The 288,358-nt window shown below is 46.2% G+C and overlaps 9 protein-coding genes, 1 long non-coding RNA gene and 2 other non-coding genes across 18 annotated transcripts; 5 read left to right on the plus strand and 7 right to left on the minus strand.

Annotated features, from left to right (window-relative positions):
• Positions 1 to 6,516: 6,516 nt before the first annotated feature.
• LOC142560619 (uncharacterized) lies at positions 6,517 to 36,346 on the minus strand. The gene is made up of 3 exons (XR_012823402.1): positions 36,229 to 36,346; positions 9,565 to 9,654; positions 6,517 to 9,386 (listed from the first exon to the last, which is right to left on the minus strand). It is a non-coding gene; the product is annotated as an uncharacterized LOC142560619 (long non-coding RNA).
• LOC142560612 (uncharacterized) lies at positions 13,248 to 22,920 on the plus strand. The gene is made up of 2 exons (XM_075672829.1): positions 13,248 to 13,662; positions 21,009 to 22,920. The coding sequence occupies exons 1-2, from the start codon at positions 13,360 to 13,362 to the stop codon at positions 21,885 to 21,887; spliced, it is 1,182 nt and encodes a 393-aa protein (XP_075528944.1). The 5' UTR covers positions 13,248 to 13,359; the 3' UTR covers positions 21,888 to 22,920.
• A 77-nt stretch (positions 36,347 to 36,423) lies between the features above and the next one.
• Positions 36,424 to 87,228, plus strand: LOC142560613 (uncharacterized). Of its 5 annotated transcripts, none has more exons than XM_075672831.1 (21): positions 36,424 to 36,700; positions 37,785 to 38,099; positions 41,180 to 41,257; positions 41,537 to 41,585; positions 42,940 to 42,994; positions 46,101 to 46,616; positions 47,763 to 48,077; positions 50,655 to 51,002; positions 52,927 to 53,196; positions 54,261 to 54,497; positions 54,977 to 55,843; positions 68,498 to 68,725; positions 69,845 to 70,066; positions 70,954 to 72,051; positions 75,864 to 76,115; positions 77,409 to 77,525; positions 77,841 to 77,920; positions 78,808 to 78,956; positions 79,041 to 79,135; positions 80,669 to 80,771; positions 82,194 to 87,228. In XM_075672831.1, exons 3-21 carry the CDS (start codon positions 41,245 to 41,247, stop codon positions 83,009 to 83,011), a joined length of 5,832 nt encoding a protein of 1,943 aa, XP_075528946.1. In that variant the 5' UTR covers positions 36,424 to 36,700; positions 37,785 to 38,099; positions 41,180 to 41,244; the 3' UTR covers positions 83,012 to 87,228. The 5 variants fall into 5 exon arrangements, with proteins under 5 accessions (XP_075528946.1, XP_075528948.1, XP_075528950.1 ...); XM_075672833.1 differs by having other exon boundaries at positions 69,848 to 70,066; XM_075672835.1 differs by lacking the exon at positions 70,954 to 72,051.
• An 8,727-nt stretch (positions 87,229 to 95,955) lies between these two features.
• On the minus strand, positions 95,956 to 128,571 carry LOC142560617 (RING finger protein 11-like). The gene is made up of 4 exons (XM_075672840.1): positions 127,896 to 128,571; positions 107,451 to 107,605; positions 105,157 to 105,371; positions 95,956 to 99,193 (listed from the first exon to the last, which is right to left on the minus strand). The coding sequence occupies exons 1-3, from the start codon at positions 128,004 to 128,006 to the stop codon at positions 105,200 to 105,202; spliced, it is 438 nt and encodes a 145-aa protein (XP_075528955.1). The 5' UTR covers positions 128,007 to 128,571; the 3' UTR covers positions 95,956 to 99,193; positions 105,157 to 105,199.
• Positions 128,572 to 131,884: 3,313 nt separating this feature from the next.
• Positions 131,885 to 136,252, plus strand: LOC142560618 (uncharacterized). Its single transcript, XM_075672841.1, has one exon. It carries the CDS (start codon positions 133,521 to 133,523, stop codon positions 133,899 to 133,901), a length of 381 nt encoding a protein of 126 aa, XP_075528956.1. The 5' UTR covers positions 131,885 to 133,520; the 3' UTR covers positions 133,902 to 136,252.
• A 10,841-nt stretch (positions 136,253 to 147,093) lies between these two features.
• Positions 147,094 to 208,266, minus strand: brm (ATP-dependent helicase brm). 3 transcript variants are annotated; one of them, XM_075672845.1, is made up of 27 exons: positions 208,131 to 208,266; positions 207,491 to 207,661; positions 204,772 to 205,060; positions 203,017 to 203,217; positions 201,490 to 201,789; positions 199,852 to 200,246; positions 194,802 to 195,641; positions 192,307 to 192,437; positions 191,509 to 191,575; positions 188,801 to 188,907; positions 186,613 to 186,835; positions 185,155 to 185,228; positions 184,296 to 184,602; positions 182,181 to 182,294; positions 180,917 to 181,030; positions 179,783 to 179,890; positions 178,568 to 178,701; positions 174,588 to 174,730; positions 171,992 to 172,179; positions 166,897 to 167,127; positions 164,437 to 164,514; positions 163,628 to 163,735; positions 162,213 to 162,323; positions 159,517 to 159,776; positions 155,613 to 155,718; positions 154,488 to 154,733; positions 147,094 to 147,466 (listed from the first exon to the last, which is right to left on the minus strand). In XM_075672845.1, the coding sequence occupies exons 2-27, from the start codon at positions 207,632 to 207,634 to the stop codon at positions 147,389 to 147,391; spliced, it is 5,097 nt and encodes a 1,698-aa protein (XP_075528960.1). In that variant the 5' UTR covers positions 207,635 to 207,661; positions 208,131 to 208,266; the 3' UTR covers positions 147,094 to 147,388. The 3 variants fall into 3 exon arrangements, with proteins under 3 accessions (XP_075528960.1, XP_075528958.1, XP_075528959.1); XM_075672843.1 differs by having other exon boundaries at positions 194,802 to 195,647; XM_075672844.1 differs by having other exon boundaries at positions 194,802 to 195,647; positions 201,490 to 201,786; positions 208,131 to 208,265.
• A 63-nt stretch (positions 208,267 to 208,329) lies between these two features.
• Positions 208,330 to 209,489, plus strand: Ppcdc (phosphopantothenoylcysteine decarboxylase). The gene has a single exon (XM_075672848.1). The coding sequence runs from the start codon at positions 208,613 to 208,615 to the stop codon at positions 209,213 to 209,215; it is 603 nt and encodes a 200-aa protein (XP_075528963.1). The 5' UTR covers positions 208,330 to 208,612; the 3' UTR covers positions 209,216 to 209,489.
• A 58-nt stretch (positions 209,490 to 209,547) lies between these two features.
• On the minus strand, positions 209,548 to 225,463 carry sud1 (Prolyl 3-hydroxylase sud1). Its single transcript, XM_075672847.1, has 11 exons — positions 225,145 to 225,463; positions 224,923 to 225,071; positions 224,796 to 224,842; positions 224,601 to 224,701; positions 224,350 to 224,509; positions 223,356 to 223,533; positions 221,033 to 221,146; positions 218,181 to 218,260; positions 216,450 to 216,766; positions 211,544 to 211,602; positions 209,548 to 209,726 (listed from the first exon to the last, which is right to left on the minus strand). Exons 1-11 carry the CDS (start codon positions 225,314 to 225,316, stop codon positions 209,574 to 209,576), a joined length of 1,530 nt encoding a protein of 509 aa, XP_075528962.1. The 5' UTR covers positions 225,317 to 225,463; the 3' UTR covers positions 209,548 to 209,573.
• Positions 225,464 to 225,916: 453 nt separating this feature from the next.
• Positions 225,917 to 240,297, plus strand: PIG-B (phosphatidylinositol glycan anchor biosynthesis class B). Its single transcript, XM_075672846.1, has 8 exons — positions 225,917 to 226,147; positions 226,243 to 226,384; positions 226,667 to 226,784; positions 228,868 to 229,100; positions 232,024 to 232,170; positions 234,568 to 234,825; positions 238,547 to 238,822; positions 239,918 to 240,297. The coding sequence occupies exons 1-8, from the start codon at positions 226,072 to 226,074 to the stop codon at positions 240,207 to 240,209; spliced, it is 1,542 nt and encodes a 513-aa protein (XP_075528961.1). The 5' UTR covers positions 225,917 to 226,071; the 3' UTR covers positions 240,210 to 240,297.
• Positions 240,298 to 246,094: 5,797 nt separating this feature from the next.
• On the minus strand, positions 246,095 to 246,218 carry LOC142562631 (U4atac minor spliceosomal RNA). The gene has a single exon (XR_012823950.1). It is a non-coding gene; the product is annotated as a U4atac minor spliceosomal RNA (small nuclear RNA).
• Positions 246,219 to 259,304: 13,086 nt separating this feature from the next.
• Positions 259,305 to 272,471, minus strand: LOC142559565 (uncharacterized). Its single transcript, XM_075671144.1, has 6 exons — positions 272,060 to 272,471; positions 268,323 to 268,426; positions 267,493 to 267,586; positions 264,588 to 264,770; positions 263,169 to 263,291; positions 259,305 to 259,539 (listed from the first exon to the last, which is right to left on the minus strand). The coding sequence occupies exons 1-6, from the start codon at positions 272,165 to 272,167 to the stop codon at positions 259,420 to 259,422; spliced, it is 732 nt and encodes a 243-aa protein (XP_075527259.1). The 5' UTR covers positions 272,168 to 272,471; the 3' UTR covers positions 259,305 to 259,419.
• LOC142562581 (U2 spliceosomal RNA) lies at positions 261,366 to 261,549 on the minus strand. The gene has a single exon (XR_012823930.1). It is a non-coding gene; the product is annotated as a U2 spliceosomal RNA (small nuclear RNA).
• Positions 272,472 to 288,358: the final 15,887 nt, after the last annotated feature.

The raw sequence follows: 288,358 nt of genomic DNA on the forward strand, positions 1-288,358 counted from the left end.
ATATTATGCCATAAGTAATGTGCAAGTGAACAAAAGAGTGGTCAAGCGAGTGTAATCCAGCACGTGTAAAGTAAGGGCATGTTTTAATTAAGGTGTGTATACCATAAACTATTTTCATAAGAGCAATACAATACTAATATTTCAAGTTACAGACAAGTGAAATGCCAAGGAACAATGAACATGAACTTGGAGGAAGACAGTGGGCACCAAAGATGATAGGCAGAATGGATGCTAAGTTTCGCTGATGGGAAAAGAATACAACGAATTTAGTCTTGGTTGCATTGATAGATAGCATGTTGACATTACACCACCTTAGTACATTTTCTAAATTAGAATTTTGTTTATTACCAAGAGATGTCTTTATGAAAGGTAAATATAGTAGTATGATCAATGCACAGGATGGGTTTTGCAGAAGAAAGACTGGTAAATCATTACTATGAACCAGAAACAGAAGTGGCTTCAGGATGGAGCCTTAAGGCACACCAGTGTAGGTTGTTTGCTGTCGAGAGTAAATATTAGAAATAGAAACAACTTGAACTCTATTATCTAAGTAGAATTTTAGTAGCAAAAGGGCAGGACCGCAAATGCCAATTGTTTCAAGCTTAGTGGATAGGATTTATGCTATCATATGCCTGCATTAGATGAATAAAAACTGAGCCCGCAAATATCCTTTGCGGACAAATTTTTTTAATAAGTCAGTAAGATGGATGAGTGCCAGCTCTGTGGAACATCCATGACTAAAACCATGCTGGCATGAAGAGAGGGTATTAAATTTAGAAAGGTATTTTGTTAGCAGTACTTCATTTAGTTGGGCAACCAATTTTCTGAGAAACGGTAAAATGAATATAGGTCGGTAGTTCTGTAACGAGGCATCGCCTTTCTTCAGAACTTGCATCACTTTGCCACGCTTACGTTCACAAGGAAACAAACCAGTCTTGAATAATAAATTAACGGTAAATGAAGGTATATCTGAAATTAAGTGCACAGTTAATTTAATGTTAGCAGGGTGGACCTTGTCAATTCCAATGCTTGTCACTTTCAGGTTATTTAAAGCTGTTTCTTTCAGTGTTGTGGCAAATAAGAATGAATGAGGCAGATGGTTTATCTTACTGGTCTGTTTAGGAGAGTGCAAGTCGTTATAAAAGAAAGAACTACCGAAAGCCTCAGCTTTATCAGGAGGAGAATTGTACTCTTCTCCATCATTCCAAACTCTGGATAAATGGTGTTGTCGTATGCTCCTGTTTAGAAAGGAGTTGACAATCTCCCTTGTTTTTTTTTTTTGGTGTTATTACTTGCCGGTAAAATTCTTTGCTCAAAATACATTGGTTTCGCTGATTTTAGTTGACAGGAGTGTTACAGAAGCTTTCATATTGGGCACGCAACATCATGTTAAATGACTGCGTTTTAGTTTTCCTATACAAGTTACCCGTTTGTACAGTGCTGCTAATAACTGCTACGAGAATCGGCTTGCCTTATCAACACAACTCTGCTTACTTGATGCAGTAGCTTTAAGGCGATAGTGAAGAGAAATGCTAAATCATTTAAGAGTGATAAAGTGTTCTTTGAAAACTACAATTAATTTTGCAACACTGTAGAGCCTCGTTCATACGATCCTGTTTCGTAAGATTTCCCAGCAACATCGTTCAAGATCGATAACACATACACACACACACAAAATGACCTAATAGGCACCAGGCATCGAGTTCAGAGCAGTAGGCCTTCGTGTGGCAGCGCCACTAGCGTAATGGCACGCGACGGCTGGGCCCGGCACAGCAGGCGCAGGCGCCAGCTACTTTAGTTGATCATGTTCCGTCGTTTCTTTTGTTTTGCACTGCCGAAGTGCCTCCTGGAACCAATATGTTGTGTTTTTGGGTGCGCAAACAGTTATTCAAACACGACTGAAGCTAGTGAAGCCATTCAGATTCACTGGTTTTCATCGTTGTCTCGTAAGGTGGAACAGCGGAGAGTCTGGACACGCACAGTTCGTAGACAATCGTATGTACATTCCCGATGCTACTCTGCTTTTGCCTAGTTGTTGTGAAATATAGGAGGCACTCATTCACAGCAGCTTCGTGTTCCAAGTAAATTGTGCGTCTTAGTGCCTCTGCCTGAGCAAGTGTGACGGCTCCAGAGCATGGGCACACCGAAGGCACACACGCGGATCTTTAGTCATTTTACCGTCCTTTCAGTGGCTATCTTATACTTTTGAGGTATATTCTCTTTCCTCATGCTGTTCAGCTCTAGCTGGAGCTGGTACACGACTCTGGGCTCTGCATCGGCGACAAACACCAACGCAGCAACGTTTCAATACACTCGCCTTCAACCTTGGCCTTACACATGCAGCGGTGGCCACCGACGGTTCTCGTTGCGCCAAGATGTGTTAAATAGATCAATATTGGAGATTGGGCTAGGTGAGACATTAAAATTGGCAACGCATTGAGAAAAAAAGATAAGAGAAAGGAAAAAAAAAGAATGGGAATGCAAGATATTAAAATTAGCAAAGCATCAAAAAGAAAGAAAAAGGAGAAAGGAAACAGACAAAGAATGGGAATGCATACTAACACACATGCGATCGGCAAAGCAGTGGAAAAAAGTCAAGCGTGGGCTTTGAGTTAACATGCATTCCTGAATTAGGGGTAAGACTCCCTTTGTCCATGATTTTTGGGCTGTTTTGCCAATCTACATGTATAAATACACGACAATGTTAACAGCACAGCTAAATATCTAACCGCTGGAGTTGCATGTCCTAGCTTGCAGCGGTGAGCTTTACTTGTGGGGTGCATTTTCATTGCAATGTACACTCGTTATTTGCATTATATACTGCCTGCATGAACAAGCAGGCAGAAGCACGAAAATGCGTGTTCCAGTTCGTAGGGCTTTGGAAACAAACCACTGCAAAATCACTGGAAGCGCCGTGTCCGTGCATATCCGCCATGTCGTTTGCATAGCATGCCACGCTCTCGCTGCTGCCGTTGGCGACGCTGTTCGCAAGCGCGCTGCTGGCGCCTTACGACGGCTGCACCGTGCCTATACATCAAGGCTTCATTTTTTGCCGGTTAATACGTTCCCGGAAAATACGATATTTCGGCACCAACGTTCAGCACGTCGGCAAACTGCGATCGTGTGATACGCTTTCCGTCCGCTAGATTTCATGTGAACATGAAAATTCGCGAGGCAAGCACCATCAAAACAAATAGAAGCGCCCGCCACGGCAGCTTCCTCACAGTACTAGCCGCCCGTACTCGGTTTCCTTTTCCCGTACCAGCAAATCTACTAACGCCAACCCTATAAGCATCTTCGCCTATCTGTTTCACAGAGCGTGTGGCGTGCTGCCGTTGGAAGTGTATGCTGCACACTTTTTTAACATAGGCGGTAAGCGAAACGCGCCGCCGTTCCCTGGTGCAGGGGGTGTGGAATGAGCGTCACGTTTTGCTCTAATGGAATCGCGTTCTGGTGTCGCCCACCAGCCCGATTTCTTTGCGGCTTCCCCGTCGCCGTATTAAAACACCGCGCAATAGGAACACGACACAGCGCGTTTCGCGAGCTGCTAGGGTCCTATTAGTTCGGCGCGCGTTCGCGTCTCGTGCCGCAACCATCGACTCTCGCGGGGTGGGCGAATCAGAACCTCTCGCCACGATTCTCGCCACCCGGAGAAGCTGCTGACCCAGGCCGAATTCGAGCAGCGCGAACGTACGCTCGCCGAAGCCGGATAGAAACGACAAACGCGCCTCTCGGACCGGTCGGACCCCACGAGCTCGGCGCACGTCGGCATCTCGTGCTGCAACGACTCCCGCAACGCCTCGCATTTCGTAGGTGTCAACTACAGTTGCGTCTGCCGAATTTTAACGCGAGAGCGTTAAGGAGCCCGTGTCACAGAAGATCCGGCATCCCGCGTCGGCGTCCGGCGCCAGACGTAAAAAGATTTTCGAAGGCCGTTCGATCATGTGACGCAAGGAATTCACTGAATTGAATTTCTCAAGCTGAAATACGCGGAAAAATCGTAAACTATGGCTTATGCACTACCTGCAGGCATGAACATAATTCTGTTAGGCGAAAACTCAATCCCCCTTTTCAGCGTTTCTACAATGCACAGACCGGAGTCAGCGTCCGCCATTTGCGCAAGCCGGCGCGCAAACATCTCGGAGTCCACGGAGCAGCGCGCCTGCTTCCTTAATAGACTTCCAGATGGCACTCGCCTCTGCCGCATCGCGGCCCCTGCAAGAGGCCGCGTTTCGACCAGAAATTGTGCCTTCGTGCATAGCGTTCACCGCGAGCGTTTCCCGGTAAACATTACGGTTACATACGCTGCAGTTGCCGGGAAGCGTGAGCAGCAGTCAGGGACCTTTGAATGCTATCGCGTTCCACTCTAAAAGGCGAAGCTTAAGCGTCCTCCAAAATTTTCTAGCTACTCCGGATGGTGCGTTTTCCCGCTTAGAAGGTTTTCATCGCGTTTCACCCCCACGACATTTATTTGAACGAGGTTCTGATGCGATAGGTTGATTACCAGAATGAAGAAATTAAGGTCAAAGTTTTACCATTTGACTTTCGCGCCAACACCTTAGCGCTGATACGTTAGTGTGACGTCACAGATTTCAAAGATCTCTTTTTCTCACGTATTTGGGGTCGGCGTTGGCTCAGTAAATGTTCCCGAAACTTGCCAGGTTGAAACCTTTGGCTTCTTTAGAACACAATTTGTAGTCCGTTTTTAGCTGCTAAGGAATTAACTAGGCGCTAGCACGCGACGTGTTATAAACTATGACGTCACGGCGAGGAACTACAAGGCAGCGTTGCCACTAGTCTTTTTTTTTTCTTTTTTGCCTTCTCTGGCTTACCACGCCTCTACTCGCGGTTAAGAGTGGCGTTTTTGGTATTGTAGAGGGATAATATACGAATACAAGTGGAAGCACTATTTCTCTTAGTGAGCAAGGGTTGTCAGAAACTTGTAGCTTCGTTATCTTGCGAAAATTATTTTAGCATAACTTAAAGTTTTCACTCAGTCTAGCACAAAGTTCAAATTTGCATGAAATCCACTAAGAGGAACCCACACGCATTTTTTTAATGTTTATTTATCTACAAGTACTGCAACACCAACGGGGATTTTGGCAGGGTGGTTACAATTTTTTTCTTTCTCAGTACCAAAAAATATATATATAACCGTCAGGGACGCATCTTTAGTCCAGAACAAGTATGAAAATCCGCCAGGTGTGCTGGGAGAATGTCGCTCAAGTGGAATGAGTGCATGTGGGCGGGGCGAGGTGCTAAGCACAGTGCGGCTACGCTACCATGTGGTGGCTGTCTTGCCGCGAATAACTTGCCTAGATGAAGAGTTTACATGAATTCTCTCAGGTATGCAAAGTTAGATGGAAGTGTATTGGTCTTCATGTATGGATCGGGCAGCATGCAGGCACGTGTAGAAAGACCAAGAAGAGAGGAGTGAAACGAAGGGGGGATAGTATACGGGGACGCGCGTTTTGCTAAAAATGGCAAAAGAACAATTTTGCGCTTAGCGCGCTGCTCTGTTCTTACTGAAAATTTACGGAAAGACGGCATTTTATGGTTCGGATCGTTCAATGCAGCACCTGACGTAAGACGATCCGGACCATAAAGTGCCGTCTTTCCGCAAATTTTCAGTACGTAAGAACAAAGCAGCGGTAAGTGCAAACAAAGCGCGGGGGGGGGGGGGGGGGGGGTGCGAAGTTGCCTTAGGTTAGGTCACATATGAAAGCCGTTATCCTTCGGGGGCCACTTCTTCTGGCCCTCTTCACCACATGCTTTGTAACGTGGTGCGGCCGTCGCTATATACTACTACCAAGCAAGCCTTCAACTTGTATCGAAACATGCGGCGGAATCGAAAGCCTCGTCGTATGATCTCACTGTTAGAGAGGACAATGATAGGAGTTCTGGAGAGTCTGTCTGGTCTTCATGGGACACAGAGATAGCCCACGTCGCCCCCATAAGTTTTCTCGACTGTGTCAAGGGCAGGCGACACACAGTTTGGTTCGTTCCGGCCGCCCGTTTCTTGAAGAGGATAAGCTGGAAGTGGTTAAGATGTTGCGGACAGTTCATCGTCAATGTCAAACGAAAGCGCGAGGTCAACAAATAGAAAAGTTATCGCAAGCGCCCGGGCGAGATGGGGGTGGGCACCACTTCTATGCAGCTCTTGGGCACAGAGGCCGATCGTTCACAAAAGTGCGAAATTTCCTGGCGGCGGCCGTCAAATTGAAAGCTCAACACTTCGAGCGTGGCGCCAGAAGAGTCGCGGGGCCACGCTCATGTAGCATGAAAACAAGTTGCCGCACGTGCGCAGCATCAAACAGAGATTTGGTTCAGTAAAGTCCTACGTCGCGTAGGTGCATGCGCTGTTGCGTACTCCAGGGTAGCGTACCGTACTGCTGCCGAGAAGTAGCGACGCCTGCCTATCGAAGCTCGACCGACATTACTTATTGGGTAGCGTGGCGTTGTCGGCGGGCTGCAGGCATCCGGTAGATCATGGCGACCAAGCAGGGGCGAGACGATTTGCTAGTGCGAAACTTGCACTGTTTATTCGAAGGTAGTTGAAATAAAATAAGAAGAGCATGAAGTATGAAGTCTCAAATATGAAGTCTATCAAAAGTACATTTCGGAGCCCCTTAAATAGGCTCTCTACAAGTGCGGGCGGGATCTTGCTTCCGTCGATGACACGTGACAGGCACGGAGAGAGGGCCCCTCCTCCTGCAATACCGAGCACGGGTAGGAGAAGTCGATCCTCTTTTCGACGAATCCGGGGAGAAGGTCGGGTGAATGACCTCTCCGGCGCCGTGGGGTCCGGCCAAGAAAAAGTGAAGGGGATGAGGTAGCACCCACGATGCCACGACCAAGAGAAGGTGAACGGGATGAGGTCGCCCGTGGGCTCCGGCTCAGATGGTAGGGTGAATGATCTGTCGCCACGTGATGTCAGACGCCAACCCTAACAGCGCGTAACGCTTGAGTGACCTTCTACAAGCGCTTGTCGTCTAGTCGCTATTAGATCTTGCCGTTGAGTGGGTGAATTGGCCGACGTTGAGGAGAATTTTGAGGTGAAACTGAAGGTTCATTTACATTATTTACAGTAATAACACAAAGCAATGAACAGCCATAAAGCCATCGACGGCCGACAGCAAATCGGATGCTGCGGCCCGTGGCAAGAACGAAATAAAATGAATGAATGATTGAATGAATGAATGAATGAATGAATGAATGAATGAATGAATGAATGAATGAATGAATGAATGAATGTCTCTTCTCCCTGTCTCTCGCTTTTAACCCCTTCGGTCACTCGGGGTCACGTCATTTTCGGCCAATCGTCGAGCCCGCTCAGGTGTCATTTTCCTCCAATGGTAGACGCCCATGCAAGTGTCGTCAGATTCGGCCCATGGGGTCGCTCCAAGGGTCCACTGTCCGAGGGGCGACTTCCACCGGCGTTGCCTCCTGGCCTGCAAGCGCTCAGCGGGAGGAGACGGGTTGTTCTCGAAAGACTTTTCAGAGCTGTAAAAACAGCTTTGCTCGGGACCAAGATCAACTACCTGGAATCGTGCCAGGCTCCCGTTGCACTTTCGGGAAGAGTCAAGCAGGGGTGGAGACAATAGCTCGACGTGCGGCGCACGAGGTGGGGGTCGCCAGCTTGTCTGACAGGTCCGGGAACGTGATAGACGCGCCCTTGCGCGCCATAATTGGAATGCGATGGCGATTGGATGTTGTAGGGAAACTCGAGTGACGCTAGGAAAAGGGTCCGTATCCAGCATCGCATAACCCTAAAGTGTGTGTGTGTGGGGGGGGGGGGGGAGGTCAGAAAGCCACCTGTACTTCAGAGTGCGAACAATGCTAGCGGCGATAGGGAGTTTTCATAATTGATATTCCTCCGCTTTTCTTTTTGGACGCTTTCGTCGCTTTGCACCGTCTCGCGTGGGCGTACCTCGTCAGCGCCTCAAATGCAACCAACTTGTGATGGCGGTGTTTCCAATACTATTGCAGGCTCGTGCCCTGCGCCTTGGCACTGCGCCTTGGCGCCTTTAGCTCGGGTGCTCCTATCTAAATACATGTAAAAGGAGAATTAGTTTTTCTCCTCTACCACTGCACCAAATTTGACGAGGTTTGTTGCATTTAAAAGAAAAACGTAAAATCTAGTGACTGCTCGTTTCGAATTTTTGAGTAAGGTCGTCAATTTTTTATTAAAAATCGGCAAAAATAGAAAATTTTCGAAAGAACGAGACTATCATGTTTACAACTCTAGCTCAACAACGAAAAATGATATCACAATTCTGTGAATTGCATCTAATAGTACATCTAAAGCGGACAAAATTGATATGTTACACATGAATATAAAAAAAATGTAGCAATATGTAAATACAGCTTTTGCAGAACCCTTGTAACCAACGTAACTAATTCACGTAATATGTAAAATGACATACCGAATTTGTCCGCTTTTAATGATCGAATGGATGCCGTTTACAGAACCCTGATATCTGTTCTTGGTGCAGAGCTATGAATTTGTAAACATCGTGCTTCTATTTTTTTTTCAATTGGTCGAATATTTGAAAATATTTTGAACAAAATTGAAGCCCTACATCGAAATTTCGCTTCCTACAGTCACTAGAATTTAACTTTCTCACTCAAATGCAACAACTTTCATTAAGATTGGTCAAGGGGTTATTTCGGAAAAACGTTTTTGCGTTTTACATGTATTTGAATAGGCCGCGTCGGAGTTGAGCCCGAGCCTCTTAATTGATCTTGACAGTCACGATCCCAGTAGGCTCCTCCCACCTTAAAGTATCCCAATACTCGGGGCTCGCAATATAAATTTTGGATCATATAGGAGTCCCATGCCGTGGCCTTTGAAGACAAAGTAGACGAACGGTATGACGTCGAAAGGCAGAGGTCGTTCGACCAGCGGCAGTCGTGCGCGACATCGACGTGGAGGAGGCGCGTGCTTTTGAGACGAAAGACCATTGCGACACTGCGTTCTGAGCTCGAACCGCCTAATAACTGCGTTGCAAATGTCCTCAGCCTATCTGCTGTCCCGGGCGATAAATACCTTGTGCGCGACTTTTTTTAGGAACTGCGAGTAGCTGCAGTGCCCGACAGTGGAGAGGATTGTACACCTTGCAGTACTCCTGCTCGTTGGGTTTCTGGTTCGGCAAAACCTGCACTTGAACCTGGATCCGGGGCTCGATCATTTGCCGCAAACTTCTCCACGTCCGCGTCAGATTGACTGGGGCAGTTTTCGTAGCTCGAACGAACGTAGTCTGTAGCTTGTCCCTGGATATGAATTCATAATGACGAAAAAATTATCCCAAAATGTAAAACAGAAGGACCTCGTTCTCGATGCTACTGCCGTCTTCGCGCTTTCTCTTGTAGTTTTGAGCCATTTTCTGCAAAAGAGAGAAAGAGAAAGCAAAAATTGAAGTCCGACTGCTTATGTAAAGTTGGCTGTACTGCAGTGCACCTCTGCAGAGCAGAGAAGACAAAGTTACAAAAGAAAAATAAGCCAGCGTTGCTTAATGTGGGGTTCTTTGCAAGACAGTGTAAAAGAGCAAGGGAACGACTTACCTAATTGGACGAATCGACCTGGTCCGGCCGAGCTGACCGCTCGAAACAGACAGCGACTTCGGACAGATCTACCCCCGCTTATACAGCCGCCTGGCGAAGGAAAAAAAAAAAAAGCACCGTATTGAGCTCACTGATATTCAAGAACGGCGGGTTACGTCACATAACTAGTTTTTAGTGGCTAGATAATGTGGGTGGTATATTACCCAAGTACTACGTAGTATTGGTGGAGAGAAGGCCAGGAAAGTGGCCCCAAAATATAAACGTTCCTATTTAACCAAAACCTACCGTTCTCGAAAAATTCAGAGCATTTATGCTAAGGAATTGATAGAAAGACGAGTGGAAAACCATGAATTAGGTTTTGATTTGTCTTACATTCGTATGGGCAAAATGGGTATGGGTCCCTGGTCTTATCGATCTATACGGACGACATAGTGCTATCTAGCAGACAATGCAAGAGATTTACAGAAATTACGAATACATGTGGCAATGAACCGACATATCTAGGCCTTACTTCTACAACATAGAAATACGGAATTATCTTTATAATGGGACCAGTAACGACATTGTATCAAATCAACAGCAGCAAGTCATACCGATACATTTAAGCTATATACAGTCAAACCCATCTGTATCAAGGCGCTCGGGACCTCCCAATTCATTCGTTATACAGGTCGCTTCGTTATAAAGATCACATACCGCCGTACCGCTCCCGATAGAGTAGGTTAAGCAGAATAAAACTTCTATTTAGCAAGATTTCAAAGGACACTTAAGAGCAAACTTTAGCTCGGGTGCTCCTATCTAAATACATGTAAAAGGAGAATTCGTTCTTCTCGGCAACCGCTGCACCAAATTTGACGAAGTTTGTTGCTTTTAAAAGAAAAACTTAAAATCTAGTGACTGTTGGTTTCGAATTTTTTACTTAGGTCCTTAATTTTTATTAAAAATTGGCAAAAATCGAAAATTTTCACAAAGGAAACTATTAAGTTTACAACTCAGAAACGAAAAACGATAATACAATTCTGTGAACTGCACCTAATAGTGCATCTAAAGCGGACAAAATTGATATGCTATACATGAATCTCAAAAAATTTAGTAATATGGAAATACAGCTTTTGCAGAACCTTTGTAAACAACGTAAAAAATTCACGTAAGATATAAAATGACACATCAAATTTGTCCGCTTTCAATAGTCTAATGGATGCCGTTTACAGAACTGCGATATCTGTTTTCGACGGAGAGTTAAGAATTCGCAAACTCGTGCTATTTTTTTCGAACTTCCGAATTTTTGAAAATTCTTTTAACAAAACCCGGGACCTAAATCGAAATTCCGCTTCCAACAGTCACTAGAATTTAACTTTCTCTCTCAAATGCAACAAATTTCATTAAAATCGGTCCAGGGGTTATCTCAGAAAAACGTTTTTTTTTGCGTTTTACATGTATTTAAACAGGCCGCGTCGGAGTTGGGCCCGAGCTAAAGCTTCCTCTTAATGACAGAACTTCAAGGAACTCGTTCACGTCTTTTGCTGCGCAGTTACTCCGATAGAATGAGCGCGAGTACGTGCGACAGATGGCATCGAGGTTACCGCACGCTCCAGGCTCCACTGCGATACCCGGGTGTGACGCGGGCTGCAGCTGCACATGTCACCGAATGCCGTAATTGCTTACATCGTAGTCAAGCAAACAGACAAAATTTCGAGCTCTCTATCGTGTCACCTTCGTCGGCCTTCCCCATCCAATCGTTGGCTTTGGCGTCGTCGCCGACCGCCACTTACCGGGCAACTCGCGTCGCCGGCAACCTCGACGTGTTCGTCAACCGTCGCAGCCGCGTTGCAATTAACAAGCAACGTGCGGGTTCAGTTGACCGATTCCCGGAGCTGTGCATGGCGCGGGACTAAAACACTCGCTGTCGATGGGTGTGCACGCTGGTCAAACGCGTCGCAAGAGCTACAGAGCTGACCGCAGCTCGTGCAGTGGCGGGACGACTGGGTACATTAGTACACATGAACTCCTTCGCTGTAGAGGTAAATTCGTTGTATAGTTGTCTTCGCTGTATAGAGGTGCTCAAAAAAAATTGCGAAAGGTGGGAATTTGGCCGGGGCACGCGGAATCCTACGTTGTACGTGTGATTTCGCTCTAGTGGTGTCCGTTGTAGACGCGTTCGACTGCAAATATACGGAAGGAAAGACTTATTCAAGCATCCACCAACATAATCTGAGAAGGAAGCGGAAGCGAGATACAGCGATAATGAAAACACACGGAGCCACTTTGGGGCCACAATAAATACGAGGTGGTGCGAGGCATTCGGAAAGGAGTAATCGTGACAGCGATAACGTTCGCAAATGCCACCCTACACTTAAAATTAAATATCTTGTCGGGGTTCGAAGTTAACCAGCGGTCGGTGCGCCGACTGGCATATTGGGGGCCTACGGTGAGACACAAATGAGGCAGCGCTGGGTGACATAGGTTGGGTTTCTCTTGAAGTCAGAGAAGAGCAAAACAATTTTTTCAACACTTGACTCGGGAATGTGGATGAAAAGAAATGTGAGGGGGGGGAGGGAGGGGCTAAAGTGCACAAATTTATGTACCTCAAAAGCGTGGACACGAAATGGAGGAAGGGGCCAAGAAAGTCGGCGACCAAGTAAACAGCCAATCCTTCAGTGCGGGTATGTGCCACTAACATCTAGGATCTACTTCCATAGACAACCAACCACCAGCAGTCACCAAAAAGAAAGTGAGGGAAACTGCATGGTAAACTGGATGCAAAGAATGGAAACCATAGAGACTTACAGGAAAGGCTTACAAGACCACTGAGACAAGAAAGCAGGTGGGAAAATTCCGTACACTAACACGAAGCGCAGCGCCTTGCTATTTGACACACCGAGCTCGGGACAAAACCACACCGGAACAATTATTCGCAACACGATGAGGCATGCGTTTCTGCTGCAGCAAAAGTCGGTAAACGACTCAGAACATCGTGATGGATTGCCAAGATATTCTCTAAGCGAGACCCGTGGGAAATGTTCGCCTTCCAGATGCGCTGGGATTCAAAGCAGACGGTCCTTTTGGCTGCACCATAGAGATGGCTAACGTTTTGTTCATTGGCGGTGCCATAGTGCTCCACTTACCACTTTGTGATGCTCGCTGTTGCCCCTTTCCGATTTTTTATTTCTTTCGTGCGAGTGCGTGTGTGCTGCTTTTCTTCATTTTTTTATGTACTCTCGTCGTTTGATCCCTCGTTATATACCTTTGTGATATACCGCAGAAGAGGGCCGAGTTGCCACGGAACTAGCGGACGACATGCAGCAGCGCGGCGTCATTCAGCCTTCTCAGAGCCCTTGTCATCGTCATCTGTCGTTCTATAGTGCGCAAAAATGATGGCTCCATTCGATTTGGTATCGATTATCGATGCCTAAAAAGGATTACGAGAAAAGACGTTCGCCCACTGCCTGTGATCGACGACGCGCTCTTCATTGTCTGCAACACTTATCGGCTTTAGATCTCCGCTCTGGCTACTGGCCGTTCCCACGGCTTCCCAAAGCCTCTTTCTCCTCGGCCCTGTCCCACGTAGTGGGCACAACCGCCGCGCTTCGAAGAGCAAGCAAGCTCGAGCCGCTCGTGCCTCGATCTTCGGCCGCGGTCGTGCGAGGTCGTGGTGGGAAAGCGCAGCTCCGCGGTCGCCCACGCCACGCGGTGAGACCTGCAGGGAGGCGCGCCGTGCGGGGCGGCGGCAGGAACATGGCGCGGTCGACGCCGCCGTCGGCCGACCCAGCTCTCCGACCCTGACCGCGGCGGGGCATGGTCGCCTGGCCCCCGCCGTCGCTCGTGTGCACGGTAGCCGTCCTGCTGCGCGTCGGTATCGCCGCCGCCGGAGTCATGTCTCGCCGTCGGGTGCACCAGCAGCAGTCCGGGTCGTCGCCGTCGGGCGCAGCTCGTCACCATGACGACGTGGTCGAGGACGGCGCCGCCGCGGCCGATCCCGTCATGCTTCTGCCGGAGCTGGTGGGCCGCCTGCTGAACGAGGCGGCCGCCCGCGTGGACGACGAAGCCGTCCGGCTCGACGACGGCGTCGTCTGGAAGCCGCTCCGCGAGCCAGACCAGGTACGCGGACAGACGATCGCTGTCCGGTGACCCCAGGTCGGTTAACCCCAGACGATTCGAATATTTTTTAAATTCTTTAATTGAGAGGGTCTGTAAGTAAGTTGAGCTGTGCTACAAAGCTACCCTTCGACAACACCGTGCAAGCAAAAAAAAAAAAACCATATCGAAAACGGAAGACGGGTGGCGCCGCCGTAGTTAGACTCCCGCACTAGGTTGCAGTGACGTCACGGATTTTGACCGGCGTCCGCTCGCGGGCCTAGATAGTTCGTTATCGGTAAAGAAGGGAATTGCATGGTATTTTAAAGAAGCCACACGACTGAGTTTAGCATTTTTCGAGAATACCTATTGCGTCATAAAAGCTCGCAAACGACAGAACAATTAGAAATCTGTGACGCCATACCAAGGTAACGGAGCTGGAGGTTTCGGCGCGAATTTCAAAACATCATACTCTGACTTTCGTCTCGAAACCAGAGAAGAAAAAAAAGAAAGAATACTCCAGGCACGCCTCAAAATTGGGTTTTCAAGTTTAATAAGTTTTCTAACTGGCTTCGGTTAATTTCGTTTCTCAGAGGGTATACGCGTCATAAAGCTGAATGTGGTCTTTTGGGGGCAGAATATCGTGACGTCTGGGCACTCGCTCCGGCTCGCTCGGATCGTCGGCTATACGTTTTTTTTGTTTTTTTTAGCTGCAACAAAATTTTAGAAATTGCTTGAGGCAGATAGCAGATAGCAGATAGATTATTCGATGAGGCGGCCATTACTTCTCCGAGAAATCGAAATGCTTAATAATTAACATGATTACGCTAATTAACTTCTAAATTACTTTGCAGGACATATTTATATCTACGAATTGTACATATCTAGTAGTCAAGGTTTATTGACTTGGAAAGAATCTTCAGGACTGCGCCAGTTTGAAGACATTAATGTTCAATATGTACGACGATATATTGGTGTTCCAGCTATTTTTGCGATTCGATCCATAAAGCAGCGTTTTCTTTTAAAAATAAGTGGAACAACAGAGCATTTCTACGGCAAGTTTCACGGCGCATATAACTCGAAACCGGTGCCATCCTCAGAATTCATTCTAAGTCAGTACGCCTTGCTACTCATCGGCGTCAATTCGTACGTGGGTTAAGATGTGTGCCGTAAAGTAATTATTAAAAAAAGGTAATTACGGCAATTTATATGCAATTAAGGATTTTGCTTTCTCGTAGAAGTAACGGCCTCTTCATCGAGCAATTTCGATCAAGGATTAGAATTGTGCTATCGGCTAGACAATTTTTAAAGATATGGTTCAGCAAAAAAAAAGAAGAAAACGGAAAAACAGGGCAAGGAGGAAAGAAAAAGCACCCTGCATGCTGCTACTCGTTGCGCAGTCCGATGTGTACATAGCAGCGCGCAACAGACGACCCAAGCGAGCCGCGGGGTGTTTTGATCGCACCGCTGGTACGATCTGTTGGGAACTCGGCGCTGACGCCCGTGGTTGTACCTGGGTCGCAAGCCCCAAGGGTAGCGTTGGCCTGGCGGCCTGGGGTACAACTGGAAGCATCCGAAGGTCCCGGCAAAGCATGAGTCGACTGGTAACAACAAAACAACTTGTTTATTTTAACATTGCAAAGAGTTGGCGGTCAGGTTGACCGAAGTAGAGAGACGGGAGAGCACTTTACTCAACAGAAGAAATCGGAGCCCTCTCTTTTGGCGTCCGGGGGCAGCTGTCTTTATACTCTCGCAGTTGAGGGCAAGAAGGAACCCCTCAATAGACGAGCACGTGAACGTACAATGTCGTAGCGCTGTCGTAGCGTAATGTCGTAGCACAATGTCGTAGCACAATGTCGTAGCACACTGTCGTAGCGCTGCCGGTCGGGCACAATGACTGTAATGAGAGGGTGATCCCTGCTTTCGCATCGCCTGGTTCGGGCACAATGACTGGAAGGAGAGGGTGATCCTTTGCGGTCGCATCGCCGCAGTCGCGCCTGGAAACACCTGGCGGGGAGCGTTGCGGCGACGACGATCGGGCCAAAATGTCTGCCGCCCCGCCGCAGTCGCGCCGGCAAAACCACGTGTCGCAGGCGAAACGCAACAGACCGCCCCGCCGGGGAAAGGAGATCCCGATGGACAGGGGACTGCATCCGCTGTCCGGAGGGATGTCGCTCGATGATGCTCATAACCGAAGTCGGGCGTCCCTCGACGTTTCTTGAGCGCAGCGCACAGAGAAGGCCTCGTTCTCTCGTTCAGGTTCGCACGGGACACTGCAAAGTGACTTCGGGAGAGTTCACATTTTTGTTCTCGTTCCCGGCAAGCGTTAGAACTACGCTGAAACTCAACCGCTCAGTCAGCAAGCACGGCACAACCCTCACTAAGCCCTGCCAGGCTCTTTCCCCTTTTTATACCACTGCCTAGTTCCTTACAGTAGTCTAGCATCACTCAGAACGCGTCCACAAATTGGAAAATTGCACTAGAAAGCATATCATCACTTTGAAACACTAAACAAAAGCAATATGTTAAAAAAAATCCTGCCTCAGGAAGAAAAACATCAGTAACCAACAATTTTGAGGCTGATTCCCACGTTAGGGGCTTCGACTTAAGCCATCGGCGTTACCGTTGAGACTCCCCTTTTTGTAACGCACCTCAAAGGAATATTGTTGTAAAGCGAGGCTCCAGCGCAGGAGGCGGCCATTTTTGGGAGAGATGGTCTGCAGCCATTGGAGAGGGCAGTGATCCGTCTCAATGATAAACCTCGAGCCGGCTAGATAGCATGACAATTTCTGAACGGCCCACACGAGACACGCACACTCTTTCTCGGTGGCGCTATACGCCTGCTCACGACTGGTCAGCTTACGACTAGCATACAGGACGGGGTGTTCTACTTCTCCATTTTCCCGTTGGCACAGTACAACGCCCATGCCTCGCTCACTAGCATCGCACTGAACAATGAACCCTGTTGTATAGTCTGGCGATCGTAGCACAGGCTGGCTTGTTAGGGCACTCTTTAGGGCGCTAAAAGCTCTTTCCTTTGTCTCGTCCCAGACGACTGTTTGAGGCTCTGTTTTTCTTAGAGCATCCGTCAGGGGAGCCGCGATATCAGAGTACCTGGGAATGTACCTCTGATAGTAGCCGGCGACACCTAAGAACGACCGAATATCGGTCTTCGTGCGCGGTTGCGGAAAGTCTCGCACAGCGGCCACTTTTATTTCAGAGGGGCGGCGACGACCCTGACCAATCACGTGACCGAGGTAGACAACCTCGGCCTGTGCTAACTGGCACTTAGGAGCCTTTACTGTCAAGCCCGCTTCGCGCAGGCGGGTTAGCACTGCCCGCAAGTGTGCCATATGCTCAGACCAGGATGCGGAGAATATCGCTACGTCGTCTAGATACGGTAAAGCGAATTCTTGCTGTCCCCGCAACACTTTATCCATGAGGCTTGAAAAACAGTATGGCGCGTTCTTCAAACCAAAACTCAACACTTTAGGACGGAATGTTCCCATTGGTGAAATGAACGCCGCATACCTACTAGCCTCTTCTGTGAGTGGAACCTGCCAATAACCCCTGACAAGATCTAGGGTGGAAATAAACTGAGCGCTACTAACTTTCTCAAGGCGCTCCTCGATGTTAGGGATCGGATAAATTTGATCCTTAGTGATGGAATTAAGCCTGCGGTAGTCGACGCAAGGACGAGGTTCCTTGCCCGGTACCTCAACTAAAATCAAAGGGGAGGTATAATCACTCTCACCTGCCTCAATAACACCGAGCTGTAGCATTTTCTTTACCTCAGCCTCCATAATATCGCTCTGGCGGAGTGACACCCGATACGCCTTGGATCGTACTGGCTCTGGGGAGGTAAGTTCTATATCATGAGTAAGTACAGAAGTCCTACCAGGCCTCTCAGAGAACAGACCTTGAAACTCTTGTAATAGCTGGTGTAGTTCGGTTTTCTGCTCGGGCGACAGCGGTGCTTTACTGATAAGGTCACTAATGACTTGACCGGTGTCTTCCCTGTTCGTCACTGAGCCTAGTCCCGGAAGCTCGACCGGAAGCTCTTCAGGAACGTTTACCATCATGCACACCACTGCTTCCCTTTGTCTATAAGGTTTGAGCAGATTACAGTGGTAAACTTGCTGTGCTTTCCGCTTTCCTGGCAGACTTACCACGTAGTTAACGTCCGACAGTTTCTGAACAATTCGCGCTGGGCCCTCCCACTGCACGTCTAGCTTGTTGTTTAGCGATGTGCGCAATATCATGACCTCATCGCCCACCTCAAAACGACGGGCCCTGGCTGTCCGATCATAATAAACCTTGGCCCTCTGCTGGGCCTTTGTCATTGCTTCACCTGACAACTCCTGTGCCCTTCTTAAGCGTTCGAGGAGCTTAAGTACGTACTCCACCACGACTGGGTCGTCGCCCCTGCCTTCCCATGATTCTCGAAGCATGCGAAGCGGAGACCGAAGCGAGCGACCGTACACCAGTTCAGCTGGCGAAAACCCCGTAGCTGCATGCGGCGCGGTCCTTAAAGCAAACATCACCCCAGGCAGACACAGCTCCCAGTCAGTTCGATGTTCAAAACACAACGCTCTCAACACGCGCTTCATGACGGAGTGGAGCTTCTCAACGGAATTCGACTGTGGGTGGTACACTGAGCTGTGTAACAGCTTTACCCCACACCTTTCGAGAAAAGTTGTCGTCAAAGCGCTAGTAAACACTGTGCCCTGATCTGATTGGATTTCCGCAGGGAAACCAACTCGCGCAAATATGGACAGTAGTGCATTGACTATCTCAACTGAGCTGAGTTCTTTAAGCGGCACTGCTTCAGGGAACTTTGTCGCTGGGCAGATCACAGTCAAAATGTGTCTGTACCCCGTGGCTGTTACCGGCAGAGGTCCCACTGTATCAATAACGAGCCGTCTAAAAGGCTCCGTTATGATAGGTACCAATTTCAACGGCGCCCTTGATTTGTCCCCTGGTTTGCCCACCCGCTGACAAGTGTCACATGTCCTCACGAAATGGTCTGCGTCCCGAAAACACCCTGGCCAATAGTACTCTTGCAAGAGACGGTCCTTAGTTTTCTTAACTCCTAGGTGTCCGGACCACGAACCCCCGTGTGACAAGCGCAACAGATCCTGACGATAGCATTGAGGCACGATCAGCTGATCGAACTCCACTCTTCGGCGGTCTAGATACTTCCGGTACAGGACTCCACCTCTTTCCACAAAACGCGCAGTTTTCCTGGCGATACCTTCTTTGACATTGCAGCGCACGTTTTCCAGGCTGCCATCCTTTTTTTGCTCGGCTATCAAAGCCGACCGGCTGACTTTTAGCAACCTATCAAGTCCGTCTGACGTAGGCGCGATGAGCAAATCAGTAGATAGCTCTTCTAACTTTCCCGTGTCGGGCGTTTCCTCTCCAGTATCTGGCGCCTTTAACGTTACAGACTCAAGTTTATTCAGTTCGGGCGTGCTCTGAATATCAGCTTGCTGCGCCTCTGACCCTTTTTCGTTTTGCTCTTTAAGTTCGCGCTCCTGTCTTTTTGCAGTCTCCCTCTCTTCAATGGTCTCAAGGCATTCCGACAGCTCGTCATCCTCAGCCTCTAATTCAAGAATAGCCTTTATCAGTTCTGGTTTTCTGAGTTTGTCCGAGACATCCAGACCCAACTCTCTTGCAAGCTCCAACAATTTCGGTTTGCGCAACGACTTCAAATCCATGGCTGCTCTGAATGCTGCTTTCTCTACTGCTTACTATTGTCTTGCCGCAAACTAACCCGGCAGCAACGACAACCACAATTACCAGCTCTGTTTCTGACACTAACAAAAGCCTGGCAAAGCTCAGAAGAAGAAAGTCCCGCACTCACCAAACCTCGCAGGCAGGAATTCCGCGCAGTCGTTCCGCTGCAGGCAACCAGTCGTCACACAGGGCTCGTTGCACTGCTCCCGGATCGTCGTTGAGCTGCTCAGCATACAGTCAACTGCATCTCTTCGCTGCTGGCCTCCGTTGTCGCGATCTCACCGCTGGCAGACAGTTGTTTGAAGTCGGAGGCGATCCCACCGCTGCCAACCAGATGTTTTGATCGCACCGCTGGTACGATCTGTTGGGAACTCGGCGCTGACGCCCGTGGTTGTACCTGGGTCGCAAGCCCCAAGGGTAGCGTTGGCCTGGCGGCCTGGGGTACAACTGGAAGCATCCGAAGGTTCCGGCAAAGCATGATGTCGACTGGTAACAACAAAACAACTTGTTTATTTTAACATTGCAAAGAGTTGGCGGTCAGGTTGACCGAAGTAGAGAGACGGGAGAGCACTTTACTCAACAGAAGAAATCGGAGCCCTCTCTTTTGGCGTCCGGGGGCAGCTGTCTTTATACTCTCGCAGTTGAGGGCAAGAAGGAACCCCTCAATAGACGAGCACGTGAACGTACAATGTCGTAGCGCTGTCGTAGCGTAATGTCGTAGCACAATGTCGTAGCACAATGTCGTAGCACACTGTCGTAGCGCTGCCGGTCGGGCACAATGACTGTAATGAGAGGGTGATCCCTGCTTTCGCATCGCCTGGTTCGGGCACAATGACTGGAAGGAGAGGGTGATCCTTTGCGGTCGCATCGCCGCAGTCGCGCCTGGAAACACCTGGCGGGGAGCGTTGCGGCGACGACGATCGGGCCAAAATGTCTGCCGCCCCGCCGCAGTCGCGCCGGCAAAACCACGTGTCGCAGGCGAAACGCAACAGGGGCTAGTGTCCAGACGTCAATGTTCCGGTGCGGTGCCTTATCGATTCTTAGTTCAATTACTCGCATCTCTGGCATTTGGTAACGCCAATTAGAATTACAGTGGTGTCGATTTGCAAGGGCAAGTTGCGATTGCGAATCCGTGGAGTGCAGGCTTTCAACGCAGAATTGCGCAGAAAAATCACAGGAAAGGAAACGCGGCTTTCCGTACACTATCAGAAGTAGCTTGTCGTCGTTATCTTTTTTTTTTTTACACTTATTACACCTACCACATAACAGTGTTCCTTAATTTGTAACGTGTGTGTATTCGCTTCATTAAATGACATAGAGAGCAGGCCGTAAGACAAGTATTGCGGACTTTGCGGCTTTTCAATATTTTTAAATTTCATTGCACATGATCGCAGCTATCGCAACCATTAGCAGCGCCCCGCTCTCTTTCCCCATTTTAACGTATGGCCCTTTTAGCCAATGTATGAGCTTATAAAATGTGACCATGTCGTTATACGCTTTACCATATATCGCCCATGAGCCCGTATATGTGCTGCGTACGTACAGGGAAGCCGAAATAAGCGCCTCTCATTTCCTCTGTGTAACCTCTCTCCCTCTCTATACCCGCGTGCGCTCCATTCCCCACGTCTCAGGTTAAGGCGGCCGGAGAGCACGTGAGCGGCCTACCGGAAGTGAAAAACGAGCTGCGATCCATCGACGAGGCCGCGGCTGTGGTCGAGAGCGACGTCTTTCCCTCGCGCTTCCAGTCGTCCGCGGTCGCCTCCCGGCTCCGGCAGCAGGCCGCCGAAAAAGCCGCGCCAATCAAGACCGCGATCCTCGAAGACCGCGAACCGGGGACTGACGCCGACATGGCGCAGAACCACCCGAGCGGCAGCAACAACAGCGGCAAGGACGCGGCGAACCGCTCGGGCACTCCGAGGAACCAGAGGATCCCACAAGAGCCGAACCACGACGACAAAGCCGACGCTTCCGACGACGCCAGCGTGACCACGAACCGCGCCAGGGAGGAGCAACGGGACGTCGTCGCGGTCGACGATAACCGAAAGGGCGACGACTCGCTGCCCGGTGGCCCCGAAGTCGGCTCCAAGGCGACCCTGACCGAGACCATCGACGTCGCGGACGCGAGCGTGCAGGTCGATGCGGCCCCCGCGGAGGAGGCGAGGCTGCCGCCGGACGCGCAGCCCGTGACGACGACGACCGCGGAGCCGCGAAAGCGCGTGGCCACGGTGGACCGGGAGATGCAGACGGCGACGCCGTCCAAGAAGTCGTCCACCAGGGACAGGCAGTCGCAGACGCTGCCCACGACGCCGACCCTGTACTCGATGGCGACGCAGACTGACATACAGGACGCGCCCTGGTACGCGTTCCGCACGTCCGTGCAGAAGAAGAAGCTGGCGGCCATCATATCGGCCGTGTTCGTGCTCGTCTACTTCATCCTCTGCTACGGACTCGTCAACGCCGCGCGCGAGATGTACGCTGAGCACATCTTCGAGGAGCTCGACTTTCTCTGACTTTTTTTTTTTCGGGCTCGTGCTGCATCGCAACTTTCCGAGCAGACGTCGCCGTGGAGTGGCTCGCGTGCGAGTCCGTGGCAACGTTTCGGCAAATCGTCGGGAGGAGGCAGAGAACGACGGACACCCATAATTTGCACGTACCGGTCGCGGGCCCGGCAGCGCTGTCAGACAGGTGGCCGGCACTGTCACGACGATGGGTCGGTATTGAAATTGTGTTCGCACCCACGCACGGGGGGTTGGAGGACGCGAGGTACGATTTGGAAGGCTTCGCAAACGCACGGCTCACGACGAAGTGGGCAGGATAACGAATCGCGTCGAGCCTCGAGGAAATCGACGAAAATTTCAGTGTACAATAAATCGACTTTCGGTTCGCCTTCGACCGTTTCACATACGTGTAGAAAAATGAAAGTAAATTTAGGGTATGGCACTCTAGGTAAACTCCCAGGGACAGCGTTCGTCTGTTGCTGGCTTACATGTATTTTAAGACTGCGCTCGCTGTGCTTTGTTTTTGCCTTTTCTTCCCTCAGGAATGGTATGTCACGCTGACATATGCGCCTGCCGCGCGCTCAGATAAAGTGACGCAACACAGATGTAAATTATTATTTGGGGACAAAAGGCGGAAACATTTTTGCGGAATCTTTCTTTTTGTTACGGGAGGATTGTTTTTTTCCCTCTGCAACGTGTACAAGTCTAGCCGATGATATAACGCATATTCAGAAATTCGCCCAGAAACTCCTCTGGGAGTTTATAAACGTTATTGAACTTGATCCGACCACTATAAACCCTTATCAACCCTCATCGGTCGTTATCAACCTTTTTGAAATGATCCGACCCTCATCAAATCTTATCGGTCGTTATCAACCTGAATGTTCAGCGAAGCTGTTGCAAAACCGCCACTACATTTGATGAGCGCTTTACTTAATGCTTTACTGATAGTGATCGGGTGCTTGCATTGAGCTTGTTCTTTATTGAGGCGTATGCTGTTCTGTGCGTTGTATGGGTGATTAAAATGAATGCACTGTTCGCTTCACTTTGCTGAGCGCTTGTAGCCTCTGCCTTACGTGTGTATGAGCCATTGCATGTTTTGCTTGCTCACGGAGGTATGAGCCATTGCACTCGTCTTACGTGACGTACGGAGAGGTTTCTCGTTGGGTAGGCATAGAAACGCTTACGCATTAAAAAAAAAAAGAATGCGTATAAGCTATAGTAAGGTAGAATAAAGGATGTCTCAGGCATTCATAATGCAAAGAAGGGGCAAGGCGTGCTGTAGACACGGACGCGAGAAGTGGACAATACGAACGCCGACTATCAACTGAAGGAAGCACCGAGGCGAAAAAAAGAAAGACACAAAACTCATCTGCGCATGCTCGGGAAAGGTAGCACCACGTGTCAGTCGGGTACACGTGCCGGTCTACGTGAGAGGTAACTGTTGAGACATTTGAACTCTTCCTTATGCAAGGTAATCGAAGGCTTACTCACGCACTCACTGCCACCATTATTGATATGCCGTGCCTTGCAATAATGGTGGAAGTGCGTGCGTGAATCAGCCTCCGATTACTTTACGTAAGGAAGATATCGTATGCCTTAACAGTGGTGCTACCATTTCAGAGCATGTGCAGTTGAGTTCTGTGTCTTTTTTTGCCTCGGTGCTTCCTTCAGTTGATAGTCCGCGTTCGTGTTGCCCACTTGTGTCCGTGTCTGCACGCCTTGCCCCTTCTTTGCATTATGAATCCTTGCCAACTATCTCAGCTTTCTGTTGTTCTATGTCTCAGGCTTCGTGTGATATTGTCTCGTTAGGGCATACTTGTATGAAGACTGCACGAAGTTAGCGACATTACTTGTACCCTTCTCGCTATTTTCTTCACTAATTCTTGCAAACTAGCAAGGCTTTTATAAAGTGCCCATTCAGACTGCGGAGCGCAGACGCCCATCTGAAGGCCAAACATCGAGAAACACAGTAACCATTATAATAATAATAATATTTGGGGTTTTACGTGCCAAAACCACTTTCTGATTATGAGGCACGCCGTAGTGGAGGACTCCGGAAATTTTGACCACCTGGGGTTCTTTAACGTGCACCTAAATCTAAGCACACGGGTGTTTTCGCATTTCGCCCCCATCGAAATGCGGCCGCCGTGGCCGGGATTCGATCCCGCGACCTCGTGCTCAGCAGCCCAACACCATAGCCACTGAGCTAACCATTATCGAGGAAGGAACAAGAGCAAGGTTCGCGCTCAGGAACGTTAACTTGCGAGAATGCATCGCTTGTCTAAGTAAGCTAACCCGTTGTACAAGAAGCCTGGCTAGATAGTTTGCATTGACGTCATCGCAGCCGCCATCTTTGGGGTTACTAGCAAGTCGAGAAGCTGCGTAAACAACAACAACAACAACAAAAAAAACGTGACAGCACGAAAGCCTCGTCTTGCGCCCAGTGACAAATCGATAACAGTGATGACCCGGTGAAACACGGTCCGTCTTATATACTACAAACGAATGCGTATCCCAATCCCGTCGATCTTACATAAAATCTATCCGAATACTTGCACCAATGCTACTTGCCGGGACTGTTTAGAGGTAGCCACGTTAGAACACACACTCTGGCGGTGTGCCCGGTCACGCTCTATCATCGATAACAGCTCGTCCAGATGGGAGGCGGTTCTCCGCAGCCCTCGTCTGGCTGACCAACTCTGGACTGTCCAGCAGGTCCACGATGCGGCCGAGAGGCTCGGCCTTCCGGTTCCCACGTGGGAGCGGCCCGCTTCGTGAAGACTCACTATCTGCAGGACTTCATTAAAGTTTTGCCATACCATACCATAGTAAAAACGATGTACACGTGACGATACGGTGCTATGACGTCATCGTGGCCGCCATGTTCGGGTGCTAGCAGGCGAGACGCTGCGTACATGACGCCACCCGCAAACTATTTATACATACCAGCCCTACTTGCAAGTTATATATGGGTACACTAAAATAGGAACCACCAGCTGCATTTGAAACTCGTGCCTCGATCTTACGAACTCTAAGATGTATTGGCCTCGAGCTCCACCACTGGAAAAGCTGGCGCCACCGTCGGCGTGACGTGCTAGGAGGGATCACGTGGACATAGCGGCCGCGTCGGCTGCTTCGGGAGCGCCGAAGCGAGCTGAAAACGAGTTTGAATTCCCTCGTACGCTGCGGTCCTCATTTAGTGGCGAAATTTTCCCGCTTCGAGTGTCTCCTTTACAACGCTTGAAAGCACTACAATAGGTAGTGGCTGCCTTTGAAGGCGCGCAACATGGTAGGCTACTGCTCGGTGCCGCAGGGCCGGACGCATGTAACGGAGGCTATTCACATGTAGCCGCAGGACGAGAAGCTGCGTGAAGCTTGGCTCGCGAAACATAAAACCGGCAAACAGTCATCGGCTACAACTCGGGTATGCAGCAAGCACAGACGCGAGGAAGATTTCTGCTACGGCGCCCGGTCTGCGATGTTCTGAAAACGCGCACTGAGACGCTCGCCCGAGTCTGCTGCACGACTAATGTTATGACGGTTTGGTTTATCAACTTGTCGATGCTATAGATACTGGCAAGTTCAGTGGAGTGGAAAGGCAGCGGTAAGAAGCACATTTAAAAAAAGCATGGCATATGGTCATATTTGTGTTATGAATTAATGCACTGGATCACAAAAAAGGAGCAGCGGGAAATTGCACGCTGAGAACACCGATAAACATACAGTGCGACGCAACTCGAAAAATAATATTGAAAAGTCAAAGAATTTAGAAGAAAAAAAAATATTGAATCGTCGTGACGGCACATCATAGTCCCTGTAGGCGTCGAAGTCTCTACAATGAAGTTATTTTTGAACAGATCTGATAGCTGCCACGCAACAATGGTTGCTTGTATACTGTCAAATGCTCATATTCTGTGGCCTAAAGCTCATGGCACGGTGCGAGAACGCGCCCGCGGAGAAAGCGAAACAGTACGCAGACAAGCATGCAGACGCGCAGTCGGTCGCTGCGAATCTGCGCGATCGCTGCATTGAGGCTTCTTTCTATTACGCTCCATTTAGTTATATAAACACTATAAGAACATATTTCACATAGTTTGCTCTCAGCGTTTACCTACCTTTCACGCAAGAAGCCGGTTCGGGAGACTCCATTGCGGCGACCGCGCGCAGTGGCGTTCACTGTCCGTATTCGGTAAAGAGATAGCGTCTGTAAACGATTGTGTGCTTTCAGTTTGCCCAAGATTATTATTTAGACAGTAAACAACTTCTCTCGTTTCGAAAGTACTTACGGAAATGTCCGGGATAGCTCGCGCGTGGTGTTTTCAGTGAGCGCTGACAGCAAAACCTATGAGGAGCGCGCCGCGTGATCCCTCATACTACGCCAGCGAGGCGCTTCCGATAGATGGCGACTCCGTAACTCCTCGCCGCCAATACAGTGCACATTAAGATAATCACTGCTGATTGGACCTAAGCTGAAAAAGGCATTGTGCCAGAGAAAAAAATAAAACGTGCAAGTATTAAAGGGTGAACGAACACAGATGCGTTCGCCTTTTGTTTGCAGCGCCCAGCCTGTTTGTTCCTCAGTGCAATGGCGCGGCCCCATTGAATGTGAGAGCTAGGCAAGGGCTAGTGGCGGCCCGAAATGAGGGGGTGGAGGCGTCGTGGGAGCGATCCCCTCTCCCATTCCCAGAACACTGTGACCCCACTCAGGGCGCACTTCTACCTTATTCCGGGTAGTGTTTAACCATAACTGCTGAGGGGGGTCAGCGCTAAAATTTCACACGCAGGTAAAGATGGGACCAAGGCGTGCATAAAACTCGCGGGGCATTGTTGCTCCCCACCAGACCTTCGTGTCGTCGAAGAGTTTGTCATTTCTAGTACTTGACCGAATCGTCGACCTTGCTGCGTGGAAGAAAAGCATTCCGAAAATAATGCGACTTGCTTGTCTAGGATACGCATAACGCACCCCCCCCCCCCCTTTTTTCTTTTCCGTGTCTGACTTCTACTATGTTCATAAACTTGAGAAGAGCTTGCTGTTTGGCTAGTTTGTACATGCTGTTATGAATAAAAAAAGAATATGTGGATCCCACGCACTGTGGGAATCGATGCAAGCTATGCTTTCTGTGCTGTTTGTCTTGATTGACGATAATTAGCGGTGATGTTGACAGTGACGTGTATTCTTCTTCTTCTGCGGGGGGGGGGGGGAGGGGGGGCGGAGTTCTAACAGCCATTAAGTCGTCTTTTTGTTTTTTGGTTATATTTGCTTTCATGTCATTTGATGACATAGGACATGTCGGGTTTACAAAGTCTTTACCCTTCCGAATAAACTTTCAGCTGCAAGTAGCGCCGTGTCCTGTCTTTTTCTTGTGCCTTGGCACGTGTCCCAGTAGTTCGCGCCCCCTCCTCTCTACCATTCTTAGCTTCCCTTTAGGTTTGCACTGCAGTAAAAAGGTTTAAGCGTTGTGATTTGAGCAATGCTTTTGCGGAGGGGGTCACGGACGATTGCAGCTGTCAAGAGGCTAATTTGGCGACGCCCAGAGAGCTCCAGAGGGTGCACATTCGACGCGGCGCACGAGTCTAGACGAGTTTCTCCCGTCGCCTTTCTCCTGTGCCGCGCTCCTGTCATACACCCTCTGAACCAGTCCCCGACGCGGCGTGCAACACAGCCTCACCACAGCCTCACCCGCAGCAGTGGGAAATTCGTAGGAAGAGGCAAAGACAGCTTCGCTTTAAAACAGGCCAAGAAACAGGATAAGAAAGTCCTACAGAAAGCTGATTTGCGCACGGCAAAATATACCAAGATGGGGGGGGGGGGCGCTGGGCTAGGGAGGTTAAAAAAACGCCCCAACAACCAGGTGGGAGGGCAGGTAGGTGAATGGCCTCGAAGTGCAAGCAGAAGCAGAAATGTAGGAATGTTAGCGCTCCGGGCCGTTCAACGGAAATTCGAAGAGCGTGGATGTTGAGTGTGACCGTGACCCAAGGAAAATAATTTTAAGAAGGGGAGGGGGTGATGGATACGAGGAGGGGGAAAGAACGCCCGTAAAAGGCGTCAAGAACGCATTTGGCGACAATTATGGGAATAGTGAGCGCGTCTCGTCACTTCCCGATCGCTCAGCACAAGAGGGCCCTGGTCAGTCGTCTATAGCTGAGGCTCACTCTGATATCGGCCAATAAACGTGGTTGTGGAAGGATGATGATGATGAAAAACTTTATCCCTCTTTAAAGGGAAGGGGGCAATGGAATAGAGGGTGGGGGGAGGAACTACTTGAAGTAGGCCTCCTTTATCCTCTCAGCCCACTCCAGGATGGCCTCCTGAAGATCGGGCCTGGAGCTGCGCAAGGCAGCCTCCCACTGCTCCTCACTAGATATTAATTGCTTGAGGAAAGGGGGAAGGGGGTGCTTAGGGCACCCCCACATGATATGGTTTAAGTCTGCTCTGGGAGATACACAGAATTTACAAGAGGGAGAAAGGTAAATGGCGGGATGAATGCGGTGGAGGAGGTAAGGGGACGGAAAGGTGCGAGTCTGCAGCTGTCGCCACAGAACTTCACACCTACGCGGGGATTTGCCCATGAGTGGCGGAAAGGTTAAGCGGTCTAATCGGTAGTGTGTGCAGATTTCGTGGTAAGTAATAAGTCGATCCCGCGCTGTAAACGGCGCCTCCTCCGTGGCGAGGTCCGACTCATCTGATGCCTGAGCCCGGACTGTAAATCCTCGGGCACTGGCATGAGCCGCCTCGTTTCCGGCAAGGCCCGCATGCGCGGGAGTCCAGATTAATGCCACACTTTGATTGAAAGGATGAGCCAAGAGGAGAGAGGTCAACGGTAAGTTAGCAGGCTTATCTTCTTTCATTGACAGTTCACGACTCGGACAGTTACGACTTATACCAGGCGAATGTCCTAAGTGGGTGGCCGTTTTCCAAGCACGTGAAATGGTTGGTGTTACCATAGCTGAAGTGTGTTTTCGAGTCCGCACTTGTGGAGGGCCGACAAAACTGGATGAAACATTCCGAGTTTTTAATCTGTTCTGCTGCCGCATATTGTTTAATGATGTTGAAGATGCGTTCGAACTAAATTTTCAACAAACTTATTAATCGCCCGAGGGCCGCATGAAATTGAAAAAGATATATTCTTGGGTGTTACGTGCCAAAACGGCAATTTAATTGTGAAGCACGCCGTAACAGGGGGACTCTGGATTAAGTTTGACCACCTGGTATTCTTTAACGTGCACCCAATGCAAGGCCGATTTTTACGGCGAAGCTGTTTTTGGCTATACTCCGTTTCATACATCAGGCTATAGATACTTTTTGCAGTGGCCGCGTTCGCGCTGAGAAATAGTTCGGTGTCTTTTGACCACTTTTTGTGAAAATTTTCTTTATATAAAGTCAGTTCTGAATGAAAATAAGAACTTACCCTTAGAAGCAGACAAACCATGCCTCATTTGGCTGCTTCAGCGTTGTTTTACATCAACTTGCTTTCGTTGTTTTTTTTTATCTGCATCTCGTCGCGGCAGCCTCAGGTGCATGCTCGAGCGAGCAAACGCCGCTGGCGCCTAGCGAAGGGTTGACGGAACGCGCGGAGTGATAAAATTTGGAGACCGCACTTATACTTGCATAGCTGCCACAGTGTTGCACCTGATGTATGAAACGGATTCCGTGAAGTTTTCATGTGTGCGGGCAAAAACTATCGTCACCATGCATTGGCTCCTGCAGCCACTGCTTGCGCGTTCGATGTCGTCTTCTTCCAACAGCTGGCTCCGATGCCGCTCTAGCGTTCCCATACCGTCCCTCCCTCTGTGAAGGCGCCGACGGCACTGCCAGTCGGTGCGGTGCTTTCGGTCTCAAATTCTTGGCCTCAGCATATCGCTAAATAAAAACACGAATGTGTATAACGAATTTATAACACGTACGAACGCTAATGCATAAAAATAAATGTATGTGCGTACCTTTTGGTGCTGATAGGTACTTTGACGAGCCTCCTATTTTCCTGGCAAGTGCTATGATAGACGGAAAGAGAGAGAGAGAGAGAGAGACAGAGGGAAAGATTTCTTTATTGGAAAGCAGAGCGGTTAGCCGGCGGATGTTCGCCTACATGCTATATCCTGCAGGGTATGGGACGAAGAGCCTGTTAGAGGAATGATTCAAAGTAGGAGGAACAGTTCGACCTCGTCCTGAATGAAACAGTCCACAGGGACGGCCGGCTGTTATATGCAGTGAACAGCGCGCTTTCAACAAAATTTGCTGCAGGAGCTCGCCGTCGTGCGCATAGTCAAGGCGGCCGCAAAAGTTTGCAGAACACGCGTACCACGGCAATACGCGAATTTCTGCTCAATAATGTCAGGGCCATGACGCTTCTGATTAAATTATGGGATTTTACGTGCCAAAACCACTTTCTGATTATGAGACACGCCGTAGCGGAGGACTCCGGAAATTTCGACCACCTGGGGTTCTTTAACGAGCACCTAAATCTAAGTACACGGGTGTTTTTGCATTTCGCTTCTGACTAAACGGATCACGGCGTATAGGTCCCAAAGGCGTACTACATGCACAATGTAACTCTGATTCAAGCAGGAATACATGTTTATGTGTTGGTTGGCGCTTCCCAACGGACATGATGCAGCGACCAATAAGAAAAATGTTAGTCTACGCTACTTCCTTTGTGGCTGTATTGTTGCGCTACAGGTTAAGTCCTGGATTCGAGGCTATAGTAAGTACCGACGCATCGCGGCACAATGCGGCTTTCTCGAAATTCCCGAGTCCGCTGAACTTTTGTGACCGAATTTACATATCGGTCATGGGCGCTTAGTTCGGCACAATGTATCTGTTTCCTCGTATAAATCAAGATTCCATGTAGCTGTTTCCGCGATACCAGCAACCCATGGAGTCAAATGCCGAACAAGTTCTCTTCTGTCCAATTGACTCCAGTTTTTTAATTGCGTTACAGCAAACTTCCAGAGTGCCTGTGTCATCGCTCCACCTTATGCCTGATCACCCTCGACTCACAAGCCGATTCTGATAGCTCAGAAACTGACGCAAGCATGTCGTAGCGGTTTTGATACACCGGAGCGATGTCTCAGTTCGCTGATAGTTACACACACACACACAATTACTCATTACTATACTAAGGTTTAACTAAAGCAAACTTATTTTTTGAACGAATGTATACTTTTTGTGACCAGGCATAAGGTTGACTTGATTTTCCTTTATATGTATTTGCATTTGGCCTTTGTCAGGTTAACACTTTAGGGACGAGTGTTGCCTGCATGCAGGCAACCAACCGCTGGGTTTTGCTTTTGAGTAGAGAGATTTTGGCTAAACGTATCTCTAGCAATCTGCATAATATAAGCGCCTCGCCGGAAGTACCACAGGGGTTGCCCTTTTTTATTATTAAACGCCTTGCTTTCACTCTCTCCGAATAATAGACAGCTGGCGTCACTTGTTGAATTAGAGCAGGAACACTGGACAAGGAAGAAGTATGGTACGCCCACCGGAGGCTTTGGAAGTGTTCTTTAAGTGGTGAGGGAGCGGGGGGGGGGGGAGGGAGGGGGGTGTTGTTCAAAAGACTCGTGGTGGTTGAAATGGGTAGGCTTGAACCTCCCCGTTCCCGAGGACTGCACGCTTTATACCTGTGTCACACGGGCACATTTGGAAGGCCTTCCAGTCAACGGCCTTTGAAACGCCACAACTCTAGACTCAAAGGTGTTGTCATACATACATACATACATACATTGCCATACATATATGTTTAGTTGAGTAGCGAAACTGCGGCAACATTTGCGCCGCTCGATGCGGCTGCCGTTTTGGTGTGTGTTCGCACATCTCAAGAGGCAAAAACACTTTATTGAATAATGGATAACACTCACACATAGTATTTTTAGAGCGTTCGGTTTGATTTTTTCTTTCTAACCGTGAGTACGAGCACACTGAACGAGAGGGCATGTTCGCGCTGTTTCCGCTTCCGTTGCTCAAAGGCCATCGAGATTTCGATAGAGTTGCAAGGTGCTCCGTTGACTCGATAGACCATTGATTCGGCGGCCTTCGAAATCGCCCGTGTAGCAGCTCGAACTTGAACTTTGAGTCAACTGACTATCGGTTGGAAGGCCTTCGAAACGCCCGTGTGACACGGAGGAACCAATGAAGCCGCTTCTGCGTGACGCTGTGGTGGTTCCATGCGTTTCACGGCTGACGCGCGGAATAGGGAAGGAGGCAATGCATGGGGTTACTGCGCAGATTCTCCTCCCCCACCCTTTTCCAATAGTCCGCTTCCAAAGCACCTGAGCGCGACATACTGCTGAAACATTTACCGCAAGATATTTTCTTCTTCTTTTGACTGAATGTCACTATCCTTGTTGTATTTTACACATTTCAACGAAAAATAAACATTTACTCGCGGTATGTTCTTATGTATGGACGAGACATCGTACCACCGGTTACCTGCCCTGCTAACTGCACGACTTGCCTAAGTGTTGTGCTCAACTTATAAATGTTATGCTGTTTTGATGCATCTAGATTATTATTGAAGCACAGGAAACTTAACGCATAGCCGCGTTTTTCACACCGTGGAGTTTTTCTTTGTGCATGTATAGTTCAGCAAACCAATTTCACTCTTTCAATAAATATCATATTCTGAATGCAAATGTCCTCCTCGTGGCCAGAGGTAAAGGTGAACAAGTCAACTTTCCTTTACGTGGAACTGCGTTTGGGCATTACAGGGACAATATACTTCAGATCTGTTATAAGGAAGCTCTGCAGAACTCAGCCGACTGCAATGTTCCGATTTTTCTGCTTGCGCGACAAAACTTTTCACTCTCTTGCAAACAGAGGAACCGTTCAGTAAAAGACAGCCCCTACTAGATTACGCGTTCCCACCGGGAACGTTGCGAACTGATAACCATTTGATGCAGGTACTGTATAGCTGTGGCTATTTGGGCTAGATCAAGAGAGGGAAATCTTCAGACACATCTCCGACGACCCAGAGAGAGAGAGAGAGAGAGAGACTCCAAATGAGAGATATGAAAAAATGAGCCCCAGCTGTTTTGTGTCGAAAAGATTTGCTCGTCTCTTCAGTGCCCTGCCGGTCCGCCATAGCACGCACACGAAGCTCGGGACAGTAAAGAGAGAGAGAGAAAAAAATATCTGCAGCCGTTTATGCGTCCGCGTTTGCGCTCACTGTGTCCGCAACCCGTAACCAGCGGCCCCTTCCAAAGTACCACGGCTGCGGCGGAGACAAAAAGGCGCCCCGATGCCCTCGGGACCAGCCAGTGCGTTGGGCAGCAGCCGCTTCCGCTACAGGGAAGCCCTGCTGGGTGTAGGAAGGCACCGAGGAAAGCGCGGCTTGTCGAAAGCGAATCGGCTAAGTGCGGTGTCGACTGTCGCTAAAAAATGCCTGAACAGTGAAAACACCATCTGCGAAAGAACGAGCAACGCCTACGAGAGAGAAAGAGAGAGAGTGAAAGCATTGTTCCGGACTCCCCACCTTCAGAGGAGCATGCAAGGGGAGAGAGATTGTCGAGAGGGCAGATACGCTGCTTTCTTGAACCCTTTTAGGGAGCACGGCTCGGCGCCTTGGGGAAGAGGGGGGGGGGGACATAGAGAGGAAAGAAGAGAGAGAAAAGGTCATGGCGGTCATGGGACCCATGGCTGTCAGCGGCAAGCTGAGGCTTGAGGAATGTCGTTGGCAGCGCATTTCCTAGTTACAGGCACTCGTGCAGACGAGCCCGGATCTGGGAGGACGGCAACGCGACCACCGCGTACCACGCGATAAACGCAGCCGCGCGGTCTTCAAATGTGGCGACTCCACGGCGACACCGGAGAACACCTATACGTCTTCTCACCGCCTCAGATAAGGAGTTGTTTTGTTTGTTTGCGTGAACTTCATCCGTGAGGAGAACTCGTCGCGAACCACCTAACTCGGCGCTTGGGGGGGGGGGGGGGGGGGGGCAATGCGTCCTGAGAGACGCCATGTTAGGTGATGGCATGACGGTTTAATTATTCGGTCCTTCATCGACTGTATCGAATTTCATTTCACTTCGGTTGAGTCATATGCCTTGCTAGGATGTCCTTTTCCGAAAATGACATCTAACAAGTCTTTCGCTGGCAGACTGCCGTCGCATCGTCAACTTGCATTCTCCATTTTGTGCCTGTTCTACAAGAGGCAGAATTCCGGGTGACTGTCGCCGCTTTCCATCTGACGTTTCGTAACTGAGACGAGCAAAATTTTTCTGTCAAATAGGTGTGGCGTCCTTTTTTTATAGCACGAACTGCTCTCTTCAACCCAAGTTTGTATGTTGTCCACACTTTAGTGTTATTTAACTGCGTTTAGCACAACAGTTCGTTGTCGTGTAAACAACCTTAGTTTCAATCACTCTGTACTCTGTCCTCGCGAACTTAGGTCCAAGCGTGGTGTTAGAAACGTGCTATATGACGAAAAAAAAAATGATATTAATGCAGCGCATTGGATACATTCTTGCCTTTTAAGCCGGTAAACATGCGGTACACCTGTTCGGCTTCGATAGGATATGTCAATACCATCCGTACACACACACACACAAAAGTCGCTGACTGACCCACAAAACCATCCCTATTTGTAGTGGAGATAGAACAGGCTGACCATCATCCCTAATAATCTCACGGAAATTCAGACCAGCCGTTCCACACTGTAGAGAGAAGGGACTCATGTATATATATATATATATATATATATATATATATATATATATATATATATATATATATATATATATAGAGAGAGAGAGAGAGAGAGAGAGAGAGAGAGGTCCAGGCTAGTTTCGAGACCCGGTCGCGTAAATCTTAATCCACGAGTGCTTGTTCTCGATCAGCCTCCGTCGAAATGTGGGAAGGAAACCGCGACCTCGCGCGTATTCTTTCACCCGAGTACACCGATTCATGACCACTTCATTTTGATCTGCCGGACGTACGTGGGACAGAGTGTGCGTGGGTTACGTACCGAAATGACTGCCGTCGAGTTTAAGCGGACGACGACGAGCGAGTGCCAGTTGACCCATCAACGAACGTCAGCGACGTCGAGCTTGAATGGTCGCGTACATGTGGTTGCGAACTTGGGGAAGCGTTTGGCGAGTATGTGGTCGCGTCGAGTAGGCACGAGTGAGTATTATAGCCCAGAAAAAAATATTGCTGAATGAATATCCACTTACTCTGCTGACACCTATGGCAAACATTTTTCGGTATCTCAATGCTTTCGAGGGAACAAGAAAGCCAGAGGGTGGCAGTTTTAGCGTAGTCCCCTCTTTACGTATATGTCTCGACTCGGAACGAGACAGTTATCCTCCGGAATGGCCTTTCGGAGCACGAATTCAGCTAGGCGAGTAGAAGCCCGGGAGTGTCCTTTGCCGATGTGATCAAACGGACGTACACAGGGGAAGCTTGCACAACACCGGTGCACAGCAGAGGAAGCAGCAGTGCAACCACGTGCTACTACGGCTTGGGTGAAAGTCCTTCTAGAGAAAGGAGAGAGAGCGGCAGAAGAGTGATGACGAACACGGAAAGGGAAGGGCCATCAAGTGCCACATGACGAGGGGAGAGTGGGAGGGGGGAGGAAGTGTGAACAATGCTCGCTCGCGGATCTAGCAACGTTTATACAGCGTCTTCCTGCTGGTGTTTGCGCGTTGGTGTGGTAGGTAGTGCGATGGGAGAGGAAGAGCAGTGGTGGTGGTGGGCGAGGGCGGACGGTGGGCTGGGCAGCAGAAAAAGCAAACGGTGGAGAAGGATGTGCCCTTCCCACACGAAGGGGCTGGCGCACTGTCTAGCGCGAGGCGGAGCCAAGGTTTTTTTGGGACCGGGCTTCGGGGCTTGCTTGTTTGCTTCAACGTGGGGAAAGGGGGCCTTAACGCGAGCGAGGGGAAGGGAAGCGAAGATTCCGAGAGGAGGAATGAAAAGCTCCGGCGGAAGCGAAAACAACAAAACAAAAGAACAGCGCAAACCCGAGGGCTTAGCGGAGCTGACGCTCGCCGAACGACGCCGTTGTTTGATACTGCGTGCGTGTGGGGGCGCGGGCACGGTTACGGCGGCATTCGCTGAGAGCAACGCGCCTTGCGACAACAAACAGCAACCCCGCCCACACCGGTCGACAGAATCAACGCTATGTCTCGGCTGACAAGAACTCAAGCACGATTCCGGGACGATCATGGGTCGGGAGAGCCCTGCTCAGCGACTAGCATCACCGAGTGGAGGGACATTCGACGACGAAGAGGTTGCGGCAAAGGACAGGAGGCAACGAAACAAACATACAAATGGTCGCCGGCCATCTACGCATGGGCAGGACGGTGGCGCGGGGACAAATGCTTCTGCCAAAAACTGGCCGGTTGGATAGCTTGCCTTCTGAGAAGCAGCAGCAGCAGCAGTGGCGACATTCCAAAGACGCTTGGCACCAGCGCATTCGGGAGAAACCTTCCACACACGGCCCGCTCTCGTCGCCATCTGATTCCTTCGCAGGAAAGAGAAGCGCGGAAACACGTGACGTCACGCATTTTTGGTCAAAAGAGAGCCGAAAAACCCGGAACGGCATCGCGAACGAAAATAATTTCTCCGCGTATCATTTTAAAGCCAAATTGTGACGAGTTCAATTTGAAGAAGCGTTAATTGGCTCCAACAGAGCTGGAAAAGTGCTCTTACGCTTTCGCCCAGCCCCGTCGCGAGGGTGCCCCAGGAGCCCACGTTACGCAAATGCTGTGCCGACGTCACGCGCTCTGCCAACCAACCGCGCGCCGGCAAAGCTTCACCACAGGGTGAAGCTTTCTCTGCGCCAGCCAATGAGAGCACGGTCGGATATTGGCATGTTACATGACGGGTGAGTGTGTTTCTGAATATTATTTTGCTGATAAAATTTTCGGGGGGGAAAACATCGCGTACCCGAACTAGCCGAGCTTTGGTTTAGAAGAGTTGTCTCGCGATCCTAGCGTGCCGAGACGACAGCGCGCTGGCGATGTGTTCGCGCCAGTCCCCCTGGCCCCCGACGACCATCCCGTGGCGTTTTCCTCGAATCGCGCCCCAGAGCGGAGAGAAGGAGGGGGGTGAAAAAAAAGAAAGCCCGCACTGTGGCTCGGGGGTCACGGGCCGAATCAAACTCAACAGCCCTCGGAGCCTGCCCTTGTCCCTTAGCGCACCTCCCACGGCCGATTGCCGCGGCTCAAATAGCGGCCAGGCCAATGGGACCCGCGCCACTGTCAGCTCCCTCGGGCTCCCGTGCACGGAAGCCACCCGGCAATGGCGATCGGCCCCGTCAGGCCTCGTCGTCAAGGGCACGCGACGGCGCAGAAACGCCCGAGCGCCGCTCTCGGGCGGAGACGCGGGGTTCCATTCGCCCATCCTCCGTACTCCGCTCGAGTTTTATTACCGCCGTGACGATTCATTCATGTCCCATACTGTTTGTTCTGGCGCGTTCGTAAGACGCTCAACGCAATGCCCGTGCTTTTTTTTTTTTCCCGAGAGAAAAAGAAATGTGCTGCCTCGCAAAGGCCGTTGAACCGCGAAACCCTCGCAGGGAAGAACGGTAGCCTGGCCTAATCCATCAATGAACCAGCTTGCGCACGGTTTTCTCGCCAACATATGATACCACCGTGTTCCTTTTCCCTCTCACCCACCTCGAATATGCGTGTCGGCAATCTCGCACACACATCGCTCGGCGTCGTTTCGCACGGGCTCGTCCGTCGGCCACACGGCCGGCGTCGACTCATTAAAAGCTTCCAAATGCGAGCCTCGGGTTTGGTTTTCACTTGCACTAATTTGCAATCAATTCCATGTTTTTCCTCATCTCCTTCCCCGCCTCCCCGCAAATATTTTTTTATTCTTTTTTTTTTATTTCCCGTCTTCCTCCCCTCTTTCTACCACCGCCAACCCGGACCGCCGCCGCGACGACCTCGTTTGGTTCGCAGACGGACGCAATGGCCAACGGTGGCAGCAGCAGATGCGTAGCATAACAAACATGGCGGCCACCTTGTCGGAGGACTGCTCAGGCAGGGCAAGGGGCGCTCGCCGTCGGCGCTGCTGCTACGGCTCCATCTCGTCGTGGTCCGCGAAAGTGGTGTCTCCGGAGTGACGTGCCCGCCAGCGACGCACGAGAGAGCAACAGAAAGCAAGAGAGGTGCTCAGTGTGGGACGCCCGGGGACGCCGTGGCAAGCAGGCGCGTCTCGGATGGCCCGAGACGCTGTTGGCTCTGTGTAGCGCGCCCCAGTCTCAACCAACGGAGGTAAATTGCGTCCCCTCCCTCGCTCGCCGCCTTGAGTGTACTCCCCCGTGTTGAGTGTGTGTGTGTGTGTGTCCCGAGAGAACCCCTTGCATCACGCTCGACTCGCGTGCCCGCCGGCAGCCCCCGAAAATAAATCACGGTGTTTTCTTCCCCCCTCCCGCCACCAGTCTCGACCTTCGTGCCTCGCAGAGACACACGGCTGACGAAAAAAAAAAAAAGAGCGGGCTCCTGTCCCCACCGTGGGGAGAAGGAAGTACCGACATCGAAGGCCTTTGTTTTTGCCCCCCCTGCACTAAAACGGCTGATCACTCGATTCCGGGCCCTTGCGCATCACCGACGAAAAAAAAATCCACGGCGTCGGTGGCCCCTGACGCGGAGGGCTAGCATGGCTTCGCGATCAGCTGCTTGGCGGAACGGCGTGCATGTGTGTGTCCGGGGGCACGCGAGTTCAAGCGGGGCTGCCGTAGCTGACGCGCGCGTTTTGTGTGTGCACTGCCGGTTTTGTTTGCTACCAACGTGATCGCACGTATACGTCACACTGAGCTCGCGCCAAACAGACTGCACGCGTTTGAGCGCGTGCTCGCGATGCTGCCGCGATATGCCTGGCGGGCAGGCACGGAAGCGTTCGTGCGCCGAGCTCTCGCAGTCTGTGAGGTGATATCGGCGCACTGAGTTGAAGAACTCAAGCCGCGAAGCGACCGTGGATCACTGCTAGCGTTGAGCCGCCTGTCGCACTCGCGAACGTTGCAGCATGTATTGGAGGTAACCCGTTGTACAAGCTGTGGACGTGAAAGTGGCAATTCAGCGCCTCACAGAGCACACACACAACCCGCGTATTTGAAGAAATAGGCATTTTATAGATGCAGGCTCGTTGTGTGTGCATTAACAAAGCATTGTATGATGTGTGTACATGCAATACAGCTGATCAGCTGAGTATTAACATCTGGCATTTATTGTGCTGCCTTCCCGGCCAAGTGGTGCCATCTCATCAATCTTTTATGACACAACAAAATGCTTTTGTTCTGTCGACGGTATAACAACACAAAATTAGGTTTGTCCTTCCTGGTTCTTACAAACGCACATTAGCTTACAAAGCTTATGTGAGACATCAGGGATTGAGGTGTGCCCAAATGAGAAGAAGAAACATAAGAAGCGTTCACTCATGGAGTGAGCTAAACAACTGCATCCTGCACAGCATGTGGAATCATGTAGCATGTAGTATTTGTAAGTAGAAAACGCCTCTGCTTGAAAGGGGACAACAAAAAAGTAATTAGCATCGCCATTGTTGGCATCTTACAATCGTGCCCAATTTGGAGCACTGTTCTCAGCCATAGTATACAACTTCTTTGTAGTGAAAGTTCATAAACTTAGTGATATTAAGCAAACCGTCATTATGCATCTCTTCTCAGTGGCTGGCAGGATATGTCAAACAACAGCATTAATCAAACTACAAGAAAGCGCTGAGGTTAAAGTATGCAGGCACTGTGCTTTGTTGCTGATGCATAGATGGGGCCATTGTTCAATTTCATTTCAAATGTATCGTGCAGTGCTTGGCGTTATGATATTATGTTGATGGAGCACGGCACAATAGTAACGTGTTCGAATCTCGAGAGGGCTGAAGAGAGTGTGATAGAACCAGCTCACGCATCTGAGAAGTATGTAGCAGCTGTTGAACTCAGTATCGATCTTGTTTCTTCTTTTGGCTATTGTTTGAAACATTGCAGAGCTGTTGCTTTTTATGAGAATACTTGCAAAGTTGTTTATGGCATTCTGGGATGTACAGGTGCGCCATATTATAGCCAGTGTGCTAGTCAAACAGTGGTGCTGGCAGTTAGACACTCACCTAATATGCTCTTAATAAAATAGATTCATTATTGCAGCTGTACATAAACTTCTCAAGGGGTTCTCTGAAGCCTTTATTTTAGATTGTGCTTTGTGTTTTGGCCATTCAGTCCTTTGTGTTTTGTGCTACATTGCGCCAATGGCATTGAGGCACAAAATTTACCAACTTCACCTGGCTTCTCTTGACAGCATGAAGCCAGTGGTCTCCGCTGTCTTGCAGGTACACTGGCTTCCCTGAAGACACTCTGTTTCATACTCAGTAGGCAATGCTACAAAGGCTTGTAAGATCTCTCATATTCATGAACAGAAGCTATGTGTCACATATGATCACAAAGATGAAGGTACACATCATGGAATTCGATGTAACATTAAAGGTCTCTTCAGATTGTTATCACGGACTGCTTCATGCACTGATGAGCTTCGGCAGTCTGGAATGACAAGTCCAAGAGATCTGCTGTCTTGCACATTTATTTCGCAAAATATAACTTAATTATTAGGTAAAAGGCATTGCACATCTCAACCTATTTATTTCCAAATGAGCAAAGTGACAAGTTTCTGTAACCAGTGGCAATAGCATACAGCTTATGCTCACGACCAAAGCATAGTACGCCACATATGAAATCACAAACATGTGATTAGACATATTACGTCCGAACAAGTTGTAGTTGTTATACTTGAAGTAGGTATCCCGTAGAAAGTGTCGCCGATATATGAAATGGAATATAAGCTGTTGCATTATTGTTTCACATTGTGGAAGTGATATCATTGGCCAAACTGCCGCCTTTTGCAGCAGCGTGATTTTTTTGTCTGGGGGGCCTCTTTCTGTAAAAAAATTGTGGCTGTGTGTTTATTTGGGAATGACCATTTTATGCACAGCCAATGGAACTTTCTTGAACACAAAGTTAACCAATGGGGCTCTGCTCTTACAAGCAAATTTGTTGCTTGGCATTTGAAGGCTTTCGGACCACTGCGCACACCAAAAGCTACAACTACCGGCAGTTTCTGCCTCAGAATTTGCAAGCCAATACTTGTGGTGAAGTTGGTCTGTTTTGTGCTACTCTACCAAGCGTTATCACCAGTTCCTTGTGGGCCAAGAAGCGGAGCTATGTGGAGGCATATTGTCGCTGTGTTTGTATGTGTTTGTGTGACAGACAAGATGTGTTCTTGTTTTGTTTTTCCCCCCTTGTGGTCCACATGTTTTTTTTTTCTTTGTTTTGTTTTCTCCCTTCCCACACCAGGCCCACAACCAATCTGCCCTCAGTAGCAAATCAGAGTTCTGCATGGCCTATTCCATGTTTTCGGAATGTTCAACCCAGGTGATACGCTCTCATTGTTGCATTATCTTCTCCATTTTTTTTTCTTTCACCTGTCGCCACATTCTGTGGCAAGCAGTTGTGCGTGTGCTCTCGTCGCGTCCCTCGCCTTCGTTTCCCGCTCTTCACAGACGCGACCATCTACCTCACTAACCATTGCCAATGCTGTACCTTTTGCCTGTGTCATGCCAAACTAACACTGGATTTTTTATTGGCCAAGTCTCGTACTACTCTTGTCTCGGATCCTCTAACGGTGTTGCTTGGGTCATTTCTTTCTTTCAGGCACCTTTGCAATGGATGATGGGGGCCGATGTCTGCTTGACGTTATAAAGTGAGTGCTATCCCTCTGAACCCAATATTAAATTCTACGGAGCTCAATTTTTCAATCTAAAGTTAAATATGCTGTGCCATGACAGAGTCGCGTAGTACGGGTGTCACACGTCATACTTTTAATTGCGATAAAGCCCGAGCCGGATTGAATTGCTCGGTCATGATTGGCTCCTTTGCGCAAGCTGAGGGAACCAATAGCAGTCAGGAATTTCGATCCGTATCGGGTTTGATTGCGACCAATAGTGTCCGTGTGACACCAGCTTTAAAACACTTCAGTGCGTTGTAATATTTCACTGCACAGCTGGCGTGCCGCATTGACCATTTCTTGTGTGGCGTTGCGAGTTTATGTGTGGGGCTGAGTGAACTGAAATTCTGTGGCGTCGGCAGCTGTTCTAGACTCTCCAGTTTTAGACTCTCCATTCTGCTTTCAAGCTAGCCGCTATTCTCGCGAGTTAAAACACTAGAAAATATCTCTGTTTCCTTAGGATTTCATCTGAGGTCCATTAGAATATGAGTATAACACTCTATCTCAGGAGGATGGTTTGTTAAGTGAGCTGGTATTTCATTCTTCAGAACAAGAATGCATACCTCAGAGACGAGACAGCTTCCTTGTCACTACCCGAACAGCCCTAGAACTTAGAGCTAGGCTTAGAACGGAAGCTTCTTTGGGTGTTTCTTGTGCACACCGACGGAGACCACAACGTGAAAAAAATAACAATAAATTAGGATGAACATACGGTACTATAAATAGAGCAAGCGTTTCCTGTTTGAGTGGTGTGCATCAAAACACATTTCTGCAGTCTTAAGTGTAGTGGTTAAGTTACGCCTACTATACTTTCACACATAGCAGGCAGCATTACAAATGCGAGACGTTCTGTTCTCACTGCGTGCATAGTGACCAAAAACATAGTGTGTTACATATGAAAAAACACACACACACACACAGACAAAAAGATGGATGCTTTTATGTCACAAAGTATGACATAATTGTATTACATGGAAGCCATCCAAGATCTGAATCTATTTACCACAGAAAGAGCAGAGCGACACATCTCTGCAACCAACAGCCACGGCGCACTACTTGCTCTCCCGACCAGAATAAGTATGTCGCATGCAGGAAGTGCGAAAGTGCACAGATATCTGATTTCATGTTGCCTTTCATCCACAAAATTGTAGTTGTAATACACGAAGCAGAAATTTTGTAGGAAACTTTGCTGATCGGAAACAATTGCACTGCGGGAATGTTCACAGTGAGAAGTATAGGTATACATTATTCCAGTCAATTATTTAACTTTTTTTGGAGGGACTTTGATCAGTTGAACTGCTGACAAATTTTTCACTCTCTCTGTCTCCAGCGACCCCCTGCTCCTGCAGTCGTTCCTTGAAGACAAGAACGAGGAGGTTTCGAAGGTGAGTAAAATTTACCTGTAGCTCTAGTTTCTTTTTAAACCGAAGCTTCTTTTTTTGCCTCTTCCTTTGACTTTTGTGCTGCTTCCTTGTACGTCTCGTCAGGGGTGGTTCGAGTATACATATAGAACATGGCAGGAACGGCGCAGAGAGGAAAGCCGATGTGATAAGCTCGTTTGGACCTTTCCATCTTGTGGCATGTTGCACCATGCCCTCTGGAGCTCTCTGGGTGTTGCCACATCAGCCTCTTCACAGCTGGAGTCGTCTGTGACCCCTCTCGAAAGCGTTGCAGGAACTGCAGCACTTACCTTTTGGGTAATATGCAAGTTCAGATGAAACGTAGATAAAAGTGGGGACGAGGTAGGCGACGTCAAGAATGTTTTGGTAGAGTGTAACCACAATGCCCCCTGAATGCCGTAATTAGGCGTGACCCCCCCCCACTTGTAGAAGCATTGCAGGAGCAGCCGTGCTTACCTCTGTGCTCACGCGCAACAGCAAACAGTCCAGGGAGGAGGCAGGGAATGGGTAGAACCGGATCCCGTACCGACGCAGTCGTGTAACGGGTACTACCCATTACACGACTGCGCATTGCAGTTCACATAACATGACATGGGAGAAAGAAAATGCATCGTCAGAAAGCATTGCTCATTTGGGCTCTCTTCGGTAAAGGAATGAGCGAATGAATGACATCTCTCGGTGTCCTGCGTACTATGTGGACAAATACAAGTAGTGCAGGCAAGGCAACATATAACATCACATCCGGCATACGACCTCAGGACTGTCACATGCCGTCAACATTATCGCCAAGTATCATCGCTGAATACAAACAGCACAGATAGCTTTGCTTTCATCGATTCCCACAGTGCGTGGGATCTGTATATTTTTTTCTTCTCCAATGTGAAACTCGTTGCATGACAAATTGGGCACCTTGTTGACATGTGAAACATTCTACGGTGCAGTTAAAAGAAATGTTGGCAAAACATTTTCGCCTTGTAATTGTTTTGTGTTACGATCTAAACACTATAAACCTTGAGCAATGTACTGGCATGCGCCAGAGCGCCCTAAATAATTTACTATAGTACTTGCCTCTACCAACCACTTTTGGTTTCAGTACTCGGGAGGCAATTGCGCCATGATGTCGTGATCCTCTGGCTCGCTCTGCTGATGTGATACTACAATGGTACTTAAAAGTACCGGCACTGTTTCACGTCAACCGCTTTCGCCTTGGATTCACTCTCAGTCGCAAACATGTTTTTAGAAAAAATAGAGGTGGTGAACTCTTCTCGGGAAATGCCTATTAATTACTTTTAATGGTATTGTTTGCACATTTAACTAATAAGTAGCTTATCTTTTTGAAAATCACAACTTCAACCTACTACAGTCGAAACCTGCAATAACAAAATCCCAGGACTAAGAAATTCTCGCGACAATAAAATATTTTTGTATCCCTGGCAAATGCCCATAGGATTCAATGCATTTTGTACCCCTCGACAATGAAATTTGCTGGAACGTAACCCCACATATCACGTACTCGCACAAGGCTAGCAGATTCCAAAGAGTGCTCAAAAGCTTTTGCTCTGCGCTTGCGTAAAATGTCAGCACATTATACTTGCATGGACACCCACCGGCATTTTTGTTTACAAAAACAACCAAGCACAGGAAGTGATTGTGTATGCTGGGAACACTTCATCACCGTCATCTTGTTTGTTCATCGCCTGCTTGAAGTGGCATGGCCACATGTCACTACCGACATGTGGCAATGGCTTTCGCATACCAAGCACAGCGCATAGTGTGTGGCTTCGTCAGAAAAGCGCAGCAAAAATGAAGAAATCCATATCCCACTGACGTGCACTGTTTATGGTGCTTGAGATGGCAGCCGCAGCATGGGCTGCTACGCATCTGGCTGTGATTCAGTGATTGTCTGAGAATATGCGTCCCTTGCTTCGAGAACGCTGGTTTCAGTGCTACCCAACAGGCATCGCATGCGGTTTCAGTGCAAATCTATGTCCTGTGTCGCCGAAAATAGATTTGTGCAAAAGAGTCCGTAATCTCGGATTGATCGCTTTCGAGTCACGGTCACTTTCACGCTCGACACTGGACGCATCGGCGTCTCGGGTGACAACGTGCGCCGGAGGAATGCTGCTGCATGCATGGAGCACTGTTGTTCTGCGTCTGGTGCCGAGGTACGCAATATCTCGCAAAACTAATCGTATCTCCTAAAGCGATAAAACTGAGAATACCGCTCCACAGCAGTGGCGGCACCGCTGATCAACACATAGTGTACACATTGCTCTGTCGGTGGCACGGTTCTATCACCTCGAGCAAAGCTTGCCTAAATAGGCTATTGGAATTTTGACAGTAAAGTTTCGCTTTGTGACGCATTCCTCATCTGTGCTAATTTCCCAGCAATGAAATTCTTGCGAGAACTAATCGTTTTGCGTTCCCCGCCAATTTCGTGATTGTGGGGTTCAACTGAATGTGCATCTCACCACATGACTAATGACATCTAGTGTGCACTTTAAGCAACTTAAACTTTCGCCACTTCATAATTAGCGAGAGCTATAGCGCCAAGCAAACAGACAACAATATTGTGTACTTGCCCTTTGCGTGGTGTTATAGGTCTCGCTAATTATGACATACCAACTGGCCCGAATTGCTACGCTTTCACCACATCATACTGTTAAGGTTGCATGCAGGACACAGCTATTACTTTTAACCAGTCGCTTCAGCTGACATCCCACTCATTATGTGCAAATTTGCTAATCTAGCGGAAAAGTGGTGCGAGAAGATGAACTTCTAGGTGCGCTTTCTATTAGCTTTGTATTCTCGCATTGCAGCACTGTAGACTTCATTGACAGCAATGTGCCGCAAAGGTGTTGTGGCAATCAAAACTCCTTGCTGCAAATGAGGTACTATGCCAGCAGGCACGTCGCATGAAAGTAATACCCCTGTCAGACCGGCAAATTTAGTGTCACTTAAGGTGAGTGCACTTTGCCATCAGTGTGATTCGCAGGACGTCTAATGACACTCTCTAACGAATGTGCCCGCTCGCACAATCATTCGCAAACAAGTGCTTTACAAGGCGTTGTGCGCTTCGTGGCTGGCCCAGGAGCTGAGCTCGCTCGAAAGTGTCCTGCTCGGCCGAGACGAAGTGAGCAGCACCACCAGCTGCCTGCCGGCCCGCTGTGAGCTGCCGGACTCCATGGGCTACGGCTGCTCGGGCACTGACAAACCCGTGGCCGCTGCCCTCGCCGTCTCCGCGACTAGCACTGCCGCCACCTCGGACGTCTCGGCCGCCTCACCCCAGCTGCTGGTCAGCTCGACGGTGCCCCCCGCTCCACCGCTGCCTGCTGCCACTGCTGCTGCCAGCAATGGCCTGCCTGGTGCCTCGCCACATTCCACTCGCTCCTCCCCAGCCAGCAGCCGACCACACTCGGCATCCCCGCTCCCCGCCGCCCCCATTCCCGTCTCGTGGTCTTCGCCGAGCCCCATTGCCGTGTCGCGGAGTCAGTCCCTGTCCTCGTCATCAGCGTCAACGCCGGCAACCACCAAGGCGACTGCGACCGTTGCCCCTTTGCCCGTGGCACCGCAGCAGGCACCTCCGTCTAGACCCAACGTCGGGCAGGTGCCGTGATCCTTTCTATCCTCTGGACTGGGCTGTGCTTCTTACAGTCTAGCCTCATTATAAGGACATTTGTCACATCTGACGTCCATTTTAAGTAGGCGTCTGTCCAATAGAAATGTATGGGTGCCGGCCGAAAACTACAATCAGGTTCAACTTAACCAAAGTTGAAATAATGGAAATCTACTACAGTCGCTTTGCGTAATGTAAATACAAATAGTTTTGGAATGGCTTTCAAATGTTTTCATATTGCCTATTGTGTGTTATCGAGCATAAATTGGAGCACATGTGCAAAAATTTAATCCTGACAGCCATAGACATAAAGCAGTAGTTCTGCAGTGGAGCACACTAGGTCGCTCAAGGAGCCGAGATTTCTCCGGTTAAAGGGAGGCTTTAGTTCGGGTGCTCCTATTTAAATACATATAAAAGGAGAATTCGGTTTCCCTGCAACCCTCTGCACCAAATTCGATGAGGTTTGCTGCATTTAAAGGAAAAACACATGAATCTGAAAAAGTTTAGTAACATGGAAATACAACTTTTGCAGAACCCTTGTACACAATGTAACAAACTCGCGTAATATATAAATTGACATATCGAATTTGTCTGCTTTAAATGATGTAATGGTCGCTGTTTACAGAACAGTGATATCTGTTCTCGATACAGAGCTATTAATTAGTGAACTTTGTGCTTCTACATTTTTCGAACTTGCGAATTTTTGAAAATTATTTTAACAAAACGCAGGCCCTAAATAGAAATTCCTATTCCAACAGCCACTAAAATCTAACTTTCTCTCTAAAATGCAACAAGTTTCATTAAAGTCTGTCCAGTGGTTATCTCAAAAAAACGTTTCTGCATTTTACATGTATTTAAATGGGCCACGTCAGAGTTGGGCCCAAGCTAAAGCTTCCTCTTAACCCACAATCATGAGCATCCACCATTGAGTCCCAAGTGTGCAACTAAACTGCTTATTTGCTCCTAATGCTTCATTTGAACTTCTAACAAGCAACAATTTAATAATGTGCAACCAAATGGCAGCACCTTGCTAACATTCTATATTAATGGTGAAAATGACTGCTCAATATTAAAGTATTCAACATTCTAATCACGTTCGGTTGAGTATGAGCTTATGCTGCTGACCCGTGTCCCCAGGTGGTATCGGGTAGTCCCAGTCCCCGCACAGCTGGTGCCCCTCGTCTCATCCAGCCGAAGCAGCCACAGATCCTTCCCAAGCTGTCCAGCGGCAGTGCCAACATGACAACGCCCGCAGCGACCGCGACCACCCGGTCCCAGTCTCCCCGGGCGGCACAGCACAAGGCCACACCGCAGCCCGCGCCTGTACCGGCACCGCAGCCTGCGACAACGGTGCAGCGTGGAGCCGCGATGGGGCTCAACACGGGGAGTCCGCTGCTCATTGGGAACCCTGGCGCAGCGCAGGCGGGCATGTTTCAAGCTGGAGCTGCGCAGGTTGGTGGCTGTGCGCTACTCGGGACAGAGGAAGGAAAAACAGACTGGGGAGGGAGTGTCGCGTGACAGTTTTTCCCTTTCAATCGTGGTGTGCACATCCATGTACGTGACTTGTCTCTGCCACTTGGTGCAGTGGCAGCAAGGAAAAGTTAACTACAGGCGGTGAGCTCTGTGCATATTGGACCACTTGCGCATTCACTGTTGCCTAATTTCACTTCGACATGTTGAGTCAACGCCTCCTATAATATACTATGCCTGGAACGTGAGCTGCAAACGCGCTGCCCTTTCCTTGCCTGTACTCTCCTCCTTTTGGTACGGTGGCAAGCGCCTCTTGCGGCCAGCCCTTGTAAACACGCCGGTGGCGCGGTTACCGGGAGCGACGTCGGCAGCCAAGCGGCTGGCGCGTCGTGAGCTTTCGGCGGCGGCGGCTGTGGTTGTCATGGGGACCGGTACGGTGGCGCGCGCCGTCCTGCGGCGCATGGTCGCAACACTCGGCAGAGAGCTCCCTATGGAAAAGAGAGCGACGTTCCAGGCATATAATTATAGGAGGCGTTGGTTGAGTTTTGCTAATTACGACCACTTTGCTGAAGTGACCACTTGCATGTTTGACGAGCTGCGTTTTGCCAGTAATAGCGAAAGAATATATATATATATATATATATATATATATATATATATATATATATATATATATATATATATATATATATATATATATATATATATATATATATATACTTTTTTTTTTGTAGTGCTTGCATCCAATAATTAAATTGTGAATGAGCTAGTGATGCACTTGATATTGCTGTGTAATTGTAAGGACTCACTCGAGAATGCAGAAAGCAGCATCCTGCCATCTTGACCGTCTTTCCCTACAGTCTCCAGTGCGTTGGAATTCAATCGTGTAACTTTGACACTTTTATTGACAGTCCACCATAATTCGTTACAAAAGGGGGATATAAAAGAAATGTTCACAGGAAGTAGGCCCTTACTACGCGATAGGCAAGTGGTAAGTTCTAGCCACCAAACACGCAGAAAGTATGGGGGAGAGTGGATGATGAGAACCGGATGTAATGAGGGCGTCTAGCTCTTAGTTCATTGTTTGTCTTAGTTCTAAGCTTTACTGTGATCATAAACAGGCTCAAAGCGCTGTGATGGCACCTGATTCTTGCTTTAACCGTAGCTCTTAGGTCATTGTTCGGATCGTGGTAGCTCTTAGCGTCGCTAAGAGCTACCACGATCCGAACAATGCCTTGAAAGATTTAGGAGCCATGTACAATGCTTTCGCGGCACGCGTTCCTGAAGAAAAGGAGGGTCTTCAAAGAATAGGCTGCTTGCCGAGGCTAGCCTGCCCCGGCTTAATGCTCCCTCCTTCCTCCATGACTACTTGACGACACTGAGCTATAGATCTTCAATTATACATTGTCTGGGCGAAACGAGGCACGCTCGTGTGTGGGCAAAAATTTCTGAACTGAGTTGGCACAAAACCGTGCCTGTCGTGCAGTCAGTCTCATGTGAAATGTGCAGCTCATGGTGTTGTGACAACGGGTAGTCGTGTATTTTGAGCATTCACACAGACCACTTTAGAAGCAGGTGTTACTTGTTGCCATGTATCTGGGGGCAGCTGATATCACCTGCTTCATGCTTTTATCTTTTAACTATGCTTTAACAGGATTCAAGCAATTGAGTGTACATCGTGTCCCAACTATCATGCACCAAGATTTGAAAACATGCAAATGACACTTTGCTGGACAGAAACAAGGTAATGTTTGCCGTCGCTCGGAGAAACTCAGATTATTTTTTCCATTCCACCTAATCGCATAACTCCTCAAATATTATAAATGCCTTGAGCGGCCAGTCATGCGGCAATATTGTGTGTATTCGCGAGCTTCCTTCACGCTCTGGAAAGCACTTTATGTAGCATGTGTTGAGCAACAGAAAACTGTATCGGGAGTTTTTCATGTTGGTCTACAATTTTCTCATTTACACTTGTAATGTAATTATATTTGAGAAGTAGATTGACTAATTAAGACTAATTACGCAATTGGGCAGAATGCAATAAATAGTAATATGTCCAAGTGACAGCAAACATTACCTTGATTCTGTCCAACTACATGCCATTAGCATAATTTTAAATCTGGGTGCGTGATAGCTGGGACACCCCGTATAGTGACAGCGACGAGCGACGATTTTAACCTCTCGTGTAGCTCCTTTTTTTTCTATTTTTCTTAAATTTTGCTATTACATCTGTTATTTCTCCTGCACTTTTCATATTGAGCTCCGACCGACTTCAAATGGACTGTGCTTAGATTTAAATGACTTACGTTGATGTGCACATACCGTACACGTATTCAGTCACATCCAGTGCACATTATAGAGTAGAGCTGCCCTATTCCTGACAGAAGCATCACTGGAAGAGATTAAACCAATTATAGCAGAGGATATAACCTAATGGTTGAAGATGTCTGGTCTATTGAAGGGCATGGAGGTTGCTTGCTTTTCCTGTGCTTCCAGAAGAGGTTTGCCGACCTATTTTTCAAGGCTAACCGAACAAGCTGTTGTGCACCACCCACGCAGGGCACTTTCCTGCTGAACCAGTACATTCCGGGCCTGGGCCAAAGCCCCATCCTGATCCAGGGCTCGCTGGGTCAGATCCAGGGCTCACTGGGGCAGATACAGGGGGTCCAGCTGGCCCTGCGGCCACCCCATGCCACGGGCCTGTCCCTGGGTCCCCAGGCAGGGCACAAGCCCCACGGGGGCCACCCGGGACAGCCTGGCACCCCAACACTGGTCATCCCGCAGAACCTGGGGCCACGGCCCAACTTTATCCTGGCGCCGCGCATGGTCTCGTCGCCCCTGTCGTTTGCCATTGCGCCAGGGCAGCCCTTGACATTACAGCAGTTGCAGGCCATGCTGCCCGCACAGGTGAGGGGGATCGACACCCACGGAGGGTGCTGTGAGCTCGTTGGCTACGGTGCCACTTGCCGAACGGTATTAATACAGCACAGTGTCAAGCTATATCATTTGGCCAGCTTTTGTAGGCTGGTATTGCAGAGCCTCTTAGCTCTGAGGCTCTGCAATACCTGCCTGAAAGGACCAGGCAGGATTCCGTAAAGGCTACTCAACAATAGATCATATTCAATCAGGTGATAGAGAAATGTGCGGAATATAACCAACCCTTATATATAGCTTTCATTGATTACGAGAAAGTGTTTGATTCTGTCGAAACCTCAGCAGTCACGGAGGCATTACGGAAGCAAGGTGTAGACGAGCCGTATGTAAGAATACTGAAAGATATCTATAGCGGCTCCACAGCCACCGTAGTCCTCCATAAAGAAAGCAACAAAATCCCAATAATGAAAGGCGTCAGGCAGGGAGGTACGATCTCTCCAATGCTATTCACAGCGTGTTTACAGGAGGTATTCAGAGACCTGGATTGGGAAGAATTGGAGATAAAAGTTAATGGAGAATACCTTAGTAACTTGCGATTCGCTGATGATATTGCCTTGCTTAGTAACTCAGGGGACCGATTGTAATGCATGCTCACTGACCTGGAGAGGCAAAGCAGAAGAGTGGGTCTAAAAAATAATCTGCAGAAAACTAAAGTAATGTTTAGCAGTCTCGGAAGAGAACAGCAATTTACAATAGGTAGCGAGGCACAGGAAGTGGTAAGGGAATACATCTACTTAGGGCAGGTAGTGACGGCGGATCTGGATCATGAGACGGAAATAATCAGAAGAATAAGAATGGGCTGGGATGCGTTTGGCAGGCATTCTCGGATCATGAACAGCAGGTTGCCATTATCCCTCAAGAGAAAAGTGTATAATAGCTGTGTCTTACCAGTACTCACCTACGGGGCAGAAACCTGGAGGCTTACGAAAAGGGTTCTACTCAAATTGAGGACGACGCAACGAGCTATGGAAAGAAGCATGATAGGTGTAACGTTAAGGGATAAGAAAAGAGCAGATTGGGTGAGGGAACAAACGCGCGTTAATGACATCTTAGTTGAAATCAAGAAAAAGAAATGGGGGGGGGGGCATGGGCAGGACATGTAATGAGGAGGGAAGGTAACCGATGGTCATTAAGGGTTATAGACTGGATTCCAAGGGAAGGGAAGCGTAGCAGGGGGCGGCAGAAAGTTATGTGGGCGGATGAGATTAAGAAGTTTGCTGGGACGACATGGCCACGTATAGTACATGACTGGGATTGTTGGAGAAGTATGGGAGAGGCCTTTGCCCTGCAGTGGGCGTAACTAGGCTGATGATGATGATGATGATGATGCTGATGATGATGATTGCAGAGCCTCATTAGTGCGTATCTGCATTTGTATTAGTGGCACTTTATGGGTACTATTCAAATAAAATGCCCTGACTTGGCTGATGCTAAACTTTTGGCACATTAGACTTTGCTTTAGAGTGCAGTGCTTCGCAGATTGTGTAGGACAGTAACTACGTAGATTAGGGCCAAGTTAATGAAACCCAGGTGGCCAAAATTAATCTGAAGTCCCCCACTGTGGTCTACCTCATAATCGTATTGTGGTTTTGGCACACGCAAGGTCTTGGAAGTCTGCTGCGGCAATTAAGCTTTACTGTGATCATAAACAGGCTCAAAGCGCTGTGATGGCACCTGATTCATGCTTTAACCTGTTTATTCTCTGAATACAACTTCAAAGCTCTTTTTCATGGACTTATTAACAAGCACTGCTAATGCTTATAAACCTGAAGCTCTATATGCCAAACAGCCAAAATACTTCGTAACAGTTGGTGCTAAAAATAACAGAAGGCAAAGAAACAAAACAAAGCACCAGCACAGTTAACACCCATCTGACAAGGTCGTCCATTGCTCGCAGACCATGCTGGCCCAGCCCACGCTGGGTGCGTTCCAGACAGACCAGCACCAGTCCTTGGTGCAGATACCAACGTTCACCCAGCCACAGATACTGGCGCACGACCACCACCATCACCACCACCACCACCATCATGGCGCCCTGTCGGCACCCCTCATCTCGACAGGTGGCACGATGGTTTCCTCCGCGCCCGCTGCCAACCTTGTCACCCATCATCCAGTCATGACCACCACGACGGTGCTGCATCCAGCACCACCGCAACCTGCCCCTGTGGTGAGAACTCGCATTGGGGCTATCGCTTGTACGAAATACTACTAGAGTTTGACATGTCTAGTCAGGTAGCGTTCATGTTGGTGAATATTGTGGTGAACAAGCAGCATTCTGAAATGATACTTAACTTTTCATCTGGTTAATGCCTTTTGTGCTTTTGCTTCTATAAAGTATTAGGACGTACGCACCAGTGTGGCTCATTGAATGGTATTCTGCTGCTGAGCTTGAAGCTGCAGGATTGGTTCCCAGCATTGACAGCCAAATTTGGATGGGCCCTGCGTGGTTTATAACTTAGAAATAACCTGGAGCCATCTGGTAGCTCTGGGACATTGAACCGATCAGTCAATAAAAGGATGAGAGCAGAATGCAAAAGCACCTGCGTACTTGGGTTTCAGTGCGCATTGCGATACTCTGTAGGACAGTGAATGTAAAATGTTAGATGTTTTGTGTAACGTTTGTCTTTCAGTGTTGATGCATATCAAAGTTTAATAACTCTGTGCAGCAGTGACTCTCTATGTAACAGAATTGTTCACCCAATTTTGCATTCCCATGTGTTGGTCTACCGAATTGTTTAATAATTTCTGTAATTATGGTTGTCAGTATACGCACTCCCTTTGTTGTGCACGAGTTCTTGTGACTCTCCACACTGTAATGCCTGATCATTTCGTGTGGCTATAATAGATTAAAGAAAATAACACCAAGGTATGAAATTCATCTGAAGCTCTCTGCAATGCTGGCCCTCACGATATAGGATTAGCTTCGGGACATTAGAGAGACCCTAAAGAGATGTTCTACCAACCTACCTAACTTAACTTTGAAGTGTCCCCATTTAAATTTGCACTTACCTGCCACTGGCTGGAAGAGAGTCTAAAACTGTTGCTTTTGTGGGCAGAATGGCCTGCTTGGAAGAGCATAATTCCCCAACCCAAGGCTCGTAAAATAACATCGCACTGCTTTACTATGGTTTGGTGCTCCTACTGATGCCTGCACTGCTGTTGCACTACTCTGCTGCATCACTTGGGCTTCAAATGAAGTCATTGTGACATAATTTTTCTTGCTTGTCACAGCCTGTCTCGGCACCCATGACATCAGCAACAATCCAGCAGCAGCCGCAGGCACGTACGACAGCGTCACCAGCCACGGAGAAGCCAGTGAAAGCGCCCACAGTCAATCTGGCCGAGTTGCTCAAGGAGCACGGAATCATGCCAGAGTCGACACCTCCACCCTCCCCTACGTCCAATCAGGATAGCACCATATCAGTCGATGTTCCCGTGACACCAGCACCAGTCACGGAGAATGTGCAGGTCAGTGGCATTGATACTTTTCTGCAACGCGTCACTTGCAGCTTGAAAGATGGAGAACACATGTTGTTTGTATTGTGTCCATTAGGTAACATCAAGCGTGTCCCCTTCACAAGCAGTCATTTGAGCCGGGTCACCACTAAGCTCTTAATATCTTTAGGCCTTAAACAAGCTGTCAGAGCACACATCCAACGGAAATAGTGATAGTGCAAGCTCTTTCAAATGCATCCTTTTTTCTGTGCTAAATGCCTCTCTAATGTCCAATGTGTATGGCCCATTGGTTATCGTATCAGGGTCAGGGCTTGCATAACACCACAGTTCAGTCCATCCTCTTCTCAGTCCATCCATTTCATCCTCTTCTACCCCCACCTGAATATGCCGATAGCAGAGATAACAGCACAACTCAAACTTGTCACAAGGAGCGAAAGGAATCTTAGATGTTGTCGGTGGTTGAGAAATGATCTCGGTGCATTTCCCCGCAGGTTGTGGTGAGCAAGTCTCCGCAGACCGTGGCAGTGTCTCCCCAGCAGCGGGTGCAGCTTTCGTTGGCACACGATGGTAGCGTCGTACTACACCCTCATGGCAGTAACCTGTCCACCATGCCTGCACCAGTGCAATCCCCGGGGCTGGTGGCAACTACAGTCACTCCCACGTCGACGAGCGCACCCGGCGTGACTGCTCTCTCGCGGACCCATTCGGCCCTCCTGGAGCGTCTCTCCGCAGCGCCGCCCGTCAGCGTGCCAGACCTGGCCTCCCTAACTGCACCACGCGTCTCTGTCAGTGCGCCGACCATGGTGGCAGCACCATCACTTGTTGCACCCTCGGTGATGACGCCGTCTATGATGGCTGCAACTACACACCCTCACCAGCTCACCTTGCATACCGTCAACAACGGACTGGTGCCGACGCAGCAGCTGGGGCAGCCACAGTCATTTGTGACGCTGCATGGCACTGCGGTGGCCAATATGCTGTGCCATGGTAATAATACGCGCATTAACCACATCGTGGTCAGCCCATCACCGTCCCTGGGACACCAGCAGCAGCATCACCACCATCAGCATGCTCTGCACCATACTTGTCACGCTGTGGCGAACACGGCTGTGGTGAGCTCGGTGGCCAGTGCCGTGGTGCCGACGACGACGACAACGGCGGTGATGGCGTCATCGCCAACGATGGTGGGTAGGACAGCGGTGCCAACATCCATGCCGCACACAGTGGTGACTGTGGCTGCATGCCCCTCTGTGACGACTGTGACTGTGACGCCCACGGTGGTCGTGACATCGAACAGTGGTGCAACGGCACACACAAGTGGAAAGTGTACAGCGCCCATGAACTCTCAAAACCAACAGGTGGGAGAACCAGATCTTGCCTTGCTGTTTGGGCGGGCCGTTATGAAACAAATGCAGTATTTGCTACCAGACGCATGTTGATCGCTTGCTGCGCTGGCTGCTTGACCTTTTAATGTGGAGAGCAGCTCAGAGCTTTGCCACCTTTGGCCGATTGTGTTCCTCGATTGGTGCGTTTATCACACTTTGGCTAGGGCGCAGCACTGGTGTGATGTAGCAATATATATATATATATATATATATATGTATATAATATTGAACCCGAAATTGAAGCCATTTTGCATTTTGTGGCCAACCATTTCAACCACAATGTTGCAGCCTCTTTGCGCACAGTTGTGCGAGCGTCAATGGGCAGTGACAAATGCTGGCTGTTTGCTATTTGGTTTATCTCTTGCACGATGTTGCAGAGCTCGTCCAGGCAGTGTTAAGACTCATCTTCGACATTCATGGGCACGGACTGCAGCCTGCCCTTCCGTGCCTCTACAGGGGTTTGCATTGGGCTGCACGTAATGTCTGTGTAGGTCAAAAGTTTGCAAAGCAAATGCAAAAAAAAAAGAGAGAGAGAAAGAATTAAGTGGGGTGCCACAAGTAATGGCAAACTTGGCAAAAGCAAGCTTGTGGACCACTCACGAGCCGGGCACATCTTGCATGACCTGCTATGGTTAATTCATGCTTGTCTACTCTTGCATGCAAACAAAGGCGTGCATGCAAACAAGTGCTGATAACTTCTTTTATTGGACAAAGTTGGCACATTGTGTCACAAAACACTCCGTTTTTTACAGAACTGTGCACCAAGAGAGAATGATAATGATTGTTCAGGTTTTCTTTCTTTTTGTGCTTTAATTATTTCCAGGTGTGTTCATAATTTTTTAAACAATACCTTTAAATTAGCTCCTGCGATGACAAATCAACAGTGGGAATGTGAAAAGGGAAAGCCACCCCCTATTTTCTTTAAATTGCATCAGATTTCAAGTTTATGCTATGCCTACAGAACCAGTTTTGAAGCACCCTGATGGCTCACTAATAAGCTCTATGGCTATACCTTTATATGTAGTGACAAGTGGAGGCACATATCTGCCCGTTGGGATACAATGGGGGCGAAGCACTCAGCTTGGCTGAAGCCCTTGATAAACTTCACCAGAGCAATTTACTACCCTTTTATGCTTCTACAAAAGTAATCCCAACTCCAAAATAAGTCTGTCATTAACACGGCTGAAAACATGCTAAATTCAGTGAATTTCAGCAAGTTACCAACACTGATGCGAATGGTAGGCTGGGAATCCTCTTGGCTTGTTCAAGAGTTTCCAGGAATTCTCCTGCGGGGTACAGGAGCTCCCTTACCCATGTATTTGAGAATACATGGGTAATGACATGGGTAATAATGGGTAATACATGGGTACATGACTTCCGTCAACCGAATGCGTTACTGCGCTTTATCAACGCCTCATGGCAGTTCTAAAGAAGTGTAGTTCGTGCCTTTCTCAGTCAAGCGGCAGTGCTATGCTTAGCTCTGTGGAGTGAAGCAAGAGTTCTTGAGTCGAGGGTAGTTTGGGAATGCAGGGGTTAATCTGTTTTCCTGGAAGCATCGAGTGATGAGAAAGGTGCTTTTCAATATAATCTGAGATTCCCTGAAACACATTCAGAAGTCATTGTCGCCGTCAGCCAAATTTACATTCACTGCAGCCAGCAATCTGCAGTGATACAGTCTTTTACCCTTCAAGGGTTGCATTTTGCTCTGGAAATGACATTCCACAAGGTCGCATTTCTTATGACTTATATTGAGAAAAGAAATTGTTTATAGGCAATACGATACTTCCTAATGCAAAATTTGAGCGCAGCTGTTTAGGTGTTTTGAATTCGCGATTTATTAATGCAGAGAATTTGAGTCTCAACGGCAGGTTCCTCTCGGCTGCGGTGCTGACCCTCAGCTCACTTAGTAGCTGTGGCATATGAAGCCTTTCCACCGGATGCATTGCTCATTGTTCAGAAAGAACTGGCTGATACTATTTTGTATTACGATTATATTGTCACATGGTAATGACAGTGAAGTACGGCAGTGTCGAAACTGTGAGTTACAAATTTAACTCAGATTACAAGAAGGTTTGGTGACAACAGCCAACAGATAGAACTATTGATAACATTCGAGAAACTTCTGATACATGCAGGCACATTGGGCATCAAGGAATAATATTTAACATTTTTTAGCCGGTGAATACCAGTGACCGACGTGCACTGCTCTGTGCCATTTCGTATTGATGCCACAAAGCCCGTCTTGTGTGGCACTACGCTTTTCTTCTCTGCATTCTTCCTCGCACTCTCTTCGCTATCGCTTCTTTCATCACCCGTTGTGCTCCGCATTCACTTTCATCCTTTGCTGTGTTCATTTGCTCGGTTACGAGGGACAGTGCCGACACTCGTCGGAGTGTCGGAGTGACGGGTGAGGGATCTTGAACCACCCCTCGAGCTTTCTGAAGAAAGATAGTATGCAGATAGCATATGCTGCTGTGAACATTTCAGCCAAGTTTAGCTGTCATAAGCGGCGCGTCGAGCTTGCAAGCCAGAACACGAAGTCACCTTTCTCTCAAAACGCTCTTTTAACTGAAGCTTACTCCTCCTTCTCTTCTGGTTACATTATTTCGTAATAAAGCGGATTCCCATACGTGGCTGCTTTTGGCCAATAGCTGACAAGAATCAAGAAGGGTGTTTGGATCAGTGAGCTTCTCCCTACTGTTACTGTGTATATTTATTGACGAAGTTCAATAAACAGGCTGAAGGAAGCAAAGATGTGCTTTCAAATTTTTACGATAATACATACTTCCAGAAGAAAGCTATTATCGTCTGCTCACGTAAGCTTGGCCGTGGCCGCCTGCATAGGAATTAAACTTTAGCCAGCTTTAGCTTATTGGTGTCGTTTCAAAAATGTGCAAGTTGGATGTGGCCACTATCCGTCAGTCAAGCTGGTGACGGACAAAGCCGGTCTGCACCACGTAGCACGGTCAGACTGCAATGTATGAGTGCGAGCACGCACTGAAGCCCTGTCGTGCACAAAGCAGACGCTGCGCGTACACTCTACAGTTGCATGTAGCTGCGGTCTTCTACGTAGTGTAGATACCGCGGCCGCCGCGGTGTGCCACCACAAGTCCACTGGCTACGTGCCCTGCGGCTTGCTGAGGATAACCGCATTTGGCTTACATTTGGTGCGCCGTAGACACCAAAATCTGAAGTAGTGGCGTCTACCTTACCATCCAAACAGAATTTGAACTGCATGCCACGGTGACATTTAGAAGAAGGAGCGTTGTGGGCACTCCCCCGCTCTGCCGTAGACTTCGTGGTGCAAGGCATTGAAGAAGGAATGGGAGCACAATGAAGAGGGTGTTTGATTGCCAATAACTCCGTTTCTGCTGAAAACATTGAAGTATGTTTCGCGGCAAAGTAGTTCTGAAATAGCCCATGTTAACTTCGAATGCATTCTTTGATAAAAAGTGGTTCAGGGCCCCCTTAAGAGCTGCACTCGAAAAATAAGCAACAGTGAAGCGACAAAAAATTTGTTTAACCCCACAAGGGACCAACGTATCATTTTTGATTCGCTGAATTTGATGCGTAAGAGCTTATTTAGGTGCTATTTAGGCGCTTTATTTAGAGCCAATGCCAGCATTTTTGATAAGCTGTAGGGAATTTTCAATTACCAATTAATATTTACTCAATTGTCATTTTGCTTTTTTCTTTACACAGATATACTCACCATGACGAGAAATAAATGTAAACAAGTTGTTTTAATTTTCTTCGATGTTTAATGGTGTTTGGGCTTTGTGGGTCTAATGTGTGCAGTTTTATGCGTTTTTTTGTGTGAATACCTTAACTAGTGTAAATAATCTTATAAAATTATAATGGAACTTATTCGACTTATTTTTATGTTTTAAATAGGTTTGACATATCTAGGGCCCATATTTTGAAACATTCCACTTCGTTTTCCCTCTTTTGTCGCATGTCGTGCCGAGGGTGTCATCTCGGCAAGGACAGCCGTGCAGCGGCATTTGAACCACTGGCCAAGAGCCAGAAGAATAGAGAATGAATTGCCTTGATGGAGAATATGAACTCGGGGACATGTGGCCGTAGCGAAAGCTTGCCATGCTAGCACCCACAAGCAAACTCAGTAGAGTGCGCACACCTGTCAGAAAAATGAAACAATAGAGGAACTTGTAGTAATCAATCATTAAATCATTAAATGAGATTCCATCAAATTATCGAGAGTCCTGCAAAAAGAGACGTAATTGCATGCCTTCTGGAGAGTCATGCAAGTAAGCATCTCGCGGTAATGCATTGATTAGAAACGAGATCAAAAAATTTTCACGACAGCCCTAATTTGGAATGACATGCGCACGAATGTTGATTATAAAGTGCGCAAGTGGAGGCATGAGCATGTGGCAGTAAACAAGGCGAAGCAGAAATACTGCCAAACTACTATAGTGGTAGTCATCGCAGAACGAAGTGAAAAACATGGCATTGCTGGTAGCCAAGGTGCGGCAGGCACAATGAAGTAGCAGAAGTTCGCAACACCTCCTGAACGATGCTTAATTCCATAAAAGGCCGATTTTTTTCTCGTATGTGAGGTCGCCACCACACGTGACCCTCAAAGGTGGTTAATCAGCTGACACCATGCTGTGTGTACAAATTTTCTAATTTCATCACACCCCCTAGGTCTCTGCCATCATCAACTATGCTTTGAAATTTCGGAATACACACCGACGCACTGACAAAACGGGGTTTCGGCGCAAATTTTAGAAAAATGCAATTTGTCTTTAATTTTCTCATTTCGTAATAAAGCTCTTACCGCAAAATCAACGACAATGTATAGTTATGAAAGAGCTCTTAGTCTGTCTGAGCTGATTCCGTGTTTCTCATTGGTGTCCTTTAAACAGAGCTCAAACATTTGTCATGGAACACATGTCCCATATGCTTTTGTGGCCAACTGTACTGCTTACACTCACAGTTCGATCAATCACTTGAGGCAGGGAACATAAATTATGGACACATATCACGATGACTTCATGATATTAGATGTATTCTTTTGTAAATTTTAGAATTTTGGAATTGAATTCTTTTGTACAGTTTGCCAGCACTAAATTATTTTTAATATATCAGAATCTCTACTGATCGCACACCCCTGAATTAAATTTGTGGGAGTGAGAAGTCCAGCTAAATGAGCACACACAACATCATTGTTATTGAATTTCTTATTTAGCCCAGTGAATATAATCCACAGAGAGGCATTTCATAGAATGACATACCTGCGAACTTTTGCAATCGTAAAATGCCCGAATTTAAGCACTCGTTTATGATTGGCATATTAATGAAAACGTTTTACCATTTTAGATTTGCAAATAGATTCGAGCAAAGACAACTTTAAAAAATGACCAATACAGTGACTGAGTGACTTTTCTTGTCCCAGTTTTATTGATCCATTGATTACATGGGCATACTTGTGTGGCAGAGACATCAACTGATAGAACCAATGTATTACAGCAACCGAGTCTTTGACAGCCATTACATCAATATTGCATTAATAAACTTCATAATAGCATAATCTCTAGTATCTTTTTTTTCTCTTCCACTGCAGTGTTTCCCGAATCCTAAGGTTGGCAGGTCTGCAAATAGCGCAACATATCTTAATCATGGGTATGCATTAAACATAGCTTACAACTTGGAAAGAAATAGTTGACCTTGTTTTTTTGCTTTCACATTGCTATTTCACGCTGCAACTGAGTGGTTCTTTGCCTTTAAAGGGACCCTGAAACGATTTTGACGATTTTGTACAAACGTACTGAGTCGTTAGACTAGGTCTTCTGATCATTAATTGACGCATCTAAGTGCTCCGCATAAAGCATGTAATTTAGTATAAGGTTTTAAAAATGTGCATCGCTGCCGATCGCAGCACACTGCTCAGCGGGATTTTCAGCTGCCCCTACCCATATGACGTAAATCACCCAATTGACGTCAGTAGGGTGAGCTATCCAATTGGCTGCCCAGGGCGTGTCATCGATAATTTTTCCACCTTTATGGTTGATGTTCGTAATAGTTGGAATGTTAGTTCATTTGTTTCTATAAAAAGAAAGTAACAGAAAGAGAATGCACAAGAACCATTTCACACTACACTTAAGCACTTCCGGCATACAGCAAGCATCGTCTGCTTATGTTACAATGTGCTCCATTTTTATGAGAGCTCCGCGGTCAGAGTCAGTCTCAGTCTTTTCGCTAGCACTATGATTCGACTTTGTTGCATTGTGGAATGCAAACGTAGCGACTGGCAATATGTGAAGCTGTGACATCGTGTCCCTCTGCAAGCCAGTAGACGAGCGGACTGGCTGCAGCACATCAGACTGCCGCTATGCGATCGGCGCGAGGATTTGCGCATTTGCAGCCGTCGCTTTACACCGAAAGATTACTAACGCAATAGTTTTTCGCGAGTCCGGTATTAGGGTAAACACAAGTGCAAGGAGACGGGGCCTAGCCGTTTGACTGTGTCGTTTCACGGGATGAGCAAAAGCGCAAATGTGAATGGTCTGCACGGTGCAGCCACCTGGTGGCGCAGAGCTCAAGCACACACAGTAGCAGTAACGAAATGTATTCTTCTTTGCTGCTGGTGTCAATTTTTCACAGAACTATAATGGTTAACACATTGTTTTTGTAAATGTTTAAAATGTTTTACACTTGGCTAGAGCAATATTAGCGCTTTGTTTGGCTGGTTAAGCTCTGCGCCAACAGGTGGTTGGACCGTGCAGACTGATCAGGCCGCTCACATATGTCTATGCTAAAGTTCCATCATAAGCTTGAGTTTGTCTCCAACCATCCGTTGAAACGCCGAGCTTGCCTGTGGTTACCAAAATACCACACACGTTCGGTGCTGCGACAGAATGCTCGCAACGCATGCTACTTCGATAGCTCTCGCTTGGGGTCGACTGCCGAGCAGCTGGCACTCCAGCTGGCAGCTGGAGTTTGGAGAGGCTTCGCGCACGCGCTCCTAGAGAACCGGAAGTCGATGACACGACGTGCCATCATGACGCACAGCCAGTGGAGGCAGAGCTTAGCCTTGATCGCTCGGTGAACGAGTTGAGGAGAAAATGCATGACTATGGAGTAGGGTAACTTGTAATCGTCCATAGCTCTCCTAATATGAGACGTTTCACACAAATTGCGGTACAAATTATTAACTTTAGCTGTACCTTACACGTCTACAAAATTTGCCCGAACCGTTTCAGGGACGCTTTAATGTTCTATGAGGAAATTTGAAAAAATTGTGAAGATAATGCTTGGTAACTGATTAGGAAGCGTGAATTAGCTTTTATTGGAATTTCCTGCATGCAGAACAACTAAAGCAGGGTGCACTTGGATAACATGAGTGCTAATTGGGTATCAAGGTTACCTGTCTGACTGAATTGTATCAAAATGTTCTGAATGAACATTTCTACCTGTATAAAAGAATGAATAATGCATGCAAAGGAAGTGGGGGATCAATTTGAGTTTTAAGACTGGATAATGCTGGGTAATTTGAGTTTAAATTTGCTTTTATTGGTATTCACTGGACGCTAATAGCACGAGAGATAGGGACAAAGAAAGAAAGACACAAACATACAGCGCTGCCTGTGTGTTTCTTTCTTAACTTGTCCATTTCTCTCGTGCTGTTTAAACAATAGTCCAAGAAAAGTTGCATTACTCTTATCTTTTTAGTTTGCTCATGTGTTAGGTAACTTACATATGACAGAAAAGCTTTGTTACTATTTTGGTCTTGCTTGTCTTTGTCACCTAGCCACCTAAGAACAAGGCTTTAGTTAAAACACTCTTCATTCATCCGAAGTCAGTCATGCTCGTAGAGCAACCCCAGAGCCACTTGAACAGGAGATGAACGAGTATGTCACATGCTAAAACTGCTAGTAACAAGTTCATTACTGTTAGTGCAATTACTTTCTGCAGCAGCTGATTAGCTCTTAAAGAGGTGAGGTCAGTGATGCAGCTAGATCATAACTTACCCTGGTGGTTAGGGCACGTAAATCAGTAATATTAACTCCAAGCAAGCTGCAGCTGCACTAGTTGGTCTTTATAGATTTGCACACAGTCACACACCTATCATGACAAGATGAGCATGGGTTAAAAAAAATAATCACCAGCTGTGCTGACTGGTGTTTTCAACTTTATTTCAGACATGTTGCTAAATTTTGCTGCAAGTCATTAAAATTCTCACTTGAACGCTCTAGTGAATAAAAGTAGACGGTTTGGAACACTTCGATATTGGCAAATGTGGCATTAAGCATTTACCAAAATGTTTTACAAACAGAGATTTTACCTGCAAGACTAAAGGGCTTTCCTAATATATTTGCAAAACAACGGATGATGACAGCTGAAATTCTCCATTTGTCTTCAGATTGTAAGGTGAAAAATCCAGCATGGAGCAAAAGAGTATAAGTAACGTGATTATGAGCATGAAAGGACACTTAGTATAGGTTGCATGTGCATATTTTACAGCACTTAGTGACATTAACTCACTCATGAAAATTGCGCCCTACGCAGTACAGCCAATTAAAGCCAGGTACTTGTAGGTTTTGAATAATGAAGTGCATTCTAGAAAGCTGTTTTCGAAGCAACTTACTGAACTTTGAAGTCCCTAAAATGTCACCACATTGTTCTGTCATGTCGCTAAATAGAGAAACTTGTTGGCTAGACAGGCAAAAGTGTCGCTAAATGAAGTGAAAAAAGATCTCTAAAATGGCAGCACCGGTACTGATAGCATCGATATATAAATTTATCACTTGAATAATGCTTTTCAATTACTGGAAAAGAAAAAAAAATTGTAACCTGAGGAATTGCAACATGTAATGTTTTCATGCCTTCCCTTAAGGGGAGATGTAGGTCTTCAACCGAAAAATTTTAATATCTTTATTCTTCGAGGTATGGTGCTTGAAACATGAACATATATGTAATGTTATGTGCTTGTTTCAAATGTAAGGTAAATTTTTATTTATCCCCTTTGCTTCTAATTTTATGCAAATGTTGTTTAATTATTTTCTGCAAAAATTTACAAAATATCTGATGCTTAGATTTTGCTAAATAGGGTATTAATGGGTTCTGCATGATTCAAGGAATGTCATAAGACTAACCTTATTGCTCTGCCTTACCTACAACACGAAGTGCAAGGTTTTGAGGTAGAAACTTGAGTTTTTCTGATACTTTGAAGTCCTGCAACTTGTGTTCTAGGTAAGGCCGAACAGTAAGGTTAATCTTAAGGCATTCCTTGAATTTTGCAGAAGCCATTCACATACAGAAGCCTATTTAGTGAAATCTTAGCATAGGCTATTTTGGAAATCTTTGCAGAAAATAATTAAAGGAAGCTCACATAAAATTAGAACCAGAGTAGAAAAACAATAATTGACTGCATATTCAGAATAAGCACATATCATTACATATATGTACAATATTCAGCATCATGTCTTAAAGAATATCTTTCTTTTCTAGAACCCACTTCTCACTTTCACACTACTATTTAATGTGAGACTTGTGTACATGCATGCTTCTGTGGGTCTGGAAAAAATATCTGAAAATATCTGTACTTGCTCTACATAACAAAATAATGTTGCAGTCTGGCAGCAGTGGAGAAGACAGCATAAGATGTGCTGCTACATTAATTAATAGTTATAGGTGAGTCTGGTTTTGTTTAGTGTTTAATGCTTGGCTTATTCGTCATCGTTCAGTTGCACCAGTGGTAATTTAGTAAAGTGCAATGTCGAAAGTTTTTAAGTGAAACATTTTTAAGTGAAAATCTAGCAGGCTTGTTTACAAGCTAACAACTTTAGTTTACCATTCTGTGGAAGGTCCCTTTACATCAGAAGTGGGCAACACTGGTCGAAATGTCCTTGATGCATTTTTATCACTTTTGACCCATTCTGGTCCAGTCATTCTTCTAGGAATCGAAATGCTTTAGTGAATATCTGAAATTGAGAAGAAAAAAACAGCAAAACTAATCTGGAAATCTGAATGTCAGCAACTCCAAATTATACTTATCTTGTCAGTATTGTGCTGCAGGTAAACATGGTTCTCCCTGATATTTCGCAAAAGTCCACGAGTCGAGTCAAGGTGAGGCTAGGCCTCAATTGTGTGTTCATTTGCCTTCGGTTGCTCAAAAATGGTCTTCAAATATTTCATGGCCCTACTTCACAGCATTAAAAAAAAAACATGCACTGCCTATAACGCCTTGACCTGATATTTATGAGAAAAGCCTTTGGCATGTTGCTGAAAACTGCAATGAAAATGTTATCTTTAATTTTTCTCAGCTTTTCTCATTCAAATACATGGCATATAAATTTCTCACTCCAGTGATAAAATTCGGACCAAAAAGGGTGAAGTCAGCTCTCATTTACGTTCTCAACTTTTCTCTCTCACTCTCATGCTTTACTGGTCTTCAAGGCAACAAGAGAAGCTCACCATGAATAACAGTGTACATAGTACCAACAACAACCAGCGGAGTTGCAGTTTCATTAGTTTCAATTCTTCCAAAGCAAGTGTAGGAGTCTGCAAAATTTCTCTCAAACGACAGACACTTGGAAAGAGCCCCTGAAAGCATAGGCGGAGAGACATTGAAGTTGACTCTCAAAACAACCTCTGAGACTTCGAAAAAAGGCTTACAGAAAAATGCTCTTCCGAGTGTCAACTTCAAAGTCAAGCAACCTTGACCTAAAATAAGACAGGGCAATATGGTTGGTCTTATTGGATTCCTTGAATTACGCAGAAGCTACTCATAGCTCACTTATCAAAACTTGAGAAACTGATTTTTTGAAACCTTTCTTTAAGAATTGAGTATAAAAAAACTTTGCATAATATTAGAACCAATTCACATCAACAAACATAAAGCTCATATTTCAAAATAAGCACAACAAATTACATATATTGTAAGATCACCATAGCGCAAATAGAGATTAAAAAAACAAACTTAGTTGCATAGTTAAAGGGGTCCTGAACCACCCCGTGGACTTGGTAAAAAAAGAACACAGTCTGTGAATAGCGTATGTTGCTGTGAATATCGCAGCCAAATTTTGCAATCGTGCGCAGAACATGGAGCTCGCAAGCAGAGCCAAACGTGCTCTTTTCAACAGAAGCCTTCTCCTCACTCTTTTCGGGCTGCCATATTTTGTCATATAGCAGATTCCTATATGCAGATGTTATTATTGGCAAATATATGACATCACTGAAGTGCTTTTGTATCAGCGTGCTTCTTGTTACTGTGTATATTTATTGATGCAGTAAGTGAAAATATGCATTTCAAATTTCACTGAGAATAACCTAGTTCCAGAAATACGACTATCATACTCTTGCTGATTATCGTCTGCCAACACTTGGCCGTGCCCGTCCACGTAGGAATGAAACTTTGGCCACACTACTTACCACTGTCATAGCTGCCAAGTCTCACTAATTTCCATTAGTTTTCAATGCTCAGCTAACCTTGAACCATGTGAAACCCAAGATCAGACCACACGTACGCTTTCCAGCGAGTGCTCACTCCTGGCTGCTCCTGGCTAGACACCTTGGGGAACTCCACTTCGTATTGAGCTATGGTGCAAAATACACATCTTAGATGTGGCTGCTATCCATCGGTCAAACTTCTGCAGGACAAAGCCAGTGTGCACCGCATAGCACAGCCAGACTTGAGCACAGGAACACGAGCACGCCCTCCAGCCCCATTGTGCACATAGTCAGTCACTGCAGTTGCATGCAGGTGCATCTGCAGCATAGCGTAGATACGGCGGCTGCCATGAGCTGCCGCGACGAGCACACTCGCTGCAGCTTGCCCAGAACAGCTGTATGCTTTGCTTGATGTTTGTGGGTGGCATGTCTCAAGGCTCGAGCGCCAACATCTGACGAACAGGTAGTCTGCTTCCCAAGTTGCACACCATCGAGATGTGTCGCCATCATGGTCGAGGCTCGTTACGTTAAGAGTTCTTTCAATGCAAGTCCTGAGTGCGGCATCCGATGTGTGCTGTACTTAGCAATGTATGGAAATTGTGTGATTCCTGTAGATATAAGTGCGAAAGGAAATGTGCCACTCAGTGCAAGACCACACTCAAGTAGCTAGCTATCTAGCGCACTGTAGAAGAGGAAAGGGATGAGACACCGTGAACTCAACCGTGAGCCGGGGAATAGCCTCCGAGGTCGGTGCGTCGTAGGTGCCAAAATTGGTAGTGGCATCTATGTGAACATCCAAAATCATAATTGAACTGTGAACCATGGCAATGAGTGTTGTGGGCACCACCCTGCTTCCCCATAGCTTTTGCAGTCAAAGGCATTGAAGGGGCGGGAGCACTGTGAAGGGTATCATAGACGATTTTTTATTGCCAATAACTTCGCTTCTGCTATACGGATTGAAGTACTTTTTGCTGCAAAGTATTTCTGAAGTAGTCTATCTTACCGTCAGGTGCGCTTCTCGACTTTGACAAAAAGTTTTTCTGGACCACTTTAACTTCTCCCCTACCTCAAAATGTAAGATATAAGCTATATAGGTTGGTTGAAATCGTACCGCATTTTATCTGTGTGATCTTTCACTGAACTGCTACTCTTTTGAAAAAAACGTATTTGTGCTGCGCCAGTTCTCCATGTCCCTTCGTCTTCACTTTTTCAGCTCTATGAGCAGCTACAGTCGCAGATAACCTACCTGAACTCTCTGAAGAAGCCCACGATGCAGCAGAAGCTCCTGCTGCAGCAAATGCTCTCCATCGAGGAGAAGCTGCGTGATTCCAACAAGCCGCAAGTGAGCTCCTCGTCCAATGACACCACCACAGCAGCCGCGGTGCCCACATCACACGCACACTGCATGCAGCGGCATGAAGTCAAGCCAACCGTCGTCTCGGTGAGTCAGTTTACTTTTTTACTTCTTGCGGCTCTATGTGGAGGCAGTGCATCTGGAAGCATGCTGTACAATTATTGTCATTCTCTCTCTCTCTCTCTCTGTGCGTGTGTGAAGCGAGGGAGTGAGAGAAGAGCAGGAAATTATGATGACGTCATTTTCATAAGCAACAGTACAAATCAGTTAACTGGCAGCCTGTACAGTTAACTGTACTGCTGCGGCCAACAGTGCAGGTCGGTTAACTGGCAACAAATATTCGAAGACTGCTCCTGCTTTTAGACAAGATGCAGTGGAAATGCTATTGTTAAATCTACCTAATACCATGATGGTAACATGGAATTATGTTAAAAGAAATTTTGAAGCAGAACTATTTTGCCTGAGAGCTCTGTCAATTTCACCAGTAACATTGATTACTGAGAGCAATAACAATGCCACACTGCAAAAAAATGTGTGGCACTATAGGGAAGGAAAAGAAAAAAGACAGGACGACAAAGAGCACAGAGAACAGAAAAACTAGCAATCAGTATGACTTCGGCGGCAGTAAAGTAAATGTTTGGCTGCATGCTTGAATGTTTGCAAGGTGGTTGTGGGCTTCAGTGTTCTTATGACACATGAAAAATCGTTAAAAATGAAGGCTGCCATGACAATCATATTTGGGCACAACGCAGTGTTGTAGGTTACATCAGAAGTGATACGCAGTTGAACTGTGCTTGGGGTTCATTTCCTCAGTTCCTTACAGATGCAGTAAAGAAGTTGGCTTTTGTTTGTGATGCACTAGGTGGTAGGTTTTCATGATCTTCCGTTGATAAAATCATTGCAGTCTCTTCTTTTCTTTTTTTCCCTGTGAGAGCTTCACTGGAAGCAAACAATGGCTGACTAAAGTCTGTTGTCAGAGTAGTTCTGCTTTAAAAAATGCTCACATGACATCTTTGACTTGCTGGCCCTCTAAATACTTGAAAAGTACTGGCATGCATCAGATCACTTTAAGCAACTTACTGTAATACTTGTTTCTATGAACCAGTTTTGGTTTCGGTAAATGGGAAGTGGAGGTGTCATGATGTCACGAAGATTGGCTCATTCCATTTCTGCAATTGCTGGCGCTTCTTGGTTGTTCTTGTCAAGCAGCACCCGATTCCTGCTGCGGCCACCATAATAACAGCGAAGCCATCTGTGGTGACGACGGTCCAAGTGCCCACAATCACTGTTGCGACGACAACGAGGACTAACAGCCGTGCCGCACACCACAAGGTCAACCATGCCGATGTCAAGCCTAAGGCTTCCATTCTGCATGCTGGGAATACAGCATCTATAATCACCACGCAAAAGGCCATCGCCTCCCATTCCGTAAGCATTCTTGTCTTAGTCATTACTGAGTGAGGTGCCTGGCACTGGACACGTCATTCGTGCGAGAAACTTGTTTTGGACTCCAGGAAAGCATATACATTGGATAGCAGTGGCTTTTTTTTCCCCCTTGCTTTTACAGAAGCTTGTAGTTTGTCTTGCTATAGTTTCACCTTGCGCCTCCTCAACAAATGCGCTGCACACACTCATCTTTATGCAGTCGACTAAAAGGAACAGGCTAGATGAGAACTATGCCGCCGCGCCACAGGGTTCCAGTGTGTCAGGTTTTATGATACAAGGTTTGGATGCGTCAATTTTTATTATACATAGTGTAGCACAACTACATTCTGCTCATCATAGAGACTTGTGCCAATCTAGCCAGCATTAGGCTGGTCTTGCAAGGACCTGCTAGTAGGTTGAACTTGTCACGTTTCTCCTATTTACTGCTATATGACACATTGCCTGAGTGTGCTGCATGGTGCGGCAGCATAAAAACACAATGGTGGTGGTATTAGTACAGTGTTGATACCACTGAGGTTGCACTGTCAGTTCAACGATGGTGCAACCTGATTGCTGCTAGGAGAACACAGGAACTCAAACACGCTTCAAGTGCTGTGTAATCACATCCACTCATGGCTCAGAAAGTAGAGCTTGGAGCTTTTGCTGATTTCTATTACTAAGCATAACCGCTGCTGCTGCTACTGCTGCTGTTCAAGAGTGGTGACCCCTGCCTGCTGAGCATCCTTTGCTGCTGCTTGGCAGGGGAAGCCATTGGCTGCTTCTAACCTTTGGCTCTTGCGTCTTTTGGTCTCTGTCCCCGACCCCACCTTACCTCCTCTACCTCCTTGCCTCTCTGCCCCACCCTTTTGCTGGCTTGCTGGTTGCCGCAGGGACCGGTGCGAATAATAGCCACTGCGCCGACCACCACGAGCGCTGCTTGTGCCTCTTCTACCTGTTCCTCCGCTCCTTGCTCTTCTGCGTCGGTCCTGAGTGTGCCGCTGGCATCGGCTTCCCCACTGCTGTCTTCACCAAGTGTGGCGCCCGTGTCGTCTGCGTCACTGGTGTCAAGTGTACCACTGGTCTGTGCTGCGCCACTGGCATCTAGCGGGCCCATGTTATCAACTGCATCATTGGCATCGTCGAGCATAACACCCGTCTCAAGTGCCCCTTTGGTGCCCAGCTTGCCTGTGGCATCAAATGCACCACTGGTGTCAAGCATACCACCTGTGTCAACTGCCTCAGCGCTGGTTCCAAACATACCAGTGGTGTCTTGCTCACCATCAGCACCTGCTGCACCTCTGGTGTCGAACATGCCAGTGGTGTCATGCAATCTGCCGGCATCTACTGCACCTCTGGCAAGCATGCCGGTGGTGTCTTGCGTTTCATCAGCACCTTCTCTGTCATCGAACACCTTAGTGGTGTCGTGCGCTCCATCATCGCATACTGCACCTCTGGTGCCGAACTTGCCGGTGGTGTCATCATGCATTCCATCGGCACACACTGCACCTATGGTGTCTAAAATGCCAGTGGTGTCATGCGCTCCATCAGTACCTACTGCACCTCTGGTGTCAAGCAAGCCATTGGTATCATGCTTACCTCCAGTATCCACATCAGCATTGGTTTCAAGCATACCACAGGTGTCAACGGCAATGTCAGTGTCTAGTGCACCACATATTTCTGGTACGCTGTTGGTGTCGACGGCAGCACTAATGTCAAGTCCATCGCTATTGGCATCAAGTACACCATTGATGTCATCTGCACCACTGGTATCAACAGCACACCTGGTGTCATCTGCACCACTGATGTCTACTGCATCACTGATGTCCACAACACCTATGGCATCAACTGCACCTATGGTGTCTTACGCATCTCTAGTGTCCAGTGCACCAGTGGTGTCAACAGCTCCAATTATGGCGCCAAGCACGACTGACATGACAGTGCCATCAATGGCCTCTCACCCTGTGGTCACAGTGGCCTCACATCTACGTGTAAGTCTTCATTCTGGCTTGCGGAGCACGGAAACTGCGAAGAAGGTTGCTTTTTCTCGCAGCATAGCCCCTCCTTTCTTCTTTAACAAAGCATGTTCACCGATTGCTACTTGTCCATTGCATTGTTTCTGCAAGCTGTATACAAACTCAAGTTGTTAAGAACAAGTCATACAGCTTGAAGAAAGCTTTACAATTGGGTTATATGCCTTGTGCATGCGCCTTACTGCAAGCATGTAATTCACAATGCGCATCAAGGGAGTGGCTTGCAACATTGTCAGAAATTGCATCTCCAGGGGCCAAGGTTACAACAGAGAAAGTGCCAGGACAAGGACATACTAGCCCAGTGATTAAAAACAGTTAATTATGGACACAGAGTTCCACAGGCCACTTGTGCAGGCCATGCTGCATGTCAAAACATACAGTCAATAAAAAACATGTTTCTTACATAGTAGTGGCAGCCTTCCTTCAGCTGCATGCGGCACTTAGCGGTGACTCTTGAATTCTGCACGAAGGCAATGTATGTTGTGTATTTTTTCATCTCATGAAATCTCCGTGATTAGACATCTAGAACAGAATGCTAGTCTTTAGTTGTTGGCACAATTGTAGTCTTCCGACACTGAACTAGCCGCTACTATTGTGGGCATCACGCGGTTCTGCATGCTAAGGGTGACTGTGGTTTGCCAGAGCCTCAGAAAGCCAAGACGAGGTGACATGCACACTTGCACTGCATGCGTGTGGCAACTGTGGCGTTGGGTGCGCACACTGTAGCACGTGTGGTGTGAATATCAACGAAAGAAAATGCACAAGGTCGGGGTAGGGGGGGGCCATTCAGTAAGTATGCTGCATGATGTGTAACAAGCTGTTTCGTTTTTGTTTTTCCTTCAGAATGTCAAGCAGAAAGTTAGGGTTGAGAGTTTTGCACAAGTGAATGTGCAAGGGCTTCATAGCTTATTCTCTCGCTAAACAAAGTCGTGTATGCATATTTTTTTCCCTGAAGTTTCTTTGCAATTTAACCTGGTTGTTGGCACAAAGTGAAGGTACTTTTTTTTTCTTTTTTTTTTTGTCTTTTTTTGTCTTTTTTTTTTTTTTTTTTTTTTTTTTTTTTTTTTGTCTTGACCGTTTAAATTGGGTAGTACACTGAGACGGGTAATGCTGGCAGGTGCAGAACGCACGATTACCGACGTGGCTATGGCTTGACCACGGCTTAGGTTTGATTTATGTCAAGTGGTCAGAATAATCTGGAGCCCTTTACTATGGCATCTCTTGTAAGCCGCGGTGTTGGAATGATAAAAACCCGCCAATCCTCACAGGGAGGTGGCTCTTTTCACCTCCTAAAGTTAGTGTGTAGCTTGCACATGGTCAATATTTTTTTTTTCATCTTTTCCTACTGTGAATGTCTATCAAAGTTTCGTTACACTGTCTTGCAGTTTTCTCTCTATGCTTGCGTAACCAGTGCTAGCATGGAAAAATTCTCTTTTGTTTTTTTTAAGGTCTTTGCCAGCATGGCCTTGCTGAAAGCATTGTCAAGATTGCTTGTGGGGGCTGCTGGCATGACCAGTTATGCAATCTTTGATTTTGGCATTAGCAAAAGTAAACTACAAGGCAATAAGGTCATCACAAAATGACTTCGCAGAAAGTGCTGCACTTCTCACAATTCTTGACCAAAATCAGGTTGATCTGATACGTGTGTGTGTGTGTTGGAATCGATGCAGAGAGAACCTCTGCAAGACTAAATGTTATGCATACAATTGAGTTTATTTTTATCTTGCACATTGTGTAATGTCACGCAATGTTTATTTGTTTATTTACTGTACCCTCAAGGCATACAAGAATTATAGAGCATTCAAGCATAACAAGCATTATAACTGTATACACTTATTTGCATATACACAATTGAAAATTTCAAAAATGGGAACGAGTGTAATTTCTAATAACAATGAAAATTCAAATACTGTCATGCAAGGCTTGTACAATAATTATGGCAAGGAAATACTATTGCAGCCAATTAAGACACTAAAAGATGAAGTTTCCAACCTACATAGAGAATGTTTACAGAAAAAAAAATGATGGAATGCGTTAAATTGCACTGGCAAGAGTTTCACAAAAAATTGTCACAGTTGGTAATGTTAACTAATTAGGTGGAAAGATGGTTCCAGTCAACGCTGGTTTTGGGCAGGAAAGGGTGCGAGTATGTTAGTGTTTTGGTGAGGGACATGGACTTTGTGATTGTGATGAAGTCGAGATGAAACAGAATTAGGCGGTTTAATCAGTCGGGTCCTAAGAACATGGTTATGATGATAGATCTTATGAAACAAGACAAGTCGAGATAGTTTGTCTATTTGCAAGTGGGGGTAGCTTAAGTATCGATTCCATGTTAGTTACGCTGAAAGTTCGATGGTAGTTACTTAGGATAAAATGTGCTGAACGATTCTGCATTGCCTCTAAGTTATTGGTAAGAGTTGCAAGGCCAGGGTCCCAGATTGATGAGGCATATTCAAGATTAAATCGGACATAAGTGATATATAACTGTCGCTTGAGTGATGAAGGTGCGAGAGAAAAAATTATTTTCAGGTAACCAAGCATGCAATTGGCCTTTGATGTTACATGGTCGATGTAGTACTTCCACGAAAGGTCATTAGTAATATGTACACTGAGGTATTTATATGTAGTTATGGATTCAAGCGCCGTGCTGTGAAAAAGGTAGTTGGGGCAAGGCATGTTATTTCACGATACTCTCACTGATTTACATTTAAGAATGTGAAGTTTCATTTTCCACATTTCGCAACCAAGTAGAAACATTATTTAGGTCTGTTTGAACGATGATTGTGTCAGTATAATTAGAAATGGTGCGATAGATAATGCAATCATCAGCAAAAAGACAGAAAATGCGATGCTAGTAGGTAAATCATTAATGTAAATCAAAAATAGTAATGGGCCTAAAACTGAGCCCTGCGGCACTCCGGAGGAAACAGGTGCCTCTAGAGAATCTGTTCCATTCACCGTGACGAATTGAATGCGGTTAGAAAGGAAGTCGCATATCCAGTGTTGTACTAAAGGGTCAAGGTTTAGGCTGCTTAGTTTTAGCTTAAGGAGACTCGTGGTTTACACTCTCAAAAGCTTTCGCAAAATCCCAGTATATGCAATCACTGATGAGGTCGGTGTCAAGGAATGCGTGAAGGTCATTAGTAAATGTAAGTAGCTGTGTTTCACACGAAAAACGTTTACGAAAACCATGCTGGGATGGATGAAAGAAGTTATTCGACTCCAAGAAGTTAACTACGTGAGTAAAGATGACGTGTTCTAATATTTTGCACAGAACAGATGTTAGCGATTTCTCACGATAATTACTTGGGTTGTGTGCATCATCAGACTTGTAGAAAGGTACCACCTTGGCTACTTTCCAATCCTTGGGTAAGCATCCATTGCTGAGCAATTTGGTGAAAATGTAATTCAGAATGATAGAGCTGTACTCATTAGTGTTTTTCAAGAATTTAGCGTTGATGCCATCCCGGCCACATGAAGATGATCATTTTAGTCTGTTAATAATAGCACGAATGCCGGCTTGGTCAAGCATGATGGGACCCATTGGTGTAAGAGGTGCTCTCGGATGCACTGCATTGTTAGCAAGCTGTGCCAAAATTCAAACACCAGATCAGACGGATGCATAGCATGAGATGTCTACGCAGTGAGGCCACGAGGACAGCAGCGACGAGCTGTCGTAGACTCTTGCTGGCGTGAGAAAAAAAAACTAAAAAGGAAAACAAAAGGAACTTTGCTCAGCATTGGCACCCGCTTTGTGGCCCAACCCGCAGGTTCCTAACCAGGCCTCGGCCAAGTTTGTGCCGCAGCTTCACCATGCTGTGCACCACCATCATCACCACCACCATCACCTCCAGCCGTCACCAGTGGCAAGCAGCGTGTCGCCAGTCAACCAGCGATCGCCGCCCCAGCCCCGGCCTCAACCTGTGGTGGTGCGGCTGCAGCACCCAACCAACCACATCATCGCGCCGCCCAGCACGACCAAGCAGATTCTGGTGCAGGTGCCTTCTGTTGTGAACAAGCTGGTATGTGCATGCATTGGTCCTTCCTTCACTGTCTGCCTGCATGCTGCAGCGTGTCGCTGCTACGCTATGTCTCATAATGTCTTTAACGCTCCAGCGAAGGTCCTGCGTGGCATTTGGGACTGTGCACTAAAACTCAGTTCCAACTGTAATGTCTGACCGTAATGTCCGACCGTAATGTCCAACCGTAATGTCCGACCAGTTCCAACCGTACTGAAACCAACGCTAAAGACAATTGTTCCCACAAACACTAGTGCAATGGGCATTCCGCAAAGGTTCCTGCTCACTTGTTGAATGCTACAAGACGAGATGAGAAAAGTGCAAAGTTCACTGAAATCTTGTTAGGGTAAACTGAAATATTGCCAGCTGATGCACCATAATTGATGGTGAGGGTTACTTAAATTGCCAAATTGTATATCCACTTTAACTGATCACATGTGCGAAATCAGGGTGTATATGGCCAGGACAACCCTGTACGCAAAATTCTTGTTTTGTAAAAGCTATCGCTCAATGGAATTGACTGAATTGAGCAAGTGTGTGACTTGAGTGAAGAAGAATCTTTTTTTTAAGCTTGTAGCACTGCTGCTATTTTGCCTTTGGGTAAAGCGAGGAAATGTGTGGATAAAGAATATGTTTACATAGTTAGCACCGACATAACTGAAAGGCATTGTCCAGGGGCGTACACATCTTTTTGCCTTCTGTGCACTGAATCGGTCAAGGCGAAGGAAAAGTTTTCAAGTCACCAGAGCAGTTACACGCAGCGCCACGTGTTTTCGAGATGAGGCAACGCTTCACAGCAGAGGAAAACAGCGTTGCTTACCCAATCACGTTTCACAATTGCATAACGCCAGCTGTAGCTTCCATTTTACTGACAACATTTTGTGAGACAAGGTATGGTTTGAAGCTGCTAGTAGTTGGTCCTTGACATTTTGTGTTTGTGATGAGGAGACAAGCTGCAGCTTCCTGCTTGCAGTTGGGAGTGATTAGATGCTGTAATGCAGATGGGACTGAACAGAAGAGTTTAATGGTATCCAGTGGTAACAGTGCAAATGACAGCCATATAGTGCCGAAAGTTTCAGTATTTCAACAGAAAGGAAATGATGCAAGTGGTTATGAATGAACATACAGAGCGAGATGGGTTTTGGAGATTTTTTTTTCTTGTGCCAACAGTCATGTCAGGTTGTTTTTGTAAAGATTTCAGCATTGTGTGCTGTTATTCTTGCAGCTTATACGTGAGGACCTTCTTTTGTTAGCTGTAATTGGCACATGTGCTTAGCCAAATGTATCTATTTTCAGCCTTCAAGCAAAAGCTCTGGCAGCAGTAATAGCAGTTCCACAAAGTCTACTGTTCCTGTGTTACCGAGCAAAGTGGAACCCATTGTTCCCAAGCCCTCTCTGCCGCCACCCGAACAAGTGAGCATTTCTTGCATGAAAATGCAACTTTTCTTTTGATGTGTGCTTTTTAAGCTCAATATGCTTAATATGTATGATAGTGTTAACCTGGCTTCAGCCAAGATCACAGTGTCTCACTTACTTTGCTGTTGCACAGTGTTGATGCTTCTTACCTGTACTTACACCAGCACCACTGTACAGCAATGTGAGACACTACTACTATTACTAGTAAGCACTACCATTGTATGGAGGCGACAAGTCGTAGTTATTGCTCAACTTTAGCTGTTTCAACTTGGTCTGCTACATAATGACGTATTCCGCTGTTTGTCGTTGCAGCCCCCAGCTCCCCCTCCTCCCCCATCGAAGCCAGTAGTTGTCAAGCCTAAAGTTCCTGACCGTGTCCAGAAGATGCACATGTAAGTGTGCGACTTCACTGACTGTCCTATGGTTGTTGTAGTGTAAGCTGTCTATCTTAAGGGCACAAGAAGAAATAGAAAAATAAGTTTGGGAATGTTTCTAGATTACAGTTCTACGAGAGCAAAAATAATCAAGGGCATTTAGGTATCCCTACGTGGATAAATTCAAAAGCTATTGCCAAGTCTCTCCGATGATGCCTTGGCCTCGTTCGCATACCTGTGCGACATCTAAAGGAGCCGGGCGCAGCTATTGACTGAGAAGTGAAACGCTTGCGGCGAATGCTGTGTGTGGAGGCGAGCTTTCTGGTTCTTTTCGTTTTTTTTTTCATTCCCCCGCACGGCTGGCGCAGTGTATGTGCGGAGGTGAGCGCCATGTGATGCTGCTTCAACAAACCCAGCACCCACACGACACGCCTCCTTGTTGATCGGTTGTGACTAGTTCCACCGGATTTTCCGCTTCATGGGCCACATAATGAATTTGCCTAGAAAAGAAAAAAAGAAGCTATTGCTATTGCTATTTTTCATGCGTACAGGTAACAGACCTGGAGCAGGTAACATCAAGACTTACACACTTGCTCCTCTTTTTCTGCTTCTTTCTTTTCCTTTCTTTTTTTTCTTTCTCCCCCCGGCGCAAGTTGCACTGCTGCTAGAAAAAAAACTAAGCACTCTTTTTATCCGTACACGGTGCCAGTCGTGTGTCGCATACTTTAATTGACACAGCAATCAATTGATATTCAGGAAGCCGAATAGTAGATATTGAATTCGTAAGTTGAACTTTACAATTGGGATTCTATTCATATTTGTATTTTTAAATATTTGCACGCACGAGGTCTCGTGCACCAGCAACAGAAAGGGCGTTTTGCTCATCGCCCTTTTTTGTGTGGCAGGTTTCATCAAAGACTACTGGAAGACCAGAACGGTGCTATGGCTGCGGATACCAAGAACCCCTTCACTTCGCGGCGCGATGCTTGCCAACGGTTGTTGCGGTACCACGTCTACAACTCGGGGCTACCCAGGGAAGAGGACCTGCACAAAAGTACGGTTTCAGTGACCATTTTAAGTTGACCAGCCTTTGCGTCAGCGCATGTGTGGCTAACCGGCTGCTTGATCTCTCTCGCAGCGGATGAACTGTTTGCCGAGGTCTCCGAACGCCTGCTGGGGGAGAGTCGAGAGCTGTATCAAAAGTTCCACTACCTCATGCTGAAGGAAGGGATGGTGGGTTGTGCTGAAGCATTTGCTGAACATTCTAACCCCCGTATTCAGAAATGCAACTTAAGTCGAAGCCCGTGCTTGACTTGATCTAAGTGACGCCTATCCTGAACGCGCTCAAGGAAATGCAGCAAGCGTTGTTGGGCACCTTAATGCCAGGCGTCACTTAAATCAAGCCAAGTATGGGCTTCGATTTAAGTTGCATTTCTGAATACGGGGGTAAATCTGCCGCGGATCAGAATGAACAAAAATGATTTTGCACCTACAGTCAAACGTTGATGCGATGAATTGTGCTACACTGCCAAAAATTGTTCTTTATCTTTGTCAGTCACGTGCTATGACCAACTGTTTTCAAGTCCTCCGAATTCATAGGCTTTTCAGGAAATATGGTGCAAACTTCATAGAAAATATTTGGGGACTGGATCTGTAATCACAAAAATTACCTGACTACGAACAATGACCTCTTTATTATTGAGTAGGCAAGTTTTTATTTCATTATTTACATACAAAATAACTGTTAGTGCTCATAGCAACAAGATCTGACTGTATCTAGCTTTCTTTCAGTTTTTTGTAGTATCCTTACATTGCTTGTATAGACCTTATCTGCACTGTAGCAGCAGTGTAATTGTGACCCCACAAAACTTTTGATTGCACTTTTTTGGCACCCAAGTTTGCTAGAAAAAGTTAATTCAGTAATCAATCACAGGTGGATGTTTTTAAATGTTCATGTAAGAAGCATGCCACATGCATAAAACTAATGTACCACATGAGCATCAGTAAGCGTACCAGAGACTCCGCGATAAAGCCAATTTCCTCTTTTTAGTGGTGAATGTATATTCAAATTGAGGTCTACATCCCAATCTTGGCATTGCAAACCTTCCAGTGCATGTGTCAATTTCAGTTTGTGCACATGAATTACAAAAAAAAAAAATGCAGTTATTTCGCTGAGCCTGTGGTTTGTATATTTCATTGTATGTGATTGTACGTAGCTTCCCTGTGCGTTTCAAAGTAAGATTTACTTATTAAACAGTGTTCTAAATGCAATGCAAAATGTCTGGGAGCTAGAGGGCCCAATGTATTTACAGGCCATAGCAGGTTCTATACGTCTGGTTACCCACTAAACTTAGCGAGTTGTTGCAGTGTGTGCATCCAAAAGTCTTTTGGGACCTGCATGTGTAAACGCAAAGGGGTCTATAAAGTCTATGTCTTGTTACTTATCCCGTATGCTTGAGGTTTATTCCCTTTTTTTCTTCCTGTATGTACAAAGAGTGGTGGAGGCTTTGCGTAGATGCTGTATTGCCCTGCAGTTCCTGCCTGCAGCCAGTAAAACGGTGCATTCATTATGTAGTCTGCATGTGTTGCAGGCCACAGATCTAAATTCCAAGCTGCAGAACTCTGAAACGTCGTGCCCCATGAACTTTTTTAGCAAACTGTATCCTCCCTATGCAATGCCCACGTGGGTCTTTCGCAGTTAAATACTAAATTGCGGTAAAAACCTTGTGGCTTCAACCAAAGGTGCTTTGTCTCTTTGTCTTACAGAGAGAATGCTCAAGTGCTGAAAAGATCATGATCGAAAAGCTCTTCCTTGAGCACGAAACCGATGCCTTGATTGCTGAAAAGCGTGCAGCAGAGGAGGGGCAATGTAAGTTTTCTTTTACCTTTTTCTGTTTGTTCAACTCTTTCACTCGTGCTGTGGTAAAGTTGCATGTGCTTTGAAGGGACACTAAGCAGGAATATTAGTGGTACATTTGGCTGTTCCCTACTGCGCCTTGACTTGGACTACATTGACGGAGCCCACTGTTCATCGGAGCCAGAGAATGTGCGACCAAGCCGAGCGTGCATCCGCTCATCAGAGAAATCAGAGGCAGGGAGAGGAAACACGTCAGCACATCTTCTGTTGTAAACAGAGCGCACAAGTGTCGAGGCATGCCAGCATGGCTGACGTCACACAAACAATGGAAGCTGCAGGAACCATGTGACCGGAACTCTGCCAAATTTCGGTCGTCCTACCGGATCGAAGGTGAAAGTACCTCCGAGCGCAAGCACGGAGCTCTGAAAGAATCAGCCAAATGTGTTCAGGGCGCTTGAAAATGACCAGCCGAATGTACCATGAGTTGAAGGCTATGTTCCAATATTGGATGTACTAGATGAAATAGACAGCAAAGTGGACAGTGGCCATCTTAAGTACCATTCCATTTCTGAGGAATCCAGTGAAGAAGGCAGTTTCATGAGCACAGGATCGAAATCAATAACGATGCAGATTACTTTGCTGTTCAAACAGGATGGTGGCTGAGCAGGTCTAAGCGTTTTGCTCAGACACCATCTCGTTTGAACAATAACGTGTCGGAAAAAAAAGAAAGCATAGCCACGCTTTCTCGTGCTTAATGTAAGCTACTTTGTGCTTTTTTTTCTTTTAGGTTTGGGTATGCAAAGTGTGATCATATGAACCTACATACCTTCCTTACCTTTCTTTTTTGTTGATACGAGATGGCGCCGAATCTCAGAGACATTTTCTAAATGTGTTCCGTTACTTTATGCTCAAAGCTTTCTTGACATTTAAAGGAGACAATCCTCCATGCTGGCCAGAATTCGTACACATCCTAGGTTGTATTGGTAAGTTATACTTCTGCAATAGTCAAATGGCCACTTTAACTGAGAGAGAAGGATTGTTAAGCCAGAATAGACACAAAAAAAGAAAAAAGAGAGTTGGTGGCAGTGCCGCCCCAAAATTTTCACACCAGCTTGCTGTGATGTCATGAGTTTTGACAGCATCCACATTAAATTGATTATCGATAAGAAGGAGACTACATAGCAATCAAAAGCAGCCATTGGCTCTAAAGAACATCCTTTAATCTACCATTTTCATCCACTACACATCATCCAATGCAACACAAGAATAATGCGAACAAGAAGCACTTTTATCATTTTGATTCAAGTGGCCTCAACATGCAGTAAGCATTACATATCTGCAAGTGATAGACCGAATGAGACAAGCGGTAGCAGGGCAGTTGTCCTATCTGTGGCAATCTATTCACCTCATTGTGCAATTCTCATTCATTCACAGACACAACACCAGTTGAGCCGCCGTCACTTCCGCCTATGCCAGGAAGTGCATGGACATTCGAGTCAGGCCCGTCGTTACCTTTACCTCGACCAGTAAAGAAGGAACCGCCTGATTCTTGGCTTGACGACGACGACCGATCCGACCTGGAGCCGGCGCCAAAGCGGCGCTCGATCAAGGAAGAAGAGCATGAGACCGTGATGGCCCCCATGGAAGAGGAAACCCCATCACTTCCACCAGTGTCAGTGACACCGGAGCACGTTGACCTTGTGCTGAGCATCCGCAAGGAGTTCAGCATGTCTCCCTCAGAAACCGGTGAGGACGACGAGTTTGCCCACGAGCTGGCCGACTTCGAGCCACCCGTGGCTCGCTTCCCGTCGTCAGCTGACCTCAAGCAGTCACAGCAGCCACAGTTTAGCAGTGGCGGCAATGTCGTGCCTCCAGTGGTGGTGCCCGACTGGAGTTGTGGTGGTAAGAGTGCGGACTCCGAGACTCGTGCGCCCGAACTGGACCTGTCGGGCATCGAGGGCTTGGACGATGACAGCAGTGGAGTGGACCCATTGGGTCGGACTCACTACTTTGGCGAGGATGAGGAGGAGGACAAGGACTCTGTAGAGCTCCACGACCAGGTCCAGAGTGCCATCAACAGCATCCTGGACTTCCGGCGAGCTGGTGCGGAAGACATGCTCTGTATGGACTCTAAAGGAGCAATGGTACGGAGTGTCAGTGGTCCCGAGCCCATGGACTACGTCGACGCGACGGGAGGCACGCAGCCTGCGGACTCTGTTTTGGACGAAGCCGTCAGGAGCATCTTGTTGTGACCTCAGCAGTGTTGTTGCCGCTCCTCCTCCTCCTCCTCCCTGTTTCGTGAAGCGTCGCACAACTGGCAACGGTCTCGTCTCTCGAGCCGCACGCCCGTGTGCATGTGGATGCGTGCACGTGGTTTGCGCAGAGGTGAAAGCACGGTGATATTTGTCCCCCTCCCCTCCTCCATTCTCTCATGCCCATCTTATTCCTGTGCCCTCACTCTGTCCTCATTTACTTCCGTTTGTTGTACGTGGCTTCATTTTGGTGACAACCTTATGGCCTTTCTTTTGTCGGGCCTGTGAGTTACAGGAAGTGGCCAGCCCCCTGAACAGGCAACTGCTCCACATTGCCTTCTGTTCTCACAGTCCTGTTCCATGTTCTTTCAGACTCTTGCTGCTCTGTCAACATTTGTCAAAAACAACAACAAAAAAAGTAAGACGCTCAAGGACAGGCCACGCTGCCCTGCAGACTGGGACAATTGCTCGAACAGGCACTGTACCGACAGCCTTGCAAAACTTGTAGTGAATCAGGCCTTGTGTATGTAGGCAGGCATCCAGGGCCCTGAAGCTTTGTTCATTGTGCGCTCATGGTTTTGCGCAGAGTAATTTTATTTTTCTCTTGCCAGCCTCTCTTTTTCTTTTAACTTCTTTTTTTACTTTTCGTCCTGCTCTATTGAACTGCTTTTCAGAACTCAGGGGGCCTTGTGTATATGTCTTTAGTTGATGCATTCGTCATTGCCCCTCTCTTTGCCATTGTCCTTGTACTGTTGTGCAGCACTTCTTTTTTTTTTTCATACTAGGCACAAATATGCAAACTTTGGCGCATCTAGCCAAACATGCAACTTGGAGGTCTCCCCCTTTTACCTTTTGTTTTTGCAGCCTCCGATCTCCTACTTAACCGAAAAGGGAGCCTCGCATAGTGATGAAAAAAGCAGACTCTGTGGGGAAGACGAGCGCAAGTTTTTTTCAGTGCCTCATGTAAGAGTGAGAGATGTGCGTCGTCCCCGTTTTGTTTGCTGCCAGTGTTGTAAAAAAAAAAATGACGATGAGAGGGGAAGCAGGCCAGCGAAACAACACATTTTTTTCTCATGTATAGGTGTAAATACGACAGTCGCACATATTTATACACAAGCACATCCACGACAAATGGAAATGGAACCTAGATTTCACTGCTGCTCAAACGACGTGATGATGAAATACATTTGATGTAAATGTCGATGAGAGTGTTCTGTGACCTGACTATGGGTGCCTGTGGAAGACGATGACGACACTGCTCCAGGCGACTAACAAGCTGGATGCCAAGTGGTGGTGCAGAACTGTTAGGCCTCGGTGTCAGCAGTAGGGCTCTCGGGAGTGGGCTAGTTGACAATCGATTCCGCCAGACTTCGCATCAAGAACTGGCCAACGGACGAGGAAATGGGACGGAGACAAGGCCAGCCAGCGCTCGACTGACAGATTTTGTTGGGCTTTGCAGCCGGTCGGGCATTGCAAGAACATACAGTAAAAGCTGACGAGGACAGAGGCAAGAACAAGACGCGGCGCTTTGTCCAAGTCTCTTTCTTGCCTCGGTTCTTGTCTGTCCGTGCTGTATAGACCTGCAGTTTGCACTTGTCTCGGTCCTTTCCTTCTCTTTTTTGCGTCTTTCAGTGCTGTGAATTTTGGCTCAATGTAGGGAAGTTCACCGTTTTGTAGCGCAGGTCTTGATATAAATATGTTTCCTTGATGTTGTAAGCACTGGAAGTTTTGGCACGTGTCTGTGTCGCACATCCCGGCACTCTTACTCCCCTTATGTGAGTGGTGCACAGGCTGAAGTGTACAGGGTGTTTCAGTGAACACTTTCAAAATTTTTTAAAGGTTGCCGGTGGCAGACAGCTCAATTCTAGTGTGTGAGCCGGTCTACTCGAAGTGGCAGACACTGCTTGCACAAAAAATTGAAATGCAAAATCGACTAATTAACAAGAATTCACTAATTACTTTTTAGCTAATTATGACCCATATTGCAATTTACAAATTCTAGCTGTGGACTTTTCTAGGCAGATCCACTTGGAAAGAATTCTCAGGACGACATTAGTTTCGAGATATAAATTCCCGAACTTTGCGAAGAAATGCATTGGCGTTCCAATTGTGTGCTTCAGTGCATGAAACGAAGTTAACAAATTCACTGGAATGCCAATGCCTTTCTCCCCAAAGTTCGGGAATTTATATCTCGAAACTGGTGTCATATTGAAAATTCGTTATTTATTAGCTAAAAAGTTAATTAGAGAATGTTTATTAATTAGTCGATTTTGCATCTCAATTTTTTGTACAAATATTGTCCACCGCTTCGAGTAGACCAGCTCAGGAACTAGGATTGTGATATCTGCCACAGGTAACTTTTAAAGATTTTTTGAAAGTCTTCGCCGAAACACCCTGTATATCTCGGCTACAGAAGGAGAACATTGTCATCCACCCAAGGGTAGCCCGAAGCTGCTCACTGTGGCCACTCTTTGCAAGAACGAAGCCTTCAGTCTTGGTATACGTGGAACGCAAGAATGCTCCCATTAATTCTCTGCCAAACTAAGTGCGAGATGTAAATTTGAAGCTTCAATCCTTTATTTTAATGCTTGCAATTTTAGTCAGTTATATCTTTTTTTAGTTGTCAAACAAAAGTTATGCAATGATAAACCACCAGAATTCAATCTTAAAGTGCAACAGGTTAACTGAAACGAGATGGTTAATCTCACAGCTAACGCGTTAGGAGGCGTTCTGAGGCAGGAGCTGTACTGGACCCCATTGTCTCAGCTTTAAAAAATAAAAATAAAAAAATTCACAGGTGATTTCAGAAATGTTTTGCAATGGAAGACATTTTTATGTCAATAAATGAAACAATCCTTGAAATTTTGCAGCTCATTGGCATCATAGTTCTGCAGTTGTCTAATATGAGCATTCATGTGCTTCACGCACATCCAAGTATTTGCGTACGGTTATGATAGTTGGCAACAAGCTAGTTTTATGTGAAGTGCAACAGCAGCAAAATAATATGCATGGAGGCATATTATTTCAAGGGTGGCAGAGAACGAGGTGGCGTGATGAAATGAGGAAATTTGCAGCCACCAGGTGGAGTCAGCCGGTGCAAGACAAGGGTAATTGGAGATCGCTGAGAGAGGCCTTTGCACTGCAATGGATACAGTAGGACGATGGTGCATCAGAGCGGTCCATAGAATGTTGGTTTTCAGAATTTCAAGAATAGCTAATGCCTTTCAGCCTCTCGCAGTTTGTGGGCGGCGAACTTCACAAGGAAAGCGCCATGTAAAAGAACTGTGCCAGTAATCTTAGTGCAATGACATTTCATCCATCTCCATGTTGTGACAAGTGCGAAAACTTCACGGTAGTGTTTATTTTGCGGCAATGCCAGTGTGCCATGCACTCGGAGTAGTGCCCGTAATCAATCATCACGACCATTCAGTCAAGTTGAAGCTCACTCGCCTAACCTGGGTTTTAGAAAGCCGTCAAGGCGCCTTTTCAGTTAAAGGAGTATTGACATGACATTTTTGACTAGTCATTTTTTTTTTTTTTTTTTTACTGGAAAGTCCGAGCATCTGAATTTCACACTTATTCATACAGATATAAAATATCAGCTTGTGACCATCAACATTGTTAACCTAAGCAACAGGGGACACTCCTGGTCGTCAACCTTTCTACACGTGAATGTTTGTTTCTCTCCTCGAAACCTGGCAAATTCTTGATTGCAAGGTAAACCTTGCCTCTGCATGAAAAAAGGACGTACACCACTATTACAGATTAATAAAGCTTAGCACCATCAAGTCGAAAAATGAACCACTGAGCCCAGAGGAGGCCAACAGTTCTGCACCAAGCACGACTACCTCCACTGTGCAAACCGCATGTCGCAACCGTTGGCAACAATATTGTTTTGTGATAGGCAAATCCCAAACTCCACCTCCTTGTTTGTTTGTTCTTTAGAGCCTTTCTGCCTTTTTTTTTCTTTTCCAAGCATACGTATGCAACTGGAATGCAAGTTGAGAAAAAAAAAATATACGTGCAGAACATCAGAGAAGCTCAGGGTCCGGCAGTCACGTGCACGCGCTCGCAGGCATACAAGCAAGGAACAGCAGACACTGTATTGTACAGAGTTGAAATTTTTTCTATAAAAGAAAAAAAAATGCTACGGCAGATTTCAAAAAAAAAAAAGATGAAAGTGTAAATATTTTATTAAAAGATCTTTCAAAAATTGATGCTGTGTGGCTTCTGCTTCATGTATGTAACCGGAGTCCTTTGTCACTCTTGAAGGGCTCTGCTACATATACGGAACTTGCGCTCCAGCAAAGGCTTTGGCCTGTGTCAGCCAATTGTGAATGATGGCTGCATGTTCCAAAGAAGAAAAAAGGGCTTTCCCTTTGTGCAGTGTTCATCCTGTAAAGCTTCAGCTGGCGCTGTGTCCGCAGTCAACAATAGAGGAGCGCGTCTGGTTGTCTTTGCTGGTCAGCCAACATGACCCGTAGCTTTCTAAAGCGAGACCAAGTACAAGTCTGTTATCTTCCCAGTCGTTTCTGTCAAAGTGACAAGCTAAGCTTGTCACCAAGTACAAGTCTGTTATCTTCCCAGTCGTTTCCGTCAAAGTGACAAGCTAAGCTTGTCACTGTTGAAGTTCTACAATATATAACTGGTGAGTCGGCTGTGCTTTTCCAGCAACAACCCTGTTTGTTGTCCTCAGTATAAAAGTGGTCGCGAAATACTTTCGGAAGTTTTCTTAAGCCAAATATGCTGTGATGTCAGCACTGATGCCATATTAGGGTACACACACCTTGAAATACTTGAAAAACCTTGAATCTGGCGAAACAAGAAAGGTTCAAGGGCCCTTCAAATTCCTTAAAGTAAATTTTCTCCTTGAAAACTGGTGTTGGGGGCAACTTTGGAACATTTAAGGCAACAAATTCCACATAGGCAAATGGCATGTAGACACTGTCAATCAGGCAACAATCTTCGATGGTTTCTTTTGAGACAGCTGCTAAACAATTGCAATGTGGCTTGTTTACACCCACCAATGGCAGGCTTGTATAAATCACCGTTGCCATCGTGGAGCTAAAGCCAGATCAAGCGACCAGGCCGTGCCACAATATTGTTTTTTTTTTTTCCATACCACAGCCATCATAGCTCTATATTTGAGCCTTAAGCTCTAGAAATGCCGGGTGGAAAGCAAGTTTCAGCCATTTAGCTTAAAATGAGTATCCTTGGTTGAAGTCGGACATAAGGCGATTGATGTTACTGCAACGGGAAAGTCAACTTAGAATAGCGACCTGAAGAGCTTGAAGCATGTGTTCAACTCAATGTATTTTTCTTTTTTGCAAGAAGTTGCAGCAAAGGAGTTTTAATTATATTTCTCAATCTGTGTACGAATAAGGTTTTGTTTCCTCCTAATCGAATTTTGAGTCGGGTCATCTGTATGAACCTTGCATTATCTCAAGGTGGAAATTCAGTAGTTATTACACTCCCCTGCTGCTACCCAGTGATAAGTGTGAAATGGTGAAGAAAACTCAAACTGGTTTATGTAGTTGTGACCACACTGCCAAGTCAGGATTGATTGCAACCAGTTTTCATTGCACAGCTTCGTGTCTGGTATAAACCAGCATCTGCTGATGAGTCACTGTAATGTCACGAATTTCAGTAAAAGAATGCAGATTACTGATGGAAGTAATTGGGGCCAAATCTCCCTTCTGGAAATCACACGGCATGCTCAGTGGAACATCAATAATTTCGGCGACAATACAGATCAGTGGCGGAGCTAGGTAACCAAGCTCAAGTTTCACCTCAAAATTTTGCGTCGTAGCCGCTGCGTCAAGGAAGCGTCGCTGTACAGCCACGAATTTCGGCAAAAATGGAGATTGCAAAAGGAGGTGATCGAGCCCAAATTTCCCATCTCAACATCAAGCATCATGTCAAGCATCACTGTAACCTCACGAATTTTGGCGAAGCTAGGTAACCAAGGCCAAATTTTCCTGCCTTGAAATTTCATGCTGAAACCACTGCGCCATGCCCAGCGTCACTGTAACGTCACAAATTTTGGCGAAAAATGCAAAATACTGGTGGACATGCATCAAATTTCTGTTCCAGAGATCATGCGTCACGTACGACAAGCGTCACTGTAACGTCGCAAATTTCAGCAAAAACACAGATCCACTGACAGGGCTAGGTAACCCAGGCCAAATACTCCCTTCTCCAAATTTCACGCCGAAATCACTGCCACAAGCGTCACTGAAACGTCACGAATTTCAATGAAAAATGCAGATTAGTGACAAAGGTACTTAAGGCCAAATTTCCCTTCTCGAAATTACCCACCACGTATGCCAAGTAACGTCATGAATTTTGGCGAAAATAAAGATCATGGCAGAGCTGGGTAACCAAGGCCAAATTTTCCTTCTCTAAATTTTACACTGAAACCGCCGTGCTATGCCCTAAGCATCATGTAACGTCACGATTTTCGGCAAAAAAAAGAGTACTGCCACAGGTAACAAATGACGAATTTTCCTTCTCGAAAACTCTCACCACATGTTGCGCGACGCCAATGCGTAATTGTAATGTCACAATCGAATTTGGGCAAGAAACGCAGATTGCTGGCAGAGATAACCAAGGTTCCCTCCTCAAAGCTACCCTCCTTTATCGCTGCGCCACATCAAGCATCATTTGTAACGTTACGAGAAAAAAAGATGCAGATTACTGGTGGAGGTGATCAAGACCAAAGTTCCCTTTAAATTTAGCGCCGAAACTGCTGCATGTGAACATAACGTCACGAATTTAAGCAGGAAAATGCAGACTCAAATCTTCACAGCCTTTGCATCCAGTCATTCGCTTTCCAAGGACGGTTCATTGCCATGAAACAGTACCCTGGAATAACTTTTAGCCGTTCTAAGTCAAGCCTTTGCCGTTCGTTGCCACGCAAGGGGGCAGAGCGCTTGCCAGGGGAGGGGGGGAGCAGGGGGTATAGGAGCAGGTGTTTCGCCGGCATGCGCCCTTTCACCCCATGGATTCTGCTCGGCATGAGCGGCAGTGCTGACATCGCGCAAATCCCGAGCTTCGAGAACGAGAATTGCAAGCGAAGTGCCAGCAGAGGGAACCCGCTACCGCCAAGGATTGAGAATGGGAAGCACAAGCCAAGCGCCGGTGGAGGCAAAGCAACCCCCACTTTCAAGAGAAGGCAACCCAAACCAAGCGCCAGCAGAGGCAAGCTAGCCCCTGACTTCGAGAGTAGGAGGTTGAGAAGAGACATTGACGCAGAGAGATTCCTCCCACGGAGGGTGCCAATGGACAATTCAAGAGAGAATTTCTCAACCGTGAGTGCAGCCACAGCTGCAAGGTATGTGATAGACTGTGGTTTGATCACAACAACTGAAGAGTGTGCGTAATGCGGAACCCAAGCTTGAATCTAGAAAAACGACGACAAAGAGACAAAAGGCTTTCATGAAAATCACATAAACATGTGATTCAAAAATCAGTCTTTTGAGACTTCCGACAGTGTAGCGTACCCACACATAACGAGTAGGCTGGTGGCAAGAGGGCATACTTGGTGCACGACGTCAAATTACTCTACTCCACCTTGCCCCTTTTCAAACGACCCCTTTGTTATGTGAGCTGTCTTTGTCTCAACACTTGGGGATGGTTGCTACTTTTCGTTCTGGATGGCACTTGCAAGCCAACTATTGAAGCATGGAGAGATAAACAGTAGGTGCTTCACTCTTTCGGGAGGAGCTTCCCCAGCATTCCTGGCTTGTCAAATAAGCCCGAACTCGCCTTCTTTAAATTGCACACAAATAACGCTGCGCCAGATGTACATCACTTGAACGCCACAAATGTGCAGTATTAACGCGATAGCGTTAAGGTTACACGCTCCTCGAAAAAACATTTCATACTTGTACTAAAGGTTTGAAAATCCGCCCACTTATATATCATTTCAAGCAGATTTCAAATATGTCATTAATTTCTGCCTAGCTGCTACAGTTCTTGAGTTAAGTCCTACATATGTACTTGAAATTGCAATATCTCCAAGCAGTAAGTTGCAAAAGTACATGGTTACATCTTTAGAGAATTGAGAAAGAAAGTTAGTTGAAATGTTCTAATTTTTTGCATAGTTTCAGTAATTGTACACACTGTTCTGCTAGATATCGACACTTTGCGATCTACAGAGAGCTAAACAAGCTAAAGCACGATGCTTTTTGTGAACATTTATTACATAAAGAAGTGCCGATAAAGATGACTATATTTTGGCATTGCGCATCGCATTACTCTAAGCCTATAACAGCTACACAAAAAGTAGTGCCATATTTGAGATCTGCATATAAAACTATACTTGACTGAATTTTCAAACCTCTATACAAGTAATAAAAAAAACTGCTTCTAGGAGCGTCTCTCCTTAGGGGCTCCATGTCGCAGAGAATCTGGTGTCGGCGTCAACAGCATTGTCTGTGAGAAAAAAAGCCATCCCGAACCACGCAGGCCCTCCGCGTGGCGCATAGGCATTACTGAACTGAATTTCTTAGTCTCAGTAAATTTGTAAGGTATGACTTGCACAGAACCTACACACACGATAGTGTTGGACTGTAATTTGAATATACGAGAAAACACAGCCGTGTTACGCAGAAACTGAAACACAAATCCCTTTTCCAGCTGCCGTTTGAGGTAAGGTGCAGCTGTGTACAGTTTCCGGGATCAGGCCACGCAAGAGGCCGCATTTCTACCAGAGAGCTAGCCTTCGCCGCCAGCGCTTCCCGGTAAACATTACGGCAACATCAGCTGCACTTGCCAGGAAGCATGATAAGCAGTCGGAGATCTTTGAATGCTATCGCATTCCACCCTTAAAGGGGCCTTGAACCACCCCTCGGGTTTGGTGAAATAACACAGTCTGCGGGTAGCATACGCTGCTGTGACCATCCCAGCCAAGTTTTGCTGTCATACGTGGTGCGTGGAGCTCGCAAGCGAATTGCGAAGTCACCTTTCTCTCAAACGCTCTCTTTTCAACAGAAGGTCCTGTCCTTACTCTCTTCGGGGCGCCGGTCCTGTCGTTTGTGTTCTTCTCGAGTCCTGGTCTTCTGCGCCTTGCCTTTACTAATTCAAGCATGAACCAACTAGCCCAAGCAAGAGTTTTACTTATTTTGTCATCAGACGCTTTATTTCGTCATTCCCTTATCCGGCTCCTATTCGCAGATGGCCGACATCAAGTTGCGGTCGACTACATAGCGTAGATACCGCGGCCGCCGCGGGGTGCCGCCACGAGTCCACTGGCTAAGCGCACTGCGGCTTGCCGAGGTCAACCGCGTTTTGGCTTACGTTTAGCGCGTCGCAGGCACCACAGGTGGAAGTCGTGGCGTCTACGTTAACATCCGAAACGATATTTGAACTGCGCGCCACGGTGACATTTACAAGGCGGAGCGTTGTGGGCACGCCCCCCTGCGCCGTGGCCTTCGCAGTGTGGCACAGAAGCAGGAAAGGGAGCACAGCTGAGGCCGCGTTTGACAGGTACTCCCCGTCGGTCCATGCGTGCGAGCATGTGCGAGTCGCCCACTGCGCGCCGACGCACAGAACACCTATGCCGACGCGTGTCCTCCAGGACCTATAATAATATTTATCCAATCCAATCCGCTTCTGCTGAACGCATTGGAATACTTTTTGCCTCAAAATATGTCTGAAATAGCCTATTTTCACTTCAAATGCATTTCTCCACTTCGATAAAAAGTGGTTCAGGGCGCTTTAAAGTCTAATCTTAAGCGTCCTCCAATTTTGTATTCGGGCCATTTCAACAGCAAAAGCCGGACCTTTTGGAGTGCATCGCGAAGAATTCAACGGGCCGGTCGTAGACGCTGTCAAGATTCACGTCACAGAGAGATATTGCGAAAACTGCGATGCAGCATCGCCACGAAGTGTTTTAATGTCTTTTATTTTTATGCCATAACCAAGCCTCGTACCACGGTAACAGCTTTCCTACAGTCACTTTCGGTTTCGTTTTGAATGTAGCGTGAAATCGTGACGTGGAACGTCACGGGGAAGCAGGGCATTGCGACCGGTCGATCGGTTGTGCGCTGTGCTATGCTGCTACATCGACACTCGCAACGAATACGAGGCGACTAAACATTGAGGCGAGCGAGCAAGCCGGAGCTAGCGCTAAAACGACATGACGTCTTTCTGCGACGTGACCAAGAACTGTCACGACGTGCCGTCACAGCATCCTCCTGGGAAACGAAAAGTCATGAAAGTGCAAAAATTGACATCTACCCGTATGTAGCACGAAGCTACAAAGGAAACTAACGGGTTTCTCACAAATAAAGCTCCGTAGTTGAAGAAGAACTTGCCTACTCTAGGATCATGAACTTTCTCCCACCTCGCGGAAAAGCGAAACAACAAATAAGTTTAGACTAATAAAGCATTGTTTCAGAACACTGCAGGCAGTCACTGCAAAATAAATTTGATTATTTGACGAGAAAATTAAGGTCGAAGTATCAGTATTTGAATTTCGCGTCTAAACCCCGACGCCGGTACGTCAGTGTGACAGGGATTCCAAAGTATGTTTTCGCATTTGGGCCGCGTTAGCAGAGTAAAGGTTCCCGAAACTTGCCATGTTTAATATTTGGTCCTTTTAGAACACAGCTGGTGTAGTCAATCTGTACCACTATATAATTAAGTAGGCCCTAGAAGATGCCATCAAAATCCATGACGTCACAGCGGCCAGGTGCGGAAACTTCAAGGGGCGTCTTTCGTTCTTGCGCCTTTTCTGGCTTACCAAGAGTGGTGTTTTGGGTGTAGTACAGAGGCAACTTACTGATCCAGAAGAAATTATTTTTCTCTTTAGTGTCCCGGTAAAGTCCTTCAATAGAGGGACATTACCTAAGCTGGCTGTACAGCGCTCTGCGGTTTGTTACTATTTTTTTTCTGTGACCTTCATCTAACGAAAAAAAAAAAAAACCTTCACAAACATGTAATAAAATGCTGCCTCATTTAGCGGGTATTAAAACACTTTAATGGATAGAAATGAAGACAGGCGTTTTTGTGTTGGGGCCTCGGTGCTTGGAACAGACGTGCTGAAATTAGTAATCTGCTATGGTCTTGCGCGTGATGACATTTAAGTATTTTCTGCTACGTATATTTGTAGTTGAAGCCTATGCCTGGATGCATTTTCCTTTAGTCTCGGCATCTGTACAAATATGTATATGCCCACCTTAATGGTATTGTGTTCAACGCTGCAGTATCCATAAATTATTTTTTAAAATATTGGTCGGCCTGCATGGAGAGCGTTCTTTTGGCCTGCTGCTTATCGGCTAATTAAAAGTTTGCGCAGCCAACAGGCCCGTTCGGCGGTGGATTACGGCAGTAATAAAACACCCTGCACGTATACCGCGGCGCAAATATATATCCATCGTTGTTTTTTCCGAATCACAGGTTCGATCCCTGGCCGATACGCGTTTCGTGTGCGCGCGGAGATTTAACGCAGATTTTAACCGTTTCACACAGACTCCAACATGTGTGTTGAACTGCGCGCGCGTGCACATCTGTGCAACTTTCACTTTTTTGACATCCCGTCCCTAATGAACATGGGGTTAATTGTCTGCGAGGTGGGCCTGAATCGGTCTACCCACGCAGCTATACTCAGCGACAGCGTATAAGGTCAGTGCTTCGGGAAAAGAACAACTCGTTCCAAGAAACACGTACGAGTTGAGCCATGTGTCCGAGGCCACTATACCGCCACTGCCATTGGCTCAGACACGAGCTCCGACAAATGGGACGCAAATTCGGATATCATACTTCTATTACACGCAACACTTCCCGACCACATATCGCGCGTTGTTACGAAATGGAAGGGATATTAGTAGACTCCCGAGCGCGTAAACATATCCTACAATCACCATATGCGACACTTGACAAGTGCAACATTGCTTCTCCAGTAACTGGCTCTGTGAACATGGTTGCACATTTTATAGGCAAACGCGCAACAACAGCAAAGCGTACAGTCGCGCAGAAACTCCCTCCTACATCATGTTTTCGTAGCAAGAGGCAAAATGTAGAGCAAAAATAATCCCACCTTGAAAAGGTGCAGACGTGTTTTCTCACCGAAAGCTGCCTCGCCGGCTTTTCTTCGTCCGCAGACATTCGCAAAACGGTGACGCAAGGCTTCAGGAACAGTCATGAGCGTAACGAGTACAATGGGAAATGCGACACGACTCCGAACATTTTATTCTTACCGCAACTTTGCCGATGAATACGCGCGCGGTCAAGAGTCGACCACGCCTGACCACGCTAGCTACGCCGCGGACATCGTGGTTTCGGAATGAGTCTCGTCGCCAGTTTCAGCTTCCCCTATGGTTTCAGCTTCAGAAAGCATTCGCCACCACACGTCAGTTTCGTATGAAGAAATTCCTCCGCGGCGTTTCAAATGGGTTACTCCTATCATCCATCCATACTACGGTCCGTACATCGTCATCCACGATTGGTCTTCAGCACGAGGCCCTGGGGTTGCTTCTTCACTCTATGGGGGTGCCAGGGATGCTTTTACACTCACGAAACCAATGCTGGAATAAAGCAGCCGCGAGTCGAGTTAGTAGCGTCAGTTGGTTCTTTATTCTACGGCAGCGTGGTCGCTGGCTCCGATGAACTCCTGCGGCTGCTTTCGGCGCACTGCTGTGATGGATGTGGCCGGGTCCTCGACGAAGTGCCTGGAAAACCAGGTTGCGGTTACCTCAGATGGGTGAATCACCCATAGGCTCTCCCAATACAGGGTCGAGTTCGTTACGGCCGTGTTATCGTCGTGTCCTGGGCCATTATGCCGCCGACGTCTCGCGTAGGGCAAAGGCGCTCACGTCGGTCCTTTATGTTCTGACATAGGTGGATGGAACCCACAACAGGCAAAATCACTTTGAATGAAATTAAATACTTAGCTACGCAGTGCTGTAGGTGTCATCAAAAGATTTGAGTGACAACACGTGTCAAGCATATTTCTTTTATTTACACGTCCCAAGGAGGAATGAAAACCGCACATGAAAGCTCCATCACTGCTAATGACTAGGCCAAGATATTTTACTTTGCGCGATGAAAGGCTCTCTGCTGTTTTTGTTTTCTTTTCTTTCTTTCTTTCCCAACACACCTGACAACTTAACACAGAAAGGTGCATCCCAATGTTTTACAAGCTCAAAACAAGGTATGCGCAAAACGAAACAGTGGGCCTTCCACGCTTTCAAAACTAGCACACAAGTGTCCATTCCAGTGTGGCAAGTATACTGACTGACCACTGAAACCTTTTTCGCAACTCCAGCGATCAAACAAATTTTTAACACAAAGCTATTATGTTGACTTTCCCTAAGAAAGGGTTCATAAAGAAAAAAAAAAAGAAAGGAAAGCTAATGGAAAGTTGTCTGCAAAACAACCTGCAGACAAACAAGAAGTGGTGAATGAACGAGTTTGTCTACCAGTAAGTACGGATGCGATTCCTACACCATGTCTGGGGATAAAAAAATAAGTAAGAAAGTGAAGTGTGCGTCTATGATAAACAACTTTGTCTGCAAAACAAACAAAACAATATTGGGGGTGACAAAAAAACTAAATACCGGGAATACTTGGTGCAACGGCCATTGTTCGCTACCGAACTTCTATAGCGGGCTGGTGTTGCACGTAGGGCTCAAAACCACTGTCCCGTCATTTGCGGCCACATCCTCATAGGCAGGCCCGAAATAAGCTGTTTTAGGTCATAAAATACAGAGGGCTCCTTATAGAAGAGACGTCTATTTCTTTTATAGATGTTCAAGCTGCCTCAACCTACTGCCAAACACCCATTTAAAAGGAAGCTAAAATGGCTGGCTACAATTGGATCTGTGACCGTGTGGTAATTGTAGTGCGGCGAAAACCCTGGTAAGCTCAAGTTTCAAAAGCTATACAAATGTGCAAACAACCGCTACTCTGAAGCAATGTGCTGTTATACATACAGTCAGACTCGGGTGCTAGGCAGATTCATTCCAAGCAGATTAATGGCCAGCGCTGCAATCTGGCCTTCGCATTCAGCAAACCTCAACTCTTCGCAATTTTTTAATCAAGCCTGGAGTGTAACGCAAGACACTAGCTTTGACTGTGGTATCGCAGAATAGCAACTGCAAATTTGCAGTACATTGTGTGAATGGCTTACACTCACTCTGTGTTCGAATCTATCAGACGTATACGAAACCTTACATTTGACCTTACTTCAAAGAAAGAAAAAGCAAGATTTACAACTTTTGTTTGCTCGTGCCCAGATATTTAGTTAGATTTTAACTATCAGTGAGGGGGAACTTTTACGCATCATACGATTGGGGTGTAGAGACGTTAATTAAAAGCAAAAAAAAAAGTTGATTTTGAGATGGACTGGTGCAAGTGTAAAGTTCTGCCAGCCCCCATCCCCTATTGCACTTTAAACATTGTTTCATAACCCATTTCTGTATTGCACTCACCAATCAAAGAAAAATTCCATGCAACCAGCTTAACTAGCGTCGTTTATGCAAAAGACAAAGCAGCTACACCACTCTGCAATGGCCTGCACAGTCATCAACAAGGCTTGCTTACCGTCCTGGAGGACCTCAGCACATGCACAGGCCACTTCACAGTTTAGTTGGCTGGTTGTGACTGCTTTTTGAGGCAGTGAATTTCCATTTCACAGATAACCTAGCGCAAAAATGCTTTGCTAAACATAGACTGCGATATGTATTACGAGGTTTGGACACAAACAAGCATGAGGTGCAAGCAACTCCTCGTAACATTTCATACTAAATACTCAAGGATCTGTATAGTCCATTAGAGTTCGAGCATGCCTAATTATTTCCCTGCCCATCTGCTCGCTCAGTACACGAGAAATTGGTGCTTCCATTTTTGCAAGCCAAGTTTACACATACAAGTTTGACGCCACACTACTCTACCCAGCTTTCTGTTGAGCCCAGTGTGGCATTGATTCTTACATCACAACAAATAAGACAATGGTTGGTTGGGATAGTACCATCCCAACCAACGACAATAGTTGGGATAGTACCATCATCGCACCAAATTGTGCAACATGACTTTGGGCTTCATACTGTCACTAACACCGTGGAAGCTTTCTTCTGTTTACTTCAACATAAACACGCCACTACTAACGTTCAACAAAACATTGTTCATACCCTTTGCTCTGTCTTCGCAATATCAATCAGCAAGAAAGATTTCACAGGATGATTGAGACCTTCAATAAAGGGAATCGGTGAGCGGACAGCTGAGACATAGCACAGTTAAGGACCTTGTTTCGAGAATAGGAGGAATCGCGTGTCGGCTATAAAAAGCTGCTTTTGTTAACATGCTCAAAGTGGGTAAATACGACTGACGAATAGCAAATGCATGGCAAAGTACAAAGTCAGCACCGCATTCTTTCTTCCAGACTTGCTCTAAAAAAAGCAATACCCACGTCTTACGACGCAGGCCCAGACATTAACTTATCACAAGTGGATGAAAACTAGGCTCACTCAAAGGACTATCAATCCAGACACTGGCGTGTTTGCCCACGCTATCACCACTGCTCTCCGCAGTGTGTTAGCTTCCTCAGCGAACAACCCAACAGAGGAACAACGAAAAGAAACAGGACCAAATTATAACAATAACGAAAAAAAAATATTTCAAACGACACTCCAATACAAGGTCATGTCAATGCAAAGCCCACTAAGCCGACACACTCTGGAGGCGCGTCATGCACCAGGAAAGGTAAGGGGAGAGAGCCTTCCATTAACCTTCGAGCATCACAACTAAGCACTGCTAATACACTCTCTATTTACATATCCACACACAGGCTCAGGGAAAAAGCCTAGAAAGCCAGCACTGAGAAGTCCTCAAGCAGAAGCTTGCACCAATGCGCTTTTCTGGCTGGACAATTTTTAATGACGGCAGGAGGCACCACGCCCCTAGGGTTGGCGTCGACGAGCCTGCGTCATTCCACGTCTTGCGACGTTGGAAATGCTCGCTGTCTCCTTTTGGTGCGCTGGTGAAACCATGGCTGGCAGAAGCAGCTGACGGAGTCTGAGGAACTTCCGTCTTGCTCTCTGCGCACAACAGAGGTGAGGAGTTCCTGCGCGTCTACGCTTGCAAATTTTGCTCACTTAGTACAGCCGCGGCACACCCTGCAGCAGCAGACAGTTCAGAGAGGATGCCAGGCGGCTAAACATGTCCCACGTCAACACAGGCCTGGCAGGGAGAAAAGAAAGAAGCAGGCAGATAGGTCAGTACATAAAACCTCTTGTGCACTACGCATCTGAAAACAAGAGAAATCATACGCAACATGCACAAAGTTCTCTTTGCACCATTATGCCTCAGCTACCGACCACGTCATGTCGACAATGCCAATTGTTGTCGGGACACAAAATACCATAGTTGCCTAAATCTGTGCTTTAGGGAACTCGGGAACTCTTGTGCTGGTGTCTGCAACAGCTGCAAGTGTGGCGGCTCAGCCAGCATAATGATGGCACAACGTAGAATTAGCGAGTGGGAATGCTGAAGTCGTATGACAGTCACAGGCACGGCAAATGTTGCATCAGGCACAAGTTTACCAGCAGGTCTGGGTAGGGGGGGGGGGGGGGGGCCTTCCTTGGAGGCACGGCAATCGCAACCGACATCAGTGCCACCGAGTGCGTCACGTGAGAACCCGCCGACATCGCCAGAGCCTTTCTGGTTGTCAGCGGGAGGTACGTACGTCTCTGCCGCTGCTCCTTTTCCCCCACGTGGTTAGCCAACCGTATTTCTGCCACCCATACCCCAGCTGTTAAGTCGGAAAACCCTCATCATGTAGCATATTCTCTTCCAGAAAAACCCTCTGTGATATAAAGTATAGCCAGCTGGCCTATTCGAAGTGTTAGTTGCAAGCCTAACAGACGCCTTCAGAGTGCACACATGGTTGCCGAACAGGAACAGACAATGTGAACACCAACTACTAACTGAAGTGGCACACCCGTAACAGGAATGAAAATGCAAAGCTGCACTTGTGTACAGCTTTCTACAGCAGTGTAGGGAATGCCATAGGGCCGGAGCTTCTGCAGAGCTTCTACATGCATGTTACTGCTCCAAGAAGCTAGGCAGAGATGGACGGGGCTTTCCGTTTTGCTTTCTCGCAGAAGAGAACCAATCTGCATAGCTTGCTACTTGCAATGGTTTCACTTTTACCATAACATGGAAGAGCAAAGCAAGTGTTTCAAGTGCTACACTAAATGGTGCATTCTATGTCTTATTTAATGTAGGCACTACATGAAGTAAGATGTCTATATTTTCTGTTCCCCAGCTTATAAAAATACAAATTAGTGTGTGGTAATATTCCCAGGACCACTTTCATGCATGCGATTTTTCTGCACAGCTTTGCCTTCGTTGTCACAGAAAGTCGTCAGCTACTATTCATGCACATGCTTTGGGAAAGTGAACAGCAAGTTGTTAATCACGAACAGGTGTACGAGCATGTGTCCATGACTGACAGTTTGGCATTACACTCTCACTAGATGATGTGCAGTATGTTGTATGTTCTTTTTGTTGTCATTTTTCGTTTTTAACAGAGAAAAGCTTTAGTTGACGGTCAGCTATTGTGCTGTCCTTGTTTTAAAAACTTTTGCTGTTGCCTACCGTATTTATTCAAACATGAGGCGAGGTTTCTTCCCAAAATCCTTAGCCTCGAAGTCAGACCCTACCTTATATGCGAGGCTGATAGATTCAGTTACTGTTTCAATATGGTTGCAGCAGTGCCACATTTTCGACAATCCAGATTTTGGACAGCAGTGCAAATTGTAGCAACTAACAAAGCTTGGCAGGTCAGGCAGTACTGCATTTTTGCACCTATAACCTGCATTGAGAATTCGAAAAATGGAACAGTAGAGGCAGGGTATAGGTTATACGGTCGAAACCACTTATAACAATATTAAGTGCCACAAAAATTTCATAGTTATAACCGATAATTGTTATAACCGGGTTGCATGAAAAAATCAAAATCGGGGGATGGCAGAGATGATGTGAGAAAACTGCCCTAAAAACCTGCATATAATACGAACCCGCATATAGTACGAGGTGAAATTTTTGGCACGTGAAATAGAACAGAAGTTTTATCCACGTATAATAAGAGTTAAAAAAAATCTAGAAAAACATTTATTTAAATTGTACACCGCACTTCAATCGCTGTCTTCCTCAGCTGCGCTCTCTTTGGATAGTTCCTTGACGGACATATCTTCCCAGAGGTACTCATCCTCTGTGCCATCGAGCGCATTTCAGGTGTCGCACTTCTTGAATGTGTGATGCGCAAGGTCCTCTGGTATGATGACCCATGTGTTCACAATCCACTTGCATAACATGGCTAGCAAAGCCCGCTTCAGCCGCCCGGTCGGCGTCACTGCAGGCTCATCTGAGCGCATCCAATCTGCGTAACACCGCTTGACCGCATCCTTGAACGGCTTGTTCACGCAAATATCTAAAGGCTGTAGCTGAGACGACATCCCACCCGGGATAACGACGAGTTCAGTGCCGGATTCACGCAACAGCCTCTTCACTGAGTCAGTCAAAAGGCAACGAAATGCATCCAGCACGAGGCTGGCCGGGAACGACAACAGTGCGCCAGGCCGTCTACACCAGACGGACTTTATCCAGTCGTGCGCAAGATTCTCGTTCATCCAGCCTTTCTCATGGCATCTCACGACCACGTTTCTTGGCAGCTCCTCATCTTTAGGCACTGTCTTGTGCTTGAAGACGACATAGGGCAGGAGCTTGCATCCGTCTGCTATGCACGACAACATGACGGTAACTCTCGTTTTCGCATTGCCATTGGACTGGGCATAAACTTGTTTAGAGCGCTTTTCGTGCATGGTGAGGGGCGATGGCATGTCCAGATAAACCAGCGTTTGGTCGGCATTGCCGATTTGCCCTCGCTGGAAGTTCTTGGACTTGCACAGCGAAATAATGTGGCGCTGGAAAGCCACAAGCAGCTCTTCGAACGATTCGGGCAGCTTTTGCGAAATCGAAGTTCAGCGGTGTAAGGAAAATCCAGCACGGCACATGTAGCGATAAATCCAGTGCTTGCTCGCTTTGAAGGCGGAGTCAGTAGCCCTTTTTCTCTTGCGAGCTCCTTAGCTTTTGTCTGCATAAGCTCCATGCTCACAGCTAGACGCGTGGTTCGCTGTTGGCATACAAACTCCGTCAGGGTGAGTTCGATTTCCGGGAATGTCCCACTCTTCGGGTGCGAAAGCTTCTTCGCGTTCCTCTGCATGCGAAAAGGGCTTCCTTCTGTCAACGCCACCCACGAATGCTTCCCTCGTTGACACCAAACTGCCTTCCGGCCACACTGTTGCCGATGTCCTCTGCGGCTTAAATAACCTTTCTCTGGAAAGCAGCAGAGTACTGTTTTCGTGGTCCGGACATCTTGGTCCTTCAATGCGGAATAAAACAGATGCACTTCGCGAAGCGTGGTTTGCACGTGTGCTGCCAAGGTGCGCACTCAACAAGAAACGAGGCTGTAGTCACGCAGCAAGAACGAAATCAAGCCGTAGCCAAGCAGCAATAAGGAAGCCAAGCCATAGCCACGCAGCAATAACAAAACCAAAACTTCTAGCCCAAATTTGAAAATTTTGTTCGGATCCGCATATAGTACGAGGCAAAAATTTGGGACGCTAATAATAGGGAAAAAAAAAATTGTATTACACGCGGGTTTTTACGGTATAATGGCGGGGAGGCCAGTGCCCCTCCCCACCACCTTCCCCCATCCGGTTGCTGATAGTGTTCACTCGTAACTGCTTCCTGGGCGCTCCAATCACGTGTAACAAGCCGCGGCTGTCGGTGTTGAAGATTAGAAAGGTCCCAGGTGACGAGCAATATGCGAGCACTGCCGAGGCATTGCTTTGGTGGCCCCAAAAGGGGGCTTTTAAGAATAATGAGAAGGCTGCCACGGCAGCCTGTCAGCTTGAGAAATCCAGAAGAAATGCTGAGGCGAGATCGCCACATGCATCTCGCCACGTACTTCTCACTGGCTTGTAAGAGAAAACCCTATGTCCGTGAGCCTTGCATGCTTAAAGTGAAGCTTGCCGACATCCTTCTCCAAGGCATCCAGGTGCTCCACGTAATGCAGCAGAAGGTTCGTCGCGAAAACGAAGGGATTGAATCATCTGCCAGGCCTCCTGTAAAAACAATGCTGAGGCTACTGCTTCATCGCTGACGTCCTCGATGTCACTATCTGATGCAAGCATGTTTGCGACAATCACCTTATCGGTTAGAAGCACTTAGTTTAAAAATCTATAGCCGTGCACTTTCTTTTCACCAGCAACGTCGTGTACTGCCGATGATCAGCAGGTGGATCAGCCATCTTCCGTTTCGACAAGTAAAACGAGGCTGAGAAACCGCGTGGCCAGGAATACTTTCTATGTAACCAGCAAAGATGAAAGCGAGCAATTAACCTGTTTGCAGAACTGCGCTGAATAAGGAGCCAGTGAGCAATATGTCAGCAACCTGTGAGCAGCGTAGTTGGTGCGGTCCACTCATGTTTCGGAGGGTGGGGCGGCAGAGCTATGGGCGCAGCCCATTCGTGTTCGAAGGGTTGGGAGGGCAATGGGAAAGTGAAAGAGGTGCACGGAGATGGCTGGAAAATGAGCCCGCAGCGGCTGTAGCAGCCCATTGTGCAGCAGCTAGAATTTCTCATTTTCTTCTTTTCAAGGATCTCGTATTTCATTGCCTTTCAGCTCGGATACCCAGCAGGCATACTTCATCATTACAACCGATAATCCGGCGTCGGGGAATTGTGGTAAGCGGCTTACTTCACCATGGAAAACATACAAAAGGTGACAGTACAGCAGCTTCTCATTGATATAACCAACAGATTGTTAAAACCGGTATCGTTATAAGTGGGTTCAATTGCATGTGAATTTCACCTTGAGGTGTGAGCTTTATGGCAACGCAAATTTCACATATAGCCCGCCCCGATTGTTCCGAGGGCTTCCAATTGCTCAATATTTCGGGCAATTCCCGTCAAGTCTGAATAACCAATCAGCTACTCTATATCGCCCTGTGCAGTTGAACCTCGATATAACGAAGTCAGTAAAATTAGCAATCTTGTTTTGTTATATTGAAGTTTATTTACATTAAAATTCAAGCTCTAATGCAAATAAGTACAGCCATAAATAGGTACAGAAGGGGTTTCAAATCTTTAAGGGTTATTGGCCAATTGGAAAAAGCAATTTTGAATCTGACAATATCGTACATTGGCGGCACGTATCAAAGCCAGGTATGCTTTTGTGTCCACTCTGCCCCCCACAGGCGATAGTGTTGCCCACAATGTGGTGCCGCTACCATGAAAAGCACCAGCAGCAGGGAGCGGACACTTTGCCTGTTTCTCACTTCAACGAGTCTCCAAAACTCAAGATTCTGACTCCAGTATTAAACATGCGGGAAGACAGAACACCTGATGTCATGGCATCTCGGCACGCCCACTCTTTGCACACACGACAGATTTATGTCCAGAACAGGGCGCGAGGGCTGTTGTGTGTGCTCAGCCATGTGAAGCCATGGCCGCGCTATAAAAGGAGACGCAAGGCTGACTGCCACCCCTCCACTCGTGTTACTGCGAGCTCGCTTCTTGCGCATATAGGTGGCTTGTGAAAATTGCAGCCATTCGTTATCGTGAACTGAATTTTAGAATTTTGAAAGTGGCCAAAATGAATTTGACCCCAACCTCCACTTGGTTGGATTTGTACAGTACAGTTTGAATTAAACAAAACCGCTGCATGCCACATCTGTGGAAAGATGGATTATCAATATATTCAACTATTTCACAATCCCCTTCGAGTTTGATATATCCAGGATTGACTTAAAATAATTTCCTTTTTTTTCCCACTCTTGCACTGCCTGATCTTTCAAGAGCTTAAAGACATTCTTACAAACTAAATTAACTTTTTCTTAAAGTTAATGCAACATTCATAAAATTGTGAAATGAGCCCATATTCGTAAATTTTGTGAAAAATTGGGCAGGTATGCACTAGGTGCCCAGTTAACATTCCTACTTCAGCGTGCCTTTGTCCATTTTCCTCTTGTGTCATGCAGTTGCCCGATGAGAAGGGCCACCTACGAGGACGTTCTCTTCCGAAACGCTTCTCGGTTGGTGCCCCAGCAAGAAATGTTTGGAAAGAAACTGGACTCACCAACGAGTGTGCGCGCGCGCAACATGTCGCGAAGGGGGGCCCCTCAGTTGGTCTGGTAGGTGGTCAACAGTGCCGCATCCACCGGTTCCATGCACGAGGGACAAGTGAAGGAGCGCATCAGCCAGTCGTCAATGCAGTCCGTGTGGTAGATGTGCATGCACGGCAGGAACCGGACTGCATCACCCATTGCAAACTCTCCCATGCATATCACGCACCTGCAGAGGGGGGGAAAAGGAGCACGTCGTAACTCACTGGCAGTTCTTTCACTGCAGTAAATGGCAAGTGCATTTTTTGCAATGACTACAGACAGTGAATCTAATCTTAAGAGCCAATGGGTAGGTCCAGCATTCAGACGAAGACTATAAAGGTAAAGTTTAATACCCTCGCAAGAGAATTCGTGAGTGGTATCCAGCCTCTAGAATTTGTGCGACAGTCGTGAAATTCACTTATGCTATTTAGTCAAAAAGAACTCGTACAATAAAAGCAAAGTTTGCAGAACATTATAAAAAATATTCTAGCAACTGTGGCAGGCAACACCAAGTTATTGAAAAGCGTAGAATCATTGCGTTTATATATTGGTAGTACTAACATATGAGCCAAAACATTGTAAGGTCATAAAGAAGCCTGAGAAGAAGGACCACACCACACAAAGAGCGATAGGGGAAAATTATGAGCTGTAACAATAAGAAGCAGGAAGGCAGCAGTGCGGTATAGAGAGCAAACAGGGGTAGCTGGCATTGTAGTTAGGAATAAAGAGGAAGACATTGAGTTGGCCAGGTCATATAATATATAGAGCACGTTACTGGTGGTCTATTTATACGAATACGACAGCATGCATGCCAAGGAAAAGGAAATGCAGTCAAGGACAGCAGTGATCTAGGCGATGTGATGAAATGAGAAAATTTGCAGTTGCAGGATGGAGTTGGCTCATACAAGAGAGGGAAAATTAGATTATTGGAAGAAGCCTTTGTTCTGATAATGATTATGACGACAATGATAGACAGTGAGAAGCTAAAAAGGCAGCAGTGAGTGCCCTCCCGTAGGAACATGCCTGTTGTTCAAGAACTGCCTGGACATGATTGGCAAGAGTTCATAAAATGCTCTCTCTCAGCTGTTATCTCATGGCACACAGAGGGAGCTCAGCGGGACGCCCCATTGGCCGAGTTTTGACGACATTTGAGCCCTTGCTTGCATGCGCTCCGAGTGCGAATGCACAAGACGGTGCCTGAGTAGACCACATCTGGACACAGGAAGGTGCATAGCATATATGTTCCTCCTTGCCGCCACCGGCCCCTTTGTCTGCCGCCGGCCAAGGGCTACTTCGGTTTGTCTGGGTCCCTGCCTCAGCGGGCATACACACCCTTCTGTCGTTTCGATGTCCCGACGCAGCACCTTCCGATCGTGCCCTTGTCTGTTTCCCTTTCTAATTTGTTTGCTGTGGGCTGTGCGATGGCAGGCGTTGGTTGGCATTCATTCATTCATTCATTCATTCATTCATTCATTCATTCATTCATTCATTCATTCATTCATTCATAGTATCCTCAGGGCTTACATGAAGCATTACAGAGGTAGAAGGACAGGTGGCCTCTCTAGACTTCTCGTTCTCTGTTCTTTGTTCTTCACTGTTGCAGTGCGCCATTAGTAGCCACCGGTTACCTTTGGAGGTACTTTGCTGCCTGGCAACCCTATCAGCAGGCATATACACAGTAAGAGCACATCTACACCAGCAATTGACAGAGGTTGCATGACCGAAGGCGACTGGCAACTGTGGCAACCAGTGTTTAGAGCAGCAAGCACGACCTGCTCGTTAGTGTTGAATGTGGACACACAAGCAAAGCAGTTTACTATCATCACCACCATGCCAGTCACTTTAATAAAAAAACAGCTACATATGAGCACATGAGCTCTGGAACAACCTGCTTAGCTTGCAGCTTTGTGAAGACAAAGATTCTCAGACCTCAACAAGTATCCGACCCATTACCAAGTAGTCCGTCCTTCCATCCTCTCAGTTATGCAGCAGTTACCGCCCCGAAATGTCTAGTAACTGGTGATGTTGGTGTCTGCTCACACCAAACTTGCACTGCCCATCGCCACATAAAATAGTAACTCAGGGTATTCTGGTGCCCCACCCTTGTGCTGCTGATCGCTTCAGCAGCTTCGCTACTCACCCAAAATGGTCAAGCTTCTACAAAAGCAACCATTTGAGTTCGCTGCAACTTGCCAGTGGCCCAAGATGCAATGGCACTGTGCTCCCCCCCCCACCCCCCGCAAGGCACCTTGCCCTCTGCACTCACTCTCTGTTCTTCTTGCTGCCATCATAGAGGCCCGTCGGAAGGTGCTGAATGAGGCCCATCCGCTGGGCGATCACCACCTGCTCTTCCTCGGTCAGCTGGCAGGCTGGACGGCTCACGTTGGGCGAAGGGTAGTACACCGGCATGGACACCGTCTCCTGCGAGGAGAGAAACAGGAGAAATGACGATGTAGTGATTGTGACATTCCGCTATAACACTTTACTAAGAAGTTAAGCGGCACCTATAGGGCCGCTTGTCGCTACAACAAACTGCAGCTACAACAAAGCACAATGATAATAATAATAATAATATTTGGGGTTTTACGTGCCAAAACCACTTTCTGATTATGAGGCACGCCGTAGTGGAGGACTCCGGAAATTTTGACCACCTGGGGTTCTTTAACGCGCACCTAAATCTAAGCACACGGGTGTTTTTGCATTTCGCCCCCATCGAAATGCGGCCGCCGTGGCCGGGATTCAATCCCGCGACCTCGTGCTCAGCAGCCCAACACCATAGCCACTGAGCCACCACGGTGGGTAAAAAAAGCACAATGAAGTAGTCATTATTCGACAAGCAGAGACAGCATCAACATCAATATACATCAATGTACGTCAAACATAGAAACAGCATAGAAACAACATACAAGTCTTGCTAACCCCAACACTTCGAAAGAAGAAATTTTAATTCTGGGGTTTTACATGCCAGAACCAAGATCAGATTATGAAGCATGTAATGGTGGGGTCTCCGAATTAATTTCGACCACCTGGGGTTCTTTAATGTGCACCTAATGCATGCTACATGGGCATTTGTGCATTTCACCTGCATCAAAATGCAGCCGTCGCAGCTGGGATTTGATCCTGCGACCTCACGCTTAGCAGTGCAACGCCAAACCCACTAAGCAACCACGTTGTTGCCCAACGCTTCTAGATTTTTTTTACATAATCGTGCACTCCCAAACTTACGCAGCAACTACAGCAAAGAAACTGCTAGTATTGCTGCTGTGAAAATTTGAAAAAGCTTACCTGCTCATGCAAAATCTTGATGGTGTGTAGTATTAATTGGCGTATGGGCCACATATGGCCACAGAGCACCTCATGTAAAATCTTCACCAATGTCATCAATGTAGCAGCCACTTGGAACTTAACTTTGTAAACTGTGCTTCTACTCTGATGCATTCTTTCTTCCTATATCCTGTGATTACTAATCACGTACAGTTTTTGTGATTTGTGTTCTGCCAAGTTTTACTGCTTCAACATTGTATAACTTGTGTAAATATCTTTTGTGGATTCCTAATTGTAGCTGATGCCTTTTCATTAATTTATTCTTATGCAACTAAGAACAAGAAATCCCACTGTAGTTTCCAACTGCAGGACCTCTTCATGTATAACATCTACACATATGTAGATGTTATACAGCGCTGTCTCTGTATCTGCTTCTTTCTACATCCTCCTTCAGTTGCACTTATACATTCTATCATGGGTACATATATGTACCACCAATGAAACAATAAAATTGAATTTGAATCTGACTATATAGATGTGAGAACTGCTTCTTGGCTTTGTTGGAATTTGATGAAAGACACTTGCTGAAAGGTGCTGCCAGTGTACAGTCAATGTGACTTCCTTTTTTGTGTGTGTGTTCCCATGGAGGGCAAATGGGTATTTCTACATAGAGACATCAGAGTTCCAGAGCTGAAGGGGACCTCGAGTTCTTGGAGACCCACAAGGATATGAGCAGCCTAGCAAACAATACATTCTTTGAGCAAATGCAACAAAATGTATGGTTTAACGTGTCTAAGATGGAGGGAAAATAGGTATTTTTACATAGAGACATCAGAGTTCCAGAGCTGAAGGGGAGCTCGAGTTCTTGGAGACCCACAAGGATATGAGCAGCCTAGCAAACAATACATTCTTTGAGCAAATGCAACAAAATGTATGGTTTAACGTGTCTAAGATGGAGGGAAAATAGGTATTTTTACATAGAGACATCAGAGTTCCAGAGCTGAAGGGGACCTCGAGTTCTTGGAGACCCACAAGGATATGAGCAGCCTAGCAAACAATACATTCTTTGAGCAAATGCAACAAAATGTATGGTTTAACGTGTCTAAGATGGAGGGAAAATAGGTATTTTTACATAGAGACATCAGAGTTCCAGAGCTGAAGGGGACCTCGAGTTCTTGGAGACCCACAAGGATATGAGCAGCCTAGCAAACAATACATTCTTTGAGCAAATGCAACAAAATGTATGGTTTAACGTGTCTAAGATGCACAGTGGGCCTTGAGGGATGCCCCAGTGTAGGGTTCAATATTAATTTACGCTATCTCAGGGTTCTTAATGTACGATTAAAGGGGTCCTGAACCACCTTTTACTGAAATCGAGAAGTGTATTTGACGTTGAAATATACTATTTCTGAAATACTTTGTAGCAAAAAGTGCTTCAATGTGTCCAGCAGAAGCGGAAAGTGGGTTGGTGGCTGCAACGCTCTGCCTACTGAATGTCACCGTGGCGCACAGTTCAAATTTGATTTGGCTGTTCACATAAGATTCCACTCCTTCCAATATTGGCACCAATGATGCACCAAACTGAGGGGATATCCCTCAGCTTACACTTGAGTTCACAGTGTCACATCCATTTGCTGTGCTACAGTGTACTACACTGTTAAGCAAAATTACACCCTTTGGGTCGTATCTTGCAATACAACAATAATTGACATCTGTCTCCTCCGCATTTCCTTTCTTTAACGCTGCGAGCCCGGTAATTCCAAGTCGCGAACGGCATGCGCGTTATCAGCACGAGAGAACAGGAAAGTAGTGAGCGCAGCATTTTCAAGACAGGAAACGCGAGCAAGACAGATGACGATTATTGTTGTGTGGCAAGATACAACCCAAAGGGTGTACATTTGTTGAAGAGTGGATAGATAGACGCGTGTATTCGCACACCAAGCGGCACATTCTCTACGACTATCAGACAATTTTCAAGTGTCAAACAAATTTTATCTTCATGTTCGCTCATGAAAATCTGGACTCTCGTTGCAAGGATTCCAACATGTTTCGACCGTAACAGCGACAGACCCTGAAGGTGTGCAATTCGGAAAGCAGATTAAATGTTTGTCAGATGTTGCTGTTCGGGCATCGAGTCACATCCCTCACAGATACTAATCAGAGAATGCGGTTGTTCTCAGTGAGCGGGCTCGTTGTAGCACATCACGGTGACCATGTTATCTCCGCTACGCTGGAGTGCACTCTCGCGCTCATGTACTGCAGTCTTGCCGTGATACATGGTGCAGACTGGCTTTGTCCTGCAGCAGCTTGACCAAAGGACAGTAGCCACATCCAAACTGTGTATTTTGCACAATAGCTCAACACGAGCTCCCAAGGCCTCTAGCCAGGAGCGGCCAGGAGTGAGCGCATGCTGGCAAGCGTTTGTGTGGCCTGATCTCAACCGATTTCAATGGTTCGAGGCTAGTTGAGCTTTCAAAATTAATTGAAATTAGCGAGACCCAATGGCTATGACAATGATTCAAAGTGTAATTTCCATGTGGGTGCATTAGTTGACAACCGTCGTACTTCCAGAAGTAGGTAACTCTTATCGACATTCGAAATTTAGATTTTCGCTTAATTCCGCAGGTTTATTGACCGGCGTCAATAAATATACACAGTAACAGGAGAAGCGACAGGCCTCAAAGGCTTTCCCGCCTTCGACCGGACAAATTATCGCAATGGTACCACGTGCGATCCCCGCCAAGGTACTGCAAGCAGCTACAAGGACACCTTCCCTTCTTGCCTCCTCCTCCCTAGCGGCGCCCGAGGACAAAGGAGAGGGAGGGGGGTAAGCGGAGTGCCTAGAGGGACCTTAGGAGTGCCGGCGACACGGCGCCCCGGCAACAGTTCCCGTGGTACGTCCTCGCGCAGGTTTGACGTAAGACCTGCGTGAACCCTCGCCCTTCTCGTACGTCAGCCCGTGGAGCGGACGCCCGACAGCTGTAGCGCGACGTCGCCCGCCGCGCGGCCTCGTTAGCCTCGCCAACGAAGCTAGTCCAAGCATATGGCGTAAAGGCCGCACGCGCTGGTCAGCAAAACGCGTGTGTATCTCGAACACCACCAGGGCCGAGATGCTATCGTGATAGCGGGGCGCGTCACCTCGGAAAGCGCTATTTCTGGCTGCTGCTGCTGCCGCCGCCGTCGGCGACGGCGGTGACGAGCTGGCAATAGCACCCGGCTCGGGCACCCCCACTAGGCCTCGATCATTATTCGATTAATTGCAGCGTTAAGTAGCCGCGAAACTTGCAGTGTGTTACGTGGAACGCCGTACTGGAGGGATTAACTTTGTTTCTTTTTTTCTGAGGGATTAACGTGGCCGCTTCTGCCGGGAATCGATCCCGCGACGTCGCGCTCAGCGTACGTATTTTCGGACGGTCACTTTCGGAGATGTATCGCTTTCGGTGCGCGCCGATTGGCTGGTCGAGCCAAAAAAAACCGCTCGAATCACGCGCAACGCGCTGTGAACTGTACACGGTCGGGCGAAAGTGACGGCATCGCCGAAAGAAAGTGGTCGTTCAACGCCGCGCAGCCACCAGGAGACCACCGCGTCACGATCTGTATACGCTTTCGAATCGCGCTGCAGACTCTCTTGCGTCGGTTGCACGGTTGCCGTCACCGAGACAGGCAGGCGTGAGGTCGACGACCCCGCTCTCCGCGAAGCTGGTTCCCGTCGGTTCTGTGCCACTTAATTGGGAACCCGGCCCGGCACCTTTTGCGAACAAACCCTGCAATACGCCTCCCGCAAGGGGTACGTTCATGGGCGCAGCTAGTCTGCTCAAAACGGAGGCGCCGAAAATTGGGCCGGCGAAGCCCGCGTGTTAAAAAAAGAACACTAAAGCGAAACAATAAATCAGTTTAGACTAACAAAGCATAACAAAACTCCGAAGGCAGTCATTTCAAAATAATAGTTTGATTATTAGATGAGACAATGAAGGTCGAAGTATCAGTATTTGAATTTCGCGCCGAAACGCGGGTACGTCAATGTGACGTCAGGTGTTCCAACGTATGTTTTCGCATCTGGGCCGCGTTGGCTGAGCAAAGGTTCCCGAAACATGCCACGTTAGATATTTGGTTCCTTTAGAAAGCAACGTAGTCAATCTGTACCGCTATATATACTTAAGTAGACCCTACAAGATGCCATCAAAATCTATGACGTCACGGCGACCACGTGCGGGAACTTCAAGACGCGTGGCCACCCGTCTTTCGTTCTTGCGCTTTTTCTCGCTTACCAAGCGTCTTACCATGGTAAGAGTGTTGTTTTTGGAGTCGTAGAAAGGTAATTTACTGATGCAGAAGAAATCATTATTCTCTTTAGTGTCCGTTTAAGAACAAAGGCTAAAAAAAATAGACAGAAAAAAAAACAGACGTCTACACGGCAACGAAGCTGCGACGTTGCAATGACGCAACTACACGAGAAAAAAAAAAAAAGCGCACGACGGGCGTAATGACACCCGACTCGGGCCCGACTCGCAACGACAGTCAGACTCGAACACCGGGCCCGAACGGCTTCTTTTGATGAGCTTCGCTGCACGATGGTTTGCGCGGGAGGGAGGGGGGCACCGCCCTTCGGCGTGCATTGCCCCCCATAGGAAGCTCTCCAATTTCGCAACGCGCGCGCGAAGCCCGAATGTCAGTGAACGAGCGAAACTGCCGTTCGTTCGAATTGCTGCTGCGCGTACAGCTATAGTCGGCACCGACTCAGCTCTGTCTTTATATCTTCTTCGCAGATCCCGTTAACGAAAAAAAAAGAAAGAAAAAAACGGCCTCGAGGGCCTCCACCGCATTCTTTCACTATGCAGCAGCAAACGACGGCTACCGTGGCCGAACTATCTAAATAAATATATAAATTTCACACAGAAGAAGACATGACGTTCACGGCATTCCTTTTTATCACAAAACTTCCAGTTGCTTCTGGAATTGAGGCTAAAGGCGACAAGTCGCCGTACGAGACCTCGTTCTCGCCAATTGCAAGCAGCAGCTAACAGCGCGGAAGAACATGTACGAAGTTCATCGAAGATGAAGACAAAAAGAAAGAAAGAAAAAGAGGGGGAAGAGAGAAAAAGAAGTACGTAACAGACCTCACCTGTACCAGTTTGATTAAAAATATACAAGATACAACTTGTATAAACACACAAGTCGTATACAAGCACAACACAAGTACAAGCACAGTTCACGCGTGGTCAATAAATAGCACCCGCCGTGGTTGCTTTGTTTGCTTAGTTGCTCAATGGCTTTGGCGTTGCGATGCTAAGCCCAAGGTCGCGGGATCAAATCCCGGCCGGGTGAAATGCAAGAACGCCCGTGTACCGTGCATTGGGTGCACGTTAATTAGACCCAGGTGGTCGAAATTATTGCGGAGCCCCTCACACACGGCGTGCTCACGACGGCGTGCCCGTATGTGAGGGGCTCACACTACGGGCACGCCGGGCCTTATTTCACCCCCATCGAAATACGCGGCCGGAATTAGATCCCGCGCTGCGTTGACCAGTGAGAAGCACAGCTCCTTCCGAATAAATGCCTCACCGACGACAAGCGCCTCTTCTTTTTGGGTGGCATATCGCCTCCGGCCTGCTGCTGCTGCCGCGGTAAAAAAAAAAAAGAAAAAAAAAAACTAGGCTATGCTCGCGCCGACGTGCCCTTCTTCCTCCTTCTCTGCACTCTCCTAGGTGGCCGACAATGCCATGGCCACGGTCTTCCCTATACACGAGGTATGTCCCAAAAGTTCGTTCAGTACGTTAATAAAAAGAAATTAGAGCTATTTCACAAACATTTAGACACATCGATGTGATCAGCTTCAAAATATTCCACATTGGGCTGGTTCCACATCGTAATTCCATTGCGGGAAGCACCCTTCTATGTCCTGTTCTGTTAAGCGTTTCAGCGGCGACGTAGTTTCGAATTGTCGAATGCCTGAAATCCCGCCCCAGAAGCATCAGTTAGCATTTGGGGGGGACTCCAATCGACGCTGCGAAAGTGGTTGGCCAGCGAAGCTGTGGTATCACCTGATCCGATAGACCAATGTGACGTAGCCTTGAACTGGGTCCTGCCGAGTCTGAGCCCGACGCCGTTGTGCATACTGAAGTTGCTGTCCCTTTCGTGGTTCATCGTATTCGCGCTGCTCTTCAGCCGGCCTGTCTGTAACTAACGTGCTTTGGGCAGGAACCGCGGCGTCCTTCCCAGCCCGAGCACGACGCCGTTGTGCGCATTGACGTTGCTGTTCCCGTCGCCGCTAACCGTTTTCACGCTGCTCTTCGGGAGTCCCTAACTATGCGTGGCCTTTCCATAGCGCTATCACAACACAAATCAGTTTCTAGGCGGGTTCTTCTTTCAAATATGAAAGTATAGTGACGTCATTCCCTGTGTCGTATGCTACAGTTGTTGCTTCTCGGAAACTGCAGCTTCTGCAACCGTAATCTTTCCAGGAAACGCTTGCGACGAGCGCTATGCGCGAAGGCGAGCTTTCCGGTTCTTTCCCCCCCCCCCCGCACGGCCGGAGCTGCCGCGAGGAGGCGAGCTCCATCTGGCGGCAATGCAAGGAACCCAGTGGCGCACGCCTTCGTCAGTGATTGGTTGACTTGTCTGTCGACGGAGACGGAAAAATGCCGGGATCCTAGTCATTTACAGCTTCGCTGTGAAAACGGGTCAACCAAGAGTCGACGCTAAATCAGTCTGACGTACATGGTGGTTCAAACAATTCTATGAATAAATATTGGATATTTCTCTATCCTTCCTTTCTCAAGGTCATTATTTACTCATTTCGTACCTTATTCGCATCGCAACACGCGCAATTACGTCGACCTTGCCTTCCTTAGCATCGAGAATGGGTTGACCTTTTTTTTTTTACCATGATGCCTGGTGGGCCGATCCGTATATTGGCACTAATTACGCCCGCACCGTTAATTTTACGTACTCTGCGGCTAAATCGTCGCTTCTTGCGGGCACCGGCGAAGCCATCTTCCAGACACCGCTGCCTTGCGCGAGCCCAGCTTAGTCCGCGCGAACTCCCTCCATTTCCCAAAAGTGTGCCGTACGGCAGCTTTGCCTCAACGTGTCTATCCTTACGGCAGTGCACCCTTTACAATGGTACAGTGCAGTGTGGCTAATTTTCGACTATATTGGCGCTAATCACGCCTGCACCATTAATTTTACCTACTACGCGACTAACTACACCTGGCCTGGTCGAGACACACTTTGATACCATTCCCGCCTCGTTACGACCCTCTGGATGCGCGAAGGGGCTTTTATTTTCGTTGTTGCTGGAAGTGGTTACAAGATACCCAGATATGCCAAACCCGCGTGAAGTCAGCTAAGAAGACCTTGTAATACAAAAATTTCCAGGGGACTAAATACAGCAAGTAGAGAGGGTGTTTAAGCACCGTGATGGAATTGCGCGACAAAAGCTCATGCGATGTCAACGCGGAGTGTCCGGAGCATTGTAGCGATGCGTTCCTCTTTCCGACAAATTTGGTAGCACGCGGCGCGCACGATCACTCAGATGCTTCAGAATCTGCACGCAGGGAGGTCTCGACCTTCCATTGCGCAACACGTGGTACACAATTCCATGGCAGCCAAAATTTACGATCACCACGTCTTAGCACGGTAAGAGTTTGGGCTAGTTGGTGGCTCTTGCCCTGCGAGCATGTTTACCGTGCTTAAAGCGCGAAGCTACAGGCAAGCAGGGACAAGAAACAGCACGGACAGCGCTGACTTCCAACTGACTTTATTCGCACAAAGAACTTATACGGGACGGCACAATGAAAACACCAAAATGGAAGTGCAGAATCATCACTGTCACCTTGTCACACCACATGATTTGACGTATATACATGTAACAATCGTTCCAAGTGTTGCGATCAGACGACCTTGTTCCGGTACCTCCATTTTGCTGTTTTCACTGCAGTCAGCGCGGTCCGTGTTGTTTCTCGTCTGTGTCAACATTTAGCCACGCGCTGTAGCGTGTTCAGGACCAACACGGCAGACTTTCTATTTGCTTTGTTCTTGCGCGCTCCATTTTTTTACACCCCTTGCTCTGCGACTTCAGTTCGATTGCGTATTCGCAAATACAATTTCCGTCGCCGGTGAAGACCTCTTGCAAGAATTCATCGCTGTCGTCTGGCTTTCCCGATCGAGTCAACGTTCTGCACATCGCAACGTTTGGCCAGAAGTAAGCAGTTTCTGCACCTCCTTGGCTAAAACATTTTAGAGCGCAGCTCTTTGGCGTCCGTTCCTGGGTTTCGCGTCGTCGTCGGCCTCGTAACCAGCTCCGCCCCCCTTTCATCCCCCCAGCGCTAGCAGCGACCGACTGATACCGCTGGATGCCGCTGACGCCGCTAGAGAGTCAAGATAACGTGACTGCATAGAACACCGTCGCCGCCATGCAGAAAGAGGAGGAAAGGGTCCCCCCCCCTGTTCTTGTGTGGCGGATAGGGTGCTCTTCAGTTGCCGACGCGCCGGTTATTCGTTGTCCCTGAAACCAACTCCGCAGCTGGGGTTGACTCACTATCGGCGTCAGCGGCATCAGTCAGTCGCTGCTATCTCTTCCCTCCTCCCTTTATCGTGTTGTCCGCTTGCTGCGCGCGCTTCTGCCCCCATCGTTTGCCGCTGGGTGTACACGCCGCCCCCCTCCCCCCTCTTCCTGCGAGTCTCCGGTTGTCAAAGCGCCGGCTCGAACTTAATTCCTTTCTTCGCTCCTCCTCCAATGCAACCCCTGTGCGGTGGCAATCAGAGAGCCAGATCGGTGGCGGCGGATCTGTATATGTGCACCGCCCGAGCCGAAATTGCCGCTGCCGTTCGCCCTGTGCGGTGGCAATCAGAGAGCCAGATCGGTGGCGGCTTGACATAAAGACAAACAGCAATTTCTTAACACTTATGCGGGAGAACATCCCGTTCCTCTCGCTCGTAACGCGTCCCACGGCTGTGACAACCTCGCGAGGCACTTGTATAGATCTCGTCTTTGAGAATCAAGCATTGGTGTACCAAGTCGAACATATATCAGTCTATTTCTCCGACCACAAAGCTTCCTTCATGACTGTCAAGAACTGTTAGTGGAGTCTTTGTTAAAGGAATACGTGTGAAAAATAAAAAAAAAAATTCTGTGATAGCGCATACATGTGTTGCTCGATTTCTTTGCCTCAATCTATCGAAAAGGTGAAACAGCTTATTTGCTGCGCTCAAATTTCGCATTAGGAAGTAACGTAATCGTCGGTAATTTTTTTTACGTATTAGATAGTTTTGTCGCGAGGATTGCTATAAGAAACAATAATCTAGTGCAAATATATTCTGATAAGGCATTTTTGTTTGCGGACAGGAATCTTGTCTCGTCCGAAGCTTGTCGTTCGCAAGTGTTTTTGCCATTTATCGTCCGCCTTCGCTATTGATACTGGCTCGGATTTTCTCTTACGAACAATTCTAGCATAAAAGGTTCTCGAAGAAAACATTTTTGGAACATGGGTGCATTTTCTTAAAGCAATCTTAATAATATAGGCTTGTAACGCCGTCAGAGTGGTGGCTCAGTACCTGAACAATTCGCCTACACTTTTGTAAACACTGGGTTGAAACCCTTGTACCGCTGGAGGCCGACTGCTTGATAACGGGCGGAGTTGCCTCCTCATACCCGGTATCGGACGTTTTAACGTACAACGGGGCTCAGGGTTCTGCCATCCTCTAAGCAGCTTGGTGGCGAACATAAGGTATGTTAGCCGCCCGTTGTCTAGCCACCGAAGACTTTTCTTTGCTTTTTTGTGTTTTTTTTACGTGTGCGAGGAAACGTTTACATATTTCGGAGGCGTTTGCTACTCTGCTTGAACGTGTGAAAAGAAAACTAATAGGATGGTAAGTCAGAGTGCCAGATAAATAAATGAGGGTTGTACAGGTCCACAGTTCGTCAGCCTTAATAACTAACACAAAAGAAAATTGGCTTCCCAACACCGCGGCTCTTGGCCAGCTCAAAGCGCTGGCATTCCTTAATGATGTCGTTGACGGTCGCACAATTTCGGCACATCAGCAGGTTGAACGCGTCGTCTGGTATTCATTTCAACATGTGTCTAACCGTGTCTGAATATACACCATCTCACCTTAGACCTTTCGCCAGAGCCCCTGCACGCCATTTGGGGTCGAGAAACGACGTGCCGGCGTATGCGGTGGACCCACAGTGAGCATATGGGAAGACTGTCTCGAATGGCAACGCAGGGTGGCGGCCATACAGAAGGAAGAACGCGAAAAATACCGGCGATGTTATGCCTGGATGAATTTTACGCAAAGGTAACTTAAGGTAGGCTGCCATCGCAATCGTGGTGATCGACGAAGGCATTATTTATTAAACACATCGAAGCACACCGGGCCAAAGGGTGTAGTTGACGCTTCGATTCGCCCGCTCGATGAGCGTCCTGTTTCTTTTTCTTTCACAAGTTTTCAGTCTTAAATAACTATAATTTAGTGTTTAAAACTTTCTTTGCGGACATATTACGAAACCGAACGCTTGCTTTTACCAAATTCCGACTTATGACTCACTTTTTCGCGGCCGAGCGCGGCAATTTCGCCAAAATCACGACGTTTTTCGTATACGTGCTCCAAGGCGGTACCCGCGGTGATGAGAACCAATATGGCGCCGGCGAAGACCGTGTCGCTACCCTCAAGGACTGGCTTGGTATCGAGGCGCCCCTAGCGCGGGAGCAGGAGACATGAAGCGTTTCGGCGGCGGCAATATATACGGTGTGTGTCGCTACACTGCCTCCCCGCTAATCGCATTAACCGTCGTCCTGAGATAGCTTCTGCCGCATTTTTTTTTTTTTAGGACTCCAGACGAACGAGGCCAGACACACCACAGGCGCGATGTGAACGGAGAGGAATACGTCCCCGGTCAGAAGGGACGGGTAACAGGTAATTAGCACGCTAATTAACTAATGTTTCTATTAGCTATCTTTTTCAAAAGAAACGCTCGTTCTCGGCACCTCAGGAACAGAGCGGCGGGAAATCAGCGGCGCCCAGCGACCTCATACGAACCGCACAACCCTGCTGATCGGTCGGTCATCGACAGCCCGGAGCGGCGTCAAGGGCACCGAGGCACGCGAAAACAGAGCTTATCCGAACAGCGCCGGCGTACGTGTGCAAGTGCAGCGCAAACGTGCGCTCAGTGTTGCGGCAATGGTAAACAGAGGACGGACACGCCACGCTGAGCTATCGGACCCAAACAACGCGAACGCGCCCCGATCGGACCCAAACAACAACGGTGCACGCGCCGGCCGCGGCTCTGCGCCGCCAATCGACGCATCTCGGTGACGTCAGAGATCGAGGTCGTGCTCGGTCGCGCTACCGGAACAAGGGCAATCGCAATTTTGCTTGCTTAATTTTATTTATTTTTTAAAATCCATATCGACCGAGTGGCAACTCGGTGGCTATCGCGTTGCACTGCCGAGCTCGAGATCGCAGGCTTCCTTGATTTCTCGTCTCATTTTTCTTTGTTTGAAAACAACGACTGCCCTGGCTAGTAACCGCCACTTTTTCCGCATAGAATATGCTGTCTCTGACGTCTGTTTCTAGCCTCTATCGCGGGTCCGATTCCGTAGATGGTGCACTTTAAATATAAGTGTCACTAGGTATGTGCCCCTGGGACCACTGCGCATGTGTGTCTTCGACGACCATTTTGGCGACATTTTAGGCATATGACACTAGGGCGACGAGGTACGTATGTGCAACTGGGGCCACTGGGTATGTGATGACTACGATGGTGATAATTGTAATGACGCTGACAACTGGTGGCAAATATTTGGAAGGCGACTCGACCTTTAGCTGGCATCGATAAAAACGCCAGCCCTCCAGCACGCCTCTCCCAGTAAATTACACGATTCGTACGCCCCATTATCCTCCCCACACTCGCCCACGAAGAGATTGTCTTTCACCGACTTCAACTAGACGTCGAATCGCCTTCCTACCATATTCTTTTTTTCTAATGCTTTCTCCACGATATCAGTTTATATACTGCTCCATCCTCCATGGCTCGGACGGGACATGGGTGTCCACCGGCTACGCCCCCACCCCCTCAAAAAAAGAAAAAGAAGAAAAAGGTATGGCCACATTGCAAAATCCGTTATCACCCTGGCTAGACGACATGATAGGGCGAGGATTTGAAGAGACTCGTCGAAGATACGACGACCCTGCACATGACGCGACACTGCCGACCGGAGATGCGCGACCGTTTACACAAGTCCTGCTGTACGACGAAACACTGCGACCATACTACGCGGTCGAATGCGTTCCCACCGCAACTGACACGCCACCGCACACGGCTGCTCTCCGCCTACACTTTTTACAAGTCGAAGCCAGTCACAGGCGCTTCGCGTTCGACGATTTATTACTTGTAGCATTTCGTTTCGAGCACGATCAGAATATTTTGATGGCGGGAGGTGACACCTGTAGTAGATGGATCATCTTCTACCTGCAGCCGCCATCCCAAGGACAAGAGACGTCGCTGGGGAGCGAGTCTAAACGATTGCCCGCTCTCCCGTAATCGAGAGTTGACGTAAGCGTGAAATGGCTACCGGCTAAAGCAGATTGGTTGGAGATGATACTAGCCGCAATCTTACGGCACACCCCGCCACAATTTCAAAACGGGCGTAGTGCACGTTCACACCCCGCCACGCCACACCCGCGACATACTGTGCACTGGGTCCATGTGGACGCAATAGTTTCCTGTCACAGACATAGCAAGTACATCGTTTCCGTCAAACGACCATTCGCAGCGCCCCGGACGCTACCGGCTTGAATACTGCCGGGGCGCCGGAAGCGCCAGGGAACTCGCGGACCGCTGGCGTTGCAAAAAGGGCGCCCAGCGCCAAAAGATGACAATCGAGTGTACACATGGTAAAACTCGATCTAACGAAACCCAATTTTACGAAGTTCCCGATCTAACGAAGAAAGTTCCATTCCCCGGCAAGTTCCCATAAGGTTCAATGTTGCCACTGGCCCGAATTAACGAAGCTAGCTTGCAATTAAACCCGATTTAACGAAGTTTTTTCCAGAAATAAATGAGTGAAAGGAAGCTGCGACATATCTCTAATTTTGGCGCAGACGGGTTTTTCTCCGAGCGTGCGCTCTAACGCTATCGCCTTAAAACACCTAGGCACCCCAGTCACGGTGTTATAGCTTTATTCTGACCAGGCTGCACGCCGCGCCCATGCACGGAACAACGGACTCCACAGTCGCTACCGCTCTTACGTACAACATGGCGCTAGGGGCGGCGGTAGTTGGGCCGCCCCCGCGGGCTTTTCTTTACACGCGCAGGCGTGGGTTAACGGCAAATACAATGCCGCGGTACCTTTCGGGTGTCGCCAAGTTACAATTTCGGATTTCGAAAGACCGAAAAAAATCCCTTTCTCGATTTTCCGAACTTCCCGATTTAACGAAATGATTCCAGCGCGGCCATCACTTCGTTAAATGCCGAGTTTCAACTATAGTGCCCTGTATCTGCCCTTTGAGCGTCGCTATTGGAAATGACCAAACTTCAGCGGACTAGAAGTTACAGCTTGAGTGATAGCGTGAACAAACATTTAGAAGCACTCGGAAGTAATATTTTCTGTAGCTTTTTTGGGCAGGTAACTGGCGCATGTAATGCGGTCTTGACTGGTTGCCCGGATGTTGTCGTTTGAGCGCCCGGAAAACGGCTCTGGCTTCTGGCTCAAGGTCACTCGAAGGTCGCCGAGAACGGGAGCCATAAGCATTTCATTATTAAAAGACAGTTCGCAACGCAATCGGCCACCAATGATCCGCGGCCTCGATATGCTTGGGACGTTTCGCAAGCCGGCCATGATGCATGCAGCTCCGGGTGGCCCGACAAGGAGGAAAAGGCGCATGCGAGTGATCACGCCATACGCACTATGTACACTTTCCAGGAAGGAAGAGGAGGGAGGGGGGGGGCGGAGTGTTAGCTCTCGGCTCCTTCCTTTCGCCGGTGACAGAGAGAGGACAGGTGCAATGCGACAGTCGGAGGAGGAAAAAAAAAGAGAAAGAGAAAACACCTCGGGGCACGCACAAGTAGCCGTCAGCAACAAGTCACGTGACCGGCAGCGTACCTGTCGTGCGCGAAGCCGCGTACGCTTCTCCCTCTAGGTGCAAGAAAGACAAGACTGACGGCGACTTTTTTTTTTTTTTTCTTATTCCCCATCTTCTTTGTCGGCGTATACGTGGCTGCCTTTTAATTCGTTTTCGTCCCTCTCCGGTCGAGACATTGTCATTGGATTGCCTATTCACTTTGACGGATGTCCAGAAGCTGCGTTCGCAATTGTATTTTCCTCTTTTCCTGCGCAACCCACGACGCAGTTCAAGTACAGAGACCCGCTAGCAGCGACAATTTCCCGCATTACTCAGGCAAGCAAACAAACAAACAGAAGCAACAAGCGACGTTACGTCATTTCGTACGCGTTTGTCACAAGGGGAAGAGTAGAGGTCGTCCGCTCACCGTTCATTAAAATCAGTCTACACGATATGCGTGTCCTCGTCTTACCCTACTGTGGAAAGCCACATAGCTCTCGTGTTACAGAAAGTTCCCCCTCCCCACGGTGTTCTAATTATTATCATTATTCTTACTGACAAACATCAGAGTTCCCTTCCTGTACTGTGCATGAGTACACATGATTGTATCGTGTTGTACGATTAACTTGCTTTCACGTCCACCTCCTGGCCTTTTTCTTTTTTTTTTTTTCATCCCGTTTCTTCGTCCGTACCTCATATTATGCCGACTGCCACATTTGCCTTTCTTGTACATTGTGTTTTGCGTATTAGTTTTCCAAGTGCACAATCACAAAGGCTCCGCGCAACTGTTCCCCGGGTGCTATAATAAATGTTTGAATTAAAAATTAAAATTCTGGGGTTTTACGTATCTCAAAATTACATGCGAGGTACGCTGCAATGAGGAGACTACGCATTAATTTCGACCACCCGGGGGGGTTTCTTTTTTAACGCGCGCCCAATGAACAGCACATACAGGCGTCCTTGCATTCATTACCCGCCCCCCCCCACACACACACACATACACACACATCGAAATGCGGGCACGCCGCAGCCGGCATGTGAACCGGCGCCCCCTCGGTCTCAACAGCCAAAAAACATTTGAATGACTGATTAATAATTCGGCGAAGTAACATGGGTATGACCGGCTTCAAAAGCCAAGCCGGGAGCGCATATTCTCCCGAGGACCGTATTTTCCGAGAATTCCTCATATCCGATTCCTTACCGTCCGTTCCGCCGAATGGCCGATCCCGGAGATATGCAGTGGCGTTTCGCGGTTTAGCGCGAGTCGAACGACGTAGTGCATAAATAACGTTAAATTAAAGAGAAAAAAAATTTAAAAAAAAATACGAAGGAAAAGGTTAAACACGATACCACGGGCCCTACCCGCCGTGGTTGCTCAGTGGCTATGGTATTGGGCTGCTGAGCACGAGGTCGCGGGATCGAATCCCGGCCACGGCGGCCGCATTTTCGATGGGGGCGAAATGCGAAAACACCCGTGTGCTTAGATTTAGGTGCACGTTAAAGAACCCTAGGTGGTCAAAATTTCCGGAGTCCTCCACTACGGCGTGCCTCATAATCAGAAAGTGGTTTTGGCACGTAAAACCCCAAATATTATTATTATACCACGGGCCCTGCTGTTGTTCTCTTTCACTGTACACCGGTGCAGTACGAATCCAAACACGAAAGACGTTCAAACGGAAGGGAGATGGACCAGGCTTGCAGCCACGGAGGAAGGGGGATGCATCATTGTACATCACGTAGCTCTCTTTGTCCCCTCCTCTTACGCGCCGAGTGGCCAGAGGTATATTATGGTCCGAAATTCTTCAATACGAACCGACTTGCCCGGCAACATGCACTACAGAGTCATTTTTTTTTTTATTAGCGGGCCATTTTGCGAACGTTCGCAACTCCCTTCTCAGAACGCCAGGCCTATTTCCGACCTATTGTAAGCGTTTTATAAAGGTAAGAGTGATTTTGTGGGAGTATTCTATGGAATGGTAATTTACTAATGCAGTTCGTTATTAGTTTTATTTTCTATTTAGTGCCCCTTTCATTCACCGTCACAACCACTTTCGAAGTCGACGGACAATCGCAAGAAGGAAATCGCAGGGGGAGAATCGCTCGTTTACTTTAACTGAAATGTACAAGTTAAAGACAAGGGGGCAACGAAAGTGGACGAAATAACTGACCGCAGGCGCGATGCGAAACCAACGACCTCGCATTACACCCTGAGGTCGTGCGACGCTCTTACACAACTAAATCACTTGCGTAGTGCACAAAGCGAAACGCGGCTAAATGAATTCGCGGGTTTTACGAATGAAATAATGACGACATTATTACGAGGCCCGCCGAAGCGCGCGCGAGACTCAGGGTTAATATTTCGACCGTCCGGGTTTCTTTAACGTGTACACCTAGATCTGAGTGCACGAGCTTGTTCCACTCTTTTCTTTTTTTATTATTTTTTGTTCCATCCCGCCCGCACCGAAATGTTGCTGCCGCCGCGGTCGGGGATCGAACCCGCGATCTCGAACTACGCAGCGCAACGCGACACGACTGAAAAAATTCCGTTGACAAGACGGAGACGACTCGCTCTTGTCACAAATCTTTCGTCCTTGCAGCTGGTGCCTCTGATAGCGCTATCTTCTTACGATGCGAGTCACTCCCTGACCCTGATGATTGTCCGAAAATAAATAAACTTCAAAACTAAAAGAAAGTAACAACGTAGATGGTGCCCACTCACGTTCCAGAAAAGGAGAGAGAGAGAGAGAGATAGAGAGAGAGAGAGATAGAGAGAGAGAGAGAGGAATCAACATAAGGTGAGGCTACAGCGCTACATGGCGTTTAAAGCGCGGTTATCATTAAAATTAAGTACTGGAACACAGTGCAAGCACGTGAACTGTCTATACACGAGCGTTCGACAATCGTTAGCACAGCTTGGGCAGCTTGCTAAAAAAAGCACGCGATACGGGTGCCGCCAATGGCGGATCGTGTATCGTTTTTACAACCGTGTTTTTCCTCGGGACTTGTTTTCCTGGCCCGCGCCGGCCGTGCAAGCGTGTAGCACATAGAAGGCTCACGCGTTAGGTCGAAAAAGAAAAAAAAAGAAAGAAAAAAAAAACGGAACAGAAAGCAACAGACATAAATGGCGGCGTCTCGAAATAGAAGGCTATCGCCGTATGCGCCGACTTGGACGGCGGTCGCGTCCTTCTCCAGAACTGGAGAAAGGGTATTAGAACAGCGGAATCAAAAGAAAAAGTTCGTTATTTTTTTTTACTATTATTATTGCCGTCTTGTCATATCGGCGACGAAGCTCACAGATTTTTTTTCTTTTTTAATGCGCTTATCGATACCGCAGACAGGGAGGGCTTCGATACGACCGGTTCCTAGCGGACTTTGACAACAGCGTTATCGGAACGTGGCGGAGCCAGAGGCGGCCAGCCTGTCGTCTATGCTAAGGAACGCTCCTAGTTCCCACAGAGGGAACTACATTAACTCTACGCCTCGTTCGATGGCCCGGTTAGGCTGCTTTACGTCACAATCAGTGCACGTTACAAAGTAGAAAGATAACAAGATGACGTCACGCAATTGACTGCCAAGTCAACTCTATTTACAACATGCACGAAGTACAGTGTTGAAGGCCACCCTGGCAAGAAAGCTGTGAACATACAGCTTGACGAGGCCAGGGGGCCACCACCAGGCAACATCAGTCATCGCACACATCCGCAATACAAACAATAAGCTTTCGTAAGTAGCTTCGTAAGTAGTCATACGTAACGCAATACGGGAGCGAGTAGAAAAAAAAAAAAAGCATCGTCAGGACAAGGCTAAATAATCGTGCAGCCGACACACTACAACCAAGAAATACTTGGTCTCAGATAGTGATGATGACTACGACCCCTTAAAGCTTACCGATAACGTTTATCACCGCACAAATCTTTTAACGCCTTTTGAATCCTATCACACACTAATTCTTCGCTCACGGTGTGTGAGCGTGTCTGCATTAGAGCAAAGTTTTAAGCGCATCGTTACCGTTTGACCCCTGCCCGCAACTGCGCATGCGCGCGGACATTATCCTGCCTTGATCCAGCATGCGCAACTTGAGGGAAGCTGCAGCTGTTATCGGCAACGCATTGACTATTTGCGTCGCGTCTTCTGCTCACGCCCCTATCAGCACGCAGGGTCTTATCCTCATTAAATCGCTATACCGAGACTTCAGCATGACCGACAGTCTCCGTCTGCTGGCAGAATCGAGGAAAAAAAAAAAAGTCGGGCAGCAACAATCGCATAATTAGAAACGCGTCCCGACCGCGCTGCTCTTTCGGCAACCAACCCAGCAACGGCGTATACTCTTCTTCCGTGACTCATCGCCGCCGTCTGCGCGGAGCGTGCAAAAAAATGCGGGAATCGCAGCAGCTGCTCGATGGGAGCAGCTAATTATTCTTTTTCTTCCTTCTTTTCTTTTCTCCCGCGATAGCCTCCATCAAAAACACCCTCCCCTCCCACAAGCTTTCCGGCTGCCCGGGCTTTCTGGTTGCATAACGCCCAGAGCTAGGCTACTACAGAAAGATAACGCAATCAACTACCAGGCACACACACACAAAAAAAAAGAAAAAAGAAAACGCAGACCACTCAGCCAAGCAGACGTGGAGAGATAAGGCAGAACAGAGATAAGAAATTAGGCTAACTAAACGAGCGCAACGTCGTATGCTGAGAGCGAATGTTTGGAACTAGGCTTTTGTGGTTTGCTTCCCTCTCCAGTGAACGAGCGACGTCAAACAAAGAAAGAGAGAGAGAGAGAGGCTATGACGGGATTAACCAAAGAAATAAACCGTCGAAATCCCCGCGCTGCCCACTGGTTCAGCGTTTGTTGATCGCTGCTCAAAAACATGTTCTGCTGAACAGCAAGAACGTACAGTACTTTCGTTTCGTTACGATATTAAAAGAAGCGGCGTGCCCCTATTTTAACCATGACTTTCTGAAACGACGCACTGCATGGCTAGCAAAACCGTGGCCAGCCTGACCAGCGTCTAAACGCCGAACCTGACGCCGAGAGAGTGCGGCGCTATCGTGTTTTATGCACACGACCTCGCTCGAGCGATGACAATCGTACACGGGGCGATCATGAATAGGAAGCAGAGCAGCGGTCGCGAGAAGTAAAACAAGAACAGGCCCGAACAAAGCGAGCAGGAGCCCGTGACGGCGGATGACTCGACAACCAGTTCCAAGCGAAACGTAACTGGTCCAGACGAGGCAGGAGATACCTGCGCAGACGCTAGACAAAAGCTTGCGCCCATTATTACGAATTAAACGCCAAGTAATAGGAAAGGAACAACGCAATTAAACTTTGCAGACTTCGGCTTCATGCAAGGCCAGATGCGCAGCGCGCGCGACAGAAAGCACGCACCTGGTAGGGCGGCGGGGGTCCGAGCTGATCAGCTGATGAGTCCCTTGTGCCTTGGTTATCCCTCAGCAGCGAGATGTCATCGGACGACATCGACTTGAGGCAATTTCCCATGGCTGGCCGATGTGCGGTGGTTGAGCGTGTTGCTTCAGAACATCAGCAGCTGGCAACAGCGAGGGCCGACGGCTCTCGGAAAAACCATGATAATCCGGGAACGGACAACACACCGCGGCGGCCGTCCAAGTCGTCAGCGCGTCTGGTGGCAGTAGGCCTAACGTTGAGACGTGACATGCCCGACGACGTCGTCCGTCGCGTTTACGCTCGTCGGACTGGCAGGAAACTCGGCGGTTTCCGGGCTAATTTGGCACTCCCCTCTGCCTGGAAAGGGTCCGAAGACTCATCGCAGGACGTGGGAAAAGAATTTTGACGGCGCCTGCCTGAGCTTAGACGCTCGGCACGACTGATACGCTGATTACACTCTCGCTCCTTTGGAAGTCCTCCTGCTCGTCGGGTCGCCTTTGTTTGTCACAACACTCATCGAATCGCCCAGACGGCGCGTCGCCTTTTGTGTCGGTTCGCCGGAGCTGGCGCAGGCGTCACCGAGGAACACATATCTACGCGCTGTCGATCAGCGAGCAAAGCACGAAAAAGTCATCGGCCGATGCGTCTACGGTTAGCAGCGAAAAATAACAGTAAACATGACCGACGATCACTGCGCGAACTCGCGACGGACCACGACCGCTGCGCCTCGCAGCGGAAGCAGCAGTAACAAACGTTCAAATTTTCGGACTCCCACAAAGATAAATACGTTCTAAAAATGCTGTGAAAATGACAAATTAGTCTTCATATAAAATGCGCCCGTTCAAAACTTATTTGAAATAAAGGGATCGAACACTTTCGGTCGTGCGTAACCTTACGTAGCAGACGACAGGTTACCGAAAAGCAGTGGCGAAGTGTTGGGCAGCAGCTGTCGACGACAGCAATTTACACACGCCCCTTGATTTTAGAGCACTGTCATCTGGAGACAATGCAGAGGACAAATTTCAGAGAAGTCAGAGGCAGGCAGCCACCCTTGCGACAAACAACGCTGCCGTACGGAGGCAGGCCGTCGCCGATGGCGCGCTCGGCTCACAGTCAGCAACCGCCGTTCCGTGCCCCTTATCAGCCACCAGCTCGAGCTGCAGCTCCACCAACTAGGGGCCGAGGAGCTCATACGGCATCAAGTGGGCCTATGCCAGGTATACTGAAGAAGCCGAAGCCAAAATTTGAGCAGCAGCAGCAGTCACAACAACCTGTTCATCAACCCCGCCCTCCACTTCCATCGTGGAGGTCCAATGCGCCACATCCTCGGGCTGCTCCAACTGCTCAAACGGGTCTCGCAGCTCAGCGCCCGGCGTTTGGAAACATCAACAGGGCTCAGCCAGTAGCTCAGTTCATCCCAAAAAGAGATCAGTCGAGCACCGCTTACAGAATCCCGCCACAAAAGGGCGTCTCCGCCAATGTTCCTGAAGCGGCAGGACGAGCTGTCAGCGACGAAACTGTCGGCTTTCGGATTCCGAGCTTCGGGGTCGCTTCGGTGAAAGGCACGCACGGCTTGTGCGAAGTGTTTGGCGTGCTGGACGGCGCGCCCACCGCGAGCCGCCAGGGACTGATTAAGCATTTCACACTGAGAGAGGAAAGGTCGAGCGTCAACTGCATCTTCTACCAGACGGACAGACCACTCGGGCAACTGAAGAGGGGCACTGTGCTCCGCTGCGTCGGCTTCATGAACCGAACCGGACAACTTTGCGTGGTATCAACGCGTCCGGCGACGGATGACGAGAGGAAGTTGCTGAACGTGCTTTCTACGATCACTGCTGTCTAAAACTGTTTGACGCCCATCAATTTATTTTAATTTCCTCCAACGACGAGAAGTGCTCGGCGTCCCTTGTTTCTTGCGCTCCCGCAGCGTTTATTACTTCGTCTTTTTAAAGTTCGCTAATAAAGTATTTATGCCCTCACTTTGGTCGTATATTACTGGTGTCACACGGTCACTTTCAATCGCGATCGAGCACGATCCGAATCTAAGTACCCAACTACATTCGGCTCCCTGCCGCAGTTGGTGCAAAAAGGCCAATTGCAACCTAGAAATTCGATTTCGATCGGGCTCGATGGCGAACGAAAGTGCGCCGTGTGGTGCGACACTTCGGTAAAGCAGACCCCAGTGACATCCATGCAGAAACAGAAACCTCGCGACGAAACCGAAACTTTGCCACTGACGCCACTCACTTCGAAGCGTCACAAAATGGAAATGGCCACAATGAAAAGTAACATGGCTGCAGGTGCCGTATTTGACATTGCGGCAGGCGTTTACGTTGAGAAGTAACACGGTGATATGTTTTAAATGCCGGAACGGCGTCCGCTTGGCTTTTAATCGCGCGTGTTCCAGTACTTCGGAGTTTTTCGAATGGTTCTGACTGTTCTGTGTCGGTGGAGCCGCCGATTGTGCGAGCTTGAGAAACCTTGACACAAACTACCAAACCGATTTGTTTATTCGTACTCTGCCAAGGCATGTGTGTTCCGGAGTGGCTGACGAAGTGCTCTTTGTTTATCGTCCTTCTTATAACGCTGGTGATGTCTGGGAGTCCAATCCTGTGGACTCAGTCCGTGCAGTGAAGACGCGAAGCACATTTCGTTATTCCATTGGAGTGCTTTCTTTTTTCTGTTACATGCCCTGTTCTTTTTACTTTGTCGCGCATTACGCCTGTATTCGAAGTATTAATCTGATTCGTTAAGTTTTCCTGAAGTTGTGCGTTTACTATTTGGTACACAGCGCCGAGCTCTTGCTGAAGCATCCGTCTGAGAATTGTCTACTAAAGAGGGGGAAAAGCCTGCAGCGTTCTATATATACTCAGTAAGGTTTTCATCGCATTGCTTATAGCAACCATGTGCTGAATTATGAAGAAAAAAAGAATACCTAGTGCTCAAAAAACAAAGGGGGAATCTGAGAACATTTCGTGTTGTGGTTTCGTTGCAACTTCTGCGGCGGGACCGATGGTCGCGTTTACTGCAAATTTCCGGTCGCTTTCGCTCGCTGAAACCTCGCGCTGTGTTTGTCAAAGACTGCCGTGGCCTCTTGCAAGGCATACCATAGAATAAACAACCAACTTGGCATACTGCGCGACGGGATGCCGGCCGGCTTACAATAATAGTATTTCTTTTTTTCTGCATATTGCCAATGTTATGTCAGTAATGATGCAGTTTCTTTCTCTCTCACTCCCCCTCCCCCTTCTTAAAAATTTTTATTCGTATAGTACTGTAGGCTTGTGATGTAGTGCTTTGCTGTTGTGCTTTGACCAAACGGGAAGGTTGAGGTGAAGTTGTGAGCATATACCTCTACTTGTAGTGTAACATCCAACCCATGGTGTCTTTCGTATCACCTGCCTTTTACATTTCTATGCATACCCGGCGAGCAAACCCGTCTGTCCACCCGTCACGTACGACGAGATCGATTTCAAGATAGGGCCCGCAGCAGTGAGCGAATTGACCTTCGTGCTACTTCTCGCTTCTACGCGAACTAAGCGGCGAGAACAGAGCACGCACGAAGCTATCAGCACTCGCACTCTGTTTCCATCGCAGATCGCTTTCAAGATAGGACGCGCGATACGCGGCCGCCGCCGGAGTACGGTTGATCACGGCGGATAACAGTTCGCATCGAGAGAGGAGGCAGCGTCTTGGACCACGTCTGCGTACGAGGTCTACCAAACGTGACACAGCTCAATTACGTCACGTACTACAGCGCTCATCTTCCACGGAGCAGCGGCATCATCCAAACGCGCCATCGTATAACACAAGTGAACATTGCTACTACTCACCTCTTCTCCATCATCTAATGCTGGTATCAGTTAACATTTCGGTGTTGCGACCACGCTTATCGGGTGTTTCTCGCAATTATACCAAACACAGCAGCACACGATGACAAAACAGCAGGTGATTAGTAGCAAATGCTTATGCATGATTTAGATAACTCGCACACAGGAGATTGTTTGTGTAAAATTTTTCTTTGCATTAGTCGATTTTACTAAAATTCTTCTGTAACATTTTTTTATTCCTTTTGTAGTAGTTGTGTTCATGCTGCGATGTTTGACGTGCATTCCTATCTGAACTGTGTGTCACAGAATGTCGCTAAAATACGGGGCCAGTATAATGCAACGATTCCTTTAAGTCATTTGTTTCATTTACCTACCACCAATTAGCCATTTCTAGCGATACATTCCTTTTGTAGTAGTTATGTTCATGCTGCGATGTTTGACGTGCATTCCTATCTGAACAGTGTGTCACAGAATGTCACTAAAATACAGGGCCAGTATAATGCAACGATTCCTTTAAGGCATTTGTTTCAGTTGCCTACCACCAATTAGCCATTTCTAGTGATAATGTAGGCAGCACACAATACGGGCCAGTGACTTAAGTGCAAGAGGCAATGTAACTCAAATTGAATTGTTACATTATTTCTGCCCTGCATTTCTTGTTTGAATGAACTGCCTGTTTTATGTTATTAGTAGGTATACCAGTGTGTATATTGTTGTGTTATTGCTGAATTATTATTGAACAATTAGAAGTAGACACGAGTGAAGCAACATTTCAAGTCTATTTGTATGTGTAACCACGCAATAACAATGTCATTTCTCATTGCCCAGTGACTCAGATATGGGCACACATACAAAAAAAAAAAAGCATTAAGAAGTTAGGTAAATTTTTCAATGCCAGTTTTTTTATTATTTAATACAAACTGAATCACAGGTGGAGTTGCATAACATCACGACGAGTTTGCACTTGCTGAGTAAATTTTGTAATGTGCCCAAAGATTTGATTTTTTTGTGAGATGTTCCACTTTAAATCTGGTGCTCTTAATTTCATCATAGACCACCGATTAAACTTAAGCATAATTAAACAAATTGTTTCATTGTGTTCAGTCAATCATTACATCACTATTTTTTGGGTGAGGTTTCGTGGTAGCAACACTACACAATTTGCTTTCGTTTCAGCTTATTTAACTGAACTCAAAATTGTGCTCAAAGGGGTTCTGTGACACTTCGTAAGGAATTCACAGAATGAGACTTGTATTGACAGACACGACCTTGCAGATAGTTTTGTTTTTACTGTGCTCGAAGCTTTGCCGGCATGGAGTGCTGTCTGTATTTCCCTGCCCATCATCGTGCTGAGTGTTAGTATTGGCATAAACTTCCAACCATTGTGCTCCACTGTGCTGCCTGATCTCACAGGCAATAGTGTTGGTGCATTGGTATTACCTGCCACCACATGGCGCCACTGCCTCATCACTCCTGATATTCTTTTTTGGTTTTTGGATCATCAGGCAGCACCGATTAGTCATGTTGTGATCAGAAATCTGGCTGACAAGACGCCAAGCTTGATGTACCACAATAAGCACAAGTGGCAGGGATTTCAAGAAGCCGAGCAAAAATAACAATAAGCAGTCTTTCAAGCAAGATCGTAGCTGCCTGTACTGGAACGATGTTTGGCTTACGTGTTCATGGGACGATTGTCCAGCGTTGAGGCAGGTTTACTTACGACGTTCAGAGAGTGTTGCAGGGCCCCTTTGCTTGGTCTCAAACACACTTGTTCCCAATGGGCTGCGCATGTTTGCACCTGACGGCATTTCTCTATCCACTGTTCTGCGCAGACGCGGACACCATCGTTCTGGGAGCCGTGTACTCCTTAGCGGAGTGCTTTGAGCCCCTTCCCGACGAGGAGGTCAGGATACAGTGCCCGCACTGCTCTTACAACTGCACGAACCGCGCCTACCTGCGACGCCACATTCGAGTCCACACGGGCGAGCAGCCCTACCACTGCACTTTCTGCTCGAGGAGGTTCAAGGACCGCAGCAACCTCAACCGGCACCGGCGCTGCCACACTGGCGAGCGCCCCTACGAATGTGAACACTGCGGCCTGCGTTTCAATCAGACCAGCTCCCTCAAGACGCACGTGCTCGGACAACACAAGCAGTGATGACGCGTGTTTGCGGTGGCATGTGCATTGTATGCACTTTCACTGTGACGTGCTTCATGCGCCTGCGGCCAATCTGTTGGAGAGCTTTTAGCATGATGGAGACCCACTGGTGCAGTTTTGCATTGGAGTGCCAGAAGGCGAAGATGTGAACAGCAGCACTGATGGTCACATCTTGTGATGCTACATTTAACCAAACCCATTTGTTGGGACGACCGGCTGTATTTCACTTATTAGCCGATGTACATGCGACACAAGCAATATAATTATTGCCAAGGAACTTGTGTGTCCTTTGTATTTGAAAAGCAAAGGGTCTTTGAGCAAAAAAAATGCTTCTAGTCAGTTATACATGACTGATCGGGGCACCACAAGATGTCATCACAAGTGCTGCTGTTGTGTATTCTTTTATTCAATTATATGCTTGTACATTATCACTGTGCTAAAATCCTCTTTATGTTATTGCACCTTTTTTCAAGCTTTCGCACCACCCCGTCCGTATGCCACTATGGTAATACAGTTCAGCTTTGCTGCCGAACATGCTCTGGGCTCAAAAAGGACAGTAGAAAACTTCATGGTGAAATTCACTTCTATACACAGTGGCTAGATATCCGTCTTGTTTGCTTGTTTCGAGTGCAGACTTTAGGCAATGTTTCTTTCTTTCAACAAAAGTGACAACTACTCACACTTTGTCAAAAGATATTTAGCACCTTGTTCCAGTCTTCTTGGAACCTCGCAATACCAACAGGTTGTAGAAAGCAAAGCCATGTAGGGAAGCCAGCTTCACTGGAGCCCACTCTACGAGATCTCTCGATAACAAGGCCTGGGCCTGTTCTCACTATCTTCTGGCAATTTTCATGCATTTTACTTCACCATTATGGAAATTTGCTGTCTGCTTTGCTTCCATACCCTTCCTTAACTACTTTTCTTCACACTCGGCCTTTCTATTAACGTAAGACGACATTATTGTTAGTGATTGGTGCATTGATGTGCCCCTCACCAGTAGAAAGTGTGAAGCACTTTTCCCCAAAGAAACTGTGGTGTTGATGCGTATGTAGGGCATTATAGAAAAATGTATGATACACTATGTCACATTGTGGCTTGTGCTGCAGCACTGAAGACTTCGCTAAGGGTAGAAGACAAAGAAAAAATGGCATCATTTATAAGCATGTGCTAGTTTTAGTCTTATGGATAGTGTTTTGCCCTGTGCGTTCTCGGATTAAGCGCATCAGTGCAAATACTTTTCCCAAAACAGTATGATCAACTGCCATTTAAGGTGTCCCTCACCCAGTCACAGCAAAAATTTTAGTTATACGATGCAAGTTATTTTAAAGCATAGCTCAGGGAGTGTTCTATCGCAAAAATTTTTGAAAGGTGTTGAGTAGTAGCGGAGGTATTAGCCAATAAAGTGTTGTGAGGAAATCGTGCAAGGAGATGGACTACCCTCACCACAGCAGAAGCTTTCTCCTGTTGCCTTGATCGGCACCTGCAATAGACGTTACTCTCGATTTCTTTCTGGTCAGAGTGGAGGGCTGTGATTATTCCTGCTGGTGATGAGACGGCCTGCTTCTACGAAGAGAGTGTCTCGGTTTCTGTTCAAACTTTCAGCCATTCTTGGAGCGTACATCAGTATATACCTTGCACACAATTGTCACCTCATGATTTGAGTGTCGCATTTGTTTGCCATACCTGGTGAGGGACCCTCACACGCTTAAGTTGGCACAGCTCCGATTCATCTTTTTGAGTGGGGAGCGCTGTACTAGCTAGCTTAAAAATTGTTTTTCAATGGCTAGCTCAGCTGTGTATAAGACGTTCAAGAAGTCAGCATTTATTAGGCAGGTTTTTTTTACCTTTTCTTCAGTGGCCATAAGATTACATAGAAAACAGACTATATTCTAGAACTTTTTCTTTTTTTTATACACACATAAAATTGCTCATGGAATTTATGTGCTGAGTCATGGGAGAGGTTCATGACTGCCTTAGTAGTGCAAGAAATAAGACACAGGTGAAAGAACTTTTACACAAGAATATTTATTTTTATTTTTTTCGGTGTGTTGGCGGTTAGAAAAAGCATTTTTCGTCGGGAGTCAAGTTTAGTTTGAAGTTAGTGCTTGTCCTGTCGTTTCCTTTTGCCGTTGTCTTCCTTGCACTATAAGGCAATCATGCATATATAGTTGTGCAAAGCTGTTAAAATTTCAGTTCTAGTATTAGAAAATTTAAAGTCTAAGATAACCTTCATATTTGGAAATCAACGTTTGTGGTGTACATTAAAAGTCAGGGAGTGAGATTGTGTTTATTTAAGAATTTTATGTCAACTATAACTTACTGGCACACTCGGCAAAAAAAAGAAGAATAAATTTCCCTGCCGTTGTTTATGCATCTGTCAGTTACTGAGAGAATTGCAGAGATTTTGTTAAATGCAAAAACATGGACTTGAGCGCATGAACGTTTCTTGAGTGATATTCCGAGACAATGAAAAGCCTGAATAAATTTTGCAGATTTACTTCTGAAAATTGTGCAGCGAGCCTGTCATGCCAAGAAGATTATGTTTGTAAAAAGCTCAAGCTCATGTTTGAGCTTGCTGCTTGTTAAAAAATGCTCGTTAAAGGAACACTAAAGATGAATGTTAAATTAAGCCGTATTGCTAACCTACACTCTTGGAACATCAGAACCATCACTCTTAACGTAGCCAGAGTCTTGGTAAGCCAGAAAATAGGCAAAAATAAAACACAGGCCTGAAGCTCCCATGCCTGCTCAACGTGATGTTCAGAGATTTGGACTACATCTGCTTTGGACTCGTTAATAGATAGTTGATTAACAAATATTAAATTGCGTCCTAAAGGAACCAAACACCCAACCTAAACAACTGACCTAGAAAAATGGTCATAACAGTGGAATATGCTTTGAAATCTGTGACATGATGTAACATGCCAGTGCTGCAGTTTGTGCACAGAATACAAAAAGGTTAATATTTTCTTTACATTATAATTAACTTATTTCTGCCAAAGACAGGCAAATAGATTCTTGAAGAAATTAGAGTTAATTAACGTAGCAGTGCTTTTTAGGAATTTTTAAGTGGGGCAGGGTAGTGGCAAATAATGGTTCTTTGTGACCTCATTCTGCTTGCTGTTTTTGTCTACTGCCGTGCATGCCGTATGCCTCTGCTGCTGAATGGTAGTGTGGCCATTAAGTTATGGCTGAAAGGCGACTTTGTGGATTCGGAAACAAGTCCATCACTGCTAAAGGTCGAGACTTTGTTAATAAAGAAAGCAGATAGAATTAGTGCATGTCCTGCCCTTCTTGTTGCCCGAGAATTTGTGGAGCTTAGTGTTGGCAGATCTGTTTTGTAATTGGCTGATATGTGGGCTTGCAATCTACTTGGCCTTCAGTATCTAAATGTCCAGAGAACCCAGGGGCTGCTTATGCGAAGCCTGAACCTTGAGTAAACTAACGAGTGGTAAAAAGGATTTTGATGGTAAAACAGTACAGAAAACAAAGACAGAAAGAACACACACCATTAAGTGCTGTCAGTCTGTTTTCATTTTCTGTAGTGCTCAACGTCAGAAGCCACGTTGAATCAACTAGCCCAGTGTCGCATGCTGAAAATGGCCTTGCAGAAGCGATGGCAAATTGTCACGGTGACATAAGTAAACAGTTTCTGCCTAGTGCTGCCCCTTTATTAGTTGGCAACTTACTGGCATATCATGTGAAGCCTTTTAACTGCGAATAACTTCCCAGTGTGTGAAATGACCTCACACAAGCATCCCCTGCACTAAAAAATTTATCTACTCAAAATTGCTAGCTGTGTTCTCATGGTGCTTCTATAGTCAAGGAAAGAAGCTGCTGTTGACTTGTAATGCCTGTTATTGCCTTAATTGAATACTGAAGCGTTGTGTTCCGCTTTATGCAGGTCATGCCTAGATAATAGAGCACTAATGGAACAAGATAATGTTGCTGTAGAATGCCAAAGAGTAGGTATCGCATGGTAGAGGTTGAATTTAGATGCGGTCCTCAGAAAGACGGGCTGCCACATTGATGGATGGACCAATGAGAACATTGTCCTTGGCGTTCTTCACTTGGAAATTTTATTCAGCAGTGCAAAGTGACTTTTCTATTCTTTGGCAAGTGCAGTTGTGCAGAAGGCTTGTACATTTGTGTGGAATAACTGTTAAATTTAACATTTAATACACTTGGCTATGTGCTAGACCTTGCAAAAAGGATCTGGCTGTTTAAAACGACTCGTACATAAAACTTATGGGCGTTGGTTTGCCCATTTACCCTTGTAAAGATTCTTTGTAGTAGCATCATTATGGTCATCTGGTCTTCGGAAACACAAAACTGAGCTTCCCTCCTCGCGGACTATTTGTATGGTGCCATTTCTTTGCTCGGAGGTTTGTAACAGACCAGCTCTGTGACTCCGCTGTGTTGAGTGAGCAAATGCACATATTTTCGCTCTCCCGGTGCAAAGTTTTGATGCCGCTTTTTGCCTCTTCGCAACTTGCCTTGCCCGTGCAGGCGCCCTGGCAGTTCCCTGGAACGCGAGGTCGCGGATGGCCCTTGACACCATCCGCAACCGACGCCTGATCCAGTGCGACCAGTGCGGCTACCGGTGCAGTAGCCGCAGCTACATGCGCATCCACGCACGGGTGCACACGGGAGAGCGCCCCTTCCGCTGCAACATCTGCCCGAGCGCCTTCACCGACCCCAGCAACCTCAACCGGCACAAGCGTTGCCACACGGGCGAGCGACCATTTGCGTGCCGCCACTGCAAACAGCACTTCACCCAGAGCAGCAGCCTGCGGACTCACATGCTCTATCAACACGGGCACATAGAGTGACCGCCCTTGCTTCGGATGCCCACCATTCCGGGCGGGGGGGGGCCCTTTAAGAAGGCGAACCACTGCGCCGTGTCAATGCAACATACCGGATGTTGCCTTTACTTCCGACGAGACGATGCCTACCTCAGCGACATCAGTAGCACAACTGGAATGCGTTGGCGCTGCCTTTACAGTAGAATCCCACTGATGCATCCTGTTTATGGTGTTTTCGTAGCTGCTACACCATGTTTTTGTTGTCTAGCACAGTGCCTGTGCGCTGCTAGCTTCCCTGAACTTTGAAGTTTTTTTAGCACTTATTGTTTTCTTCTTATGGTTTTGTAAAAGCCTTACCACCAGTGTTCTACTGTAGTGTCCCGTGATAACAGTGCTGCACTACTGGGCTTTTGGACTACAAAACAAGTGTTTCCTGGAGTCTTCCTTCAAAACTGGTTCTTTACAACTAGTGGCATTCGGCCCAACACCACCAACTATATGCACTTTAGTCACTATTCCCGATTTTTTTTTTTATTTGCTACAGTATATTTTGTTAACACTGTTCTATGCACAAGAAAAGGTGCAAGCTGTGTTCAAGTATGCGTTGTTCTTGCCGAGTCGAGCTGGTTCGGACCATGTATGCCGATACCGTTAGCCGATGAACCCTGCAGCTGATGACATGTTCTGCATTTATCCATCGTGGCATGCAGAGTGAAGCGAAGTAAGCATATGGCTGACAACTGTAATCCTGGGAGGCACGGGGGGAGGGATTGGCTTGCTATGCCTTTAAATTTCACAACATGTCAAATTTAAGGAGTACAGGAGTACTGGTATACACATTTTCAAAGCTGTAGAAAGCTGTATTGCACTCTTCTTGCTCACGAAAGGAAAGCACTCAGCTAGTGTGAAGTTTGGGAGATATGGGGTATTTTAAATTTATGCTGAAATCTGTCTCAAAATGCCGCAAATGGCATCGTCGACATTATTCCAATGTCGTGACGCGGAGCAAGACAATTGCTCGTGGTATGTGGCAGTAAGGCACAAATAAAAGAAGTATAAATAACGATGTATAACAAATACAAAAACGACGCACAAGATAAGTGAGAGCAGCACTTATTGAGCACCACATGTGAGCTCTTGGCAGTGCTCATGTGTGGTGGCTGCAGCAATCGCAGGAAGTGTATTGTGATATAACGATGCATTCACTCTGTGTACTCAAAATGAAGCTGACTTGTAGAAACATGCGTCATTGTAAATTATTTAGCCTGCATTTTTATAGGTTTCATAGGGCTCAGACCTTCGTTTAATGAACATGCGAAAAAAAAAGTGACTGAATATGTCGCATTAGTAATCCTTTAAGATAAGGCAGAGTACAGTTAGAAAGAGCAAGATAGAGCAAGCATATAGCAAACTGTCTACTGCTGTTATAAAATGAAAGCATTACATCTGCACAAGCTAAATTTGTTCCAAAATATGTAGTGCATAAAGGAATCAAAAAGGAATGGGAAAAGTGGCTGCCTCGAATTGGCTTGAAACTGCACTGTTGCTTGCACCGCTTCATTCATTCATGCCTTAGTTCATTGAATCTTGATTATTTATTCACATTGTGCACCATCTACAGTGTCGCCTTCGTCTGGAATACTGATTCGCATTGTTAACAAGACAGCATAATTATGCAGTCGTTCCCAATAAGAACCATGTGTAACGTGATGTGTGCATGATGCATTTGATGCAAAGCAAGAGATGAACAGCTCTCCAGGCTGCATTGTGTTTTGGCACCTGCTGTGTTTAGCCCCAACTTTGTTACTGCCACATTGTTACAGGGTCAAGCATGTCAAAATTCTTCCCACCTAGACCTACGGTGCCGCAGGGTCGAAGACTCCTGTGGTATCTATCAATGTTTGTACCCTTTTCTTTTACCAACAGGACTTTTGAGAACTGCTGAAAACTAGAATTCTTACGACTCTGAGTATGCAAAAATAAAAGCAATGCAAAGATAGTACAATCTTTGTGATGCTATAGAATTTCGTGCTGCATGTGCAAGTTCAATTGGTGATGAACCCTGGAGATTTTATAATCGTCACTTGAAAGCTAGTCGGACTGCTACATTGCACCTGCGTATGGTGCATCTGTGCTTTCTGTGCTTAGGATCACACTCCTTTCAATGCGAAAGCCTTATATGCCCTGTCTAGTATAAAATCCAGTGTCCGCCCTTGACATCCGATGGCACCAAAACCCATGTGAACAAGTGACAATGTCGCTTGGTCACATGGGTTCACATGGGGGTCACATAAGCAGTTAGGCAGAGCTGCTTACGAATGCAATGCCTGTGAAATGCCTACAGAAAAGCTGGTTTTAAAGTGGCTGCAAGTGGTTTCCCCACAGGTGCTACAAAAGTTACAGAGGCACTTGTCTCCTTACGTGCATTGAATGCGAGAGCATTACGACTCTTCCTCACGATACTTTTCACTTGGTCATGTGCTCGAATCGGGCAAAGTCAATTTTGAGGGTGGGTCAAGCCAATTTTGGGAGTGGGCCAGGACGGTTTTGAATGTGGGTCAACTCAATTTTCGAATTGGGCAAAATCAATTTTTTTGGGTGTGGGCCACGGCGTCCGTCCGACCCCGTGGCTGTTCGCTGTGGCATTTCGCAGTGCGGGCTGCAGCACGTCGTGTCGGGAGTGTGACATCGTCACTTGGTCACATGGGTTTTGGTGCCATCGGATGTCAAGGGCGGACACTGGATTTTACACTAGACGGGGCACATAAGGCTTTCGCATTGAAAGGAGTGTGATCCTAAGCACAGAAAGCACAGATGCAACGTACGCAGATGCTCTGTGCACCCAGCTACAGATGCAACGTACGTAGATGCTCTGTGCACCCAGCTGTTTCTCTGACTCTTCTCTCCTTTCCATCCTCATGTTTACATTATTTCCCATATTCTACACTTCTTTTCACATTCCAACACATTTTGCTCTGGAATAGCACCAGTGTCCGTGACGATGTACATGACAGTGGGCTCTTCCCACCACTGAGCTCAGTTGGATTCATATGACGAACGTATCATTGGGCCTCTTCCATTATCTGTCCCCGACAGTCCCGGACTGTTCGAGACATGGCACATGCAATGCTCATTGGCTGAAGAGACTGTCGGGCAGTCAGGGACTGTCTGTTATTGATAATTGAAGAGGCCCACTGGTTCAGATTGGGCATGAGTACATGACTTGGTGGCACTAAGTTGCGTCAGGAGCAGCTTGCCTTTGAAGCATTGTGGGATTCGTTACCGCTTGACGTCATGCTGGTCCATATACCGGATCGGCGGTTCATCGTGTGAATCTAGCTTTGGCAACCGTTTGCCGTGCTTCAGATAAGCACTACAGTAAATAGTACATTTGTGTTGCAAGAATTTACTGCAATGGCTGTCTGAGGTTGCCAACCCACTGGTTAATTAAAATGGGAAAAGCACCTGCAGTCGTTGAATACACGACTGTGGGAACATAATCTGCAGCAAGCCTCTGTCAGGTTGTGGTGATGGCATAAGTTGAGCGTGTGCTACCAGGAACTTGACTACATCTGGGTTTGTTGGCAACACTATCAAGAAAACGTCTATTGACCAGGGTTGTAGATAACAAAATGACTGTTTAGGCTGTAATGCCCAACGTATCATTCATGCTGTGCTGAGTTGGGTACTTCAAAATTCTGATTTAGGCATGGGGAACAAACGCACAGCCTACAGTGGCACTTTTCATATGCTGGAGAGAGTTTTCAATTGTGGATAGTTCAGCAAACCAATTTCTTATTAGTGTACTGATGTAGTTTTTATTTAAGCAACATTTCGTTGCTTCTTTTTTTGTACAAATGCTGTCTTCATGGCCAGAAATAAAGGTGAACAAGTTGTTCAAATTTTACTTGACAAACTCTGGTTTGGGCATTACAGGGTTAAACTGTTGGTCCAGTTAGAGGGAATGCAGAAGATGCACTTCGCAGCATCTTGACTCAGCGTGCACAGGGGCCTTAAAAAATAAATACCAAAAATGATACGAAAAAAAAAAATTGCATAAGGAGCCGAGGTCAGACCCCTTACCCAACCTTGTCTAGTATGTGACTTGAGAAAGTCTCTGGACTCACCTCAGGAACAAGGCACCATTAAAGCATCGGCGACAGCCCCACAAAATGCCGCAGGATGAGGATCATCCCCTTCTAATAGGCTAAGTGATGCCACATATCACTACTTGTTGCTGGGCCAGTTCATACTTAAGATGTGTCAAGATGCAAACCAAAGTGAAATACAAAACAAAGTGAAATATGCACTAAAGGTAGATGACCCCACTCGCTGTTAAGAACTCAACAGAGGCAACCCAGTTTTTCAAAACCTGCATACCAGAGGTTCCACCTTCTCAGTTGATGTGACACTCTTTCCTGTCCTTGTTGTATTTCACTTTCATTCGAGTCTTAACACATTGTGATAAAGCAGCCAGATTTGCCTTATGATTAAAAGCATGCTGCTTTGTCAGTGTGAGGATCAACACAACACTAATCCACAACACAACACTGCACGATGCCAACACAAAATACTGATAGTAAAGGTCGTGTTTTGTGGAGATGTGGAGAAAGTGATCCTAATATAGATTTCGTAACAGTTACTTCCAGCCAATTGTGCGAATTTTTCGGATTAGCCACATGCCATATTTGCCAAAGATGCACCAATGGATTTGCACCTGTTTGTCAAGATGGAAAAAAAAAACAACTTCCAGCAAACGTGTTCGAATTGACATCCTGCAATGAACATACATACTTCTTTAGCTGAAATGTTTGAATATTCTTTACAGGAACTTGAAGCACTCGCACACTACTGGGCTAAATGCATAGATGTTAACAGGGGCCACATGGAAAAGTAGCCTTATTTCAATTACTGCTGCTGCTGCTTCCCACTAGGTCAGACTGAGAGTGTATGGAGTTGAATCTGATGCTAATTTAGGCCAAACAAGGATGCCAGCAATTTGATGAAATGGCATTATCCAACTTGGATAAAAGAATGCCACAAATGACAGGAAGACTGGTGTAGGATCAACAAGGTGCCAACTACATAGCTCTGTAGAGTCATTTACTTGGAATAGTTTTCCGGCACAGTACTTGTGTTTCGGTAGGTAGGTATGGTGCATTATAAAAAAGAGCACAGCTTTTAAGCAACATTTTTTGCTCACGGGACTTGTGCTCTTCAGACTGATTGCTATAATCCTGAATGCACCTCAACTCAATACTGCTCTTAAATTCTGCAGAGCAGAGGGCAGCACCGACTCATTACTAAGGTTAGGTAACACGGCAAAGTCCTGGACCTTCATCTAGCAAATAAAACTGAAGAGTCGAAATTATGTCAGTGCTTTTTTAAGGCCATTTTTCAAGTAACTCTTCATTGCAGGAAGCAACAAAGATGCCTTCAAAGTGCAAGTGATTATTTTAGCGAAAAAATGGGACTGCCTGAAGTTTGCGCATCAGAAGAGGAACATCCAGGTTGAGGTGCATTCAAATTAAACTCGCTTTAAATATGCATTTCCATTTAGAGTACCTGTTAAAAGGCAGTACACCTCGTGACAGTTTTGCAGGGCTGCAAGTAAGGTCATAAACAATAGGGTTTTGAAGCGTGAAGATGTCCTTGCTTCAAAAACAGCTTTTCTTTCTTCTCATTTGTCCATACATTTTATAATTTTAAAGTCAAGGTGCTTGTACCGAGCTTGTAACACACTGACAGTGATGTAAAGTTCCCATCCTACACAGTGAAATGACAAGCATAAGCCTATGCTTGAAACAGATGCACCAGCAGTCCTAGGATTAAACTTTTTTCTTCATATGTGTAGCACTGTGGCCACTAACCACATCTGAAGTTAAATTGACAAGCATGGCGCACAGTACACCTGGTGGTGGTGATGTAGGAACGGGCAGAATTGAATTGGCGTACAGCTTCCATGCGAGACAGTTTTCATTTCTTCAAACGTGGAAACTATGCTGATTCAGCATCTGTTCCAAGAAACCAAAAGCGCTGTCAAACATCACCGGAATACTTGGCGCAGCGACAATCAAACAGGATCTCTGCCCCCTGTAGCTTTCGCTTCGCTGCCAGAGAGAGTTGTCCTCCGTGGCACATTGACTAATCATCATCACCACCGGCAGCCACCAATTTATAAATGTCCACTGCAGGGCAAAAGCCTCTCCCAGCAACCTTCAATAACCCTTGCCTTGCACAAGCTGATTCCAAGTTGTGCCTGCAAATTTTATAATTTCATCACCCCACCAAATTTTATACTATTCTCGACTGCGCTTCCCTTGAGTACGAGTATGTTGACTACTCCCAGGAAAATATATAGAATCTCAATGCTGCCATTAATACCTGTAGTTGCTGCACTGCTACATTTTTGGTATTACTTGTCATGATTGCCATGTTGCTATGGTAACTTAGTAGATAAAAGGGACGTGTGAAAACAGCTTCTGCTGTTTACAGGAATACCAGAGTTATGCTCCGAGGGCCCACTTATAATTGCTCAACTTGCTAAGTGCAACATTTAGTGCACTTTACAAGTCTACTATAGAGAAGCATTGTTTGTAAGCCAAGCTATACAGAGCGGTGATGCTGCTCACAATACTGAACAAGAACCTGGCTGTGAGGTAATGGTGATGTTAAAAGAAATCTGCTTGCACTTGAGGCCTTCACTGCTACCATTAATGCTTCACAATCGTCACAAGAGCTGAAGAAACATGTATAAAACCTACACGCAGTTAACTGAAGCAACCATGGAGGTTGTATAAGGTTGTCAGTTTTGTGGGCCCAGATGGACGTACCACACTTATTGGATAAAACATGACAGGGAAACAAGTAGCACGCCTTTTGCACATAAATTCTTTGAGTATGCAATGTCACGCTGTCACACATTTGGATTGGATTTTGACTTATGTTCAAGAGAAAATATAACACCAATGTCAAATGAACCGGACACAGCAGAAATTAAAGTATGTGTATTAGTTAACCCTAAAATAATGTATATTATCTGATACTGACAATACGGATGTTTTGAGAGCTGCAAGAGCCCATAACAACTGCCGCTGCAATAGTTGAAGCAGTTTCAAAAAGCCATGCTGATGTTCAAGAACAGCTGCACTTGCAAATGTCGAAAAGGAGGAGAAGCCAGATAAGGCAACATCAAAGTGCACGTTTTCATGTCGTGCTTGTTGGGGGTCTTACTTTTTACTTTAAAAGCTTACGAAATCAGTAGCATTTCCTTTTATGCTTACGTTTGCCGAATAGTGTAACAGTACCAACAAAATGCGGTGAAATCGTTTTGAATTCCTCTTTAATTTTCACAAACAGTTTTATAACTACGCAAACAAACGACTACTTCCACTATTAGGTCATAGTACATCAGACTTGACCCAAACGCACTAGTGATTGGCTTGTGTAACAGCCAGCGCTGTGAAGCATTGGTGGCGGGATCCAAGTCATCCCCGTAGACAGGCATGTGGTACTTGTCCACAGCAAAGGTTATCAACCATTTTGTCGGCTGCTGCACTCCAGGCGCAGCGATTACGTCTGCTATCAACAGGTGCCGCATGGGGTGCGGTGTTAGCCAACATGCTGCACTGCTGGCTGTTACGCGAGGTGCACGCTCATGTACTCAGATCAAGTCTGACGGCGAGAGTTCAAATGTACAAAGACCAAATGCGAACGACCAGTGCAGAATGGCCTTTAATACTTGCTACTCGGAACTGCCCTGAAAGTAGCGCTTCTGGTCTAACGGTGCATGACACTGCACAAGCGACAGAAACCTAACCCTCAAACTGCTGCAAAAGCCCAATAAAATCGTTAAGAAAAAAAAAAAAAGTTTAACACTCCCTTTCAGCATGTTGCAGGAATTATGAACTCTGTCACATGCCTACGCCATGTACTGTGCACAACGCAGCCCATGAGATTATTTTAAAAGAAACTGGATCTCTTGGCAAATAAAAGTAAGGCTGAAAAAGCTAGGGCCAGTGGTTTGCTTATTATGAAAAGTTTGCCTGCCAGCAGCTCTACAGAAACAAAATCTGCACCTTCAGAAAACGGTATTTGAGGTCTCCTCTGCATCACCGTCCTGATGTTTCTGGAAAACTGCCTTCAAAGAATGTTATTGTGCACACCTGGACAGACTTCCAATGCCTTAGGGAGGGGGGGGGGCCACTTCTGCAAACCTGAACTCTGCACAAACCCGGTTGTTGATAAGAGCAGAAGCACATTTACAATGCTATACAAAGGTCAATTTGGGTTGCAACAGTGCTTGCGATTCAGTTGCACTTCGCAGCGTGAATGCTTTCTCTTGGGGTCGCGGGGTGAGGTCTGGATGTCATGGGACACTGCTTCAATGCCCGAGATAGCAGCAGCCGTTTATTCTTCCCATTACAAAAGATAGAAACATGATACAAAGGCCAAGAAACCACATTAAAGCAGTTTCTGAACAAACAGAAGTAGGCTGTGACGAAGGGACAGAAAAAAAAAAGAGGAAGGAAGTAGATGTACAAAGAAACAGAACTGACAGGGAGAACAAATCGGACAACTTTCTCTCTTGCATCACAGGGTGAAATTCGATGGAGACGATCAATGTGGTGCGAATGGAGGGGGGGGGGGGTATGGTGTATGGTGATGGGGGCGCATTGCCAACTAGTCGCTTTCCTCAGTGTCGTCATCGTCGCTGATGTACCGCCGTACGTGGCGACTCTTGCGCTTCTTCGTCTTTTCCTGTAACATCCGGCAAAGAGAGGCATGCGTCACAAAATGAAGCAGCTGTACCAAGACGCTCGTCACTTGGCTGTATTCACAGATATGGCGACACTTGAAGCTCTACCCCGTCTACACTAGGCAAAGTGCAGCCGCAGTGGCTGCTTGATCAATAGATAGATTGATTGAGTCATTCATTCACTGAGTGATTGATTCGTAAGATTTAACATTCCAAAGCAACACTGCTGTAGTGAAGGGCTTGGGATTAATTTTGACCACCTGGGGTTCTCTTAACGGGCACCTAAATCAAGGTGCACAAGTGTTCTTGCATATCGCAGAGGTTAGAATACTGCTCCAGCCGGGAAACAAGCCTGAGGCCCTGCACACACCAGCTGAATGAAACAGTGACTAAGTTAAATTACGGGGTTCTATGCACCAACACTACAATCCAATTATGAGCTCCAATGATGCTACTCAGCCAATTTATGAGGCACTTCCAGTGTCTGCTTGAAAGGTATGAAGAAGTGTCTTCAGCAATTTCTTGTTACAGGAATTGCATAAAAGCATTGCTTAATTAAATGAAGTGACTACTTCAACTTAGGGGCAACGCCATCTTCTACTAGCCTGAGTCAAGGAGAGGCTCATTTGTGAATGCAGGGGACCGCGTCTTTCCCTTGGTGAAAATGGGAGGCATTCAAATCGCGATTCTGCTGTTCATGCCAATGTCTCAGGTAAGGAATGTACCTCAAAGTCTCAAAGCAGTGGTTCTCAATTACTATATCAAGATCTCCAGCACCAGTGTTCATCAGTGGAACTTTAGCAGTCCTAGAGGTCTGCAGGGATCGCTCTAGAGATCTGACCTTGATATACATTACCTATTAAGCAAAAAGAGACACATCCAGAAAGAGAGGCATGTGCTAAATTAAACTGTGGGGAGTTAACATTCTGAGAGTGCATAGTAGGTTATGAGGGCCTCCAGATTAATTTTGACCACCTGAGGTTCTTTAACATACAACCAGTGCACGGTACCCGATTGCTTTTGCATTCCGCCCCCATTGGAGCCAATGCCTGTAGACCTGTATTATCCAGTTTGGCTAAGATTAAACTGCAAAGCAAAACACTGGTCTTGAGCTAAACTCGACTTGGGACTTCAGAACTCATTTCCAGCCGTATTTCCAGCTTGCAGTACAGCTTTCCTGCGTAACCTTCCTCACTGATTTCAGACAGCAAGGGACACACGAAGCAGTGATAGTGCAACCACTGCAGTTCAATGGTACTCCTACCATCGTGTCAGCAAAGTGTCTGGCCCTTTTGTATTTCTGTGCGCACTTTATACTAATGATAAGAATCTTGGTTTGCATGTGGTGGTGTTGGCTATTTCCCAGAGCTGCATTGAGGTTTACGGGGTGATTGCAGTCAGCCAGGCACGCCATTATGCTAGCCTTTAAAGATTTCTTTCTTCAGCCGTCTCGACGCACTCCACATGGTTCATTCTAACTGGCAAATGTGGACGTGAATCTGGAGTAGTTCAAACATGGCATTCTTGAGGTAACGCTGCAGAACAGCCATCAATACAAGGTCTAGAAGGCATTGTTCGAATTGTCGCTTTCAGGCATCGTTGACCTGAAGGGGCAGTAGTGCCAGCTATATGGTCTGGTGTTGCGGGTCCACCAGCAGAACTGCTCAGCGCTCGTTTTACTTTGACTCTCATTCATCCTTCTGAATGTTTTCTTTCATCCACTTCCTATTGTAGCACTTCCAGGCACAAGCCCTGCTAAGAAAGGTAACTTATTGCAAACAGCTGACACTTTAAAAAAGGAAGAAAGAAAGAAAAACAAAAGAGGCGGAGGATTTTCCTGCATAATCTGTCAACTGGTTGGTGAAGTGGTTCACGACGGCTAAAAAGGACTGAGAGCCACTGCTTGCATCTGCATAGCTAAAGCTGGTCTTTGTGTTCTGTGAATTGGATTGTTGGTAGACGTAATCACAAGAATGAAACAAAGTCGCTATTTGCCTCGTGTGTTACTTGCTGTGCCCCCAGGACCAGTTTGGTGTGTGTAGCACTATGACTCGACGCAATTTTTCGGTGAAAATACACATGCTCGTGCTGCGGTTACTGTAAAGCATGGAACATCTGCGCCTGCTAGTGTCAGGTGCGACAAACGAGGCACAGAATGTCTCGCCGACATAAATGACACTTGGCTACGCTATGATTACAACTACAGCAGGCATTTCCAAAGCACATGTAAAACCTCCCTGGACCCTTCCACATCTCTAGAAAGCAAGAACAGCATCAGCACTTTGAAATTATGTCGTGGGGGTTACACAGCGACACATCGTCCAGTGCGCAGTGAATTTGTTCGCTAATCTAAGATGTCAGACTGAGCAGGTATTGCTCCCTGCACGGCACTACTGAAATATTGAAGAATACGCTGAAACAAGAACTGGAACCTTGCGCTCCAATAAATAATAATAATAATAATAATAATAATAATAATAATAATAATAATAATAATAATAATAATAATAATAAAAATAAAAGTGACAACACGTGCCAGGCAACTGAGAAATTAGACAAAGCAGATGACGTGGCCCGCATGTTGTCACTTGATTGAGAGGGACATGCGATGTGCTGCACCGACAAAGCTCGAACTCTTCCGAACGAACCTCACGGCGTGACAGCAGTGTGGAAAGACAAAATGTGAGGTTAGTGGAGAAAAAAAAAAAAAAAAACTAAATGTGGTTGGCACGATGCTTGCTAAGGACGTCAAGAATATGTCATTGCTTCATGTTTATCCACATGCAGCATTAAAAAAAAATGTGCATTAAAGGGAAAAGACGAAGGAACTGCTTCAGATGTAAAGCACCTGGGCAAGCGCGTCAACACATCTGGGTACTGATGTGTTGACACACAATTTCAATACAGTAGACTTCCATTAATTTGACTCTGAGCCAACTGATGAAATTGATCGAATTATCTGGCGGGTCGAATTAATATAAAGATGCAGAATAAAACGCTGAAGCACGGCACCACTTCATTTGGGAGTATTTGCTTGAATCTAACACACACCCAAATCAAACGCACAATCACTTGCTAAGTGTCCAAAGTAGAAAACTAATGTATAAATGGCATTAAACCTCCTAAACAAAATACCAGAAACCTAGCCCATAACCAATTATTTAGTAAGGAAAATGGGCTGAATATGTGCTGAAAAATTGCAACCACTTTCCTGAAGTTTGCTTCAGTGCAGTGCACTTGTGTTATGCAGTAAGGCGTATTAAAACCTCAAAGGCAATTTAGATTTCGTATCCGAGTGGCATTACACAAGCAATTTTCGGCGCAATTATATTGGGGGGAGAGAGAGAGAGAGAGAGAAGAAAAAAATGAGCGGACATGCTTCAGAATTAGGTAAATACCGTAATCGGACATTGCCAGCTACGGTTATTACTTGAAAATCGTTTTAGGGCAGGCCGAAAATAGGAGTTTCAACGGGAGATGACGTGTGTTCAATGCATTTACAGTCTCCTAAGCTTCGTCTAGACGGACGCTATTATTAAAAGGGTCACTATTTGGGTCACCATAGGGGTCAGGCGCATGCATGCCGACTGGTCAATACTTAATTATCCGGTGAAGGCCAATTTTAGGATTGAAATAACAAAAGTCTGGGCCCATAGAAATGAACAGGCGTTGGCCAGGACTTTCAGTCAGGATGGAATTGACCGAAAAATCAAATTAAGCAGAATCGAATTAACGGAAGTCTACCGTATAACCAAAGTTCACTGCCACCATGAAGGAATACCGAGACAATAAATGGAAACTTCTGGGGACGCAGATGGTCGAATGGTTGCATTACAAGTGGCTGCTTGCGACCATACCTCTCAAATCAGACGCCACACGAGCGATCGATTGCCAAAGCAGAGCAGCATTATGTTTTGTATGAATTCCAAGTGCGATAAGATCCTATCGCACCCCATGCACTGTATGCAAGTGAAACCTTGCGAGGGTGTGCCGAGAAGGATGGCGGTTTGAGGAGCGCTCTGTCTTCTTGCGAGCAAGCGTGAAGGCGCAAAGTGGAGTGAGAGAGAGGGAAGTGGTTCTTGTGGGGAAGGAAGGAGGAAAGGCTAGCACTATCTTCTGCAACCCATGTGGGAGCACGGCTCAGTGCCAGCAGGGTGGGGGAGATGGGATTAAAAGAGAGAGAGGGTAGGAGGGAGAAAGGTAGAGGGTCGTGAGCTCTCGGTAACATGATCAAGTGCATGAGGGGAGGGGGGCAAGTTGGCCCGCACCTCCTTTTTCTAGAGGAGCCGCGGCTGAGCGCACGCTCAGCCCGCACACCCCGTCTGAGGTAATCCGCCGCATGCACAAAGAGTGGGCGTGGCGTCATGTGAGCTGTCTTCCTGCGAATTAAGTACTGGATGTTGCGTAATCTTGAGTTTCGGAGATGTGTTGAAGCGAGAGGCAGATGAAGCATTCACTCCCCACTGCGGGCGACACTATCAGCCGCGGGGGGCCGAGTGGACGTGAAAGCTAGGCTGGCTTCACTTAATCCATACAGCCGAAGTGATGGGAGATTGCCGACATGGCGTGAAGCTGTCTCTTCAGTCGTTGACTCTCAAATTCAACAAAATGGATCTTCCTATCAATCAAAATTTGCTTTCTCTAATTGCTCGATATTGAGGAAGATTTTGCAACCGATTCAGCGTAATAAATATCCATAGGCGACTATACTTTTTTCTACATAACAGGTCTAACTTCAATGTAACGAAATTTGCAAATTGCAGATTTTACTGACTTCGTTATGTCGAGGTCTAAATGTAGTTGCATCTGACCTCATTATGGAGTAAAGAAGCGGCATTGGGGAGGCTCATAATAAAGAATATGAGATATATGCGAAAAATATGAGTTCCGAAGCTACAGACGGGCTTTGAGAGACACCATAGCGGGTGGGGTGAGCGCTCGGGATTAAGTCTGACCTAGCGGGGTTCTTTATAACTCGCACTTAAATTTAAGTACGCCAGCATTTAGGCATTCTGCCCATGCCGGAATGTGGCCACTGTAGCCTGAAATCAACTCTGTGACCTCGTGCTTGGCAGCAGAACGCTGTGGAGCACGAGATCACGGATGCAGACCCCTTGTGTGGTCCACAAGAAACGTAGCTTGAGAACCACTGCTTTCAAAGCAAAAGAAACTAGGAGAGTTAATCCACACAGAGACAGTTACAAGAGGCTACCGAGTTGGACTGGCTAGCACTCAACGTGTATGCCATTCCAAGCATTTGTGTATGGATGAAGGCGAAAGGTTCATTAGCGATGCAGTTGTTAGTAAGGTGCATGTAAAACAATGCAATATGACAAGTCAAAATGCGCATGCTTGCAAGGCTTGCTTCCAACTAACTATCAAACCTTGCAGGCTACGACATGGAGGTGAAGCGGGTAAAAAGGACAGGGTCGTCTTTGTCCAACGTGAGAATGAACTACAGAAGGTGAAGAGGTGAGATAAGCACTGCTTGATGAAAGCATTGATTATTACACAATCGAGAATATTGACTTTTCTGCAATTTCACTACACAGGTGTAATAAATGCCCAGTTGGCAGGGCAGCATTTGTGGCGCCCCTACCTCGTCAGCCTTGCCTAGGTTTCCCTGTGCACTCAACTAAACTCCCAGAGGCCACTACGAACAGAAGCAGAAGGGGTGCAGATTTCGGTCACAGCCGTTTGAAGCAACTTCACTGGACCAGACGGTGCACAGTTCCCACTGGCACAAATATGTTAAGAACCACCATCGCACGTACAATGCTGCCAACTTCAATTAACCATTACACAAGTTGCATAGGAACATCTCATTACACTAAATAGAAACACTGTCAGTTTAGACTGATAAAGTACCTGTTCAAGACTAAATTTTTGGCAATTTCACGGTAATAGGTGAATTATTAAAAAGCTCCATTTCTTGCATTTTGTGGTGGCACCCCAACACCTATATGCCAGTGTGATGTTATGGATTCAAAGTATCTCTCGTAATTTGGTCATTGAGGCCCTGTAAATGTTCTTGCTCATTTCAGTTTTTGGTTCTTGCAGAACACAACATAGTCCATCTTTACGAATAAAAGGTTAACAGGGCTTGAGCAGACGAGGTGACAATACATTCCGTCACTGCAAGCAGGTGTGGGAGCTTCAAGGTAGCGTCCCTACATGTCGTCCGTTTCTGTCTTTTCTGGTTTACCAAGCCTGTCTTCATGCTAAGAGAGGTCTTTTGGTATTGAAGAAAGGTAATTAATACTACCATCTCAAATAAGTTTAGTATCTTTAGTGTCCCTGAAATTTTAGTGCCTCAGTTCTTCATTACATCTTGAATTGGCCCTTGGAAAGAGTAGGCAGCGGATAGCACTGCTCCAATGGATCAACACAGCCAATGTCTTGTGCTAGTTCAAATATTTAGAGCCTCAAATGATGCGACCGGAAATCCCACCCAAGATCTGGCACTGTGATCTAAGGAACAGTGCAAACAGACACAGGCTGTGTTACAAACAAGGGTTAGGCAAACACACGCTCGCAATGCTAAAGTCAGCTTGCCATGCCACTGACACATGCTGCCAAACAATGCACACACGCAAGCATACACACAAGCACGCACATTCGTTACACCAATAAAAAGAACTCATTCCACAGGCAGTGATACATGGGAAAATTAACTTTTATGCACAACGAAAAAAAAAAAAAGCCAAGTATAATTACAGTTACACAGCAAAAGTGTAAATGCCCTGGAAAATGCAGCAGAGAAATGTTCTTCTCTAAATTTAACAAGTTCCAAACGAAGGTGCACACAGGTTAGTTATGTTGCTGATGAAGTGCAATCACAGATACGGTGGCCACGGAGGGAAGGAGAGGGCACTCGTATTATGGTCAATCGAGCAGTGCACGATGCAGAGAGAAGACCGTGTTAGATGAGCGTTACGGGTGAATGGCATAAAGAGAGAGGGAGAGAGTGGGGCCTCTTCCATCGCATCACGTGGGTAGCAACATGGGAGGAGGGGGTCGCACCTCCGAGCCGTGCTCGGCCGACGGTCCGGCACCGTCCTCGTCAGTGTCCTGGTCGTCTGTGCCCAGGGCCAGGTCGCCGTCCTTCTGTAGCCGCTCGCGGGCGCTGGTGAACACCGACTGCAGCACGATGGAGTCCTCGTAGATGAGCGAGCCCTCCACGTTGTACGTCTGGGCGTTGACACAGAGCAGCATGAAGTCGTCCTCCAGGTCGTCCAGCGTCCGGTACCGGTGCTCACGGATGCGAGCCTGCGGGGAGGGTGGGGGAACAAGAATTGTCCGACTCGTGCACGTCCTCATTGTCTTGGTACAGTGCTAGTTGAGCGAGTGTCAAATCGTGAAATAAACTTTGAGCTAAGGCACCGCTTTTAAAAACAACATTCTCAACATTGCAGTGTACTTATTTTAGCAGTTGTTGTAGGGAAGCTGTCACTGGCATGCAACACGGTCGAACCTTGTAACGAAATCGCATCCAGCACAAATGTGCCTCCATTGTATCCAATATCATTACATGCCCGAGAAAAGATTTACATTTACTTTGTTATATCCGGGGTAATTGGACGTCACTGGGAGAGACCTTAGTCCTGCAGGGAACACAAAAATAGGCTCATGATGATGATGACCTGACTAGGTTTGATAGTAGAAGGCTCAGGTTTCAGCGTCAACAGAGTGAGCAGCCTGGGCATAGCACCACGGCACATGTGCACCTCAATTGAAGCTCCATGTACAATTGAACATGCCGTTGCATAAGAATAAAAACAGAGCTTTAGCTGAAGGTAACATTTTACCTATCTCCCCAAGTTCAGAAAAAGAAAAGAAAGAAAAAAAAAAAAAAACCCTGCCAGCTGTCTGCTAACCATGGGCCTCCTGGAGTTAGCCTCATCTTGGATCCGTGACATGTCCAACTTCACTGAAGTACAAATTGGTGATATCAAGCTAAGGCACACACGCAGGCAGACTAAACGCACGAGCTACGCAACATGCTATTGTGGGCATTGTTTTCTTCTCAGTGCTGCGCGTAGCTGAGTTTTACTCAAGTCCGAGGAACTGAGATTTTTCTCCACGTCTTGCACAAAAGCACAAGTGCTTTCTTTATTGTGCTCTGCCACTGCAAATAACTGCGCTGACCTTGATTTTCTTCAGATCGACAGGTTTCTTGATGACATCATAGTAGTCGGGGAGCTCCCTCTTAGATGGCAGCTGCAGGAAGGCTTCACTCAGTACGCGGCCGTCACTGCAAAAACAATAAAAACGTCAGTCACCACACCACTGTTTGCACTTGCTTTCTGCAATCATCTCTTGCATCTGCACAAATATCCTGCGCCCACCTTAAGGCAACAATAAATCAGTTTAGAGTGATTGAGCGTTCGTTGAACATTCCTTTTCAACACTTTTTTTGGTATCAAGTGGTCTGTTATACTTGCTACAACTGGCGGTGCAAGGAATATCAGCATGGCAGACGGCTGAGCAAGCTGTATCACCAAAAAAGACGCGATGTCCTGCTTCCGCATGACCACCTTTTGTGATGTCGCAACACCTACACCTCACCTCTTGGGAAGTAAAATCAAAACTGGCTCGCAGAAAGATTGTACTTTAGTAAATCATTTATAGGACACCTTGTGGCTTACCAGTATATTGTCTCAGGTATCGAGGTCCAGGAGCTTCAATTAATGAAAGAGAGAGAGAAAAAAAAAAATGGCAGTGGCTTAGCTCGGCTACGCCAGGATATACGTAGCGAAAGCTAAGGCATAGCATGGTTAGCCTTGGTTAATCTTGATTGCAAGTCCAGGTTAGTCTGGTTGTCTAGCTATGTTGGGGCGTTTAGCTAGTCGTTCGGTGCGCTGTTCGTCTGTTTCCTGGGCGATTCGTTTCCTCTTCATCTCGTTCCGATGTCGATTGCAGGCCTCCTCCTGCTTGTCAGAATTGCTGCCGTCCATACTGGCGCCTAAACTGTGATTGCGACGCACGCGAGCTCTCCTTTTCAATCCTCCGATATGTTATCAGGCATGCGACGCAGCTGGCGAAGCGAGCGGAGGCGAGTGCAATGATGAGGAATGCGGTGTGACGCCATGTCAAACGGCGGCGGTGGTAACGCGCGGCGCTGCGCAGCGGCGGAACAACTGTGGCTCGGTGCTACTAGTGGCGCATGCGCAGTAGTGATTAGGGAGCGAGAGAGAGAGAAATAATGCGGCGAGGCGCGCGTTGTAACGTCACGTGCCTCCTCGGAGCACTGCCACGGCGAAACCGCAAGTTTGTGGCCAGTAAAGCTTTTGCTTTAAAACTGCAAATGTTGTCATGTCATCACGTTAACCCTTTGACGGTTTTCGCCGTACATGTACGGCTGCAGTTTTCTGTCCCCCAAGGTCTTTGCCGTACGGGTACGGTTTCGACCCTCCGTTTGAAATTTCGCGCCATGATGACGATGCATGCTCACTGGGAGGTGCTGCCACCTCTTAGGACTTACAAGAAGCGTTTGAAATTTGTGCTACCTTCTTGGGGAGATAAACAGAACTGACTTCTAGCTTCAGCGCATCGCACAGACTGCGGCAACACCCCTTTTGCGGTTTCGGTTTCGCCGCGTGATCGCAACGGAGGCACGCGAAACGTCATTTTTCTCTTTGTCGGCACTCTCTTGCAGATGTGGTGGAAGTTGATTTCTATCTTCATTGGCACTGCTCTTAGCCTAACCGCTGTTCGCGAGGTATTCTCGCTCTCAGCGGCAGCGGAAGTTGATTTCTATCTTGATTGGCACTGCTCTTAGCTCGTTTATCACCGCCGCTCATGAGGTATTCTCGCTCTCTGCGGCGGTGCGGAGACTCGTGTTTCAAGAAGTACCACACTCTGAAATACTATTGAACATTTTGCAGTTCTGAGTGATGCCGACACCAAAATACCGTTCCTAATTTTTTTTTACTATTTATTCCCGACTTTATACATCATGTACATTCAAGATCCGCAATAAAGTAATTTGACCACCTGGGAAAGTTTTCTTCAAAATAATTTGACCATCAAAGGGTTAAAGGGACATGAAAGGCAAACGTCAAATCAATCGAGTTTGCTAGATTACCTTCTGATAAACCTCATGTTTGCTTCATGATTGAAAAAGTCATGCAGTTATAGAGAAAACTGACTAAAGGAGGCTGCACTGCACCATCTGCCTTTTTTTTTTTTCACGGCACGAAAGTGCACGCACCCAATCTGGCAAGCAAGTCCTTCACAAAACAGGCACACACTGCTGCAAACACCTGTGCTGTGTACTGAGTTACAACTCTACCGGTAGCTCTATGTTGGTCTGGTGCCGAAAATGTGCGCAGTGCATGACTGCAACTCCACATCTAAAACGAAAAGCGACCAGGGTTTCACCTGGACAGCACCGTGAACCACGTAGCAACTGCCTTTCATTGATGGCGAGTAAATTTATTGAAGAAACCCTGCGTTACACTCGGGAAACATTTTAAAAACATTATATTGCTGATGAAGTCTTCTTGCAGCATCTGCCCTCTCTTGCTGGTGGTGGCAGCGCATGCCCGACATCAAGTACTCGTTTAGGGCGCGATAATACTGCGTCGAAACGAGATCAACGAGGTGCCGACACCAATGATCGATCAACCACACAGCACAAAGTGCCGCTGAGGCTATTTTATCATGCCAGGAAGAAAATGACGCAACATAAGTGTGCGAGTTGTCATCGTGCGACAGGCTTTCATGACAACGGCACAGACAAAATCAGCATGCCGATTATCTTCCGGCGGAACTCGGTGTGATCGGCTGCTGAACCGACAATGTGAGAGCCGCAGCGCCTTCGCTTGTGTATACATTATTGGCCACCACGAGGCGCTTTGTTGCCAAGCGGTGGCTGCTGGCCCGCAAAAAGCAAGCGTGCATGATAAAGACGATATATGTACAAGTGAGCGTGCATGATGAAGACAATATATGTATAAGCGAGCGAGCGAAGGGCATGATAATAAAGAGTGCTTCCAGCTAACGTCAGCATGGCTTGTTTCTGCCTTGCCTCCATCGACGCTGCAGTGGTGACCCGACGTTAATCGCATTCAAAATTAGTCAAAACATGCTTTCAAAGTTTAAATGCACAAACTTCAGCTCTGTCAAACGATGCACATGAAGCTTGAGACGATGTTGTTCTTGTTCAGTGAAGGTTAGGCCTAGAGGAGCTGTAGAGTTCGTGCACACGTTACCGGTGAACCTGAACTTTAGTTAGGACGGAGGAAACTGCTCTTCACTTTACAGGGCTCACGCACACAATAAGCGGAAAGCGGCGACACAGCGCGCTGTGCCAACTTCTGTACGCCACTGTTCCCGGAGGCTGCCAGTTGCGTTCACTACGTAGAAGGGTGGGTCTGTATGCATTGTTATGCCAACACATTTCTTAATTCCGGAGATGCACTGTTTGCCTCTACTTCAAGTGGGAAACAACAGACGGTGCATTCAGTCCAGCAGCATAAACAAACACGTCGTTTGGTTACAAATGGTGTCAGCGATGGCATCTGCATTCTTGCGAGGGAAATACACAGCTTATAAATGAATGCTTATGTGAGCATAGTTTTCTCTAATAATACTGTATGAAGCATCCAAATTGTAAGTATGATAAAAAAAGCGAGAATCAGTATTATAAGGCCATATGTATGTATCTGGTTCACAGTCACCGTTAATTAAGGGGGGCTTGGCTGTAAATATTGATTTGTCTCAGGGTGGAGCAATGCGGATAATATACGCAGACATGTATGTTTTGCTAGTTATGGCATTATTTCCTATCATCGATGCGCCGTTTACACAACATTTGAAGCTAACGATCTGTGGCTGTAGATGTTGATGTAAACAAATGCACCGCTTTACATGGAAGGCTGCGCTCGAAGGTTTCTTGAATACGTGAAATGTCTAAAGAATGCGTAAAAGAAATACAAAAAGCGAGCTGCAAGTGTAGAAATCAGTGACAACAACTTCCAAGGCAGCGATGTCAGCATACGGCTTCGTCATAACCTGTGGCGCACAGCAAAGGGGTGGGATGCCTCACCTGTCTTTGTAGTTGATGACAATGTCAATGAGCTTGCGCATCTGCTTGGTCAGGGAGGGCGGGTTGGGCGAGGCCTTCTCGACGGGCGGCCGACCGCGGCGCTTCTTTACCACAGGTTCGTCGTCTACCATCTGCCGGGAGGGGCCACTCTTGCGTTTGCCACCCCTCTCACCGCCAGAGCTTGACGAGGCGCCATTGCCACCGGACTTGCGGGAGCGTTTGCGCGTCTCCATTTCATCCAGGTTCCCGTCTTCAATGGCCTGTGTTTTTCGGGAAAAGCACGACACGTCAGTCATCTATACACCATCCTAAAAAATTTACGACTCTCGAGGATGATTTCCAACAGAAAAATCGTGTGTGCATTTTCTTTCTTTAGAGCTGCGTGCCTGGAGCTAATCAGCAAGAAATGTTATGGCACACGTTCTTGACAGGCAAGGGCCAGGAACGTGACAGACTGCACACAGCTGTGCCTGCACCCGCACATGTACCCACACCAGAATGAGAGCCTGAAAGCTTTCCCAGATGCTTTCTGCACACACCTAATAACAATAAGTTCAAGCTTTAACACTAAACCACTTGCCTTAACCCTTTAAGTATTGTTGATGAGTATAGTCGTCATGAAATTTGGCACAATGTAACTAATGACTATAGTCATAAACAAAAATTTGTCACAGAGTGAACCTATGATGCCTACAGTCGTCCTATTGCATCTACTTGCGATTCCTATCACTGGATGGCCCCACTTGTTCATGCTGCGCCATTTCTGTCTCGCCTTTCATTATATTGCTGTCTCTGACACCCCGCATAATGCATGGCTGCCTCCTTGAAGCGAGACAATGAAAGAGCACGTAAAAGAAAGTATTTTGGTGACTCCTTATTAAACCACAGCTCTGTAGAATTTTCTTCAGCAGCGGAAAGTGATGTGTTCTCATCTGAGGAGTCTAATGACGTATGTTATACGGATGACATGGAGGACCTTGCGGCTGCCTGTCAGTCTACCACACAAAGACGGCCTGCTAACTGCTTTAGGAGCTGCGTAAAAGTAGCTACTCACGCGCATGTTTTTGCAACGTTTAGGTTATTTTTTTTGTTCATATTCTCGTTTTTCATAGTGTATCGAGACCTGCAGAACACTTTTTTGCAAGGCACCAGGGTCATGAAGCGTATACTTCTTCAATCTATCATTTTATGCAATTTGTGAAATAAAGGAACCCTGTTGAAATAATTGTGCTGTTTTATTCAGACAAAAAGAAAGCTCTCCAAATTGGCAAAAAAAAAAAAAAGACAATTTTCGGTAAATTTGGTATAATTTTCCTCCTTTTTCGTGGTAGGGAAAGGGTTAACCAAACATCCTTATGGTCGGCAAACTCACAGCAGTGGACGAGACCAAGTGGAGAACCGTTCCACAGAAAATGCATCTTTGGAACTCTGTAACATATCTCCAAGAATCCCAGCTGCTAATGTACATTTAACTGCACCCTCTCCCAAGAACCCATTTCCTTTCCTTTGCTCCACATATGTCAACTACCAAGAGGGGAGGTAGTTGTACAAAATACATACAGCATTTTTGACCCCCTTCACCACTTAACCTGGATCATTACACATATAAAAGCAGATAGGTGACCTGTGGCCTTTTCTGACCAACAGCCTCGTTAAGCCAAAAGAAATCTGCCACATTAGATGATGATGTAAATATAAAGTGCTTTTGGATAACCTAAACATTCAGAACCAGTATTGCAAGCCTAAGCTTTAGGTCCAAAAATGTAAAAGAGAAAATACATTAAAAAATGATGGTATCGATGCCTGACTTTCAATGGAAAGTGCAGAGACTGTTTCTAAAATCGTAAAACAAGCTCAAATTCGTAAACTTTACAGAAAATTTATATAAACACAAAAGGGAAAAAAAAGGAGCATCCTGCCTTTTACAACGCTGCCAGAACAGAAAGCTCTTTAGAAGATTTCCACTTATTTTTGGACTTCAATGCAGTTAAGTTTGTGCTGTGGCGAAAAATAGATAGACGTGGTATTGAACGAGTTCAAGGGACACTAAAGACTGATGCTAAGTCGACATTGACTGTTTAAATACCACTCCAGAAACCCCAAAACGCTTGTTTCGTGCGAAGAAAAGAGCTAACGAGAAAACTGTGTCTGAAAGGTCCGAATGCCCTTTTCGAAATTCAAATCTCCCGCCACCCAACCGAGGGAGCAGTGACGTTGCGTACGTCATCAAAACTCTTTGCTGCCGTCGGTACCGAGCCAAGACAGAGCGGTGGATTCACCACTGCAGCTGCCTTTTGGTCAAGTGGTGTAGACCGTTCTGGCATCCGCAATATCACATGGAAGATGAATTCTCTGCTACTCGCAGTTTGTGCGAGTTTTGCGAGCCAGCAAAACCAGCACAACACTATGCGATAACGAAATGACTGAAACGTGAAAGCTTGGGCAGCGCGGAGTCGAGCAAAAACGAATCCTTTTGACCGCCCACGTCGTTGTCAAGGGTAATTTCAATTAGTCCTTTTTTTTAAAAAGGAAATAGAACTGGACAAGTAGCATTTCAATTCGTCTTATCGCGATAATATTGCGACCTTAGAGATTCTCGAGCACTAATCTGTCAATGTTCACGCGAAATCTCATGGAAGTGAAAGATCTCCAAGGGCGATTGTCTCGAGAATACCACCCCTGTAGGATACACTCACCCGAAGCCACTCCTTGTCGGTGAGAGCATCTGAGTAGTCTATCTCCTTTCGCTGCCGGTTTCCTCGCCCAAACAGCTTGTCCTCCTCTTCCTCATTGGTTAGTCGCTCCACCTGGTGTTGGGAACGAGAATCACAAGGTCATGTGCATATAAATTGGACACAACGGTAAGATTCACGGTACAACAGGGCTATGCAGGAAGCTGTTTAGTCGCCATTCGTTTTTCTTTTTTGTGCATGGAGCACATAAACAAATAGAGCGCAATGTGCTCATGTGTTTCTTGAGCTGCTGTAACTTAATTCAATGCTGTCCAATCTCGTAACAATATCATTCAATGCTGTCAAATCTCGTAACAATATCCCGTCTGACACAAAAAGAACCCTCTCTACATACAACATTTATTATATACGTACATGCCAATACCAGCTCAAAAAATGATTTGCAATCGTGTCTCATGTGTCAATTGTGAGGGCCTGGTGATGGTGGCTGGCCACTGTGAATACATATTATGCGAACAATGGCAAATTACAGAACACACACATAACACAGTTCCTATGCAACTGTGCAATTGGTTGGATCATACTACATCAGCCATGCCGTAAGGGCTGCCCTCGTCGCTGGTGGAATGAAAGTGCAAGAAGAAAAAGCGTAGTGGCGTGCAAGACAGGGTGTGCGGTAATGATGGCTACGATATGGCGCCATAGTAGTGCGTCGTCTGTATGGAAGCAATTGTGCTGCATGAGCGGAGGTCTGCCTACGGTGGCTGCTGTGAATCACGCCCAGGCATTACCCAAGTGTCATCCAAACGCTGCTTCTCGCAATCTCCCGACTAGCGAGGCAGTCGTGCCACACTTCGCTCTGTTTGCAACGTGCTGCACGAGACAGATGGTCCGTGCCAGCTGCGCTACTCACAGCATTCTCTTCCTAATATAAACCATGTACCTATAATCACAATACAAAATAAAGACACATGAAGTGAACCCGTACAGAGCTGCGTTCAAACTTCGCATTACGGAGCATCATAATCGTTGTTGGTATGTATTTTTTCAATATGCTCTGGTACACCTGTAACACACGTGCATGCACACACACACACATTTAAGGCATTGTGAAAGTTCTCCACATTCTCTCCATAATGAATAGCATAAATAGAACAGATGAGTTGCATTTCCCTCCTCGTCCACGTTGAGGATTATTTAGACGCTTTTGAACACGCCGATGTTATCTATCCACCTGTTTCTGCCACTGTGCTTCAGAAACTATAACACGAAATCGACCAATTAGCCTGAATCATCATCTCCTCTTCTTAACCGTATATTCTGCTTGCAGTACCCACTTTGACCGCCCACCAAATGGTTCCCACTCTCTGAGCCTCTACCGTGGCCCTTCGCCTTCGTTGAGTGAAATGCCCGCTCACCTCAGCGTCGTCCTTGAGCAGCCACTTGGGGAGCTCATCTTCCTCCATCAGCCGAGGTTTCCTCTTGACGCTGCGCGCCTCCTCTCTTCTCCTGTCGATGTCCATTTTCTGTGAGACAAAGGGAGCTCACATTTAAAGGGGCCCTGAACACACCCTTTCTTGAAACCTTAGCAATACATTGGAGTAAGTGTGGTGCCCTTCAAGAAATAGAGCCAAAGTAATACTTTAGAAGGAACTAATATGAATGAATTTACACTAAAACATTGTTAATTTGATCCTCATCAGTTAAGAAAATCAAATAACTGAGACTCGCCGTCTGGTCTGGCAGGCATGTGAACTGTTGGATTGCATCAAACTATCATGATTTTTTGCTGTGTTTGAAAACAACTGTGTTAAAGTATATCGGGACAGAAGTTGTGCCTTCTTTATAAGGCCTGATCGCGAGCTCTGTCCATGTCAGTGTTTTGTTGTTTGTGTACGCACCATGTTTGGGAAGTGCACTTACAGATATTATATTCCACTTCTTTTTAATAATTCGCTTGTAGATATGTCCTCTTTGAATGGCTGCAAGGCTGTGAAAAAGGTTTTTGACGTTTATTGTACTAAATCTGTTATATAACTTTCTGCTACTGTGTTCTCATCTCTCCAGCTGCCGGGTACTGTCCCTCAAGCTCTCGTTTGGCTTCGGCACGACTGCCTTTGTGTATGGATATCGCATTCTTCATTCTTCATTTATTACTCTAACTAGTTGTTACGACTCTGTGCCGAGAAGCTCTAGAGCAACCTGTATTCTCTTGCAGCAAGCATACCTGGAAAAGCTCCAGTTCTTCCTCATTTCTGGCAATCATTTCGTTGATGGTTTCATCATCTGGCACTTCATTTTCTTCCTGCAGTTGAAGGAAAAAAAAAAAGAAAGAAAGTTAGGACATCACACAGCATCGAAAAGGCAAGACAACAAAAAACTGACAAATACCGAATTTACTCGCATAATGATCGCACTTTTCTGTCCGAAAAATTGACGCAAAATCAGGGGTGCGATCATCCCGCGGGTTAAATTTCCCGCGAAAAGAAAAAAAAATTTTTTTTTTCGTCCCGCGTTTGCTGTGGGACACCAAAACAAGAATGGCGGCCAGCGGAGCAAGCCGAACACGCCGAACGCCATTTTTTTTTCTTCTTGTGAGAACATTACGTGCATTGAAACAGTTTCTTCCGTATCAGTTATGAATAATATCGTTAATATCGGCAAGTCTGTGGCAATAATGTAGCCATGTCCCCTTTGAGGGGACAGAAACAGATAGTCGCGCCAGTGACATAGAAACACATGGCCGGCATGCTGCGGAAACTGCAGCATCTGGCTTCGCTACTATCCTAATACGGCACGTTTCCGCTAAGGGTGGGTGAATATCTTAGCTGTGTTACAAGCGTCAACGTATGAATAGGATACACTTTTAACATATCAGTGTAAACGTGGTTACTATCGTTGCCGCTCGTGATTTGTTGCATGCAAACAAGTGCTGATGAGAAGAATCGAAAGGCGCCTTTTTTGTTGTTGTTGACCACAATCATTATAAAGTCCACACATAATAAAGGCAAGTTTGGTTGCAGGCTTTCTTTTAGTCAAGGAAGTGCGGAAAGTGATGACAGTAATGAAATGAGGCATCTCCTTAAGAATGTTTGGTGCGCGCAGACCGCTTGGTTTGTCTTGAAAAGTCGTTCGCGTAGCATATGACAGATGGTTAGCGCGATCAATATTAGCTAGACTTGGCACACGACATATCGCTGCGGCAAGTTCAATGTGCGATCATTACATGGGAAATAAAAAAAATGGAATTTTGACGACAAAATACAGGGGTGCGATCATTACGCGAGTGCGATCATTACGCGAGTGCGATCATAATGCGAGTAAATACGGTATCGAATGCCAAGCGGCACAAGAGCGCCCCCGGAAGTTGGCTTTCCTTTGCGGTGGCAGGGAAACCCAGCGGCACGGCTTTATCCAACCACTCTCCCTACGATGAACACGCTGCATGGTGCAAGACGTCAACACCCCCCTGCAAAAAAGATCCTGGCTTGCCTTCAGCGCTTGCTCAGACAGCCATTCAGAGGCTCTTGTGCCCTCATCGTGCAAGATGGCACAAGTGCGAGTTGTCTCGCTGCTTAAATACAGTACAAACCATGGAAAGTTGATATGAAAGTTTACACAGCAGACGAAAAGCAAAACTGCTCATTTCGGGGTTACAGTTGCAGACTGATTTAAAGGGACAATAAAGGCAAATGCTAAGTCGATGTGGACTGTTTAAATATCATTCCAGAAACCTCACAATGCTTGTTTCGTGCCAAGAAAAGACTTAGTTTACGAGAAAATTGCATCTAAAGGGTCTTCTTCAAAATTCAATTCTCCCGCCACCAAACCGGGGGAGTGGTGACATTGAATACGCTATCACCATCCTTTGCTGCCGTTGGTGAGCAAAACGGCACCCGCCAGACAGCGGTATCGAGCCAAGATGGAGCGGCAGATTCACCGCTGCAGCTGTTTTTTGGTCAAGTGGCGTAGACCATTCGGGCATCCCACGACATCATATGGAAGTAGAATTCTACACTACTTGCAGTTTTTGTGAGTGTCGTGAGCCAGCAAAACCAGCGCAGCACTACACGATAACGAAACTACTGAAATGCGAAAGCGTGGGCAGCGCAGAGTTGAGCAAAAACTAAAGTATTCGATCGCCCGTGTCATTGTCAAGGATAATTCCAATGAGTTCTTTTTTCTGAAAATGAAATAGAACTGGACAAGTAGCACTTTATTTCATCTTATAATACAATACCTTCTATGGAAGGTATGGAGGCTGATGAGCTAAGCACTTTTTGGTAACATAATTTATTTTATGTAAAGCTTGATGAAAGATTTGTAAAATGAGCAGAAATTCGTAAACAATGCGAAAAATTCGCGAGTCTTGGCACATACGCAAAGCGACAGGCTACGTTATGTGGATTAGTGAGGGCTGCGGTTTAATTCTGACCACCCGGGATTCTTCAACGTGCAACCAAAGCATGGCACATAAGTGTCTTTGCCTTCCACCCCCATTCGAATGCAGTCACAGCAGCCGGGAATTGACCCTGCGACCTTGCGCTTTGCCGCAGAGCGCTGTAGCCACTAGGCCACCGCGGTGGGGGGAAAAGAAACTCTCAGACTGTGCACACATAATTTAAGTGGCAAAGACAAGGAAGAGGAGCAGGAGGAGGAGGAAGAGGCATAAAAAGAGCAGACTCGCCTCCTCATCGTTCTCGTCCTGGGTGAGGATGGCCTGGAGGAACTGCTTGCGCTCCGTTCCTGTCGACTTCTGGTCAAACATGCCGGCCTGGATGACCTTCTCATCCAGGTTGAGTTTGTACTTGGCTGCAGCCAGGATGCGCTCCTCCACCGAGTTGACCGTCACGAGCCGCAGCACCCGCACCTCGTTCTTCTGGCCAATCCGATGAGCTCGATCTTGCGCTTGCAGGTCCTGTATGTAGAGCAGGAACGGCAAACATGAGCAGGTGAGCGCTTTCTCCCCCCGTAACAACACTCGCACAACATGCGCGGCACATTTTAAAGAAGTTCAACATACCACTCTAGTGGCAATCACAATCCTCAGCCAATGTCACGCTGGGCACATGGCAAATGGCTTCTCAGAGAAGCCTACAAGTACCCTCGACTTGTGCCAAGTGATCGGACCCTTTCAGAAGGACCGCCAGTTGAGCTAGTTGGTACAGGTTCATGTTGGTACAATGGTACCTCAGAAAGCAAACAAGGATGGATAAAGACATGCAGGACACAAGCGCCGTGTCCTGAGTGTCCTTTGCCCACCTTCGTTTGCCTTCTGTGGCGCCATTACGCCAGAGTGATTGGATCCCATGCCTGCAAATTTTCTAACTTCATTGCAACATGTAATCCTCCGTTGTGCCTAACTTAATTTTCCTTCCCTTGGCAACCATCCAGTTTCTCTAGCAGACCACTGCTTATATGCTGTATGCAATTACAGAACCTGCCAAACTTTGCTCTAATTCATCATAACCTGAACATGAATATAATCTACAGCTATTTGCTCTATATTCTACACCACCATCTTTCTGTTCCTTAACATTACAGCTATCGTTTTTCATTACTAGCTCCTTTGCACAGTCCTCAGCTTTTTAAGGTTCTTCGTTGGCCTCAATGTTTGAGCCGCATACATTAGCACTGGTAGGACACACCAATTGTGTACGCTCTTCCTTTCAAGGATAACAGTCAGCTAGCAGCATTAGTTGGATGTTACCACAAACAGAGATCACTAATGCAAGGCAGGCCCACATGTAACAAGTATTCCCTGATGCTCAGCAAATACACACATCGCTTTTGACTGCCGCAAATATTCATACTTTCTGGAGGCAATGAGGGACTAGAATTAACTCCAATACTTGAGTACTAACACCCATTTATTAAAGAAATTTATGACAATGGTTGAGGAAGGCTTACATTTACATTGCATGACTAGAGCCCACTGTTACTAGAATTTTGAAATGCTGAAGCCTACCAGATCACAGTTTGGTCTATTATAAATTGTTTGCAGCACCATGAATGTCCCGTCTTGTATTCTGTACTCATGTGCAGAAAAAAGAAGTTTTACATGCCAAAGTCACTATTTGATTACGAAGCACGCCATTCTCTGGATTAATTTAGACCACCTGGGGTTCTTTAACATGCATCTAAGTACACGAGTGTTTTCGCATTTCACCCTCATCAAACTCATGTACAGCGACTCACTACACCTACTGACGTTCTTCTGCATCACTGTAATTGTCATATGCACAGATTTTACATTATACTACACCAACTGGTTCATAATAGTGTGGCTGTTATTTCTGACAAGATTTCGTCAGAAGTACATTGCTCCAACCCTTTTTCCTGCAACAACCTCTTATGAGATTAACACTACTCCTAATAAATGCAAATGCCAGGCTTAATTCTTGACCACCTGAGGCTCTTTAACGCGTGCCTAAATCTAAGTACACGAGCGTTTTTGAATTTCACCCCCATTGAAATGCAGCCACCGTGGCCGGGAAAATGCCTTACTTGGATAGGACGATTTGAGTGACTAGGGTTTCCGCAAACAGAGGGAAAAATATCCCTGTAAAGACGGTTACCATATTTAACCAATTCTAATGCACTTCTTTTTTTAAAGAAGAGTTCACCAAGATATGGCATCCACTTTACAATCGAGTGCAAAACCAAAACTGCAGCAGGTGGTGCCCAAGTACATCCTCTCGTCCCACAATCTCGAGTGGGGATAAGACTGGGTGCTCTGGGCAGTTAAAAGTGATAAGGAGGCCTTGAACAGTGATGGTGAGTGAGGCCTGTTTCACTGCGGCAGTTAATTTTTTCAGATGAAAACAAATCACCGTTTCTCTCTCTTACCACGAAAATTTGGTGACAGAACAATCCAAAGTATTGTACCTCAAAAATTTTAGTAGGAAAGTCGATGTTCGCATTCCAATGGAGGGCGCGTTATAATAGACTAAATACGGTACATTTCTTTTTGTTTATTTCACTGCGACGAGGTTTCCATGGCTGAAATTTAAACCCGCAGCTCACAGCTAACTTCAGCCTGTATAATGCTGCAGCAGGCAAGAGCAACGGCCCCCAAGCCGATTGTCAGAATGTGCCCGGGAACCTCTGAATCACGACTTCATAGATATGCATCGCACAACAATGGGCACAGAAGAATGGCCCTTAAATCAAACCAAACAACAGCTCAATGCTTACGGATCAGGGGGAAATAAATTGGGGCACACAACAGTACGAAGAGTAGGGCAGATGAGTGAGGAATTATATGCGGGGGCCCATAGAAAGAAACAGACAATAAAGCCAGAGAGAGCACAGGGGAAATTATTTATGTTTACTTCAAGTGTAGAAACAGCGAAATCGAGGGAAATGAAAGTGCACGAAAAGGCTCGCTGCCACGTGTGGGACCCAAAGCTACATCCTCTGCCTTACTAAATAGCGTTGATTCCGGTTTAGTGAATTTTTGTTTCCTTTATGACTTCAGGTGATAATACGTTTTTGCTTACAGTTCTTATTGTCATAACTGCTTGCCATGACCTAATTCTTTAAAAATACAACTGTTATTTCTTGTCCCGCATTTTAGTTAACATAATTTTTTGTCATTACTGCACTCCCCTCTCCAATGCCTCGGCAACTGAAGGTATGTAAATAAATAAGAAAATAAATTACGCCTGCGCTGCTTTGACAATTAAGCTACTGCGGTGGCCCATCCTTGTGTCCACTTACTTCGGTACTTGTGTATGGGCGCACGACATCTCCGTGGGAGTGTTAAGTTAATAAAGAGAAGATGAGACATCCATCCAAACGTAGCTACAAGTGCTACTAAGGAAACACATACGGGTACCTCAAAAGAAAAGCTTCGCAGCTGAGGAGAAATTCATCTTCCCTTTATTAATTACTCCTCTCCACCTTGCGGGTTTCCGCAGAACTATTACGTCGGAGTGTTGGGTGTCAGCCAGCACACCTCACCGCCAAGGCATGCTGCCTAGCACTCCCAAGGCTAATCTTGTAACAGCGCCAGTACATCCGCATGATGCCGCAGGTGCCAATGTAGTTTAAAGCGATAGTTTTTTTGGACTCTTATCCCCACTTTGAATTTTTGTTTTTGGTTGTTTATGGTCAACTTTGGATGCCAGGTGTCAACTAATTGCCGCTAGAAATAATATAAAAAATGTCCAATGGTCAGCTTCGAAAATGTTCAATGGTCAGCCCTAACACCCCGCAAAAGAAGATTGACACTCTAACCATTAGACAGCAGACGCGTGCCTGAAAAGGTGGAATAAACTTTTGTTCTTATTTTATATAAGTGATTGGCTGAATTAAATGTCCGCAAAAATCCGCATTTATGCTGACTGTGTGCTGTATCACGTAATTAACACGAATGTTGACCACCTTTCACTTAACGATTCCTTTACAGAATTTCGCAGGTGGTGCAACAAATGGCAAACGAAGATAAACTTTGTAAAAACAGTCACTTTATCTTTTTGTAAGAGCACTTCTGTTTCTTTGTTTAATTATTTGTTTAATGGATCTTCCCTTGAATGGGTGTCCGAACACAAGTACCTTGGCCTCATCTTCACACCTAACATGTCATGAGCAAGGCATACTGAATACGCATGCAATAAAGCACTAAAGCAAATAGGCTATCTAAATCGCACATTGCGGAAAGCTCCATGTGAAACAATATTGCTAACATATAAATCACTCCTCCGACCAGTTCTCGAATATGGTTGCCCCCATCAGGAACCCTCATAAAGTCTCTGACATTAACACCCTCAAATCAGTTCAAAAGAAAGCAATCTGGTTCATATACCGTCGTTATGACTGGAACTTCTCACCCTCATGTCACCTTGTTCCACTAAGTCTACAACCTCTGTCCGAGCGGCATGATCATGAATGCCTTAAATTGTTGCATAATCTCACTAATACCCCACGCTACTCATTAAAGATCAACTGTCTCCTGATAAATTGAAACCTACTAGGAATACAGTAGCCACAAACTTAACCTACGTAATTGTCCATGTGGCACTAGGTGCATTACGCCTATTTAAACGATTTGGAACAACCATCTAGGTCTTTACAACATGAGCACTGCTGCGCATGATTTGAGGTGTGCATTTGCAAGCAGACACTTGCAATTCAATCATTTGACCGTCGGCGTCTGCAGAAGTTTTCATTTATTGTCTCGGCTTGTCTTTGCGGCGGAAGAGAAATTTCGTTATATTGAAATAGAATACAAACACACTTTGTTATACTGAGGTTCTAAATACATGGTGTTCTACGGACAAGAGGTTATGAAAAGTTGCATACTTTGTTATATCGATAATTTCTTTAGACTGAAGTCCGTTATATTGAAGTTTATTGCATAGCAAACTACTGATATAACAACCACTTTTCTCGGAGCTATCGAATTTGTCATGAATGGGTCCGACCGTACAATGTAGTCCGTCTTTACCGATAAAAGTTTAACTGGGCCAAAGCAGACACCATAAAAATTTGGGACATTGTGGCAAGCTGCTGTGGGAACTTGAAGGTGGCGTCACCACATGTTCATTACTTTTTAGTCTTTTCTGAGTTATCAAGCCTCCTCTCAGAGTAAGAGTGGCTTTTTTATATTGCAGAAGGTTAACTTACTAATACAATACAACTTGTTTTTCTCTGTTTCGCCTCCCTTTAGGCAAGCTATTGCCAGTAGCAGAAATCTGCAGTTCTCATTGCTGACCACAACGTGAGTGCTTGCTCTATAAAGTGCATCTGATTGTTTTGGCCCTGGGCCTTCCCCTGACCTGGTGGGGGTTCCAGTCCGAGTCGAAGATGATGACTGTGTCTGCCGCCTGCAGGTTGAGCCCCAGGCCACCGGCCCGGGTGCTGAGTAGGAAGATGAAGTAGGGAGACTCCTTGGCATTGAACATTTCCAGCAACTGACCACGGTCTTCCGCCTTGGTTGTACCGTCGAGACGCAGGTACCGGTACCCTGCAATGACAGCGGCAGAAGATGCAGCATTACAGCCACGGAGAGCCAACACAAGTGGCTGCCCCTCACTATTCACAACTTCAGTACAGAGAGAGCACTCAAAAAGGCTTGAATTTGCAGTGTTCCTTGATAACAGTAATGCAGCTCTAATGAGAAATGGAGAGTTCTTAATTATTTATTTATACATGCTACAGTCCTACATTAGTGCCATAGCAGAAAAAAGTAGAGATAACAGTGAAATAAGCAAAATGATAATGAGGCAAACAGTAAAAAAGAAAATATAATACATGTAAAGCAACTTGCACTAATGAAAAGTGCTAGCTTATGGCAACTTAAACACAATGAGCTGCAAGGAACGAACAGTCCCGAGAAGCATTCCAAAGCTCTATTGAACATGAGAAAGAACATGATACTACTTGAATATGCATATACTATATGGAAGTGTTTGTAGGTATATACAAGTTTAAACATGATACTACTTGAATATGCATATATATGGAAGTGTTTGTAGGTATTTACAAGTTTAAATGGCACAAATAGGGCACATGTAACGGTGCGGGATTAACAGAATGGTGACAACCTAGAGATGCTCGGTATTAGAGAGGAGAGCTAAATGAGCAACACAGAAATTGAGAACATTTCACTAAGCTGTCTACAGTAACAGTCGAAATGGTGACGTGTGAAAATTCAAAATGTTCAGGACAATTAACACGTTCATTGTGACACGGACAACAGGTAAGTTATAGCACTTATCGTATTTACACGATTGTAAATCGACCCCTTTTTTTAAATTTGAAAGTCTGAAGTTGGGGGGTCGACTTACAATCGAAACCAAAACATGGCCCCGCCAAAGAAAGCGATACCAACGGGAGCTACAACGTAGTTACAATTTCGTTTGCTCTATGACCCTACCCGTATCTTTTCGCTATCCCGCGTGTTTGTTCATTTTTCGGAAGGGTTTTTCAACGTTTTGAGAGTCTTACAGTGCGTGCAACTCATGGGGGGGGGGTTCGATAGTTGATGGAAGCGCCGCTGTTCCCATTTGCGGCGGCACCCTTAGAACGGTGGCGCTTGCGGGGAGTATCGGTAGTTCACGGAAGAGCAGACACCGCACGCGGGTTTCTCTTTCTTTGTTTAAAGGCACTGGTATTGGTTTGACCAACTTTTTGACGCGTTCCACTTGACTGCTGGCTACGTGCTACTTCTATGCTTCCCCAGTCGTCATGAGTGCTCCAGGCCCACTAACCGTTCGGCACTCGTTCACAGCAGCGTCCAAGAGGGCTGCCATCCTTTACGCCGAAGAAACAAATCACTGCACAGCGGGCCGCAATTTCGATGTTTCTAAACGGGTGGTGCGAGAGTGGCGACTGCAGTGAAGCGAAATTTTCACCGTGACGGCAAATGAGAAATTTCCCCCGTCCCGAAGTCTGGACGCTTTCCGGAGCTGTAGGCTAAGCTTGCAGCGTACGTCTCTGAAATGCGTGATCGGTCCCTACCATTGAAGTGCGACGTGGTCATGAAACAAGCCCGGACCTTTGCCTTAATTTTAAGGTCCTGCTCCGTCGTGAGCACAACGAGTGGCTGGTGGCGGAAGGCTGCGAAATTACGAAAACCGGACCTGTCAAAAAAGCCTTCCTGACGGCTGTGTGTGGTTGGGTGCATTTGGCGTGGGCTGCTGTTCTGCAAGATGTCCTGGTGCAATCGTTTGCCAAATTTGAAATTTCGCTGGACCACGATGCGCTGTGGGACCGCAGCAGCGATGACAGCACTAGTAAAGACGAGTAGTCCAGTGACCATGTCAGCGACTAATAAATTTTCGTTATCGAATGCGCCCTCGGGTATGCTCTTTTTTTTTTTCCCCAGTCAAGCGATATGGGGGGGGGGGGGGAGGGGAGCCGACTTACATTCGAGTCGACTTACAATCGTGTAAATACAGTATACCTCCTGTGTGTCTTCCCTGCAGCGCACAAGCGACATCTTTTCTCCAGAGCTTGAGGGAGCTTCTAGGGAGCACGACTTACCAGGAAGCCACAATGCGTCCGAGAAATATGGCCTATGGCCTGCCGGTGGGTCATGACACACAATAATAGGGACATCAAAGAGTCTTGCCGCACGAACGTGTTAATCGAGCACTGTTAGATTAACTGAGGCATTGCAGTTGACTATCATTACACTGACATCAGTGAATTTGGCCCACCTTGTAATGCGACATTGTTCAGAAAGTCCCAAAAAGCACCCCTGCAATTTGAACCCTCAAACAATAATCAAGTGCCCCGTGACATGAACATACGAGAAGTTTTAAAGAAAACTGAATGAAACAAACACAAACATTCCCCTTTTCAACTTTTTCTCATTCATGAGACTTGCCAGAGAAGGCCAGTGAAAAAGAGAAAAGCACAGGCACTGACCCCTGTAGGTGAGGTAGTCCTCCATGATGGTCATCAGGGTGGTCATCTGACAAAAGAGGAGCACCCTGTGCTGCTTGCAGCGCAGCTTGGGGAGTATCCGGTCCAGCAGCTCAAACTTGCCAGACACCCGGTAGAGGTCGGGTCTGCGTGTGTGCAACACAACAATCAAAACAGTGAACAGCAGGTCTTTAGCTCAAAAGATAAGAGAATGAAAAAGCGGGTAAGTTTGCACAAACTTGAAATCTCACTATGCCTTTCAGTTTTTTATTTAGTGGATTCGTGTAACTGGAATGTCATGTAATCTTGTCATGAGGTTGCCTATGGTGGTGTCGAATTACTACCGTTATTTTGTTGTTCTTAGCCACACTGCTTTTTTCCTTCTTTATTACATGAAGCTGCAAGTTCTCTGTGTATTTATGTGCCTGTTCTCTTTTGATATTGCACTTGGAATTATCGGTATATACAGTCACCGTCCGAATTTTCAGACTTAATAGAGGCCACAAAAACGTCCAAAAAAACAACAACAAAAAGAAAACGAATACAGTCAAACCAGACTATATCGAACTTATTTACATAGACTTATTCTGTATATCGAACAATTCCTGAACACAGTATAGTTACCGATATACTGTATTTACCGATACCGATATTACCGATATACCGTATTTACTCGCATAATGATCGCACTTTTTTTTTTCAGAAAAATTGACGCAAAATCAGGGGTGCGATCATGACGCGGGTTAAATTTCCCGTGAAAAGAAAACAAATTTTTTTTCGTCCTGTGTTTGCTGCGGGACACCAAAACAAAAATGGCAGCCGGCGGAGCAAGCCAAACGCGCCGAACGTGATTTTTTTTTCTTCTCGTGAGTACATTACGTGCATGGAAACAGTTTCTCCCGTATCAGTAATGAATAATATCGCTAATATCGGCAAGTTTGTGGCAATAACGTAGCCATGTCCACTTTGAGGGGACAGAAACAGATGGGCACGCTTAGCTGCCAGTGACACAGAAACACATAGCCGGCATGGTGCGGAAACTGCGGCATCTGTCTTCACTACTATCCTAATATGGCACCTTTCCGCTAAGAGTGGGTGAATATCTTAGCTGTGTTACAAGCGTCGACGTATGAAAAGGGTACACTTTTAACGTATCAGTGTAAACTTGGCTACTAACGTTGCCGCCCGCGATTTGTTGTGTGCCCACGAGTGCAGATGAGAAGAATCGAAAGGCGCCTTTTTTGTTGTTGTTGACCAGAACCATTATAAAGCCTACACATAATAAAGGCAAGTTTGGTTGCAGCTTTTTTTCAGTCATGGAAGTGAGGAAAGAGATGAAAGCAATGAAATTAGGCATTTACTTAAGAATGTTTGGTGCATGCGGACTGTTTGGTTTGTCTTAAAGAGTCGTTTGCGTAGCATTCCACAGATGGTAAGCACGATCATTATTAGCTAGACTTGGCACACGACATATCGCTGCGGCAAGTTCAGGGTGCGATCATTACACGGGAAATAAAAAAAAATGACTTTCGACGACAAAATTCCGGGGTGCGATCATTACGCGAGTGCGATCATTATGCGAGTAAATACGGTATCGAACGCCAAACGGCACAAGAGCGCCCCCAGAAGTTGGCTTTCCTTTGCGATGGCAGGGAAACCCAGCAGCGCGGCTTTATCCAACCACTCTCCCTACCATGACCACGCTGCATCGGGCGAGCCGTCAACACCCCCCTGCAAAAAATGATCCTGGCTTGCCCTCAGCGCTTGCTCAGACAGCCAATCAGAGGCTCTTGTGCCCTCGTCGTGCAAGATGGCACAAGTGCGAGTTGTCTCGCTGCTTTTTTGGTTCACTGTGTTTGCGCCTTGTGGGCCTTCTCCTGCAGTGCTGCCATGATGAAGCGGCAGAATTTGCTTTTTGCCATGAGGCTTGAAATCATAAATAAGGCCTAACGTGGTGAGAAGTTGAATGACCTCGCAGCATGCAAGATTCCGAGGAGCACTCTCAGCACAATCTTGAAGAATAAGGGGAAGATTAGAGCTAAAGCGGCCAAACTCGCGACCCGGTGCCCATGGTGCCCGACGCGTACGCACGGCCGTGCACAAGTGGTTCTACCAAAATTGCTTCAGACGTGCCGGCTTCTGCGTGCCCGGTGATGACAGTAAATTCTGATGAGTGCGGCAAAGCCGTTGCTGAAGTTTGAAGCAAGCTGTCAGAATTTTTGGAAGCCATTGACGAGTCAATGGTCGACGAGTTTAGGAGTGCAGATGATGGTGTCGCGACCATGGAGAGCCCGAAAACAAAGACTATATTGCCGACATCATACCGAGCACAAGTGAAAGTAGGCACGATAAGGAAAGCAATGATGGTCCTTTGTCCACATCCTCCGAGGTGATTGGTGCACTCACACTAGTCCGGTGCTTCTGCGTGAATGTGGAAGGTTGTGGCCTCAGCTGCTCCAGCTCTTAAGACAATGTGGAGAGGTGTGTGCATCGCAGGCAGCAAAATTGCCCAAGTAGAAGGAAGTACAGGACTATTTCATGCGAAACTAAGCTAGTTTCATCGATAAAGTGATTTTATAAATGGTATGTGCTTTTATGATGTCCAATTCTTTAGCAGGCTTATATTAAATTATGCCCTATATCGAACTGATAGGCGTTTTTTTGCAAGTTCGATATAGCTGGGCTCGACTGTATATGCCTTTTACTGCCTCCAATGGCTCAAATTGCCACAGGTACGTCCGAAATAGCTCTAAGTCTTGCCAGCGCAGTTATTAGGCGTATTGGTACTCATAATTTGACAGGAGAGGGCAGTTGGACGCGTGCATAATTAAGGAATAGATACCCAGTCCTGTGACTATTGCCCCTTCCCACTCTTGGTATGCTTCACCGCAATACTTCACCTCATAACACTGCTGTATAAAGGCAAAGCTGACTCTGGGAATCGGCTTTATGCAACCAACGCGTCGTGCTTTCCAAGCTTCGAAGTCATTGCTAACAGCGATGCATTGTTTCAATGAAAAACACAGCACCGAACAGCATGTTGACATTCAAATTTCAGACATTCTTATCCAGTGACACTATGGGGTACCACTGCGGTGCCGTGAAGGCATCTGAATTATTGCCCATGTCCGAAAACTCGGGCACTGACTTTATAGCACCATTCCCCCCTACTGGACTGTTGATGACAAACAAATCCAGTGAATAAATAAATCATAAAATAAATGGAAATAAAGAAAGAAAACAAACAAACAAACAAATATGGCTAATTCTGTTACTCTTACTTTTAACCATCTGGCTTAGTAGTCATTAACATGACTGTGCCTTTGTGACTAATGAAGCTAATGTGATAGGCTCGATTTTTCAACCTTAATAGGAACCGACGCATGCTAACGTGCGCCAAAGCTGCAATGCTCAGAAACGAACTCCGTTCCCAATGAACAATCCACAACATAACCCATTCTGAGCTTGCAAGGCTCTCTCTACACTTTCTACAGCAGAAGATCTCGCAGTGCTAGAGAGAGAGAGAGAGAGAGAAGGGAAGAAGGAAAGGCAGGGAGGTTAACCAGACTGAGTCCAGTTTGCTACCCTACACGTGGGGAGGGGAATGGAGAGAGAGAGAGAGAACTTAGGTGTAGGATGTCTATAGTCGGGCACTCAAGTCTGTTGCCTTCAGGTAGTGAAAAAGTGCTCGAACTGCTTTCTGTACTAATGAACTGTGAGGCCAGGCTCCCAAGATCTTCGCTTCCATAAATGGCCTGTCATCCAGTCTATTCAAGGCACACTGGAGAGTCTCACGTTGATTATCAAAGCGAGAACAGTGGCACAGAAGGTGACTGATGGTCTCTTCACACTTGCACTTAGCGCACCATTGGTGAATCCGCCATTCCAATACGATAGCTGTAGGAGTTGGAGAATGCTACTCCTACCCACAGCTAGAGACATACCAGTAAATGCTGCAGGGTGGTGGCAACTGCACGACTCACCCTTGTACAATGCTCCCAGTGCAACCAATGTGCTCGGCGTAAGCCTCCTCAATGTGTTGGAACATGAACGGGTGGTTGCAGATCTTGCGCAGCTGCATGATGGTGTTCATCAGCGTCTTGGTACCACCCTTGCCCTGATCAGAGGAGACAAAGAAAAAGCAAAACATTTATAGTTAATGAGGCACACAATTCGGGCAAAGATTTGTGCCGCTGGCTTCCCCACACAGTCACACTAACCATAGCGTAGCAAAACGAAATTGTACATCTGGCAAGGTTGCTGTAAACAAAGATTACCAAGACCTGACTGACTTTTGAAGTCCATGCACTCATGCAGAATACAAACCATTAAGGCCTTCTTCTTTTCTTCCCTTCTAGCCACAGAATGAAGTATAAGTATTGTTTTAAGTGCAACTCCAGTGCGTACTGTACAATATATGATGCAGCCGACTTATACGAGGGCAATCAGAGAGTCTTTGCCCATATTTTTTACTGGTCAAAATAAGATACATACAGGTAATTGCAAATATATGTACTACTCTACGCACCTTACACTATTTTTCGACATAGTCCCCAAACCGTTTCAGGAATTTGTCTCATCGCAGAGCTAAACTTAAGATGCCCCTGTGGTAGAATTCGTCCCGCTGATTGTTCCTCCCCGAACGCTCATTGTCATGCAAGTCGTCACAGTCTTCTGCCAACTCGCATCACCACCACCTCACACTTCTCAAGGCGACACAGCTTTCCCCATACGTGGGCTGCATTGCCCTGTGGATTACGATGGGTGCTTGTCGCTTGCTCCATAGAAAACGAATCACACTTCGCTTCTCGTACACCATGGACGTGTGAAGCAAGATCGCCATCGTCAACAACTGAAAGCAGCGCCATGTCACGGAGCTACTGGCAGATAACGCCAGTCCGGTCCAAGAAAGGTTTACCGCTGGGAATAAATATGTTAACTTCGCATTTGCAGCCATAATTTGGCTTAAAAAAAAAAAGAAAAAGAAAAAAACGTACGGGAAAGACTTTCTGATTTGCCCTCGTAGGTTGCCTAATTCAATGATGCATCAACATATTGTCTACCAGGTCGTATGCTGAAGGTGTGTACAATCTGCCCAGATATAACTACGAACAGCAAGAATGATTACCTTTTCCCTCACTTTGATGATTAATAAAAGCACAGTACCTATTGTTATGGCAACCGTTGCGCCAACTTACCTTCTTGTCCTTTTCAGATCCATCGGTAAGAAGTACACCCTTCGTTTGCATGTGTCTGTACAGGAGTCTCTGCAGTGCTGACATGTCGCACTTTACAACGTACTCCACCTGGAAAATAGCAGAAAAAAATGCAAAAACACTTCATTAAAGGCTGCATTTTCAGTCGGTCACGTTTCAGGATAATTATTTTCGTGGTTCGCCAATTGGCTAGAGTGTGTGGAATCTGGAATCAGTGAAGGAATGAAAAGACATATGAATGGGCACACTGACACAGGATGCTAGTAGTCTTAGTGAAGCATCACGCTGGCACACACTACTATGGCCGACTGAGAATACTGTCCAAAATCTTCAGTGTGCCAGGCAGAAACCACATTACTTTGACTCAGTGTTAATTTGTAAACACAGGCAACTTCGGCTGCTCCCGTTATCCCAGGAAACTTGTAGCATCAAATAGGTGCTCACCTTCACAGCCTTCAAGGCCAGATATTGTAATGATTCTTTTTTTCTTCCCCTCATTCTTCTAGCCTTCCATCATTGGCCCACATGCTGCTAGGCTTCCATTATCACTGTTACCAGCATATAAGACAGACCGCTTCATTCACTGCCCAACTAAATGACTGAGTGATGGGGCTTAACGTCTCAAACAAGCACTGGGCTACAAGACATGCTGCAATCTGGAACAGCTCTGGATTAAAGGGGCCCTGAACCATCCTTATACTAAGTATACGAGGTTAATGTTGATTTCACGGGGCTGTCCAAATAATTAAGCATGCCCAAATAATTGGTCGTTGAATGCAATTTAATTCTACTGATAAAAATTCAACTAGGCCCGAACAGACTGCGACAAAATCCGTAACTTCACGACTAGCTGATGTTGAAATTTTAGAAGGGCATCTGCTTTCATTTTTGCGTCTTCTCTGGCTAACAAGCGTCTTCTCACCGCAAGAGTGATTGTTTCGGCATTGCAGAAGGGCAATTTATTAGCACAGCTCAAATCATTTCTCTCTTCAGCATCTTAAATAAGGAGCTCAGAGTTGAACCACGAGTTAAAGCCTCCTGGTCGCAAAGGTTGCAAGGCAGCAACCAGTATCAAAAGAGCTGCAATGCTGTTGGGATGGTGCAACGGCTACTAACCTTTTCGGGAAGTTGCGACTCGACCTCTTTCTTGAGTCGCCTCAGCAAGAACGGTCGCAGGACCTTGTGGAGACGCCGGATGATCAGAATCGTCTCCTCTTCATTGAGCTCCACCTGAGAAGCCAATGAAACCCTCGGTTATGCTGCCTGGGTTGGATCAAAACTTGGCAATGCGTACGAAAAAAAGATGTAGGTGTGTGTCATGTAATAGGGTGCGATATCGAGTCCTACATATTATCTAGCAAAATATGACGTAATTATATTACCCGAATCTGCAGCAAGCCGTCACAGCACACCGTGTGTGCTTGCAACCAAAACATAACGCATCACACAATGGAAGCACAAAAGTGCAAAAATGCATGGTTTGAGGGAAACCTGCGTCCACAAATTGTAGTTACAATACATGAACTAGTTAGTCTGTAGAAAGTGTCGCAGATAGAAAACTGTACTGTAAAACAAGTAGAGCGTGACTTCTATGACAGCACTGCTAGAGTAAATCCTGTAGTGTTGCCTGCAGAAGTATGACATGGAGCACAGTAGACTTCCGTTAATTAGACTCCGATCAATTCGATTTTTCGTTTAATTCGATCCCGACCGAAGGTCTCTTGGCCGGTGCCCGTGTATTTCTATGGCCCCAACCTTTTTGCTACTTCCATCCTAAAATTTACCCTTGCCGAATAATTTGAACTTCTCGAGTCAGTACACATGTGCCTGACCCCTGTGGTGACCCCAACAATGACTGCCTAGCAGCAACTATTTTTGCCCTGGCCTAGGAAGATTTTACAGCAGCAACGGTAGTTCAGCAATGTCTGACTATGGTATTTACCCTATTCTAATGCGCACTTGTTCTTTTTCCCCTTGTTTTTCTTCTCTTTTTTCAAGAAAATTGGGCCGAAAATATCTGCAAGGTACAATCGTACACAAAACCAAAACCACCTTCACAGTGTTAGTATGCTTTACTGCATAACAGTAATGTATTGTGTGAAGCTGACTTGAGATTTCTTTTGCTAAAAAATTTCTATTTTGTTTAGAAACTTTAATGGCATTTTTGCATTAGCTAGACACGAGCAAATACTGACAAATTTATCGGTGGCATGTTTTGGTGTTTTTTCCTTCACCTTGTTTAATTTGACCCGCTGAATAATTCTATCAATTTCATCGGTCCCGTCAGGGTCGAATTAATGCAAGTCGACTCAAACACAAGTGGTCAGACGGTCAAACACAAGTGGACTCAGACTAAGAGGAAGAAAGCTCCGTCGCTTGCCTTTTCGCCAGTCGTAGCGAAGGGAGCATTGAACCACTGCTCAAAGGTGTTGCAACTCTTGAAGATGCTTGGCAATAGGAAGTTCAGCAGGGCCCACAGTTCAGGCAGCTTATTCTGCAACCGAAACCAAAAGTGCTCTGTCCTTGGTCCCCTCCACAAAAAATACTTAAATCATTTAAGGAGCTACAAATGCCCTCTTTTCGTATGTTTGCTCTGTCCTTTGTTAGCAAGAGAACTTCCAAACCCATTCATCCCCCCTCCCCCCCCCCACACAATTCTATATTACAGAACAAAATGTGACAGGTGTTAAATTCATGTACCTGCCAACAAGCGAACTCGATTATTTAGCTTTAGATGTAGCGCTGAAGCACAGGCAAACATGGAACAGCAGAGTCTCACAAACAATACCGTGTCACAGTGAATGTTTCAGCGACTATGCTCTTGTTACAAGGTTTCGCTTCCTTCTCGGACTAGCAAGTACCACATCTGTTACATAGCATCTTGCGCCATCACAAGTAGGCAGCACAGATATCCCCCCAATTTCGCTATTGCATGCAACCACCGTGGTTGCTTAGTGGCTTTGACATTGCGCTGGTAAGCACAAGGTTGCAGGACCAAATCCCAGCTGTGGTGGCCGCATTTCGATGGGGGCGAAATGGGAAAAGAAAACAAAACAAAAAAAAAAACGTTCATGTACTGTGCGTTGGGTGCCCCACTACGGTGTGCCTCATAATCAGATCGTAAGCTTTTGGCATATAGTACTGCAGAATTAGCTTTTTTTTTTATTGTGTGCATTTATTTTGCAATTTCAAACTGCAGCGTCTTCCAACACCTTCAAAATATTTTTGTGAACAGAGTTCGTTTTTCATAAAACTACATGTAACGTTCGTGAAATTGCAGAATGAGCCAAAATTTGCCAACTACGACAAAAAATTTGGCAGCACATCCATCCTTTGGAGATGACTGCTGACATTATTGTAATTATTAATTTTGGGTGTTTAGCAAATTAATGAATGATGGGTGTGTTACTAGTAACCAGTGACGGTATGTTTTGTATGTTATGAAGAATAGTATATACTCTGTGACATATACCCTGTAAACCAAGTTGGCATCAAGGTGTGTTAGCCAAACCAAGTTGGCATTTGATGTGTTAGCCAAACACAAAATGCTGGGGTCTATGCGACTCTTAACGACTTCAGCAATCATACGGGAAGGTGCGTCATCATTGTGAAGGTTGTCTTTTAAGGCTTGTGCATCATTCAGCAAAGGCAAATTGGCGGAGCTCATCGTGAGAACTAGACACAGGGAGGATTCCCATAACTTCAACGAAAGATGCCAACACAAGGGGTGCTTTTACCTTCTGGTGAGCTTAGGTCATTGACCTCTCCTCAGTCGTCAGTGAAACAGTGTGTGCGGTGTGCTTGATTCGCCTTTTCCAGGACCAGCTTGGGGATGGTATGTGTGTAAAGTGTCAGCCTTCTCTTCGGGAGCAGTGTTTTGTGCCGATACGAACCACCAGACTGGTTGATCGGGACATTACCCGTTTCCCTAGCAAGTGATCTAGGGAAGACGAATGGGATTTAGGGAGCCATCTTGCGTCCTAGCAAGTCTGCTCTGTGCGAATGATTTGGCGTGCTTCGTGCTCTGCCAAAATGTAGCTTGTACTCCAAGAACGACATAGCTAAGTGCTGTTATGTACTGCGCTCTGTACTTCTGCTGGTGCAATTATGTCTTCACTTATCTACTTATCGTCTACTTATCATCTTTGAAACTCATCGCCAAGGAAGCAACTCTCGTCAAGAGGGTACGGACAAATGCATGAGCCTACTCAGCCTCTATGTGATGCCCCGGTAGTGTAGACCAGCTACCTATTTTCCAGACGCACAGGTGGCATTGGCTAGAGCGCAGCCACCTGGGTGATGCCCCACCTCGAAGTCCATGCCATCCAACTCCTACAAAACCCAGTGGCATTTACCCAGTGACACTTACGCAGTGACCCAAATTGGCGTAAAGAGGAAACCAGTTAGATGCAGACATAGGCACACACCGGAAAGTGTTTGAATTCTAATCAAATTAAGATCAGGAGAGTCGGCAGGTACGCGTGAAAAAACGAACCTGCAAAGGCGTGCCCGTCAGCAACAGGCGGTGTGGAGCGCTGTAGTGCGTGTTGAGGATCTGAGTCAGCTTGCAGTGGTGGTTCTTCATGCGGTGACCCTCGTCGATAATCATGTACTTCCAGCGGAGCTTGGCCAGCACCGCCTTGTCCTTGATGACGTACTCGTAGGTGGTGATGAGCACGTTGAACTTACTGCTGCGCAGCTGTTGAGACAGCTGCCGCCGCAGGTTGGGTGAACCCTTGTATGCCACTTTGACCACTGACGGCGCCCACCGGTCAAACTCGAGCATCCAGTTGGACAGTGTCCTGGAAAAGAGAGACTTTCGCAATGTTGCCACTTTACTGGATTTTGAGCTAGAGCTAGTACATTTTTTGGCTTGTTTAGCTTTGGTTGTTTCAGAGGAAACTTTTGCTTTATGAGAATAGTAACTCTTGCAGAGCCCACCTTTGATCATATGTTAAAGCTGCCAAACGTACTTCTTATGGAATGTTTTATACTTATTAATACTTATTATACTTATACGTAATATTATACTTATTGTATTTACTCGTATATTGCGCGTAAGAAGTGCAAGCAATAGACGAAAAATACAGTAAATCATTTACAGAAAAAAATACTATAAGACACTAATGTTAATGCAAATACACGGTAACTTGTACCTGTGATGTGACTAACATAAGGGCCACTTGCAAGCCTTACAAAAGGCCTGTTTACTACAGACAATGTTCCCTCTCATTAAACGTTTTCAGGGAGCATTTTTAGTACATTTAGAAAACTTTCTGGGAGATTTTAGCAGATTTCAACATATCCCCTAACAGCTACACCTGTTGCAAAGAAAAAGAAAAAAGCCCACTTACGAAAGCGGTACAATGATGAGATAGGGTCCATTGATGCGCTTCTTCTCCATCAGGTATGTGATGACAGCAATTGTCTGCAAATCAGGCAGAAACAAAAACCATCATTTACCACCAGACCTTCTTGCTCTCCAAGACAATATTTCGAGTTTCTCGTTCCCCTTCGAACTGTAAAGAAAAACATGACATCTAAGAATAGGGGGATGTGCAAGCTGCCACAAGCGCACTTCACACATCTTGCCTGTTATAATCAAGAAGGCACACTTGGTAAAAGAATAGTGGGCACAGTCGAACCTACTAATAACGATCCCAGATCTCTCAGTTATCACGACCACATTTTACGAGATTTAAGACTTTCTGACCCAGCCTGTCGAAACTGTGTCCAGATGTAACAAACATTTTCAAGAGCACTGTATTGTTTTAACAAACACTTCAAACTTGGTCGCCGTAAAAGGAGGGCATACGCAAAGTGCCGAAGCGTGACTGTACTGGGTGCACGGTAGTGCACAAATCTGGCAGGCACAGGCATCGTTGAAGCAAAGACCTTTGCAAATGTCTTGCAAACCATGCCAAATGGCACATTTTCAGCCCACGTTGTCACCACACAATGCCAAAAGTAGCTTGCTTCACGGGTTAAATCAGTGCTGTTATTTTTTTAGGTGATGAAGCTTCTTTCCGCTACGAAGCTCTTTTAAGCTTCAGAGAATACTGCCTTCTGAGTGAAACGTGGAGGCATACAACTAGATAGCTGCACTTCCAGAGCTTCGCAGATGTTACGAGTGACTAATCGCATGGACAAAAGCAAGCCCCTATGTATTTGACAAGGAACTGTCTGAGGTGAAGCTCATGCCAAAGATTAAATCGTGACAATGCAAATGCAGTTCCACCGGGGGTGCAACCATACAAGGCCCATTTGGCCACGACATGTAGGCCAATTACACATATAGGTAGACCACCTTAATTCGGTATAGTCAATCAATTAAAAAATAAAGGAGGGAAACTACCAGTAGTGGACAAAGCAAGTGCATCCTTGTGTTTTTGAGCAGCCATGACTTACAACGAACCCAAACAGCTTTGTATCAAATTCAGCAATTAATGAAAGGGAAAACTCTCATCCACCCAACTGGAGCACAAATCTACAAAGGAAACTCGCACGGGTTCTCTTAGCAAACTTGTGTTTCAGTCAGGAAGACGACCAATTTTCCCTTTTGCGAATGTTCCTATACGATGTGGGCTTCTGCTGAATCAATTAGCGGTTTTGAGCGATTAATGCCTCCAGCAACCGCCGAGACGCATGAACAGCCTCGAGCGCCTGTCCTCGTGTCGTCTCTGCACTACTACTCGGTCGTTGTGTGCCGACGAGCCCAAACTGCTCCTGTCAGCTGCAACCAAATATCTGACACCTTTTGACATCTTAGCCGGACTGGCGTGTTACACTCCCGTTAAGAAATCACCACCCACCTGAATGGTCTTGCCAAGACCCATCTCGTCGGCCAGGATGCCGTTGAGGTTGTTGTTGTAGAGGGAGACGAGCCACTCAAGCCCTTTGACCTGGTACTCCTTGAGCACTCCGTTGACCATGAGGGTGGCCTGCTCGTGTACCTCCTCTCGGATGGCGTGCGCTATGTTGTAGTAGTTCTGGTAGCCGCCTGCCTTGTACTCGTCGTCCTCGGCGGCCGCCGCCCTGGGTGTGGATGTACGAGAAGGGAAACGTGACTGTGAATGTGGGGCTGAAATTAAAATTATCGCCACAAAAACTCATTTCTCTAATTTTGTTTGTTTTGCATTCCTAAACACACGAGGAAGCTCCTAACGAATTTCGGTTATTATCCGCGCGATATAAAAGAAGAAAATGAGCTTCATTTTACTCGAAGATGTCAAAAGTGCCAACGAACGCCGTTTCCAATGTGTGGCCATAGAGAGGGGGAGGAGCCTAACGCAGAGTCAATTCACTAGCTAGAAAGTTCGTTTTTTGTACTTTCTAGTAATGAGATACTGTCTGTTTAGAGTACTGAAAAACAAGCTTAAAAATAAAAAAGGGGAGAAAAAGAAGGTGTCGCGGATTAGTGGTAAACGTGAGAGAAATATGTTTGGCATTACGTCACACCAAGGTCCCGAATACTTGATTTAAGGGGGGGGACGTGACTTTGAAAAATAACTTCTTTATTTCTTCGTGGATTTGATGAAAATTGGCGCAAATGTTTAGAATGCCTCCCTGATGTTTCCACAAAAGTTTCGGAGTGATAACTTGACAACATTCTATTGAATTTTATTGAGAATTTTTCTCCCTCAAACTTTTTGGAGGGCCTGGAGAGCTTAAAAAACACAATGGAAGGCTCGTTGAGTATTGACTGCATAGCTAAATGCACGCTGAAGGTCGTGACAGTCCTGCTTTTTTTTCTTTTGAACACAATTTTTTTGAAGCGTGATGTTTTATGTTACCTTCGCATCAAGCACACTTTAAGGGTAGATGAATAGTTGCATCGTAAATTTATAAAGAGTCAAGATAATAAAGTGTCACAACCTGCACTGTATCCCAAGAAATGTGACAAAAAAAAAGAAAAAAAGAACGGAGTCAAAATATGTTAAACGGTAACAAAGAAATCAGCTACAGAAACTGAGTAGAAAGAAAAGAACCAGTTTTGAGAAAACTGCTCTCAAAGTTTCACCTTCTCTTCAGTTCTCTAAAAGGCACCAAATTTGTAGTCTTTGGGGTGTTTTGTGATGTGGGGCTTCTTGTACATGTGGCCTCTGGTCTGGTATGCCTTCGTTCCTCCCCCACCCCCATTTTTTGTATGGCACTCTTTGCTGCTCTACAAAGAGCATGGTACCTGGGTTTCAAACCAAGTGAGGTGCCGAACTCTGTGTGGGCACGAACACAGTTCCAGTGTTGTACCTGCAGAGTGCCTGATTGATCGCAGTCTCCAGTACAATCAGTGAGGCATTTCTTTTCTTTTGATAGAAGTGACCATGTTACTGAATGAAGGCTCCGAGTGTCAGCAGCTTTCCAAGTCATCTTCCCTTGACATAGGCTGTGGATCTTAGGATCAGAGAGCCAGTGATAGATATGCAACTGCTAGGTGCTTTCCAGCTTGTACTTTTGTATGATGCCTTGATCACTTCTGCAGCCAGGTGTCTGTGTCAGCCCAAGGAGCATAGTGAACAGAGCTTATGATGAGGTTCTCTTAATGAAGGGGTGGTTTGATAGATAATTGTTACGAGCTATCGTGACAACATGGTAATAGAGTGAACGCGCAATATGCTTGGTTTTGGGTCCGAGGTGCCGATGCGGGAACATTACAGAATGGTGCTGTTTAAAATGGAAACATAATACATAGGAGTCGATGGGATTTCGGTTGGGACCACAGAAAAACGATGTAGCAGCCCGGAAAACACAACAGTAAGGAACGTATCAATGGGGGTTCCACTGCATCATGTGACTAACCATCCATTTGCATCAAAAAGCAGCGCCCTCAAACATGCTCCACAAGAATATGAGACATGTATCAAATTACATGACGCATACCTATAACTTTCTTGCATCTGTGGTGCACTATCCATTGCTTGTGAATGCAAGCAGTGAGAGAAGCCTTGCCAGATATGCATGAAATGGAGACTAGTGTTGATGCCAGCTACGAAGGGGACTCACTGAATAACAGTCTTGACGTGGTCGTCGGGCGAACTCTCCATCTTGGTTGGAGCGCTGACAGGCTGCTGTTGTGGCTGCTGGGAATTGTCGTCACCTTCATCCTCCGACTGTTGAGGAGAACAAGAAGGAAATGTTGACCAGAAAGCAAGCGAAAGCAAGGGACGAGACAACTTTACTGAACCACCCTAAAGCACTGGTGTCTATTGAGTCAAAGGTGCATAGCAGCACCTCTCAGTGATGCAGAACTATTGATACCACTGATAGTTCAATCGCTATTGAACAGTATTGATAGCAAAGAAAAAAAAAAACAAGAACTATCGATAGTACTGTCAACAGTACAAAGCCATGCTACATAAAACACAAAATCACCGCAACAAACATCGCAATGTTTCCTGGCAAATCCCAAGTAACATGCTATGCAGAATACGGTAACGATCATACTGCTCTGCGTTTTCGAAGTGCACGCATCACCAAGCGCTGCTGGCAGGCACTCCTCTGAACTATGACAGCTTGGCTTTTACAAGCTACTATAGCTTTCCATGCCGATAGTATAAGGTCACGTGACATGGTTCACCAGCAATTGCAAGTTGCAACCACCCACAAGGAACAGCAGCTCCTTAAAATTCTGGAGACCAAGCCAAAACACCCCAATGCCATTCTCTAAAGTAGTTATAAAGTATGCATACTCGTGGCATCAGCACCAACAAAATGCATGTTCTCCGTCGCTGGCCATACATAATTCCAAGCAGGAAGAGTGGACTTAAGGGCATCAAAGTGACATTAAGTTACACATCTAAATGTTCAGCTTGAATGAAAAATGTTATAGATGCGTACAACTGTGCTGCAACAAATTTTAACTAAATTTCGACAGCAAGGAGAACTATTTTATTTCATTTGCCAAGAAACTGTTATAGAAATGCATGAACTGAGCGTTACTTATAGTCATTTGTCGTAAACTTTTTGGTAATCTCGCAAGGCAATAACTGCAAGCTATGAAGAGCACTGTCAATAGGAAATGCGAATAAACTGTCATAACACAACCTATGGTTTAAGAAAAAACTATCGATAGCCATTGCACTGATGGTTTTGCATCACTACTTCCTGTGCCCCTCGGAACAAAGCTGCCACACATTCGTAAAATGCTTTTTTGTGGGCTTCCAACAAATGAAACCATTTTATTTACTTGAGGCTACACACCACCTTCAAGAGAAATAACAGGTTAAAGGTCCACTGCAACGAAACTTGACTTCGGCAAGAACGGTTAAAAATAAACAAACAAACAAACAAACAAACAAATAAATAAATAAATACAGACTTTTAATTATTACCCTTTCAAATGCACCTTAGCGGACAATGTGGGCATCTCGTGGTTAACTGATATGATGCAGCTCCCAGAACAAAGCCTACAAGATTTTCGACGTGCCACAGGCACCAACCAATCTCGGAGGTTATGCCCAGGAGAGAGAGAGAGACAGCCCTTTAATGAAAGGCAGAGATTTTAGCTGCCGTATAGACATCGCTGACATGCTACTCTGCATGGGGAAGGGAACTGGGGAGAGAAAGAGAAAAGCAGCTTGCTGGTTCTCAACGCTACAGGCACTGCTGCATATCTAGCCATAAGTAATCAAGGTGTTCTTTAAGTTTCGGTATAAGAAATGTCTACCAGGAGCTTATCGTGACACATCCACTTGTATTTGCACAACATATTGCAAAATGGCTGCTCTACATCTACAAAATCTGAAACTAGGCTGTTTACACGATTTCTAAGTTTGCCTTTAAGCTATGCTTCCGCGGCCATCTGCACAACCATACATACTCACATAGTGGTTGTGCAAGCCCCCCTCCTCTCCCCAACCCATTGGCCATCAAAAAGTATTTTTTTGCTCTAATCACTGTGCCTTCGAAAATTGCTGCAGTGGCTGTTGTCTGCTTGTTCTGGCTGGTGATGATGAAAGTGCTTGGCAGCATTTGACCTTAAGCAATTAGTTTAGCAAATAAAGGGCCTTTGCAGCTCCCACTTGTGTATAACCTGTGTTGTTACAATGCAAGTCCTGTTTGGGAGCAATTCTTTTTTTGTTTTATCTTACAGTGGCTGGCGTGAGACCCTCGATTTAGAGCCCCCGAGAACGTCCTCTTGGAAAAAATGTCTCATGTAATTATCACACTCAATGCCCGTTGGATCAGTTTTTCGTGAAAAAACTAAAAAGCACAAGCATTTTGCAAGTATAAATGTGGTATCTTGAGCCAGTGCAACTCCATTCTGTGCCTGCTAATTTCCTAATCTCATCATACCACCTAATTATCATCTGCACAAGACTGTGTTTCCCTTCTTTTGGTTTCCCACTTTTTTCACTCTAACAAACAACCAGTTATTTGCTTTACAGATCATGGGACTCTTAAATCATCCTCTTAATATCGATAAAAATGTCAACTACCACGGTTTCCTCTCTAATCCGCCCAGTTGTCTTATTGCAGTCTCTTATTTCATGTTACATTCACCATTTTCCATTTCACAACTTGTAGCACAGTCCTTATGGCTGCTTCTCAAACTTAATTGTGAAACTCAAACATTCGTTATGGCAAAACAGCATGGACGACGAGATGGGCGAAACAGACGACACAACGGGCTGTGCATTTGCCTATTTCACCCATCCCGCCATCTGCTTTGTTTCACCACAACGACAGAGAATGTCTACGAACATGTGTACCTCTGTTGAGTCATCAGTTTCACCCTCCTCCTCATCGTCACTGGCTTCTCTCGGTGCTACTTCAAAACTGAAAGAGAGAGAGAGAAAATTTTAAATTTCAGAGACGGTTGCTGCTCTCTGGAACTGCAGTGTCGGTGGCGACAGCTGTGCATGTTATTTAGATCCCAGCAATTGTTTGCGTACCCAGTATCTACAATGTTACAGGTGACAGCTTCACATGTTACCGCCACTGCTGGCATGCATTATTTGACCCAAAAGCTCTGCCACTGAATGTTGCTTTGTGCATGAGCATTCAGAATTATCGGCCTTCTTCAATGTTCATGCTTCAAGCAAGGAAAATGTCGCCACAAGCTCACATCGTTCAAATAGAAGGAAATATGCCTCTCTGAAGAAAAGAAGAAACTTACCATGGTAAGACGTTCTGGCATCTCTGGAAAACGCTGACTCTCTGTTTAAGCATGTTGCTTTAGGCCACTGAGGCTCAGCTAGTAACCAATATGTGCAAACAAATAGTTGACTCCTTACAAAACTCCTACTTGGCTTCACTTCAGGTGGCTGTTTTTATAGAAGACAACAGCAGTGGATGGGTGTGACGGGTGCATTGACATTTGGGAGCGTTAAGGCATACGATTTTCACAGCAGGAGTTACAATGATGGTTGCAACTTCAATATGGCAAAATACACTCGCCATGAATTGTGTTTTTCTGTCTTTTTACGTGTGGCAGGAGTTCGGGATGTGGATATAGATTCCGAGTTGGCAAAAAAAAATGCAGTACGATATGAATTTAAAGTTCCTACCCTGGGTGCATTTCGAGCCATGTATCAAGCTGGCTTGCCAGTGGAGCATCTTTGCCTTCAATGACCTTGCCAGTTGCTGTCTCGATGACGTTGACCCTGAGGTCGCTGTGCTGTGAGCTTTCATCCACCATCTGTGCAACAGGCGGAAAGAAGACAGTGTCTAATGTCATTTTAGTAGTCTGCCTCTATGTGCCTAGTAGCCAACGTAGCAAACAACAAAAGCACAAACTGCTGCAGGACACACTTCTGAAGGATATTACTGCAGTCACATATCCCTACTTAAATAATTTCTGTGAGCTGCGGAATAACTTTGGCATGGACAGCTGCAGCCGAACTGCATTAAAACCTTCACAAAATACATCAGGTGAAAAAAATCTGCCTGGTTCATAAAGAAACACTGTACATAGTTAAGGAGAAGAAAGGAAACAGAAGGGCCCGATTGTTATTAGTCATATCGTAAGAAGCCAACACCAAAAAAGTTCACGTACACATGACACCTGCGGCAGAAAGAATGTTCCACATCTGCCGCCAAGGCTCGTGAGTGGTGGCGCTGGCTAACACTCCCAGGGTTAGTTCTCGTAGATAAAATAAACAGCCCAGAAAGTGGATCGGAAAATGGCGCAGCAGTAGCTCAATTTGTAAGAGCGTCGCTTGCACAATGCAATGACGTGGGTTCGTATCCCACCTGCTTCCAGTTGTCTTTTCATCCACTTTCATTTCCATTAATTTATCATTTTTTAAAATTCAATTAATAAGTACAAGTAATTTCCCCTATGCTGTCCTTGGTGTCTTTCTTTTGTTGGCTTCTTATAATATCACTACATATAGTTAAATTTTAACCCTTTGAGGGTCAATGACGCAAATATACAGCGCCGCGAAAAAGTAAAAAAATATGGTCGATGCCGTATATTTAAAGTGCCATCTGTACGTTTAAAACGCGCGTAAATATTAGTGTAAGAGCAGAAACATTTGACATTTGTGAACTATTCCCGTGTGCGCGTTTTCTAAGCCTTATGTGTATAACAGTGCATCAAATTTTTAATTCTTAGAAGTTTATTTCCTTTTTTTCATTGTTGTTATTCATGAATGAGCAGTACATATACAAAGAGGCAAAATATCTTTTTTCTGACTTTACAGTCACCCTGGAAAAATTGCGCTAATTTTTTTTCGAAATAGGTCCGTCAGAAGAATTGGAATCTGCAATAAAGAAAATCGACCCTGGGCGGTTGCATATGGTGAAAAAAATCGACCCTCAGAGGGTTAAGAGCTGCTTCAGCTCAATGCATGGCTTGGAGCTGTCGGAACAAATGTGGGGTGGCCTCCAGACTTATGACAAGATGCCCTTGCTGGTAGTTCGATGCATTCTTTTTTACTAGATAAACACGCTCTTACAACAGTACTCTAGGCTTTTGGCAATGCCATTATTGGGAAAATGCATCAACGAGGCACTAGTGGATAAATTTTATGTCTTCAGGCTACTACATTTTCCGGCATAATGAATGCAACCCCTCACTTTTTCCACCACAAAGTGTATTTTTTCTTTTCCTCGTATAATGATCGTGCACTTGCTCCTGAGAAATAGCAGACACACGACACAATTTGGCGTTCAGCATGGCGTCCAACACGCCAAAACGACAGCCGGATCTGAGGTGTTTGACCATTACGTAGCTCTGCATCAGGCGCTCAGCATGCGACAAAAGTAAGTGACACACAGTACACGTGGGCATCCAATACGGAGTGCGGTACGCCGGTTCCTAGGCATTTTACCGTGCTGTAGCGGCAGGTGGGACTCCTACAGTGCGACAGGTGGCCACAGAAAAAAAATCACTCAAGATTTTACCTTGCATAATGAACGCACCCCAACTTTGCGCCAACTTGTTGGTAAACATGATGCGATCGTTATGCGAGTAAATACAGTATGTCTTACACCTACTAAAAGACTAACATTTCTTCCAGCCATCCCCAGTAGCCCTGCCCTGCCAATGATTCGTTGATAACTGATCAACTTCCACTTGATGCTGGCAAAGCTTCCTAACTCTATCCCTCTATCTAATCCCCCTGCCACTATGGACTGCATTTCTCTTCTCTTGGCACTCGTTCACTTACAAAAATAGACCACTGGATGTTTATTCCATGCATCACAATGCCTGCTCAACTCTATTTCATACTTTCAATCTTGGCTAAAATGTCAGCTAGCTACATTTGCTCACTGGCCCTTACTCTTTCTAATCCAAAATATTCTTGCTGCTCAGCTCACTGGCCAGTTTCCCATACCGTCGCTTGTTGCATAGTATATAGCACACATTTCCAAGAATGTTTGCTACCCTCCACAGCTTCAGCCTAGTAGGCCAGTCTGGCATAATGCATAAGTTATATCCTTTATCAATTTAAGGACAAGCTCTTCAGTACCTGGCCTAGCCTCGAAGGGGCTGTCGCAAAGTCCCAAGGAAGGCATTTGCGAGACAGGAATGGCTGCAGCGAATTCCCACACTCACCGCATCCATGGCTGCGTCGGATGACCCCAGTGGGCCGCCTTCCCCGCTTCCAGCCGCAGCGGCCCCGGCGTTCCCTTCCTGCTGTCCCTGCTGACCCGGCTGCGGCTGCTTCTTCTTCTTTTTCTTCTTCTTCTCGCGCAGCTTCCGCCGCTGCTCGGCCTTGTGCTGGCGCACCATCTCGGTGAGGTTGTGGATGTACTCGTCCGTCTGCGACAGCAGGAAGGCCAGCCGACGGTCCTTCTTCTGGTCGATGAGCTTGCGGTATCCTTCCTCGTCCTCGGCCATGAGGCGCCGCATACGCTCCTTCTCGACACGTTCCTGCTCCTTCTTCTGCTCGCGCTCCGTGTTGGCATGGTACGTGGCCACCGCCTTGTTCACCTTGGCCACCTTGGCCTGGACTCCGCGGTGGAACTCGCGGAAGTCCTTGCCGTGCTGCAGCACGGCCGCCAGGTACTCCTGGTGCTTCTGGCGGCGCTTGCGCTCCTGCTCCAGCTTCTGCTGCTTCTCGAGCTTCTCGGTGAGGCGGGCCTCGCGGAGGCTCTGCCGCTTGGTCCGCTTATACAGCTTGGGGTTGAGCGAGGTCTCGAGGGTGGTGTCCCGGCGCATGCACTGCACCACCTCGGCGCGCAGCTGCCGCTGGAAGTTGAGCAGGCGCAGGGCGCGCAGCTCAATCATGGCCTTGATGCGCAGGTCCTCGGGCAGGTTGGCCGGCAGCTTGGAGAGCTCCTCGATGCGGTGGGCAATGCGGCTCGTCAGCCGGTTCTCCTTCTCCTTCAGGACCTCGATGGGGTCGATGCCCTGGGGCTTGGCCACGGGTGTGATGCGGTTCTGCTTCTGCTGCTGCATCTGCGCACAGGGGCACACTTAGCGTTGCAACACAGCAACATGGGCCGAGAGCAAGTGATTGCTCATCCACTGCAAACACACACACACACACACACACACACACACACACACACACACACACATGTCCATGTGGCCAAGCCTAACAAATGGGTCTAATGGGAGTCCTGCTCTCACTACTATATTACTCTAGGACCCTCGTCAGTGTACACGTACTTCGTAATTTTTGTCTTATGAAAAAAAATCTAGTTTTTCAGTTCTCTCAAATGTAGAAACAGTAAATTTTGCTAACTTGCCCAGATATGTGACACTAAATAACGCTAGAAAGCAAGGACAGTTCCAAGTAAAACCTACAGTGCTATTCCGGATGCTGCCAAATTCTGTCACATTGCTAAATTCCACCAAGTTTGGGTTTTGAGCCAATCAGAACGGGTGGAGCTGTGCTTGGAGCCAATTGGAGCTCATAAGATTGCACAACATGGTGGAGTTTGGCAGCATCCAGAGCAGCGCCTCAGATGGAGCCTCGAACGAAACCACATGCTTTAGGTTTCACATTGAGATGCTGGAAATTGCAACGAGACACTGAAACAGAAAGAAACATGCCCCAGAGCAGCCCCTTCACTTCAGTGTCGTTTACTATAGACACTTCTGTGCCCAGCTTTTGTAACAATTCCTGCTTTTGTCTTTTGACCCTTTCTTCTCTCTTTTTATCATCACTCACATGGTGCCATTATTGCCACCACTTGGTGCAAAATATAGTGAGAAATCAACAGAGCTGAAGCAAACGAATCCTAGTGAGAAACAGACCATGCACTTCCCGCCTAGATGCAGATGCTGAAATCGAGCTGTGGACGCCCTGAAGTGATCACAGTGAAGGGGAGTCACTGTGGCAAACAATGCCATTAAGTTGATGAAAGAAGAGTGAGAATACCATGTAATTTCAGAACATGTTCAGACATGCACTGATGCGAGAATCAAATCAGCAAGGAGGAAAATGAAGAGTGTAAGTCAATGGCATATGGAAGGGCTAGGTTAGTCTAGGAAAGTGTGAGAGGCCATTTCCGAGGATAGATTCAAAGCCAAAGATCTAAAAGTAAAATAAAATTGGGCAAAAGATGGGTGAAAGATGGGACAAAAGTGGGATCAAGATAAAAATATAATAAAATTGTGCAAAAGATTGGACAAAAGTGGGATCAAGCTACCAAAAGATGAAAAAGTCTACTGCAACGGTCCTACACTCCATACAAACCTTTTCTTGCTGCTAACGTAGCATTAACTACTAACACATGACTAGCTTGCGTGTCGTGTGCCCTTCCTGCTGGCTGGCCTTTCTTTCACTATCACAGTAGAGCACCAGAACAGCGATAAGATGCAATGAGTGGTCTGACAAGGAACTCCACTTATCTTAATCTTATTTCGTGTTTGACATTAAGATAAGGTAAGATCGTTCTTCTCAAGCATCCAGCTGCGGGTTGTGAAGCTGAATGCAAAATGAAGGGCTCTCAAGGGTTTTGCGAAAGTGAAAATGCGCTCTTTGTTGTAACGCCTTTCGTGTGAAACTTCGACTTTTTCTATTTATCACAACTTTAGCATACTGGCAGTAAATCATTGCTTTTCCAAATGAGAGAAAGTTGTACTTCTGTATGAAAGAATGAGGTGCCCGGTATTGTAAAGGACTTTCCTTCTTTCAGGTCACGGCAAATGGGTGCATGTGACAATTGAGGGCGTGTTTTCCCCCCCCTTTTTTTTGGTCACAGAAGACGGGTGCATGTTACAATCGAGGGCACGTTAGAATCGAATAAATACAGCAAGCATAATTAACCAAAAGAAACAAATATTTTGCGGAAGCTTTTCCAGCAATACGGAGTTAAACACCATGTAGAAAACTTTATGTGGGCTTCACTCCCAAGTTACCTATGGCTTCATTTGGAATTTGTACAAACAGCTCTCGTCATATGTGAACCACAGGTGTACATCTCATTTGCTTTACATCACGAGTGTGACACCACTGCAGCCGGAGATGTTGCATCGGTCTGTCTCCTCTCGCCGTGCTTTAAAACAAAAAGCGAGTTCCGTGCCAAACCTCTTTTTTCATATCCTGCGTTTCTGCTCTAAACCAACAAACAACGCTTGCTGCCAGTCGTTCAGTGTTGGCCCAAGAGGTTTATCCAGAAACTTCACAACTTGATACAGTCCAACCCCACCTTTAACAATATTCCAGTGCCACGAAAATTCCATCGTTATAACCGATAATTGTCATAACCGGGTTGTATCAAAAAATCAAAATAGGGGGATGGCAGAGCTGTTTGTTGTGAGAAAGCTATAACGGCGGGGAGGCCAGTGCCCCTCCTTACCACCTTCCTCCACCATTTGGCAATCTACCAGAAAATTTTTTTTTCTTGCTGAGTTTCAGCAAGTTGAACCCACTTATAACAACACCAGTTTTAACAATAGAAGAGTTATAACAATCAGAAACTGCTGCACCGTCAACTTCTTATGTTTTCCATGGTGAAATAACCCACTTACTGCAATGCCCTAATGCCGCATTATCGGTTATAATGATGAAGTCTGGCTCCTGGGTGTCTCTGCTGAAAAGTAGTGAAATGCAAAATCCTTGAAAATAAAAAAAATGAGAAATTCGAGCTGCTGCACAATGGCCCTTGCTCCAACAGCCACCGCATGCCTCTCTCCCATCGCCCCTACACCCATTCTGAACACGAATGGGCTGCACCCATAGCTCTAGGCTGCGCCACCCGCCGAAACACTAATGGACTGCGCTAACTCCACTGCTTGCATGTTGCTCGCTAGCTTCTCATTCAGCGCAGTTGTGCAAACAGCTTAATCGGCTGTGTGCGTCTTTGATGGTTGTGTCAAAATTGTTCCTGGCCACGTGGTTTCTCAGCCTCGCTCGACACTGCCAAAGCAGAAGATGGCTGATCCGCCTGCTGGCCATCGGCAATGCATAACGTTAACAGTGAAAAGCTATAGATTTGGAAACTAAGTGCTTCTAACCGATGAGGCGATCGTCGTGAACGTGCTTGCATCAGATAGTGACAGCGACAAAAGCAGCGATGACACGGTAGGGGCTGCCTCAGCGTTGTCCTTACAGGAGGCCCGGCAAATGATTCAGTCCCGCCGAGGCTTCGTTCTCACAAGGAAGCTTCTGCTGCACTACGTGGAGCACCTGGATGCCTTGGTGAAGGATGTCGGCAAGCTTCGCGTAAAGCATGCGAGGCTGACGGACATAAGCTTTTCTCGTGCAAGCCAGTGAGAAGTACGTGGTGAGATGCTTGTGGCGATCTCGCCTCAGCGTTCTTTCTCGCATTTTTTAAAAGGCCCCTTTTGGGGCCACCAAAGCGATGCCTCGGCGGTGCTTGCATATCACTTGCCACCCGTGACCCCTCTTCACAGTTGTTATAGCAGTGCCATTCTTTAACGCCGACAGCTGCAGCTTGTTGCACACAATCGGAGTGCCCAGAAAGCAGTTGAACAAGTGAATACAATCAGCAGCCAAATGGTGGAGGTAGATTGCTTGGAGGCAGCACTCAACAGTAAGGGGTCAAGTGCTACGACCAGCTCTTGCCTGGTTTACTTCTCATTACTTAAGCAGGGCTACCTGCATTTCAGAGGTCATCTCTTGACAGTCACTGCACTAAGTGACAACTGGCTGGGGAGACCACGCTGTGTACCCAATAGTCCGAATTAACTAGGGTCAAATGAACAGGCTGTTAGTGTAATGGCTAACTGGGCTACTTTTTTACGGTTGAAAAAGATCACCACATTGCTAAAGAAAGAAATTCCAATTATCATTTTATTGTTTCATTGTTGATTCACATTATAAAATTTTGATATTTGCATAACTATAGTTCTTTATTGACATTACTGATTTGAACTTCGATGGCACTGTATTTAAATGGTGGATTGAGGCCCGTTGGAAGAAATGAGTAAGGGAGGTTAGGGCTAAGTGTGGCACTCAACTGACATGGCATGGCACACTGCTCCCCGTCATCTGACATTTGTCGGCACCACCCTTTATTGTCTTGGCCAGTAAAGGCGACTTAACCTCACTCAGTGCCATGAATGCAAAGTAACGATGTGCGTTTGTGAAGTTCCATCCAGCTGAATTCGTGTGGCATTCTTCTTTCGCCACAATGGCACAAGCATGAACTCTCATGAAAAATGTCGAATGAAGTGCTGCACCCATCACCTGCATCATGGACGGCATAGAGGATGGTGGTCCTGTTCCGGGACTGCCCCTGGCATTCTGCGGTGGCGCCTGGCAACCGGGCCGGGGCCCTTGCTGCAGGGGCACCCCGCCCCCGGGTGGCCCTGCCCCTGCCCCCTGGGGTGGAGGCGTCGGCGCCCCGCCCCCCTGGGACCCCATCATGGGGTGGGGGGGCTGGCCGTGCGGAGGAGGGGGAGGCACCCCCGGCGGGACGGCGGCCCCGGAAGTCGGTGCCACCGGCCCGTACTGGGGACCCATGGCGGTTGGGCCTACAGCACCAGCGCCCTGGCTGCTGGGCCCATACTGCTGTGGTGGGCCCCCCGCCCCCATGGGTGGTGCCGGCTGGGGGGACGGCCTCATGGAAGGTGATGGAGCTCCTGTACACAGAACGTTTCAACAAAACCGATGGTCAAATAGCTCAGTTTCGCAAGCAGAGGGCAAGAGTATTGAAGCTATGCAATGAACTGATTTTACCAGTAAGAGCTTTCACCTGGGCCTGTATACATTAAGGCTTCATTGTTCATTCATTCATTCTTCTGGAGAATACGTAGAATTGGCTGCGAGCTACGACAAAAAAAGAAAGGGTTCCTATGCTGCAGCTCTTTGCAAGAGCAGATACCAACTGCTCATGATGACGGACGTATGGCTGTGTGTTCTCGTGCAAGGGACACACCCCTAAATTTGGGCCAAAATATTTCCCGAAAAGATTCTCTGCGACGGCAGCACACCCCTCCAGCAAGCACTCACCTCATCAACTGAAGCTGTGCAACACTATTCCTGCGCAGCAATGCATGCAGGTTGTGCTGATATAGGTACAGGACAGCAGAAACATTTCAAATACAAAATTTTACATGGAGGCTGCTCCATATGTACGCTTTCTGAAAATAGGCTTTTTGCGCGGTCTGAAATTTTGCTGCAGTTCACCTTTCACCCTTCCCAACCACGGTATTTTCCTTAATTTTGACCATAAACGGGCAAATTTTTAAAGTAGAGGAACTTTAACGGAAGATAATGTAAACAAAATTATAAGTGTTTATTTACACAGAATCTCAACAATTTACAGTAAATGCGAAACTTAGAACAGCTATACAAGTAAACCAAAAAATAGATGTATATTATTGATGAGAAAATGCAAATAGCAAGAAAATTAAAAGCATCATCAATGGGCTGGGCTCACCCTCAGGGGTTTTTACTAAACACGTGCAGACGAGCCCGGCTCCTCCACAGCACAGAAGGAGTTAACATCGCAGTGTTGGTGCATGTTGCTGGGTCATCCTTGGCTATGCTTATAGTGCCAGGCTTCACGCGGACGAAAGAAGAGACTAGGACACAGACAGCGCTGCCCGTGTCCCAGTTTCTTCCCTCGTCCACATGAAGCCTTACACTGTAAGCGTAGTTAAGAAGTTAACCTCCCTGCCTTTCGTCCTCTTCCTCGTTTCCTTCGCACAACTCCAACAGCACTAGAGAGACCTTCCTGCCTTTCGTCTTCTTCCTCGTTTCCTTCGCACAACAACTCCAACAGCACTAGAGAGACCTCCCTGCCTTTCGTCCTCTTCCTCGTTTCCTTCGCACAACAACTCCAACAGCACTAGGGAGACCGCACACAGCGGCCGAACTCACCTGGTGGCCTGTGCATGTACGGTGGGCCCGGCTGGGGCGAACCCTGCGGGGTGCCCTGTGAGGAGCCCGTGCCCTGGGCGGCCATGCTGATGTGGTCTGGCACGGGTTGGTTGCGTGCCAGAAGCTTGTACGCCATGATCTGGGCCCGCAGCTGCGTTAACTGCGGTGGACTCAACAGCGATGGTTTTGAGCCGCCGCCAGCTGAGCTGGCGCCTCCCTCGGCACCTGGCGGCGGATTGCCTGCAGACCCGTTGGAAGGCGGACCCCCACTGCCGGGTCCTCCTCCGCTGTTGTAACCTGCTGGTGAGCATAACGAGGCAGATGAAAGCATGTCTGGTCGACAGTGCCAACCTCGCCCAAAATTGCAGGCACTGCTTGCGACCACACCACGCTTGCAGACCCTCTCGTATAAGTCTGGCGGTCAGCCATGTACTATCTTTGACAGTTCTAAAACTATTCGTATGCAATCTAGTTCAATGTGCACAACATTGTTTGAGACCACAAGTTGTGCAGAATCGCATAAGTTAGCATCTGAAAAGCTATGTGAGGTTTTGGAGTGTCAGTTCAGCACTCTTCAATTACCTTATCAACTACCTCCAGGCCATTCTTACAAACGTAGTGAGCTCGACGTCTGATTCAAGGAAGTCATTGTGGTTTCTTTCATAAATCTGTTGGCCGAATTTGTCATGTACAAGTGAAAGGGTGAATCAGTCAGTAACTGCAATTTTGCACAAATATAACTTAGCTACAGCCTATTGAAAAAAGTAAGGCCAGCCAGCTGTCATCAGTAACAGGTAACTGACCTTTGCTTTATTGTGATAAGCTGCGTAAATATGGTGTCTGATCAGTAAATGTCCTTACCCTCTTAATTGTTTTATTATTTTGACCAAAAGTGACCTTATATTGCTATTTTATTTGATGGCTTATTTCTAACTCCATCGAAAGCCCTTTTAAAGCTTTCTTTTAACCAATTTGCTTCACGTTTTAGGCATGAAAAACCTCATTTTACCTCTTCCGTATGCAATATATATATGTAGTTGTCATTGCCACAAACAGTAGGTAGTTAGAAATGAGGAAAAGGCACAAGAAGTGCGCAATCTCAAAAAATTTTATCTTTGAGTGTTGACAAAGTGTTGCCATCTATGCAGTATAAAACAATGACCGTAATGTTCGTGCCGCTTCAGCACTGGCGAAATGGCTACCATCTATGTTTCAGAATGTGAAGACTGAATCAACGTAGCTTTCGAGGTGCCGACAAAGTGCTCATGTCTATATAGTAAAACAAAAGGGAGCAAAATAACCGCAGATTTCAAACATTGGCCCTGCGGCCGTCTGTGTAGTAGAAGAAAAACTATGCAGACAAACTGAGTTCGTCCACATCGCTTTGAGAACAGGATCATTGCCCCCATTGCAAGCTGAGCTCGTACAAAAACACTAGGGTTAAATCAGCATCCTGAAATAACTTGCAGCTTTACCACGAAGTACTGCCACCAGTGCCCCAACAATCAAAAGCTGTGGGCCACTCACCCTGCGAGGATGGGTCGGGAGGCTCAGAAGCAACTGGGGGATGGTGCGGGTGCGGTCCCGGCTGATGAGGAGGGGCTGTGCTGGCAGCTGCTCCTCCTCCCTGCTGTGGAGAAGGGTATGGCTGCTGCTGGTAAGGGCCGCCACCACCTCCGTAGCCGCCCGTCTGCTGTGGACCCATGCCGTAACCGTGTGGCCCCGGACCTAACGGGCAAAGAAGAGGTTTGCTGTGACACAGAAATGGTCCTGCCACAATGTTAGGCAAGCAACGTGCACTTCGAGGCATGATTGTGTTAGCCCTTACATTGCCGTTCCCGAGAGAAGTCGGTGCTAATCACGGCAAACAAAGGGCTTTCTCAGATGCAAAATGTTCCTGGAACGTGTTGCCTATTTCCACATCGCATCATCATTTAAAAATGCGCGACATATCTTTTGCTAACTTATGTTAATTTCTTTCGTAAATGCCTATCTTTTACATTTTTCTAGTTTGCAATATTTCTGTTGTATTAACTGTGTTGTACCTGCTCTTAGTTTTTGCTTGCCAATGCATTTTTTCATGGCCAGAGTGTGTTGTACATCAACTGATCTATATTCACAGTACCTTACATTTAAAACTTGTTTACGTTGTGCACATTATTTTATTGTCCACGATTATGTTGTAAACCTTCTATGTGTTATATCTAGAGACTGGATTAAAGGCAAATGCCTGTTTCTTCCCACATGTCACAGCTGCACCTATTTAGTGAGAACGAATGTGGCTTAAAAGGTGGTTTAGAGCTGACCTCATAGTGCCTATAAATGCCACTTTCAGTCCTTTGTGCTCATATAGGCCTATTTTTGTTTTCAGTGACTGAAAATGCCTTTCTGAGGAGGCTCATTCTGTACCGAAAGTTCTTTCCACAAGGCCTAGAAGCAATGGCAGATGCTATTGCTAATGGCAACGCACCTGAAAATTTGACCTACCAATTGTGGGCTTGCATTCCAATGTTTACTGATCTTTTGAGGTGCCCTCACCATCTGCCCGACACTGGATAGCAATGCCAGAGAAAAATATGCTGAAAAGTCTGTTTCTTCGACAGTGGACATGCAACTCTATGTTACACAGCAGGCAAGGATTCGAGAGAAAAACGCACAGAATTTTGAGAGAGGTGTGCTGTTGGCTGTAGCTTGGAAAAGGCTCTAATTGTAGAATATTGAGAATATTTTAATTGAATGAGTGCAAAAGTTAACTGGTACCACTATGGACTGTAGTTACACGCAGTACCCTTCTTCGACAACTCCGCTCTTTCATGGTTGTGCAGAGAAAACCAGCCTATGACAGTTCATCTAAAGCAGCGAGCTTGCTGCTAAACCCACTCTTTATATTTAATTAAGTGCATGTGAGGAGATACACACTGCTATGCTCCAATGTGTGATATTGTGACCCGCTGATGAAGATGTCAGCTTATACGTAAAGCAAAACCTTTTGCTTAGAACCAAGTCATAGTGATATAGAAAAAGCGTTTACGAAACAGTTCTTGTGAACAGTTCACGAGCCGTGACAGCTGCTACAGCATTGTGACACAAGTTTAATGTATCCCATGTACACTGCAGCAGCTGTTGAAAAAGTTTGTGTAATATTGCAGTCTGTGTTAAACGAGAAACAAAGGCTTTTTTCGCTCACGAAAATTTCCGGGGTTCACATAACAAATTTAAAGTATTAATTTCACTGCCCCCCCCCCTCCCCCTCCCGAAACGTTACTTATGAAAAGGTCTTGCCTGGCCCCATGTGCTGTGGCGGTGGGGGGCCCTGAGGTGGCGGAGGTCCGTAACCGTGGTGAGGTGGTGGTGGCCCCTCATGGGGGGGCGGTCCTCCCATAGGCCCCGCCCCCTGAGGTGGGACAGGTGGCGGTCCCATGATGGGGCTGGGGACCCCCGAGCTGCCGCCACTGCCTCCAGCAGCGCCCCCTGGTGGCTTGCCCCCACGGCCGCCACCCATGCCCAGCATCTGGGGGTAGCGGGGGTCGTCTGGAGTCATGCCCTTCTCCGATTCCATGTTGTTGATGGCCTGTAATCATTGGTGTGGAAAGGCGGAGGGGGAAGAGTGAGAATGTTGGTAACGTAATGACAAGTGGCATATTCGAGACTTCACTTCAGGTCGAGTTTACTAGAACCGCATGTGAATCTGATACAAAAACACATGTGGCAGACTGAGAACTTAAGGAAGGTTTGCTTTTACTCAAATTTTGCATTCATAACACATTTTTTTGTTACGGATCATACAGTAACGTTGTTGATTGGGAAAAACAAAAAATCACCATAGTGTGCAAACCTCGACATCACAGAAGCAAGTTGCCACAGACGTGGCCCGGTTTCATTGCCTGCTGGTGATGAAATTAAATGCCCTGACAAAACTGGATAAGTAGTGATGTAATGCCAAATGTTTGAGTAAGTGATGATGAACAAAATAAGCAATCATGTTACAAAGTCCAAATGAAAACAAAGCAGCATTACAAAGTAAATTTCTTATTTATAGAAAGAAGGCAGATCAATGAACCAAGGTTCAGCCGTAAAAAAACTTGACTTTTACTGGGCCAACTTTTCTTAAGAAAACCCCCAAAACTGTTGCCTTTTTTTCATGACCGATTCTTTACTCATACATGACCTGCAGTGCCATTAAGGCATTATTGCTGTGGGCAGAGCATGACAGAGCACATCAACATTCCCGCGGTACACCACATTTGCAGGTAGTGAATTCCAGTGACAATGGTTCATGGAAAATAATATATATTAAAGAGATCCACTTTGGAAAGGTACAACCTAACCTTAAATGGATGGTCTTTACCCTAGGAAACACAATGCGGGGTTTCAGCCAGTCTGATGATTCATTGTTGTAGGGTGAGATAGATTCAATGTGAACCACTTACATTAGTTTGTTATTTTTGTTTATTACTTTTTTTCATGTTTTCGAATTGCAGACAGGCAAGACCACGGAAACGGTCCATATGAAAAGCGATATTTCTTGGAACAGAACTCAAGCCTGCTTTTGTTATCCTCCATGCGACACATGACTGCTGGCCCAGCATGGAAAGAAAATCACAGAGACGCCGGTGGCAACACGTTTTTGTTGTGTCCAAGTGGGAGAGGTTGTCAGAGGCTCTAAATCTTCCTCGAACACTGTCAGTACTAAGGTGAAGCTCCAAACACGAATCACAAGGGCTTTCCAGGTCTAACTCTTTATTTGAGGTGAAGAAACATCCAACAACACCACGATTTCGGCCCTGAAAATACGGCCGTCATCACTACAGCTACTTCACTCTATGCCACTATTTTTTTAAACCGAGGAAAGGCAGATGTGCGCTTGCTTTCTGCAAACTGCACTCTTAGAAATTCTGAGAAGATTGTGCCATTTAATAGCACAGTGTTTAAGCAAAAATGGTGAAATTGGTGCCGCTCGTCTGTAGCAGTCAGCAGATGAAAGTAAATCCGCTGGACAAGTGAGACTTGCCACTGACATAGTTTGGAGGAAACGCCTACACGAGTGCACCTCGTCCTTGGCATGGAAAGGATTAGGGAAGCCTTTCTTGGCTGCATTGCATCTTGTGTTTGTTCACTAAGCATAAAGTAATAAAGACGAGTGAACCTTCACAACCATGAATATTCTCAATCATCATTGTACTAGATCTTGCTTATACAACTTCGCAAGTTAATGCGTTACAGCACAAAGCATTGGCCACTTTTGGCAACACAAAACTATAGAGAGCTGTCTGTGCAATTTACCGCATATACCGCCAGAGTGAATGCCTCAGCAACCGTCGTGTCATCAAAGGCTGCAGAGCAACTAGTCCTATGTTCAAATTAGGTTTCAACCAGTCATGTGAAGTTGACTCAGCATGTTTGAGCTGTGGCTGTGTGGTATAGCATGTGCAGCATCGGTGGTCAGAGAATGCGTTGACTTACATGTATGACAACAACTCTTGCTTAAATCTGTCGCAGACGTTTACGTTACCGAACACCAACGCTCGCAGTGCCAGTGGACCCTCTGTTAATCATTTTCCCAGGTATCATGTTTGATGTGCTTGAAGGGAGCGCCATAGGATACATTACTATGTCGTTATTGAATCCCCCAGAGAGAAGCACCTGGTTCGGGACACGAGCTACAGACTCCGCAACCCAAACTTTGCCTGTACGCACTCCTAGCAGGCTAGTTTACGCACGCGATGACACCGTACAGTACGTCATGCTGCACGACTTTCGCTTGGAGGAAGCGGGGTACCCCCCAACATCTGCGCTTTTATATTCGGCAGACTCGCCTCGCCTTTCACGCCACACGTACCGCTCCAAGCACAGACGCATGTTTAAAACACCCGCATATACCTAGAATTAACCAGGCCAGTTGGCTCCTCTAGCAACCGACATGGCTGCCAAAGTGAGGCTAGCCTGGGGACACGCTTGGCAACGCAAGCTTGCTTAGTGGTAGAAAGGAGACAGGGCTTACCCTTTGCAGCATGTGAATGTTATCGGACGGGTATCCCTGTTGCATGTGACCGTCATTCGAGTGCGGCCCGCCCTGTTGAGGAGGCGGACCGCCTTGGGACTGTGGCCCAGGCGAAGCGGACATCATCTCCTCGCCCGACGCCATGGGCGACGCTGGGAGCCGCCGCTCCACCTGACAACGAAAGTGCAGCAGAAAGAGGCCCGTTCGAGACACCGACGGACAGAGAACAGCGTTTAACGACAAGTCGCCACAGGCGCAAAGCTAACAATCACGTTCGTGATGCCCAGTGGGAAACAGCCAGCGCGATGGAACAGTGCTGGCCTTGCTCGACGAAACCGAACAGCGTCGACGCCTCTCGACAACGACCAGCGCTGCCGCAAGACTTTTCACCCAGCGCACATAGGACAACTTTCTGAAGGGAGTGACAGACGTAGAGGCACGCAGCGGTAATAGTTCTTCGCCGATTCATTCATTAAAAATTGGTCGTTATCCTCGCCGAGAGCAAACAACGAGCGCATATCCTCCTCTCTCCGGGGGGTGCTCACTGACCCAACAACGCGACAGAAGTCAGGAGAAAGCCCCAGGAAAGACTAGAATCCGCGCTCAGAAACCTTCAGAAAGGCCGGAATTTTCTGTTTACCTGTCAAGCGGTGCGACGGCTTTCCGAAAGTGCCTGTTGACGGGTTCACGGAATGGAGAAACGCCGCTACATGGAATTGAAGCCGACAATGGCGTACTCGTGATGCAGCCCAATGCCGCCGCAAGAAACAAGGAAAAAAAAAAAAAGAACATCGATTTGAGCTAACTAGACGTTTTGTGAGGCGGTATGGAGTGTCGTAATGCACTGCAGAGACGCACGCGAAGGAGAAATCGCAAAGAAAATTTATTAGGCAGCCAAAATCGCACTCAAAGAAAGTTGTCGCAACTTCGTACGAAACTGTCCGTCTTCTCATCGGCACAGCCAGGTGAATCTGCGCGGAGGAAATTTCCTAACAAAAACACAAAAGAGCGGCGATAGCAGCAGCCGTGCGCGGCATGATGGAATCGCGCGCCGCTGTTAGCAGGAAAAACAAAGGTCGCGCAAATCATTCAGACCTAGCAGGGAGCTAGCGCAGAGCAAACATGTCCACCGAAGTCTCCACAAAGACTCTGAACATACTCATCGGCTGCACGGGCAGCGTGGCATCCATCAAGATACCCGTGCTAGTCCAACAGCTACTGCACCAGAGGTTCCAGGGGTACGCCGCAGTGGACCTGAAAGTGGTAGCGACGAGCAAAGCGCTTCACTTCTTCGAGCGTTTAATGATTCCGCGCTCGGTACCGCTGCTCGTCGACGATGACGAGTGGACCACTTGGCGGAAGATGTCCGATCCGGTGCTTCACATAGAGCTCAGGCGCTGGGCCGACGTGATGGTGATCGCTCCGCTGGACGCCAACACCATGGCCAAGATAGCGAACGGATTGTGCGACAATCTGCTCACCTGCGTCGTCAGGGCCTGGGACATGCAGAAGCCGCTGCTCTTTTGTCCGGCCATGAACACTCATATGTGGTGCCACCCGATAACGGTGAAGCACATGACGATTCTGAAGGACCTCGGCTACACCGAGGTGCCGTGCATTGAGAAGAGACTCGCTTGCGCGGACCGCGGCTACGGAGCCATGGCCGAGGTGCCCACGATAGTGAGCTACGTTGTAGCAGCCGCCCTAGAGAAGGCGCAGCAGTAATTATCGTCTCCACCCCCCAGCTACTCGAGAACCGCAGCAGCCGCGGCACCTTTTTTCCTTGCACCCATACATGTTAAGTTCGAATGACTGCCATTGTTACTCCGGAAATACAGGCACCAATCCGTTATCGTACCGAACACTGCACTCGAGCAGTTGTTTCTGAAATTGTGATATTGCAGGCAGTGCAGCTACGAAGTGACACTGCAGTTTACTGCCGTTTTTTTACCTGCGTGATGCACGTGTGCTGTGAAAATAAACAGCTTGCACAGCGTGACCAGCGTCTGTGATGCTTGCCAATTGCAGCTCTGCACTTGCCAGCTGTGAATCGCGACTGCAACAACAAATGCAATTTATTACATCATTCGTAATAAACAAACTTCATGTCGTGAAAGCACTGGTCTTCCTTGGGCAGCTTGGTCACTTCGTGGTTGACGTGCTTCACGAACTGCAGGAGTCCCTTGTCCCTGTACACCAACGCCAAAGAATTGGGGCATGGATTCAGGGTCAACACCTGCGTAAGTAAGCAACATAAAGTGGATGACAAACTATGCAGAATTCAAAATTTTCTGTCATTTTAACACGATCCTACCAAGCAGGTGGCCCGCTCACGTATGTGTTCATATCAGTGGTGCGGAGACAAAGGGGTCCGTTGGCTCCGTGTGCTCGTGATAAAAAAATCGAGACCCTCCGTTGCCCTTATTAAGAGTTTTAGCTTGAACGTAAACATTTGCAAAACACCGAGGACTGCAGTAACAACACTGGTAGCAGTCTCTTGCGACACTTTACCCAAGCACAATGCATCAGCGAAATCGAATTCCATGGTAACAGAAGCCAAAAAGCATGTAGCAATATGATTATAGGCATGTTGTTGTGGGGGACTCTGGATAATTTCGACCACCCGGGGTTATTCATGCACCGAATGCACAGTACACAAGCGTCTTGGAGTTCCACGCTCGTATAAATGCGACCGCTGTGTCCAGGAGTCGAACCCAGACTTCAAGCTTGCACAACACGTTACAAATGTTCTTATTACGTGGGTGTTCTCATTGGGGAAAGAAAAATGAAAACAAAGGAAACTAGACAATAACAATTATCTTGCTGGCTACTCGCTACGCTAGCAGCCAAGTAGAATGTGGTTGGTCATGGCAAAAATAGCCGTGTGTCCTCCATGGTTAAGCTCTGCACCAAAAGATGGCCCCACCAACTCTGTGAGCATAGTACGGAGCAAAGCTATGTTTTAGTTCATTGTCAAAGCAATACAGCTAAACCTTGATATAACTAATTTGTTAAAAATCAGTAATTTCTTCTGTATTAAAATTCGACCTTTTTATGCAGATAAGTGCAGTCTGCAATGGATTTTTCTTGCACGGAAGAGGCCGTAAAATATTCCGAAGTATCAGGCAATCTAAAAAAGGTTAACATCAATGAGAAAAAACTTCATTTTGTAGAATCTCAGAGTCGGCGACAAAATATACGATTTTCTGCCACTTCGGCGACGTGTTCACATTGGCAGTATGAAGCGAAGCAAGCCTCACTTTCGCATCCGCTCCACCCCTGCTGCTGATCTTGCCTGCACTGGGATGACCCTATCACGAAAAGTGCCGGCAGTGGGGGAGTGAATGCTTATTCTTCCTCTCCCTTCAACGTGCCTTCGAAACTTGAGATTACGGAATCTCCAGCACTAAAACAAGCGGGAAGATGGCGCATATGATGCCAAGCCATCTCGGCACGCACACATGGCAGATTACCTCTAAAGACAAGGGCGCACTATATACACTCAGCCACGGTTGCAATAAAAAGGGAGACGGACGCCCACCTACCCTCACCCACTTCTCCCTCTCGCGCTTGATTGTGTTACTGAGCTGGCTCCCGCCCCCTTTCCCTTTGCTCACACGGGAAGACGGCGCTCGTCAAGCCACTATCCCTCCCATCCTTCTCGGCTCACCCTCGCATACTTTCACAAGTACCCAAACCATACAGTGCACAGAGAGGGCTAAGATCTTACTGCACTTGGACTTTATACAAAACATGACGATGCTCTGCTTCGGCGGTCGAACGGTGTGCTATCAACTGCTTGCAATTCAACTGTTCGACAATCTGCGTCCACGGAAGTTTCCATTTATTGTCTCGGTATACGTTCACGGTGGCAGTGAAATTTCATTTGTTGAAATTGTGTATAAACACATTTGGTTACATTGAGGTTATAAATGCATGGTGTTCTATGGACAAAAAGTTAAATACTTGATTATATCAAGGTTTAACTGTAGTAACAATAGATACGACAACATTGTTATATTATTAATATCGTAATATACTTTAGAAACTTACGTCTTCGTCTTCGCCTTTCACTATGTACGTTGTAAAACCACCATATTCTGGTTTCCACTCTGAAAGAAGCACACAAAGAAAAGGAACCATTACTATAGATGTGTCACCAAGAGGATGTGTTTACCGCAGACAAAGGCTGTGAGGGCCCTTTTGGTTGCAACCGAGCCCAATGGGAATCGAATTTCTCAATTTTGGTTTGCTCCCCTCTGCAGTTTGCGTAAAGGAGCCAATTGCAATCAAAGGTGCCCCACGTGACACAGGTATTGCTAACAACCATAGATAATCAGCCAGGATAACTAGCCAGCCACAACAAGTTAACTACTCACAAGGGTCTGCACAAAGGAGCAGTGACAACAGCTACCAGCAACAGAAAACAAGCATTGCATGCACTTGTAATTACATGTCATCCCATAATCGGATACTTATATTGTCACAAATACAGCACTGCCCTCTTCTAAAGTTCTAGCATGTACTTCGCTTCGTCGACTCCCCCAGAGCACTAATTTCTTTAGGAGAACTCATTAGCATGCACAGCTTCCCATAAAAAAGGCGAAGTCAAAAGGTGTTTCAACTAATGGCGGAGTTTCAATTGCAAACACATATCATAATCCCACAGCACAAGCTTTTCAGCAAGCTGCTGTATCAACACACCTAACCTAACCTGTAATGCCATTTACAAAGTCTTTGGAGTACATGCGGACATGTTGAGAACCTACAAAGCCGTCTAATCCAACGTAACCTCTAATATTCTGCAAAGCTTTTGCAGTGCATGCACACATGTTGAGAGCCTACGAAGTCACCTAACCTAACCTAACTTCTCATCTTAAACAGCTGTCTACAAAGTTGGTGCAGTACATTAAAGCATTTCACGAGCCTGCAACATAATTGGTTCTCTGGTGTCCTGACAATGAGGCCACATGGAAACATGTGTCTTAGCACAAATCAGTATATAATATGCAAACTACTTTTTTTCCAAGGGTCTTTCAACCACGGTGTCGAATCGAAAAAAATACCAGTTGGGTTCGGGTTCAATGTGGTCTGATTTCATTCTGGTGCAGTTCTGGTTCGGAGAACTAAAAATTTGGAACAGTTCACAAACTGGTTCAGCTCAGCCCATTTTATCCTGCCCCATGGCAATATGCTGCTTAGTACTATCGACTTGTCTGTATCGCACATCATGTGCAAGCTTCATGGAGAGGAGGCAGAAATTTGCAAATTGATTACACAGATACCGGGGAATTTTCATGTACATGTTAAAGACAGAGGTAACTAGTGAGAGTCCCTGCATCAGCGTGAACTCTGCGCAGGTTCCATACACGTTACTTTAACAGTAGTGACGTCAGTTAATTTTCATCTTGCTTCTGGTTTTACTGCAAGACTGGTGGTAAGCAAACTGTGACATGTAATATGTGATGTTGAAGACGGTGCGAATTTACATTGTATTGCATAAATTACAACTTCAAACTTATAGTCTGCAGCAAATGAAGAAGCCAGCATTTGACATTTAGCTCAGTTTTCTCCTTTTCATAGAAGCAGGTGAGGACACTTGATGTTTCTGAACAATGAACAAGGACAGTTTGTGCTGAACTATGTGTCAACCTTTCTTGCGCATCTGCATGTGGTCCGTAGTCTTGCGCTGCCTAGGGCCGGACAAAGAAGTCAAAAGCGTGCATGTCGTGCCCCACGAATAATTTCTACAACTTGAAGAGCATTGTACCCTGCTTGGCTAAGCACCAAACGTGCGCTCAATCATGGCACATAACAAAACCAGATTTTGTGTGCAGTTCGCAGCCGTAGTTACCACTCACCGAGAAGGTGATGGCATTCATTAGTGACCGCAGTGTTATGGTTAGAATAAGTCATGCAGCTGAACTTATTGATATTTCTTCCTCGAAGTCTTGTCCGCTCACAGCATTTCTCTAGATTTAGTAACAAGTTGACATAACAGCTGAATCGGGAGCATAACCAGAAATAAGAGACTCTGTGGAGCCCCTGAAACTGTGGAGCCCCTGTGGAGAGACTCTGTGGAGCCTGTGGAGCCCCTGGCATGGCTGACTTCAGAAGTGCAAGTGTCTATGCCGAGCTGGCCATAATTACCAGCACATACCCATAGCCTATCCCTATTCTCGCACAATGCAACTCGTGAGTCATAACAATGTGCTAGTAGGATGCACCGTTTGAAGAAATAGTTATTTGAACAATCGTGCAAACTAGTGCACAGCCACTGTTGCCTTATATGCTTGAACCGTTCTATGCCGAACCGGTAAACATTGTTATTTTTTCAGTTCAGGTTTGGTTTGGGTTCAGGCACGTTCCAAAAATATCAGTTTGTGTTTGGGTTCAGTTCCACAAAATAGCAGTTCGGGTATGGTTCCTGGTTCGGGTTTGGTTCGACACCCTGTTTTAAACATCATGTTTTATTGTGATAACACCTTGCACCTAGAAAGAACGTGAATGTGTGCGTTCAAATGAAGCCTTCCTTTGCTATTCCTTTATGTATATCAACAGAGGAATTAATATTTCCAAGTTCTAGCCGAAACATCTGTTTTGTCATCACCCTACTTGAACCTCTTGAATTCACCTAGCATCGGCCGCTGGCCCACCTTTCCTCTTAAAGGGATTAGTACGACGAAGGTGACAAATAAAATGACGGACAAAGGAAGATGACACGGGACAACTACATAGGCGCACTAACAACTGAGCGTTCTATTAAATAGCTGCTGTTGTTTTTAGTGCTCAGTGGTTTTAAAGGGACACTAAATAGAAACAATGAATGAGTTTTGCCTGACAAAACATTCTTCACTTCTATTTTCACAAATTTTGCGGTAATAAGTTATTTGATAAGAAAATGAGGATCAATGTTTCATTTTTAAAATTTTGTGCCGAGATATTTTTGTGCCGAATATTTTTCGTATTTAGGATGTTGTGGCTCAGTAAAAGTTCTTGAAACTTGCCAAGTTCAGTCCTTGGGTTTTTAGAATACAGTGTAATCCATCTTTACCAATAAAAAAGTTACTGAGTGCGAGTGGACGTTGTCAAAATCTATGATATCATGGGAAGCTGGTGCGGAAACCTTAAGGCGGTGTCGCCACCTACCTTTCATCTTTGCATATTTTCTGGCTTACCAAGCCTTCCCACAGAATAAGAGTGGCCGCAAACGTAGCCCTTCACAATGTAGCACACTTAGCAGCTTCGATTGACTTGTGCAGTGGTTTAGGTAGATTTGCATACAAATGAATCGACCATGTGACTAGGTGGACCGTTACTTTCAGTTTTGAAGAGGCACTGGCAATGTATCAAAGTCTCGATTTTCGGCTAAACTCGGTGAACTTCGTGGCCGAATTGGCGTGTGGTCGTGCAGGCGGAGCGGGACAAAGTTTGAATTCTCGAGTGGCACGCCGTGAAGTGTTTGCAATTTCCTCGAAGCTGTCGAAATTATCTGTTGGCAACTGTACCGAATCACCAAGGCGAATGAATTTCTGGAAGTGCCGTCTCAGGAACTACGGATCACTGAGCGAGTGCGGCCAATTAGAGCTGGGAATGCAGAGAAAGACTGTCACAATGGCGTGCCCTGTGGACTACGTGTCCATCAAATGACGTGACAGGATTTAGCACTGGTCATTTGTTGGCAATGTGGAATGCCTTAAAAGCCCAATTCTTTGCTGTGTAATTAATATGCTGATCTGTTGAAGCAGGGCACGCACTTACAGAATCCTAAAATGCTGCTCGTGCAGCACTCTACCCTGGTTCCATGGAGAGGCAGTGTATGCGTTTTGAGCGTAACGCATCGCGCAAAGCTAAATGGCTAAATTGTCTCTGTGCGCGTTGTTGCAGTGGCTAGCAACACATCAGACTTCGGTGTTCGGATCGGGTTTGTCTAAAGGGCAGTTCGTGAGAGTGGGACATATCTTTTTTTCAGTATAATTGCTACGTGGTACCAGGAGTTCGAATATGCGAGAGTTTTCCCTTATTCAGAGACACGCGACTCTGCCGCATTTAGTAGGCGATAATCCAAACGCGCCGCCGTTCCCTGCTGTAAACGGCGTGATGTGGGCATAACATTTCGCTTCGGTGGTGTCCGACGTCGCCCACCAGCTTGATTTTGCTTCAGTTTCCCGTCGTCCTTTAAAATACTACGCAATAGGAAAACAACAAAACGCGTTTCGGGCAGCTGGAGCACCGCCAGCTTGACGCGCGTAGGTGTCTCATGCTGCAACAATCCACACAACAATGCGCATTATGTAGATGTCAACAATAGTTGAATCTGTCAAATTTTTTGTTACTTTGGATTGTACGTTTTCCCGGTTAGGGTGTCTTTTCTCACGTTTTTTTTCGAAAATGTATGAACGAGGTTCTTTAAATGTATACAAAAGGTCGGTGGTCACTTGAAGCAGGGATAGTAGTAAAAAAAACTTCTCTTAAGTTGAGAAGGGTACAAATTCGGCCTTTTTGATATGGCATACTGCAAGTGAAGCCCAAAAGAACTTGTGGATTGTACCCTCTGTCTATCTCTAGTTCTTGTACTTCACTTTTGGTTTCTCTCAAGTATCATTGTGCCAATCGTCTCATTATTACATTAATAGCTGTTATGAGTGGCGACCACTCAAATGCCAGCCAATCGGGAAACCAAAGCTTGGGCACATGATGTAGTTCTAGGAACGAACCAAATAGGTCATGGATCTTCAGAACAACCATCCCACTCCAAAACAACCTTCCCAAACTCTCTTTTGCATTCTTTTTGGGGTAGCTATAGCAGACATTCCCAAATTCCACCATGTTGGCGTTTTCAGCCAATCAGAGAAGGCACAGCCACCCAGTGAGCCAATCAAATCTGACGAGATGGTGAATTCGGCACAACATTTCTGCGTCTCTCGGCTCTTGCTCCGCAACGCGAGATGCCAGTCACCTCTGCAGTTGAGGTAGAGGACCACGTCAAGCGCGCACTCGTCCGAGCTCCGGTCGTGGTCGTGGGCCAGGGTGTACATGCCGTGGCTCCACTTGCGGATGACCTGCGTACAGCTGGAGGACTTGCGGTCGGGCTGCTCGGTACTGTCCGATCCTCCCTCATCCTCCGAACTTGAGCTGCTATCCGCGAGAGCGGACAGTGGATGCAGCTTCAAGCCCGTCAGGTTCGAAAGGATAAGAAACATGGCCTCTGACCGGAACACCCGAAGGCACTCTTCCACCACGGGCGCCATTGGCGTGGGGTACTTCAACATCCACCTGTAAAGCCGCACGGGGGCCCCCACCAAGATGGTCAAACACTGCACGACAGCAGACAAAGCCAGGGAAACAGCAAGGCACGCATAGCATAATGTTGGCGACACTGACATGGTTCAACACTATTTTGTGCAGTGGTGTGCCACTTTTAGAAATTTCAAAAAAGAATAAAACGTTAGTCCTTGAAATTTTGTTCGTATTCGATTAGAGAATTCACTGCCTGAAGTTGTTGAATATGCACTACATTTGAGTACTATGTGGGACAACAACAGTTCTTACCGTCTGCAGAGACAAAGGCTTAAGCAAGTCAGAGACACTTTCAAATATTCTGCTGCGGGATAAACTGGTCTTGAAGACGCTCCAGTTCTTGAGTAACCACGTAGAGGAGATAACTTACGAACAACCGTTTGCAGTCCTTAAGTAAGCATGACCACCTCAGGCAGCCTATGAATTTTCTGTCTCTACTTATAAGCAAAGCAATTTATCATTTGGCCAATCTCACAATGCTTGGATTTCTTTAATATGATGGGCAGCGCTGCATTGCCAATAGCTTTTTCAAAGAGCAATACAAGTGAACCTATTTAAAATGAAGTTACATCAGATACAAAAACACCTACACTATATCCAATAGTTATTATAAACAGATATTTCTTACATGCTGATACTGGTGAGAAATCTTTTATATTTACTTTGTTATATCCTATAATTCTCTATATCTATGTTCATTACATGAATGCTTGACTTCCACTCTACTACGTGCATGAGGTGATGAGCAGTTTTTTGTTTCATTACTATCACTGCCACGGTGCACCAGATCTATGATAACCTTTATTTTTATTTTTATCATTTGCAAGGTTCTCAGTTGAACTGAAATCCAGTTGATAATGGCATCAGATGTTTCAAACAGCATAGATGAGCCTTTTGTTGCCAAGCAGGTTCCACAGAACCTTTGCTTTGTTCCAGATTTTTGTTTTTTACTTACATTTCATATTGTTTAGGAATTAGAAGTATCTGGTATTCGATTCAAGCTTAGAACGACAGAAAGTTGAGCTAGTTGGTAACTAGCTTACCAGCTTACCTTAGCAACTAGCTCAACTTTCTGTCGTTCTAAGCTTCATTTTTAGTTCTCTGACGGTGTTCGTGTTGTCCACTTCTCTACTCTTGTGTCCTGTCTGCACGCCTTACCTCTTTTTTGCGTAACGATTCGATTCAACATTTCGGGGCCATTTTTCTAAAGTATTCGACTTGATTAGAAAAAGCTTGCCGTTCGAACACCCTCAATCTCATGGCACGACTGTGGCGCAAAGCACCGAAGTGCAGAAAGAGAAACGAGAGGTTAGCAGAAAGAAGAACACAACCCCTAACCTCATGCATTGAATATGGAGGTGTGATTGGCAAAATGGCAACACACTCTTACCGGCGATTGGGCGGGCCTTGCTGGTTCCAGAAGATGGTGGGGTCAGAAAGTGCCTCCTCCAATTCCTTGCACTTGTCTTCCTGAAGGCATTGCAATGGTTCAGTGAGCACAACCGAATTTTACAAGTGGTCCAAGGAGAATAATGAAAACAACTGCACGACTAGTATAATGTAAACTTTTTGTTAAATTCGGAACTGTGCTCTGAACATAACTTGAGATGTCTTGCGTCACACCACACAGGTTTTGCATTTCAGAGTGCTTGGCCAACAGAGGACTAAGGATGGCAGGAAAGCCAAAGCAGGGCACAGTGTGACGTCGTATCTTCAAAATTTCCTGGGCTTTCCTTTTCCGATGGTAAAAAAAAAAAAGAGTCTGCAAGACTTCGGTTGTGTCAACACAGTTATTGGTCATCATTTCTAAACATCCTCCACAACTTTTGTATTGAGAACTTATTATTTAGGGAAGTTCAACAAAAAGTATCTAATAAACATAATTAAATAAGTATTAGTGCTAATTAACAAACAAATAACAAACAAAAACTTGTTGCTACTGTGAACAACATCTATAAGTAAACAGTGAGGGCCGTTCATTAAAGCTTTCAGTCCTGGCAATAGTTAATGGGACAGCCAGTATATGATCATAATTACTGATGGAACCTGATGAGGAGCCATTTAAAAAAATTGAGGAACCATTCTATCCTGTGCAGGTAGCTGACCAGCGAAGCTGCTACGGTGCTATAAATTATGTTGGTATATAGTTTTGTCGGTGTGTAACTATACATATAATTATGCATACGTCATTTATGCAAAGTACAAAGAAATACACAATAATTTGTTGTCTTGTCTCTTTTCTTTTCATTTTAGCTTTATCTTGTCACGCAAGTGATGAAGGTCTTGTGGTTGCTGTGATACACCACCAATGGCTCTTTCACGATTTCGCTTTAAAAATGCAGCTGTTGCAATGGAGTGCTGTTTAGACGCAGGTGTCTGCTAAACCGAGCCTCGATGCAAGCGACGTTATGCATTGACCGAGGCACAGTCCAAAGGAGTGCACGAAACAAAACACGTTTGTTTGTAATTTGCAATTCAGCATGCTTCCTAGTTAGTTAACTGAATGAAACTTGTAAGGGCTACAGTTTTATTCCAGCGGACCAACATGGGGCTGTCCGTTCCCTTCTCGTAGAAGACCATGTACTGACAGCACGCAAGAACTCCATACTATTTAGAATTTCACTGTGAACTACGTGATTACGAAAAGTAAATGAAACTCGCTGTAATGATAGAGTTGTCTTAACGGCCCATTTCAGTATAATTTTTTCGAAGATACCTACATTAGATTGAGAGCTACAGAGCATTCACAAGAAAGTTGGCTTTGCCGCAAGGTGTATTCTGTTCCCTGCTATGATTTTTCCGGAGGGTAGACATAGACAGCTTCGCTGCAAAAAGTGCTTTGTTAAGTTTAGTGAGACAAGCATATGTTTTGCCTCAAGTTTGAGCGCACTTATTACGAAATTGACGGTAGTTTTAAAACTCATTTCAAGTCTACATGCCTTGAAAACTCGCCGCCTCAATTCATAAATAGCAATGTGTTCCCTACAATGATCTGATATTTTTAACGCAATAGTGTTAAGGTCCCCGTGTCGGAGAAAATCCGGTGTTGGCATCAGCGTCCGGCACCCAGCGTCGGACGCCATTCGTGCGAAAAATTTTCATACCACCCATACCCAGGCCCTCCATGTGACGGAAAGAAGTTACTAAACTAATTGTATTTCTCAAGCTAAAATACGCAGAACAATTGTAAAGTACAATTTACACACAACCTACAGACATGATGGCGTTGGATTGTAATTTGAATATACGAGAAAACATAATTCTGTTATGCTCAAACTCAAACCTCTTTTCAAACTCAAACAAACCCCTTTTCCAGCGTTTCTACCATTCATAGACTGGACACGGCATCCGCCATTTGTGCGCGCCGGTGGATGAATACCTCAGAGTCCATGGAGCAGCGTGCCCATTTCTCTGAAACACTTCCAGGTGGCGCTCGCCTCTGCCGCATCGCGGCCCACGCAAGAGGCCGCATTTCTACCTGAAAGCCCACCTTCGTGCATAGTGTTTGCGACGAGCATTTCCCGGTAAACATTACTGTTACATAAGCTGCAGTTGCCGGAAAGCGTGAGAAGCAGTCAGGGATCTTTGAATGCTATCGCATTCCACTCTTAGGCAATGCTTAAGCGTCCTCCAAATTTGTTATTCACATTTTGCTAGGTAGCTTGCTTGTTGCAATTATGTATGAACTTACATAATACCAGAAGAGTTGACTGTTGGGCTAGTTGGTCGTCCATATTTGAAGTAGTAGCTTAGCGCAAATAAAACCATGGACACAAGGAAGACAGACAAGGACAAGCGCTTGTACTTGTCTGTCTTCCTTGTGTCCGTGGTTTTATTCGCGCTAAGCTACTACTTCAAATTACATAATACCAGTCTCTTCAAGTAATTTCATGAACAGAATTGCCCTGTTTTCCAGATAAGATATCTAAAAATTGGATTTCTAAGTCTAAAAAGAAGCACACACACAAAAGATGCTTAGTGTTTGCGCCGAAATACAGTGCAGTTAAACCACAACATTATGACATGAGCAAATAACAAATTATCAGATATAACAAAGAAAATCTAAATATTTTCTCACTAATATCAGCGTTAAAAAATTGCTACATATATATTTACAACAAATAGTGTCTCACAGCTTGTTATGGGCAGTTGGACTGCATGACCACATTATGACCAGAGAAAAAATTTTTGGCTGGATGCAATGGGGAAGTGATTGTGAAGGGTGACTCAAGCATCACTTGCCTGCAAGAATTCCTGGAGGTGGATCTCCGAGTTGCTCTTGAACTGCTCTCGGACCTGCTTGGCAACACTGTCTGCCAGGTAGGTGGGGCTGATCCAGGCTCGTAGCAGGTCCTCCTGGCGATACAATTCAGACATCCTCGGTCAGGGAATAAGGCTCGGCTCGGAACACACCAGTTTGGGTTTTATTTTGTTCCCAATTTCAGTTTCACTGTCTCGTAACATCAGCGCTAAGGAACTTATTAATTTTGTTCATGCATGACCTCAAGCTCCATTAACCTGCAGGAGGCAAATTCTTTTCCAGCCCACCAGGCCTCCTACCCCATTCAGGTCAACCTGTGAACTTTACAAATCATAAAAATCCCCTGGGGACAACACTAGGAGAGGGGGGGGGGGGGTCACATGCACATTATTTTAATGTATGCCCTAGGCCTGAGTGCAAACCTTTCGCGGGATACCTAGGCAGTTCATTAACAATGATTAACTTTTGGATGAAGCAGACAAGCAGCAGCAAGTCGAAACAGAAAAGATAGACTGACAAGGAAATCATTGTTTTTTAGATAATCAGTGCCGGCGCAAGCTAAAAGCTAATATGGCGCAACAATAAGCACTTTTGGTGCAGTGTTGAATGTTCATCTAGACACGATATGGTCTTATTATTAACTGAAATAGCTAATAAACATCATGGAGCTGGCTTTATGCGCTTCAACACAGCGTTCAGTTTAAAGATTACCAAACTAGCTTCATTAATTTTTAATGAATGGCTTCCTCTATTCCTATATCACGGTATAAAGCTGCTCAACCATTTCAACTTGCAACAGGGATTTGCGCCTTTCCTGTGTCTTAAGCAAGCAAGAAAAGAAAAAAAAATATATATATATATGTAGATATATGAATTGAAGTTACAGTGAAGACTTGACAGTTAAATTACAGAATTTTCTTTACATCTGATGTACAAAATTTATCTTGCATAACTGCCTTGGATCGGGTGAATGCAGTTCAAACTCAAACCATGGGACCTGCTTTTCGAATCATGCAGGGTTGCAAGGAAGGTCCCCAGTAATACCAAGTTATGGGCCATCGGGTGAGTATGCATATTACAAGTACGTGCTTCTAAAGTGGCACTGTCAGCGACTACAATGAGCAAAGTGCAATGGGACCTCATCCGAGGCTTCTTTCTGATCCAACAGCCTTCTTGAGCAAGCTCCACCATGCCCAACTAGTATGTAGAACACAGAATTGCAGCACACAAGGAGCAAACAACATGACCACACAGCGGCAATACATTGAAACAGCTCCTCCAAAGAAATGCAACAAAAGAGCAAATACAGCAAACGGAGGACTGATGGCATCAGCAATACCCTGTGGCTATGACTACTCCATTGACCTACAGAATGGCGATGACATCACGGTTTAGGTTTTCGTTTCATTATTACTGGCGATGCAGCATGGAAGGAACAAGGTTTTCGTTCTTAATGCTTATTTGGTACTGGCTTGGCCCAATTTTCTACTAAAATGCTGTTATGGAGCAGAATGGCACAGAAGACTCTCTTGGCACAATTGAGTCCAACTGGTGCAGTTGTTGCACCACTGATAATGTTTACTTTTTTAGAAACTTCGCTGTTGCTTATTTCGCGTGCTTCAAGTACTCGTCTGAATGAACTAGCTCAAAGCAAGTAGTAACCCCATGGTGCCCTTTCGGAATCAGACTCCCAAGAGTATAATCTGAGACCTCAACCAAAACTCTGTTCAAGCCTTCTGAATATTCATTTGCATCCATCATCACTATGAGGAATTAACAGTACTCACAACATTATTACTGTGAACCCGTGGAACCTCAGCAATTCGTCTACACGTCAAATGTTTTGTACTTGTGGGTCCAATCTAGGCCACACCTTGGTTCACTCAATAAGTCAAACAAAAGTCAAACAAGCTCAGAGTTGTAAAGTTCTTGAAAAATTCAGAAGAGTTGGCAGGTGTGCTCTTACAGCAAGAGGGGACACATTGCTGTTCCGGGAGTGTAATTTATTAACACAACATAAATAAATATTCCTCCTCATTAAAACTGAAATGCAACCCGCCATGGTTGCTTAGTGGCTATGGTGTTGGGCTGCTGAGCACGAGGTCGTGGGACCAAATTCTGGCTACGGCGGCCGTATTTCGATGGGGGCGAAATGCGAAAACACCTGTGGACTTGGATTTAAGTGCACATTGAGGAACACCAGGTGGTCCAAATTATTCCGGAGTACCTCATTACAGCGTGTCTCATAATCACATCATGGTTTCGGCATGTAAAACCACACAATTTTAAAGCTCAAATGCATACCTCAATGTGGCACCATGACAGCCGCTCAAGCAGCGGCTCCATGTAGGGCTCTGGCCTACTTATGGGAGGTCCGTGGAACCATCCACCAACAGACAGCCTCACTTTGTCTTCACTCAGCACTTCCGCCACTTGGTGAAACGAGACAGGGCTGACCTCGAAGAAAGCAAAACTGTTGAACCTGCAGTACACAATGACACACAGTCCATGCAGATCCAAAAGAACAAAGATGCGGGTTTCTCCGACTCTGAGGCACTGGTTCCTCGCCCAATTTCTCCTTTCCGTAGCTTCTTATGTGGGGCAATCAGGCAACTGTCTCGCCAAGACCTTTCAGTGACACTAATAAATCTGCCTCTCTGACCCTTACTAAAGGTGCTTCAGAGCTGCAAAGCAGCTAAATGTTGATAAGGTACAGTTCTTTTTTTTTTCGTGTCTCATGATTAAGAACTGAATGCCATAACAGACTTCCGAATCTGTAAGTGCAGTTTCACAAAGTCAGATTCTCAAAGACTGCGTTCCGCACATGGCTGTCATGCTTCACTTTGACATGCATATATAACAGCGCTTTCTGAAAATGAAATAAATTGTTGGAAGTTCAGTGGTCTGCTCACTCTCTGTCCTCTCTACTTTTGTTTCACTGTCTGTCAAGACGTTAAGCTAGGCCACAGGAAGATTTTAAGTGATTGACGCTGGCCAAATGAAGCAAGTTCGAGCTTGTAGCCAATGTTTTGACAAGTGGCCGTGCCTTTGTGAAGGGGCTAGGGTTCGGACGAAGACAAGTCTGCTTGTTGAATTGTGTGGCCACTAGCAATCACAAGCATATGTAGGAAAGACATAACGAAGTTGAACTTTCATCGCCTTAATGCTATTTAGGCATGACAAGTTTTCTTAACCGTGGGACAATATTACTTGCCAGAAATTCGTTTTGGAATCAGAATTGTTTGACCTTGGAATATGGTACGTACAAAGAAATGGCGAATCCATGCTGTCCACAAACCTGGGTAATATTGAGCGAACAACGTCCCTTGGCTGCCCATTGCTGTCAGTGTCAAACAAGTCCAAGGCCCCTCCATCTTCAGAAGTCCAACCAGGGGACAGATAGAGGATGAACGCTATCCGTCGGCCTTCCAACTCATCGTCGTGGCACAGCAGCACGTCTGTACGCACAAAAGGAAAAGTGGGAAAATGCCATAAGGCAACTGTCATACCATTGGTGGCCCATCTACAAGCAAGCACTTCTTCACCTACCCGTGTAAGAGTACTTGGAACAGGTTAGGCTGATGGTGCCATCTAACGGAATTCCCGTAACATCACGGAGCCATGGCGCCAGCGTTTCCTCCAGGCATTTTCTGAGTTTTCCAACACAAACGACGCCTTTTTAGTAGCGGCTGGACAATGACAATATCACGGCGGGAAACGGCCGTACGAAAGAGCATGTTTTACCTGAAAGCGTGTATGTACGGCGTGTCAAAGTTTTGCAGGTCATCCGACTGCAAACCGAAACCAAAGCGCAATGTCGGCAAATGCACGGGCGGCAAGTGGTCCACTTGAAATTACGAAAAGAATTTACCTGGTGGAACTTGTAGAGGTCGTTGTCCTTGGTGTGGAACTCGATGTCAAACAGCTCGTTTTTCAAGCTGTCGACGCTACCTTTGTCCTCTAGCAAGTTGTGCAGGAGGCAAACATTGAAAGGATCCGTGATCAGCTCAGCCGCTGTTCCTGCGATGCAGTTGTGTAAGAATCCGCTCATGTAACGCTGCAGCGAAAGCCGTAAGGTCGAGGGCCAGCTTACCGAAATGACCCGCCTTTTTCTCCGCAAAGGCGGCTTTCAGTCTGTCCTTAGTTGTATCTGAGAGAACTTCGCTGTTCACTTGCAGTACGATGGACTCCTTCCTACGCTTAGACAAAGGCGTCGATCTCAAACCGCTGGTGCCTCCTTTGTCAGCACGCTTTGCAGGCGTCATAACTGGACGCTTGGCGCGAATAATATTCGTCCCGAAAGGATAGGCTTTCGAGAGTGTCAAACATCACTAGTGACGCAAACCGCGTACACGTGCTTCCGCATCGTCCGCGGCTTCATACGGCAAAGCGGAAACTTGGACAACGCCGGAAGCACACAGAGCTGGACAGATCAACAGGTCTCGCGCAAAACCATTATGCATTTTCTGTACTGAATGCAGATCGTTACATCAAGTCGTACAAAGTCGTTGCGGAAAAACAGTGCAACGATGGCGAAAATACGGAGCCAATGAAGTTAAGCATATTGTGGCCTCAACACTTTTCCGTTTTCTCATGAGTTGTACGAGCTGTATTTCTACAACAACAACAGAAAAAGTTACATTTCCTGTGTGTGGCTCTCCGAACTGGCCAAATAGAATCCCTTCCATATATTTATGTCGAAAGCGGGCAGAACTAATACAGTGAACTAGAAGCCTTCTACTGGTGAGATGAAACGTGATAGAACTGCATTAGAAAAGGCTGAGAAGACATATAAAGGAGAAAGCGAAACTAGCCTTGAAGTGGATTGCAAATGGATTTCTGCGACGGCGGCTACTTAGAAGACGCTAAACGAAAGTGAACTCTGGGCCCCTCCTCCACCTATCGCGCTCGTGCAGGTGTTCGAATCTTGGCATGTTTGCGACCATCGGGGGAGAAATCAAACCTTGCCGCAGGGAGAAGCCGTGTTTTTGTTCCGATCTGAACTTTGTGGCTGTCGTCGATGGCTGACAAACTGGAGCCAGCGAAAGAAGAACCTGCCAAGCTGGAGCAGGTGAAACAGGAGGCGATGGATACAGGTGCGTCCAACACATATCCGATCGTTCTGCGCCGACGAGTGTTATCTGTAATATGACGAGCGATCAGTAATTTGCTCACGATTACGATTTCGCAGAAACCGACAGGCAGTTTCCCAAGAAGTTCTTTTTGTTCATGTTCGTGCTCTTCCGGTGCGGAGGAACGTTTTTCGTGATGACTTCGTTCGTCCCTGACGAGTACTGGCAGTCCCTGGAAGTGGCCCACAAGTTTGTTTTCGGGTAAATTTGGGCACTTGTATTCCTTCTGCAAGCAATCAAACCCCCCGGTCGGATCGCTTGTATATCAAACCGACCTTTTTAACCATGTTAAGCATGCTATGATGACTGCATGCATTAATGACTGATGCACAACATTCGAATGCCGTTATTCCGAGTTGACAGTACAGCCTTGACCTGCCTCGTCCGAAGAAAACAGTTCAACGGTACTTTGACATAAGATCAACGCAAACATGTTGGTGGGTTTGCATGTGACGCTGATTAAGTTCGAAATATTCATTTCAGATATGGCTATCAGACGTGGGAGTGGAAGTATGCCATTCGAAGCTCTGTGTACCCCATGTTCATCTCGGCTCAGTATTACTTGCTCAAAATGTTCAAGATCGACACCGTGTTCACTGTGGTAAGTTATGGAAGCACCCTAGCTGTCGTCACATTGATGTGGCAATTTCCCTCTTTTTTAACTTTGTGTAACGATGCAAACTGCCTAACACCTGGTACCGCTACCCATGCCTGTAACGGATACAGTTGTATCAACCTCTTCCCTGCTTTTTTTCCACTAATACTCTAAACGCATCTTGCATATCTCGACTGCTGACTGGTTGATGCTTCCATCCACTTTAAATCCAAGCGCTTTTGGAAAGTGTACGTTATACCTACAGGTCTCATTGGATGAATCCCCTTGTGTTCCATTAGGGTGTGCAGAGTGGTCTCAGGATTTTTGCTGCAGCGTACACATGGCTCATTTTGCGAGTATTTGCTCTGGTATGTTTTCATCCTTAAGCAACCAGCTCGAGCCTTAAATAGCAAGGCACTGCCCTTTGTGTATTGGGCAGATTTTCCCTTCTAATTTCTTTACTCTCATTCTTGTAAATCCCCGTGGTCCTTTTTGGTTTCTAATCTTTGCATCCTATTTTCTGTCTCTGTTTCTCTCACTTGTTTGATGACTCCTGGTTGACTATTTACACTTCCAGTTACCCTGTGCTTGTTTGCCAACTTTCTTTACTTCTTCCTCCATTCTGTGTCCACACTTTTCAGCTACAGATACTTATGGACTTTAGCCGCCCATTTATTCGGATCCATGTTCCTGTGTCTTTCTTCAAAACTAATTTTGCTCTGCACTTCTCTGATTTCAAAAGAGACCCAAGCAATGTCGCCCGGCACTGCCTCATTTGTGGTTTTACCATGGGCTACCAAGGACCATGGTAAAACCACGGGGACCTTGGAACAAGCGGCAAGACTCCCTGAACAGCTCTTTTTTGCAACTGCCGGCAGGCGGTGACACAAGTCTGCGCCAGCGCATTTTTTTGCAGCAGCCATTTTTCTCACAGACGAAAGCAGTATATCATTCCTTTCTTTAAAAAAAAAAAAACAGGCAAGTAACTGTGCCAAGTGTTACACCGAATGACGTAGACTCCAAAATACAATGTTTCTGTGAAGTTTGAGCAATAACAGTGCAGTGGTAAGCGCAAGGTCTTGTTTCGAACACTTTAAGCAAAACATGCATGACCCTGTACTGATACTTGTTACATGTGCAGTGCCGGCTGGCTTTAGTTTCTATTTTGATTTTGAACAATATTTACCCAACGTGGTGGCTCAGTGGCTGTAGTGTTGTTTTGCTAGACATAGGGTCACGGGTTTAATTCATAGCCACGGTGGCTGCACTCCGACAGGGGGGCGGAATACACGAGAAGCTTGTGAAGTTAGGTTTAGGCACATGTTAAAAAAAACTCCAGGTCGCAAAAATTAACCTGAAGCTCCCCGCTGTGGAGTCCATATTAGCATGTGTGCTTAAGCCAGACAATTTCAGTTTATCGATATAACCCTTTGGACTGTGTAGAAGGTGTACATAGTCTGATAACTTTTATTTTTAACGCTGAAATTGAGTCTTGCAAACCGTACTCTGTGTGTGTGTGTGTGGGCTGTAGTCTGATATTGGCATTTCTTGTGATACTGGGTGTTTCGACAAAATTTTATGGAGGCAGCACAGCGCCAAAGAAAAGCCCACTGTCATCAGCAATACAGATTAGCAGCATTCCAGGGAGTGGCAGGAGTGATTATAGCATGCCACGGCTAATACTAATTGGCAAGCTGACAAAGATTTTATCTGGTCTCGCTGCTAGCTTGGGACTCGCAATAACCACACCAGTGGAAATTCATGCTTCTTTTGTGCAGTTTACTGCACTTAACTGTAGTGTCCCCATTACAAAAATCCTGTCATCCATGAGAGGTATTCTTGGTCGTTCATTGTTGCGGATAAAATCGACATGTTGCCGTGTACAATCGACAGAGTTGCTGGCACTGTTTCAGGAATGCTGTCTGTTGAGGCTCTGAAACGACTGGTGCTAGTCACGCGAAATATAGCCAAAGTGGTTGTACCTCGAAAGTGTGAAACAGAACACCTCCCTACGTTTGTCGCTAAATTATAGTGAAACTTTATGAAATCTACCAATGAAAACATCCCTGACATCTTGTTCTACTTGCAGACCATGGTGCCACGCCTCGTTCAGGCTCTCATGTCAGCTGTAGGGGACTATTGGACTGTGGAGTTGGGCCGCCGCCTCTTTGGCTATGAGGGTGCCTGCTGGACATCTTTGTCTGTACTGTTTTCGTGGTTCCTGCACTACACTGCCTCCCGAACCTTGACCAATGTTGCTGAGCAGGTTTTCACAGCTGGGGCCCTTTCCATGTACCCGTGGGGCGGCCAGAAGCAGCCAAGGTACGTGCGCACTAGAAGGATGAAGGCAAGATGTACCAATATATGAATGAAATTGTTGCTATCTAATAGTACAGAAAGACAAGACAAGCACTTGTTCTGTATGGTCGTCCTTGTTTGGTTTTTATTGCGTTTTTTTTAATGCTGTTTAGTAGTAGTTCTTAGCATGCTGAAGGGTAACAATGGCAGTACGCATGGTGCGTTTGTCTGAATCAGACTCAAAATCATGTTTTATTGAGTTAATTCATAATACATTTATGAAGATACAGAAGGAGGTCCCAGTGCACAAGGCTATAAGGGTAATAGGTAAAAAAAAAATAATATTATGCAGCACTGTATCAATAAAAACCATAATACACAAAATAATGAACAATGCAGAATAACATTGTTAATACAAAAATATTGGTACAGAATACCAACAAAGCAAGCATGATAATACAGAATAGACTGGTCCTTTTACACAGGTAAGAAAAATGAACAAACAAAAAAGAATGGGAGTAACTTCATGCAGGACATAGCATAGCACAACTGACCATGGCAAATCCACTTACCATGATAAATCTTGTACCACGACTTATGCAGTTAGCCCTCAAGATCAAAAGGCAGGGAGGTGAGAATAAAAAGATTGCAGAATAAGTGCCTGTTGGAGGAGAGCTGCCCTTCAGCTTTCCTCTACAATTTACAAGAAAATCCTCTCTGTTGTGCAAAGCTTTGTGTATTGGCATCGTTCAGATGAATATGGTGCGGGCATGCACAATCATGCTTGTCAAGGCCACATTAGCATGCGGAAATCGCACATTTGGTTATGAGTGTGTATGAGTGTGTACTGGTGCTTCAAGTAAGTCCAGATAACAAGTTGTGTCATTAAAAAAAAAAAAGCTAGCTGAACCATCACTCCTAGAAAGGTTTAATTTAGATTTGCTCTAAAAAGTTTGTGTGTGCTGAACAGGCACCTCAGTCCACATGTGTGCCCATATGCTCACTGCTGTGTGACTGTGGAGAGGCAGGAGTGTCGTAAGGACGTTATGATTCCACCCCCTTCCCCCCACGCAATGTGCATGCCTATAGGGCTATCCTGTGGTGCCTTTTTATTTGAAACGAAACAAATTGGCAGATCCCATGCATATGTGGGAATCAGGGATAAGTGAAGCTTTCTTTGATGTTTACAGAAAATGTTAAAGGAAATGCTATGCAAACGCAATGCTAATGGCACAAATTCAGTAGAATGTTTATGCTGTGCCGAGGGTCCTTCGCCGCGTCTCTCAGGCTCAATAAAAGTTGGCCCTTACTGTGACGTCACAATGCAAATAATGCAATCATGCAAATGTAACACAGACAAAGATGTTTCGATGAAAAGGCAGCGTCCATATCAATGCGAGGCAGATGCACACGAAATTTATTAGCCAGTGCTCACATTCTGCACCAGGCTTTGCAGTTCAATGAAAATGTTCTTGTTCCACCGGTTGTCTTAAGCCTTCACCTCCTTTAAGCTCAATCAATCAATCAATCAATCAATCAATCAATCAATCAATCAATCAATTTTTTTACCAGAACAAAGAAAACTGGTGGAACAGCTGGGTAAAAAGTTGTCACAGCAGCTCGACGAGGGCCTTGTCCATGCTTTGGTCCCAGTTTGTTCACTTGCTTTTCTATACTCGGCTGCTTCTAGTGCCAACTTCTTCACTTCTCTGTAGCTGACTTGTTGAATTTTCTGTTGCCAAGCTCTTTGGATCCTGTTCCGCTTGTCTGTTTGGGCATATGCTCAGGGGCACACACCCTGAATGCAACACACACACACAATGTGATGGAAGCCACGACACCGTGGAACATACCCAGTGGCCCAAGTTGTCTAGCCCCTGCAGACATGGTGTACGCATTTATGTGCACAAATTGCTTTTGCCACTCATGTCCACTGGTGGCAAGAAAAAAAGACGGCAAGCAGTAAGCTTCGGGTAAATTGAACACTCTGCTTAGCCTATGTGAATCCATTTGAATTCAGAGAGAAGTGTATTGCTACAAGTGAACACCCTGCTGAAAGCACTACCGTGTTTGATGGGACGTGTAGTGTCACAGACTAAGACTAGATGCTCTTGGCGCCATCTAACCTAGACAACCGACAAGAGACGGCGCTACTACAAACTGTATACTACAGTGGAATCTCGATAAACAAAAATCACTCAACCGGAATTCACACTTAAGCACAACACCATCCTTAGAGTTGGTTGGCTTTGTATTCATGCCATGCTCTCTCCAATGTGTCTCACTAAATGGAACATCTGATAAACGGAACCAATTTCCCTGGTTTCTTGAAGTTTCATTTAATCCACTGTATATGTATTTGACACATTAGAATGAAAAGAGTACATGCATAACATGCTATGAATTCACCTCATGTCCAATTTGTCTGTCTGGCGACACAACAGTATGTTCGACACGCCATGTTCCATCAACTCATGGTGAAAAAGTAATTTTGCTCACCTTGGAATGCTTGCAGCTGATAACTAACTTCTGCATGCACTTGGAGCCGGGATTTAATTCTTTTTGTTGAAGAAATGCAGCATGAATGACTGCACGTTAAATAGGTATTTCATTACTCTGTAATTATGATGGCTCACTAGAAAATGCAGAAAGCATCATCAACCTTGACTTACTTTCAATGCAGTCTCCAGCACCTTTCAATCAAATCTGTCGACAGTCACAATTTGTGACTGAAGAGGCTATTTGGGGCACACACTCAGTGGTTCTAGTATTTGTCCACCTGTCAAGACAGTGGCAACCAACACTTCCAAACTGGGGTGAAGAGGTAAAGAAAGGTTTGTTTTAAAGACTAAAAAAAAAATGAACACAAAGAAAACAAACACTGTACTGTATTCTTTTTTATAAATGTTCATGATTTTGCTTCCTCACTGCTTCCTCCTGGTTTCAGCACCTCGTGGGGCTACTTGTGGCTGGTTGGCTTGTCGTGCATGATTCGTCCCACGGCCCTGGTCCTCTGGCTTCCCCTCATCGCTCTGCACTTAGCCAGGGCATCACACTCCAGAATGTTCCTACTCAAGAGGCTGGTCTTCACAAGGTACGACCTTAGCTTATTTCCATATGGAGAAAATGCCGATTTTTGTAACAACATTAATGAATCACTCGGAGGGCCAATTTGATACGTTTAAATTAGAAGCGGCTCAAATAAGACGCAGAATCAGATTGCCCTACGTTAGTGTGACGATAACAAATGCTGCGCAATTATTTCAATGTGAAGGCAGTTTTGTCGCAGCAAAGTGTGCCGTGATGTTGTGCCACTAATGGGGAACCACTAGCTGTAACTATACTCTGTTGCATTGTCTCATAGGTAGCAGGCAACGCTTGTCACTTCTGTGAATACTTCCATAAATGCACTACTGTATTTATTCGAATATAGGTCAAACATGAATATATGTTGACCCTATATATTAAACTCGCCAAGGAATAAAAAGATATATAATTTGAACATAGGTCAACTCGTATCTTTTTTTGAACCATGAGAAACTTTGAACATGACACACCTTTATTTACCCTAACCGTGGCTATTAAATCTCGCTAGTCAATGCCACAAGCTCCATCCTTGTCCAGGAACTACCAGAGAAATCTTCCTCATTACACACTTTGCAGGTACCCTTGTCACAATAAACAATGTTGCCCTCAATGCCGTTGAGTGCATTGGATGTGCAACGTTCCCTAAGTCCAGCCTGAATAATCTCCTGACGGCCTTTATGGCGGGCACACCGAAGGAGCTCCGTTAGTTCCTTTTGCTAAATATGGTCACGAGTATAGGTCGAGATACTTCGGTAATAAATATAGGTTGATAGCTCATTTTCAGGCGACATAAAGAAAAGAGGTCAATCTATATTTGAATAAAAATAGTACTTGCGTAGCTTCCGCAGTGCTGGCTGCTAAATATGAAATAGCGTACAATTAAACCTCGATATACCTAAGTCGGTAAAATCGGCAATTTGTTTCATAATATGTAACTTTTGTTGTATTCAAATCCAGCTTTTTATGCAAATAACTACAGTTGCCGATAGATTTTTCTTACACGTAAGAGGGTGCAAAATTTTCCGAACAATAATCGAAAAAATCCCAACTTCTATGAGGAAAAAAAATAATTTTGTTGAATTTGAGAGTTGGCAACGAAAGGTACAGCTTCATTCCGTATCAACGGTATCTTCACATCTGCGGTACGAAACGAAGCCAGCCACGCTTTCACATCCACTCTGCCCACACGACTGATTATATCACCTGCAGTGGGACGACCCTACATGAAAAGCACCAGCAGTGGGGAGTAAATGATTCGGCTGCCTCTCGCTTCTATACCTACGAAACTCAAGATTACGCTACCTCCAATACTAAATGTGCAGGAAAACAGTGCGCACGGTGCCACACCGTCTCGGCACGCCCACTCTTTGCACACATGTGTGCAACGAGATTACCTCTAAAACAGGGTGAGCGGGCTGCGTATGCGCTCAGCTGCGATAACAGCTACATGCAGCCGCATTTGCGGTAGAAATAAGAGGCGCGTTGATGATGAAGATAATCCTCAACAAAGACAATGATCTGATAAGACGAGCTGGGATCAGTTTAGGAAGCCATATTCTTTTGCGCACCCACCGTGATGGCATAGTGGCTTTGGCGTTGCAGTGCCATGCTCGAGGGTGTGCGATCAAATCCTGGTCATGGTGGCCATATTTCGATGGGGGTGAATTGCAAAACACCCATGTACCATCCCTTCTGCATGTTAAAGAACCGCAGCAGGTCAAAGTTAACCCCGGGCCTCCACTTCATGTGCCCATAATCATATCTTGGTTGTCATGTGTAAGACCCCAGAATTGATTTTTTTTTCTTGTTTTAGGTACTGCTTCCCAGCTTGTCAATAATTTGCAAGTGCACTTTAACACGTTATCTTTTCATTATTTTCGCAAAGTGACACATTGGGGTAGGTGCAGAGGACCACTGACTAAGGGAACGACAGGAAGCATTTGGTACCTGTTAACTGGCTACAGTGCACACAGAATGAGCTCCCAGAGCTGCTAGTTCTTTGCGGATTATGGCCTGCAAAATTATACTGTAGGCAAGTTTGTTCGCCTCACTGAGACCTGAATAAAGGGCGGCAGGAGACACTGCTTTTAAAATCATCCAATGAAGATGGTAGCTGCATTCTCTGCCTGTCATTGCACGAGGACGTCACAGCGGTGCTCATGCGAACGGCATTGCAGTGCAGCATCTTTCGGCCTGCTCAAAGCGCTAACACGTTTTGGTAATGTTCTTTACTGTCTCATAGTCCTTGCGCGTGAGATTTACTTCACTTGTTCTGATAATTTGTTGTGTCACTGCTTGTGAAGTTCAGATTTAGCTTTAGCTGTCATGAAATAGTCAACGTGCCCATTGGGCCTTTCTGCTGCGGCCGTCCGACGTGAATCCACAAACTGTTCCATACTCCCAGCCTGTTGTGCTTCGGGGCTCTGATGCTGTGTGACCGGTGGTTCTACCGGCGGTGGGTGTGCACGCCATGGAACTTCGTGCGGCTCAACCTTGTGGCCGACGTTGGCGCCCACTATGGCAAGCACCCTTGGCACTGGTACTTCACGATGGGGCTGCCTGCTGTGCTGGGGCTGCAGCTGCTGCCTTTTGTGCTGGGCATCCGGGTTGGCCGCTGCCGCCTCCTGGCCGCAATCGTCATCTGGCACATGCTGGTACTCAGGTGAGAGGACGAACCTGCAACCCTCTCCCAGTTCTTCATTATATGCTCCACGCATCAAGAGACAGTTTAGCCAATGACAGGCCAGTAATTCAGAAGCTCCTGCCTCACAAGTGTGCAGTCGAATGTCCTTATAACAAAGTCGCATTTGATGCAGAAGTATCTTCATTATATTCAGTGTTTGATGTAAGACTTGCCATGGTGGTGTAGTGACTTTGGTGCTGCGCTGCTAAGTCTGAGGGCGCAGGATCAAATCCCAACAGCCGTGGCCACATTGCAACGGGGCACAATGCAAAAATGCCTGTGTGCCATGCATTGGGTGCATGTTCAAGAACCGCAGTTTGTTAAAATAATCCGGAGTTTCCCGCTACATCGTGCCTCATAATCATATTGTAGTTTTGGCACATAAAACCCAAGAATTAAACAAAATATATTCGTTATATGCATATATTTGTTACACGCTGATGCATTTTAGATTTAATTCATAATATTCATGTTTGTTACATTGAGATTAAGCTTAACTGTGCTCACAGAGTGAGCACGGTTCAGGTGTTCAGTTAGGCTTCTCTTTTTACCGATTAATACATTCCCGAAAAACATGATCTTTCGCTACCAATAGTCAATACATCGCCAAGCTGTGATCGTATGGCACATTTCCTGGCTGCTAGATCCCGTTTGTGAACAAGAAAAAGTGCAAGGCACACACAATCGAGAGCATAAGCACCGACCATGGCAGCCTCCCCACAGTACTAGCCCGCCAGTGTCATGCAAAAATGCTGGCACGCACTGTTTCCTTTTCTGGTACCAGCGAATCTCCTCATGGTTCATTGCATGTTGCATTCACAGCTGACGCTGCCAACCCTATTGCGATAAGCATCTACAGTGAACTCTCGTTAAGACGAACTCGGTTAAGCTGAATTCTCGCATCTAACAAACAACATGGAAATGTTTGTTTGGTTTTCCATAGACTGAATGAAAAAACAAAATCCGCTTAAGACGAACTGCCTCAGATGTGCTCTTCGATTAAGAAGAACATTCGGAGTGGCCACCATCGCTACCAATCCTGGAGGCTAGGGTACCTCAATGCACTGCACCCAGGGACGTGTGCATCAAGGCACCCTACAGCAGGCCTATGGCGAACATCGCCCGTGGACGAAGGCGAAAACAAGAGGAGGAAATCAAAAGAGACAGTCACTTCGTGAATGCGGGTGACGTGCAAGCATATGGGTGCTATAGCGCATACGAAGCTATCGGCCCTCGATGCACCTAGACTGTCTGCATTGCAGATCATATTCAAGACAGAACACGCGTGGCCGCGCCATACACACTGTCTGCATTGCAGATCATATTCAAGACAGAACACGCGTGGCCGCGCCATACACAGCAGCCGCCAGAGTAAAACGCCCCCTTGTAAACAGTCACTTACCAACTAAATTCACAAACTTGGTGTCAGCGAGCACAGGCAAACACGAACACATCACACTCGATGACTGCGGACTCTTGCTGTCAAAACGGTGGCGTGGGAAATCACAGAAGCAGCAACGAGTGAAGTGACCTTCGCTCTGTCTGTTGCTTCAACGCAAACTGAGCGGAGAGAACACAGCTCATGCAAAGCAACGAGCCATCAGCCCACCTAGACTATGCTCCCAAAGCAGATTGTGTTCAAGATGAAGCCCAGGAGACTGTGTGTGCCCGAAGTACAACACCCCCTTCCTCCCTTTCCTGGTGCCATGCACGTGATGGAAGCGCACAAGGACGATGTTATCAAGAGATGAACACAGTACGTCCGTATCGGAAGCAAAACCTGTAGCAGCTACCAGAGTAGGCCAACCCAGTGCGCCTCCGGCTACCCTCCTCCTCCGCTACATTTCACCTCGCTTCTCCTCCCCACTTCGCTCAACATCACCTAGACTTTCCTCTAGGTTGCATTGCTTTGCCGTGCGCTCAATACGCTCCTTTGTACTTTTGCTAGCTCGGAGCCAGCACTGGTGACCTGTGAGGCGGCAGATGCCTGCTTGAACTCCCTAGTAGACTTTTTCCAGCAGCACGAAGGCACAGAAGGAATGTTCGAGGTCATTAAGTGAGATGACATTGTTATCAGCTGCTCGCCAATTTGCAAAGAAGCGCCAAACGTCCATCACAGACTGGATGGAACCAAGCAATAGTAGCACTTAAAAGCAGTTTTTTATTAAGTTCAACTAAATAAATGCTTTGTATGTTATTTTTTTCCTGCTTTAAGTCTACTTCATTTACCGTTTTGAAGCAAGATATTTGGATGCACTTGGTCATGTTGCCAATTATTCTTCTGATAAGACGAACTTCTGATAAGATGAACAAATTTGATAAGACGATAAGATGATAAGACGAACAAAATCTACTGTATCTGTCTGACAGTGCGTGTGGCATAGCGCCGTTCGAAGTGTACTGCACACTTTTAATAGGTGATAACCTAAATGCGCCACTGTTCCCTGCTGCAGAGGGTATGAAGCGAGTGTCATGTTTCACTCTGGTGGCATCATATATCATATTATGGCTATCCATTTCATTTTGGTTTCCTGTTTCCATCTTAAAACACTATGCAATAGGCAAACGACAAAGCGCATATTGTACGACAGCGATTTTTGCCGAGTGGTCACGTGAAAACTTCCCTCCAAAATGCCCCGCCCAAAGAAGCTGCTAATCAAGGCTGAACTGGAGGAGTGCAAACATAAGTTTACCGAAGGTGAAAAAGATTAAGTGCCAATTTAGTGGTACATGCGAGAGAAATGCATTAGCATTAAGGCACACCTCTTTGAGGTCCCGGATCCATGATTTAATACCATGTTCACCACATTGCAAAGCATTGTTCTAAAACTGACGGTGGTCCATAGCACACCACCATCAGTTGCACTATACGTACGTGCATACGTACATACATGTGTGCATGCACGCATGCATGCATGCATAGACACTCTCCTAAGCTCTCCCATTCCCTCTCTACCTCTGCCACATGACCGGCTTTTCACACTTCGCACACATGCACGTTTTTTCCACTTTGACACTCGTAATACTAATGCATTAAAATGACAATGCGCACCCAGGGCCCTCAGGCTCCACCAGCTCAGTGCGCATTGGCGTCGTTTTGCACATCGCTTTGCATGACATAGATGTGAACTGCAGTTGAGTCTGTTAGATGCTTTAGTGATTTTGAATCGTATATTTTCTCAGTTTGTTCATTTTTTCTTGCATTTCTTTTTCCAAAACGTATGATCATGAGTCATATGCGGACTTCACGGCAGCGCCGCTAGATGGTGCAGCATTTCCAGAAAGAAGCACGGGAAAGTAGCACGGCTGCGCATGCACTTCATACATGGGGAGTCTGTGATGGCTATATGGTTTGTCACTAGGTTGCTTCACTGCTAATTGCATTATCATGAGATGGGTTCTGCAGGATTTCCTTGCTTTTTTCTTCGTTTTTCTTAGACATAAATGCTCATTTAACACAAGAGCATGTCGAACGCATTGTACTTGGAAAATGTGTCACTAGATGTCACTACCAGTGCCTGTTGCTATCGCCCATGTCTCCAGTAACCCAGTATTCTATGAAGGCATGGAATACCAGGTTACTGCTATTCCATGCCTTGTACATTTACAGACAATCTGAAACTCTCTAGTATTAACTCTCTATTACATTAGTGTCTTATAAAGGCAATGAGAAGTTAAACCTGACTGGCTGGTGTTGCAGCCTCGTGAGCCACAAGGAGTTCCGCTTCCTGCTCCCCGTCTTCCCGCTGGCCATGTGCGTGTGCGGGGCAGGCATGGCGCGCCTGCCTCGCTCGTGGGGCATCACGCTGGCCGTCCTGCTGGGTGTGGCCTTTTTCCCTCCCGCCCTGTACTTTGGCATGTTCCACCAGAAGGGCACGCTGGAGGCCATGGACTATTTGAACAAAGAGCTGGACAAGAACCCCGGTGCCAGCAGCGTGGCATTCCTCATGCCCTGCCACTCGACACCTTTCTACAGGTTGACCCTCCTTCGCCTTCTGTGTCAAAATGGCCGACGGCGGTGTGCATGGCCACTGCCGTAGATTTAACGACAAAAATTACTAGATGGAATTCTGGTACTAGTGCCTGTGGGAGCTGTGAGAGTTATAATTCAGTCAGCGTGGGAGTTACTATTGGCACACACAACTGCCTAAACTTTGTCCTTCTGGCGTCAAACGAATTTGTGACTTTGAAAACTGATCATCTTCTACAAAATGTTGAGTTTAGTTCACAATGATTACGAACATGCACAGAATCTTGTTAACATCTGGGTTTCGAAAAATAGTAATGCTTAAAATTAAGGTCAATAGAGGTGGGCAAAGCGTAGTAAACAAAGCCACAGGAATATCTGAAGCCGCAAGCACAATGATCAGACAATTCCATGTACCAACAATCATTCCTGTGCTAGCAGAATGATCGCAGAAGCAGAGTTCAACAAAGTTGGTTTTAATAATTTTCCTGGGGAACTATATGGTGACTGCAGTCATGAATGAGGCTGTCCTCGTTACGGTGTTGCAGAGACAGTCGTTCATGACTGTGATGACTTTTAGAAAGACAAAAAGCCAATGGGTAAATATTCACAGTATGAAAGGGCAGGTGTACAAAACACAAACACAAAGGGAGACAATTTGTTTGTGTTGTCCTTTTAATTTCTTCGTGTCTGCGCTTTGTATGCTTGCACCTTCATGTCGTTGATGCAATGACTCAGTGTCAATGAGCGGCCACTTTCAGAAAGGACTAGCGCTTTGCAATCTGAGCTCGCTGCTCGCTGTAGCAAAAGGCTACAAGGGTGGTTTTGTGCTTGCTTGTGCAAATTTAACATTCTTTAATGGTACTGTCTGGCTAGTTGGTGCGTTGCTGGAGTACATGAAATTTAGCATGAAGCAAACGATTGCCACACAAGCTGTCAGACGTGGCCGATATTTTCTTTCTTTTTTTCTTAATTTCTGCTTCACGTATAAATACAATCCCCATCTTTCCCAAAGAACTCAGCCACTCTGGCTGGGTTCTTGTAGCATTGCATTGTGCTTGCCCATATTGGTGCTTTAACCTTTTCTCCGTCGCCACTTTGCAGTCACATCCACCGCCGCAACGTCAAGATGAAGTTCCTGACATGCGAGCCCAACATCAAGAAAAAGAAGGACCATGTGGACGAGTCTCGCGATTTCTTCCTGGACCCAACCAATGGCCTGAAGATGTTTGGGTTCGGAGGCATGACAGACTACATTGTTATCTACAACAGCCTGTACAAGCACATGATCGACTTTGTGGTGGACTACGACTTGAAATTCATCAAGGGCTTCCTGCACACCCACTTCCCGACAGCTTATGTGGGCAAAGAAGTGTGGATCTACAAAACTCGCTAGCGGCAGCTCTTCTCGCGCATGTGGCTTCTGAACTAGTCATGTCCATTTTTGTCATGTGAGATGTGAGGTGAGGGTGGGGGGGGGGGGGGGGAGTTTAATGTGTGGTTGTGTTCATGATTTGAGTGTCTGTGGGAGAGAGAGGGGAGGGGGGGGGGGCAGAGGTGAAATAAAGACATTGAGGTGCCTGATCTCATTTTCATTTCTCTGCTGGTACCATGCACGTTGGTTCTGAATGTATGCTGTGGTAGTTGCACCTTTCATGGTGGCCATACTCGTTCCAGATGCTTGCTTGAGTGTTGGTTCGCATGGTTATACGTTACAGTGTGAATAAATGTGAAAGGGAATATTCTTGGACAACATAGTTTGTTTCTGCAGTACCTGTTATAAGTGTAGTTCACAAAATTTCTCACAACATGGTTTCTAGGTAAAATGTGAATTTCTGCTGTGTTGAGGCATGGAGCTTCTAATTTTATCGCTGTGTAGGCGGCAACAACTACTGCAGAGTGAAACTTTTCATTTAAGGATATGTGCTCAGGCTTTGTGGGAATACAGCTTTTTCTCGCATCTTGTGTTCCATAGACTTTCATTGCTGAATGTAGTTACAGGCTTCATTTTCATCCCCTAATTGTGCCTTGTGGTTAACCGTGTAAATAGTAAATCAACCTGACAGCGTGAAGCAGAAGTGTCGCGACTTTTGGAGGGGAAGTGCTTTCAGTATGTGCTGGGAATGCCACGATCACCGACTTTGCTTATGTTAAAAGCAGCATTTTGTTCATGATCACTTTGTCACTCGAGTAGTCATAAGTCTACAGTGCATGTAGCCTATTTAGATTATTATAAATAGAACAATATTGGTTTGGATGGTGTAGAGTCCTCCAGACTGCTGAATTCATCTTGCACACGCGAATCATCTTGTGAATCTTGGACTGCGGCATATGGAGACTTCTCCATACTAGTTGACTTTTTCGCGTTTGCCAGTCCATTATGTTTCTTGCTCATGTAATGTTGCACTTCATCTTGGGACAACTTCCAGTCAAGGATGCATTGCTGATGTCACGACCTAAGGTACACATTTTGGCCATCATGTACTCTGTTTAACTTGGCACACTGCAATGCCTGTTATATGATAGATATAACGATCAGCACCAGCTTCTACTTTTTTGTTTTGCTTCTGAAGCCAAGCAAGCACATTATCAGCATCATGATGGTGATAATGTGCTTGCTAGACCACCATCACCACCACCACCACAATCATCATCATCATCATCATCATTATTTTATTTAATGTGATGACACAGATGTACAATGGACAGAGGGGGAAATTAAGAGTGAGCAGGCTGGTAAATGTCGCAATACAATGCAATAAAATACAGAGGTGATTCAGGCATGTTATAAGGTGATTATGTTGGGACGCAAGCCTAGCCTTGCACATACATACTGTGATCATTGAAGCCAAAAATACCCACTTGCGAGTGAAGCAGCAGTTCTACTTTACTTTCATGTGCAAACCCTCCTGAATGTAGTAATAAATTTTGTGTATATCCCATTTTGACATTAAACGTCTTTTAACTCAGTGAGAAGAGGGGATTGCTTGCTAAAACTGCATGTAACTAAGACATGTAACACTACTATCGATTATATCCTTGCAACTTAACCAGCCATGTGCCTTACTTTGGTATCGTTGAGTTGAGGAAAGAAGCCATTATTAAATCATTGATCTGTCACCTGCACAGATGGCATCGCTGCCACACCACACAACATGCAATTGGAGCTGAATTTACCCTCTCGCTTAGCATTCAGAGAGGCGCATAGCTCGGCCGCACGTTTGTTGATCCGAGTGGGAGCAGCAGCATTTGAGAGAGCTCGCTCAGGCATAATATAGGTACAATCCAATTAACTCAAGCCTGTGCTCGTCGGGAGTTACAAGGCTTAAAAACATGCAATTTGTTGCGGAAATATGATGGTCGCCTGGCTATGGCACCGCTGCGTTTGACATGTAGGATCAAGAAATGGCGTGAAGAGACTCGAACAGCAAGACGGAGGGATGCTACTCCACCCCCACCACCTTCGACCATGGCTCATTAGAAATAGGGAGTGAGCACGACTGCAAGATTAGGCCTTAGGATCCCTACTAGTTGTATCATAAGTTAAGCATGTAAGCTTTGTGAAGTTGAAGTTGAATACTTATTCAGTTTTAGTGCATATACAAAAGGGGGTACATTTGTCATGCAGAGAGAGGCCCCATAATGAGACACTGTAGGGGGACCTCTTATAAGTTACAAAGAAGAAAAAACTACTGAACAACAAAAGCAAAATAAAGTAAGAAAAATATTGCAATAGAAATACCAGCAGTTGACATACTACACAAACAATAATACAGTAATAGCACTTAAACACACAAAATTCGTTAGCACAAAATGACAAAGCTCAGGTTTACCTCACAAGTTAACACACAATGAAACCTTGCTATTCGTTACAAATGAAATCGTAAAGTTGATGTTTAAATGATGACACATAAAAAGCAGATTTAATGTTGTAAGGCAAGAAATTCCACAATTTAATTAAAACTAAACCAACTCTTTGGGTACCATAGTTAGTACGTTTTAACATAATAATTGGTAAGTTGTAGCCTACGAGAAAATTTGAGAAGGTTCTGATGTTAAATTACTCAATGTGCAAACACGCCAACATTAAATTTCACTAGGTTAGTAATCCAGAGTATGTTAAGCTTATGGTACAGATAAGTAACACGAGATCGGCGGTTACTGCTAGTAACAAAATGCAGATGGGTTGATTTTGGCCGTGTTGCTAGGAAGGAAGATGAGTGCGATAGGTTTGTCCCCATGGAAGTTGAGCAATAGTTAAGATGGCTATGACTGAATGCGTAGCATAGAATAATCAAAGTATGTATATTAAGATACACACTAATCCCGTAAGAAGATCTTTTGTTTTGTATTTGTTGGATATGCAAGATAAGTTTTAACAATAAATAAAGCTCGACGGGAAGGACCGAACAGTACTTGGAGGGATAAATAGCATGCACGTTAATAAAAAGTGGTATAACTTGTGTGTCATTATTAGACCTTGAATCAAAGATGACAAACATGGGTATTTAGAAGGAAAAATTAGAAGTTTATTTTTAGCATATCATGAGATGTTTACAAGATTATCAATAAGGAACATTATAAAATTGCTGAGACAATTACCTGAAAATATAAGTATGGTGTCATTGGCATGTACAATGCATTCTCTTGTGCTTAGAGATTTCAGCAGATCCTTAACATATAAAATAACAGAGCACCTAGAAGTGAGCCTTGTGGGACACCGATGCCAGTTGTCTCTTTGTTAGAATAAATGCCAGAGATGGATACTAGTTGCTCCTGGTCACATACGTAACATTGAAACATCTTAAGAGAGGTTCCTCTAATGCATCAAGAAGCCAGTTTAGAATAGGGAATGTCATGATTAATTGTATGAAAGGCTTTAGCAAAATCTAAAAAAAAAAAAACAGAGCCAGCATAATTGTCCTAGTCAATTTCTATTTTGCATTTATTGGCAAAGAAAATAAGAGCAAGGTTAGTTGAATACCCATGATGGAATCCAATTGTTTTGGACAAGTCAAGTTCTTCCAGATAGCTAGACAGACAAATGTGGATTAGTTTTTCAATTTACTAAAAAGGTAAGAACAGAATATCTGTTATTAAAAATTAAGCATTTATCAACTTTTCTTAAACACGAGAGTAACCCTGCTCATTTTTAACACATAGGGAAATACACCCTTCTCAAAAATGAGATGAATTATGAAGGCCAAGCCCATTCATAATAACACCAGCAACCATTTTTATATGATTTGCCTGAATGTTATCCACACCTGTGCTCGAAGGCTATCTGCTGATGATTACACTCCTTACCTCTTCAGGTGCTGTGGGGAAAAGAAAAAAAATGATTGACCTCATTGAACAAGTCCGGGGGAGCGGATGGAACAGGTATGGTGGATAAAAAGTAGCCGCTAAATGCGTTAGCAACATCCAATGGGGTAGAGATAATGGATCCTTCATGAGTAATGCTAGTTACAGTAGGATTTATGGTCTAATTGAGAAAAGAATTGATCAAGTGCCATTGTTTTTGCCCTAGTGAACACCGGGAATGTGCCCCCCCCCCCTCCCCTGAAGAAAGCTTAGTGGCTACGCCACTGGCATGCACAAGACATTACGCGTACGCCATTGAGGCTGCATCCTCAATACAAGCTACCCGATCATATTTTTCTTACGACTTTTCATAAGGCAATTAAGGCGTGTGATTTAACTGCTTTATTTCAATAACAATGTAAAAGAAAAGTAATTAGATACTGGGTGTAAATTTATTTGTATAGGAGATCAGCTGGTGGTTCCAAGGACAAACTGAAGGAAATCCTGGGAGTGTTTATCACCTACTGCAATTCACAGCATGTTAATCTGTCAAGCAGGATTTCAATCTACCATGTGAGCAAGGTGTCAGAGGTGCTTTGCAGTCTTGGACAACGTAAATTTCATGCGATCTAGGAGAATATAAACAGGCATTCGAGACATCAAGGATTATGGCAACCTCGCATCATCAGCATGACCCTAAGGTCCACTGCAGAAAAATGCCCGCTGATGATTGCCTTTCTGCGTATCCTAATGGAAGAATATACTGGGTAGGAGTCATACATTTTAGGAATATTGATAGATTCTGAAGTGCTGATGAAAGAATAGCAGCCATTTTGTAACAGTAAATAGCAGGCACAAATTAAAGGTGCAACATATCTGGGGCAATCTTCTCAATCCATCACTCCAGGTGACGCAATCCTTTTCGTAAGATTTCACAGAACAATTACCAGATGTGCAGGTGTCTGCAAGCGACAGCGTTCTCAGCACAGTGCACAGTACGCAGTCTTCACAGAGTGCCAGGAGCTAGCGCTGTTACCTAGCTGTATACACTGATGCATTCTGTGCTACAGTAATATGAATCTTCCGAAAGTGATTGACGGCCAGGTACCATCTCTTTGTACTAATGTCCAGTCAGAATGAAGGACAGGTTCCATGGGAGCACTAATTAGGGTACTAATTTATAGGTAATGAATGCAGCATCACATATGGTGCATTTATCAGCGGTGAACAGATGCATTGCTGAAAGTATGTGCGAGTGATGAGGGTCATGAAACTGCATAGACAGCCTTGAAATATGAAAACCATAAAAGCAGAACACTGACAGTATCAAACCGAGAGCTGTAGCACTAAACCAGAGGCCATGCTGAGCATATGCATATAGGTAGCAGGACAGAGCCTAACAGTCATAAAGCATCAACGAGATGGGGCAGATATGAGGCCACAAGGCTATGTGGACAATGAAGCAGCGATGCCGTGACATTTAGGTAGCAATGAAAGGGAAGAAGTTGAATGGAATGTTTAAATGGTGAGCTCTACTTTCTGACATTCAGTGCAAAAGTGCACTTAATGTGAGTGTCGAAACTCAATTGCAAATGAGTTTTGACATTTTAGTTCAAATATAATTTACTCAGAAAAAGTAATAAAGCACTCGCAGTAGGCACAATCTCGATCCAGCTTGCATTACCCAGGAAACGTGATTCCATGAAATAATACGACATCTGTACGCGGTGCAGACAGCTATCCTCCTGCACTTCGTTATTGCAATCACAAGTAGCAAAACTCGTGGCTTGCAGCTACAGAAGGAGCACTGCACGTGACATAACAAGGCGTCTCTCCTTAGTTATAGTGTTGTTTTCTCCAGTAACCTTAACATCATGGACAGATAACGCCAGATACGACGACGCCAGAAGCGCAGCTACGAGCACCCGATATCAGTGCTTTTCTTACTTCTGATTGTCTTCTCACCGCCCCACCATGGGGTCCAAAAATTGCACCTGCGCAATGTTATTGCGCGGCGCGTATGTGTTGTTACACGGTGTCAGCAAGGCCGGCCTCACTCAACGATCCTTGGCACAACCATGCTCCCCGTGATAAAGACGGTTGACGTACTTGCCCGTAAAGTATGGACCGATTGCCTTTGGACCCCCATGATGTTTCAAGTTGCAATTAGAAGATTTGGCATATTTCTTAAACAAGACGGTAATATTTATTAATAATTTTTACACATATACTTGTGAGTTACAAATGAGCATTCATCCTTTAAAGTAATGGACTAAAAAAAAACTAAGTTTTATTTACTGCAGCTTATTATACGGTAAAAAAATACCTGAATATCCGCATATTTTCCAGCATTTGCCATCTAGTTATGTGGTGGCCAGACGACGTTTCGTCGGTTGTCTTTGGCGTCACTAGGGGCATGTTTGCAGCGCAGTGCGATTTAGCGCATTCTGTACCGGTAACTTTCCGGCTTTTCGGAGAACGTTATATTAAGGCGCAGGAAATATTGCACAGAGCAGAACATCTGTCGCTTCAGTGAAGCTTCGCGGTGAGCGGCCCCATTGACTTACTCACAACAAAAATGGACCTAAACTCAGGCCTGGAACCTAACAGAACTATGGTGTGCAGAAAGGGGAAAGTGAACCCCGCGTAGCAAAGCAACGAGAGAAAGGTGCTCCTTTCTGCAATGACGCCACTAGAGGGCTTTTAAGCAATGAGTGTGCTTAGAGCGCGACGCTTGAATTTGTTATGTTAGGTTTCATGTAGCTTTATGCAGGAACGTTGCTCGGTTTTGTACCGTTTCAGGATTCACCATCAACAAAGAAAGAAACAAAAGTGTTAAAATATGACGACGCCTTTCAAAAACAGAAAAAAGAAGGAAAGTGGCGGATTAAGTTACGGTCCAATGTTTAGAATATCAATGCTATGTATGAGTGTAAAGCGCAGGAAAAAAAAAATATTTTGTAATTTTTAAATCCAATGTATTTTGTTAAAGAGTGCCAAATTTTCCTATCACGCGAGCATTCTTATCAAAACACGTTGCGGTGCTAGTTGGTAATGCATTATTTCTCCTTCTTACGAAAGTAATCCAGCGCTACTCTTTAAAGACGGGGGCACAGAAAGACATGACAGGACGGACGCTAACTCCAAATATGTTTAATGAAAGAGACACACGTTACAGTTATGAAGAATGACCCGCCGTGGTTGCTCAGTGGCTATGGTGTTGGGCTGCTGAGCACGAGGTCGCGGGATCGAATCCCGGCCACGGCGGCCGCATTTCGATGGGGGCGAAATGCGAAAACACCCGTGTTCTTAGATTTAGGTGCACGTTAAAGAACCCCAGGTGGTCAAAATTTCCGGAGTCCTCCACTACGGCGTGCCTCATAATCAGAAAGTGGTTTTGGCACGTAAAACCCCAAATATTATTATTATTATGAAGAATGAATGCACTTATCGCATGCGCATTCATGACTGCAAGAAAAAGCCTTTATACATGCACACACTCAAAAACGGTAAATTAAGGTGAACAGCCTGCATATTATCCCCCTTCGTTTAATAATCTGAATTCACTGGCTCGCCGCGAGACTGATGTGTTACTGTCGAACGTATCGCCTCTCTGCATGATAAAAAAAAAAAAGGCTTCTGATAGCTCGCGAGCTAATCTGTCCTTACTCCTGAAATTTTTATTCCCTCAAGTCGTGGCTCACATTTTTGATCGCCGAGGTATTTGTAAGAACGGTAATGGGTGGATAGATTCTGGAAGGAGGCCGTAACGTCTCCTAACGATCTTTCATGTTCCCTGGCGCGTTCGTTGACACAGCGTCCAGTTTGACAACATAAACTTGGCCACAAGAAAGGAGGGATCTCGCAGGGTCGCCACTGCTGACTTAATTGGGACACATCTTGACCAATTTACCTGATGCAGAGAAGAGCATCTTAACACCGTGATTGTTGCCAGCCCTTTTCAGATTGTCGGACACCCTATGAATGTAAGGCATCACCACTGGTTTGACGCTGCTGCGTTCTTGTCTCCGCGGATTCTTTGGTCTCCCCTCGTTTTTTCTGTAACAGTACCTCGATCACGGCTGTCAAAACGTGGTCAGGGAACCCTGCTTTCCGCAGTCTGGCTACTTCGCCCTGAAAGCTCACCTTCATCATGCGAGTACATGACATGACCTGAGGAGTGCGGATTCAAGAGAAATAGCCCTCTCAACAGTTCTTGATTGGGCCAAATCAAAAGGCCAAAAATCTTTCTTGGCGATAGCACTAGCAAACACATCTTCCTCCGAGCTTGATGTTGAGGTCTAAGAATTGAGGGTTATTTTTTTTTATCGGCAACTAGTGCGTGAAAGGGAGCCTTTTGCCATGTTGTCCAAACTGTTCTAAAATTCCCGTAGCGATTTCCTTCTTAAAAATGACTCAAATAATCAACATATATAAAAATCTTGAGGGCTATTCCATTGTCAGTTAATTAATTTATTTTATTTTTTTTTATTTATACATACTGCAGCGCAATTTGCGCTATAGCAGGAGCGGGTTAAGAAATGTACAGAAAATGCATTGGGGTATACAGCGGTAAACACAAGTGAACACTTTTAAAGAGCACAGATGAAAGGAAAACACACAGAAATACAAGTGAACACTTTTACAAAAGAGCGCTGATGAAAGTATACACAAAAAGTTATACAAATGCTGCCAGGCATACCCATGCCTGATTATGCCCATACCCATACCCATGATTATGCATCTGGGATGGAGGTTGCAGAAATTTGGGATGAGCATGAGCGAATGGATCCAGGTAATGAATTCCAGTCTTCGATTGAGCGGGGAAAAAAACTGAATTTGAACATGTTAATACGTGCGTAGTAGGGTATTAAGTTTAGGTCATGATGACTTCTCGTTGATGATCCCGGCGCGAAGTTAATGTAATTATCATTTGAGAGCCTAACTCAAGAATTGACAATGCAATGCAAGAATTTTAATGATTCGACACGGCGACGAGAAGAGAGCGTGTTTAGGTTCAAGGAAGAAAGTGTTGAAGAGGGCGAAAAGTCTCGATCGTAACGATGACATATAAATCGCCCAGCTTTTTTCTGTATAGCCTCTAGTTTATTAATCTCTAACTGCTTATGCGGGCTCCAAACTACAGATGCATAATCAAGAACAGGGCGGATTAGAGATTTATACATTAGTAACTTTGTGTCTTTAGGAGATCGGGTTAGCGTTCGCCTCAAATAACCTAATTTTTTTAGTGCTTTACTGCATATGTAGTCAATGTGTTTGGACCATGACATGTTATGCGTAAAAATGACACCAAGATACTTATACTCAGAAACCTTATCTACTGTACGGCCATTGGACGAGTAACTGAAAAGGGAGGGGGAAGATTTGTTGCAGAAAGACATCAGAACGGTTTTATTGAAATTAATGTTCATTTGCCAAGTGTTACACCAATCGCAAAACCTAGAAAACGACTCTTGAAGGCGATAATGATCATTAGAAGATTTAATCACTTCATATAGAACGCAGTCATCAGCATAGAGACGGATGTTAGAAGAGCAGTGAAGTGGCAAATCGTTTATGTATAAAAAAAAAGAAGCGGCCCAAGGACGGAGCCTTGGGGCACACCTGATGTCACATCAACAGTAGCGGAGTCAGTCGAACTGTAAGAGACGAACTGGGAGCGAAATGAGAGAAAGCTTAATATCCAGTTAACCAAATGAGGATTATTCAGTACAGCATTAAGTTTAGCAATAAGTTTAGAATGTAAAATGGTGTCAAATGCCTTCGAGAAATCTGTAAAAATGGCATCAACCTGGTTGCCTACGTCAAGGTTAAATGAAATGTTATGCGTGAACCCAACTAGCTGCGTTAACGTGCTAAAACCACGCCTAAACCCATGTTGCATGTTAGACAGTAAATTATTTGATTCCAGAAAGAGCGTGATGTGCTTATGAATGATGTGTTCCAACATTTTGCATGACTATGACGTCAGTGAAATTGGTCTGTAGTACGTCAAACACTGCTTATCTCCAGATTTATAAAGAGGGAGCACTTTGGCTAACTTCCATGAAGAAGGTTCAGTAGAGGATGATAAGGACTTTCTGAATATGACTGACAGATATTTTGATGACCACAACGAATAACGAACAAGGAACGCGTTGTGTATCCCGTCCGGACCTGTGCATTTCTTAACATCCAGGCTTAATATAAGGTTGAGGATGCCTTCGCAGTTTATCTCAAAGTCAATGATTGCTTCAGAAGAAACTATATTGGTAAGTGTCGGGATAAAGTTGTTATCGGAAACAAACACGGATTGGAAATACTTGTTGAATGCATCGGATATCACCGCCGGGTCGTTGGTGACGTCATTATCTATTCTGAAAGAATAATAATAATAATAATAATATTTGGGGTTTTACGTGCCAAAACCACTTTCTGATTATGAGGCACGCCGTAGTGGAGGACTCCGGAAATTTTGACCACCTGGGGTTCTTTAACGTGCACCTAAATCTAAGCACACGGGTGTTTTCGCATTTCGCCCCCATCGAAATGCGGCCGCCGTGGCCGGAATTCGATCCCGCGACCTCGTGCTCAGCAGCCCAACACCATAGCCACTGAGCAACCACGGCGGGTATTCTGAAAGAAGTGGATGAAGCATCGCGAGGTAAAATAGAAGACCAAAATTTTCGTGGGTTAGTTCTTAACAAATTGTGCAGGCGAACGCGAAAAAAGAAATCCTTGGCATTTTGCAACATAAGATTGAGATCTTTCTTTGCCTTAAGAAATCTATCCAATGCCATGGGATCAGTGCCTCTTTCGGAACGCCTTAACCTTCGAACGCGACGGGACAAACGCAATATATCGCGAGTCATCCACGATATTGTCAATTGATGCAAAGAAAAATATTACATGTAATTCGATCTGCACATGATCCTATGCAAATGCCCTGACACTGTAGAAACCGTCGGTTGTCAATCTGGATGAAGGTAGTGTTGATACAAAATTCTAAAATTGACATAAAATTGTCGACACTCAGCCCAGCTGAATTCTGAAAGCCAATTGTGCCGTTTACTTCTATGTATTGTCGAACTGCAATAAACAGCTCGTTAGGGGGTACAGAATAAAATATAAATCCTCTAGATAAATCCAAAAAGCATAGCCTATGTGCTGGTCTCCTTCCAACATGCTGGCAACATCCAAATAATTCTTTGCAGCAATGGGTTCTGCCTTTCTCGCTGACAATCGTCCTGAAAGGTGCATTGGGTTTATGGGTTTTAACAGCGAACAACACAGACAAAGTATTCACTCTGGAGTCCGCTATAGCTTTAGCGCTATAGCAACCCCCCCCCCCCCCAACACCCACACACGTGTGCGTGCGTGAATGATACAGCTATAGTGATACAAGCTTTTTTTTAAAAACATTCCTTGCATAAATAGAATGCACGAGCTGATAAAAACGTACATACCTACTGTCACTGTAACCGAAGAGCATTTATCACCTTGGTGCAACACGACACTAAAGCGTCTCAACAATAAAAAAAAAAAGGGCGCTCTGATTCTGAGTGCGCGTGGCATAAAGACCACGTCGCTGAAAACAAAAACAAATAAATAAACGTAGACATCTTTTGCCAATAAAAAAAAACCGCTCTTTTTTTTTTTCGTCTACCCTACCAGACATTCTTCTAAGTTACTCTAACCAGTTCTGGAATATCTTAAATCCAAACCGCTCTCGACGACTAGCACTGTGTGGCGAGCAAATCAATCACACGTTTACAGTTGTACTCATATACCCGTGTTTACTAACGAGCCCAACGGTGAGCTCCCTGAATTCCCGTGTTTCAAATTGCCATACCGTGCCCTCAATCGCCTTCAGTTCTAACGACAGCAGAAAAAGTACTAATTCCTTGAAGTTATCATTTTCATCTGGTAACAATGGGTCGATTCCAAAGTCTCAAAACATACGAAATGTGTTGCAAGCGAGATCTTCCGTCATATTTTTCAGAAGTTTTTATCATCAGGAGTGGTACCGGATGACTGGAAAGGGGGTAACGTTATACTATTCCCGAAGAAAGGTTCTTTATCATTATGTAGTGGTTACCGCCAAATTTCTCTAACCGCCGTCTGTTCGAAATCAATGGAACACATGCTTTACTCCCACGTTGCTGTATTTCTAACCTCCGTCAATTCCTACCTCTAAAGTACCTCAAAAGCACCGGTGTGGGGTGTTTTTAACAAAGGGATGGGTAACTACTTCAGCGAATTGCGGGCTCTACTATGCCAGCCTTCAAATGATGTGCATGAGAGTCGCGCATGGCGTCGGCGAAAAGGTCAGTTCACCCGGGCAGTATTAGCAAAAGAAGGAAGGAAGAGGTCCGGTAGTCGAAGCAGGCGGAGAGCACAGATTTTTTTTTTTCGTGACTGATACCACAAGATAGAGACGGTGCGCTGGAAGGATGACTGAAGTAGTAGGAGAAGAAGTCTGGTTGCTGCCGTTGAGGAAGCCATGTGACGTGGGTTCTATTCCGCTCAGCCTCGGATAAATTTTTCTCGGGATCTTTTTTCGTCATTGTAGGGAGGCACATTCCCAGTGGCACAAATGCGTTCGTTGAAGAGCGGCACGCACAAGATCGCCTAATGATAATTCATCGATCTCTGTCCCGCACTCGAAAACAACAAAAAAAGTTTGTTAAAGATAGTATTTCCAAGACAGATTCTAATCCTAATTCTTCCAGCTCTGTCCCTCAATCAAAACCTACAAAGCACGGTAAAGACAGTCTTTTGCGGAAATATTTTTCAAAAGAGAGCATTTTAGAGCAAGCGGTTTCTAAAGTAGGCATCAATTCATCATAGGTTATTTAAAGGTACTACAGTGGAACTGTCTTTCCATTATATCTGACTCTACCGATTTATTATATTTTTGTTAACAACTTTCTCCCAACATTGTTATTTTGCAGGAGGCTTGACTCTCAAATGGCCGAGATTTTTCATATAAGAAATTATGGTTTATTACGATTGGACCGTCCATAGAGAGGCGGAGGACTTGCTTTCTTGATAACAACTAAAACATGCCACAAAGTGAAAATATCCTGTTACTATATGTCTACGGAGTGCGAGATACTAGCAATAGATGTAACTATTTAGGTTGTTCCCCATTTTCCTTAGTTAATACATATGTGCCCACAGTTGTTCAGGAAGTTCGTTACCTTGATACCGTTGTCAAATTTTTAGGAACGAAACTGTGACAGCTGGACACTTTAATTTGCATCATGCGTCTTGGGGTTTCAAAACAAACTCACACGTGGAAAGTGATTGTCGGGCTGGGCAATTAATCAAAATGTTTGTCGCAATAAACGTTCCTACGCGAAAATAGGCACGTTTATTCAGGGTCTTTCTAAATCAGCATTAATTGGACCCAACATTTGCCAGTTCAGGCATTTCCGTCACTTCCTGATCTACTGTCGACTCTGCCTCAAACAGCGACCATCTTTAAGGTTTGATATTGTATGCCCTCTGATTCCTTTAGAGTCTCCGGCGCGCATGTTTGTCAATTACCAGAAACTTCAAAGCGTCTTGAAAACGGTCCTAAACTCCCAGATAACGGTGCCCAGTGACATCGAGCATGACATGACATGACAAGAACTTTATTTGAGTCCTGAGGGACTGAGATCTTGGGGAACCAAAGCAGGTGCCCAGTGACATCGAGCATGACATGACATGACACGACATGACATGACATGACAAGAACTTTATTTGAGTCCTGAGGGACTGTGATCTTGGGGAGCCAAAACAGAAGACTCCCGAAGATCAGGTCGGTGGCTCCGCCCACGATGGGACCGGGAAATGAAGTCCCGCCCCAATGTCACGGGCCCTCTGGACTGTGGAGTTGAATGTGGAGATTGCTGCTCTTGAGAGATTCATGCGATTGTTCTTTCGTGATGGGTGGAGAGGCGTTAAGGGCTAGGCACAGCCAGAGCATGTGCTCAAAAGAGCATGAGTCATTACCACATTTGGGGCACGACTGTGAGTGGTCAGGATCTATCCTGTTAAGAGACCGAGGAGTGGGATACGAGCGGGTTTGCAGTAGTCTGAGAGTGCTAGCCTGAGGTTTGTTCAATTTGGGGTGAGTGGGTGGGAATGTCCTCCTGCCCAGCCGATAATGGGAAACAATTTCGTGGAAAGTACATGATGGATCTTTGTGGATGTTGACCTCGTTCCAAGCCATGGCTACCCGCGACAGCGCAGTACCTGAAATCGCGCGCTCTCCGGTGGGCCTGCTCGTTAGGATTACATCCAAGCGGGTTAATTGAGCTATCTAGATGGGCTGGGAACCACAAGATGTGGTATCCTCCTTCGCAGCAGGTAGTTTTGTGCTAACATTAATTACCAGACAGAACGCTCGGCGCGTATAAGAAAGGCGAGGTGGGAGCATGAGAAGCAAGACAAGACAAGGTGATGCTTTTGAGATAATTGTATGCCGTATTCATCCCAAAAATTTGCAACCCTTTTGTTAAGCATACGATTCCTCCACTAATATAGAGCTCATTATAATTTGTCGGCGTTATTTGTACGATTTACATCTGACGTTGTATTACTTTCCGCTTTAGGACTCGATCCTACCCCTCGAATGAACTGTACCTGTATTCACAAAACGTTTCTTTCGTGCCTACTATTTGAAATCGATTGTCAGTTTTCGGTAATGCTATGTACAGCATCATGACTGGCTAGAATTTTCTCTTGCGAACAGTTCTTGCGTAAGATGTGTTTGCGAAACACTGGCCCTGCTTATTGGCCAATCAAATAGTGGGTAAGCGTCATGGTATGAGGAGCAATCGAGAACCCGCTATAGCGCGAGCCATGTTTTGAGGCAACAGCGACAACATACTGGGCAAATCTTGGTTGCCATCGACCAGTGCTGCCTTGGTTTGGACGAGGGACTCCGAAATAGCTGAACAAATGGCTAATGCACTAGCCCTGCTGGATAGCTCATGGTATGTCATCTATAGTGATTCAATGTCTGCAGTCAGAGCATTTGAAAAAGGCACCGTTTCCAAACAGGCCCTCAGACTTCTTGGGGGCAAGGCAATCACGCACCACTTCATATATTGGTTTCCCGCACACCAGGGTCAGATAAAGGGTGCTCCTCCCAACCTCAACGAGTCGGCTCACGGGGCTACGCGTGAACTTGCCCACCGCGCTACCCTCGACCAATCGGAAGCCGACTCCCCAGAGAACAGGGACACGCCCTCCACCTGCAACGAGATTACTAAACACTACTATCTCAGCCGTAGAACCTACTTTGTTCCTCATACGCGGCTCAATAGAGCTCAAGAATTAACGCTCCGTCTACTACAAACGAATACGTATCCCAATACGTCGCTCTTACATAAAATCTATCCGGATATACTTACACCAATGGTATACCTGCCACGATTGTGGAGAAATAGCCACGTTAGACCACATGTTCTGGCGGTGTGCCCGGTCACGCTCTATCATCGATAACAGCTCGGCCAGATGGGAGGCGCTTCTCAGCAGCCCTCTTCTGGCTGACCAACTCTGGGCTGTTCAGCAGGCCCACGATGCGGCCGAGAGGCTCGGCCTTCCGGTTCCCACGTGGGAGCGGCCCGCTTCGTGAGGACTCGCGATCTGCAGGACTTCGTTAAAATTTCACCATACCATACCATCGATGACAGTGGTTGTAAATTTTCTACGTTATGCGGCAGAATTGGCATACAGCGTGTTCGGGTATAACAAAAAATCCGAGGACACCTAAGCACTTCTTATGAGTTGAGAATGCGAAAGCATTAATGTCCATTTGAACGCCACTGAGCGGTCCTTCAAGCTTTGCACTGTGAGTAATGTACAATAGTGTTACGGAGCAGCCCGAGACAGCAAGCAGCAGCAGCAGCAGCCTGCGGTGCCAACGCTGCATGCCACCGACTTCCTGCGCGACGAGAGGCCGAGGAAGCAGCAGCGGCCACCAAGGCCGGCAGGCGCACTGGTGACGTGGCGTCGCGGCGATGCCTTATCCCCGCACGCAACACCGGTTCGCGACCGCTCTGCTTCGTCAAGGCCCGCTCGTGACGTGACGTAGCAGCCAATGGGAATTCAGGTACCGTTTCGTCGCTACAGACGCCGACTTTTCTAGTTCAATGGGTCACTTGATGCTTTTGCATCATAAAGTGAGGCCCGAAGCTTCCTAACGAGAATCTGCCATCTGCTAGCCGCCTGGTTAGCTCAGATGGTAGGGCGGCTGCCCCAGAAAGGCGGTGGTCCCGGGTTCGGGTCGTGGACCAGGACGAATTTTTCTTCAACTGCGAGGCTATTCTTTCGAGGAACCCGTACGGGTTTACTTTGTAGCGCTTGCTACGAGTGGTTGTATGTCTGATTTTCCCTCTATTAATTGTCGTAGACGTGCGAAGCTTGTGCTTGTCGGCAAGATTAGCGTACTATATATACTGTTTGTTGCGCGCCGATTCGCGGCTTGGTGGCGCGACGCTCACTCTCCTCGAACGAGCCACTTTTTCCTCTGCACAAGCTGCCTCTACACAGCAAGGCAGCGTGCCTGTCACAGGAGACCAAAATAAAATGTCGGCAAAAAAAAAAAAAAAAACATGGTTCGTTTTAAGCCTGTGACCAAACCTTTGCTGCCTTCCTCTGATTTTCAATTACCTATATTTTACTTAATTTACTTCCCAAGATAATCTTTTACAAGGATAATCTAATACTGTATGACGCAACTAGTACTTTGATTTATGGTGTGTTTTTGTGCTTTTATTTGTCATTTTTTATCACGTGCCAATCAATTCCTGGTCTACTCTTCACCGTGGGTTTATGTCATTCCTTAACTAAATCATCATCATCATTATCATCATCATCTTCTTCTTCTTCTTCACTAACAAGACGGGAAGAAGAAGAAGAGCCCAGCGTCTCTGGCAGTCGTCGTGAAATGCGTCGAAGATACTGGGTGAAAAATCGCGGCAGCCCGAAGCGACCCACCGCCCTCAAAGCTGCCACCGGGATCCCGTTTCGACGGCTATATATACCGCGACTCCGACACATGGCGCCTCCCGTGCAAAGGCTCGCAATGGGCGTCCCCGGAAGCGAGGAGGCCTTCGCCACCACAAGGTCTTCGCTCGCACACTCGGCCCGTCAGGCCCCGGAATCCCGACCGCGGTACATCGACCAGAGGGTCCAGGAGCGACGCGCCATCTTCGTCTACGGTGCCATCGCTTTTCTGACGGGAGCCTGTCTCCTGGCTCTCCTGGGAACGGCCGTATTCCAGAAGCAGAGCGATCACCTGCCTACGATCTACGCGGTACCGACGTTCACTGTGGCAGTCGGCGCCAGCGTCAACGACAGCGACGCAATGGGCGACGCTCTGTTGGATCGTGAAGTTCGGCCGCACGGCGCTGGCAATGACTCGACTTTCACCTCCAGGAGCTCGGGCGACATCCAGGCTTCTCCCGCGGGGAACTAGCCACCGGAACAAAGGCTCTTGGACAAATGGTGCACGTCGGTGCACTTCGAACAGGGATCTTATAGTGCAGCACACCTCGCAAAAGCAGAACACCCCGCGTGCAGTAGTAGCTGTTAGCCCCAGAATGAGTCGAATAAATATTATTCTGTTATCATCATTTATCAACTTTCTGGGCGGCGCTGATGATGATGATCCGAAGGAGGGTGGCCCCTGCCCACTCTGATGTGGATATATAGGGGGATGTTAGAAATGTGTTGTACACGCTTTTGGCATTGTAGACGTAGGAGGGAAATCTTTCCGAGCCCTACTTGGTAAGAACGTTGCATCCGAGCTGCTTCCCTGTACTTTGCACGTGACGCACTGGCGGAGGTGCCGGGTACATGCAATTTGCCAAAGGAGTTGTGCGCCGTTACTCCAGGTAGCTTGTAGGCGACCTAAAAAAATGCTGCTGGCTCTCCCGTAATACAGAGTAGATGAAAGCACGAAATGGGGGGAGGGGGGGCTACTGGCAAAGCAGATTGGGTGGAGATGATAGTAGCCACAATCTTAATATGGGTTTAGTGCATGTTCGCAACGGCACACCCCACCACACCACACACACCACACCACACATCACACCACACCTCGCCACGCCATATTGTCCATTTGGACGCAATAGCTTCCTGCCACAGACAGAATCTCCCTGCAAGTCTCGTCTCGGTCAAACAGCCATCCGCGGTGCACCGGCCGCTACCGGCTTGGACGCTACCGGACCTCACCGCCTAACGCGCCGCGGACCACACGGACCGCCGGCGTTGAAAGGAGCACTCAGCGCCGAAAGATGACAAATGTAAAGCGCCCTGTATCTGTCTTTTGAACATCGCTATTGGAAATGACAAATAAAACTTCAGCGTACCAGAAGTTACAGCTTGAGTGGTATTGTGAACAAACATGTGAAAGAACTCGGAAGCAATGTTTTTTTTACCTTGTTTATAGTAATTAACTAGCGTATATAATGCTGTCTTGACTGTTTGCCCAGATGATCCGGTTTTATTCTTGCAACTTACCCGGATGTTCTCGTTTGAGCGCCGCGATAAAACGTATCGTCTCTTTAAGCTTATTCTAAACAGAGTCACTTGAAGGTCGCCGACAAAACGAGCTAAGAGCATTTTATGCTTAAAATGATAAGCACGTGCAACGGGCGCCCGAACAGACAACTGTGTCACTTTGACGTAATAGTTCTGTGGAAACCAGCACGGTGGAGCGCGTAAAGTTTATTTTCAAATCAATAAGGTTCGAGTCCGGCGTCTTTTTAGTGGGTCTGGGCACCCGCCGCGGACGCGGTTCCGAGACTTTGTTTCGAAGCGGCTTCCTCTGCTCGCTGGACGGCCCAGAAGTAATTATTAAGGGAAAATGAGACATCCACCCACACGTAGCTAATTGCCACAAGGGACACCCACACGGGGTTTGTGCAGAAGCATTCCTAGTGCATGCGTGAGATTGACGCACCTTTATTTGAAACAATTGCACACTCATCTTGAGCTACACGAACGTCACGGCAAAAGCCATACATCATCCTCGCAACGAACGGCTCGCTCCGCAGCAAGCAATATGCCACAACATTGTCAAACCGTAACGCATGTGCAACGGAAAAATAATAATAAAAAAAAATGAACTGCGCAAGTGAAAGGCAGCTGATACGTGACGAATGCAGCAGACGGTTTACATTCGTGGCAAAACTCGGAGGCTGCCCGAGGCGCCGTGCGGTCGCTGCCGTCGTGTCCTGCATAATTTAGACGACGACGTCGTCTTCGCGGAGCAGGACGACGTCAAACCGCGGGCGCCTTCAGGACAGCAGGTCCTTGAGCCTCTTGAGCAGGACGTGCTTTTCACCGCAGTAGCCGTCCCGGTCGTCTCCGTCGACGTCGAACACCGCGAGCCCGCGAATCGCGCCTTTGAGGCCGAGCTGAGAGAGAGGCAAAAGAATGAATAAATGGACAGGTGTCGGGAAAAGGAAAAAAAAAAGAAGAAAAAGAAATGTTCGCAGATGAATGCCAACCTGAGCAACGATATGAATGCCAACCAACAATATGAATACCCGCCGTGGTTGCTCAGTGGCTATGGTGTTCGGCTGCTGAGCACGAGGTCGCGGGATCGAATCCCGGCCATGGCGGCCGCATTTCGCTGGAGGCGAAATGCGAAAACATCCGTGTACTTAGATTTGGGTGCACGTTAAAGACTCCCAGGTGGTCGAAATTACCGGTCGAAATGCCTCATAATCATAAAGTGGGTTTGGCACGTACTCCCCCTCACCTAACACCCCCCCCCCCCCCCCCAGGAAACAAAGAATGCCGACCTGAGCAAGACGGCGAACCTGTGTCGTCGTTTTCATCTTCCTTTTTGTCCGCGTCTTGTGTTGCGCTGTTACGAACCTTACAATGAATGCAAACAAACTGGCCCAACTTGATGCTGGGTAAGCGAGTTCTCGCATACTTCGGAAGTACTAGGGGCCTGTTTTCTGGCTGCTGTTTAGCCATTTCCACAAATGCCCTCATCATACAGCCTCTTTGGCGTCAGCAGAATGCCGTTAGTTTTTACAGTTGCAGCTGTACAAAATCCTAGCTGACCTCCAATGTGACCAAAAATCACGGATGGCTGTATTAAAAAAAGAACGCGCAAATACGTTGCTGTCTATTCCAATGAAGTACACAGTATACTTAAAGGAACATTATTTTATGCTAGTTACGCTTCAAAGGTAGGATTCGGGGTTCTTGATGTTAAAATTTGTTATCGGCCTGCACTACCGCATAAAAGCTGCTATGGAAGTCCGCTTCATATTTTCTTCTTGCGCTGTGTAGGAAAAGACAGGTGCAGGAAATCACGGACGAAACGAATGGTACGCGAACTTAAGACGGGTTTGTTCTTGTCAGGTCGCGCATAAACAAATAGTAAGAATGGATAAATTACATGCTGACACACTTTTCTATTCCCGCGGTACCGTTAATCGAAACGTATTTTCTGTTTCCTGCGGAATTCTGCACGAATACCTACATTCGTTCGGACTGGCTATTTGTGCGAGCATCAGCCATCATCAAGCGTTTCTTTGTTTCTCTTTTAATTATTTGTTTTTGTTTCTTAACACTTCTATTTCAATGTGATCCTCACAACAACCGTTTTGCGTCGGCCCTTTCTTCAAGTCTCGTGTGTTCCGTGCGGTAACTTCCCAAAATCATGAATCAGCAAGTGGGCTACACCCACACTGTGCTAAGATAAGCAGCCCCCAACATGTTCCCGCTTCCGGATTCCGATAAACCATTCTGGGGCTTTGCGTACCAAATCTATTTTACGAGTCAGCGGCGTAGTTGGGGGCTCTATTTGGATTAATCTCTTACGACCTGGGGTTCTTTAACGTGCACCTAAATCTTGTCAGAGAGAATCGAACAGCGAAAAAGACGGGACTTAAGGGGAGAGGGCATGGACGGCGCTGGTTATTACAACTATTAACTACTGCAAATGTATAGGGAGCGCAATCTTCGCAGCAAACATAAAAACGCACCAACTTCATCACAAGTCCTTGCTGTCTGAAGGCTATCGTACATTAAATAAGTAGCGTAGTTCACTGTGATGTAGAGATACAGAGGTCACGCTAACACATTAATCGTGTTGGTATACGTGAAATGCCTCATTAATCACGCGGGGCGCTTTGCTCTCTGAGATGCGGTTCGCAACCACATCTCACGGCGAAGCTGTTTATGGCTGCAGTTCCGTGCATTTTCGTTCTGCGAGCGCAAAAAACCGTGGGCCGATCCCGGAGATAGCGCAATACCGGGCCGACCAGCGGCGGAGGTGAAGCAGGCTTCAAACACTCCGCCACCTTGCAAAAATATGTTCAACACCTTGGGTCCAAATACAACCGGTATCAGATATTAAGCTCATAAGAAGAGATACTGCACTTTGACCCGCGTCGGGCATGTGTGCGTTCACACAGTCCTCTCTATGTCGGCGTTCCAAGCGCTTGCGCATTATCTCCTTTCCTTTCCTTCCGCTCTCCCTTGGTGGAGCTCCCGTCGAAACGTCACGCGTGTCTAGTTTCCTCCGGCTCCTCGGGGCGGCGGTCCAGTCGTCCACGCGAACGTATATAAAGATCACTGTAAATGAGTCTGTACCTTTGTTCAAAATTCTGTGTCACCTCTGTGTCGTGTGCTAAACAGCTTCGCTGGTCATCAACCATCAGAGGGTGGAATGGCTTATGATGTTCTTTCTTTAATGCGTAAGACTGCAAAATCTGTCTGTCACGCGAAAAGTGCAATGCCTTGCATCTGCACAAAAAGCATAGTTTGTGAAGTTAGGACGTTTAATCGTTATAATAGACTAAATGTAGATGATCGCTAGCTTTGTAAGTGACAAGGAACAATTAAAAAAAAAAAATAAAGATCAGAGAAAAGTGTTTTCGTCAGGGCGCCTTGAAAGCTTACTTCACCGCTATACGGATGTGTGTGCAAAGAAGTCTGATGTGGGGCTGCTGAGCAAAAAAATACGAATAACTGATGGGTACAACAACAACAACAACAACAACAACAACAACAACAACAACAACAACAACAACAACAACAACAACAACAACAACAACAACAACAACAACAACAACAACAACAACAACAATACTAATAATAATAATAATAATAATAATAATAATAATAATAATAATAATAATAATAATAATAATAATAATAATAACAATAATAATTTATTGGTGGTGTTGAAGGGACACTAAAGGTTAATGTTAAGTCAACGTGGACTGTTGAAATACCATCCCAGAAACCTCGAAACGCTTGTTTCATGCGAAGAAGAGACTTATTTCAAGAGAAAATGCGTTCTGAAGCGTCAGCGTACCTCTAGCGCAGGTCAAATCGCTCGCCCTCAGATCGAGGAGTGCTGACGTCATGGTCGTATAGTGCCGTTGCGTCGTCGGTGAGTAAAACAGCGGCCGCAGACGGCGCTACGGCTTTTTTGCGCAAAACGCAAACGCGCGGCCAGAAACAGAGTCAAGAAAGAGCCGACGGCAGCGCGAAAGCGGAACTATGGTGGCTAGCGGAAGGGAAAGCGCGCGACGATAAGCTGGTTCTTTATTTTATGACGCCAACTCCGCAATCCTCCGCGGAGGATTTTGGCGATCCTCCGATCGCTTTGGCGAGCGACTCTATGTAACGTCCGACTCTATATAACCTTCGACTGTATATAACGTTCGACTGTATATAACGTTCAATTCTGTATAACGTTCGACTCTGTATAGCGTTCGACTCTGTATAGCGTTCGACTCTGTATAACGTTCCACTCCGTATAACGTTCGACTCCGTATAACGTTCGACTCCGTATAACGTTCGACTCTACATAACGTTCGACTCTGTATAACGTTCAACTCTGTATAACGTTCGACTCTGTACAACACTCGACTCTATACAACGTTCGAATCCTGAACGCCTTCTCTCACTCTGATCTCTTCAACGAACTCGGCCCCTTGTCGGGGAGCGGCACGAGCCAGTGGAATGCATCACGAGTGATCATCGCGCGTGGTTAAGTATACGGTTCACTCACGATCCAGTTTCCGGAGAAAGGCGCGAAGGCGGACACCCACTGTGGTCCTCGGATGGCCTCGGTACAGTCGGTCTCCACGTTGGCGCGCGCATTCCACCCACCCGACATCATCAGCTGGCATACCTGCGACAGGTCCGCGTCACAACCCTCAGCGAAGACTGCCTCACAGTAAGGAAAACTCATCTCGAAGGCCACGCTTTTTTGTGTACTGCAAGGCGCTGGAGGCGATTGGAGGCGCGTCCGAAACACGTCAGTGCATCCATATTTGAGCAGCATGGGTACCTACTAATACGTGAGTAAGGCGTTTAAAGGAGGGCCGGACAAATGCAAGCATAACGAATCGATCAACAATGCAGTTTGATCGTCCGTATCGCTATGCTTCATTTGTTTTTTACTTTATCGGTGCATTTGTTTAGCTTGTGCATACGCGATTTACTACTATTGAAATCACTAAATCATTGTTTTTATTTAAATCATTCATTGTTTTATCCGCGAACGAAATAACTACGTATATTCCTGTACCATAGCTTATATTGCTTACTTGGAATAAGCATACAAAAGGAAGCTACTATTGGCTTTGCGTCAAGTTCACCGCTCTGATTTGTGATTTGTGGGTGTCGAACTGTGCGTAGAAGAAATGATCGGTTGAGTTTTGTTGGATTAAAAAGCCGCAATTTCGCACGGAGGGCGAATAATTGATTGCGATAGCGAATTAACAGACAGCTACGCGAAGTAAGGTTAGTAGGTTTATTGACCATAAAAACTTGTAAACACTCGCTTACCAAATAAATTAACAAACATGGTACCAGCGCGCACAGGCAAACATGGACACATTGCACTCCATGCCGCGGACCGCTGTAAAAAACGTTGGCGTGAGGAACGCGGCGGCAGCAGCAGCGAGCGAAATGACGTTCGTGCTGTCTATCGCTTCAACGCAAACTGAGTAGTGAGAACACAGCACACGCAAACCCACAAGCCTTTGGCCCACCTAGACTCTGCCCCTAAAGCAGATCGCCTTCAGGACGAAGTCCGCGCACGCGCGCGCGGCTTCGCCTTGCTGCCAAAATATAATGTCCATGTACAATGTGCAAGTGCTGCCACGCACAATGCGAGGGTGAGCCGCCGATCGTCGGCTCACCCTCGCACGCTCTCATTCGCACGTGCAGCATACGGCCCGCGGTGACGGTGTTCTCGCCTTTGGACTCTATACGCAACATCACGGCGACGGCGGCAGAAAATGCGCCTGGAGTGTTCATATAATTGCTATCGCAATAAAACATCCCCTTGCACAAAGCTACGCTGCCCGTGCACTCGTTCGAGGGCGCGAGGATTTCTTTGTATGCAGTAGGTATACAGTGGAGTCGTCGACGGCATTCGCCAGCTCGCCGAGCCCACAACGGCTCGCGCCCCGAAACTCGCCTGCGAGTAGGGCATGAATCCCTGGAACTTGGCCTGCGCGAAGGCGACGCTCTCGTTGAGCGCGGGCTCCCTGTCCAGCAGGAAGTGGGCCCCGAGCAGGCTGACGCTGAAGAAGATGCGTGACAGGCCGTGACGTCGGTGACCCCTGCCCAGCGCCAACCGGGTTCGGTTGAGGATGTGCTCCTGCGGCATCGGTGCGAAAGGGCACAGTGCAATCAATCAATCAATCAATCAATCAATCAATCAATCAATCAATCAATCAATCAATCAATCAATCAATCAATCAATCAATCAATCAATCAATCAATCAATCAATCAATCAATCAATCAATCAATCAATCAATCATCGTGTCTAGGAATAACCTTAAGGTATGAGTGGTGGCTCACGCATACATAAAAACCAGAAAAAAATCTACAGGAAATGATAAGCAAGAGAGCTCACAATTAATTAAAAAACAATTATGTACAAAGTGTACACAAAACAAAGTGCAAGGTAAATATATAAGAAAAAGGAGAAGCAAGGCAGTTGAACGATGTGTGAAACTATGAAACAACGACGCAAAGCTCAGAAAAGGACGATGATAGCGAGTTATGAAAAATATTGAGATCATGAAAATAAGCCTTATAGAGACGCTGTATTCTGGAGACTGTTGAGTGTTGGTGATGGCAAGCAGTAACAAGGAAATGGCCGTGTTCTCTGGTGGCCTTGCGCGGGATACGAAACATGACAACTGAGGAGTTCGGCACAGGTGAAGATATACGGTGAACAAGTTCGAAAGGAAACAGAAGGTCAGCGTGGTTATGTCGGCCTCGAAGTAAGGACAATGTCAGTAATCAAACAGTGTTATAACAATTGAATAGCTACAACTATAACTATTGAATTCCCTCGATAGTCTGCAAACAGAGCTTAGAGAGCGCATACGCCGCATTTCAACGCGCTTAGTGTGAGCAGTAAAGCTTAAGGTTGTATACCGAGATCATACCATACCGAGATCATTGATCGCACGGTATGGTAGAGGATCTACAGAATACGAAAAAAGTTGACAGTCACTTTAACATAAGCTAAAGAGGATGAAGGCGAAAGTTTGCGCGTTCACAAGACATCATTAAATTACTTGACATTCTAATTCTAATGCGTTGTTACTTCCTAGTACTTGTTTTCTCCCAGCAAAGGTCGCGAATTCGAGTACCCTAATTAAATATATCTTATTTAACTGTGTCTTAACTTTGTCTTAATTAACAGCAAAGGTCGTGGGTTCGACATCTACCAATGGTTGTGGATTCGACCATTGATGGTGGCATCATTAATTTTGGTTCCATTGGATTTTGGTGGCATAACGCCGAACGCCGGACAACGGATTTTTCGACCCATGAGGCATTTAAGGCTTTCGCCTTACACATGTTTGAACTTTTGCGAGTGAAAGCCATGACTTTGGTCTTAGCACCATTCAAGGTGAGGTTATTATCTTTGGATAATTTAGTAAAAGAAAGCAGGTCAAACTGCAGGCTGCGACAGTCACCAACAGATTTGAATTTCCTTTAAGGTCTTCATGTCATCGGCATATGGAAGGAAAGAAGGATTCTGAATAGAGGAAAGAACGTCATTATTAAACATATTAGAAAGGTGTGGCTCTAATACTGATCCTTGAGGGGCGCAGCTATGGTTTCCATGTACAAAGGCGTTTGGCCACTGACGTTAACATAACACGATCTATCTTGAAGATAACTAGGCTGACAGTTAACGAGACGAGACCAAAGTATATGTAAGCTTGACCAGAAGCAGTGAGTGGCTGACTACGTCAAATGCGAGGTCAGTTAGACAGCCGGCTCGGCTGCGGGAGGTGCGAAAACACGTTGCACACAGTTGCTCTCGCGAATACTAAGTCCCGCCCACGCCAGTTTTCTGTTTTCTCCTGAATACATTTTGTTCGTTCACTCCAATGCTGCGCGCTACCAGGACAGTGCTGAAGCGGTGCAACTATGCATTTTCTAGAGAACGTTGTCGTTTTCACCGCTTCCGCCGATGAAGAGACTCCTCAGGAACAGCAGACGCTCCTGAGGTATGTCAAGTACGACGCCATTTGAAAAAGGTCGCGTGACGGTCGTTTGCTTCTGTGATTGGCTGGCGGAGTAACACAACACCGCGCCGTCCGCGTGCTTTGGTATGGTAGGGTATGAATAACTTTATTTAGGTCCTGAGGGATCAGTCTGGGACTGATGCGGGCCGCTCCCACGTCGGTACAGAGAGGCCGAGCCCCTCTGGTTGTCAACTGCAGTTTTTTGTAGATCAAGCGCGCGCTGGGGGAGGAGAGTGCGAGCCCCCGCCCATAGCCCGGCCGTGGGCGAGCATGATCGTCCGCGCGGCTGAGCGCGTTGGGGGGGGGGGCGCGCCGTACTTTGGGGGGGGGGGGAAGGAAATTTGGGGCGAGTGCAAACGCTAAGGGCGAGCCAAGGTGTCTGATGGTTTCGTTCGCGCTGTCTCCCCGCGCACCTACTGTTGAAGGCCGTGTAATTTCACGTTTCTGAGACGCCGTGAAGCGAGACTTACCACGAAGCGTTCGCTGCCCGCTGCCGACGCTGTTCATGACGCCAGCGTTGTGACAGCCAGTGTTCGTGCTGATCGAATGATATATGTTCATGTTTACCTGTGCGCGCCGCGCGCGACACCATGCTGTTTAATTTAATTGGTAAGCGAATGCTTGCTGCAATTCATACCGTCGATGGAACTTCGAACCTTGCTTCGTGTAGTTGTCTAATACATCGCGACCACTGTTAGTGCTTCGCCTTTCGGGCAATACTGGGACTTCCATCTTTTACTTTTTGTGTCTCTCTTGTTAATCGAATAGGAACCGGTGCACTCGGTGCGATGCGGCCGGCGACCTCGCACGTGGCATGGTATACTCACGATTCCAAAGTACGCCCCCTTGAAGGGCGCTGGGCAGCTGGCGTGCCTGAGGTCGCTGGTCAGGTGCGTCCGCTGGATCGGGTACAAGCCCCTCCTGCGACGCGAACCGCGCGGTAGCACGGTATAGGTGGCGCTACGCGACAAAACGTCGGCAGTATGCGCAAGCACATACCCAAGTGCCCGATGTAACTGTGGCCCTATTTCCGCATACTTAGAGTTAACCTATAGGGCAGCTAGGCTGCTGCGCAGCTGCAGCAATGTTGACACAATATTTGCAATGATATATTTTGAGGTCATCACAAATTCGTCACAAGGTCACCGAAAGCTCGTCGCCATCCACGTTGGCGCGAAAGCGCAGTCGTGTCGCAACGTTCTCTCACGTTGATCATATTGTCATCGTATTGTCACACACCACTACTAAAGACATGGCGATACGCATAAATTCGACAGCATGCCGTAAGAATCTCACAAATATTATGCCAGTTACGTGGACAATGCGATAAGAAAGCGCTTGTCAAGGAAACTAATTTACTTCAAGGCAAGTGGTGAAGTCGTGAAATTTGAAGCCAAGCAGTAGTGAAGGGATAACGTGCCCTAAGATTGCAGATAAAAAAAACTGTTAGAATTAAAAAAAAAGAACACCACGCACTCACATACACGGTGCATCTGCTGGTGCTTGCAAAGTATAAGCAATCTGTCTTAGTTATGAAGCGCCCCGCTCTCCGTCCATTTTCAGGTTAGGAATTAAGCGTTACGTGGTGCCTTCAAACAAATCTTATTATCTTCGCAGACGCGAACACCCCATTCCGACGAAGTGCAACCATGCTTACGTGGTGAGCAAGGCATTGAGGTCGTACTGAGCAAAAAGCGTCGTCGACTCCGGCAGTACCAGCGTGAACGACTTGCCCATGCGCCCGAGCTGCCGCTGGCACATCTGCGCATGCGCGTACGAACACGCGTAGTCAGCCGTTTTGTCGTGCGCCCACAAAACACTCCCACTGGACGAACACAGCATGTGGCTTCATATTCATAAACATCATAATGTTTATGATGAATGTTTATGTTTATGAATAAACATCATCAATCATAAACATAAACATAAACTCGACATCTCGGGTGGATGGTCACGTCACACGTGCCAGAAGGTTCGGTAACACTGTCTGGAAATAATGCCTTCACAGCGATTCCATCTTGCAAAATCGAAACTTTGTTAAGACATACGCCAAGAGCATCATTATCACCATCGCGATCATTTCCACCTAAAAACAGGACTACGCGCTGTGGTTGCTTAGTGGCTATGGTGCTGCTATGGTGCTCTTAATATATGGTGCTCATATCAGATCATGGTTCTGACATGTGAAACCCCGTAATTTTAATTACTCTAGTACTGCACGGGCTAAATTGATCCTATACGCACCCGTATGCTTAGATTTAGCTGCACGTTAAAGAACCCCAGGTGGTCAAAATTTCTGGAGTCCTCCACTACGGCGTGCCTCATAATCAGAAAGTGGTTTTGGCACGTAAAACCCCAAATATTATTATTATGATCCTATACGCCTGCGGCTTATGTGGATGGATGGATGGATGGATGGATGGATGGATGGATGCTAACAGCGTTCCCTTGGAAACAGCGCGATGGGTTCCATCACCAAGTACTCGTTCTTATTTTGCCTAATGTCCTACCCACCTATCTTTTTTTTAATGACGGACAAACAATTCCCAGCATCAAATTTCCTAAACCACTATTGGGAACTTTGTTTTTGTACGCCTCCGTTGTTCGTGGTCTCCCTTCTTTTCTGCCACCAAACCTGCTATCGCCTCTTACTAATCTCCACAGCGGACATGTTTATTTTCACCTTGCTATCTCTGAACCCAATTACTCAAAGGAGGCCAGCGGAGTCTAAACCGGCAGCTGGGTACATATCTTCACAGTCTAATAAAACATGTTCCATCGTTTCCCTAGCTTTACCGTACCAATAATCACCGCACACTTCATGGCCCTCTGGCGCGCCTTCGATGACGCTTCCCTTACCATGAAACCGATTTTGTTGCACTATTGGACGACCCGTTCTATCTATTCCATACGCATTACATGATCTACCCGATTCCATGGGTTTCTTTTTACCAGCCACAACTGCCACATTATCGAAATGACTTTGCTGTGTCACCCACATCGGCCATTGTTAAAAAGAAAAGAAAAAAAGCTTAATTCCCGCCAAGCCAGGTCGCGTTTTGCCTCGAGTGTGTTTACAGTAGTCTTTAGCTGCCTACACGATGACCCATTAATTTAGAACTACCATGCCTTAACAGAGCGAAAAGTTACGTTTCATGGAACGCCCGTGTCACGCAAATTTTCGTGGTCGACTGTACGTTTCAAGGATATATCGGCAAGCTGCAAATGGCGCTTGTTGACCCCCAGAGGAACAGAAACCTGCGCAAGGCCTTGTTTTGTGAATGCTTTTTGCCCGTGCTGTGACAACGCCCTTTCAGCTGTTCGTCTTCCTTTTACTCAGCTACAACAGTGGCGCATTTACCAGGTGGCGGTGACGAAACACACGAGGTAGAGAAACGACAAAAAATGGAGACGTACGAAATCAAAGTTCGCAATAGGGGGTCAAAAAATTTGGTTGTGGGAGTTCATAGCATTTTTTTTCTTTCTTTTTTTAACCCAGGTAGGACATTAGGCAGTATAAGAGCTTGGTGGCGGAACCCACCACCCCGTTCTAAAGGGGACGCTCATAACATCCATCCATCCATCCAGGTAGGGTGCCTCGATCCCAGCGCCGCCCTTCGGAGAGACGTGGTACCGAGGCACCCTAGCACAAGGGCGACGTCTGCACCAACGAAAGTGAAGGAGACGCGTCTTACATTCGACCTACAATCCCACCATTATCAATCAATCAATCAATCAATCAATCAATCAATCAATCAATCAATCAATCAATCAATCAATCAATCAATCAATTAATCAATCAATCAATCAATCAATCAATCAATCAATCTATCTATCTATCAATTTCCTCTCTTTTCAACAAACAGACCTAGGATCGGTGGTTAAAAGTTGCCACAGTCTGCCGCTCGACGAGCCTTCAGTCCCCATTACGTGAGCAGTGGAATGACAGCAGCACTAAGGACACGAGAACGCAAACGATCGCCTTAAAACATAGGGCCCAAATTAATTACTAGCACAATAGGGAGTTTAGAAATAGCGTTCCATGAGGCTCTGCGCTCTCAAATACTCCAAAACTCAAACTCCTTTTTACGTCTATTGAGCTCTTTTGCGCGCTTGACCGACAGCGTCCCCTACTTCTGACACTTCCTAATAACAGTGTTTAAGAAATCCCACGTAATCACGCTATGCTGTTGCACTTAGACAACAAGAAGTCTGCATTCATCTAAAACGGCAAACGGCATTTTACCTGAAGAGGCAAAATTGCGATATTTGACCAAGTTGGTTTTAAAAAAAATCAGCTTAGAGTAGAAGAAACATACAGATGCGACGCGCACGTTGAAATCCGCGTAAAGCGAAGCTTTAGTCAAGCGATTAATTAAATGTTTTACAATTGTCGATGCGTTCAATATTGATTACTTTCACCCTATTTAACGAGTAATCTTATGGGATGTTTATGCTTATTCACCACAAAGGCCACAATTCTATTGTCACGCAATTTTTTTTTTTTTTGCGTATACGCACTGCACTGTTCACAAGCTACACCCAAATGCAAACTCCAAATCAGGAATATGCAGAGTATGCTGCAATGTGACGAGGACGAAGGCGATGTATGATGCTCGTTGTGGGACGAATGGTGGTGACAGGTGTACGCGCAAAAAATTACGACACGAATGAAACAATATTCAGAGATTCTGTACCTCTTGTGTCGTGTACAGTGTGGCAAAGTCATTCTGGAGGATTGGGCCAAGAACGGGCACACCCTTAGTGGCAAATTCCGAATTGCTAAATAAAAGAAAATAAAGTGAATCAAAGAAGCCGATAAATATCATCCACCCTTCCATGGAAGGACCGGCGTGCTTTAAGAGGTGCCCGTAAGCCTGCACTATATGTTCAGGTCTCTCACGCGGGAAGTTATTTTTCGCGTTACGCAGAGCAGAACTCCGCATACTTGGTCAGCACGAAATGGTTGCATAAGCCAGTTCGCTGCTACTTTCATTCACCTTTGTATGCACATTCACAAATATATTCGCCGAGATAGCGACCGACCCAACAGCACCTATAGCAGCAAGGTAGCCACGCCAGACCCATACCTGGGGAAAGTATGCAAAGGAAGCTTAGCCTTAAAAGACCCAAAAATAACGTACAGCGCGAAGAACAAGGACTGCGAAGACGACATACACAGCGCTGTAGTCACACAGCGCTTATGTCGCGAAGACGACATACACACCGCTTCGCAGTCCTTGTCCTTCGCTCTGTACGTTATTTTTGATCATGAATTACCAACTAGCTCAAGCAACCACCCTAGTTCACAACCTTAAAAGACCCTTTCTCCCTCTCTTTTGGAACGTTGCCAGCCTTAAAGAGAGCTCGCAAATGCACACAGCACACGGGTACCTCGGCGAGGCGCGTGATGAGTTCGGTGGCAACGCCGCTGACGGCGCTGCCAAGCTCGACGACCAAGCCGTCCAGGTGGTGCACCACCAGCCAGCGGGCGGTGCGCATGGCGAACACCTCGGTGGTGCCCTGCGGGGAGCGCAGGAGCGACCGCAGCGCCTCCTTGGTGGTAGCGGCGGACCGGGGAGGCGCGGAACCCGCTTGTGACGTAGGAGCGGGCGAGGGCGACGGTGGAGAGCCTGCGCCTGCCGCCGCGGTGACGGAAGATGCCGAGTCTGCGAGAGGGGGGCCGTTGACGGGAGCGCGTGGTGAACAGGCGCCATTTGAAGGCCAACTGCACAACCATATTTCACTTTGGCTAAATCGTACATATACGAGTGGTACATATATACCACATGTCGCACGCAACTTGTGTCAAAATTAAAAAAAAAGAGAACACAGTTTCGGCTAGTTTCCAGTCGCGCTGCACTTTTTTCGTATTTCGTGGGCTTTCGTTCGGGCTTGGAAAAAAAAAAACCTTTATGTAGTACGTACTGAGCAACAGAAAGCTGGATCAGGATCTTTTTACACATTGTATACAATTTTCTCATTGGCACTTTCGCTCCGATTATAATATTTAAGCAGTTGAATGATTAATAATGCCTAATTATGTAATTAGGAGAAATGCAAAAGAAATATTCTGACTTGCTCCAAGCGACGCAAACAGCATTACACTGTCCAGCAACGTAGCCCTTGCGTATTTTTAAATTTTGGCGGAATTTACGTGGGACACCCAGATTTCAATCAATCAATCAATCAATCAATCAATCAATCAATCAATCAATCAATCAATCAATCAATCAATCAATCAATCAATCAATCAATCAATCAACCTTTATTTCGGAAATAAATACAATGTTGTAGGTATGTCCACGAGGCGTGGTAAAAGGAAACACGTATGTTTCCTGACAAGGCCTTCGTCTCGGGAGTACGCATCAGACAGCATTTGCACTAAATCAAATACCGTGTGCAATCATATAATACCAAACAAGTAGAAAAAACAGATATATAATACATAGGGAACAGAAGCAAATGTACACTTGAGATAGATTATAATGAACTGAACACACAAAGAGTAACAAGTCATACAATGTAGTGCAATACGATTGTGTCACTATATAAACATGAATATAAAGGGATGAATGCACTACATATAAGCACTACATACAACGATGAATTTCATTACCTATTACACACGGGTCAAGTACCAAATAAAATAATATAGGATCGTCTATTTTTAACAATAGTAGCTTTTTTTCCTTTTGTAATGCCGAATAGTTTTACTGTTGAGAGCGTGATCAATTATAGAAGGATATCTGTTACAAAGGGATATTATTTGATTATGTATTGTTTGGGTACCATAGTTGGTCCGGGGTCTATCTCCAACTAAAATATTCGTACGTAAATTATATACTACATCCCGCTTTAAATATTTCTCGAAGAAAAGTATGTAGTTATTCTTGATTTGACAATAAACGAAAATTCCTAGGAAGAAACTGTAAAGGTCGGCGTAAGGTAATATCTTTAGAATTTGAAATATGCAGCTGTCTGATACAGATATTGAAGAACATACTAAACGCAAAGCTCTATTTTGGAGTGCGGAGAGCCGGTGCGAGTCAGTCTTGTTGCCTAATCCCCAAACTAAATGACGGTACCCAGATGTGAATGAATTAGTGAAAAATACAATTGTTTCTTCAAACGCATCGGTATAAGATGTTTCAGCCGGTACATCAAGCTTATGGACCTAGATACCTTCAAACGTACATGGTTGACATGATAGGACCAGCTTAAATCTGATTTGAAGCAAACACCAAGGAATCGTCAGCCATTTGTTAACATGATTTCAGAATTGTTGATGCGTAATTTGAGATTATAATGTATGGGTTTATTTTTCGGAGCGAAAATAATATATTTTGTTTTGTTCTCATTAAGTACTATTTCGTTATTATTCAACCATACATGATTCGCTAAGCCAGGCATTAGCTTGTGATACCAGCAAGGCAAGATCAGGTCCGGAAAAGAAAACATTTGTATCGTCTGCATAAATAACGATATCTGGGGTTAAAGGTATATTTACAACATCATTTATGTAGACAATACAGAGCAAAGGACCAAGAATTGATCCCTGAGGAACACCATATTTTATACTGCCTGTCTCAGACCGAGTTTCGTGAAGTTGTGTGTACTGTTTTCTTCCACTCAAGTAATTTTCTATAAGTTTTTCAAACAGTCCACGAAATCGGTATATTTCTAGTTGTTTTAGTAGTATTTCATGTTTAATGGAAGCAAACGCTTTGCGGAAATCAATAAAAATACGAATAGTATGCAGCTTCTTTTCAAAGTTTGAAAGTATGTTATCCCTAATATCTAACAGAGCTATAGAAGGAATCGTATTCATGCTTCAGCGCTAATAATTGTCTCCTTTTCTTGCTGAAGACATTTAATTAGTATCTAAACAGACGATATCTGCAGGTTGTGGCTAGCGGATATGTCGCAAATCTCAGAACGTGGTCTCCGAGATCTTCTGCAAGCCGCGAGCTCCGATAGATGTCTCAAGTCTGGCTGAGCTGCTTTGCTGCTTGTCAACTTTCGGCGGTTTGCCAGCATGAACCACGGGTATTAAGACGCAGGAGAAATGCATAAAGAAAGAGCTTGCTGGTGGCATCACACACCACCTCGCTTCAAACGGGTGGTTCACTTCCCAGCCATTCACGTTCTGAGTCATATCCAAGGAAGTTAAAGAAAAAGCTGCTCAAGTGGAAACGAGTGTTATTACTATTACTGTTACTATTACTATTAAAAGTGTGGTATTACTTATCTACGTGTATCTCTGTAGTACTGGTTTTAGTGCGAAATCTGAATATCCTGGCACATTGTATTAAGGAGAACGTCGTCAATATTCAGAAGAAATTGTTATTTTCGTTGGGAACAACCAGCTTTTATTTTCTAATTAGCCTAGCATTACAATAAGAGAGCAAAATAACTTAATCTGCAAGCGTACATCACCCGACAAGGCTATACTTCAGGCGAAGGAGGGCTAAACATTGGCTTCACTGTTCCCGGTAAGAAGCTACGGGAGCTTCCACTCCAGCAGTTTTTCTTTAACCTCCTTGGTCATATACGGCGGCAGAGTTCCCTTGTTTGGCTGTGTTCCAATACTCGCTGTAGACGTCAAAGTAGACAGCTTCGCGAAGACAGCATCGAAGTCAAAAAACGACGCAGGCTACTTTCCTGTCCAAACAAGATGGCGGCTGAGCATTTGGAAAGCAGACAGGAGGGATGTCTGCGCACAAGAAAACGTGGACACGCTATCTTACGCTCTTATCTTATACTACATCGTGTCTTCCGTCGGTTCGCAGACGCAAAGATTTAAAATACATAAATATTGTGCGCTTTTCGCAATTTTTTTCTTGTCGCCGCGAGTTGGCGTCACGTCGAAGAACCGTCTTCCAGACGGCTAGAAACGCGTTCTATTACATGGCCTCGAAGCTGACTCGGCTGTCTCCCTAGCTGTCTACGTAGACTGTCTCCGATGCTGGCCACAGTTGGAACACACCCTTTGTCGGATCATAACCGTCTATTATTTTATAACGTTTCGAGACGCATCCACTCGCACTTCAAACTTGGAAAGATTTGCGCGGAGCATGTTCTGTATCTGCGCCATCCGAAACCGTGTTTTTTTACTCGGTACAAAATTTTGTCGTTTTAGTTAGCCCCGCTGTCGTGAGGCGGTCATTACGTCGAAAGAGACTCGCGTATAAATTCCCGCCCCGGTTTTCATTTCCTCCATTATGCACTGTAAAATAATCTACACCCTTAAAGGTGAATAAGTGTGCACATCTGTCTATAACTCACACCCCTAGACCCTTTTTGGTTGTGATGATGTGTCACAAACCGATTTACACCTTAAGGGGTGTAAATTATTTTGCAGGGTACGCCTGCTTAGGCTCACCGCAGGGTGAAGGCCTTCTCCCTGCAGTCTCGAGTGATTCGTGAACTGCCTCAGCCGACTCCGCTAATTTCACCATCCAGGCCAATCCAAACAGTAATCACCTGTCGTCACCAACTGCGTTTCCTTTTCGTTGGCTGTTTTTGTGCTACTTTTGCAGGGTACCAGTTACTACTCGTTCATCAGATACCGCGCGGGTGAAAGTGTAACGGTAAGCAACGCGATTCTTCAGAGCATGACTTCGGTTTTTCGAGGGCCTGCCTAACGGAGTCTACTCGTCAGCAGCATGAAGTAAATCTGCAGCACGCACACACGCGACGATTCAGCGATTTGATACGAGGGCGATAATGCGTTTCCTTTTTCCTCGACTCCCTCGGCAAAGAAGTCTGCCGTTTCCGCGGCAGTCGTATTGCTGACGGCTTTAGGCGCCGCCACCGTACCTCCCAGTATACAGTCCTATTCGCTCAGTATCTAGGAATATACGGAACGCGCACTCCTCCTTAGTTGTGGGGACAAATCGAACAGTGAAACCGGAAAAGAACATTCACCGCCAAATGAAACTTTTGCTCGGAAGTTGACCGTGAATAATGCACAGTCATATTAGAGGACTGCATATATGTCCCCTTGAACGACGTAATAGTTGCAGCGGAAGCTGTTCGAGTGAAGCTTTCCGCACGGCGTCTGATGTGTTTAACGGTGTGGTCGGTGGTGGTAATGGTTCGACTGTGGTGACATGTGGTGGTGACGTCATGTGACGTCAGCCATGATGTCACGAGACCGCGGCAGCGGAGTGGAGACAGCACGCGCGCACCACACTGGTCTCCACTATAAAGCTATAGCACAGCTCAGTGGCGCACCCGGTTGGTACGATGCAACCGGCAATGGGTCGGCAGCCAGCGGCGGCGTGGATGAGAAAGATTTTCTTAACAGCGATTTCTCACAGTGCGTGCGACCTCCACGATTTCTCTCTTTTTTTTCCCCTATCTCCAACCATTCAGAGTGCGAATATACCATCAACCGGCGCACCCGACACTGGCTGCTGGTCGCTGGCCACGTGAACGTAGACTTCGAGCAGAGGGTCAACGTCCCGCCGGGACGCCAGTCTCCGGAGGTCGTCCTCGTTGGCTGCGAAAGCCGGAAATTCTTTCAGGTGCAAGAAAACGAACTCGCAGAACTTTCCGCGTCGGTAAGAGTATGCAGAAACGATATGGAAAAGTCGAATTTTCGCCATGCCATTAGTTTGATGCCAAGTAATATAATGCGCGACCAAGTTGTAGAAGTCAGTGTGCGTGCGCGCAAATTTTTCTTTCCCGGGAATTTGATCGCGGCTTTATGAAAGCATCTCGTTCGTTTAGCTCACATCACCAGTTCGAACATTCATTAGTAAGATAATCAGAACTCCCATCGGTCACATAAGCGCATACGTGAATGCAATTTTCTAATTTATCTCAAATATTGCGAGTCGCGTTTCCCTAACGAAGGTTGACTCTCTCGTTAAGTGCGCGCGGGACACAAGATTGTGCCTCTAAGTACGCCATTGTAATTTATGTCTTTTTCACTTCATGCGCAAACTAAGTTCATATCGCGTGATTGAATAGTTGGATGCAATTCCCTATCGTGCCTGCTAGCAAGAACTCGTCATCGACCAGTTGTATTCGCTAAAGTATTTATGTACGTATTAGTATTAACTGATCCTTGCACTTACGAGCCGCTAGACCATGCTAGCACCTTTGTTAATACTGGCCCTGATAATGAGCATATTCAAGCATTACGTTCTTTCCTGTGTATAATTTTTTAGTATGAGTATGGGCGCATCCGTTACTTCTGGTACTTCTGGATCGGTAGACGCCTGGTGCGTTCAAAAAGAAAACTGAAGTCTTTCATACACTGACTTTGCTTCAAGCATGCCAGATTCAAAGACCTCGCATCTCTATTTATTTATTTATTTATTTATTTATTTATTATAATACTTTCAAGGCCCTAAGGCACTATAGAAAGGAGTGGTAGATAACAAAGCAATGTAATATGCAGACAGTGGTATAGAGGCAACGTTAAGCGATAGCGTGGTAGACTGCTGTTTTAAATGAAGATATATCTGTGATCTGAATGATGGAAGCAGGACGGTGGTTCCAGTCGACACTTGTGCGGAGTAAAAAAGAATCATGATACTTGTTCGTTCGGTAGGATGGGACGGCAACTTTATATCTGTGGTCAGAACGGGATGAAGTGTAGGAAGATGGGGTGATAACTTGATTCTTGAGCACCTGGTTAGAGTCATAAACCTTGTGAAATGGGAAAGGCGAGCACATTTGCGGCGTAATGAAAGATCTGGCAGATTCAGGGTTTTTTTCATAGATGTAACACTGGAATGGCGGGAATAATTAGATAAAATAAAGCGAGCTGCTCGATTTTGAATTGCTTCAAGGATTACGGTTAGTGATGCTTGACTGTTATCCCAAATGGCAGATGCGTATTCAAGTTTTGAGCGAACTAGGGTCTTGTAGAGTGTCAATTTTACCGAAGTAGGAATGGTAGAAAAGTTACGAAGAAGATATCCTAACATGCGATTAGCATTAGCAGTAATATAATTGGTATGCATATTCCATGAAAGATCATTAGTTATGTGAAGGCCAAGATATTTGTGAGCGTTAATGGATGCTAATGAAGTGTCATTCAGCACATATCGACACTGATTGCTATTGCTGGTTTTACGTGATATGTACATCGATTTAAACTTGTTAGCGTTAAGTTTCATGAGCCATTTTTAGACCAGAGTGATACATTGTGAAGATCTCCTTGCAGTTCATCTGAATCATCAGGGTTAGTGATCTTCCGGTATATTACGCAATCGTCTGCGAACAGATTAATTGATGATGACTCTACACAGTTACGGAGATCATTAATATAAATCAAGAAGAGTAGAGGCCCCAAGACGGAGCCGTGTGGCACTCCGGATGTAACTGTTGACAAAGCAGATGAGTTATTGGTTGTGACATATTGAGTTCGATTAGAAAGAAACTGCTTAATCCAAGACAACACATTTGGGTCAATATTAAGCTGATTAAGTTTATGGATAAGTAGGTTATGACATGCGGTGTCGAAAGCTTTGGCAAAATAAAAAAAGTACAGTCAATATCGAATCCTTGATCTAAGGCGGCAAACAAATCGTTAGTGAAACAAAGAAGTTGAGTATCGCATGAAAAAGTTTTTCTAAAACCGTGTTGAGATGGATGGAAGAACGAGTTGCTTTCCAGGAAATCGATGAGGGGAGAATATATTACGTGTCTAATTTTGCATGGAATGGTGGTTAATGAGATGGGTTGGTAGTTCTCGGGACATACTGCGTTACCTGATTTATGAAGTGGTCTATGTGACCCTTTCTTTAGCAGTAAGCAAACGGCACAAGCTATTATTTTATTAGGGCCTTTTAGCCTGACCGCTATTCCGGCAAACGGGGTGGTTTGGGCGGATTGCCGGATGGGCGGGGGCGTGAGCGGCCAGAGCGGTGCGGCCGCCTCGTGGTGTAGAGCTCAACCAGGCAAACACAGTGCTAAAATTTTAGTAACCAACTATATTCCGCTTCGCTGCGGGTGCAAACTTACGACAGTGGCGTAATTGTGAACACGATTACGCCGCTGTCGAAAATTTGCACCAGCAGCTAAGCAGAATATAGCAATTGGCTCTGTGTTTGTGTGGTTCGGCTTTGCACCATCAGCTGGCGCCACCAATCTGGCCGCTCACGTTTACGCCCCCGCTCATCCGGCAAACCACCCGCGCTTGCCGGAATACCAAACGCACGGAAATTCTCTATTCACAGCTTCCGAAGATGACGATTATCGTTGCGGGACAGGGATAAGCCTTGAAAGGACGCAAACTTGCTCGCGATTGTATCTGGAATCATTCGCGCTGCCAACTCACAGGGTTGTGCGACGTCGACGCTGGCCTCGGCGTCCCTCCAGACGACCCGGACCCCCTGGTAGACGAGCGCCGAGCACAGACCCCTGGGGGCGGCGCTCGACCGCGCCCTGGCGGTGGCCTGGCGCCCCCCGGTGGACGAAGCCGAAGCGAGCGGCGGGTCCAGTCGCCGCAGGAAGCACCAGAGCCGGGGTCTCGGGCCGTTGGCGCCGTCGTCGGCCACGTCGTCTCGGTCGTCGCTGTACTCGGGAACGCCTGACAGGAGGGCGACGGCTTGGCCTTCGCCACGGGGGAGCACGTCGCCGCCACATATTCACGGCACAAAGGGCACGTGCTAACTATAGGTGCGCTATAATAAGCCTTTCCATGAGTAATATTTACCTGAGACGCTCATCCAAATGAACGAAGAAATTGTTTTACTCGACCTCCACTTCAACAATTTTTTTTTTCTTCAAGCAGTTGTCTATATTACGACAGCTTTTCTGCGTGCCACGAGTGGCTGAGCAGGAAAGTCGGGGTTGGCCAAGAGGTGAAGACTTAGTCTTAAGAACTGAGCGATCGAATTTCCATCGACGGGTGTGGCCACAGCATGTGCATCAGGTCGTGGGTTCCCCCCGAATGCAACAAGCGTTATTTTTCTCGCCTCCTTCCATGCTGTTTTCGTTGGATACTCCATGCATTTTCCGCATAACTAAACTATAGAGTCAGGAGACACCACCGCATGTGCGGTCCCTATATTTTTTTGTTTCGTCTTTATCTGGCTGAGTAATCCTGGATGCGTTCCAAAACAAGATGTTAATCTAAACGTACTCACTTGTTTGCGAAATCGGATGCGAAATGCGGGTGCGGCCGAACTCCGGGTTCGTTTCCGCCGCCTGGGGTTCTTTAAACGTGCACCCAAAGCACAGTATACATGAGTACATTTTGAATTTCGATCCCACAGAAGTTACCGCCGCGGCCGCCAGGAATAGACCTCGTGCGGCCACGCTCACAAGCCCAACGTCGGAGCCTCTACATAAGCGACCACGCGGCTAGCCTGTTCCGAAATGGCTCCTTGGTTCGTATTACACCAGCTCGATGTGAACGGATCGCAAAGACGCAGACGTTATACAAACGCCTTGTGGTTCGCCGATTCGCGATGCCTCGTATACGACCTTGAAGAAATGGGGGCTACAAAGGACTAAAAGAAGAAGATGTACGACGGACGGGCGCTAATTAACTGCCAGATTTCTGGCACTTTCTAGAGATAGACTAGAAAGAAAGATAATAGAGACTTTTAGCGTGTCCGGTAATCCGGCTAGCGCAGGCTCGTTTGCCGGTTTAGCGGGGGCGTAAACGTGAGCGGCTAGATTGGTGACGCCAGCTGGCGGCGCAAAGCACAACCACACAGACACACAGCTAATTACTATATTCTGCTTAGCTGCTGGTGTAAATTTTAGACAGTGGCGTAATCGTGTTCACAATTACGCCGCTGCCAAAATTCGCACGAGTAGCGAAGCAGGATATAGTGGGTTACCGCAGTTTTAGCTCTATGTTTGTATGGTTGAACTTTACGCTACCAGGCGGCTGCACCGCTCTGGCCGCTCACGTTTACGCCCCCGCAAATCCGGCAATCCGCCCAAACCGCCCCCGCTTACCGAAATAGCGGACAAGCTAAAGCTCTCTACTAGAAGCTTTCTACATTGCAAAGGCCGAAGGCACGTGCATTAGCTGCCCGTCAGTGGCGCTCACCGAAAGAGAGATTGCTTGTCTGATGCGATAGAGAGGTCGTGAAGTCGCGGTTGCGCTTATTCCTCTTTCTATCTATAGAAATCCTGTTTCTTCAAATAAACGTTTAGTCGGAAGTTAGCACCTGTCCGTCGCACGTGTTCTTCTTTTAGTCCGCGTCTTTGTAGAGCTCATTTCTTTTCCTAAAGTATGTTAAACCAACTCGCCCATATCAAGCTTCTGCTGCTTCGTACGACCTTACGAGATGCCTTTCACGGTACGCTTGAGGCTATGGCTTAATGAGGACCTACCAGTTTATTTGACTACCTCACTTTGGTGTACCTTACCAAATACGTCAGAGTAGCTTTGTTACGGTAGCCTTACATAGACGTGGCTGTTGGGGCAAGGAACAGTGGGCGTGACTTAGCGATGAGCACGGCGGGTGATTCAGAGAAAGGATTTTGTCATCTAATTATTCGCAAGTAATGACAAAAACAAAGAGACACACACGCAAGCAGGCTTAGCGAATGCCGACATACCGTCATCTTCCGTCAAGAGTACGGTCCGGTTGCCGAGGTCCGCTAGACGAAAATAAAAAAAAAGCTCATCATTTACTTATATTTCACGTGTACTATACAGGACGAAGGCCTCTCCCAGCAGTCTCCCGTTAGTTAGCTCTCTATCGCGTCAGATACAAGATATTAGATTTTGGGGAAAACAAAACCGAGAAAGGCTAGACATGTATACAAAAAACAGTGCGTACATACCGATATGTTGGCTCGCTGCTTTTTCCGCCGCTGATGGAAAAGGAGAGAGAGGGAGAGAGAGAGAGCGCGCATTTTGGCAGTTAAGACGAGGGTGAAAGATAATGTAAACTTTCTCTTTTACGTCTGACAAAGAATTGGATGTGAAAGAACGTTCGATTTTTTTTCTTTTTTTGACGAAGTCAATATTACCTGACTAGACACTAGAGAGAAAGACTAAATTAGCTTAAGCAAAAAAAAAGTGTTATTTCGAAACTGTATCAGTGAATTTCGCCGTAATAGATCTATTAATAAACGAAAGAATGAAGTTCGATATCTTGAATTTCGCGCCGAAATACCAGCGTCAGTACGTCAGCGTGACGTCACGAATTTCATTTTTTTCTTCCTTTCTTTTGCATCTTGGTTGCTGTGGCTCAGTAAAAACGTTCTTGGAACTTGCCAAGTTGACTTTCTGACTTTTTCTTTCTTTTTTTAGAACACAGCGTAGTCCATCTTTATCGACAGAATGTTAACTAGCGCCGAGCAGACGCTGTCAAAACGGATGACGTCACGACGACATAGTGCGGGAACTTCAAGGCGGCGTCGCCACTGGTCTTGCATATTCTTTTTTTTTCTTTTTGCTCACGAGTCTTGTCTCACGGCCCACAGAGCGGTTTTCTCGGCATCGCGCAGAATGGTAATTTAACAACGCAGTTCGATTTATTTTCCCCTTAGTTTCCGTTTCATCTGGTCTCACGTGATATTCATTAACTAATTAATTCAGCCCGAGAGCTGGACGAACGATGGCAACCGCAAGTACAGTGATTCTCAACGGCTACGTATACGGTTATCCCCAAGCACGCGACACAAGCGGCGTTTTTCAATGCCACTTATCGACATTGTCAGGCCATGTTTCCCTAAGGCTATATTTCACCAGTCCCACCAAAGTTGTGGGCCGATCCCGAATATCCTGCGGTCTAAAAAAAAATGTAGGCCGTTCACGTGGGTGTGTGCCGCCGGGCATGTGCTTGCTCTTCAATAAACTTCTCTGACTTCAGCCATCGTGTATGTGCCGTTGGAGACTTAGGACACAACAGCGCCAAATAAGACGGTCACGAGCGGGAGAAGGACACAGGACAAGCGCCTTGTCCTGCCTCGTTCTCCCGCTCATGATCATCTTGGCTGGCGCTGTTCTGTACTAGTTCAAGTATGCACCATCTAGTCCAAATGAATGTTCTGAACCATTGGAGATTTTTGTTTTTTCGACAGCCACTTAATAGAGAGATTTAGTTTAGGGGACGCAAGCGGCTTGCGTACGTAAGAACTAGGGGCGACGGTACTGCGCATGCGCGGACCCATACGTAGGGGGTCTGGGCATGCGCAGTACTGTGGCCCGTAGTTCTTGTGTGCGCACGCCGCTTGCGTCCCCTAAACTAAAACTCTCTATTAACGTTTTCGGAAAGCTAGTCATCGAGCAGCCATTCAATCTCGGAAATCTTGTTTGCAACCAAGCTTCAATGAGTTGAGAGGCTATTCCTAGAGTTCTTTTTAAATGAGTTTATAATTATAAATATAGTGTTTAAAACTGATCCTAATTGCCCCCGATAGTCAACCGTTTTTCTTCACTATTCAGTACAAGCGTGGTACCCAATTATATAAAAATAAGTATTCCTGATGCAAATATGTGCGTCTGCGTCTGACCGCTCGATATTCGATTAGATATTCGGTACTTACTGTCCGTAGTCGATTCGTATTCGAAAAAAAAATGGTATTCACGCATCTCTAATATCTAGCCGTAAAAATGATCTATCGAACAGTGTTCCAAATGCGTTAGAACCATGACCGTATGCTGAGAGGTTTTATATATTTACAGACTATTTGAACTTGTATTCTTTTCTTGCTTTTTTGACTTGCGCACAATAAAATCAATGCTTCCAGGCATTACGGCCCCGCGCCACATCGGTGGCCAACTGACTTTCCAATCACCATTTCTGGTCAAATGATCCCCGTATGAATCGCAACGCCTTACGCACTACAGCAGAGTGACAGAAATGCCGAAGTGAAAACTAACTTAAGACTGTCACAAGTCCAGTCCTGTGACTACATGTGACGCTTTTGGAGCAGCCCATAGTTCTGAACTTCCGGAAGCGTCCACTTCTAGGCGGCAATTGCTAGCCCGCTCCCCCCCCCCCACACACACTTTCTGGTGTTTGCATATGGTTATATGATTAATATTAATTGCAATAATGACGCACACACGTTACGGCACACTACCATTACGCCCTTCTAGCCTAGAACCTAAGGCCAGCTACATAAATTGGTAAGTCGGTGTTGGGCACGCAAACACTCTTCAAAATAATTTGCGAGCACTAGATTTGACACACGCATTATACTGCAAGCTTAGGAGATATCACCAGCTGCAGTAAAATGTGCAGAGTCTGCGATGGAGCGCTTCATTTGATTGCGACAAACTGTACACGTTCTGTCCTTTATAGTTTCCTCGCATATTTTCCCCGTTCACATGCAGAAAACAAACACTTGCGGCGCCGCAGGAACATAACTGGGGCCAAACAAAGCGTGTGCCTTACCAGCGATGCGCGCGATCACGGAGCGGTAGGTGTACGTGGTGCCCAGAGCGGCGACAGCGAGCAAGACGAGGCCCGCGCATGCGCCGAGCACCATCACGGGCACCAACCACCACGAGTTAGAGTCGCCGGCAAGGGTGCTGCACGTGTGAACAAAGCACCAGCGACGACAGTTGCCAGCCGAAGGTACACCGCAATCGAACGAGTGTACACCGCTAGTTACTTTTATTTTTCCTTTCGAAATGTCTGACCTCAGAGCGTACTTCGTGATGATATTCCGGGTCGTCGCGCCAATATAACGTCTCTCTCTGTCTCGCTCTCTCTCTTTGGCGCTTAAAACTGCAGTGAGCTAAGCCGCGCGTTGGGTCATCGCTCAACACATGGGAGGCTGCCTCTCGCGTGACCTTGCTGGGTGTCACGGTGGACGACGCAGTTTTTGCCGAAAGTGACAAGTACGTCAGCATGCCGCGTATCCTTTCACCTTAGTTGGCGACGACAGTTTGCAGTAATGATGACTAAAGTCCTGCGGGCTTCAGTTGTTTTCGCCGTTTCCCGTTTCTTTGCAACATCTCTCTCTCTCTCTCTGTATATGTATATATATATATATATATATATATATATATATATATATATATATATATATATATATATATATATATATATATATATATATATATATATATATATATATACGTGTGCAGGTACGGTACTTGGCACTGATGGTGGAGCTGCCGCTCGTAATATTAGTTGGCTAGTAATATTAGCGAACTAGTAATTGTGGTGGTCCTAGTAGTGTTACTGAGGTAACAATGGTGACGACAGTAGTTGTATTGGCACATGCATCCATGAAACAGTGGCGACTTGCAGCTCATAAAGCGCCAAACGCAATATACGCGCTTAAGTTTAAGTGAATGTACGTCGTTAATAATGAAGTGTCCCACGGTGTGGTTTGCCGATGCGTGCGAGTTCGGAGTCTTTACTCGATTACCGGCACTGAGCACAGGAATCGCGCATACAGCAACTGCAGAAAAAAAAAAAAAACCCAGGACACCCTGGCTCGGTGTTATCACACATTTTTTTTTTCCCTCTAGTTTTTTTGCGTTTCTAGGGCGCCAAGTTCCCACTTCAGTCTTTTATTCAAAGCGGTTCTGGCTATCCCGTACATCCGACAGTAACCAGAATCGAGAGAATTGATTGGATTGCTCCATTTATCTTGTGCAACGTACTAATTAAAGGAGCTGAAATTCTTCAAAACTATGTCACGCGCCAAAGACAAATGGAGGAGAATGAGTGTGCTCTATTGTAACGGTAAGGCCTGATCCGCTGCTTTTTTAATGGTATTCGCATTCTTTGGACACTTGAAGCACTTTTCGCTCTGCCGTTTATCTTCGTCTGTGAAGTGAGAATGCGAACACCAGAAATCAGTGTTTGTCTAAGTCACCTCTTTGTTCTTCATTTCTGTAGCACCGGCAACACGATTAATATATCTCGCGTTTAGTGAAGTTTTCTTTGTGGCGTAAGAAGGTGAAGAAGTTTTCTTCGATTCGATTAGCATTCTCAGCCTATACATTCCACTAGAGGTTGTAAATAAAAGTGTCGCCAGCAATGATGTGTATCCCTATATCCTATAACTATATCCTATATCCTATATCCCTATAAACTGCCTTAGTGCTAATCGCATTAATGTCGACATTTAGCTTCGGATGGTTTCTGCCCAAGTTCTTTATTACTTCATTACAAATGAAATAAAGTAGCGGTGTGCAAATAAACGAAATCTTGAGCACGATTTGAATAGACTTTGGGGTTGGCTTCGTATTCGATTCAGTAATTTATTGTTCGAAGTTGTCAAATATTTGTTGCTGTCCGAATACAAGAGATAACAAAACTTACTGGAGTCTAGCACCTTAACTGCGCTCAGAAATTTTGAAGAAAAAAATTCAAATGGGGAATTTGTTTTAGACCTGCATATTTTGTGCCAATCTTTTCTAGAAGATGTTATACCAGGAATGTCTATTGCATTTTTAGTGATCCTGTTGAAAAAAATTGCAAAAGTCATTGTGTATTGTTTATTCGTCCAAATTGCCAAGAGATAGCACATATATACACGCAGAATGTACGTAGACCTCACGGCGAGTTAAGTCGTCATCGCTAGTTAAGGGGCACTATTATGATCGCCCTGTTAAGAGTGAGAGACATTCAGGCGTACGTTCCCATGACAAGATGATTTGCCTCATCCCAGAAAAGGCTGTGACGGTAAGCCTGAACTCGACCTGTCAAGTGTAAGAAGCGTTCAAGCGGGCGTCCCCATGTCAACTGAACTGTTCTCTTATCCGAAAACAGCGTCACCCCTTTTATTCCCCGAGCTGACACAATGGGAAGAACGAAGGAAAGTAAACCAGGGAGGTCGTCGATGGCAGAACCTACTTCCACAGGCTCCCGACGAAGACGTCGACGACTACAGGACCGGCAGGCAGTGGCGTAGCTAGGTCGTCTGGCACCCGGGGCCCTTAGCTCTTCTGTCACCTCCCCCCCCCCCCCCCCCCCAGGTGTAGTCGAGGAAGGCGAGGATATCGACAACTTTCGGGTGCCTTCAGACGTATGTGACACCCCCCCCCCCCCCCCTACTGGCCCCGTGCACCCGGGGCCCACGGCCCCCCGGCCCCCCCTGTTGCTACGCCACTGCCGGCAGGGTTTATTTAAGGCCGTCCTGGCTCCCGTGTTAATTGCCACCGCTCGAGACTCGGATAAGAGTCAGAACCATGTACCAATGAAGCGAATACAATGTTTTGTGCATATTTTTCACCATCACGATGCCAGGCTTCGTCGTCGTTTCCTGATTCTTGCGGTGAAGACCGACCTCACACGGTCGAGATCGTATCAGTGCCCCTTATTGACAAATTCCAAAAAAAGAAAGAAAAGCAAGTGCAGCATTATTTTAGAACTGCATATTTTGCATCATTTCTTTTTCTAAAAATATCATACCATTAATGCTTATTGTATTTTTTTCTGGGCTTCTTAAAAATATAGCAAAATAAATGGTATATTATTTATTTGTCAAAATTACAAGAAACTCCCCATATGCGCATGTGCAAAAATTGCGGTAAGTTCACCCCAGAGGACGCTCCTTGTGATGACCTCGCCAGGATAGAAGGATAAAATCAGGCGTGAATGTTTACTTTTCCGAATGATGCTGATGCAAGGAAGCGGTGCTTGTTGCTGGGAGTACACCAGTTTAAAAGAGAACGAGCCCAGACTTCTGTTCATTAATTTGCAATCATTCAGTCATGATGACTCACCTTTAGGCAGGAAAACGAATCTTTTTTTTCGCTTTAAGCAAGGCTATTTATTCTTTGAACAACAT

The sequence above is a fragment of the Dermacentor variabilis genome, chromosome 10 (genome assembly GCF_050947875.1).
Source record: "Dermacentor variabilis isolate Ectoservices chromosome 10, ASM5094787v1, whole genome shotgun sequence".
Taxonomy (NCBI): domain Eukaryota; kingdom Metazoa; phylum Arthropoda; class Arachnida; order Ixodida; family Ixodidae; genus Dermacentor; species Dermacentor variabilis.

Coding starts and splice junctions, on each gene's coding strand:
- LOC142560618 (XM_075672841.1), top strand. CDS start 133,521: ATGGGCTGCGCATGTTTGCACCTGACGGCATTTCTCTATCCACTGTTC.
- PIG-B (XM_075672846.1), top strand. CDS start 226,072: ATGGCTGACAAACTGGAGCCAGCGAAAGAAGAACCTGCCAAGCTGGAG. Junction 226,785..228,867: donor TCGACACCGTGTTCACTGTG/GTAAGTTATGGA, acceptor TTCTACTTGCAG/ACCATGGTGCCACGCCTCGT. Junction 234,826..238,546: donor TGGCACATGCTGGTACTCAG/GTGAGAGGACGA, acceptor CTGGTGTTGCAG/CCTCGTGAGCCACAAGGAGT.
- LOC142559565 (XM_075671144.1), bottom strand. CDS start 272,167: ATGCGCACCGCCCGCTGGCTGGTGGTGCACCACCTGGACGGCTTGGTC. Junction 268,427..272,059: donor TCATCACGCGCCTCGCCGAG/GTACCCGTGTGC, acceptor GCGCATGCGCAG/ATGTGCCAGCGGCAGCTCGG. Junction 267,587..268,322: donor CTCAATGCCTTGCTCACCAC/GTAAGCATGGTT, acceptor TTCGCGTCGCAG/GAGGGGCTTGTACCCGATCC.
- LOC142560613 (XM_075672831.1), top strand. Junction 54,498..54,976: donor CAGTCACGGAGAATGTGCAG/GTCAGTGGCATT, acceptor ATTTCCCCGCAG/GTTGTGGTGAGCAAGTCTCC. Junction 70,067..70,953: donor AGGCCATCGCCTCCCATTCC/GTAAGCATTCTT, acceptor TGGTTGCCGCAG/GGACCGGTGCGAATAATAGC.
- Ppcdc (XM_075672848.1), top strand. CDS start 208,613: ATGTCCACCGAAGTCTCCACAAAGACTCTGAACATACTCATCGGCTGC.
- LOC142560612 (XM_075672829.1), top strand. CDS start 13,360: ATGGTCGCCTGGCCCCCGCCGTCGCTCGTGTGCACGGTAGCCGTCCTG. Junction 13,663..21,008: donor CGCTCCGCGAGCCAGACCAG/GTACGCGGACAG, acceptor CCCACGTCTCAG/GTTAAGGCGGCCGGAGAGCA.
- LOC142560617 (XM_075672840.1), bottom strand. CDS start 128,006: ATGGGAAATTGCCTCAAGTCGATGTCGTCCGATGACATCTCGCTGCTG. Junction 107,606..127,895: donor GACCCCCGCCGCCCTACCAG/GTGCGTGCTTTC, acceptor CTCTCCTCGCAG/GAGACGGTGTCCATGCCGGT. Junction 105,372..107,450: donor GGCAGCAAGAAGAACAGAGA/GTGAGTGCAGAG, acceptor CCCCCTCTGCAG/GTGCGTGATATGCATGGGAG.
- brm (XM_075672843.1), bottom strand. CDS start 207,634: ATGGCGTCGGGCGAGGAGATGATGTCCGCTTCGCCTGGGCCACAGTCC. Junction 201,790..203,016: donor TCCCGACCCATCCTCGCAGG/GTGAGTGGCCCA, acceptor TATGCTCACCAG/CAGGTTACAACAGCGGAGGA. Junction 182,295..184,295: donor TGACGGGCACGCCTTTGCAG/GTTCGTTTTTTC, acceptor TTTCGGTTGCAG/AATAAGCTGCCTGAACTGTG.
- sud1 (XM_075672847.1), bottom strand. CDS start 225,316: ATGACGCCTGCAAAGCGTGCTGACAAAGGAGGCACCAGCGGTTTGAGA. Junction 224,843..224,922: donor ACCTCTACAAGTTCCACCAG/GTAAATTCTTTT, acceptor TTCGGTTTGCAG/TCGGATGACCTGCAAAACTT. Junction 224,510..224,600: donor TTCCAAGTACTCTTACACGG/GTAGGTGAAGAA, acceptor TTGTGCGTACAG/ACGTGCTGCTGTGCCACGAC.